This window comes from Siphateles boraxobius, unplaced genomic scaffold (assembly GCF_051911475.1).
Source record: "Siphateles boraxobius isolate OS27281-9 unplaced genomic scaffold, OSU_SipBor_1 1, whole genome shotgun sequence".
NCBI classification, from domain to species: Eukaryota; Metazoa; Chordata; class Actinopteri; order Cypriniformes; family Leuciscidae; genus Siphateles; species Siphateles boraxobius.
In genome coordinates, this window is record NW_027508699.1 from 8,292,410 (window position 1) to 8,580,767 (window position 288,358).

Genomic DNA, 288,358 nt, shown 5'->3' on the forward strand with positions numbered 1-288,358 from the left:
GAAAGCCTTGTGCTCCTTCTCCTCTATGCACTGGTCTCGCCCTTGTGCTCTTCTTTCGAGGAGTAGATCACCGAGGATCTGAGAGAAGTAACTGAGGGAAGAAATTTAGTGATTTAGTGGATAAGATTGAATTGCTGAGGCGAAATAATATCTTTCCTCCTTTCCTCTCTGTGTAGCAGACGTGATTGAGTTGAGGATGTTCAGCAGGGGTGCATCTCTCCTTGTTCTGTCTCTAACTGTAGCCTATGCTAATTGTCTTAATACAGGCTATAGCACGCCCTAAATGAGTAATGTGAGGGTTGAAGAAGCCAACCCCAGAACTTGAGATCCCTCAGGGCTCCCTTTAAGAAGATAGCAGTATCATTAGGTTGCAGCTAGCGCTTAGCACCTCCCTTTGGTATGTTCTTTAGGGTTGAGCATAGAGCAGAACACTCACCCATTTCTGAGGGTCTTAAAGTAGGGTCATCCACTCCCAGTGAGAGCCTTGACCAATCTCTGAGAACCCGACGAGTAGTAGTAGTTGTAGAGTAGTAGTAGAGTGCTACTATGACTGGTAGTATTTTTGCCTTTAAGTATCCCTTCTCGTTGTTAGGTGCCTTTGGGAGTGCTGGAGTCTTGAGATCTGGGGTGAATCCAGGCAGGGCATGAGTGCTTTCCCTATTTGAATTGGGGTCACCCAGTCACCATCTTTGTTTTCATTTGAAAAACTTTGATAACATCTGTGAAAATAAAAGATGTTACAAAAGTGCTTAAAATAAGAATGCATTTCTGCAGGTAGCTAATATTGTAATTGCCATCAAAGCATGCAAATTATTCATCATTTTGCAACACAATTTGGCAAAACCACATGCCACGGCAACTTCAATTGCTTGACTTGAATGAAGGGCTTTTTTGACCTCTGAATGTTGGATAAAGCGCGGGTGTTAGCATGGACATGACACAGAGTGACTGATTGTCATGGAAACGTCAGACTTGTCCCTTAAATTTGATTTATATATAAACATTACCCCAAGAAAATCTCTATGTGAGCGCACTTGCATAATAATAAAAAAAAAACAAATTGGGGTGCAAATTACGTTTTATTAAAAGTGTTTCTACAAAAAAGAAGCCCTCAAAAAGCACAGACATCATCAAACATTACATTAAACACTCAACATTCAACACAGAAGCACTTACATAATTAGGAAATGACTGGATCAGTATACATGGAACTATAAAACAAAACTCAGTTTCCCCTAAAATTGCAATAAAACAATTCTGTTCTCCACCTCATACAGGATATCCAGTTGGCACAGGTGTTGGCCTCCATGCTCAGAAGCGGGCAGCTCGTGTCCTTCTATGTAAAGACCTGCTCCAGGGCTCTTTTTCTCTCGTCCCATCAAAGGGCTTAATGAACTCCAGACCCCTCTGTAAAAAGAACCAGGGACTCTCTTGTGTACAGTTGGTGATGGCGTTAACACAAACCTCCTGTTCGAACCAAATAAAAAGGGGCCCTCTCAGGGTGACTTTATGGAGAGTGCAGTCGCCCAGATTTCAGAACTGTTTTTATTTTTTATATTTATGGAGAGCACAGGGAATGGTTTTCCTCATCCTCTTTCCTTTCATTTCTACCTCTTTCAGACCTGTAACTGAGCAGTTTCGTCCGACTTAATCCCCCCGGTCTTAAAATATCCATGTACAAGACTAAACAATATAAATGCTAAACACAAATTTATTGTCATTTAGGACTGGAACTCATCTGCGCTACTCACAGTTAACATTTATTTGGTGGGACAGGGTCTATTTTTAATAGCCTACTTTATCCAAAGTGATTATACTGTAAATAGCTAACAGGAATAATTAAAGAGGGCGGGTATGATTGTTTTGTAGAAGATCAAGGTCTTTGCTTAAACCGACTAATAGTTTAAACTTTAGAGCACTAAAGCCAGATCAACTCCAGTTCTGCTCTGGAGTCCAGACAAACCACAAACAGATGTCAATTTACTGATGTGCCCATTTGTTTTCACATCCTGAGCCCTTTAGGGAATTATTTCAGAAGGAAGGTAATATTCATTTGTGGGGTAACCGCAAGTGTTTCCCGATGCCACTTCCACGTTTGATGAGGTTATTAATACAAACAGACTACTGGCAGAAATCACTTTTTTGGGGACTGGCCAGAGGTGTCTCTACCATTCTTTCCACAAACAGTATTTCCTTTGTGGTGCAGGATACATCAACACACATTTGGTCATTTTAGTGCATGTGGTACCCATACAATATTTAGGAAGTTTACATGAAATGATAATGAAATTTTTTATTAAACTAATTTAAAAAAAACGTATTCCTCTGTAGCTAATCATCGAGAACTATACTTGTCTGTGATTTAGAGACTAATTGGAAAATACATACTTTTTTTATTTGATATTTTTATGAAATGGTAACACTTGGGTGCACTAATATGCATTAATTCATGGTTAATGTATGACTAATGAAGAAGCCATTCATTAATGATTGCAGTATCAGCATCAGTATCAGAACTGGCTGTTAGACGTGATATCCACATGTACCAAATGTGGTCCGGATCTGGGCCGACACAATGTGGCTGTCTGGGTTGTTAATTAGTTCAGTTCTCCTCTGTGTCCTGCCTGTTTGTCTCCATGTGTACTGATTGATTTAGCTATGTTCAGGTGTCTAGATAATTAGCCCCCTTTTGTTTGCTGTGTATTAAAGCCCTGTGTTTAGTCAAGTCTAGTCAAGTCACCTTTATTTATATAGCGATTTTAACAATATAGATTGTTTCAAAGCAGCTTTACAGTGATAATAGGAAATTACAGTAACAGAGATTGTTTTGGCTTTACAGCAGCTCTAGAATAATGTTATTGTCCAGCTAAAGTTAGTTTTGATTTATTCACTTCCGTTGTAAAGATCATTAGTTATTAACTCAGGGGCCGCTAACACGACACCGTTCTAACTGAAAACACTCAACACGCTCCGGCCCGCTCATTCGCACAACCACAGTGCCTGGCGGCTCGAGAACGCAAACCCTAAAATAGATTCCAAGGTGCAAGGTTAGTCAATAAGTATGCGCGTTTGAATACGTAAAGTCTAAATGAATGTTAATTACCACAAGGGTCAAAGTCATGTATTTCAAATTCTATCTGCCTGTTTGTTTTAATGAATCATTGTTGTTTTGTTCAGTAGTCTAATACAGTCTTAGTGAATCAAACTAGAATGTAGATGTGACATGTGTCTGCTGCCTCACAGGTCTTGCCTTTCTTTGGGCCGTGGATGTAGAGTTTACAGTAATTTTTCACATACAAATAGTTAAATGTTAAACAATGAGAATAAGATTTCCCTTTCGAGGGAACTCGCGATGCGTCGATGACGCTTTGGGAACGCTTCCAGCGTGAATACGTCAGAAGCATCTATGTCAACTAGTCCAATGGAAGGAAGGAACGTCACGGGCGGGTGACATCATGACCAGGAAGAGATAAAAGCGCATCCGGTACAACCGGCATTGGCTTCTGTTGCCTCAGCAAGCGATCTGTGTCGAAACTGTCTGTTATATTTACTGTTGTTTGTCTGATGTATATCTAAACACTTTGGCGAAACAATTGCACAAACTCTGTGTTTCTCCCTGCCCGCGTTATTCAACGAGTGGGGACACACACAAGCTTTGTGTGATGTGTTTGGGAGTGGAGCATGCGGTATCAGCCTTCAAGGGGGCTGATTGCCGACATTGTGAGAAGCTTTCGCTTCGCATGCTCCGCACCCGCCTGTCACTTTTTGAGGAAAGTGGCCAGGCTCGCGGTTCTCAGGGAACAGGACCCGCGTCTGCTGAGGCAGCACGGAGAATGCATTCCTGGGGATTGCAAATGGATCTCTTTACGGGGTTGGAGACGGGTTCGAGGGTCTTATCTCCTCCCTTTCCCGAGGGATCCATTGCTCTCCCTGGTATCGGAAGCCTGTGCCGCTTTACCCCAGGGGAGAGAGACCAATGCTTCAGTGCTCTATCTCCGTGGAGGTAGATGTGTTGAGCATTGAAAGTGACACAATCATGGGGGAAGAGGATTCGCCATCTCTTTCCCCAGCGTATGAGGAGCTGGTGGAGGTGATTACTAAGGCTGTAGATAAATTAAATATTGAATGGCCAGCAGAGAATTTTTTTTTGCCCTAAAATTAAATAAATTATACGAGCACTTCCTTCCCTATATTGTTTCACCTCCATCATGGGGCCTTCCATTTTTTCCCGATCTGCACAGCGAGCTGTGGAAAAAGGCTTACTTGTCTCGTCTTTTCAGCCCCCAAGTTCATGTATATTCAGATATTAGGGGGTTGAGAGAGTATGGCTATGGAGCGATGCCCCGGGCAGAACAGACGTTTGCAAGCTATCTGTCTCCCGGTTCAGCATAGGTCCCTGATTGCGTCAGTTCCTGAAGGCGTCAGCCGGAACCTGCTTGCACACTTTGGCAGTGCTGCTAGCATATCAGGCTGACCTGCTAGGGGATTTGGACAGAAGTGAGGGAGTTGGGGCCGATGGGGTTCGAGAACTTCGTCTGGATACAGATTTATCTCTCAGGGCTACTAAGGAGCAATTGGGTGGTCTATGACAGCCCTTGTGGCCACTGAGAGAAAACTCTGGCTCAATTTGGCGGAGATCAAGGAGAAAGATACAGCTTTCCTTCTTGATGCTCCTATTGATCCTTCTGGTATCTTTGGCGACGCGATTGATTCGGTCGTCGAGAGTTTCCAGGAGGCCAAATTACTGTCAGAGACGGTTAAAAAATCTCTCCCTCGCTATGTCCAAACCCCTGGGGCTGCTGGGCGTGAGCAGCTCCAGCCGTTTAGGTTCTCATTCGCAGCACAGTGAAAAGAGAGTGTTGCACCTTGTGCCCCTCCACAATATTTCTGGGAACAGACCCAACACTCTCAGCCAAAGCCTTCGAAGCAGAAGCCAGACCTGAGGACCGTTCTTCACGCTGAGAAGGCTTCGGCTCAAAAGAAAAGGTCTTGGCGCCACCTGCATCAGACCGGTGAGGGCAGCCCCAACCGGGGTGGAGCGGTGTATGCCTCATTATACAGTGCCCGTTCCATCTCGGTGCCCTCAGGAGACCGCTCTGCCAACCCTTCCACCCTTGGTGCTTCGGGGTGCAGCGGTCTCCAGCGAGCTTCTGGCGCAGCGTCAACTCGACATTGCGTCAGACTCGCGCCCTCTGAGGGGGGTTCGAAAACAGTCTGTTCGGGGTGGTTCCTGCCAGTATTTGTCAGGTCCCCGAACTGGCTGCCTCAATTACACCAGAGGCCAGCCTCAAGGGGCTGGTTCTCTTGGTAGATTTTCTGGCAGCACGGAAGCTACTGCAAAATATATCTCTATTGGTCCTGCAGATAGTAGAAAGAGGCAGATTTCAGTTTGGTTCTCGTCCCTCCAGGCTACAACGGGGTGTTGCTCACGTTAGTGCATCCCGAGCAGGCTCTGGTAATGGAGCAAGAGGTAAAGGCCCGTTAGCAAAGAAAGCTATAGAGCAGGTGTACTCACCCGGCATTGCGTCGGGTCTTTACAGCCATTATCTCATTGTTACAAAAAAGGATGGAAAACTGCGTCATATACTAGATCTTTGTCTGTTGGAGTGTTCGGTGCTGGAACTCAAGTCCAAGATGCTGACACTCAAACCGATTGTGAGTCAAATCAGATCCGAGGACTGGTTTGTCACGATAGATCTGAAAGATGCATACTTCCATATCTCCATCCTCCCTCAGCACAAGAGGTTCCTGAGGTTTTATTTCGGGGACAAAGAACACCACTATCAGGCACTTCCTTTAGGTCTAGCTCTATCACCCCGCACATTCACAAAGTGCGTAGATGCAGCTCTGGCCCCGCTCAGGCTGCAGTACATACGCATTCTGAATTGCATAGACGACTGGCTGATTCTAGCGGGAACAGAACTGTTAGCGGTTCAGCATCGAGATGTCATCCTCGCTTATATGCGAAGGTTGGGGTTGAAGCTCAATGCCAAGAAGAGTGTGCTTTCTCCAGTAAAGAGGACCACTTTTTTTGGAGTGGTCTGGGATTCAGTCACGATGCGAGTGGTTCTGTCGCCCGCTCGTGTAGCTGCTATCCTTACGGCCAGAAAAGAGCTAAAGCTTGGCCAGTCACGCATTGTGAAACAGTTCAAAGATACTGTTAGGCCTCAGGGCAGCAGCATCCAATGTGATACCCTTTGGCCAGCTATACGTGAGACCTTTGCAGTGGTGGCAGAAGGTTCTCCGCGAGGGGAAACCCGCTCTGTATGATCAAGATCACGCTGCAGTATCCCCACGCCTTGGTTATATGGAGGAAACACTGGTTCTTGTCCCAGGTTCCGGTGTTGGGAGCTCTTTGCCATCGAGTTGCTATCTCGACAGATGCTTCCCTCACCGGCTGGGGAGTGGTATTGGAAGGCCGCTCAGCTCAGGGTTTGTGGAGGAGTCATCATCTCTCTTGGCACATGAATTGCCTAGAGATGATGGCCGTCTTCAATGCGTTGAGACATCTCCTCCCAGACCTGAGGGGCCATCATGTGTTGCTCTGGACAGACACCACGTTGGTGGCCTCTTATTTTTGGTCCCTCAGGAAAATACACTCTCTGAGGGCAATGTATATTCCAGGGGGGCAGAATTTTGGAGCAGACACCCTTTCCCAGGAGTTCTGGAGAGAATCCGCCAGGATGGAATAAGCCACTGCTAGTAGCAACACGCTGGCCGAGTCGAATTTGGTTTGCAGACCTAATTCTTCTCCTCGACGGCCCTCCCTTGGAGATCCCGATCAGGAAAGACCTTCCGTCTCGGGCAGGCGGTGCAATATTGCACCCCCGGCAGGGGATTTGGAAACTGAGGGTTTGGCCTCTGAGGGGACCCAACTCATAGAGAGTGCATGGTCTCTCAACCGAGGTTGTTGAGACCATTCTAAGCTCCAGAGCTCCCGCTACGAGGAAACTATATTCACTGAAATGGAGAGTTTTCACTTCTTGGTGTCACCAGCATCAGTGGGATCCGATTAACTGTTCGGTTAACACAGTACTTGAGTTTCTGCAAGAGTGCTTTGCATCAGGTTTATGTCCTTCCACGCCTAAGGTCTATGTGGCGGCCATTGCGGCTTTCCACGCCCTGGTGGGTGATACATCTTTGGGTCGAGACACCCTGATCACTCGTTTTCTTCGTGGCACCTTGAGGCTGAGGCCTGCAACTCGCACTAGGGTTCCGGCTTGGGACCTGGCAATAGTACTAGAAGGCCTATCTGGGGCTCCCTTTGAGCCCTTAGATTCGGTCTCAGAGAAGTTTCTTACTTTTAAGACTGTTTTTCTGCTAGCTATAGACTAGCTGCTAGCTATTTTCTGCTGCTAGACCTTCAGGCCCTTTCGGTTTCTCCCACCTGCCTTGAGTTTGCACCGGGGATGGTCAAGGCATTATTATACCCTAAACATGGATACGTTCCTAAGGTGCCTAGCATTATTCCGAGGCCTATTGTGCTGCAGGCTTTCCAGTGCGAGCACTGGACACTTATGTTAATCGGACTTCTTTGTGGAGAAAATCCGACCAATTATTGGTCTGCTTTGGATCACCCAAAAAAGGTCTTCCTGCCTCTAAGCAGACAGTGAGCAAGTGGATAGTCGAGGCTATTTCTCTTGCTTATAAATCCTCTGACCAGCCATGCCCTTTGGTGGTCAGGGCTCATTCCACTAGGAGTATGGCGGCTTCTAACGCTTTATTATCTGGAGTTTCTCTCCAAGATGTTTTGTGATGCGGCGGGCTGGTCCTCACCAATCACGTTCGTCAGGTTTTATAGCCTGGACCTGGACACTGCCCCAGGGTCTCAGGTGCTTAGTGCTTAATGTATTGATGACAACAGGCTGACACTCAGGCATTTGAAAGTTTGGCGATTTGGGTATTTTCGTTCCCAAAGCGTCATCGACGCATCGCGAGTTCCCTCGAAAAGGAACGTCTCAGGTTACGACTGTAACCATAGTTCCCTGAGATAGACATTTTTCTACCACCACAACCACACACAGAGAGGAGAGGTGCTGTATATATTGTACAATGGCTTTTATTTATTTTTTTAACTAAGTGAAAGAGTAAGCATTATTCTACAATATGCTGCCCCATTAAAATGCTACTCTAAAACTTGAATATCAGAAAAATCGATGACTGTTTTAAAAAAAAAATCTATGTTATTATTGTACTAAACGCAATAAATTATTTAAATATAGGCTGTAAAATGTAATTATTAATAAATAAAAAAATTATAAAAAATTCACATTCAGTTTGATTGTGCTGTTCACAGTAAATATTGGTAAAATTTAAAATCTGAAAATTTATACACTTTTTTTTTTTTCCTCTGAAATTTTCCAGCGGACTCCCTAGCACTACTATTCTCTGCCACAAGGAAAAGTGCTTACGTCTGCTTAGACCCTGACCGTTAAGCACTGTTTTTATAAATAACGTACGGTAGCGTGGATTTTAGCATACACTCTAAGATCAAATCATTTTATAAATGAGGCCCCTGATTTCTGTCACTTTTTAAAAAAAATGTTGCGTCAAGCTTTAATTAGAAAATTAAAAGTGTTTTTTTTTATTATTATTTCTAATTCAGTCTGTAGTTACTTCTGGTTCATCCATCACACTGAAAATAAAAGGGCAAGTCAAGAATTTTGCATTGTGGGATACAATATTCCACACAGTGTGTTCTATTGTTTACAGCACCTTCTGGCAAATAGTTGGGTTATATTATGTGCATTATGTTGTGTACAGTATACTGCATAAATAGTAAGATAAGTATATTAATATGCTCTTGCACACATGTAGGGGTTGGTGTAAATGATAAAAGCCTGTGGGATGTTATTTAAAGAAGAGCCACAAAAGCAGAAACAGATCCTGCACGTCTGGCCAGAGATAGCAGCTGTCCTGAACTGATGTCGTGTTTGGTGTTGTGGTGACGTACACTCTTAAACTATATGTCTGTTTATATTTGATGACAAAAACCTCAGATTTAGCATTCAATTATCTTACAAATGAAGGTTTCATATGTGCAAGCTGCTCTGCATTAGCAGCATTCAGGTATTCTTTCAGGTTCATTCAATTTCAAAACAGCCGCCTCGTCATAAAATATTACAAATGAAACACCCAGATTATGTAGAACAAAAAGGTAGTGTGGAGCCAGCCATGGCTGTCTGTCAGACTATTAAATAACAAGGATGGGGCTTTGAGAGCGGTTCTCCCTTCTCTCAGCCCAGGCCCGAGGCTCTCTCTCTCTCTCTCTCTCTCTCTCTCTCTCTCTCTCTCTCTCTCTCTCTCTCTCTCTCTCTCTCTCTCTCTCTCTCTCTCCTCTCTCTCTCTCTCTCTCTCCCTCTCTCTCTCTCTCTCTCTCTCTCTCTCTCTCTCAGCCTGTTTTTCACCAGACAGCCTGGCACACACATAATTACAGAGCAGAGTACGTTTAAACGCAGTGACGAGCTCAGCAATCATAGGGCAGGACCCAGCAAGACGCCCTTCTACACACACAGCTCAAAGAAACCACCTACACAAGATACAAGCTGAAAGAAAACAAGTTATTAAGCTTATATGTATTTTAAACAGAAGGGGAGACTAGGGTAAGATGTGGCAGGGCGTACTATGTAAACTATTTTAAAAACTGTACCCATATATTTAGGGTACGTTTACATTACGACATTACGAAGTTTTTGTACCTTTATATTTTTCACATACAGCCAATTATGTTGTCAAAATGATCCCCGTACACAATGATGAGCGAAAGTGACTAAAAATGCTGTATTATCCATGTCAGTCCAGTAGTTTTACACCTAGTATTTAGATGGGTTTTGGTAGATCGGATCAAAAATAGACGAGGGACACATTTCCATTTATTACATATTACATAAAGCATAAAGTGAAACATATAATTTGATAGTGAAACATAAAGGGTTGCACATTTAGTGCAAAGTATGTGTATGAGAATGTGTATTTTGTACAACATTTGCAACTGCTTTTTATCACTTAATTAGAAGCACCACAATTACTAAATTGTGCCGTCTATTACATACAGTATATGGCCACTGAACATACATTTAGAAGTTTATTTTAAAATGTACTGACAATCAAAATAAAGTGAACAAATGCATTTTTACAACATTATAAGTGTGTCCCATCAGGTAATCAAAAATTCTACACCCACTTGATCACTGGGGCCAAACACAGGAAATACGTCATGTAAGTACATTGACCAGCATGTACAATCAAGTGCAAAGACCGTAAGTGTGGGTGTTTGGACAGGCCCAAAAGAAAAAAATATTTTAAAGTATTTTTTAAATTATTATGTTTTAATAATTATTTGTCATGCTTTATAAACTTATTTTGATGTGTTTACTAACAATTAAAGTAAATTTAAAGTACTTGATTATAATTTTAACTGTAGGGTGTAATTTGAAATTACACTTTTAAAGTAAATATAAATGCACAAAATTACAACTTACATCGCATCTTTACAGATGTTTAATTGAATACGGTTTGTTAATGTACAGTATTTTGTCTTGGTGGACTATGCTATGCTACTGCTATAGCAAGTATGGACTTCCTACTGCTAATAGATACACAAACGTGCTGCTATGAGCATGTAAGATCTGCTGCTGCTGCTGCATAAATAGATACTTAAATCCAGTAGCATATCTAGGCAGGGGGAGCTGGGGAGGTGGAGGAATTCAAAGGAAATTCTGTTAGTGCACTGCAGGACTAGCTGCATCGGTCTTGTATATCTCAAGAAGGATCTTCGGAAGGATAAAAGGAGGAACGACAACAGTGAAAGATGAGACCGATGCAGAGCATCATCATCAATTACGCCTTCGGCCTCACGCCGTTCTCTCATGGCTCTCAGTGACTCCACTCCTCTCTGTGTTTCAGAAACACTCACTCAAATTTTGTAAGAGTGAAGACATTTTAATGACTGTTATTTGTAAGAGTTGCTGGGGAAATGAGAAACCAGGAACTTACATTTCTGTTAAGTGTCACTGAAGATCTTATCGTAGCTTCTAATTTGAGAGACAATTATACAGAGCTGAATTTAAAGTAAGGTATCGTGCTTTGTTTGTCATTCACCCATTCTCAAAGATCCATCAATCACTTCAAAAATTTACTTTGGTATTCATTTGCCTTTTCTTGTACATGGGTTTTAGAGATGCTTTTACAATGTTGCGAAACAAGAAAGAATCCAAGGGTTTATTGGTAGCTGTCACTCTGTTATGCTGAAAATGTGTGTATGGCTCCATCGAAACAGCTTCTGACAACAGACTGTCAGACTCTGCTAGAAGAATGGAGCCACAAAGCATCCAAACACGCATTTTCAGAAACATTGTAATTAACTGTCAGTTTCACCGAAACCAAAATCCACATTTACACTGGCCAAGCAACCTGCTTCATTTGGGTTCTACTTCATATTTTACACTGAAAATTCCCTCAATTTATATATATATATATATATATATTTTTTTTTTTTTTTTACAGTGTGAGGTCTTATTTCATTGTTTTTTATATTAAAAGACTTTCCCCCATCAAAGCATAATATGCAGAGACAACAGTAACTTAGTAAGCTATTCATAGGCTGATTTCTCTAAAAGGTGTTATAATGTGCTCTAAAAAAACAATAGAAAAAAAAATTCAAATTTCAATATTTGCTGTCTGGGTAGCAACCATCCAGAACTCCCTAGCAACCATCCAGGGGTGCTTTTCTCATACAACAATGTAACTCACTGCTTAACTACTGTTAGTACAATGAATTATTGGAGAAATTAACTAGCTAGTTCCTGAAAGTAACTTTGTTAAATATCTGATGTTTGAACCACATTGGTTAATGTAGTCACACAGTTGGTAGAGTTGGTGGCTATGTATAAACAGAATGAGGGTACTTTCACACGACAACGATATTCTTAAAACTGAGTTTTTCCTTTGAGTTTTCCGCATTCAGACGACACCATTGTTAAAACAATTCCCATTACACGGATCCATGAAAACAACTTAAAACACTGTATTCTGCTGCCAGGCCAGTAGATGGCGATGAAACACTATTGACTGAACACGTAATACGCATGTGCATGACGTCATCGTTTCAGAGATTCGCGTTTTTATTGTTTACATGGAGACCAGCTTCAAAAACGTGCACGTTGAAACCTGTTTTCTAAAGTTTGCGTTTTCAGGCACCCAAAACGCCGTTGTCGTTGAATGGCCAAAACACATAAAAAGTTTGTAATTTAGCACATGAGTAAAAAATATGAACATACCTAGAAACCATGACAACTAATGAACAAAGGAAACAAGAACTATCACAAGTAAAAAAGAAACCTCATGTTACAATGCTACCTTGCTTATTTAGCTCAAGAGAAACATCTGTTTAGATCCATATTACACTATAACAACAAATTATGTTTCTACCCATCTATCCAAAAAATGTTCTAAACATGTTTTGCCAACATTCCTATACGTTATGGAAACATTATTCCTGAATGTTCAATGCTTTTTTTTTTTTTTTGCCATTTTATCCTTTTGCAAACATGAGAACGTTACTGTGGCAAGCAGGGCGGGGCAGAGAGCCGTGGGAATGGAGGATGAATGGTGGAACGAATGTTAATAAGCAACACCTGAACAAAACCGGTCTCGAGTCCCACAGAGGAGGATAAAAGGAGGAGTGACGACACTGGAAGACGAGCGAGGACCAGGGGCCTGTACCATGATGGTAGTTGAACAAACTCATGGTTACAGGATTAGTGTCGAGTTGACAAAACCAGACCAATCCAACCAGGTTTTTTTGGTGCCATACTGCTGATCATCAACTTTCTTTGTCAACTCAGGCTTTGATCCTGAGTTTAGGTGTGACATCAGTAGCGAACAACCAATCACATGCTGAGAAAGAGTGAAACTGCGAGCGCGATTCACTTCTCTCTTCTGCAGAATATTACGAGATTGAAAAATATTAAGAATTTAAACAAACTTACTCAGCATGAAGAAAATATTGTGTTCTATGAAACACAACAACTAAAATAAAAAGTCTTGCTATATCAGTGCAAGTAAAATTTGTGAAGTTAGTTTATACAGTTGATAAAGGTATAGAGAGAATTGAACATTTAATCTCACGTGTAGTCATCATATAGCTGTATCTATTGATTCTAAAGTGTATTTATATTATATATATATATATAAATTGTATATATTTATTCCTTTAAACTGTGCGTAATAATAATTTATAAACTAAAATTTTCCATGTGTGATTGATTAATAATTAAATAATATCTAAATCATACAAAATTATTATTCTAAATAAGCATTACTAAAAGCCAGACGATTTTGTCTTTAAAAATCATTTGTATGTAGTGTAGTGACCTTAATTTGGAGTAGAAACGGGTGGAGTGGCTTTATCGCATCAGACATACAGTGGGTACCGCAAGTATTTAGACCCCCTTAAATTTTTCACTCTTTGTTATATTGCAGCCATTTGCTTAAATCATTTAAATTCATTTTTTTCTCATTATTGTACACACAGCACCCCATATTGACAGAAAAACACAGAATTGTTGACATTTTTGCACATGTATTAAAAAAGAAAAACTGAAATATCACATGGTCCTAAGTATTCAGACCCTTTGCTCAGTATTTATTAGAAGCACCCTTTTGATCTAATACAGCCATGAGTCTTTTTGGGAAAGATGCAACAAGTTTTTCACATCTGGATTTGAGTATCCTCTGCCATTCCTCCTTGCAGATCCTCTCCAGTTCTGTCAGGTTGGATGGTAAACGTTGGTGGACAGCCATTTTCAGATCTCTCCAGAGATGCTCAATTGGGTTTAAGTCGGGCTCTGGCTGGGCCATTCAGGAACAGCCATGGAGTTGTGAAGCCACTCCTTTGTTATTTTAGCGGTGTGCTTAGGGTCATTGTCTTGTTGGAAGGTGAACCTTCGGCCCAGTCTGAGGTCCAGAGCACTCTGGAGAAGTTTTTCGTCCAGGATATCCCTGTACTTGGCCGCATTCATCTTTCCCTCGATTGCAACCAGTCGTCCAGTCCCTGCAGCTGAAAAACACCCCCACAGCATGATGCTGCCACCACCATGCTTCACTGCTGAGACTGTATTGGACAGGTGATGAGCAGTGCCTGGTTTTCTCCACACATACCGCTTAGAAATAAGGCCAAAAAGTTCTATCTTGGTCTCATCAGACCAGAGAATCTCATTTATCACCATCTTGGAGTCCTTCAGGTGTTTTTTTTTAGCAAACTCCATGCGGGCTTTCATGTGTCTTGCACTGAGGAAAGGCTTCCGTTGGGCCACTCTGCCATAAAACCCCGACTGGTGGATGGCTGCAGTGATGGTTGACTTACTACAACTTTCTCCCATCTCCTGACTGCATCTCAGGAGCTCAGCCACAGTGATCTTTGGGTTCTTCTTTACCTCTCTCACCAAGGCTCTTCTCCCCTGATAGCTCAGTTTGGCCGGACGGCCAGCTCTAGGAAGGGTTCTGGTCGTCCCAAACGTCTTCCATTTAAGGATTATGGAGGCCACTGTGCTCTTAGGAACCTTAAGTGCAGCAGAATTTTTTTTGTAAGGTTGGCCAGATCTGTGCCTTGCCACAATTCTGTCTCTGAGCTCTTCAGGCAGTTCCTTTGACCTCATGATTCTCATTTGCTCTGACATGCACTGTGAGCTGTACGGTCTTATATAGACAGGTGTGTGGCTTTCCTAATCAAGTCCAATCAGTATAATCAAACACAGCTGGACTCAAATGAAGGTGTAGAACCATCTCAAGGATGATCAGAAGAAATGGTCAGCACCTGAGTTAAATATATGAGTGTCACAGCAAAGGGTCTGAATAAGATGTGCAAAAATGTCAATAATTCCGTGTTTTTCTGTCAATATGGGGTGCTGTGTGTACAATAATGAGAAAAAAATGAATTTAAATGATTTAAGCAAATGGCTGCAATATAACAAAGAGTGAAAAATGTAAGGAGGTCTGAATACTTTCCGTACCCACTGTATGTCACTTTGCTCGCAGCTGATTGGTTCAAGTTGGTTTGCGACCTCTTACCTGGAAGATAACCTGCCTCAGACAAGGTTAGCCGTGGAGCGTTAGTTACTATGGCGATGAACACTGCTAAAAGCCAAACCACTTTCATGGTGCCTAAAACCCAGCATTGGCGCAAACTAAACTGAAACATACCTGGCTATCCACCTAAACCGGCTTCATCGTATAGGCCCCAGGCCTGGGACTCATGTTGTTGTTTTGTATTATTTTTAGCTAACGCTTTACTTTCGTTTTGTTGTTCATGTTTATTTTATTAAAGTTACGTTCATAATTTGCAGGTTCTCGCCTCCTCCTTCCCTTGAACCTTGAATGTTCTGCATTATGAAACAAGCAATAACATTGAAAAAACGTTGGATGAACATCCAACTAAAACGTTTTTAAAAAATTCCATGAATGATATATAAAAAAAAATTTTGTGCTAACATTTTGAGAACATTATAAGGCCAGATAACTTTGAACGGAAGTTCTAATAACGTTACTGGAGGAACATTTGTTAACTTTGAAAGAACCTTGCTGAGTTCTGAGTATGTTCCCTTGTAACTTTGCAATGCTGTTGTATGTTAAAATTATAGTTTTGTGGAAACACCAAATCATTGAGCTATACGGCTAACAATGAAACTTGTGACCATAGGACGACAAGGACATTTTCCTCAGAAATGTAAAGATCTTGTTATTTTTGAAATTCTACTGACACTTTTTTTGTCACAAAATTTCACCTTAAATCTTCATCCAAAAAGCCTGCCAAATGGAAAGCCAATTATTTTATTGTTTATTGTTAGGCTATTGAATTGTTTATTCCTGTTAATACATAATTCTGTTGAATTTAATCATCTGTAATGTAACTCTTACAACACCCACCTTCAAAAAAACAAAAAATTGCGGCATGACAATCTTGCATTTGGAGCACATCTAAATACAGCACTCAGCAGAGAGTTTGTTTCCCCATGTTCTTTCTCCACCACAAGCGCAGATGCAGCACTGTAATCTTGGCTGGCCTGTGGAGATGACTTCAAACCCTACAATCTTCCGGCCCCATAATTAGAAGCACCGGGTGCTGGCTTGACTTAGTTTGACTAGAGAGGGAGTGCGAGAGAAAGATGGTGGGAGAGAGAGAGAGAGAGAATGCTCAGCACATTGTGGTGGCTTCAAAGCTACTGTAATGCAATGCAGCACTGGGTAAGGACTAGTCAGGATGTAGTTCAAAACCAAAATTACATTTTATTTCTCCGTTTTTCCTGCGTCATCCCATTATCCTTCAACACTGCATTGGCTCACTATTAAATATCGTATAAATTTTAAAATATTGCTGATTACTTACAAAGCACTAAATGGTTTAGCTCTCCATTACTTGAGCGAGCTCTTAATGCATTACAGTCCTTCACGTCTATTGCGATCTCAAAATTCTGTCCAGTTGATAATACCTAGAATATCAAAATCGACTGCTGGCCAGTAGATCCTTTTCCTATTTAGCACCTAAACTTTGGAACAATCATCCTAACATTGTCCGGGAAGCAGACACACTCTGTCACTTTAAATCTAGACTAAAAACACATCTCTTTGGCTTAGCATACACATAACACATTATAGACTTCTATAATTCAATGTTAGGCTGCATAGTTTAGATCAGCCGGGACCGGGAACACTTCCCATAAATCCTGATGTACTTGGTACATTATAAGAAGGATGGCGTCTACGCTAATATTAGTCTCTCTGTTTATCCCGAGGTTTGCCGCAGTCCACCGGATCCAGGCCATATCCAGATCTGATGAAGGACCATCGCATGGACACGAGGACAACGCATGGACACCTCAACAAACTTATCTCCAAACCGGCGTGATGACTCCGACCCCTAACCAGATGAACTGGATAAATATTGTGAAAGTTCTGATCTAATCTGACTTCTGGCCTGTAATGCTGCCTAAATCATAATCATACACTGTTCGTTCATTGGCCAGAGGAGAACTGGGCCCCGACTGAGCCTGGTTTCTCCCAAGGTTTTTTTCTCCATTCTGTCACTGATGGAGTTTTGGTTCCTTGACACTGTCGCCATTTTGGCCTTTCTTCACCTTTGTCGCCATTGGCTTTTGGCTTGCTTAGTTGGGGACATTTAATTTTATATTCAACAATATTATTACAACAATATTTTCCAGTTATCTCTGTAAAGCTGCTTTGAAACAATCTGTATTGTAAAAAGTGCTATATAAATAAAGGTGATTTGATTTGATTTGTCCAAGTCCTTTTGATTTATACTCACTTATTTGTCTTTTGAGTCCACTTGAGGCACACTTGGTCTCATAAATCTAGGACAAAAACTGCCTTGAAACATTGAAAAAAGTCCTTTAATCTCATCAGCAGCCTGATTCCATTCCTGTCATGCAATCCAGCTCAACTGAGCTAGTCTCCATACCAAATATGTCCTATCAATAGTGTGCTTATTCACTGTGCTTCAATGTTACTGTCCATTTCTTCAACTGAAGACTGAAAAATCTCTTCTGATTAAATGACACACAAAACAAATAGAGTAACAAGAAATAAAAAACACCTCAAGTCTGCTTAGATCTCATGGATGTTTGAATTAACAAACCAAATGGAGGGGAATGAATGAGAATAGATCACTTATGTAATCTAAACCCATCCATTGTGTAAAGGAAGTTCACACATACTTTAAAAAAAAGAAATCTTATTACAGAAATAATACATTTTAGAAGAATATACTTCAGTGTGAACTGAATATAATGCTTTTGGACATGCATGTTATTTGTGATTAAATGAAAATATATTATAGTTTAAATGTATATTAAATACAATTAGTTCCCTTTCGTTGTCACTCCGAGTTACGTCGGATGACGACGAATGGGGTTTCGCCTAGAAAGCCTATCAACTTCGAGTATTACAAAACGAGCCAATGGCAAAGAAATGCCATGGGTCTGCGGAATTTGCATGGCGTAACTCCGCCCCACCTCGTGGGTATAAAAGGAGGAAGCCGGCAGCAAGCAGATATGTTTTCGCTTCGGAGCCAAGTGTATTCTTCTCTCCACAAGCCATCTCTGAATTGTCAGCTTTACAAACGAGTACCTCGAGTGTTGGTGTGACGGCGATCTACGGCGAGAGCGTGCTTCCTGCTGATCTGTTGCAGTGGTCTGCCAGTCGGTGCGTTTCTCCCCGGGTGCTTCAACACTTGAGTTTTCTCTCACTAAAAGAGCTTACACGTGGCACGTCTTTTTTAAGACGGCTCGCCCGTGCATTTCTGGTTGCAGCGGACTGGTATCGGACTCTGATGGGCACGAGCGCTGTCTAGTGTGTTTGGGCTTTGATCATGCTTGAACAGCGCTCGTGGGTGACTCATGTTCTCGCTGGGAACGTGATCATCGCGTCATATATAGGTCGAGACTCGGTGAACTCGCAAGAGTGAGAGTCCCCTCATCCACCCCCCGATCTTCGGCTGGTGGCCAGGGTGACCTGAGGGTTACGGTCTGGATCTAGGCGCCGACTATGTGTCCGTGTCCCCAGCCCCCCTCTTCAATGACGGTGCCCGCTAGTGAACTGCTGATTCCCGCGAGTCTACCCTCTGGTGGCCCGCGTGTTTCAGTTGAAGCTACAGAGGAAGATGCCATGTCTGTTGCAGCATCACTAGGTGGGTTTGAGTCTTCTGGAAGTGAGGGCTCGTCACAGCTGCCACCTTCCGGTGTGCATACGGCTGTGCCTGAGTCTGATCCGGAGATGACGACCATGCTTTCCTGGGACGATGGGTTTTGGGTAAGGCCGCCGACCCTCGTCCACGGCAAACCCCAATACCTCTCTTCCCGGACGTGCATGATGAGATCTCGAAGTCCAAGAAGACCCCCTTGTCTTCTCGGGACCGCTCGCTGATCTCATCCGCCTTTCCTCCCCTCGATGGGGCCGCTGCCCATGGGTACACTGGGGTTCCCCCGGCTGAACGCTCTGTTGCGATGCTATGTGTCCTCAGAGTGCTTCTTCTCGGCGCAATCCTAAGCACCCGCCCGTGGCCTGTAGTTTTTCGTCTACGCTTGTGGCGAGATCCTATAGCACCACGGGACTGGCAGCCGCCTCACTGCATGCCATGGTCATTCTGCTGGTCCACCTGACCCAGATGCTCATGGACCTGCACGAGGGCGGGACTGACCCAGGGCTCTTCACTGAGCTGCGCGCCGCCACTGACCTTGCTCTCTGAGCGACGAAAGTGGCCGTACGCTCCCTGGGTCAGGTGATGCTCACCAGTCTGTGGCTGAACCTGTCTGATGTGCTGGATGTCGCGCGGACCCGTCTGTCCGACATTCCCATATCCCAGGTCGGCCTCTTCGGCGGTGCGGTTGAGGGCTTGCCCAACAGCTCTCAGCCGCCCATGAGCAGAGTGAGGTTGATTCTGTCCTGACGGCCCCGCCGTCCGCTCAGATCCCTCGTCTGCCCACCGCCGAAGGCGCCCTCCCGCGGCTCCCACCCCGCCTGTTCACGGGCCGGCTCTGGGGGCCGCGGGCGGACGCCACAGCCCTCTCCAGCCCCGCCCCCGCTACACGCCGGGTTAAGCGGCGCTCGTGAGACGGGCACCTCGGCGATGGAGCAGACTGAGGTTGATTCTGTCCCGACGGCCCCACCGTCCGCTCAGATCCCTCCGTCTGCCCACTGCCGAGGGCGCCCCCCCGCGGCTCCCACCCCGCCCTTTCACCCGGGTCGGCTCTGGAGGCCGCGGTCGGACGCCACAGTCCTCTCCAGCCCCGCACCCCGCTACACGCCGGGTTAAGCGGCGCTCTTGAGTTGGGCTCCTCAGAGACCGGACTCAGTTCTTTCCAGGAGTTGGTAGCAGGACCGCTCCTTTCCCCGGGGAGGGCCGGGGAAGAATCCTTATTCTCCAAAGAGCTGATTCTCCCGTCTCTGAGCACAGAGTTCTCGGACGTCACAGAGCGCCGCCCACAAGCCGTGCTCTCCTCGTCCCCCTCTGTCCCAGAGGTGGTTGACATGGCGTGCCGTCCACGGACCGCTTCGCCGCTGTCCCCCTCTGTCGCCAGACCCCTGGCAGAGCAGGCCCCCGCGGGACGACCAGCCTGGTCCTCCCCTGGCCCCCTCTGCCAGGGCGCGGTTGCTAACTGTGCCCCCTCTCCGGGCCGCTATGCCGTCCACATCTGGGCCAGTTACTCCGCTTCGCTGCCCCTCCGGGGGGACGCCTGTGGCTCGCATGATCCCGTTGGTTCAGTTCCTGGGAGCCTGGCTAGAGCTTCCCCGTCTGTCCCACTGGATCGTGCGTACCGTCAGGCTCGGCTATGCGATTCAGTTCGCACGGTCTCCTCCCCGCTTCAGGGGAGTCCGCTCCACTTTGGTTGGTGGCAATGCCCCTATCATGAGAGCAGAGATTGCCACCCTGCTGGCGAAGGGTGCAATCGAGACTGTCCCTCCAGCCGAGATGAGGTCCGGCTTCTACAGCCCCTACTTCATTGTCCCCAAGAAGACCGGTGGGTTACGGCCAATCCTGGACTTGCGCGTGCTGTACCGCTCCCTTCATCGGATGCCGTTCAAGATGCTCACCGCCAAACGCGTTTTCGAATGCATACGGCCCCAGGATTGGTTTGCAGCGATCGACCTGAAGGACGCCTACTTTCATGTCTCCATTCTTCCTCGACACAGACCGTTCCTCCGGTTTGCTTTCGAGGGGCAGGCATACCAGTACGCGGTTCTCCCTTTCGGGCTAGCCCTGTCTCCTCGCATCTTCATGAAGGTCGAGAACAAGGGGTTCGCATCCTGAGTTATATCGACGACTGGCTGATCCTAGCTCACTCTCGAGATCAGGTTTGCGAACACAGGGACCTAGTGCTTCGGCACCTAGCCCGTCTGGGCCTTCGGGTCAACTGGGAGAAGAGCAAACTTTGCCCCGTGCAGAGGATCTCTTTTCTCGGTATGGACATCGACTCGGTCGCCATGTCCGCGCAGCTTACGAGCGAGCGCGCGCAGTCACTGCTGACTTGCCTAAGACAATTCGAGGGCAAGAGTGCGGTTCCACTGAAACTTTTTCAGAGGCTCCTGGGGCATATGGCATCTGCAGCCGCGGTCACGCCGCTCGGATTGCTTCATATGAGACCGCTTCAGCTTTGGCTTCGCGACCGAGTCCCGAGGTGGGCATGGCAACACGGCACGTTCCGAGTACCAGTTACTCCGACCTGCCGTCAGTTCTTCACCCCGTGGGCGAACCTCGGTTTTCTCAGGGCCGGTGTCCCCCTGGCACGAGCTTCCCGGCATGTTGTTGTCTCAACAGATGCCTCCACCACGGGCTGGGGCGCCATGTGCAATGGACATGCTGCTGCGGGCTCCTGGACAGGACCCCAGCGGCTGTGGCATGTCAATTGCCTCGAGTTGTTGGCAGTACGCCTTGCCTTGCACCGCTTCCGGGCGTTGCTCAGGGGTCAACACGTACTAGTCCGCTCAGACAATACCGCCACTGTAGCGTACATCAACCATCAAGGTGGTCTACGCTCCCGCCGTATGTCACAACTCGCTCGCCACCTCCTCCTATGGAGTCAGAAGCATCTGAGGTCGCTTCGAGCCATCTTCATTCCCGGAGCGCTGAACTGTGCAGCCGACGAGCTCTCACGGCTTCAGCCCCTCCCTGGAGAATGGCGACTCCATCCCCAGTCGGTTCAGCTGATTTGGGACCAGTTCGGGGACGCGCAGATAGATCTGTTTGCCTCTCACGACTCGACCCATTGCGCCCAGTTCTATTCCCTGACCGAGGGCACGCTCGGCACGGATGCTCTGGCGCACAGCTGGCCGCAGGGCCGCAAGTATGCGTTTCCCCCAGTGAGCCTTCTTGCGCACACTTTGCGCAAGGTCAGGGAGGACGAGGAGCAGGTCATTCTGGTTGCCCCTTACTGGCCCAACCGGACCTGGTTCCCCGAACTAGTACTCCTCGCGACAGCAACTCCCTGGCCGATCCCTCTGAGGAAGAACCTTCTTTCTCAGGGACGGGGCACCCTATGGCACCCTCGTCCCGATCTTTGGAACCTCCACGTGTGGCTCCTGGATGGGACGAGGCAGGTTTGAGTACCCTACCACCAGCGGTGGTGGCTACCATCACTTCCGCTAGAGCGTCGTCCACGAGACACGTCTATGCGTTGAAGTGGAACCTCTTCGTCAACTGGTGCTCTTCTCTCCGAGAAGATCCCCGGAGATGCTCGATCAGTGTTTTGCTTTCCTTCCTTCAACAGGGGCTGGAGCGAAGGCTGTCTCCCTCCACCCTGAAGGTCTATGTTGCCGCCATTGCCGCACATCATGACCTCATCGAAGGTAAGTCGGTGGGGAAGCACGACCTGATCATCAGGTTCCTGAGAGGAGCGAGGAGACTGAATCCTCCTCGTCCTCCTCTCGTTCCCTCTTGGGACCTCTCAGTGGTTCTAACTGCCCTGAAGAGTGCTCCCTTTGAGCCCCTGCAATCAGTTGAGCTTAAGTTCCTGTCGATGAAGACAGCGCTCCTGGTTGCACTGGCCTCCATCAAGAGGGTTGGGGACCTGCACGCATTCTCCGTTGACGAAGCGTGCCTGGAATTTGGGCCGGCTTACTCTCACGTGATCCTGAGACCCCGGCCTGGATATGTGCCCAAGGTTCCTACCACTCCCTTCCGGGACCAGGTGGTGAACCTGCAAGCGCTGCCCTCGGAGGAGGCAGACCCAGCCTTGGCACTGCTCTGTCCAGTACGCGCTCTCCGCGCCTATGTAGACAGAACGCAGTGTTTCAGGACCTCAGACCAGCTCTTTGTCTGTTATGGTGGGAAGCTGAAGGGAAAGGCTCTCTCCAAGCAAAGGTTGTCTCACTGGATAGTGGACACCATTGCCTTGGCTTACCAGCAGCAAGGTCGACCGTGCCCCCTTGGTGTGACTGCCCACTCCACCCGGAGTGTGGCGTCCTCTTGGGCTCTAGCGCATGGCGCCTCGCTAACAGACATCTGCAGAGCTGCAGGCTGGGCGACACCTAACACATTCGCCAGATTCTATAATCTCCGAGTGGAGCCTGTGTCCTCTCGTGTACTCGCTTCAACCAGCTAGTACCGGACCCGCTCAGGTGTCTTCGCTTGCTCGCCATTCCACTCCACGGACTGGATACGTGCGATATTTTTCTCAGGTGAGCTTCTCCGAAAGCCCTGAGCTCCTCCAGCACTCCTGACGTCGGCGCCAGTGTCTATTGCCTGTGCGTCGGCTAGGTGCCTCCCGTGTGCATGGTCCCTCCTCTGAGCGACCCCCACATGTGTATTTCCACTGTAAGCCTCTCTGGGCGCGTGTCTTTCCCTTGGCAAGCCACCTTGCCACCCCTGGGGTTGAAATATTCCACCTGCGGCTGGACACCCCAGTGTTTCCCATATGCTTCCTTCGGGTCATATGTGTATTCTCTAAGTCCCCCCCCTCCGGGCTGGCATTAATTGCATACTTCCCCTAGCTTGGGATATGCTTCCCAGTGTACCTTGGTATTCCTGTGTTATATGGAGTCCTTTGTCCAGGCTGACAGGGATCTCGATTTACGCAGGGCACTGGAAGACAGCTGAGAAGGTGGCGTGATTAGACTGGTAACCCCATTCGTCGTCATCCGACGTAACTCGGAGTGACAACGAAAGGGAACGTCTACGGTTACGTATGTAACCCTCGTTCCCTGAGTAGGGAACGGAGACGTTACGTCTGCCTGCCACTTTCCGCTGTACCGCGGGGATCGCCTGAGCTCAGTCTTGGCTCCTCAGCGAAGAAACATATCTGCTTGCTGCCGGCTTCCTCCTTTTATACCCACGAGGTGGGGCGGAGTTACGCCATGCAAATTCCGCAGACCCATGGCATTTCTTTGCCATTGGCTCGTTTTGTAATACTCGAAGTTGATAGGCTTTCTAGGCGAAACCCCATTCGTCGTCATCCGACGTAACGTCTCCGTTCCCTACTCAGGGAACGAGGGTTACATACGTAACCGTAGACGTTTCACTTCTTTGAATCAAGTAGGATGTAAGTACATTTTTTAATGTAATTTCAGATGTACTTTTTTTTGGAAATATGGTAAAAGTGTACTGCTAAATGTACTGACAAGCACTTATGGTAAATTAAAATATACTTTAATGTGATTTCTATTGTACATTTAAAATATAATATCAAATAACACTACAGAATGTACTTTAAGTACATAAAGCGGAAAACGTTTCAGTTGAAATTACTACAAAGTGCACTTTTAAAAGAGTGTCTGTAAGTGACTATATGTAATAACAGTCATTAAAGTGTCATCTCTTTAAGCACACTTTTATTCAATTCATATTTTATTAGTTTTAAATGTTTTATAAGCTGTAAAGTAAACTACAATTAACCACACTTCTTTTTTGCAAGGGATATTATCCTTTTTTATGTGGAGCCCAAAACGAGAAATTTAGCAGAATGTTCATGCTGTTCTATTCCCTAAAATTAAAGTAAGCAATGGCTGTTGCTGGTTTTATGTGAACTATCCCTATGTGTCATATGAATACATAGCGCATATTTGTTGTCTGTGATATCATGGTGTGCATTCAGGACCAGATGATGTATAGTGGTTTAGGATACATCTGTTTGGTGTTGGTCATTGGTAGTCTTTTGCCATAAAGCAAAGTGACATCCTACGTTCAGCAACAAACATCCTGACCTGTTATTAAGTCCTCAGCCACTGGAATACCTTCCATCTCATGTGACTAGCAAATAAAGTTTAACGTCAAAGATATGTTGAAGTGTATGTTTATCTTCTCAGCTTCGAGAGAGAGACATGATAGCGTGGAGTTTAAGGGCTTGGTTCAGAAGAAGACAGCTTTGTGTAATTACGAGCATGACAGGACATGATAGGAGAAGATCTGGTGTCGGCTTCAGTAAGCCTCAATGGAGCTGTGTGTTCCTTTGATCACTTACTATCACCCTATACTACACCTCCCAGAAGTCAACATAACAGCTATTGACAGAAAGTCACCCAGAATATAGTACAATGGAGAGAAAAAAAAGAAAAAAATAAAGCCTGACTTCTAGAGCAAGTGACAGTACATCCTGTCAGGTTTTGTTTTTCGGTATATCAAAAGATGATTTTTAAAATCCTCATGTGTAACAACAAACATTCCACCTAAAAGTAACTACTAAAAGTAGGATGTGCCTTTTTGAAGAGGGGGAGAGGAAGGGGGGGCGGATAGTAATATCTCTTCTGTTCTGTTTGTTTTTTGCCTCCGTTGTACTTTGAGTTAGTTTTGCACCGTTCTCAATTAAGTTTCCTGTTTTCTTTGTTCAAGCCCATACTTTGCATTGGTTTTTGAATTGCCCTCATGTGTCTCACCTGTGTCTTGTTAATTACCTAGTCCTCGGCTGAATCTGAAATCGCCCCCTAAACCCTCATTCACTATTCTCTACATTAGTCCACTAATACAGTTCACTTGAAGGAGTGAATGAAAACGAGTGAGCGAATTCGGACAGCCGTTGAGCATACATCGACTGTACTGGTTATTGCGGTGCATTGTGGGATTGAATGAGTGCACTCGATAATGTCCACTATGGTTTATATTTATTACAAATGGCTGTTCCCTGAAATGAATTCCCTATTTGAGGGTATAGGGGGCTATTTCAGATACAGATACAGTGTTTCCCTGTGTATTTAATGCCCTCAGTTTGTCCGTTATTGTTTATATTAGTGGTTGTTCTGTCCATGATTTGAGAAAGTTCTGAGTAATTGGAGTTTTTGTTTTTATTTTGTTATTAAAACAACTGCTGTGCATAGATCCTGCTCTTTTTATTTTTCATCTCTGTCACTATTACACAATAAATGCTCTTTCCTCAGCTCAAAACCTTGTACCAAATAGCTGTATTTAACAAGGCCACAAAGAAAATGGAAGCCAGGAAGAGAAGTGCTGTGGGGGGAAAGGCGGTCCTGTTTTACAGACAATTTTGCTCAAATAAGAGGCTTCTCTGAGAAAGCCATCAGTTAATTTCTGTCTTCCCTCATCTGTTGGTTCAAAACCACCTTTATGAATATTGTTTTTCAGCAGTTAGCATAAGGCTTTGATAAACAAGAACATAGTAGTTTCTTTGGTGCTGCGTGTCGCGGCTTTGTGAGATCTTTCATTTTCAAACTTGCACTCAAAACTTTAATCATCGTTCTGAAAATTACTGTTGTGAAAATCACCCACTCACTTAGAGAGGGGGCAGAAAATAACAAGTCTGAATACAATTTGGGTTCTTAGTGTGGCTCCAATGTCTAGGTAAACACAATAAAAAGCTGAAAGTTTAAATCATATAAGATATGACCGCAGTTACACAGTTACAGATCACTAGTTCTGACTAACACAAAATCTTGTATGGTTGTATCCGGCTATATTTGTGGTTGTATCCATCAGTGTTATAGGAATGCTATATTTTTATTTCACTGCCAATATTCAGGAAATTATCCAAATATTTGCTATAATACAACAGATTATAGCTCCAGAGTTTCATGATGATCTTACAACATATTTTTTTTGAGAATGGAGAGTGAACTAAAAGTTATATATGATTCCCATATCTCTCTGTTGTCATTACTTTTCATTACTTGGCTACTTCAGAAACTATAAAGCTGCCCCCCCACCCACCACCACCATACAAAAGGAATGATCAAATCCAAAGTCCACAAACGCTGGTTGGGCATCGCCCCCAAACTTTCGTTTGGAATCATAATTTATGTGCAGGTTCTATTGTTCTACTCATACAGTCTCTGCTTTGCCAGATTTCTTATATTTCTATTGTTACATTGTCTTCTATCTTATCTTTCTTAGAATATTATTTCTTCATGGAATACAGAACCTCCAACCAATAGTTTGACTGCACCCACCTACAAAACAATAAAAAAGTAACAAATATGCTTCAGGTTGACTCATAAATGTAATAACAGTTGCTTGCTTTTTCTGTCAAATATCTTTTATATTTGAACCACCAAAATAAAATAATAAAACAGTCAGGCAGTTAAAGTTGAAAAATTACAGTAGCTACAAACTTGAAATGAGTTTCCCCTCTGCTCAGTCATGTAATATTTGCTGAATGTCCTTTGATTTGAGGATCAAGAGATGAAATGAAAACAACATTTTTACTTTTGCTTTCTTGACTACTACAGTCAAAAATCAAAAGATGAACATCAAAAAGTTACAAGTGTGAGACCCCTTGGGTGTAGAGAGTCTGCCATTTCTGAAGTAAACATCAAGTGACTAAGTACTTCCTGTCTGTTGGCAGAACTGGCATGAGTGAAGGTTGGAGAAAAAAGGTCACGAAACATACGGCAGGTTTAGAAGCTGGTCCAGCTCTCTCTGAAACACCTGGCAAAGGTTTTGCGAAGAAAAATCTTTCAAAAACACATTCGTACAGCTCCAAAGTTTGAGAGGATAGTGTACTACAGAAATAAATTTGGGGCTTTTTTTTCAGTTTTTTGAAAAACTGACCTGTTATGCAATCTGTCACTTGGTAATCAGAACTTGATCTCTCCTTAAACTGAGCTGTCTATGGTCTACAATGTCATCTAGCTTTCAGGGAAGCATCCAAACTGAAAGGGAACCTCATAAGTGACTGATTTGAAATATTTTAGCTCCTTTAATGATCATTCATGCTCCTCACGAGAACCACGCACGCTGACTCCAACAATCATAGTTGATTCTAGTATAGTTTGCCATTAAACACAAAATAATACATAGCACACTCAAATTTTGGGTGAAGTCATCCATTTAGGATTATAGATTTTTTTTTTTACTTCTAAATGAACTATATGTAGATTTATAGTTTACATTTACCAGTTTTCAAATTATATTTAATTCAATTATTTATTTGTATAATTTATAATTATTATTAACAATATTTTTTTTAAACATTCTGGGTTTTCACAACCTAACCTTTCTCACTTACATAATATACAAGGAAAAGCTAAATGACATTTACTTTTGGCCGTCCAGTAGAAGTTTTTATCCGAATAATTAAATTCAGATTTTTTAAAGAGATCAATAATTAAAACTTAGGCTAGTTATTGTGTTAATGTGTCTTGATTTTTTATTTCTTTCGTTTTATTTGTCTGCAGGGACACATGGGCTTCCTCCAGCCTCGCTTAAAACACTTTGATATTATCTGACATGTTTAAGCAGGCACACTTTAACAGCACTTCATAGCATGAGAATGAACTGTAAGTATGACATGTTGTTGGCTTTTGTCAACAGGTCATAAATATTTGCAGTACTAATGAAGATGTGACATCTGAAAAAAAGTCTCCACTGACAAGTTTGTTAGATGTAAAAAAAAAAAAAAACATTCATGTAACAAGCAAAAAGTGTGTAAACAGACATCTTATTATAAAAGGGATCTGGTAAACACATACACATCACAGCACTGCACATGTGCTCAAGGTATTTTTTAATCTTATTGAGAAAATACTCATATTTAAGCATTTTTATCCTTTTTTTTTTTCGGTCGATGATATTATTTCACGTCTACACCAGCCCTTTTGAATCCAACCGAAATTGAATTCGGATCGAGCTCAATTGGATCGACTGGGGTGTTTACATGAAGGCTTTTCAATCCGATTATTATTATTATTATTATCCTGATTACTATTTTAGATTATTTGGGTGCATGTAAACGTACAATAGCTACTGTGCAATAATACAATTGGTTTATTCTGTTCTGATGTTAACCTCTGCAAAAATTCACATCAACGAATATTTTGAGTTTATGTTTTAAAATATGTGTGGGCAAGAAGTTCCCTGTTATTACTGTCAGACGACCATGCCTTTTATCCTATTTACTGCAATAACGCTTGCATTCTTCTCCAGGGCCAACAATAACTGTTAACTTCTTGTGTATTGAGCCAGAAGCCGAGTGAGCAGTGCCTCAATGACTTGGAAAGTGAATGGGGACAGATGTTTGGGGAAGCGTATGAAAGAGACTTAAGAACTCGGGATCTCGGGAGTGGACTAAAGTGTAAAATGACAGTATAAGTGGAATTACTGCAAAATAAAACAAACAAAAAAAATGGGTAAAGAGACATGGAGTGTTGCACAAGGGATTATTTGTAAAATGATTGTAGGATTGTAGGAGCCACTGCACTACCTGTTTGAAATACAAACGGAAGAAGCGAAGAGACTAGCATGAAATCAAATTTGCACTGGAAACCAGTGTCAAACGCACCTTCAGTCCAGTGGAATCAACAATAAGTAGTGTGAGACGGAATGTTCACACAGAGGATCGGAATTCTTTCCAAAGAAGCCGAGCGGTAACTGTGAAAGAGTTTGATGCTGAGTGATTGTGGCCTGGGGACTGAGTCAGTCAGTGTAGCGCTACTGTAAAACAAGACATGATTGTAATAGCTACCACACTACACTGCCATGCCCTTATGCTGCTGCTAATGTTTCCAATGCCTCAGCCGAGCGCTTGCAACTGTGCATGTGTTGACAAACTGAAGCATTAGCCAAGACTTTTCCCTCCGGGTGTAATGAGCTTGTCAATATCGTACACAACAATGAGTACTTTCAGTGCTGTTCAGCTTCACGGTTCCACCCAATGTAATATCATTGAACAAGAGACAGTAAAGATGAAAAATGCCACAATGATTACTTGTTGAACATGTAGTATTTACAGTAACACATATTTACAGTGAACAAAATCGACATGCAGGTAAGAGGTGACTAGTGAATGTTAAAGGGTTAGTTCACCCAAAAGTAATCATGCCGATCCACACTTATATGATTTTCTTTCCTCTGTGGAACATAAAAGATTTTGGAAGAATGTTTCAGCTCTAATACCTAGTCAATAATGTCCAAACCTTTCAATCTCCTTAACATCATGACCAAAGGACCAATAAGGTTTGATGGTACTAATGTGTCAGCATATTTGATTAACTTGACAGTTTATCAATGATTTGATCGGAACTGTGAATAATTACCATTTAGATTTTGCTTGTTCATCCTATAAAGTGGTCATATTGCTTGAGAAGACTTGAATGAAACTACTAGAGTTGTATGGATTATTTTTATGCTTCCTTTATGTCCTTTTTGGACCCCATTCACTTCCACTGTACAGACTGAAACAGCTGAAGTAGTAAAAGGTTGAATTTGGAACGCCACAGACGTGAGTAAATTATAACAGAATTTTCATTTTTGGGTGAACTATAACTTAAAACAGTGTGAAAAGTCACACATTCACGCACCAGCAGACATTCTTCGCTGTTCAAAAAAAAAAAAATTCAAAAATGTACATTTTAGGGGTACAACAACTTATCACTGGGGAAATACGCTTAAAGGGACAATTTTGTACCTTATCTACCCTGAAAACTGCATATTAGTACCTTAAGACTATATACCCTTAACTACTATTGTGAACATTTTAGGGGTACCAAGATCTTTTACAAGCTGTTGTACCCCTTCAATTTTGGCAAATTTGTGTTTATTCTGAGAATGTTGACACGCTGGTCTTACACCACTACTAAAGCAAATCAACCGTAGTTTCTTTATACAAAAAGTGCAAACGTTAAAACCAAAATATATTTCTTGGAATCCTTCGGTTATAAAGAATACCAGCACGAAGCCACTCCTCGTCGCAGCCTATAATACAAGCAGTCTTCTCCTCAAGTCTCTAATTCAAGTAAAGTGCTTCTAGAGCGACAACCATGTGGTTAGCGCTTTCAAGTGTTCTCTTCTGAGTTCTTGTTTGCAGGTCCTCTGTTAGAAGGGTTGAAATAAAACATGTTTTAGTCAAACAAGTCCCAGGAAAGAAGCTAAATTCTAAAGTCATCACACAAACTCCAGTTTGCCTCGGCCGCTGTATTTTCCCCAGTTGACCAATGATAGAAGTCGCTGGCTGCTACGATCGGACTGTCGAATCTTGTCGCAGGTCAAGCAGCAGTTCTCATTGCCTCCTACTGGAACCATACACTCTAAGTCCAGTTTGGCCACATGACCCTTGGTGAGGTGTTGGCCGTGAAAGCTGTAATGAAGGCGAGAGAGCATTTCTCGCCGCTGCTGTCGCAGTCTGCGGTTTTCGCTGCGAAGCATCCGCAGGGCCAGCATGATGAGGAGGACCAAGATGAGGCCACCGGCGATGGGTACGGTGATGACTGCAGCTCGAAACCAAACCTCCTTGGAGGAAGTAATTTCCTGCAGACGTGCGATCACCTGACGGCTGCCTTCAGTTTGATGTCGGTGTTTGTCTGAAAAAAAAAAAAACGAGAATGTTTAAGGCGGTAAAAAAAACTTGGTAACACTTAACAATAAGGTTCATCATTGAACATTAGTTAATGTATTAACTAACATGAACTAACAATGAGCAATACATTTGTTATAGTATTTACTCATCTTTTTTAAAAATACAGCTGTTCATTGTTTGTTTATGTTAGTTCCACCCCTACTCACGGCAATTTGTACGAATTTTACGAGGTGGCTAATTCGTACGAATTCATACGACCTCCCTCGTACGAATTAGTACGATTTTTGCTAAATCTTACATATTTTACGAGTTGCCCAATTCGTATGAATTTGTACGAATGACCTACCCCTGACCCCGCCCCTAAACCTACCCATCACGTGGGTTTAGACAAATCTTACAAATTCGTACGAGTGAGGTCGTGAGATAGCGTTGGTTAGTTCACAGTGCATTAACTAATGTTAATAAATACAACCTTTGATTTTAATAAACTATAAGTAAATTTCGAATTGAACTAACTAAGATTCATACATGCTGAAGAAGTATTGTTCATTCTTAGTTCATGTTAACTAAGGTAGTTAACTAATGTTAACTAATGAACCTTATTGTAAAGTTTAAAAAAAAAATAAGTTTTTGGTAACACTTTACAATAAGGTGCATTAGTTAGCTACATTAGTTAGCATGAACTAATAATGAAATGAGCTTATACAGCATTTATTAATCTTTGTTAATGTTAATTTCAACATTTATTAAAATCTTGTTAACATTAGTTAATGCACAGATACCTAACATGAATAAGCAAAGAACAGCTGTATTTTTATTAACTTTAACAAAGATTAACAAATACAGTAACACATGTATTGCTCATGGTTAGTTCATGTTAGTTAATACATGAACTAATGTTAACTAATGAACCTTATTGTAAAGTGTTACCATAATAATAATAATAATAGTAATAAATTATATTTTCCACAAACATTTTTATTATTATTATTATTATTATTAAGGAAACGTTGCACATACATCTCAAAATTCCCTGCGATATCTAAAAACAAAAACTGTGCATTATCCATTGACATGGTCATTTGGAGATAATTCACAGATGTAGCTAAATTGGCAGATAAATGCAATAGACACTTCTATTAATTGGCCAAGTAGGCACAGTTAATGACTGAAGTAAAAAAAAAAATGGCTGATAAAAATTGGCTGATTTATCTGGCAATAACTAAAGAAGCCATGTACCATGAATTTCACTTCCTCTGTATGTGAGATCTTGCAGGCCTCTGTAGTTGCACATATCCTCATGGCAACACTGAAGACTGGCAGATCCATGAACGGTATCATGTGTCGACTCTGGATGGCATGTTTTCCCAGAGTTCAGCAGAGGGTCGTAACACCCATGAGATAAAAGAGACTTGGTGCTCTGAGGGTCTAAGGTGCGGGTGAAGCAGGCATTCAGCTCCGATTTGCACATGTAACCGGTGGCCACACAGTGGGGAGCATCACAGTAACACCGTATTTCTCCTGTACAACAAATGAGAAATTAAACCATAGTATTGATACTCCAACTGAAAACACTTTATATGAAGCTGTCTGAGTGCTGAGTAATTTTAAGTAACTGCAGTACATATACTTACTATAGGGTTAGGGTAGAATTATGATTTGGGTTACACTTTATTTTAAGGTGTCATTGTTACAGTGTAATTATATATTTAAGTACTGAGTAATATTAAGCAACTACATGTATTTACTATAGGGTTAGGATAGGATTAGGATTTGGTTGAGGGTTAATTGCATGTATTTATGCATAGTTTACTGTTATTACTATGGTAAGTACATGTAACATATGTAACAAGGACACTGTAAAATAAAGTGTTACCCTAATTTTCACAACTGTTCAAAGATAGTTCCCACATTGATATACAAGTTCATGTTTGGTATTTGGCTTTCAGACTTTTGGGTCTTGTAAAGATATTGCTCTGGATAATTGCTCTGACAGAACAATAACATATTTTGCATTAATATTGACAAATATGTGCTCATCTATGTTGCAAAGTAATGAAAAACAAAGTGCAGTGGAAAATCGAATTAAAAACAATAACAAAAATTAGGTGTTCAGAAAACTTTTGGCCATACTTCACAGTAACATTTTATTTTTTACAGTCCTTGTTTACATATGTTACATGTATAATAATGTTACATAGCAATAACAGTAAATTATGCATAATTACATCCAACTAACCCTAAACCAAATCCTAATCCTACCCTAACCCTATAGTAAGTATAGTAGCATAACCCTAACCCTCTACTCAGTACTTAAATATATAATTACACTTTAACAATGAGACCTTAAAATAAATTTAACCCACTTTACATTAGCGCTCAAGTAACAATGTAATAACTATATCTAATAACATATAGGCTACGTATTGTAGCTTTGAATCACTTTTAGCTTTGTTAGATTAATTATTAATGCAATTCGTTATATTTAAAAAGGAATTGTGAATATATCAATTTGTAGACTATTCTGACTAAGCTATTTGATCACTCACCTTTAGTGAGGAGAACAGCCATCGCGAACAGCTCGAGCTGAAGCCAAATGGAAACGAGGCTGCTGTTCCGCTGCATTGGATAAAAACACTTTGCCTTTCAGATTCGCATAGATACGGACCTAATAGTCAAATAAATACTGTATTGGTGTCCAAAATGTGTTCCAACTCGCTTCGTTCATAGCATTTCGTAACATTTTTAAATAGAAACGATCACATCGTGCTTCTGTCCTCGATGCTCTCTTCAGGACTCCCAGATAAAATCATTTGTGCGCAGAAAAGCCGACGCGCAGTTGTTTGATTTTTAAAAATAAAAACCCATATTATCCATTTGTGTTTCGATTCAGGTGCGAAATTGTCAGACTTAACAAATATTCGCACGGATAATCTCTTGTGTTTATACTCCGCTTGAGTGCCCTTAAATGTTGAAGACTTGGGAATGAGAGAGCAGCTCCTCCTATACGAGAGTCATCGAGCCGCTGGGCAGTTTCATTCACACGCGTGAGTTTGGGACTGTTGCCTCCCCGTGTGCCCATGCAAGGATAATACAGCTTAACCCTCATCTTCTGCAGGGAAAGCATGACTTGACTTATGTGTGTTTACCCTGTGTGTAAAAATACCAATAGCCAATAGTTAAACATTTTCTCCTTATTCTTTTTTTTTTTTTTTCTTAAATTGACTTCTGCGCACGAGTTTAAAATCAGGAAGTATGCATAGGCTATCCATATCCCCTGAAGACAAAACAAGTAGGTCTACAACTTACTAGTAAGAAAAAACATAGTAGGCTAATAAACAATACTATTTTGTAGGCTATATCTACTATGAATCACTCAAGCCAAGTTATTTAGCCTTTACAATATACAGAGTTTCAATAGCCTACAATACAATTTTACAGAGATAAACAGGAAAATAATGATTCAATGATGCATTTCTGCTGTAATAAAGCAGCTCTGGACAAAACAGTGATGTCATCGTCCAGCTAAGTTTCAGTTCTCATAAAATTTTCAGTATAGTCAAATCAACAGTATTGGGTAACGCTTTCGATTACAGCCTGGAAAGTACTGCGTAATTAAGACAAATTTACAGTGTATAGGCTAACTTTCGGTAATTATAGTGTACCTACTTTAGTAGGTCTACTTGCATGTAAGTATAAGGGAACACTATGTAAAGTTTGTGGGTAACAACCAGGAGAATTGAAAAAAATATTTAGGCTGTACTGCAAGTAAACTAAGGGGTAGCCTACTTATTCTACTATTGTGATATAACAATCTTTGGGTGCAATTTAGCGAGAACATACGTATGTTTTTGTAATAATTGTGTACCAATACATACTGTATAGGCTTTTTAAAAATTACAGATTACATATCTATGCATTTATACATATATATATATATATAGCAAACGTGCAGATGTTTAAGTTTAAGTCACTGACTCGGAAACCTTGATTTGAAAAACAACTTATTACAGTTGGTCTGAAGCAATAGTCTACAGTTTAAAATAGCCTATTATAGTTTTTCTTGTGCTACTTTCTGTCAAGACTTTTTGAAAATGAATTGTTGATTTGAAAACCAGATTTAAATGAAAAAGAAGTGTTGTAATTCTGTTTTGAATTAAGTTGTTTTTCAAATAAAGGTTTCCAAGTCAGTGATATAAGATTGTGTATGTATTTTTATTGTACTTACCCTGTAACTACATGGAACAAGAGGGTAACAAGCACCACTACATGAAACAAGAGTATCTTTCCTCAATATTTAAGCAAAAGTTGCAATTGTTTTAGTTTTCAGTGCACTTTTGTTAAAAAGATTACTGTATAAATGCATAGATGTGTACCCTGTAATTTTTAAAAAAGCCTATACAGTGTGTATTGGTACACATTCATTACAAAAAAAGGTATGCAGTGTGTTCTTGCTAAATTACCCCAAATGTTAGTTTTTGTTTTTATCATAATGGTAGAATAAGTACCCATTAGTTCTATAAAACTTACAGTGTATATATATATATATATATATATATATATATATATATATATATATATATATATATATATATATATATATATATTTATTCTCCTGTTTTTTTTATTCTACATATTGTTCCCTTATACCTAGCCTACATGTAAGTACTTTATAGGTACACTGTAATTACAAAGCCTGAATTTATTATGCATCATAAGGGTATTCTTAGTGTATTAGGTAACACTTTAGAATACGGTTCTTTCGTTAATGAATAACTACACAAGAACCAATGAGTAACACAATATTAACAATCTAGTAACTATTATTAACTAACAAGAAACTCTGATTAACGAACTAGTAAGTAATAGCGCACAGATGAAAGTGGTAGTTCACTATTAACTAGTCAATAACTACTATTTTTTTATGCTTCCCAGAGAACTACTGAAAAAGTTTATTAACAATCTAGTAACTACTATTAACTAAAAAGAAACTCTGATTAACGAATTAGGACGTAATAGTGCACAGATGAAAGTGGTACTTCAATAACTACTATATTCTTTTATGCTTCCCAGAGAACTACTGAAAATGTTCATAATTCATACAAAACTAATCAATAACCAATGCAGGATAAATGACTAGCACTACATTAACATTTGAACTGCTACCGTAAACGAATACACAAGGTTGTTTAAATTATCAATATGTAAGCTGTTAATAATTGGCCTATGCTGTCTATTTATCAACTGAATCATTTTAAAGAAATGAATTTTTAAATGCAGTTGTCGGGACTCGGGACCTTACTTGTCCTGTGGCCAATTTTCCGGCATTCCTCTGGACTGACATTGAATCACTAGAGTCACGGTGACGACTGGAACATATTGAGTCATCAGCCATCCAAATACCATATAGAATGAATTTATTATTTAACTTACCTCACAAAAAAATTGTTTTTATGTATGTCTCCTAGCATATATATTTGTATATATATATATATGTATGTGTGTGTGTGTGTGTATGTTTGTGTGTGTGTGTGTGTGTGTGTGTGTGTGTGTGTGTGTGTGTGTGTGTGTGTGTGTGTGTGTGTGTGTGTGTGTGTCTTGTGAGTGAGAAGATTCTACACTTTATTGGCTTTTCATTAGTAACTACTGTAAGAATCATGGGCACAAACTAGTAATGACTCAAGTGTTACTACATAGTTCTATGGGAATTACTAATTATTTGGATCCGTATTCTAAAGTGAAGATCATGGTAACTAACTAGTAATGACTCAAGAGTTACTATACTTCTAAAGAAATTTTCTGAAAGTATACTAAAGTTCACCAAAAATCTCAAACGCTTGAAATTAATTTTGTGTTTGGTTGCACAAATCATGACTAGATCATGTAGTAACACTTGAGGCATTACTAGTTAGTTCCCATGATCTTCACTTTAGAATACGGATCCAAATAATTAGTAATTCCCATAAAAGTATGAAGTTTGACTTTCATCTGTGCACTATTACATCCTAATTTGTTTATCAGAGTTTCTTTTAAGTTAATAGTAGTTACTAGACTGTTAATAAACTTTTTCAATAGTTCTCTGGGAAGCATTAAAAAAATAGTAGCTATTGATTAGTTAATAGTGAACTACCACTTTCATCTGTGCGCTATTACTTACTAGTTCGTTAATCAGAGTTTCTTGTCAGACTTTCCTTAAGGTCAAATTCAGTTACTTGGAAAAATACAAAAGAACAATACATTCACAATGCAAATCATGTTTGTTTTTTGTTTTTTTCACAAAAACTGTACAATTACAAGGCTTTACCAAATCTAAGTGGGTAACAGGTTACAGTTGTTACGATTTTTCATGGGATGACACGACATAAGGTTGTTTATTAGGCATTAAGCATGCAATTGTAATGCATTAATACCCTTATGATGCACTATAAATGCAGCTTCATCCAGTGTTAAAATGCATTATATTCTTAAAAGTTATAACCACAAAAAGGTATTATAATGTATTGCAACTATTGTTTTTATAAAGTTGTTTATAAGGCATTATGCATGTTTTATAATGCAATAGGAATACCAATATATTGTACTGTAAATACAGGCTTCGTAGGAAGTGTTAATCTACTGTCTACTACCAATTAGTTTTATTTTTTTCAGTTTTCTTCACAAATGTAATTGAAATTAAGCAATTGCAAGTGAAACTCTGCTCCACAGGAGGGCGAACATGAACAAAACCTCCAGCATAAGTTTTAAGTCCTTGAAAGGTACTTTTGAGGGGTTTTTTTTTTTTAGCTCTTCCTGGGCTAGGGCATGATTGCATCTAAATTATTAAACGCAGCCAATTCACAAAAGCAAACATGTACCAAAACACAATGTAGTAATTGTTTATTTCCCATAGCTTTTAGAAACCATATACAAAGCAACATACCCATCATCTCTATTCTGTAAGTCCATTTACAGCCTATTGCATTAATATTGGTCTAAGTTCAAGCCCTGCATTAGAGGGCAATAAAGACAGAAAGAACAATGAAGCAAAAACTATGAATGACATTGCAAACATCAAAGAGGAATCACCAGTTTTGCCATATTTTCACATCCTTGTCAAATACAAATCGACAAGTTGACTAAATGCTTACGGATTAATTTTTTAAAGACTGGTTGATATTTTTACGTGAAAGATGAGAAAAATGCAATCATGTCCTGTACTTCGCCATACTCTTCTCCCGCTGGTCGGCTCGAGACAGTCCCATTGGTCCTCTTTCGTCCTTAAAAGATGCATTTTTCGAAGTGCAACCATAGCTCATGTATAAAATACGGAGTCCTTTCATTGCATCCCCCAAAACCGGGCAATATGGGAATGACTAAACTCATTTATATGAGTAAAAAAAACAAAAAAAAACTGAGCAAATACAAACAAATCAAAACAACATTAATACAAAAAGAGTCAAGCAGTGCTGGGGTGCAGCAATGAATAGAAATCTCAGTTAGATGTGTTACAGCACTGCAAAGAACAAGAAACATCGAAGGCAGATAGTGACAAAAAAACCCTTCATCAGGGTCAGGAACTCAGAAAATGTGCGTCTACCGCTTCGGCAAAAGCTTTTAAGTGCCACATCACCAGTTGAGAAATCTTTAGCACCCATTCGCTGTTCTGCTGTGAATTAAGGAAGATCATTCATGTCTTATTTAATCTTCTGAGGGGCAGAGAATCAGCCAGTCACTCCTAACTTTTGAGAATGGGCACTCAGAATGATATTGGGTTTATTTGAATTGGTCACTTTGATAAATGCCAGCACAGCTGGAAGCGTCCTTGTGCACAGATAGCCCTTCTAACATCTTTCATGATCACTGTCAGTCACTGGAGGACGGGGGGATTTTAAGTCTCCGGTGTGACAGTGAAATTTAGGATCCATTAACACAGGCATAACCTTGAAAAACCAGCACATGAATCACCAGATCCACTGCATGATTCCTCACAGGTCAGTCTGGGTTGGAGAGCGTGTTCTCTGAACACTTCTTGAATTGCCCGTGGATCTGAGAATAGAGAAGCCGTGTATGTAAAAGGACAGTGAAATTAATCTATGATCTCAGGGCTTGGTGTTGCCTAGGTATTTTTGTAAGCTTCCCATCCCTCGGTCCCGTTTCAGGCATTGCAGCCTGTAGTTCGACTGTGGATCTGAGAGTGGGGGTCCAAACAGCCGGGGTGGGGGGTGGGTGGGGGGCTTGTTCGGAGAGAGACCGCCATGAGCTCCATAGCCACCCTCTCAAACCATGAAGGAATTCTGGTTCTTCAGTTTGTCAAGTTCTTTGATCTGCTGTCTCAGAAACAGAATCCTGTACACAAGCAAATAAAAAGTAATTCACTGAATGCCACCGTGTTGATAATTTGATCTAAATCAAATTAGAGTTACAGACCTCTGCTCTCTCAATGTGGCCTGGATTTCACATACTCGCACTAAAGAGCGAAGGTTCTTCAGCTCGGTGCAGATCTCTGACATGTAGAGGGTTCCCATGTTGTGTATATCCTCACGCATCCGTGACGCCTGGGTGAGAGAGAGAGAGGAAGGAAACCTCGTCAGTTAGAGAAGTGATGTTTGATCTGTAGAAGATTGATAAACACTTCATGTTCACACCTGCTTCTCCACATGTTCTGCAGGCCAGCCTTGAACATGCTTGATGAGACTTTCATCAAAGTGCAATGCTAGAGAGGGAGTGAAAGTGCTTTGGGTTCGAGAGGTGCTGCCTAAAGCGGGAACGCTGATGCCCGCGCTGCCATTAGAGCTCGACAAGCCCTCTTGGCTGCTATGAAACAAAAGAAACATTCATTCAAATAAAATAAAGAATATAGAACTAGAATTTTAGAAGTATAATAATTACAGCAAAAAAGTATTATTATGAAAGTATTTTATGCATTTAAGTCATATCACCACTAAAATTACAAAGAAATGGCATATATGTGACTATGCGTTTAATTGTGTATCAGTGGCGTAGGATATATGGTGACCCTCTCGGTAGAAATGTCCTTTCATGATCCTGGCGAGAAGGCGCGGCGTTATCTCGTGGAATACCCGATTCTGATTGGTCAATAGCGCCATCCAGTGGTATGTTATTGCCAGATAACAACCTCTCAAAGCAGATAACACCGGCTCATCCGGGTTACTGAAGTCAGCAGTGCTATACGCCTGCTAGGAACGGTTTTTCTTCGTGGAAGTTTTGCGTTTGGTGAGTTAATTAATATTTTGTGTACAGCTATTTAATAAAGCCATCCATTATCGTGGACTCGCTCTCTCTCATTTCATACAAACGCAGCTGTTGCCATTTTGTGACTTGTTTTGTACACTGTTGGTTTATGAGACACACAGGTATGATTTTAATCTGAAATCAATATATCTTATCCCCATAATTATTTATGTGGCACAATGCTGTGTAATAATGAGTATGATTGTATAACGTATCACTTAAAAGTTAAGCTATGTAATAAACGGGATAATGTACAGCTGGTTGTTTTCTCAAAACAACCCCCGAGAGGGGGGTGAGGACCGCGACGCGAAGCGGAGGATGTACAACCGGCGCGGTGAACATTATCCATTACTTGTATTTAGAATCAGAATCATTCTCGTGTTTCAATGCCTTCCTAGTAATTTTCTGTCACTGAGGTTTTAATCAGGCTACTTGTATTCTGGTCTCGAAACCACATCGAGTTCTTTTTTTCACAACTTACTGCGCATAAATTGATACACGCTTTTTGATGATCCTCATTAATTGTAAACACGCGCTTCTTTGACATCGTCACGTCTGAATTGCTCTCCTCTGCGCTCTAATATCCCGCCTTCACTAACTGCAAGTTAATTGATTACCAATTGTGTTTGGATGTTACTTTTGCTCTCCAAAATACACTATGATTAGATTGGCTACCTTTGATTATTAGGCTATTCTCATGTGACAGAAGACTAATACCTGCTTTTATGATCACCTAGCAAAGACATTTAGGAAAGAAGAAAACGTGACTTTTTCGTTAGTCAGGACACTAAAACTAGAGCGACAATACGGGACTGTCCCGTGGAAAATAGGATGTCTGGTCACCTTATATATTTATATAATATACAAGCAAGTGTATAGATGGCTTTTATATAAAACCCATTAAAAAAATCAAATAAATAAAATCCATTTCTTTGTAATTGTAACAAACATACATACATTCATTTGGTTGCACTTCCACACTGTACTGGTAGATGGTGCTGTAAGAAAACATCTGATAGGCTGCTTCTACATTGCAAACAAACAAAAGAAAAGTTCCCACTGAGAGATCCGTACATTTGCCTGTGAAGACGGGGATCACTGAATTCCAGAGGTTTGTCAGAGCTGACGGACTGCTGGGACGTTGATCCTTGTCTCTGAATTGATGAACTTACCTGAATTTGAAGAACAACAAAGAGGCAAATATATATATATATAGTGTAAACCTTTCAAACCAATGTGGCATTTATTTAAAAGAATAGCAAAAGTTAACAAAACATAAAATATGAGTGTTTTGGGCCCTTTTATTTCCCAGGGGATATTTATATTGAAAATAACCTATTTCTTTTCCTTTTTTACATTTTTTTTTTTTTTATTAAATGAAGATCACATTAAAGGAGTAAAAAAAAGCCTTTTCTATAGAAATTTTATTTTACCCTTGTCCAAGACCCAGATATTCAACCTTTAACTACACAAATCCACCATAAAAATGCAGGAATTATAACATTTAAAACCAAATCAGAACATCTAAACCAAGATCAAAATAATCAAACCATATTTATTGTTGAAATGACTAGTCAATTTTTTAAAAGTAACTGCCCCACATCTGTGGTATTTCACCACACTAAAAAAATTGCCTCTTATAAAGTTTTGAAAATATTAAATAGTTTGTCTTTAGCAGACGCTAATTGTAAAGTCGTCCTCCGCAAGACGTCAATTTATTCCAAAAATGTTCAAATGTAATTTTGACGATCACCATCACAGAATGCTAATCTGGTAGAAATCACACTGTGGTGGGAATTTTTGACTTTGAGAGAAAAAAAACAAAAAAAACAAATTCTGGTATTGGTACTAATCTGTATTTAGTGGAATGATCAATAATATTTCTTGTCATTGCGCACCTTTTTCAACCTAATGAAATACAGAAAACACAACCCCTCATTGGTGTATCATTTCCTGGCTATCAAGCATCACAGCTGTAGACTAGTCTATGAAGCTACCCGAAGCAAGGCAAAAGGCCCATAGAAGAATGGCTAACGTTATGGATTAGACAGGGATTTAGTGATGTCGACATTACTGAGAACAGAGATATTCCTGATCGCTCATGGACATTTATGAGGAAGATGTTCGAAATGATGGGCGTAAAAAAGATTTAGTCCGGTTTAGTCAGATAGTTTACATATGCTGTAGAACTGGTATTCCAGGTGAAGTGTAAATTATGCGTGCACTTAGTTGTTTTTTAGAGTTGTTTCCAAGGGCAAGAGGTGGAATCACCCTACAATCTAGAATGTGGCCTAGGTGATGGCAAATAGACACTAAAACAGGTAGTAATGGCTACTTTATACCAAGTACATGTCAGAGCCCATACTTCTTTACTTTAGTACTTCAGCTTTTACCAGTCTTTTTAAACAGATTGTGTGTACATTTGCCATCCCTGGTGAATGATGACCAAAATGGATGATTTTTTTTTAGCAGATGCCAGATAGTTTTATATTTTGTTATCTCACTTTTGCACACTCAGTCAAATGACATTCTTAAAGGGTCCTATTGTGCCCTTTTACGAAGTCTTGATTTTGTTTTTGGGGTGAACTAGAATGTCTTCAAGCTTAATCGTTTAAAAAACGCATTATTTTTCACATATTTTACATTATTACAGCACCTCCCTCCCCACCCTGTCTCAAACATGCCGAATTCGATGAAGCCCCTTAGCGCGTGTTCGGGAAATGTCCCACCCCTCCATAACTGCGAGTTCTTCGCTAGTGTAAATATTACGGATGACGTCAATTTCAAACCAATCGAGCCCGATTCAGACCCTGACAATGTTAACGAACAAGAGGATTGTGCAGAATGGATTTCATGCACAGACTTTGCAAGCTTGGATTTCACAGGACGTTTCAAAGTGGTATGGTTTTTGGAATTTCCTTAAAACATTATAGTTACGATGTTATCCACCATTTAATTGTGATATTTGTCAGAAAACTATGGTAATTCAAACGGTAATCAATCACAAAACTATATTTAATTTTCCAAAGGAGCGGTGAACAGTCTTACAAAAGAGAGAGCTTACAAAAGCAACAGAAAAAGAGCTGTTCTCCGATACATGTTTTGGTTAAAATGTTCAGGAACAGTGTTTAAAATCAAAAATAATTAAAAAACAGTGTATCTTTGACATTGCGACAGCACTGTATTCTCTAATGCAACCAGGCCCGTCCCCTTTTTGCGTATTCAACCTTAAACTGACTTAAGTTGAAAAAGTGGAAAAGCATAATAGGACCTCTTTAAATTAAGGGGGGCTTACGTGTCCAAACACTTTCTGATGTCACTATAACAAAAGTTCATAAAATGACTAACTGCTACTGACCTTTGGTTGTGAAGAGAGAGATGCGCAGCTGAGCAGGGGTTTAGAGACAGCGTTGATCTGAGGCGTGCTGACTCTAGGAGACACGTATGACCTCGGAGAAGAGGCATCTGATGCTAATGACATAGGTGACTGACCAGACTGTTGAGCTGTTCATTAGAAACAAAGTTATAGACATGGAACGCAGTATATAATCTTATACAACTATACTGTACATACAAATAGAAACATGATAGCTGGTGTGAGAACAAAAGGACTTTTTAAAATGTGTCCATCTGCCAATTTTGGATTACTATAACATAAATATACTGAATCCTACTTAACTAAATAAACATTATTTAAAAAAATAATAATTTTCATTATACACCAAAGTTTTCCCATGTAAAAAAGTGGCTTAAAAGGGTTAGATCACCCAAAAAAGGAAAATCTGTCATTAACTACATGTCGTTCCAAACCTGTAAGACTTTCGTTCATCTTCAGAATACAAATTATGATATTTTTGATGAAATCTGAGACCATTCCATCCCTCCATTGACAATCTACGCAATTGCCACTTTCAAGACTCAGAAATAGTGCTGGGCGATATGACGATATTATCGCATATCAACGATGTCTCACAAGTATGGTGGTGTCGATTATAACAGTTATTATCAGTGCATTGACACACTATACTCGATGCCACCATTAATATTGATCAAAGAACAAAAGAAAAATAAAAAAACACTGAACTTTTGTAACTTTAATTAGTATTATTAAAAGTAATAAAGGCATCATAAAAAAGTAGAAGTAAAAAAAGTAGTAAAGGCAACATAAAAATATTCAATGTGACCATTTACCACTTCATTTACAAAATATTAATTTAAAAGCGCGTTGTCGTGTAAACACACTGGAGATGTTATGTTTTTTGCACAAAGCACTCGCTTCACTTAATAAAATTGAGGTTAAAACACTGGAGACACATGGATTACTTTAATTATGTCTTTACTATCTTTCTGGGGCTTGAAAATCGTAGTTGCATAGACTGTCAATGAAAGGACAGAAAGCTCTCAGATTTCATCAAAAAAAGATCTTCATTTGTGTTCCGCTGAACAGATGAACAAATCTCTTAGAGGTTTGCAACGACATGAGGATGAGTAATGACAGAATTTTTATTGTTGGGTGAACTAACCCTTTAAAGAATTGTTCAGCATGTTCTGGTCCATAGTCTTGGGTGAGTATGAACGATGAACACAGCTTAACCACTGGTTTAACAGTATTGTAAAATATGTTCTCAGTTCATTACAAAAAAAAAATGGATTAGTTGCACTGCAGCACAACATCAGTTAGGGGAGGTGTGAAGGGTGACTGGGACTTCAGCCGTACCTTGTGTGGAAAGCTGAGCAGCTTGGGAAAGCAGAGTAGTGACGTTGAAAGCGGACGGTCCGGCAGTGAGAAGCTTATGAAGCATAGACTGTAAGGAAGCTTGTGTGACAGCGGCTGTGAGGACTTGGAGGAAGACAAAGACAGAAAAAGACACACGTACAGTCAAAGCAGTCCTACACACTGAAAGCAATCTGAAAAAGGCTCTAGCCTTTCGGCTTATGGTATTTTCATTATGTGGAGAGAAGATGCCGTATATTGTGCAAAAAGCAGTTGTCAAGGTGTCAAAATGGTTAAAGCACAACTTTTCTAGCAGTTTGGATGAAGGCCAATAAGTATTAATAGCTACAGGAAAGTGCATTTGTATAGATCCTTCTTATTTGCTTTCAGAGAATACAAAACTCATGTCACAGGTTTTAGGATTTCACTTATGAATGTATTAGCAAAATATGAACGGCACAACAACATCCTACTGGTTCAGATGGGTTTGAAATCAGAGACAACTCAAGAGAATGCACCAAACGGATCATTAAAGAATACATCAAGGAAACAGCCCTGCAAAGTTAAGCTTTAAACCCTTAATCCAGCAAATCATTTTTGAAAACTACAGGTGTGTGTGGGAACAGGGTTGAGACTAAACTCTGCAGGACTGTGGTCCTCCGGGAACTGAGTTTGACACCCCTGGCCTAGAGAGCATCTCTTCCTGATCAAGGGCAGATCATACTCTTCCTCCCTAGAGCAACAGATGTCCAGTTGTCTAGTCGATAGGGTAAGGTAAAAATATAGATTTTTTCAAATAAATGCAGACTTTTAATTGAACAATACCTATATCGATTCTTAAAATTCCAAGCTTGAATGTTTACTGTACCGTACATAACTATACCCAAACGAGTAAGATCAAACTAAATCAAAATAGGAATCGAATGGAATCAGGAGCTTGTGAATCAGAACTGAATTTGGAAATCTGTGCCCAGCCCTGCCTCTGAATAATAACGCTCGGATCACATTTGATCAATAGGAAATTTAGACTAGATTAGAGAGAAGAATGACAGTGTAAGCAGCATGAAAAGTAACAGGACCAGAAAAAAAAAAGTCAAGATCTGATATTTTGACTTTAAAAGAGATTTATGCATAAAGAGGAGTTTCTTTTAATAGGCACAAGATGACAAGAATGATTGGGGTGATTTTGTCGGAGTGTATCTCATAGAAAATCATAATCATCTTAAAATTACTTTTTTACTCTGAAGACTTTAAGTGCAAACCATTCTTTTAGTGCCAAACTAATTTGGGAAAACCTGAAAATTGTGAAAAACAGTAGACAATGCAATGACATAGTAATTTAAGGTTCATATATTTTAAAGCACTGATTCGCTTTCAGATCGTGATTAATTCAATTCTAAGCATTTTAAATCGATTATTGACCGAAATCAACGATTCAAAAATACAAGTTTCAAAATGGATGCATATGCATCGTCAAGATTTGTAATCGATGCATTGAGAAAACGTGTGAATCGTTACACCCCTATAGAATATCTATTTCATTTCCAAGCGTATACTCTCAATAAAAACAAAAACAAGTTAACATAGCACTTAGCGATTAATACCTTCATTAATTTTGCCCATGTCCACATTGCTGTGGTTCATCTGCAGGGTGGCCTGCAGCGCAGGCAGAAGCTGTCGGAGGAGTGCTGGATCCTGAAGCAGAGTGGAGGCTGAAGCCTGCAGGGCAGGAGACACAGGCACTGTGGAGGACGAGGACGAGCTGGACGTGCTAGAGGGGTTAATGGACAAAGGCTGAGAATGACCAGAGTTTGACGATGGCTTCTCCGCTAAAGTAGATTCTGGGGACAGAAAGGGAGAACCATCGGTGTTCAGAACCATTGAAACCATCAGCAAACCTTCTATCAACATAATACAACTTTATGGAACCAAATGCGTTTCTGTTACTTACTTGTACTACTGAGGGCACTTGTGGCACTGGCCTGCATCGCCTCTTGTCTGTAGTCTCTGTCTTTGGGAAAGCTGTTAACTGTATTCTTGGCACCTTCTCTCTGCCTCTGTTCTCTGTTCACACAGGAAGTCTGGCGTCAGTTGATGGTTGAAGAGGAGTAGAGGCAGTTACACAGAATCTAAAGCAACTCACCTTTCCAGCCAATCTTTAGGCTTCTCCCACTGAGAGACTTCTGTCCTGCAGTTATAGTAGTACTTCTTCCCAGATGAACTGATATGCTCTGACCAGTCATCTGCTGGCTCACGGGGCTGAAAGAGACAGGAAATATGTTGATATATCAAGAAGGACAGAGCAGGGAAATCTGTCATTTGAGAGCGCATTGGGAATAGAGATGAGATTCACTATGATTTATTAGTGAGGTCAGCTCCTTCGTCTTTTTTTCCCTTCTTTTTGTGGCATCCCCATGTTTAACAATGACCGATAACATTTTGTTTGTAAAATGTTTGAATTAGAATAACATTTATAATGTTATAACTCTGCTGTGAATGAGTACATTTAGTTATACATTGGCATATAAACAGAACTGATTTAAGTGTCCCACACACTAAAGTATACATCACAGAAGTCTCGCGTAAACCAGGCTTTCAGACTGACGGCAGAAAGTCTGGACTACATCACAGATTTAATTGGAAAAAGGTCCGCCAAAAATCTGACCGATATGTAAAGCAACCAATCACAGTTCGTTTTGTTCCACGTCATGTTTGGGGTGTGAAAACAAAGTCGATGTCCCTGCGATAACAGACCGGCGTGCATCTAATAAATTATTAATTCACGAACATTTTGCAAGTTTACTGCAACAATGGTGCCCTGAACTTCACATACTTTTGGAAATCCAGCGTTTAGTTGATCCTGATAAGCGCTCATTGTCTCAGTTGTAAATATGACGGCTTTCTTCTTCCATGGGGGGTTTGGTGTCACGACAGCTTTGTTTCCAGGCGGACCGATAAAGAAAGCGACACGCGCGTCTCCTGGAAATCCTGTAGAATTCAACCAATCAGAAGACGACTTGAAACTTCCGAAGTTTTTTCCCATTTTGTGTGCATTATGTATAAGCCAGCGATCCATGGGCCACGTCTGAGGCCGAGACTAATATCACAGTAACAATTCTTGGTTTTTTTGGGATCAGACATAAGAGAAAAAATTCAGTTAGGGAGTTAGTTATAAACTTAGTAATAGCTCTAAACAATTCACAAGTGAGTTTGAGACTTTTTGTCTCAAAAAGAAACAAGTCATTTGTTCACGAATTGGACATCACGCCTCATTAAGTTAATTGTTGGTTATTAAGTTTTAATAAGATGGTATCAGACAAAACATCACAGGGATGTACAGTTTTTCCCAACATTTTTGGTGCCAATGGCAACTGGATTTTTTGAGGGGACTGTGACAGTGTTGTTGTCTAAGGGCTGCAACAACTAATTGATAATAATCTATAATAAAAATGAACAACAAATGTGATTATTGATTGACACCTGCACGAATCTACCTGTCATGTCACTAGTGAATAAAGCATTTCTAAGGATAAAACGAATATAGTGAAGGAGAAAGAGCTGCTGCAGGAAAAGTGCAAGACCCAAGGTATCCTAAACATGAGAATACTTTATATTAAGCACATAGCCTATGGTTTAACGGGGCGCATCCTGCCAGATGCTTTGATAGATGCGGGTACCGTTTAATGCATTTAATACATCTTTTGCGCAGCGCATACCTTAAATTTATGTTATTTCCTTATCTGTAAATGTTCAAAAGTCATGCGAGTATTTCCATTTTCCACAAAGGCTTGTCCTGACAGAAAGCACAACTCCATTAAACGTCACTTTCAGACTTAACGAACAACGGTGCACAAATGCATGTCAAACTGATGGAGCACAATAAAATATGAGTGCAATAATACTGACTAAAATGTACATTTCCCTATGTTATATATGGATTTTGTTGGACATTTTAATATTACATGGAACAAGTAGTAAACATTAAAATGAAAAGGAACTATAGCAATTAGGTATAACTTAATATATCCAGTAATAAGTGAAATATGTGAGTTGTTAATGTGTTCTTTTTTGCACATAATGTACAGCATAGCCTACAAAGATGCATTCTTTGGTTTGCAAACTCTTTGTTGAAAAACATTGGGCAAGAGGTGATTTTAATCATTTAAAAAAAAAAAAATTCAGCTTCTTAAATCAAATTATTAACGTTTTTAAAGACCTAGTTAACTGATTAATCAATTATCAAAATAAAAGTACCCTAAATAAAAGGTTACATAGTTTTTATTTGATATCTGTTCGCTCTATTGCAGGGCTGTGCTTATACCGCTAACAGTGTTTGGTTGACATGACCCTAAACTAGGACTCCCTTAACACTGGCGACAATCCACTGGCTAAACAACTTACCATCTCTGAAGTTCTGTTTGGATGAGGGTGAGAACTGGATGCATGATGAGAGTTTTCTTGAGGAGAAGAACTGACACCTGAAACATAATTGAGAGGATCAGAAACAAACTACCATGTAAAAGTCTTTGCAAAATATAATTCACTGAAACAAAACGGTTCTCTGGATATCCATTTAACACATTGGACTGTTAGTACAGGCTTGAGTTGACAGTTCTGTGGCTGAGCCACGTCCTAATTTTAATGTCTTAATCATTTTCAGACCTTGTGTTTTTTACAATTTTGTCCAATTGATGCAAAAATAAGTTCATTTACTTTTATGCCAGTTGAAAGTTGAAAAGTGTGGTATAAACATCTGCAACAGCCAACATCTGTAACTTCCTATTAGAGAAAATACCCATATCATAACGCCAAGAGGCCTCTGACGAGTCGAGATCATACGATAAACAGTACTGTGTATCTGCTGCAGACTCATGATTGTGGCAACAACAGGAAGTAAAACGGTGTAAAGGCAGCATTCCTGTGGTGCTTGATTTACAAAAATCTGCCAAGCAAATCCATTCCATGACTATGTAAAGCCTATTATCATTATCAATTTTCTCAAATAACTTTATGCCTAAAATGTATTTTAACTTTGTTTCACATGTAACATGTCCATTTTCAAGAGTAATTACAGTAATTATGCAGAATTCTGAAATGCAAGACTGCAAATTAGGGATTCACAATCTAATGTATTATAGGCGTTATTTATACAATATTGTGTTACTTCTTAAAAAAGTAACTTGCATTAGTTGCTTTTTTGCAAAGTAATGCATTACATTAATATTGCATTCTCATCTGGGCTGCAAAAAGTTAATTTTTTGGCAAATGTTCAGGCACTTTCACACCAAACATTAAAATGAGTAAGCCTCAGCGTGAAGGAAATGCAATAAGCAATAATAACAATCAATCCACCACAAATGTGAATTTTTGAAAAAAGGGAAAAAAGATTTTTGTATATTATGATTGAAATTGATCATCAAAGGCATTGGTTTATAAAGCGAGATTAAATACATAAAGTATATTTGTGTTATTTTACATTTAATTATTGCAGCTTTGCATAATATTCTGAGTTTTCATTTCACAGATTTTTATTCATTTTGAGAAATACTGAATTTGTGCAAGTGAGATGAGTACATGCATGCTCACATTTAGTTGAACTAAAATACCCATCATGTTTACCAACTCAAACAACGCCTCTGCAATTACTCACGATTTCTCTCAACATGGGGACATGATATGTGTCAATCAATAAATGGGAAAGCAAATCTGATATTTCATAGTAAATTAAAAAAATTCTTACAAAAATTGTCAACATGTCCATCTTAATGAGTATCCCAGCAGACACAGTCTGTTATGCCTGAAGTGCATTATATGGCCAAGAAAGACCATGCATGTGTACAGTATCGGTGTACTGAATCTGTGCATTATGTCTTAGTGACAGCAGCCTAATAGTCCTGCTGTCTGTGGTTTTAATGCTAATCAAACAACAAAAGACAAGGAAATCACTCACCTCTCTGGATTGATTAGCTTTTGAAACTTTAATAAAGGATTCATCTTTAATTTATAGTCAAATTTGCACTGTTATTTTACATTTGATTACTTCATTCAATTTCTGTACCTGAAAACTAATGTTAGACCTACCTGAAAAACCTAAAAAGTACTGTTTCTTTTATTGGCATCTTTGCTCTATTTATTCGTGCTGTTGCTTGACGTATTTACCCTTACTTTCTTTATTTTTATTTGAAAGAACACATACCAAACCGTACTGAAACCATGAACCTAAAACCATGATACAAACCGAACCGGGATTAATTTGAACTTATTTATTCTTCTATTTATTTTATACTATTGTACTATTGAGACAATAACAAGTGTTACAGTAATGAAAACACTGAGTTGAGAAATACACATGTCAGCATTATCACTAATCTATGTCGGCATTTTCCTTGAGAACTAAGCAAGTTGACTCATGAAACCATTTGTTTATTGTATCGCAATAGCATTATTGATCTAAATAATCGCAATATGACATTTTCCCCAAATAGTTTAGGCCTAATATATGTGTGTATATATATATATATATATATATATATATATATATATATATATACACACACACACACACATACATATATACATACACACAATGCATCAACACAAACAGTTCTGTTCTACTAAATGGCGAGTAAGAAAAAAGCATCTCCTGGACATGAACCACACTATTTCAGGCCTCAGTTAAACCCACAGTGTTTGAAGACAGGTCAAATGGCGCTTTTCCACTGCATGGTACGGTACGGTTCGGTACGGCACGCTTTGGCGCTTTTCCACTGCATGGTACGGTACGGTACGGTTCGCTTCGGCTCGCTTTAAATGGTACCACCTCTGTTGAGGTTCAAAGCGTACCGTACCGATACTAAAATGTGACGTGGAAGCACTGTAGATCACTGATTGGTCAGACAGAATCGTCACTACCAGCGTCATTGTATTTGCGAGACATCAAACCCGCTAGATTTAAATAGCCAGTAACAGCCATCGCTGTAGCACCGGTTTTAAAACTACTTGCTTGACTTGCTTGAAGAAAAAAAACTTCCAAAAAAGAAATGGCTGAATCGTGGTCAGTGGACGATAAGTGCAGACGTTCCTCTTGTTGGTTGCCGAGGAGCGGATAAACTATAACGATCAGTCATAATCCCACCCACTTTGAAGCGGTACTAACTGCAGTGGAAAGGCAACCGAGCCGCGCCGAGTCGTACCACGCAGTGGAAAAGCGAAGCGAGCCGACCCGTGCCGCGCAGAGCCGAACCGTACTGAGCCGTACCATGCAGTGGAAAGGCGCCATAAGTAGACAATGAAGACCATAAGCTGGCATTATGCAAATCTGTGACAAACCTACGTAGGTTTGCACAGGAAGTAAGGCTGGAATAACTGACTACTTGTTTCAAGAAGTTCAGAATTGGTTCTGTCTTTTGGGAGACAATGCCTCCATTTATTGTGCACTTTGAGGCTTTGCAGACCTTTTACATTCACAAACATCTATATAACACACTGAATGAAAGTTAATATCCGAAAAAGTATAATAGGCACTTTAAGCGTATAATAGGCACTTTAAGCTTATAATAAGCACTAACTGATAACTGCAAATTATGTTTCCCCATATAACCCACTAATAAATAGGATTTTAAGGCTCTGGGGAATTAGGAACAACATGTAAATGACATTAACCATTTGCATGTTGAACCTCTCCTCGCTCATGTTCTTACCGCTGTCCCTCTCACGGGGCCGGTGCACGTGAAGTGCTTTCGTTTGACTGTGCCCTGTCCCGTCACTGTGCTTGTTGTCGGGACTGTCTGATCGCCGCAGCATTTTAGTCGGTGGTGTGGAGTCTGACGAGTCTCGCATCTTGTCATGGCGATGGTCATTTGCCGAGTGACTCTTTGACTGATATTTGACAGGCTGTAAAACACAATGCATAAAGAGAAGGACTACAAACAACCTTTTCACAAAGACACCTGAACTTTTACTCATGAGGGTAAAAGCAGGTGTACATGATTTAAATCTAATTAAATATCTAAATGAACTTTTGGAAATTATTTGACTACAAATGCAGTGAAAAAAAAAAAGTGCTTTTGAACAATTTTCATTAACCAATACTAGACAGGAAACCAGATGATCTGCACTCTTGTTTTTAGGCCAAGTCAATTCACAATAAAAATGTAATACTATATCTGATAAGACCTAAGAGTACATAAGAATTATGAGCTATTATCTAGTGGTTGTGAAACCAGTAATTAGATTAGCTGACTGCAAAACAAGCTAATAGACGTAAGCTCTCTAACCAGAGAATTTATAAGCTATAATAGTCGAGTTAATATATAGATTAATTTTCCAAATACAGATAATTCAACGCGATAGCACATGAAGTATGACGTGCAACGTTAATGTATATCATAGTTTTAGTTAGCAAGCAGGAACTAGGCCTGCGAGCATTCGTGTTATGCTAAAGCCGGCTAATCCAATTTTGACAATATTTCGGCTTCTCTGCCAAATATACAACTACTTTCATGGACAAAATACTTCTATGTGTACCTGGTAGGCTTGAGGATCTCTTCGATCATTACACCTGTGAAAGACAAAAAAAGTTAATGTAACGTTAGTCAGAAACGCGCTCTGCTAGCCAGCTAAAATGCTAACGTAGAGAAATAAAAACAACTTGCTATCAGAAGTATATATAAAAAACGACTTTGAATACATTTCTTCAAACGTGATATGCAGTTATTTCAGACTTTTAAAAATTAGCTGAAGGATTTAAACTGGAGGTAAATGTTTGTTTACCCATCATTGAGTCTGGATGGATTCGTTGCATGCATTACCATTAATGCTGCAATGATGTGGAAGTGAAGTGTTACTACTGAACCAGTTCTGTTGAACTACAGCTCTCTTTACTGTTGCTGTCTGCAAACACACACTGTTATGAAGGTAAAGTAGCTCTGCTGCAGTGCTGCTTCGCTATTCGGGAAAGAGCTGACGGTCCATCTCTTCGTTTTGCTCGTGACTGCGCCCTGCAAGTGCACGAGCAGATCAGCACGCGACGTGCACGAGCAGATTACTGCAAAAACTGTGCTCGCGGACCGACAAACGGAAAATATTTGCTTATCTATTTAAATAAAACTTAAAGAAATTAAAACTGTTTACGCAAGTAAAAATTTAATTAAATTAAGCAACGTTCGGCAGGTTTATGTATTTGAATTTCTCCATAAATAGCCTAGACTCCAAGATTCAATAGTTAGAGGATACAATGTATCTATACAGAGTTTGACGCCATTCCAGTAGTATATGACTTCCTGATACAAGCAAACTTAGTACGCTTTACTAACGAGGAGGATACAGTGCATTTGATTCAGTTTTCCTCTTAACCTCTAGATGGCGCAAAAACTCAACGCAGCACTTTTCTGAACATCCGCGTTTGGCAATGTCGCATGTCGATTGAGCTGATCTAATATTTTTTTTTTTTTAATATATAAAATTACAGATTTTGTTGCAAATGATAATCCTTGAAATTATCGAATAAATTGTAAAACAAAGTCCTTGTTAATGATTTTCAGGTTATACTTAAAACGTGTATATACTTTTTTCCAATAAATTAAGAAAATGTTTTATATTTGGGGTAAAAACAAAAAGTGCCCCTACTGTCAGGGTATGGCATTGCTGAATTTTCTAGTTATTGACATGAGACTCAGAAGATTAGTATTATTTATCAAGTTGAGTATCACCTTAGAGATAATCGCAATATTTATAGACTAATGAAATAATCATATTTAAAAAATACCACATTAATAAAATGTCTATTTCTTAAATAGGCTAAATATCAAATTTATTGTTATTAACATAAAGCCATATTAAATTATCTCATTCGATGTAAGAAGTTTATATATTTGTCTAAAAATCAGCATTTTCAAAATGAGCATTTTAATGAAGTGCATTGTATGAACTTTAGCTATAGTATTTGTACCGGGGAGCCTTTTACCACCTCATACATTTATTTGATTTTTAAACTAAACAAACTACTTATGTTATTTCTATTCTCACAAAATGTGTAGCTCCATCAATGTTCTTTTTTTTCTGCAGTTATACAAGTCTATGGGAGTATTCAAAAGCTAGTTTTCCTTAAAGTGCCTTTATCCAGTGGCAGGCTTTCACTCCTTTCACTTGAATGAGTCACACAGTGCACATACCAGGGTTGAAAATTAGCGCGGGCTTGGGGCAAATATGACCCCATATTTAAAGAAATGGGGCAAAAAAAAAGTTCCCTGTATGAGTTCTTGTTTTTAATATTTTTAACAGGATATATTTAAAGGGTAACTAAACCCCTGGTCAGAGCCTGACTCCACCCACTAGCAATATTTGAAAAATGCTGGAAAAATGGGCAGAGCCCAGCGGAGGGGGGCGTGCACCTGAGACGCATATCTTTGTATGTAACCTGCCTATGTCACCAACCACCCCTTACGTCACGAACCACCCAAACATCCAATAGGAAAATTAAATTGCAGTAGCCACCATTCAACCTGAAGAGGGCAGCACTCAGACGTTTTTACACCATGTATTGTAGAATTAAAACACTTTATACACCTGTACTAATAAAGCCCCATTCTTACAGATCATTAACTAAAAGTTGGTTTAGGGTTTAGTTACCCTTTAAGTCAAGTCAAGCCTTAATTATTTGCTTATTACAATACAGATTGATTCAAAGCAGCTTTACAGTGATATTAGGACAATAATGCAACAAACTTTGTTTCGGCTGTACAGCGGATCTAGAAGAAACTAGTATGGCAACTCTTTATTTCGATAGTCCACTTTAGAAATTCTACTAACTATAAGTAACTTTGGAGCTATGTCAACTAACTATCATTAGAGTATTAGTAGACTGTCTGCTTAATATCTACTATCTCTTTATTGTGTTGTTTCCCCAACAGATATTCTACAGACTATAAGAAACTTGGCAACTACAAGTCAACTTATTCTCCTAACCCGAACCTTAACACCTAACCATAACCTAACAGTCTACTGACAGTCTACTACAGTCTACTAATACTCTAATTACAGTTAGTTGACATGTAGTTGAAAAGTTACTTATAGTTAGTAGAATGTCTAAAGTGGACTATCGAAATAAAGTGTAACCAATAGGATCATAGTCTAAGTTCAGTGATGGTTAATTTTTGTTGTAAAAAAGTTATTAATTTAGTTCATTTATTTTTATAGTGTAGTATAGAAAACAGTGATGTCATCGTCCAGCTCAGTTCATTACATTACATTTAATCATTTAGCAGACGCTTTTATCTAAAGCGACTTACAAATGAGGAGAACAATAGAAGCAGTTAAACTAACAATAGGACAAACATTTGTAAGTGCTATAACTCCATTTAAAAAAAATAGATAATAGAAGAGAAGAGAAGATGTTAGTATTAATGGATCGAGTGTTGCCGAAAAAGATGCCTCTTCAGCCGTTTCTTGAAAATGGCCACGGCACGGACTCAGCAGCTCGAGTTGAGTTAGGCAGATTATTAACAGACCAGGTAAAGGTCCGAGAAAGAGATTTTTTGTGCATCTTTGAGATGACACCACGAGACGACGTTCACTTGCAGAGCGCAAGTTTCTGGATGGCACGTAAGTCTGAAGCAATGAGTTTAGGTAAGTTCTGGAAGAGTTCTAGGAAGAGTTCTGGTAGGCGAACGTCAGTGACTTGAATTTGATGCGAGCAGCAAATGGAAACCAGTGCAATTTTTTGAGGAGAGGAGTGACGTGTGCTCTCTTTGGCTCATTAAAGACCACTCTAGCTGCAGCATTCTTGATCAGTTGCAGAGGTTTGATAGTGCAAGCTGGAAGACCTGCCAGGAGAGCATTACAATAGTCCAGTCTGGATAGAACAAGTGCTTGGACAAGGAGTTGTGTAGTGTGCTCTGATAGGACAGGCTTGATCCTCCTAATGTTGTATAAGGCAAATCTGCAGGACCGGGAAGTTCTAGCAATGTGGTCTGTAAAGTTCAATTGATCAACGACCACAACTCCAAGGTTCCTGGCTGACCTTGATGGAGTTATGGTTGACGAACCCAGCTGAATGAAGAAGTTGTGATGAAGTGTTGGGTTGGCCGGGACCACAAGCAGTTCTGTCTTCACAAGGTTTAGTTGAAGGTGGTGGTCCTTCATCCAGCCAGAAATGTCTGTCAGACAGGCCGAGATGAGAGCAGCAAACGTCTAATCATCAGACTGGAATGAGAGGTACAGTTGATATCATCAGCATAGCAATGATAGGAAAAGCCATGTTTCTTAATGTAAGATCCTAGTGATGTCATGTTGAAGATGGAGAAGAGAAGTGGTCCAAGCACTGAGCCCTGAGGCACCCCAGTAGCCTAACAGTTAAACTAACAATAGGACAACAATATGCAAGTGCTATGACCCTTCCCAGTTTAATCTAACACAGTATGTATACTTTTTTGTTTGTTTTTTGCAACGTAGACACCTCACCTCTTCACGACACCCTAAAGCAGTGGTTCTCAAACCTGTCCTGGAGCTGATTCAACTCATCAGCTCATTATCACATGGGTTAATGAGCTGATGAGTTGAATCAGGTGTGTTTGATTGGGGAGACGAAGAAAACGTGCAGTGTTGGGGGTCCTCCAGGACAGGATTGATAACCACTGACCTAAAGGACCTACCTGAGAGGTATGACTTGAACCAGTTAAGTTCTCATTTAATGGTGTCAATGCAGGCAGATCAATAATATTGTTAAATATTAAGTGTCCCCCACTAAGCAAGCCAAAAGCCAAAGGCGACAGTAGCAAGGAACCAAAACTCGATCAGGTGACAGAATGGAGAAAAAAACCTTGGGAGAAACCAGGCTCAGTCAGGGGGCCACTTCTCCTCTGGCCAACGAACGAACAGTGTATGATTATGATTCAGGCAGCATTACAGGTCAGAGGTCAGATTGATTTGGAACGATGAGAATATTATCCAGTTCATCTGGTTGAAGATCGGAGTCATCACGCGGGTATGGAGAGGAGTTTGTTGAGGATCAGTGCCGATGGCTGTCGTGTCGATGAGGCCTTCACAGGGGTGAGTCTAGTTGACACAAGCTTTGCTGACACTTCAGGGATGCGTTGTGGTCGTGACTAGGCGCAGGTCCACCATCTGATCTGGATACGGCTCGGATCCAGCTGACCACGGTAAACCTTGGAATAAACAGAAAGACTAACATTAGCGTAGATGCCATTCTTCTTATGATGTAACAAGTACATCAGGTGTTATACGAAGTATACTTGGTTCTGGCTGACCTATATGCAACCTAATAATTATTTAAATTTTAATAATAGAAATGTATAATGTTCTATGTGAATGCCAGGTTAAAGAGATGTGTTTTTAGCCTAGATTTAAACTTAAACCGTGTGTGTCTGCTTCCCAAACAATGCTGCTAAGACCAAAGTTTAGGTGCTAAATAGGAAAAGGATTTCCTGCCAGCAGTTGATTTGTATAATCTAGGTATTATCAACTGGCCAGAATTTTGAGATCGCAATAGACGTCAAGGACTATAAGGCTCACTCAAGTACTGGGGATCTAAAGCATTTAGTGCTTTGTAAGCAATCAGCAATATTTAAAAATTGATACGATGTTTAATAGGGAGCCAATGCAGTGTTGACAGAACCGGGCTAATATCATCATGCTTCCTTGATCTAGTAAGAACTCTAGTTTCTGCAACTGAACCAGCTGGAGTTTGTTTATTAAGCATGCAGTGGAACCACCCAGTGGAGTTTTACAATAATCTAGCCTTGAGGTCATGAACGCATGAACTATTCCACATTTTTCATTGAAAGCATACGTCGTAATTTAGATGTATTTTTAAGATGGAAGAATGCAATAGCATACAAGCAAGATTGCTGTTTTACCGAATATCAGCATGTTTTCAAATGTGATAAAGACTTTATAGCGTTTCTGCTGAAATTCACGATTCAAAGAAGTTCATTGCTCAAATCTGGTGACAGTCAGTCATAGATGGACATCGCATGGAATGTGTAACTTCATTACATTACGTTATCAAGCTCGGAGAAATGCAAAAGCAAAGTGTGGTTTGCGTGGAAAATCGACTGCGGGTGGAAGATCCTTTTCCTGTTTAGAGCCCGAACTCTGAACAGTCTTATTTCCTAGCCTTGTTCAGGAGGCAGACACACACTGCCTATTTAAATCTAGATTAAAGACCATTCGTTGTAAAACTGTGGACCTATTTTTCCAAACGCCTCACAACCGGACATTCTTCCGTTGAGATCTTGAATAATAGACACTCCAGCCCAGTTGCTGGCAATAATGCACCTTCGCCAATGTTTGGATAGCGTAGCCTACGATACCGCGACTGGAAGACTACAAAAAGAATACAAACAACCCCATTTCTGTTTCCGTCGGCGGAATAATAACATACCTCACAGAACATCCAATACAAGTCAATGGAGTTGGACAAAAACTACGATAAAACCTGTTGAAAAGCATCTTTTGCAGCGATTTTTGTGTGAGCATATCAGTGAACACCCCAGACCACTCGGTGAGTTTTACGTCTTTGTAAACTAAAGTTTAATGTGTTTTATGAATGATTGTTCCAGTGCCCATATGAAACCATTGTGGAGGTGGGGGGGGGGGGGGGGGGGGGTGCTAACACAGACACCTAAAATTCTCTGGACAGCAACATTTGTCCAAATTTCAATCTTAACCATTCTATTTCATCAGAAACAATCTTAAAACAGGGCTTTAAGTGTAAAATACCAAACTTGTCCTTTAACTCAGCATAACACACTGTCACATTCCTAAAATCCATTAAAGGCCTATTAGGCTGCATTAATTATACCTGAATGTCAGCTGAGACCATGACAACTAGTTGAGCCCTAGAGACAGATTCCTTATGTAGACCTTGTCGACACAACGACAGCCATCAGCACAGATCCTCAGAAAAAAACACAAGAACCAGACAAGTCCTCTGCACAGACTATGGCCAGCTCCGACTCCTCCCCACCATGCCGGCAAGATCAGGGGCGGTGTTTATGCATGGCAGAGTATGGCAGTTCAGACAAAACAGGGAAAATAAACAGCTCATGATGCTGCTAGTTAGTTATGTTGCTTGAGTTGGCCTTTGGAACAAATTGCAGCTTTGAAAAGCAGATTTAAACACCCTAACACTGTGTCCTAACCAGACGCGTTGTGATAAGATTTCCAGCGTAAAACTATTTTTCTATCCAAACCAGACAAAAAAAAAAAGTATTTTCATAAGAATAAAGTAGATTTATAATGCAATCAACACCTTTATAACAGTAGCCTAGCCTACATAACAATATAAAATAATATTTCTGCCTCATTTTGCGATAAGAAGTCACATCGGACCACAGAAGGTTATTAACACTCGACTGACGTTATAAAGTGAGTTTAGAGCAAATGGTTTAAATAAAAGTTTGTATGGTGTGCTAAGCTAACATGCTAGCTAGCACTTAGACAGCTTAACCATAACCAAGTGGTTATGTTTTATGACTAATTTTGAAAAGCAAAGATTATTCAAATGATTCTTTTTTCAAATACATTCGGTTAAACCAACTAAATTAAACTAGGGGTTAGATAAAGTAGAAATATAATTTTAAGGTAACACTTGCAGCTTAAATGTATGGTAGTTTAGCGTATTTTTTACTGGTTGAATCTGTCCTACCTGCCTGTAAACGTATAGATTTGTATACTAGTTATGGGAAGTTCGGATCATTTTACTGACTCGGATCTTTGAGTTTCGTTCAGCAAAATGAACAAATCTTTTTTCTATTAATTTCTTCAGAATATACTAATTGAAATGTTATGTTACTTGCCAAATTCTCCATTTAAAATAAGAGAGAGAAAAAAACGAATGCAGCCAATGAGAAACAGAAAGTATTAATAAATTGAGTAGCTAGGTCTTCCCGAACCGAGTCGTTCTTTCTTGTGTCACGTCACATTCCCATAGGCTGCATGCAGTCTGTACCGGTGTTGTGCCGAATTTCGACTCCCTGCCAAATTATTACCCCCCTCGTTGAAATCAGTATCTGATTACCTAATCCTAACTCCTCCCCCACAACTAATCCTTAACCTACCATACTAGGGGGGTAATAGTTTGGCGGGGGTCAGAATTCGTCACCACACCTGAAACATAAATTATTTCACCTCGAAGTCGATGGCGGCATAATTGGTAAACATTGGTTTACATAAATAAATATGTAAATACATTAATGATAATATTATTTAGTTTTCATTAGGCTATATAGTAAACTAGTCCAGCACAAGAGAGACATGAGGGGATGGAGTTTCTGCAGTTCTTTTCTAACTGTCCTGGAAGGTGCTACAAGTCCATGTGATCAGATATTTACGTGAAATAGGTTAGTAAATAAATGTTGTTGGTTTTTAATGTGCAGGGTTTTGTTGGTTTTTGTTGCAGAAGGTTTATTTGTGCCACAGTAGCCTATGTGTGGGAACTAAACAGGTCAAATGTTGCTCTGTAGGCTATTATTGAGTGTTTCTGCTTGTCTGCTCCATTCAGGACATTATTGATGATTACCAATCTGCCTGATAGATGTGAATGAGCCATTGTCACTCTTTTTTCCTTCATGCTGAGTTCAGAAGTGAACTACCAGACAAGACCTTTATTGGTAGGCTACCTTATTCTGCAGGCCAGGTAAGCTATTGAATATTGCAATGTTTGATTTCTGATACAAATAAGAGTTTTGTAACAGTCATATTCAATCCTGTCTATAGGGTCTAGTCGTGAGAGATGTGTGAGTAGATTAATATGGTAGGATAATTATCGTAGCATAAATGCAGTCCATACTGTGTTGTTTTATATGTTGGGTCACACTGCCATTTTTAATCCAGTACCAAGTGAACCAAGCATTGATACAACTGTGTAGGAATCCTACAAAATTAATTGTGTGCTACTGCAGTTTTCCAATATTGACATTAACTGATGTTCTATTCTTTTACTCATAAGAATATAGACTAGAATGATCTCACAAAAGAAGCTGTTTATATTAGTAAAAGTAAATAATAACATGGCATTGTAATGGAATAAAACAGTTGGTTATTTATAATAAGAAAAACAGAATGAATTTAAATGGAGCTGAAAGCACAAAAATGCTCGGAAAAGCAAAAAAACAAGGAAAGGCAGCGTCTAAAGATAAAAGATATTTGTAAAAAATATTTACAATCAACAAAGGAGCAATATGTATTGTTCCAATTACAATATTGTGAAATTCTTACTATACAAAAGATTTTAAGCTTTTTTTCCAATAAAAATAGCCTCTTATGCTCACCAAGGCTGCATTTATTTGATCGAAAATACAGCAAAAACTGTTGTACAGTTGTGAATTATTATTACCATTTAAAAATAACTGTTTTCTAATTGAATATATTGTAAAATATAATTTATTCCTGTTATGCAAAGCTGAATTTCAGGCATCATCACTCCAGTCTTCAGTGTCACATGATCCATCAGAAATTCTAATACGCTGATTTGCTGCTCGAGAAACTTTTATTATCTATGTTGAAAGCAGTTGTGTTGCTTAGTATGTTTGTGGAAATACATTTTCTTTCTGGATTCTTGAATGTAAAGTAATTTTATTTGATATGTTAATCTTTTGTAACATTATATATGTCTCTAATGTCACTTTTAGTGCATTTAATCATTGCTGAATGATTAAATGCATTAAATAAATGAATGTAATATATATATATATATATATATATATATATATATATATATATATATATATATATATATATATATATATATATATATATATATATTCATTATTTTCATATTCCACTTAAAAGCAAGAGGAGAAATATTTACCACTAGGTGGAAGTATTATCATATGTGAAACCACTTGAAATTACACAATTATAATATTTAGGTTTGGTTTATTTTGAGATATTATCATGAACTTCATATATGTCTAATAATATGTCAATCTATTGCTTTAAATGTTAATTATTTATTTTTCTCTTTGTAAGCAGGGGCTTCATTTTCTGTCTAATAACATCATCACCAAACCACAGAGTAATGATAAACCAATCTTCTGGATCAGGAGGTGAGAAGAATGTTTAAGGGTCATGAATGCAGTTTGGTGCCTGTGAATACTTTGGCTGCAGATTTCAGACTGCAGAGTATGTGGGATGTGGTTTATATCAGAGGCGTTATAGAAGGTACTGTAGATGGAAGTAGTTAGTCAATTCAGCTGAATTGGTGCACCTCTCCTAAATTTAAGTTTAGTAATAAAATATGTAAAAATGCCAAAGAAGCCATATACTATTTCTGAGTTTGACCATCATGTTTTAGTTTCAGTACAGTGGGTGAGAGTTGCAATTTTTTGCTTAATACCAGTAGAAGGTGACATTTGAATGAGTCATAAACATCCTTTATTTACATGTCTGTTTGCTCACTTAAAGAGATAGGTTTTTTTTTTTTGAGTAATTTTTGTCATCATTTACTCACCGACACCCCGTGAGTTTTTTTCTTCTGTTGAGAACAAAAGAAGATATTTTGAAGAATGTCAGTAACCAGACAGTTGACGTAACCATTGACTTCCATAGTAGGAACTACTGGCTACGGTCAACTGTCATTCTTCAAAATATCTTCTTTTGTGTTCAACAGAAACAGAAACTCATAGGCTACAGGTTTTGAACAACTTGAGAGTGAGTAAATGATGACATAATTTTCATTTTTGGATGAAAAAGGAAAGAAAATGCATAATGTTAAAGATTAATTTCAGAGACTAATAGATTGTTTATCATATTCCTCTCCTTATCTTCAGGCGTGTGTAGGTTGCTGGCCTCTTTGCTTTATGGGCTGGAGTTTCACAGAGACACCTCAGAGGACAGCACTTTTCTACATGACATGCTCATGGGCAATACTCTGCATCTGCTTATTAAGGTCAGACTTTATTTTAGCAGCCACCCAGCCCACTTTAGCGACTGCAGTTTGCCAGTGCTACGACTCGAATTGGGTGAAATTATTTAGATCAAGTTGTTCCATTTGCTTGACCATAAGAAGATACACCTGCACCTACTCATTGTCTCAGTTTGCTTACTCGCTTACTTTACTTTGTTTATTTTTACTGGGACAATGCACAATTAAGGGTAATTATACCAGAGTTAGCTAACAGCTAGCAGTGGTGAACGGACTTTTGACTTCAGCTCGGCGTCTTCTAAGGCCACAGCGGGGCCGGCGGAGCTGGAGACCATGGTGGGGCCACCGCAACAGAGAGAGAGAGAGAGAGAGAGAGAGAGAGAGAGAGAGAGAGAGAGAGAGAGAGAGAGAGAGAGAGAGAGAGAGAGAGAGAGAGAGAGAGAGAGAGAGAGAGAGAGAGAGAGAGAGAGAGAGAGAGAGAGAGAGAGAGAGAGAGAGAGAGAGAGAGAGAGAGAGAGAGAGAGAGAGAGAGAGAGAGAGAGAGAGAGAGAGAGAGAGAGACAGACAGACAGACAGACAGACAGACAGACAGACAGACAGACAGACAGACAGACAGACAGACAGACAGACAGACAGACAGACAGACAGACAGACAGACAGACAGACAGACAGACAGACAGACAGACAGACAGACAGACAGACAGACAGACAGACAGACAGACAGACAGACAGACAGACAGACAGACAGACAGACAGACAGAGTCAGCTTTAGTTGCCGTGACAGGGCAGACAGAGGTTTCAGAGACGGCCTCCTTGGCCGTGACGGGGCAAGGCAGGCAAAACAGAACTGAACACAACACATTCGTAAACATACATAAAGGAGAACACCAAACAAGGGAAGCACAGGTGTATATATACAGAGGGCTAACATGAAAACAAGTGATACTATAGGAAAAACGATGGCCAGATTAACGGAAAAAATTTTTAGACTAAGAGTTAAAACTTAGACTTTCTCTAGTTGTAGAAAGTCAGAGACAGTCTGCAGATTTAATGGAAAATAATAGTGTATGATGCGTAGTGTATGATCTTCAGACTATGATTCCATTCAGTTGGAGAACATGTTTGATTATTTGAGCTGATTTTAGAGCTGTCAGGGGTTGTCTAATTTTTGCTCTGTTTGTGTTTGCTTGAGTTGGACTTTAGTTTCCTTTGTCTGAGTTAATTGGTTTCCATGGTATTTATTTGATTGATTGAGTTGGATCACCTGTGTCTCATTTCTTTGGTTTAGTTTGCTTGTGTTTAAACCCTGTTTTTGTCCTGTTCATTGCCTGATCTTGTCTGTGTGTACCGGTTGTTCTGTTCATGTTTTTAAGTCTTAGTATATAATTTGTATAAAGAAACTGCTGCGTTTAGATCCTACTGAGGTGCATGTTTGTATTCAGAATTACCAGGAAGTCTGATAGTTTGTGACCCTCAGTCGTTTAATGCAGCTTTTCCTCTTTAACCATTTTCAATGTCAGCAAGTTTATGATGTTTTGTGTTTTAAAATCTATGTGATTTTAAGTAATGTAGTGTAGCCTCTACTCACACATTTATTCATATTTCACTCATTAGCTCACTCATTCACTTATTTCACCTTGTTCAGTATTATATAACCCTTTTTTTTTTTAAATGCGTTCCTGTTCATCCATTCATTCAGTGAGTGAGTCTTTCACTAATACACTACTTTTATCATTTATTCACTCACTCACTCACTTACTCACTTTGTTTAGTTATGGGCACTGGGCTCACTGGCATTTCTTCAGGATGAAATCTTTTGCAAGCTGAGTTCTCCAAACACTGCAGTCAGTGCACACCCAGCATCATATTTTGCTGGCAGACGAGTCTAATGAATCCAGCACATGCTGTCTGCGACACTGAGAGAGGGGGAGGTGAGGAGAGGTCGAAGGGGAAGGGGAGACTGTGATAAAAGCCCAAAACAGCTCAGCTGGACTGCTGGTGCTCTGTTCCATGAGTCACGTGGACCTGTTAAGTGTTCAGTGCTCTTGCTCCGTGTTGCTCTTTTAATGCTAAGAAAGGATCAGATTTTCCAATCAATCTGACCTTTTACTTTCCTTAGAGAAACTACAGAACTACTCAAGAAAATAGTTTGAAAGCTGTTTCTGTCATACAGAAAATACTTGCACAAATGCATGCCACAATGCCACAATGATCATTTTAATGCGCTACATTAAATACGAGTAGCATTTATGAATACTGCTTCATGCTATATCATAAAACATGCTCATACAAACATGTGCAGAGGATATAAAACACATTTATGATGTTTTATTCTTATTCAAGATTTTTGGTATGCATAAACGAGTAAATTAATGAATGAAGGTAATGCACTAATATTTTATTAAGCAAGGATGTGATCAGTGACAGTAAAGACTTTTACATTGCAAAAAAAACTTTCAAATTAATGCTACTATATATATTTAAAAAAAATATAATAATATTTTACAATATACATTTTTATTCTATTTTTTTTTTTAAATAAATGCAGCCTTGGTGAACATAAGAAGTCATAATATTTTTGTTTCTAAATCAATATTTTAACAACCTCAAACTTTTGATAGTAGTGGATGTATGTAGCCAAAGTGTATGTATGTTCTGTAATTTTATAATCTTTTTTCCTTCATTACAGTTCAAATAATGAAAAATGAAAGTGATTTTAAAAGAACAAATATTCCATATAGTTTTAAATTAAAATGAGATCATAGAAACCTTCAACTATAATAATTATAAAATAATTTTCACTGCTAAAAACAATTCTTGAAACTTAACCCACACATGTTGATGGGCAATTAAAAAGAAAAGTGTTTGTTACATTGGTATCCCCCAATAAGCAGACTATTAATTTATTTTGTACAAAACATTTCTGCACGAGTCTGAAATATCTCAGACCAGTTCTCACCACACAACAAGTTCCAACTAATGTCAGAGTCCATCTCAGCAGCAGCGAACACAAACATACAACTAAAGGATTATACTAAGTATGCGCAAAGAGAATGTTTCTGCTTTTTCCAAGGCTCTGCCATTTGACTGTTGCCTATAGGAAATCAGAGCTCTTTTTCTGTTGGAAAATAAGCAATTATACTGCCATTACAAACAAGAAGAAGCTTTACAAGAAATGTACCATAAAAATCTGAAATAAATGTAGCATGTGGTCTGAGTCAGAATACATCTTCCTAAACTGTAGTTTTTGCATATCACTGGGTTGACATGATGGCAGTTCTCTTATTGTGGAAATAAATATTCAATATTTATAATTTTTTGGCCTTTCTCTATGTTAGTTGTGATTCTTTTGCACATGGATTTGCATTAAAAAAACAACAAGAGACATTAAGTGGCAGCAAGTCTGTAAAAATACTTTGTGAATTTTTGTGTAGAAAGCGGCCCCAAACCACAGGCCAAAATGTGTCTGGTTTTAGTGTGTGATATCATCTTTTAAAAAATGTAAAATTGTGTACCTAATACATCTGTTTTGAAACATGTTCCTCTTTATGAGTACTGTTAGCTGTGTGAGGGCCGTAAATATGATTACATCTTTCTTGGCTGATATTCTAATAGCTTTCCCATTGCTTATGCCGCACATAAAGTGCAGCCAAATGGATGGGCAGACAGATAAACACTCAAAACTCTTTAGCTTTTAATGTTAGTTTGTATCTGACTGATATATTACCTTTTGGTTACTTTTACTCGTCACACTGTGTGATATATTGCTCACAAAATACAGAGAGACATTTTGCTACTAGGTGAATTTCAAGGGTGAGGTTCAAAGGGGTGAGCACTAACCCTCTGGGCATTGGACAACAGCCTAACGCCACTTCTCCTCTTCTCACAGGTCTTTGACAGGCTGCAGAAGTACAGGGCCCAGCGGCCTGCTCCGCTGCTGGATAGCACACAGGGCCTGGCTCAGGACGTAAGTTCTCCTCTGGGGCATCTAGTGGTTTTTGTCTCAAGACCAGAGTGATCAGACAATCCAGCAGAGCTGGGACGAGATTCAGTTGCAGGACCTTTAGTCTGTTTAGTGTTGTCGGTTTGAAGTGTACTGGAAGGGATTACTTTAGTTAACACTCCAGAGTCACATAAATATATGTGCTGCACATGCAGCCTCACAGACAATCACTATTTATTGTTACTTTTTTTAATGAACTAATTTGGCAACTCCTAAGGCCAAAACTGCATTTTTGTGTATAAATGCCCAAAATGACCTGGTTTTCCCTTAACTCTATAAAACCGCAGTGTATAACCACGAACATGATGAAAGGGAAATAAAAAAGAAAGTTTCAAAGAAGTTTCCCCAACACCCCTTTTATCTGCCCCTGGTAGGACAAATAAATAGACCCACCCTAAACTTGCACCATTGGTTGAGCCAATAATGCTACGTACCGATCAGAGGGCCTGTCTCAGGAAGTTGGGAAAGATGTGGAAAAAAAACTCTGATTATTTATTATCTAAAATGTATATTATGACATGCTATATATGTGTGTGTACCATTGTGAATGTGTAAAAAAACAACCTTTTTTTGAAGCTTATGAAGATCGTCCCTGTTCCCTGAAGGAGGGAACGATGACATTACGTCAGAACGACTGATGAACTGTGATCTCGCCTGAGAGCCCAATCACCTTTGAGTGGTAACAGAACAAGCCAATGCACATTGGCAAGTGAGATTTGCAGCCGCTCCCCCGCTTCCGGCTATACAGGTCCTTCTCAAAAAATTAGCATATTGTGATAAAGTTCATTATTTTCCATAATGTAATGATAAAAATTAAAATTTCATATATTTTAGATTCATTGCACACCAACTGAAATATTTCAGGTCTTTTATTGTTTTAATACTGATGATTTTGGCATACAGCTCATGAAAAGCCAAAATTCCTATCTCAAAAATTTAGCATATTTCATCCGACCAATAAAAGAAGTGTTTTTAATACAAAAAAAGTCAACCTTCAAATGATTATGTTCAGTTATGCACTCAATACTTGGTCGGGAATCCTTTTGCAGAAATGACTGCTTCAATGCGGCGTGGCATGGAGGCAATCAGCCTGTGGCACTGCTGAGGTGTTATGGAGGCCCAGGATGCTTCGATAGCGGCCTTAAGCTCATCCAGAGTGTTGGGTCTTGCGTCTCTCAACTTTCTCTTCACAATATCCCACAGATTCTCTATGGGGTTCAGGTCAGGAGAGTTGGCAGGCCAATTGAGCACAGTAATACCATGGTCAGTAAACCATTTACCAGTGGTTTTGGCACTGTGAGCAGGTGCCAGGTTGTGCTGATAAATGAAATCTTCCACTCCATAAAGCTTTTCAGCAGATGGAAGCATGAAGTGCTCCAAAATCTCCTGATAGCTAGCTGCATTGCTGCCCTTGACAAAACACAGTGGACCAACACCAGCAGCTGACATGGCACATCAGACCATCTCCAGGTCCCCACGCACCTGTTGTGACAGAAGAAGGGACAGGGCTGTGCACGGAGAATGTCAATCTCTGATGTTTCAAATGATTCTAACTTCCTGTGGGGAGCCCAGGGACGAGCAGGCGGGGCGGGAGGGCAGCCTCAGACAGACAGGGCAGGATGTGTTTGATCGCCTCCGTCTGCTTCTGTACTGCTGAGAATTGCTGGGCAAAGTTCTCGACAGGGACGCCGAAGAGGCCGGCTTGGGAGATGGGGGAGTCGAGAAAGTGAACTTTGTCGACCTCCTTCATCTCGGCCAGGTTCAGCCAGAGATACTGTTCCTGGACCACTAGGGTGGACATCGTCTGCTCTAGGGACCGTGCAGTAACTTTCGTCGCCCAGAGGCCGAGGTCCGTCGTTGTACTTAGCTCCTGCATCAACCCGGGTTCAGAACTACAGCTCTTTTGGTTCCTCTGCTTGGTATACTTGATGGCAGGGCGGTCAGAATGTATGTGGAGATCCCACAGGTGGTGTATACAGCTGCGGTGCAATTGTGTCTGCAAAATGCTGCCATTTGGCGGGGCATACTATGGTGTACTAGGCCATAGCATGCAGGGCGGAGGCAGCCTGTCCAGCGGCACTGTAAGCCTTGGATATGAGTGCAGACGAAAACGTACAGGCCTTGTATGGGAGATGTGGACGACCCCGCCAGTTGGCAGCATTTTGCTGACACAAATGCACCGCAAATCCACACTCCACCTGTGGGATCTCCACGTACATTTTGAGCGCCCTGCCCTCAAGAGTAGTGAGAGCGGATGCAGCTGAGCGGTTTCTGGCAGAAAAAGATTCCATCCATGACTTTGTGACCTCCTTGTGCACTTCCGGGAAGAGGAGAAGGTTCAGGACACAGTGGAGGGTTGGAAAGCATTGCAGTTAGCTCCAGGTTGGACTCAAACAACCTTACTCTCCCCGAAGAGGGCAGCGCAGCCAAATCTTCATCCCCAGAAGACTCTAGCCCACCCTTCGATGCAGAGATCGACGTCCGGTCTTCCGCAGAAACCCTGAATGAGATATTGGGGCCTTCATGAGAAGGCCCAGCAACCACAGCCGGAAGCTCCACAACCCGGTGGAAGAGCTCCCACTGTAATCATCAGAAAACCCTGCATACCTTTACTAATCATTTAGTAACTTTATGGGCAGCCATTTTAATGGCAAAAGTGTCCCAAATTACCTGAATTCACTTTTTACAGATCTTTACAAATTATTTATTAATTATTTGTTAATTTTTTTTGCAGAACCCAATCTAAAGTTGAAACTGTTCATTATTTGTTAATGTTTATAAATGTTTACTAATCATATACCTTTATGTGCATTGGACTTTTAGCTGTAACATGGTTTGTGTAATAAAGGTTTGTGCTAAAGACAACAACGACACGTGGTGTAATTTAAGTGCAAAACATCTTTTTATTGCCTCAACACTTAGTATACTATATCTTTAAACAGATGATATTCCTTGAATCATACATCAACAGGATAATTGTTTTTTGTTTTTCAAGAAAATACATATATCGAAACAATGTAACAGTGCCACTGTGCACTGTTGACCCCTTAACCAACCCTTAAACCTACCCATACACCAGACCTGAGTGTTTTGGAATAGTACATGAACACAATAAGTTAATTGTATCTAATTATTATTATTATAATTTTGTCATGAGTACATACATAAGTACATATTAAAGACACCTAATATAAAGTAAGACCAGTCATTCTTATTTTGTAAAATTTTCTGTTGAATCCAGATCAATCATAGCTACCTTTTTGGATTTGTACATTTGTAAATATAAACAAATAAGTCCATAAGGTACTACATGAAGTTTAATGACATTTCTATATTTTCAAGAACTGCATCATCATGTATGAATTGAAAGTTTAACAACATTTGTAAGCATTTTAATTTACATTAAAATGTACATTCATCAGATGAGAATTTAATCACACCGACTTATTTCTGTTTTACATGATGTTTTACATGATTCTGTTTCGTAAATGTCATACTTCATGTGAAACACTCATTATGGTTAATCATAGTTAACTGATCTGATAAATCAGGATCAAATCATTAGTCAATTGTGAGTTTCCTCAACCTGCTTTGTGAGACTCACCTTGGGAGACTAAACCAGTGTTTTGGAGTAATTCAACATTAATAATGGGTTACTGTTGACTCTGCTTATGAATCTGAAAAAAAGAGAAAGCTGCACTCATCAATAAGAAGACATCTCAAGTATTCTGTGTCATCTGAAGACTTAGATCCAGTTGTCATTGGATGCTCCCATAAGTTCATGTTTCCATTTGATAGTCTTGGAAGCATCATGCGAATCAGTAATTTTTGCACCATCATTTTATTTCAAAAAGGCTGAATTTTCAGCATCATTACTTCAGTCTTCAGTGTCACATGATCGTTCAGAAATCATTCTAATATGCTGATTTGGTTTTTACTGTAAGTTTGATCAAGTAAAAGCAGCCAAAATACAGTTTTGAAATTTTCAAAAACATTCAAAATCTTTATGATTTCAAACCAACACAGTATTCCGACACAAAAATAAAAAAAACTACTAGCTCAACAAGGCTCACAGAAAAAAAGAATTAAAAAACGTGAATTTTTCTGCCCTGTAAAGTAAAAATAGCAAAATCATTAACGTTACCATTTACCAAGTTATCAGTTGGATTACACTTTAACCTCTTTCTTTCTTCATTACAATTATCTCCCTTTAACAGTGTTCAAATTTCTATTAGCCTATGAAACAATTTTTTTCCTCTTCCTTGCACATCTTGCAAAAACAATCAGCCCTGTCTTTATCAACTCAATTCTGCAGAGACTCTTAAAACAAAGATTATCTCCAGCTTTGACTGCACGCTGCATTTCATTAAGGCAAGAGTGGTTTTGAAGTGATATCGATTTCCATCTTCTCTCAGACTGAAAACGAGGAGGACATTTTGGAGCATTAAGCCGTTAAAAGCATTTTCCTTACGTTGCAGCTCAGTGTAAAATTTCAGTTTTGGAGATTTAATGTATGTTTAACGTCAGGTCCGGTGTTACTCACAACCACATTCAGTCTCGTTGTTTTTTGCTTGGCTGAACCACAACAGAAACAGTTATTTCTCCAGGGCTCATGGTTCTGTGGCTTTTTGACCTGCTATGTAAACACTTGCATAGGATTGTCAAGTGGGTTGGGATAGATTGAACCAGACCACCAAGCATTGCCAAAGCAAACTCTTACCAGATCGGTTCATGATACTTGAGCATAAACAATAAGCCAAAAGGGATGGTCAGAGACTTTTGCCTGTTATAACATATAGGCATTATTAAATTTTGTTGTTTTTCATGTTTCGTTCCAGTTGGCGGAAGAGTTGCGTGGCGTTGTCACCAGCCCAGAGACAACAGAGTTGTTACACTGGCTCTCTAAACCTCATGTACAGGTGAGAAGAGAAAGTACATGTGGGTCAAGATTTGGTCAAGATCACAACAAAGGTGTATTGACATATCTGACTGACTAAAAACAGAAGCAGATAAAAGTAGTCCTAGCTTTTATGGTGGGCTGGTGTCATTAGATAAAGTACATTAATAGTATTTGGTGTAAAATCAATCCAAGTTATGAGTATTTTTTTCTTTTCACGAGTTGTCTATTGTAGGCTTGCATATTTTTCTTTTGGAGCAGATGATTATATACAACTGATGAAATATCGAATATGTACATTACTCTCTGACATCAAGCATGAACTGGACATAAAAAGAAAGAAAATTCACCTTTAGAGCTGTTACAAATCAGACCCACACATTAAGTTTATGGAGTTCAGGAGTTTTACCTGACAGCTTTATTTGTGATTGGTCTAATGATATGTTGCTTCTTGGATCGTTTGTTTGGCTCTCACATTTTATAAGGCAAAACTGGGTTGCCTCAGTGAGGTGATATTCAGCGTGGAAAGATATTTTATCAGGCCAAGTGAGAAGACCAATCAACAGTGTTGATTGTTGACTTTCTTGATTTGCTGAGAATATTTTTTACCCTGGATGTATTCAAAGGTTTGAGGTCTGTGAGATTGTTTTAAATGTTTTTGAAAGAAGTATCTTATGCTCAAATGCTATTAATTTCGTAAAAAAAAAAAAAAAAAAAAAAAAAATACTGACCACTATCTTTTAAACGCTATTGTAAAGGATAACTTAATCTTTCTTCAATTCTTGCTATCTGCTATACTTGATTCTGATTGGTCAGTCATGTCATTATGCTTTTTTTTTTTGTAATTACAACTAAATAGGTATTTTCAAACTCCATAAATTATGTATTTTGACCCCCAAAATATGCATTTATTTCATGGGTGCCTTTCTTAAAATATGAAGGCACATATATTTTTATATATAAAGACCATTTCGTAACATAAATCTATGAATAATTTAAAAATATAAAGACAGTATTGTAAAAAACAAAGTTTTTTTATATTGTCTTTGTATTAAAGCAAATTATATAAACTGTTATCGGCAAAATATTGGACCCACTATTATAGTAATGTTAGATAAAATTATAAAATTGTAAAAATAAATACATTTCCCCCAACATTATCCAATATAAATACTGCTAACCGAATTCCCAACCAGACAATTTCATACATGTGCTCTCATTCTCCTCTTCAGGCTTTTCTCTCAGTGCATGACATGGTGGCCCAGAAAGAGTTTGACCCTCGGTTGCCGCCTCTGCCTGATAACGATGAGAAAGAGGAAGATTCGATCAAGATTGTATGCCTGATGAAAAACCAGGAGCCACTGGTAGGTCCCTCTGGATAACATGGGTAAAACATAAGAATATACCTGTAGTCCATTTATATCATGCTGGTTTAAAAAAGGTTACATTAGCAGAAGCTCAGCAGTTAATTCAATCTGAGATCTGCTTCAGCTTGAAATATAAAGTACATTGGACTCCCTTCAACCCTGTCAACTATCAGATACCTTTAAAAACTCATTTTTGAAGATTATTGTTTTAAAATCATCCGTAGGTTAACTTTCCATTCCTCACGTTTGGTCATGGCTCTGAAATTGATCAGGAATCAATTGAAATCAACTGAAATTGATTACTTCGCTGAATTGTTTTTATTGTAATCAGCAGAACACTAATACGGCCAGCATTTAGAGGGAAGATTTGGATTATCCTATAATGCTAGAGTATCAAATTGCAACCTGGATCAGTTTTGCCCTCAACTCTACCTCCAGAATCATATTTTCCATCACTGAACAAAACCATCTGGACTTACAATTGTGTTAGTTAAATGGGATGCTTTGAATACAAATAGGAAACACTGTACAGCACTCTGCATGTAAAACGCATGACTTCAGATTGAACCCTCTCAAACAAGTTTTATCTTTTTATTGTGGGTTATCCTTCTACTTCTGACGCACAATGTGGCTATATTCCCATTCACAATGCATAGCTTGTAAAATGGCGATTTTCTCCATTACTACTCCTTTTGTCTATAACATCTGGCGAATAATGCTGAAGGAGGCAGCCATGTGAATGAGGCTTTATGAATTGCAGAGAATGAACGCAAAGAGCATCATCAGTTTTTGGTACGACCGTGACGAAGAGTCCCTCCTTGCCATCCGCTCACTAGACTCAATGTTTTTTTTTTCATCTGTTGTCTACCATGATTGTGATTAGAATGGAATAGTCTATGATGAATTAATCAGGCAACAGTCAAATACACAAATATTCTAGAAGTCTGAAGTGAACAAATAGATGCAGTTCCATCAAATAAAAATCTGTCTGTATATATCTGCCTTACCTAATTATATACACTATATACCATTCAAAAGAATTTTTAAAATAAATGAATACTTTTATTCAGCAATAAAATCGATCATAAGTGAGAGTAAAGACTTTTACGCTTCAAAAAACAAAATTCAAATAAATGCTGTTCTTTTGAACTTTCTATTCATATTTGAATCCTGAACAAAAGTGCATCATAGTTTCCACAAAAATATTAAGCTCCACAACTATTTTCAACATCGATAATTATAAGTGTAAATAATAAATGTTTCTTGATCACTAGATCAGCATTTCAGAATGAAGGATCATGAGACACTGAGTAATGATACTGAAAAATAAGCTTTGCCATCACAGGAATAAATTACATTTTACAATATTTTAAAATAAATAAATACACAATTTTATTTTTAAAAAACTATATATATATATATATATATATATATATATATATATATATATATATATAATTTTTAAACATTACAGTTTTCACTGTATTTTTGATTGAGTAACATGAGAAAATAATAATAATAATCTACTGACCCCAAACTTTTGAATGGTATCTATCTACACTTTCTTTTTTTGTATTATTTCAGTGGTTTGTTTCTCAATTTCTTTGCGAATAGTGATCTAATCAGTGTTGCCAAGTCTGTGGTTTTCAGACCATGCAGATGGGGTTAGCGATCAGTGATTAAACCATTAACCTTAAATATGATCGTTTTGTCTTGGAGTAGACCAATATTAAAGAGGCACAGTCCTGGACCCATCTGTTTCCTCTGCACCATGGGTAGTGAGCTATAAACACTGGGTCCTGGCTTTTCCATGTTCTATTTAAAAAGGATGTGAAGGAACTAGAAAGTTCTCCACAATCCTGAGATCTTTTTGTGCTTCTAATAGGGGACCTGAGCCCTGTGATTAAGGATTACAGGCCATTTTGGCTTCTGTGGTTAAGGAACTATGCAGGGCCTCCTAACTCCTGTATCAGTGTCCCATGTGGCTTGATTGCCATCATTGCCTGCTTCTAAACAGGCTTGTTAAAGCTTGGTCTCCTGAAACGGGTCATGTCAGAGGCCCTTTGAGGACTAAAATGTTCTTTTAACCATAGTTTGGACTAGTTTATTTCAGGACCTCTGCAAGTTGTTGATATGTTTTGGAGAGTTCAACCTATACAGTATTAGTGCAGCTGCATGTGGTGTGGTGGCAATGGTTGGTGTATTGATTGTCCTGGGAGATGAGGCATGTGACAATAGAAATGATTTTTCTCTCTAAGCAATGTGAGATGGTGCTAATGAAAATGGACTTGAAGCAAAACTATAATTTATAAAGGTGAAATCTGATGTGTGTTTAGATCTAATGAACCTGAAAGATTAATTTCACTGGCTGCTGATTTTTTCCCCATTCAGACAAATGAAGGAAAGACATATCTGATATCTGAGACATATCTGATGTTTGACATATGTCAGCAAGCTGTGTGATTTAAACAAAAGCTTTTTTTGTCTTAATTTGAGCTTTCGCGAATAGAGTTTTCCTCATTAAGTTTGACTTGTTCGTCATGGTTTCATGGAACATTTAACACTCAGCTCCCACTGCATAACATGTTTAAGATTCCTATTGTGATATTCACACCTGTATTGCCCTGTATAAAGACATTTCTGTCCAGATTTCTACTTGGACTTATCCTGACAGTCACATATTGATATTTACAAGGCAAACTGGGATTGTTTGCTAAAAATTGGTCCCTCTAGATATATGAACTTGTGCTTTACAGTCATTTTGCTTTGAATGAATTTTAAAACCTTAGACTTGTATTTCTGAATGTCAGCCTACGGACCGTCGACAAACATTTCTATGTTCCAGGGAGCCACCATAAAGAGAGAGGAGTCCACTGGTGCCATAGTTGTAGCTCGGGTCCTGAGAGGAGGAGCTGCTGATCGGAGTGGTGAGATCCACTTTAAATGTATTAATATTATAACCTCTTTCACCATTGTGTTCTTGATCAACACTCTTATAATTACAAACTAAATTTGTGTATAGATTAATGGCATAAAATAACCCTTTATGTCGACCTGAAATGGACATTTGCCATCTTATTGTAAACAATTTTGTAATATTTAATCAAAATGTCATAACTCAAACTTCCACTGAAATGACAGACTTTTTTCTAGTGATGCATGCTGGACTTTCCAATCATTTAGTCAGCTTAAATCCCGCCCCTTTCTTTCAAAATCTGCCTCCATTCTGTTTCTCTTGGATTCTACTTTAATCACATTGCAACTTTAAATCCTCTACTGCAAGGTTATTATCATAAACCAAAACTAAGACAAAAAGCGAGTAAAACATGTAACTTAAATTTAAATACATTTATAATATACAGTACGTCATGTAAATAAAAAAAAAAAAACCCTGAAACTTAACTAAATACAGGCTAAAAAGACACTCAAAAGTCTTGCTTATTTAAGGGAATTTTGAATGCTAAAGAAATTATGCACATAAGACAACAGTGTAATACACGCCCCAAACATGTTTTAGTTATAGTTATGCTTATAGTTCCTGAAGCTGGATTGTGAGTGGTTAGTGAATAAGACACACAAGGCTTTGTACTGAAATAACTGAATTCACCTCACAATATCCAACGTAATTCATTCGGCTGATTCTTTCTTCTCATTGCTTCATTGGTGGATGCTACAGGTCTAATTCATGAAGGTGACAAACTCAAGGAAGTCAATGGAGTTCCAGTGGAGGACAAGAACCCAGAGGAGATCATTCCCATACTAGTACGCATTGCTTGTCAGTCGCCAGCGTGTTCGGATGCTGGTCCTCCGCATGGGATGCTAGTGTGCTGGAGTCCCCTTTAGGCTTCTTAATTAGCTTAACCAGCAAACCTCTCTTGGTCAACACGGCTAAACTGGCTAGACCAGCAATATCCAGAATAGAAACTAATGTTAGTCTAAGTTGCATGCTTGAATGTGTTTGGGCATTTGGTGTGTCTGTGCTTTAATTTGATGTGGTGTGCATTTGTGTTTGAGGGTTTTCTGGAGCCTAACAATTAAATTTGTATTCTATCTTTGTTTATACACTACTAGTCAAAAGTTTGCAATAATTATAATTTTTTCAGAAATCATATATGCCAATCATTAATGTTTTGTTTGAATGTTTTGATGCTTAATATTTTTGTGGAAACTGTTATACCCCACACTTTTGATTGGTAGGTAAAAAAAGAATATTAATAATAATATTTTTAATCAAAAGGGACAGTCATCTCACAAGTCATTCATAATGTTTCAAAAGATTTCTATTTCAAATATTTTTATTTATTCAACTCTCGTCAAAGAATACTGAAAAAAGGTATCACGCCTTCCACAAAAATATTAAGCAACAGAAAATGTATAACAATAATAACCATTTTATAACCATATTAATAATTAAGCACCAATAATAATTGGTAATAAATAATTGCCATATGAGCATATAAGAGTGATTCCTGAAGGATCATGTGACACTAAAGGCTATGTAATGATGCTGAAAATTCAGCTTTGCCATCACAGGAATAAATTACATTTTAAAATATATTGTTATTTAAAATTGTATCAATATTATTTACAATTTTTACATTTTATATACACAATATTCATATTTTTACTGTGTTTTTAAATAAAGACAGTCTTGATAAGCATAAGAGGAATATTTTCCTGTTATCTCTGTAAAGCTGCTTTGCAACAATTTGTACTGTACAAAGCGCTATATAAATAAAGGTGACTTTACTTGACTTCTTTCAAAAACATTAAAAGAATCTTAATTATTCCAAACTTTTGACCAGTAGAAGTAAGTGTTATTCAATCTAAACCTTGTAAGCTTTTCTTGAGCCTGTATGTCCTTATCAAATCCTCCAGGCCCATTCAGAAGGAGCAGTGACCTTCAAAGTCATCCCAGGCACCAAAGAAGAGCCGGAGACCATAGAAACCAAGGTCCCTTGATGAAAATCAAAGCTTACAGAGACATTTTCTGCATTGCATTTTACACTCCAGATAATTTATGCCAAAATTGGTGACATCAACATGTGTTTGTGGATTGTTGCAGATCTTTGTGAGGGCACTTTTTGACTATGATCCCCAAGCAGATCCCGCTATTCCATGCAAAGACGCCGGGTTGGAATTCTGGAGAGGAGATGTGTTGCAGATTGTAAGCCAAGAAGATGACACCTGGTGGCAGGCCAGACGGCACGGTGACGCCAACCTCAGGGCTGGATTGATTCCCTCAAGACAGCTTCAGGAAAGGTAAGAAAACTTTCATAATCAGACTGTTGCAAAGTTTCACTCCAAGTCTAGACTGAAGAAACTAAATCCTTTTGTTGTCAGAGTCATACACAGATGTTGTCAGTCAGACTCAGATCCTGTCATCATGTTCCCAATGTTGAATTAGACACAGTCAATGGCAACTCAGTCTGACACTCCCTTAGTCAAACTTTAAATCTTGTAAGAAAAACAATCAATCTCATCAACATTTTTGTCTGGACACTTCGGTGCCTGGAAAGACAATGGGAATCTATCAGCCAGCTGAGATTTTATTATTTGTGTGTCTTTCAACTGATGACATGACAGTGACATCATTGAAAGGTTTACTATAGGCAATAACTTGATCTAGTCTCAGCCTTAGATGACACGTTTACCACAGTCCGTTCACTGACCGTCTAATACGGCCCAAAATCATATTTAAAAGCTAGTTGATTTATGTGCATTTGAATAGTTTGCCAGATTAGTGAAATTGAATCTTTCTGTTTGAGAAACTTAGTTACAAATAAACTTGATATCAATGAGCAGAACTGTAAAAGAGAGTTTGTCTGTGAAATAGTCTGTATTTATTACTTTTAGACGTGCAGATCACGAATTCTATATCCATAACTTGTATTTTTTTTGTTTGTTTTTTGTGAAACTATGTTTTGACTATGCGAGATTGAACTGCATCTGACTTTAAATAGACAGCTTTACAATATTTATGAGAAATTAACTGGGGCTAACTGTGTTTTTAGCATAGTTTTAATGTTTTTCCTACAGGAGAGTTACTTTACAGAGGCCTGAAGTTCTGTTTCACCCACCCAGAGTGTCGAAGGCATTCGGCGGTAAGCTCAGAAATCACTGACATTTACTTGACAGAGCTGTATTAAAACAACATGCAGATAAAACATTATTTGAAAAATTTAAATGCTAAAAATATCCACTCTCTCTAGCCCTGTCCAAAATGGTGCATTTGATGTGCACTAGCAGACTTTAGCCCGGCAAGGCAGTAGGGTGTACCTTTAATTTGTACCCTCATTATGCAGTTTTTCTGAGCCTTCATTGAGAAATCATGTCAGATGTCTCATTAAGAGGAAAACTGCTAGAGCTTAGTGCATTGGGAAGTCCAATACATTTTTTATTCGCTTGACATGTGTTTCTAATAGGCTGAATATTAATTTGCGAGTGATATTTTTGCTGAGATCGCCACTGGCGACAATATAAATTTACATGTTGTGATTTTGCAGTAAAAAAAACCTCACTGAGTTACTCACTGAGAAAGAAAACGACGGAGTTGTGTCAATGAATGAACATCCAAAAGTCCAGAAAGGCAGTGTCTATTTCGTACACAGAAAGTAGCTAAACTCCAACAGCCATTCATAATCGCAGTAAGATTTGTACTTAAATGACACCTTTAATATGTCACTTTTGATGTGTTTTAACACTTTTGATTTTAGTAAACAATAAACACACTTTCAGCTTTCAAATTCTGTGTAAATTTTATCACAAAATACATGCAATAAATGTCGTTTTGGTGCTGTTTAATATGGCCTGAAAGATTGCTCAATCAGCAATTTGACCTTCGAAGGAGCTTGTATGAAACTGCTTAAGAACAATTATGTCACGTAATGTCAAATGTACCTCAGAAAGCCATTCAATACTTATAAACTCGTTAGTCAGCTAGACAAATAAATATAGAAAGGTGCATTTTGGTAAATATATCCCAGGGTTCCCACTCGTCATGGAAAACCTGGAAAATCGCTGATAAACTTCACAGTCATGGAAAACACATGGAAAATTAGAGAAAATGAAAACATTTCCTGGAAATTGTTGGTGTTCCTTGTTGTTGTCCTGGAAAATAATTTTTTTGAAAGTCCTTCAGTTTTTCTTTAGCAGAGAACAAAGAGATTATAACTGCCCAAAAACAATTAGTATATTGCTCAAACCTCACATACAATATAGCATACTAGCCGAGACACCTTCTTTAGATGTGACGTAATGACGCAGAGACATGCTCGAATTTCCTGTGGAAATCCACCAGTACCACTGGAATTAAAAACATTATTACAGTTTTGAATTGAGCTACTGCGAGCAGATAGTTTTGAACACTGGCTGGTTATCTACTTGCTCAAAAATGTATTTTGTATAATTTTTAACCCAAAAAAGTTACGGACTAAATAAAACATTCAAATCGTTCCAATATTTTTTGCTATATTGACACTGGTAACAAGAACAATTTGTCATAATGTATGATTAAGAGCTCATTTTAAAAAATGATTTTATAGTTAAGTCATGGCAATAAACTATAGACTTGTGTTTGCCACTGAATAAAAAATGAAAACAGTAATTGCAACTTTTTATCTCACAGTTTTTTATTATTATTTAAAGGGCTTAAACACAAAAGGCAGCAGCACAGAAGACATTTTTAAATATTAAAAATAAAAGGATTCCTCTCTGGAGAAGTGTTCAGTTTTTTTGCTTGCAAATTAGGTAATGTAAATAGCGAATCCGCCATGGCGCGAGCGCAACTGGCTTTTAAAGGGAATGGGAGATGAGACTCTGATTGGTTTATTGCACGTTATGCCTAAAACACACCCATTACTCATTAAGAGAATAGGTACAACCCTTGCGCCGAGAGCGCCGACCATTTTACCTGATGTTAAACTAGCAAAAGTGGATTCAGAAGTGAACCTGCGCTTTAGACCATGCTCTTAGATCGTTAAAATAGGGCCTCATATCTTGCAATTCTGACTTTATATCTTGCAGTTGCGAGTTTATATCACAATTATGTAAACTCGCAATTGCAAGAAAAAAAGTCAGAATTGCTAAATAAAAAGTCACAATTACCTTTTTTTTAATTCTGTGGCGATAACAAGCTTTCATAGTCATAATCTATGATTAAGAGCTCATATTAAAAACTGATTTTAAGTCATGATAATAAACTGTACGCCTTTTAAAGACTTAGGCTGAATTCGAAATCACCCCCTCAACCCTCATTCACTATTCCCTATATTTGTCCACTAATACTGTTCACTTGAAGGAGTGAATGAAAACGAGTGAGTGAATTTGGACGGCTGTTGAGCGTATATCGGTTGTACACTCGTTATTGCAGTGCAATGTGGGATTGAATGAGTGCACTCAGTAACGTCCACTATGGTTTCAGACAGCACTACAAAATGGCTGTCCCCTCAAATAGCGCCCTATCTGAGGGTATATGGGGTGATTTCGGATTCAGGATTAGAGAGCAATATATCACTTTAGCACGTGATCCTTGTCTTTGATTCCCGCCATAGTAAAATTGAAAATGTCCTGGGAAAGTCCTGGAAAATGATCGCTGAAGAAGACTGGGAACCCTGTATCCACTAAATCACATAATCCTGATATTTTTATTTAACCTGTTGTCTACATGAGAAAGAATGGAAGGAGCTATCGCCCATATAATTGCATTTGAAGAGCTGCCTTTCACCAAATTTACCTCTCAGATACTAATGAAGAAAAATAGACTGGGTGTGTGCAAGACATACAACAACTCTTGTATTTTATTCTACCATTCTCTATCTCTGCTTAACTCTGCAGTCGACTGACATGATGTGGACTTACCATCCTTTCTCATGTGTCACCATTTTCTGGATTGTCTGGATTGTTTTATCGTCATTGTTCCACTCAACGACTTCGCTGTTTGTGTATTCATCGACCGAACTTCACCGGCTGCGGTGCTACTCTGCCGAGCCTCTCCCTTCTACCCCTATCAGGATATTGTTCATCGCCCCCGTCCGAAATACATCCATCGCGGGTCTTGTCGGGGTTTTAGGTACGATGGCTTGAAGGGCCCTATTTTAACGATCTGAAACACAAGTGTCAAACGCAAAACGCAAGTAACTTTGACGGCGGATCTCGGGCACTGTTGCTATTATACCGGCGTGATAAATTACTCTTGCTCCCAATGCAAATCTAAAATGGGTTGGTATGAAGTAGATAAATTACTCATAAGTGTGGTTTGGGCGTAACGGGAAATAAGCCAATCAGAGCGTCATCTCACATTCCCTTTAAAAGCAGGCGCATTTGTTCCTTGGCGGTAGAGACCTGCGCGGGACGGATTTTTCCCGCCCGCTCCCGCAAGATTTTGTCCTGCTCCCGCAAAAATATGTTATTTTCTCCCGCTCCCGCCCACAAAATCCCGCGGGTAAACGTATAAGTAGTTTTTTTTAAAAATACATTGCATATTCTGTTTGCTACTCTGTTATTTTTTCTTTCTTGCTCCCTTGTTGAATATAAATTTTAAAAAAAGAAACGGAAAATAAACAAATGTTTCGTTTTATTTTTGTTTAATTCAATGGATGAACATGAAGTTAGAACATAGAAATACAGTAAAAAAAAAAGTAAGAAATGTAAATAAATAAAAATATACCATAATAATGATAGTATAGCCTAATAAATTATATAATAATAATAAACCTGGATTTCTTGACACTTTCGACTGACTTGCCGTAAACGTCAGGGAAGTTTGGCCTTTCAAAACGGTGCACACATGACGCTTCAGACCTGAAGTTCCAGACTTGTGCCCGCTGTATGTGAGTATTTTGCAGCATTTGTCACAGCTCGCAAAAGGAAGGTGCTTTCCATCGCTGTCGCATACTACTGAAAAACATTTCCAAATCTCAGATTATCCTTTGTTTGGTTTTGTAGTTTTGCATGTTCCTTTCTTTAATAACGAACTAATATCTGTAGCACTGAACGATCCACCTGAGTCATGCGGTGCAGACATTTTGCCTCTGTGTGGTAGGCTTGGCTGTTCTGCGCCTAAGAACCACGCGAGAGTTAGCTTCCGACCTTGTGCCTGTAAATCGTTTTTATTTTAGTTATACTTGTTTCTTATGCATTAGATAAATAACGGTTTATTTGTTTCTAGTTATTTTATTTTGTTCTATATTTCCCGCAAATAATTTTATTTTCCCGCAACCCGCACACAATAATATCTTGCCGCCCGCACCCGCATTCACCCATCAAATATTGTCCCGCGCCGCACTCGGTTGCGCTGGGTCCCGCGGGTCCCGTGGTAATCCCGTGGGAGTGCAGGTCTCTACTTGGCGGATTGCTATTATGATGGCGGATTTGCCAGGCGCACGCCAGGAGCGGTTCACAGCAGAGGAGACTGACGTTCTCGTCAGGGCCGTAAAAGACAGAGAAGTGACATTGTATGGGGATGGGAGAAACCCACCCAAATTTGCTTCGGTTAAACAGGCGTGTAATAATTTGGGTAAATGTTTAAGCTAGATTTATGCCTATTTTTTCACATCTTCATGGACACCACAATGATTTTCCTCGTTTGGTAATATTTTTCCTTGTAATTATGTATGGTTTGCAAAAATGGGAACCGCTGCGTCTGTGTAAATGAGAGAAACAAAGTGTATGCACACGCTACATTATGGCCAAGCAAGCGCCCTTAAAATAGCATCTGAATAACGCGCCACTGACTTTAGACTAGGTTTTTCATGGTCTGTGGCGGAATTGTTTTCTTAAACTGCAAAATAGCACCAGGGAACGTTTGCGCTGGAACACGCCTCTTCTTTTTCGCTGAACCGCCCCCGGGACCGCAAGTTCTTTCCCTAATTTACCGATGCGTGTCTGTGGAAGTCTGCTGTGCGTCGGGTGCAAAATAGGAATGATACATGCATCGGTGTACAAAGTCAATTGCGCTGGGTGCAAGATAGGGCCCGAAGGCTATAAGATCATTCTGGACCTCGGCTCCCCGAGCAGCAAGGAAAACACGACGGACTGTTGACCAGAGCGTGCTAACTAACGTATCCAGATCGACCAGCTCTTCGCTCGGTGGAAATGAGCTCAAAGTTGGACTTCTCAACATCCATTCACTTTCCAACAAGGGTCTCCTCATCAGCGACATTATCGACAATCATAAGTTGAGACCTGGCAGCAAGAAAATGACTTCCTAGAGTTGAATAACGGATGTCCTCCTGGGTTTGCTTACATTTCACAATCTGTATCGACATGGGGGAGGTCTCGTGATACTTCACAACACAATCTATAAAGCATTTCTGCTGTCTGTACAAATGTATGCTTCCTTTGAATCTGCTGCTTTACTTATCAGCAGTCCAACACCTACAGTATTAGCTGTTATTTATCGGGCACCGAAATACTGTAATACATTCATAAATTAATTTTGTGCATTTTTAACCTATCTGTGTACCTTATCACCCAATCTTATTATTCTGGGTGATTTTAACATTCATGTGGATACTGCCAATAACCCACTCACAAGGGATTTCAATTCTTGCTTAGACAGTTTTGGTCTTCAGCAATATATGGACTTTCCAACTCACTCTAAAGGCCACACTCTGGACCTTGTCTGCTGTTCAGGTGCTACACCTCTGGACTGTACTGCAGATGTAATACCCATATCTGATCATACATTGCTTTCTTTTAGTGCTAATGTTACACTCTCTAAATCCAAACAAAATCGCATAATGACATTTCAGAATATAAAAAAGATTGACCCCTCAGTTTTGACTGCTGCGATTACTGATCTTCCACTCAGTGACCATCTCACTTCTCGTGACATTTTGGTTTCCTTTTAAAACTTTGAACTACAGCAGCTCCTTGACACTCTTGCACCTCTTAAAACTCGGACTGTATCATTCACTCACTCTGTGCCGTGGTTTACTCCTGAACTTCGACAGCTCAAAATCAGAGGCCGGCGATTGGAACGCCTTTATAAACGAACTGGACTTATGATACATAGAGAGCTGTATAGTGAACATGTTTGTCTTTATAAAGATGCTCTTTATGCTGCCAAATTTTTTTTTTATTCACATTTAATTGAGTCTTGAGATGGTAATACTAAAGCACTGTTCTCAACTGTAAACCGTATTCTGAAACCTTCTGACACACGGGGAGCACACCTGTACTGCACTGCTCATAAATGTATGTCTTTCTTCAATGACAAAATAACTACCATCACCAACAATTGGCCTCTTTGGCTGCCCCTTACTGTAGTCCGCCACACAGTGTCTCAATTAATTTTCCCCTCTCCTTCCTCTCTTCTTTCCACTTTGCCTTCCGAAGAAGACATTTCTCAGATAATTTACAAATCTAATTCTTCCACGTGTTTACTTGATCCTACACCAACTCATTTAGTAAAGGCCAATTTTCCTTCTCTTTCTTTTCTTATAACTCATGTTATTCATATAAGTGTCTCTTACCTCCGGCATTGTTCCATCATCTTTGAAAATGCTGCCATAACTCCAGTTCTTAAGAAACTTGGTGCAGACCCTAACAATCTAGATAATTTCCGTCCCATCTCAAATCTTCCATTTATTAAAAAAAATCTTGAAAAAGCAGTGGCAGCTCAGGTCCATGCTCACCTTAGTAATAATAACTTGTATGAGTGTTTTCAGTCAGGATTTCGTACTAAGCATAGCACAGAAACTGCCCTAGTGAGAGTAACGTCTCACTTACGTATGAAACCCTCGTTCCCTGAGTAGGGAACGGAGACGTTCCGTCGTGACGATGAATGGGGTTTTGCTTAGAAAGCCCATCGACTTCGAGTATTACAAAACGAGCCAATGGAAAAGAAATGCCATGGGTCTGCGGAATTTGCATGGCGCAACTCTGCCCCACCTCGTGGGTTTAAAAGGAGGCAACATGCAGATATGTTTCTTCGCTGAGGAGCCAAGACTGAACTCAGTGGAAGTGGCAAGAAGACGGAACGTCTCCATTCCCTTCTCAGTGAACGAGGGTTACATACGTAACCGAGACGTTCCCTTTCGTTGTCACTACGAGTTCCGTTGTGACGACAAATGGGGGTTCCAGTCTAATCAAGCCACCTTCACAGCTGTCTTCCAGTGTCCTGCGTAAGTAAGAGCTCCCTGTCGTGAGACTGGCAGGACGAAGGACTCCTACTTAACACAGGAATACCAAGGTACACTGGGAGCATAACTCATATCTCAGAGGAAATAAGCAAATAATGCCAACCTAAGGGGGGTGGGGGGCTTAGAGAATACACATATGACCCGGAGGGGGATGCATATGGAGAACACTGGGGTGTCCAGTCCGCAGGGTGGAATAGTGAAAACTAATGCCATGCTTCCTAATAATATCTCCTAAGGGTAGCATGTACAGAGTGAACAGCAACGGTTCTAGGACTGAACCGTGTGGTACGCCAAACTGAACTTTTGATCGATAAGACATCTCTTCATTTACTGCTACAAACTGATAACGGTCAGATAAGTATGATTTAAACAATGGTAATGCAATTCCACTAATGCCAACATAATTTTCCAGTCTTGAAAACAACACAACGTAAAAAAGTCCAGGCCTGGTCCTCTCTGGTCCTTCACTGTCGTCGTTCCTCCTTTTATGCTCCCTGAGCTCCTCCTTGAGAGACTCGCTCCGTTCTCACAGCTCTCGGCCCCAGTCATGCCGGCCGCAGCATCTGGTGGTAAGGACAGACGAGGCGAGAGAAAAGCAGAAGGAAGCATGAGGAGGCGGGAACCGGTGAACGTTCAAAACTTTAGTATCAAATTAACACAAAACGAAAGTAGAATTGGCAGCTCCTCGCGTACAATTGCCGCACACACATAAACTAAACATAATGTAAAGTCCAGGCCTGGTCCTCTCTCGTCCTTCACTGTCATTGCTTTTCCTCTTATACTTCAGTAGCTCCTCTGTGAGATACGAGGCCGTTGCAGCACGCAGGTGACGCTCATTATCAATCAACACCGCGCCATTCTTTTGCGGCTCTCGACCTTGCTCTGCTTGCCACAGTTAACTTTCTACTAACCCGAACCCTAACAGTTAGTTGACATGTATTTCCAAATTTATTAGAGTTAGTTGATGTGTAGTTGCAAAGTTACGTATAGTAGAATGTCTAAAGTGACCTATCGAAATAAAGGGGAAACTAAATTAAATAAGTCATCAAACACAATAAATAGCCTATAAGCCTAGCATGTGTTGTTTATTTTTGAGCTCTTGCTGGATGAAATATATAAACAAAGAACAGACTCAACATCCTTTACATTGTGTTAGACTAGAGAGTGATGTAGAAATGATTGTGGAAATGGAGTGATGTCACACTTAAGATCACTAGAAAGACTGGTGGTGTTAGTCAGAGATGAGAGCGTGTCTAAGGGTGCCAGGCATCTTCCTGGAGCTGCTCCCTGGAGACGTGAGCTGAATAAATGACCTGATAAAATCTGAGAAACTGCTGTTCCTCAGATTCACAGTGGTTCTGCCGGACATATTAAAAAATGTTTTACTATGTGTGAACACATTCATACAGAGCTACGGAAAGATTGCAGACACCCCGTTCAGAACAATCTTAGTCCATCTTGTATTGCTTAAGACATCAGGATGGACTAAGTAAAGATGATGATGAGTTGGAAGACATGAAAGTCAGGAAACATGACACTTCTCCAGATTTGGAATAAAAACCATAGTAAAAAACTATTGTCTACTAACTACACACAGAATCTCAAAGCTGTTCTTTCAGTTTTATTGTTATATTATTGAATATTATTTTACAGTAAGGCAATAAATATAATTTGACAAAAATATTAATAAATACATTATATTTATGTAGTAATATAATAATATTTTTCGAATTATCTTTTGATGTGTATTTTGTCGATATTTAATTAGTATACATTGGTTAAATGTATTACTATAAATTAGTCTAAACATAGAAAGGGGTCACTGGTGACCTCCTGCATGTGTTAACAGGATGTTTTATTAAAGGGATAGTTCACCCAAAAATGAAATGAAATGATCTCATAATTTACTCACCCTCACGCCCAAGGTGTGTTTTTCTTTCAGCAAAAATCAATCGGAGTTATATAAACAAAAAATCTCCTGGCTCTTCCAACCTTTATAATGGGAGTGAGTAGAGCCTGAGATTTTAAAGCCCAAAAAAGCTCATCCATCCATCAAAAGTAATCCATACAGCTCCAGGTAATAAGGGCCTTCTGAAGCGAAGCAATGCAGTTTTGTAAAAAAAATAATAATATTTTTGATGCAAATATTTTATTTTTGATGCAAATTTTGCATTTTTGATGAGTCTAGTTCCGTCGGAAGAGTGAACTATGAATATGCATGATGTATTGACAAACGCGGAAGCACAGAGGATAGAGCAAAACAAAACAAAACAAAACACCGGTCACGAATTAGAAGTCTAAAAATTAGGATTTCGATATAAGAGAAGAGAAGCTTGAGTTTGTTGCCCAGCTATATACTTTCACCTAAGCTTATGTTAATTTTACATCCTACGTCATACGTCAGGTCAGAAATCACTCGTCCGCCTGAACTAGACTCGCGCACGGCTGTTATATATATAAAACCCATGAATATTAATATTTCCATTAATGTTATTCAAATGAAATTCAGTTGCATCTAAAAATCTTTCCTTAAAATTTGCACAGGCAAACTCCCGGTAGCTATTGAACTATTTTATAAAATGCTGCATTTGTTATTACAGCTTGGCTCTATAAACAAGTATGACATCAAGGAATGAGTAATGCAGGTAATGAGTAATACCTGAACATTATATCGGAGCTAGATCAAAACTCAATATGCGGACACTCTCCTCAGTTCAGTGAGAGTCACAGTGATGCTGTCCACCCAAAAAATGCAGTTGTCATTGTGCAAAGTCTTCATTTAGCTGCTGTAAAAATAGTTGAGGGAATTAAAAGCGGGGTGGAAAAGGGAGAAGCCAATAGTTGGATCTGGAACAGTTTGATTTCATCTTGAAAAGCCATTGTAGGTCTGTTCAAAGCAACAGCCGTCCCAATAAAAGTTCCATCTGTGGTTTAGATGCGAGGAGAGTGACAGCTGCTCAGCGACTCCGAGTCCTCACATGGCGATGATCGACGAGGTCACTTTACGGCCTCCCCTATAACACACTCAAACACCGAGCTTGGGTCGGAGCAGAAGGTTACCAAAATGCCACATGTTAAACTCAAGACAGAACCAGCATTTTTACTGGCTCTGTAAAAGCATGAAACACATCATTCCCCAATGAACCGCAGGTGAGGACATGGTTTGGACATGTTGAGCTTGGTCACAAAAAATGGCATTTACTATTCCGAAAATCCACTCTGGCCACAGCATGATGGACATTTGAACTGAAGGTCCATGTCTTGACCCTTGGTTCCCATAGCATTGTGGCTTCTAAAGACGATGACACACACAGACTGTGAGCTTTGGATTGATGGTACTCACCTTGTCTCTTTTGAGAAGTAAAAGCATGTAGGTTCTCTTCCAAAATAATTTCATTTTCCTTTCTTTTTTCAATTTATTGTACATCCATCAAAAAACCCTTGTCATCTCGTTGTTTACATCCGAAAGCCACCAAATGAAAGAGTAGAGATGAGGAGAGCTGTTTAGAGTTTTTAAAGGAATGCCCTCTGTGATGTTCCTATAATCTCATGTAGTATGAACTTTGATTAACCCTAAAAGCTGCAATGTGAAACAAAGCAATAGGTAAATTATTATTATATTATATTACATTATATTTTATTTTTAGGGGCAGATTTATCTGAAATATATTATAATATAATGTAATATAAAACTAACTAACTAAATATTTTTTTAAAACCTGCTTAAGCTTATTGGACCCCATTTGCTCTTTCTCCTGGAAGTTGTATCTAGTCAGCCAGTCGATTAGAGCTGACCAGTGACCTAACTGTGAGGGTGCCGTATAACTCTACGACCATGATGGTACAAATTGATACAGTAAGATTGATTAATGAAGTGCTAAGCCTTTTGATATATTTAAGTGGAACTTCTTTCTTTGACAAACAGCTATGTCGGTGTAATCTCAGAATGAAAATGTATTTCCTCAACATCAGAAACTCCTACAGATTGTCAAAATCTATTTTTTTCTAAAAACTATTTCTTAGTTGTGAGTGCAACTTCTGATCAACTCTCTCTCCCTTTCTCCCTCTTGCCCTCTCACTCACACTGAACAGACAACATGGAAGGTAATTTTTCATCCTTTTCAGCACATAATCACATAACCGTAACCCAACTCTAATTTGCTGGTATTTTTGTCTTTGTTTACATCATGTGTAAAAAACAGTAACATTGCAAATTACCCCTTTCTTTCACCACTTCTTGATTAAGGGTTGCCCTGACTTCATTTCACATTTATCATTATTTGATTAGAGTGCACTTTTGTCCTTTTTCTCTACACCCTGCTTTCACTCTATGACCAGAGGATGTGGATTATGGGGCGTTAAGTGGCATACATATAGGTGAGTATTTATTTTTCTGAATGGTAACTGTAGCTCCATACACTGTTTAGAACATCAATGCTCAGAAATGTTGACGCAGTATGACACGTCAAGTCACCTTTAGTTTATTTATATAGTGCTTTATACAATATAGATGGTTTCAAAGCAGCTTTACAGGGATCATCAGGAAAATAATCATTCAATGATGCAAGCAGACTTCAATTCTGCTGTACAGCAGCTCTAAAAAGACAACAGTGAACAATCATTATTCAGTTGTCATTAAGTCTTTTCAGTGTTTATTCAGTTCGGTTCAATAAATAGAGCTTGAGTGATCGAATGGAATTCAAGCGTAGTTCAGGCAGACCACTGATCGCTTAACAATATCAGCTGACGCTCAGCTGATTTGTTACTCCACCTACTCTAATCAACTATAGTATTTAAGCTCATTCAACGAATGCTCCGCAGTCTGTCGCACAGACATTTACACCCACCTCCATCCCTTCACCTCCTAGCATCTTCATAATAGAGCAGTGGATTCTATATAGAAACTCTATGTACGTAATCATTGCATCTCCTTCTGTAAACATATGCTAAGAAACATTTGTTTATTAAAAGGCTTGGGGGATTTGTGTCTCAAGGATGTATCTCAAGCTGTCTATTATGGCAGCTCGAGCACCTTAGAGCCAAAGCCTCTCGCCAAATTTAAAGATTGTCGATAAATTTCATTATCAAAGTGGTCCTGACTGAACTATGTAAAGTTCATCAATATGATAAGCTACTTGCTTATTAGCATCGATATTACTAGGATATTGGCCGTTTATTAGTACTTATAAAGCACATATTAATGCCTTATTCTTATTCTGCATGAACAGATTCTACATCCCTTAATGTTTAATGTTTGTTGTATAAAACCTGAAGTTTTATTACTTAGTAGCTTACACAAAGCTATAATTAGACAGTTCATTTTATAATTTCCAACCAGTCTCTAGAAAGAAGAATAAAAAATCATACAGTATCAGATTTAGTGTTTTAAAAATCATTGCATTAAACATATTGATTCATTTAAAAATGTAAAACTTTTTTTTTTCTCTCAATTTCAAATATTTTCTCCCTCACATTTGAAAACTGCCATACGGGTTTAGTTCCAAAGAAACAAACTTGTTTTGGATTTAAAAAAAAAAAAAATCTGTTTAAAGATAATACCAAATAATACCAAATAATGGTATTGTTAACTCAACTGCAGTCACAGTCACACTTTTTTTATTTTATTTTTATTTTTTTACGCACACTCTGTTAGCCAGAGTGCTAGTGAACAAGACAGTTGTAGAGATATCCATCTCATTTTCTTTTCATTCGTACTTTTGCATTATGTTCCCACACCATTATGAGGATGATGTTTATTCAAGGTGAGGGTCATTCGTTTTAGATTTGGCCTGATCTGGTTTGAGCATTCATGCTAATAGAGAGGATCTGATGGCTTCAGACTGGGTGATTCGTGCTGGTCCATTAGTGATAAAGGCCATCGGAGAGCGGAACGTGCACTGTGCTCATTTAGCGGCTAGGCTACCGGATGAGTCTAGCAGAGATGAGCCTCATTTTCAGCTCTTTGGCAACCTTGACTCCACTTCAAAAGCCAACATGTCCACAGCTAATCTCCATGACACACAATGGCCAAACTAGCGTCAGGGCTGCTGCAGTCCCTCTAGAAAACATGCTTAAGACATTACAATGGGACCAAGCCATACTGGGCTTATTTTGCCAGCTCCAGAATTTCAGATTTATTACAGCAGCAGTGCAAGCAAGTATGTGATGGAAATTTGGATGCCTTTGCCACAGATGGAGAGCTCTGGTAGCACTGGATGCTTTTTGAGCAATTGTCAACATTCTTCTATAAATCTATTCAGCAAAGCCTAAAATTTAGAGGTGCTCTTCAGAGTAACCATGCCGAGATACAAGGCCCATGATATTGTGGGATATGAAAAGGGTCATGAGGGAGAGGTGTGGTGGGATATTAAACTGGGGAAACCTGGAAAAGTTATCAGCAAATCCCAATAAGATCCAGACGTGGAAAAACAGGGACGCATTAAAAACAGGCTCTATTTACAAACCAGATTATTTAATCAGTATGCAGTCCCACATGCAACAAAGAGCCAATACGTTAACGCATGTTTGAAACTCCAGAAAGCTTGCTTACTTATCCAGATCTTTTGGATGTTTTCGGTGTCAGGTAGCCACAGCGCATGTGCATAAGTAGACTTCTGTAATATGGCAATCAAAATTCTCCATCGAACAGATAATGGTTTTAGCATGCAGTCTGGTGCAACTAACCGCATATAATATGTCATACATTTTATGTACCGTTTGTGGCAGATAATGTGGACTGAGTGCTTGATGAGGTTAAGTGCAGCGTATGGTTTCTGAAGAGGCATAACAAAGCGCTTCCCGTCATATTAGCGGATTGTCTGTCCAGATTCCACAGCATGGGATAGTGCCTGTGTCTGTGTTGGATCACTGCTCGCATGCTCGTTATCGATGATTTAATGGCTCATCAGGGTGGCTCCGTGCCTCGCTCTAGGAACGTGAGGGCAGCAGTCTGGACATGTAAAGGGTATCCAGTGTGTTTTGGGGTACCTCTCACTCTTTCTTAAAGGGATAGTCCACCCCAAAATAAAAATTCTAACATAATTTATTTGTGGCGAAGGACGGCTGAGGGACTTGAGAGAACGGCGCGTGGCCGGTGGTGCGATTGCTATTGAGCAACACCTGGGTAGCACACCGGTCTCGCATCTCTCACGGAGAAGCGGAAGCATAAAGGAGGAGCGACGACGTTGATGATCGAGAGAGGAACAGGCCTGTGTTTTACATTGTGTTTTGGTTTTTGTATTTTGTATTTTGTATTTTGTATCTGCTGGCGGTATTTTGGTTTGTTTGTTTTATTTTAAATAAAGTATGTTAAATGTTCGCCGGTTCCCGCCTCCTTCTTCCCTGAACATTGCTACATTATTCATTTATCCTTCCTCTGCAGAACACAAAAGAAGAAATTTTAAGCACATTTGGAACAAAGTAACATTGGAGCTTACTGACTTCCGTTGTATATATAAAAAAAAACACTGAGACAGAATCTGTCATTTTACCAAAAATCTAGTTATTACATTTTAATTAAACATTACAAGCTCAAACAAATAAAATATAATAATATATATCAGGGTTCAACTGCTTTAAAGGGATAGTTCACCCAAAATGAAAATTATGTCAGTATTTACTCACCCTCATGTTGTTCCAACCCCGTAAGACCTTCGTTCATCTTCAGAACACGAATTAAGATATTTTTGATGAAATCTGAGAACTGGATCACTCCTCCATACTAGTCCATAGGCTTCTTCAGGGATTGAAACTTGCCAGCCCCGAAAAGTTATTAAAGACATCGATAAAATAGTCCAAGTGACTACAGTGGCTCAATCTTAAGTTTATCAAGCGACGAGAATACTGTTTTGTGCGCAGAAACAAACAAAAACAACGACTTTATTTCAACTATTCATTTCCTTCTCTAAGGGCCTCTAGTCAGTTAACTTAGTGTGATTCCGTAGAGCTACGTCACACGTAGGCTCACTATTGGCCGACGCTGGTCAAGTGGGTGATGCCTGTGATGTACAACAACAGAAGCTTACGCTATTATACTAGTGAACTGACTTGAGGCCCACAGAGAAGGAAATGAATGGTTGAAATAAAGTCATTATTTTTGTTTGTTTTTTGTTTTTCCCTCTTCAGCTTTTCCTTCCCCTCCACCTGTCCCGGGGATAAATTTTAGCTTGAGGATGCCTCCGCTAACAGCCGCAGCCCTGGCCCCCCTCCTTCCTTATAACCCGCTCCATGCTCGATCTTCCTTCTCTCTCTTTTCGGCAACACCACTACCAGCTCCACCAAATGTCTTCACCTCAGAACCTCCTCAAGTGGCGAATAATATCAGGGCACAAATACTTGCAGGTGCGGATGTAGTGAGACCCCATTTGTCAATCTTTTACATAATGTCTCCATCCCTCCATTATGGAACGAGGGTTACATCAGTAACCAAGATGTTATGTATCCTGGGGTTTTTTGTTGTTGTTGTTGTTTTTTTCCTCTCTGTTAAGCAGTCTGCATGAAATGGCATTGAGATCCATTGCTCCCTGTCTGCAGTGATATTCCATGTTACAGACTCTGGAAAACAACATGACCGCCAGGATTACCATGATCCCTACAAAACGGCTTCCAAAAACTCAAACATCTCTAACTTATAATAAGACAGAGGCTGTTCTACCCACGGAGTGTAATTTCACAGATGTCAAAGCAAGGAGATGCCCATTTCATTTCAGTAAGACAGGGCCTCGCCTTGCCCACAACATGGCTTCCGTGAGACCGCATGCATGTGGTGAAAGCCCTGCTTATGTGTAGCCTATGAATTAAGGAACATTAACCTTCTGGAGTGGTGACTGAATGGTGTTATTTTCTGAAACTGGTCATGTAGCCAATTTTTCCGACACCAAAAATGCTGCTGGTTCCAGATTTCTAATCTCTTGATAAAGTCAGCCTCTGTCAGCACCACCATCATGTTAGGATCACCAGTCATCGGTTGCATTAAGGATCAGGCCTGTTCCAAGTTGTTGACTGCCAGCCACTCATCTTTTTTTGAACAGGATGGAAACAAGCAGTAATGTTCATTAGTTGTAACCAAGGTCATCTGTGAACAGTGATTAACATAAAGGCTGATGGAATTATAGTGTCATGGACTAGGAAATTGTCTTTGGTATATCTTTAGCACCATTGTTGTGCTCATTAAAACATGTTTTCCTATAACCTCATAATAGCTTATGTATCATGAATTGTTCATTTTTTATTGTCTGCTAGATATTAGAATCGTATGAATATGAAGATGTTTTTTCCTTTATTGTATCTTTCAAAGACAGAAAACTAAGGAAAAATGCTTTCACCTTAAAATTTAAGGTTAATTTAATCATCCAGTTATTACAGTTTTTTTATTGCTTACTAAAAGTGGTACTTGAGTATCTCAGTGAAACCATTCACTCATGTACCAATCTTGAGTCCAAGTGTGCAAAACGTCTCAGGTTACATATGTAACCCTGGTTCCCTGAAGAGGGAATAAGACGCTGCGTTGAGACTCTGTGGGAACGCCTCTGCGTGATTGCGTCATGAAGCACGTGTATAATCAGTCCAATGGAAGACAAGACGTCATAGGCGGGTGACGTCATCGACCAGTAAACTATAAAGCACACCTGAAAACAGACTGCGGTAGCTTCTGAAAAGCCGAAGCAAGTCGATCACATGCATGCAGGGAGTATGGCAGGGCGACGCAGCCCTCTTCAGGGAACCAGGGATACATACGTAACCTGAGATGTTCCCTTTCAAGGGAACTCAAGCTGCGTCGAGATGCTGTGGGAACACTATACCCACGATGCTATAATAACAAATGTCTGTTCTCTGTGAAGTCATTGCGCACACTAAGAAGCAAGCACCCTAGACCCCGGAGTGGAGCCTAGATCCAAGTCATAAAATCTAACAAATGTATGCGGTGAGGACCAGCCTGCCGCATCACAGATGTCATGGAGGGAAACCCCCGATAATAAAGCCTTTTAGGCCGCCATATTCCTGGTAGAATGAACCCGAACGGCCAAAGGTGAAGGCTGAACAACCGCTTCATAAGCAAGTGAGATAGCCTCGACTTCCCACTTGATCATCCTCTGCTTGGATGCAGGGTTACCTTTTCTAGGTGACAAACAAATACAGACAAAAACAGACAAATAGTTGATCCGATGTACACCACAGGGCAGCTCTGTGTACGTAAGCATCCAAAGCCCGAACAGGGCACAGCAGATTAAGTTTTTCCTGATCTGGTGTATTAAAAGGTGGAGGACAACATTAGTAGGGACCTTAGGAATATAACCCAGCCTAGGGTGAAGAAAGGCTTTAACCATACCAGGTGCAAATTCTAGGCACGAAGGAGCAACCGACAAGGCTTGCAAATCTCCAATTCTCTTGATAGAAGAAATAGCAATGAGAAATAAATTTTCTATTGAAAGGAACTTTTCTGAAACTTCTTCAATGGACTTGAAGGGAGCAAGGCCTTCCAATACAACGGCCAAATCCCACGCCGGTGCTCTAGTGCACAGTGCAGGCCTCAGCCTCAGGGTGCCACGAAGAAAACGAGTAATGAGAGGATCTCTCCCGAATGATGCACCATCCAGAGGAGTGTGGTAAGCAGATATAGCCGCCACAGACACCTTCAAGGTGGAAGGAGATAACCCCGCAGAGAAACGCTCTTGCAGATAATCAAGTACTGTACCAACAGGGCAGTAAACAGGATTCAGTTGGCGTTCTCCGCACCAAGCAGAGAACAATTTCCATCGTCTTCTCCTTGAGGGAGCTCTAGACTGCAGTATGGTCTCAACAACCTTGGAAACCACAGTTTCCACAACTCCGGGCGAGGGTGATAGATCGTGCCCCCTGCTTGGGACAGTAGGTCCCTCCTGATCGGAATCTCCATCAGACAGCCGTCTAGAAGGGACACCAGGTCCGAGAACCAAACTCGAGCCGGCTAGTACGGGGGCCACTAATAAGAGATGGGCCCCTTCCTGGCGAATCCTCTCCAGAACTCCCAGAAGCATAGATATCGGAGGAAAAGCATTAAAGTGTAGCCTCGGCCACACCTGAACCATCGCATCCAGATCGAGAGGAGCTGGGTGCGTGAGAGAGAATCACATGGGACAATGCGTTGTATCTGACGATGCGAAAAGGTCGACTTGAGCTCGACCGGAATCCTCCCAAAGGAGCTTCACCACCTCGGGGTGAAGTCTCCATTCCCCAGGCCTCAGCCCCTGCCTTGACAGGATATCCGCTCCCTGATTTAGATGCCCTGGAATATACACTGTCCTGAGAGACAGTAATTTCCGCAGGGCCCACGTGACCTCAGACCCCCCTGATGGTTGATATAAGAGACCACGGATGTGTTTTCCGTCTGTTGCAAATTGACAATGCAAAATTGAAAGATAAATTCAACATGCAGATGCCGTGGAGTCTCAGGGGAGCCAGAGCTGTATCCACAAATTTCGTAAAGTGCGGGGTGATAAAACTAGGCCGTACGGAAGAACCCAATATTTGTATGCTTCGCCCCCGAAAGCGAATCTCAGGAACTTCCTGTGATGAGGATGGATGGATATATGGAAATATGGGTCCTTCAAGTCTATTGTGACAAACCAGTCCTCGGACTGAATCTGTGACACGATCTGTTTGAGTGTAAGCATCTTGAACTTGAATTTCTGAACACTGCGGTTTAGTTGGCGCAGATCTAGAATAGAACACAAAGAGGAAGAGGAACCCTTTCTATAGACCCCTTTCGTATAAGAGTCTGTACTTCCTGCTCCATAACCAGAGCCTGCTTGGGGTCCACCCCCGTGGGTAGGACCCCTAGAAAACTGGGCGGACGAGAACCGAATTGAATTCTGTAACTCTTGTCTATTGTATGCAGGACCCAATGAGATATATTTGGCAGTAGTTTCCACACTGCCAGAAATTCTTCAAAGGAAACCAGTCTCTCGGGACTGGACTCTGGATTTGGTTGAACAGTCACTTCGGTGTCCTTGGAGGATCGTGAGATGTGCAAGCACTTCGGCGCCCTGAAGCGTGAACCGGTTTGGAGGAGCCTGAGTGGTGACGCTTTGTTTCTGCTGCACTCTGTGCTCCAAGGAGCTTGTAGATGGCCGAGAATTCTCCTGCCCAGCAGTCTCAGAGACATTAGATCAGTGAGGAAGAAACTTCTGATCGCTTCTTCGCCTCCTGAAATCTATCGACGACAGTGTTTACAGCGTCGCCTAATAGACTCGAAGGTGAAAGTGGCACGTCCATAGAGCAGATCTGTCTCTATCCTTCATGTAAGATTTTTTCACCCTTGCATTAAAGTTTATTTTCTGTATATATACTGAATATCCATACAAGTCAAGTACCTCTATTTCTCTAGCGCTTAATACAATACAGATTGTTTCAAAACGGCTTCACAATAGTTACAAATTCAAATTCTCATGAAAAGCAGTTCTAACAAGCAAATAATCTAATTATTCAGCTCAAGTCAGTAAAGTGTTTATTCAGTTCAGTTTAATAACTGCAAAATTCATCAATTGATAAATCTTCTGAAGAAGTTTGCAAAACCAAGAAACCAAGCAAGTTATTTGATAGTGGTAGGCAATGGCTGTTCAGTGAATGCTTTGACTGTGGATAGGTCGATCTCCTCACCTTTATGACTGATGATAAATCCTACAAATGTGGTACTGGTGATGTAGAATTGGTTCTGTTGGGGTCGGGTTAGGACTGTCTTGACATGTTGGATGTTTTCTTCTTTTGTTTGGGAATAGATTGGTATATCAATGAATGCAATGACACAATGGTTCAGGAGGTCTCTGAAGATTTTATTGATGAAAGACTGGAAGACAGAAGGCGCCTTGAAGAGACCATATGGCATGACCTGGTATTTAGAGTGCCCCCTAGTGGTGAGGAAGGCAGGCTTCGATTCATCTCCTTCTCTGATCCAAATGATGAAGGGATGAGAGGAAGAAGCTACCTGTTATTTATTGTGATTGTATTGAGACCTCTATAATCAGTGCAGGGTCTTAGTCTGCCATCTTTTTTCTCCACAAAGAAAAACCCTGCCACTGCTGGGGATGTAAAGTGACGGGTAAAGCCTTATGCTATGCTTCTTCAATATAGTTTTCCATAGCCTGAGTCTCTAGATGTGACAGGGGAGGTGCCCTCTAGATGTGGCTTTGGGAGGTGCAGTATTTGAGAGAAGTTTAATGGCCAATGGAGAGGTAAACCAATAGTTGGTTTGCCTTTGCCTTACTGAAGACCTCTGATAATTCAGAGTTTTCAACTGGAATCACTTTAGTTTTGTGAGTATCTCGTCTTTCCACACTCATGGTAAAACATGGTAATGTGATCTTTGAGTTAAAACAGTGTTCTTGGCAGTAAGGAGGCCATTTAATGGCCTCAGGCTTGATGTTGGGTTTGAATCCATTTGCAGAAGTTTACTGAAACAATAAATCCAAATCAACAGCCAAAGGGATGGTCAAAATAGACTGTCCAAAGAGGGAACCAAGGCAAAAACAGATACAACGTTAATAAATGTCGTATACAATAAACAGGCAAAAAGCCTAACCCTAACCCTCCCTGGCTTCTGCTTCTGTCTAATACTCCCTGGATTCTCCCACTGTTTGCTCCACCTTGGTTCGTGTGGTCTTCCCTCATGCCTGCCCTAACCCTCCATCTAAGCCCCATCCTGCCCTACTCTGGTGGACTTTGTTTATTTTGTTTGTTGTAAATAAGGCATGAGGGGGGAGATGTTACGGATGATCATTGCGCTTTGTACGTTTTTCATCTTCAAACCAAATGGGGGTTTACATATGAAAGCAATCCGGTCAAATGCGTTTTCGACTACCTCTGGAAGTGTTTGAAAGTGGACAAGCTCAAAACAATTTAAACCCAGTATTTAGCGTCTTCCAATTTTTATCTAATCAACCTTTTCACTGACCAACATAATTGTATTTTGTAAATATGAACAAATTTTGATTTTGATGGCTGCAACACACCCCAAAAAAGTTGGGACAGAGACATGTTTACCACTGTGTCACATCACCTTTCCTTTTAATTACACTTTTTAATCATATGGGAGTTGAGGATACTAATTGTTGGAGTTTTGCTAGTGGAATATTTGCCCAATCTTGTCTGATACAAGACAGCCGCTCAACAGTCTGTGGTCATCGTTGCCTGATTCTCCTTTTCATGATTGTTCATACATTTTCCATAAGAGACATATACTGCAGTAAACAGGCAGGCACATCCCTTCTATGGTGCAGAGTGTATAGAAACCACTCAGTTTTAGCATGTGCAGAATGAGGCGTAGCATTGTCCTGCTTCCCAGGAAAGATGTCATCTTGATGGGAGTTTATGTCTCTGCACAATCCAAATATATGCCTCCATGTCAATGGTACCTTCACAATAATGCAAGTAACCCATACCGTTTGCAATGATGCACCTCAATACCAGGACAGATGTTTGCTTTTGCACCTGTCGCTGGTGAAAATCTGGTTGGTGCCTTTCGTCTTTGGGACTGAGAACTCGATGTCCATTTTCTCCCAAAAACAAGCTGAAACATGGACTCATCTGACCACAGCACACATTCCCACTGTCTTCTAGACCATCTGAGATGAGCTCAGGCCCAGAGAACTCACTGGCATCTCCACATAGAACTGATGTGAATGGCTTTTAGATTGTCTGGATTTATTTACAACACAACATAATCCAAAGATACACAACAAAGGACAAAAAGCACATTAGTAAACACACTGATCTAAAGACAAACACTTAAACAGTCACACACCTTTGTGCCATTCCTGAAACATAGTAGCCTACATACCTGTCATGTCCAAGGTGTTGACTTTTCATTTTACCATGTTCATGTACAGAGACTCATGTGAATGTTGAAGTCAGCAGGACTCATCCAGTGGCATCTGGTCCCTTTCTAAAAACTAAATAAATAAACACCTGTAAACATGTTGATATCAAGACAAACTATAGGGCTGCACGATTCTGGGAACACATTTTAGATTTTTCACTCACACACACATATACACACACTATATATATTGTGTGTACACACACACACTGCCGTTCAAAAGTTTGGGGTCGGTATGATTTTTAATATTTTAAAATAAGTCACTTATGCTCACAAAGGCTGCATTTATTTGATTAAAAATACAAAACAAACCCAGTAATATTGTGAAATAATATTTCAATGTAAATCAGCTGTTTTCTATGTAAATATATAGTAAAGTGTTATTCCCGTGATCAAAGCTGAATTTTCAGCATCATTACTCCAGTCTTCAGTGTCACATAATCCTTCAGAAATCAGTATAATATAATGATTTGATGCTCCAGAAACATTTTTCATTATCATCAATGTTGAAAACCGTTATTTACATTTTTATTTCAGGATTCTTTGATGAATAGAAAGTTCAAAAGAACAGCATTTATCTGAAAAATAATCTTTTGTAACATTAAACACTACCGTTCAAAACTTTGGGGTCAGTAAGAATTTTTATTTTATTTTTTGGGGGAAATAAATAAAATGGATCAATACTTTTATTCATCAAGGAGGAATTAAATTGATAAAAAGTGAGAGTAAAGACATTTATAATGTTACAAAAGATTCTGTTTCAAATAAATGCTGTTGTTTTTAACTTTGTTCATCAAAGAATTCTAAAAAAAAAAGGTACACAACTGTTTTCAACATTCATAATAATCATAAATGTTTCTTGAGCATCACATAATCATATTATACTGAATTCAGCTTTGATCACAGGAATAAATTACGCTTTTTACTATATATTCACATAGAAAACAGCTGTTTTAAATTGAAATAATATTTCACAATATTACTGGGTTTGTTTTGTATTTTTAATCAAATAAATACAGCCTTTGTGAGCATAAGTGACTTCTTTTAAAAACATTAAAAATCTTACCGAACCCAAACTTTTGAACGGCAGTGTATATATGTATATGTATTTTGTAAATATATATATATATACGAACACCTAGTTTGTTGTGCCTTGTATATAGGCATGTGTAGGGCTGCATAAAATAATAACAATAGCCTAGATAGCAGGCAGCCTATAAATCTTTAAAAATGATCAGTTCAGTAACACTACACTAGACAAACATATATTGTTTATCATAGGTTACTTCAAATATTTCTATTCGTTATGAAATGAGATGAGTTTGGCGTGAAGCCTAATGTGTGGCGTGTTTTGGTTTTCAAACTCACAGCGTGACTCAGACCCAAACTCAGCGAGTGCAGCGATTGAGCCGCTCCCAACTATGAAACATTATTGTTACATTATACATCTACGTTTGAGCGGATATCCACAAACACAGTATTTAACAGTAAACACAGGTCTAAACATTAAAATATTCACCATATTAGAATAAACACTCATACAAGCATACTTGTATCTCATTTCATAACATTTTAGGCTGGCACCAGTTTAGTAGCTACAATGTAAAGTTTATGCAACAATAAAACACTTACTATTATGTCTCTTACCTTAAATATTGTTCTCATAATCAAAACGTCTTCTTCTGAGGTAAATCCAAGGTAAATCCACAGCACAAACAGTCTTCCAAACTGATGAAAAGTAGAGAAATACTGGAGTCGCTGATTCTTTGTTTCGAGCTGATGAGGGTGTTAACAGCTCTGCGTTCCTTCACGTGGATCATTTGAATGAGAACAGCTCGCGCCCGTGGGGGTGTGGTCAAATTAAAGTTAATGAGCTCGGGCTGGAGAAACTGTACATGTCGTTGGTTTCATACGGATTTCTTAAACCGAGAATATTTGTTTTTGATATGATTTACTTCAAGCTTTGTAAAGACATTACTTTCATGTGTGGGTGCAAGTATTAGCTGAGTTACAGATCATCTTCTGTCGCGTTTTAGAATGAACTTCACATTGAGAGAGAAGACAGAACGTGCATCATGTTTTTTTTCTTTATTTTACGAAAAACACAACTTTTTGTTTTTATTATTAGTGTACACAAACAAAGAAGACATTTAACAGTTTTTAATGATGTATAACACTTGCCTGTATGACAAAAATCGACGGAGTTATTTGAGTTTCTTTTGCACTGATAAGAAAAAAAGCGAGACTATCGCGCCGGCGCGATAGCCGACCCCAGGGGGTTAAATTGTTGCACCTGTTCTTCATTTCGTTGATTGTTTTGTTGTGTATTTAAAGGGGTGGTAAAGTATGATTTCACTTTTCTAACTTTAGCTAGTGTGAAGTGTTGTTGTTTGAGCATAAACAACATCTGCAAAGTTGCAACGCTCAAAGTGTTATGTGGATGAACCCAATCCCAGACAGCAAATAGTACAAACAGGGGTTTATTAATGACAAAAACAGAAAACAAAACCCACCATGGGGCAAAACAAGACAGGATAGACTAGACTAGACTAGACTAAGGCTCAGACAATAATCTAACAACTAAGACAGGAACAAACACTTCTCTTTGACAAGACTTCCAACAAGTAAATCATGGCTTGATTCACACAAAGCATGTCACAACATCAAACGATGAACCGGCACAAGACAGCAACACAAGGGGATTAAATAGGGAACACTAATGACGAGGACAGGTGAAATTGACTAGACAATAATGACAAGACGAGGGTAACAAGGGGGCGGAGTTACATAACGAGACAACACAAGCACCTGGCCCAAACAAAAGGCCATGTGCTTGTACACAAAACATTGGTCTGTCATGATCCAGCCTCAAGAAGGGCGGATCATGACACAAAGTTCAAACCAAAGGGAGATATTTGCTTTTTAAAGAAGAGGACTACAACAACCGGCTGGTAGGGACTACACTACATTCCTCCTGGGTTAGTGACATCAGCAACCCTAAAATGTACATAAACCCCGCCCCCGGGTCCATGTTGAGAAGAGGAAAAGTTGTATAAGAGTGTATTTGTGAGTCAGCTCAAACTTTAGCATCCTTCTTTTCACATGCAATAGAAAGTCACTCTGTGTGCATCTCACAACAGTTCCTATATGACAGAATATCCTAATTGAAGATAGTTAACTCCACATCAGCAACATAAATTCATCAATTAACCATTCAGAGACATCATGTTGCATTCTACATGTTGGACTTCTTCTTGAGTCTCTTCATCTTTGTCTGACTCCGTTTTAACATTAAAGGCAGAACAGTTTCTGTCATTTTAGTGTGTCTGTGTGAGGTAATCGCTCTGCTAACACACAAGAGCTCTTGAAACCCCGCCCTCTGCAGCAGCTCATTTGCATTTAAAGGGCCAGGCACAAAACGGTGCCTGCTAAAACTTCACACACACACTCTGGGGACATCAGAGATTTATTTTACATCTTGTGAAAATGGCATTTTACCACCCCTTTAAGCTATGTGTTTCTATCAGTTCATTGTCTGTTCTCATAACATTATACTGGATGTTTTGTTCGTGTTTTTAGTGTTAGTTTTCTGACTATTTTTTTTAGAGTTTGTATTTAATAAATATAAAAAAAAGCTCTTTATTTTGTTTTATTTGCTACCAAACGTGAAAAAAAATAAAAATGTTTTGTTTTATTTGCAACCACGTGTGAAAACTAACTATAAGTAACTTTGCAAGTATGTCAACTTATTCTACTAACCCTAACACATAATCATAAAGTAACAGCTACGAACAGTCTCCTAATACTCCAATGAGAGTTAGGTGAAATGTAGTTAGAGTTACTTATAGTTAGTTAGGTCTAAATTGGACCAACAAAATAAAGTATAACAACACTTTATTTTACTGTGTCCTAGTACACATTTCACATACTTACTATAGTAATAACAGTACATTTTATGCATACATACACCAAACCCTTGTAGTAACGTGTCTGGGTCAGACAGGTCAATTTAGCTCAAAAGGAATTATTAATTAATTTATAGGGAATCTTAAAAGAATCACTTAAACGGCCGAGCAAATGACTCGTCCAGCGTTCATTTGAACGGGCCGTAACTATCAGCTCTAAAACGTACATAAATATCCAAACTATTGTGAAACACTATATATAAGCAAGGTAACTTAGATCAGCAGTTTAAGACATTAAATTCACAAGCACATAACACAAGAACAATTATCTTTAACATACAAAGAAGACTTTATTGATTTTTCTAACACATAAAAATAATATCTAACACAGTCAGGTGCACACACACATTCATACGAGTTGCAGAAAGAAAGAGAGAGAGGAAAGAATGAGTTTTAAGAGTGAGATGATGAAATCTCAAGTTTCTATATGCATTTATAAGACATGACCTGAACGAACCATCAATCATTAATTTAACCCTTCTATCGTTTCTTAGGCGGGGTTATTAAATGTTATATCAAAGCGCCAGTTCAGTTAAGAGTCTGGAGGCTACTTGCTTGTCTTTGCGTTCCTTTGGGAATTCTTTTTGTCGGCGTAAAAGCGTGTTTCCCGGGTTCCTTGACTGGCTGGCGGTCTCCTCGTGCCTGGATAGCTGTCTTGGGCGGCCAATCACATGGTGTTTTGGAGATGGATGAAAGTCTTTGAAGTTGGAAAGCTGGCTTTGCAGTCGAATCGTTTAAACGAAACTTTGCAGCAAAACTTAACTTAGAACCAAGACTATCAACGTAAAATAAAATAAAGCTAAGAAACAGAAAGAAGTGAGACGATAGTTGTTAGATGGCTTGAATGAAGCTGTTTAACCCATGTTCTTCTGATCTTGATTTTGGGTTCTTTTGTCTGCTGGTCTACATAGTTACTCGTCTGTCCGGTTACTAGTCATGGTTTCTCCATGACTTCTGTAAATCTGTCCTAGCGAACAAATTCACAATCTAAACCTCAACCCAACTAAAAACAAAAACCCACTGCTTTGTTCGGGTGCTAAGATTTTAAACTCAGCTCTTTGTCCCGCCTCTTGGATGAGTTCTGACCAATTAGGCACTGTCTTTATTTTAGAGTTGGCATTCTCTTCACCTCTCATCGTAAATCATGCGTTATCTGTGATCTCTTTACTCTCCGGCTTTAGCAGAGTACAAAAGTATACAGTTTAGACATGATTCCTATTATAAGAACACAACACATTTTACACAGATTTCAATCAAGACATCTTCTGAATTAAGAACATATGATCGTATTGATAGGAATAAAGACACACTTTCATTCAAACATCTAATAGTTATAACAGTTACATGACTTGTATGTGATCTAAGTATAATAGACGCATACAGAGGTGGTAAATACAATATAGGATTATGTAGTTGAACAATGTTTGATTAGAAGTCCGTCAATAATTGTTTTGGGATGATTTATGTATTTTTATATGTGAAGTCTCAGTCTCTGTGGTTTTAAGAGATTTCAACCATGGGGTCATTCAGAGGAGGATGTCTGTTTTCAATCTTCTGTCTTGGGATCGAACAACCTCTGCCGTTATCTTGGTGGGTTCTGAGCCGTGCCATCTCTGAACCAATCAGTCTTTTCCAAACTATCAAACGTTGATGACTTTCTCCTTTAGTTGGACACATCTCTTTGAAGCTTTAGAACTGGCTGGATCCAGTCCATTTATGGCCCGAGATTAGACTGGTGTTTTGGTGGTCTGGAATGTTGAGTTTTGTGTGAAATTATGTTTGAACGAATCACCTGGAAGATTCATTTGTGTTTGGTTCACGCTCAATTCCTACACCCTAAACCAAACCTTCATCTTTACCCTAACCCTATAGTAAGTACATGTTGTTAATTAATATTACAGAATTTATAGTTGCAAATCTTAAAATAATGTGTAACCATATGTAACAAGGTTAAATGTTATGGGAAGAAGGAGGCGGGAACCGGCGAACATTCAACACTTCCTGTCCACAGGCCTGTTCCTCTCTCGATCTTCACAGTTGTCGCTCCTCCTTTTATGCTTCCGATCATCCGTGAGAGATACGACACCGGTGCGTCTCACAGGTGCCGTTCAACATTAATCACACCACCGGCCTCGCCCCGCTCTCTCACGTCCCTCAACCTCGTCCTGCTCGCCATATAAAAAATCTTGTTCCATTTCCCACAACACACTGCCATCTGGTCCTCCACCAGCTTCTCCGCGGTGCCTGGCGGTGGCGCTGGATAGCCCTTGGTGGACGGCTCGACACTCCTCCGCCGCCTGGTGGACGGTGACTGCTCCTCCGTGTTCAGGCAGTTGGCAGGAGTCCTCCCTGCTGCTCCCCGTCATGGCAGATGGCAGCAGGCTCCGGCCCACAGCGAACGGCGGCGACTCCCTCACGGACGGCAGCTGCCCCTCCAGCACCCAGGTGTCCGGCAGCGAGCTCGACCATCCCCTCGGCAACTCACTTCAGCGCACCGCCTCGAGCGTCCATGGTGGACTCTGTCCACCATGCTCGATGGTACCGCGGATTCCCCACAGCGGCAAGGACTCTTTGATAGCGCATTCCTCCTTCTTCCCGGGTTTCGGCACCAGTGTAATGAGGTAAAATGTTATGGGAAGAAGGAGGCGGGAACCGGCGAACATTCAACACCTTTAATAAAAAAATAAAAAAAGTATAAGCCAGCAGCCCCTCACGGATGACTGCTGGCCACACAAAACAGAAAAAAAACACAAGTTCAGGCCTGTTCCTCTCTCGATCTTCACAGTATTCGCTCCTCCTTTTATGCTTCCGCTCCTCCGTGAGAGATACGAGGCCGGTGCGTCTCACAGGTGTTGTTCATCATTAATCATGCCAACCAAGCCCAGATTACCCAATGGGCATTATGGGCACGTTCCCAGGGGCCCATGCACACTTGGGGCCCGAGTGAGGGGAAGATCATTTTTTATTTTTTTCCGATAGTGCGTATATTTGCACTAAGTGCCTGTCTATTTAGCAAAAAGACGCCCCCCACTTAAATACCTACAGTGGCATAGGTCGTAGGGCGTGAGGTGCTTGAAAGTAGCTTTTGACGCTTTCGACCTGAGTTCGAATCCGCCTTTTACCAAACTCTCTCTTTTCCCTTTTCCCAACACATATGAGATGTAAAGTGTATAGCCTAACATAAAGGTCTCTAGCGTTATATTTTGCCAACAAACTAAAATTGAAATCGTGATATGGCTTTGTGCCTTTATAAAACTTTACTGCTACAAGATATTGTGCCCAGGGGCCTCTGAATTCTTAATCCGGCCCTGTCGCCACCGGATTAAGAATTCAGAGGCCCCTGGGCACAATATCTTGTAGCAGTAAAGTTTTATAAAGGCACAAAGCCATATCACGATTTCAATTTTAGTTTGTTGCGCTGTTCTCTCACGTCCCTCGACCTCGTCCTGCTTGCCACACCATAATTTTTGTATCGTATATTTAGTGTCCTTTTTTTCTTAAGTCTACTTAGTTATGCTGAGTTGTATCCATTAATAAGAAAGAATAAATAAAAAATTTAAAGAACCTAAGAATGAAAAACTACTGTCTAAAGATTCTTATCTAGTGGAAGTCCAGTGGCCCAGTCAGATAAAAATTAATCTTCAGGTCTTGGTTTGATTATCTCTGTCAAAACTTTCTAGATTCTTTTTGATTTATTTATCCAGAAGCAGCTTTGCCTTCAGGCTGGATTTTGCTCTCTATGTGGGACACTAAACATCTGGAAGTATTTAAGGGATTCAGCAAGATTAATATTGGTGGGACCAATCAATCAAGCATTTGTACAAGGGATACTGCAGCACACAATGTGAGATATGCTTTACATCTGTTCATCAAGACAGTTATTTTCCTATGTTCAGGCCCTCTTCTACATAATTCCCAGAGGTGTAGATGAACATCAACAGCTATTCAGTGCCCCTCTAATGTATTTATGAGACTTATAAAGATAGCTACTGTCACGGTTGTGGTGCGGGTTGAAGAAGAGACTTGAGTCAAAAAGGCTCCAATACAAACATTTCCTAATAAATTCTTCCAAACAGGTACAAACAGGCAGACGGGGTTGACGGGCAGAAGTTTAAAACGCACATAAATCAAAGTAACATAAACAAGAACCTACAAGGACTGACCGAACTGAAGCAAACTAAATCCAAGCACAAATCAAACATAACAAGGTGATCACAGGTGACACGGATGATGAAGACGAGGAACAGATGAGTAATTGAGGGAATGGGTTCAGGTGTGGAGACAAAGAGGGAAGTGTAGTGTAGACGAAGACAGACTGGTGCAGACGATGACTGTGAAATAACTCCCCCCTCCCGGTAGGTGTGACCTCACGCCGTGAGACATCGACAGGGGTGGGGGGTGGGCGCCCCGAAGGCTGATTAGGGTATGGCAGGAAGCCTCCAGGGTGGAGCAGGCGGCCAGGGCGGAGAAGGATGAGCAGGCTGCCAGGGTGGAGCAGGATGAGCAGGTGGCTAGGGCGAAGACGACCCTTCGGGCGGCCATGGCGGAGAGGACCTTTCAGGTGGCCGTGACGGTGAGGACCCTTCGGGTGGCCATGGTGGTGAGGACCCTTCGGGTGGCCATTGCGGAGACGACGGAGGGAGGAGCTATGGAGGAGGCTGACAGGCAGAGGCGGAAGATCTGAGAAGTGGCAGTGGTCTCTAACTGGGCTGACGTGACGAGAACAGTCTCTGGCTGGGCAGGCGAGACGTGAACAGTCTCTGGCTGGGCAGACGAGATGAGAACAGTCTCTGGCTGGGCATAAGAGACATGAACAGTCTGCGGTGAAGGCTCTGGGCTGGACGGGACCAGCGGTTAGGGCTCTGGCCTGGACGGGACCAGCGGTGAGGGCTCTGGGCTGGACGGGACCAGCGGTGAGGGCTCTGGGCTGGACGGGACCAGCGGTGAGGGCTCTGGGCTGGATGGGACCAGCGGTGAGGGCTCTGGGCTGGATGGGACCAGCGGTGAGGGCTCTGGGCTGGATGGGACCAGCGGTGAGGGCTCTGGGCTGGACGGTCTCGGCGGGACGAAACTCTGGCTGGATGGCTGTGACGCGAGGAACCCCTGGGGCTGGCTGTGTCCCGGATCGAGGCTCGATACTCTCCAGACACCGGATGACGGTCGCCCTCCAGTCTAGTCCGGTGGTGTCTGGGAGGTCTATTGCTTGGTTGAACGTAGCCCCGATCCAGAACAATGTGCACAGGACCTTGTCGTTTAGGTCGCTGGTTCAGACCGCCCAGGGCGAAAGACAATAGGCTTTGGCTCTACTGAGCCAGGACGATTATCTTGAACCCATCGTCCATCTTGGGCGGTCGGTTCTTCTGTCACGGTTGTGGTGCGGGTTGAAGAAGAGACTTGAGTAAAAAAGGCTCCAATACAAACATTTCCTAATAAATTCATTCCTATTAAAAATAAAACCGTAACATAAACAAGAACCGACAAGGACTGACCAACTGAAGCAAACTAAATATAAGCACAAATCAAACATAACAAGGTGATCACAGGTGACACGGATGATGAAGACGAGGAACAGGTGGGTAATTGAGGGAGTGAGTTCAGGTGTGGAGACAAGGAAGATTCTGGGAAGTGCAGTGCAGACGAAGACAGACTGGTGCAGACGATGACTGTAACAGCTACCACATTAATTGGACAATTGTTGAATGGCTTCCAGATTAAATTTCTTGGCATGGTAGAAAATGTTTTTGACAGTGATTACCCAACATTTTTACAAATCTGTTTATAAATTATGTTAGTTTGTTGAATGTTACTTAAAAATTGAATTTGATATATGTATCTTTTCCACAAAAATCCTACAAACTCTTCTGTTTGTTTATTGCATAAAACTTTGTTTGATTTATGTTGAATTAAAGCTTGTGATAACTTTATGTTTAGTTTGTGCTGATGAATTTGATAGTTTATGAGATATGAGCTTTTGGGATTCCATATGCTGTATGCCTGCCAAAAGTGTTGATAAAGAGGTGGTTGGGTTCCTTATCATGCGGTTGTATTTATAGAATAGAAACCCTTTTCCCTAGTTATGAACATTAAAATTGAAGATTAGATCTCATCACTTTACTATTGCAGAATAAGCACAAAAGCCCTGGTTTCATTGTCACCAGCATACGGTTTTGCATGCTGGGACCAGCATGGGACACTGGTTTGCTAGATCCTAGCATGGGATGCTGGTTTGCTGGTCTCCAGCATGCTGGTTGCTGGTTTTCTGATCCCAAGCGTGGGAAGCAGGTGTCTTTTGAGTGCTGGTATCATCCCAGCAAGACCACAACAACAACAAAACAAACATATGTATTACATATTACATTTCTTAATTTTGCTCATAGTTAAATAAAGACTAAAACAATTTTCCAATTAATTCAAATATAAATTATTTATCAAAGAAAAACACCTTTTGCAGGTTACATGTTTACTTGTACATCACAGCAAAATCCTCAGTGTTAAAGAAACACTGCTCAGTTTTCATATTGTCCTGATCTATAGAGCGTAAAAGTAACACTGAAGCAGTCTTGCAATTAGTGAGAAAAAGTAGATTCACTCTACCAAAAACGATTGAGCATTAGTGATGACACCAGCAAGTTAACAAGCAGAATCTCTTAAGATAAGAGGAACAACATGAACAAAAAAAGAGATGAGATGAGCAGACACACAACTACAACCGACTTACAGCCACACAGCCTTAGATATCTCCAAAAAATCCAAAAACAGCATTACCATGTTCACTTATTACAAACCAGTTTGGCTTTATTTATTTCATATGGTACAAAATGTACACCATTCTGGTGATGAATGTTCTCTTTAGTTGGGCACTTGGTCCTTGACATTGGTTAAATTAAATATTTCAGCTATTGTTGAAAGTGCATCCTATCACTATTGTCTACAATATTTCATGCTTCTTTTTGGAATCAATGACTGACAGCTTGATTTTGACACAACGGGAGTTCCTAAATAAGCATGAAAGTCTTTAAAAACAACTTTCAACAACAATTCTTCAAGTTATCAACTTATCAAGTTGTTATTAAGTGTACCATTTAAAGTGCATTTCTCATTACCTCAGTTATTGAACAAACTGCTTATGATTAAGGTTTTATTTGGCATTCTTTTTTGTTTGCATATTTTTTTGGTTTGTTTTGCAATGGACACAAGCTCTTTTTAACTGATTTGTGTACTGATTCTTTGAAGCAGGAGACAAATCTTTTGATCCTTTCAAACGTTTTACCAGTTTGATTTTAGAACTAAACTAGCCCATATTAAACATACCTGAACCAGGTTAATGCATGCTAATTGACTTGGTCGGTCTCCCAGTCTTTCAGGTTACTACAGTCTTCCAGACTCTCATCAGTTATATGCTTTGGGACATGCTAAACAGAATACCTTGACAACATGTTTATTACTAAGTACCTTGTCCACAAAACTATTATAGAAAGGGAACTTTGACCAAGTTCGGAACAATGTGCTTTACATTTCCACAATGCGTTGAGAATTTTTATGTCTTGATTGCATGGAAATAGATCCGAGCAAGACTTAAATTGTAAAGGACTGGCCCTAACCCATTTCGGTAAAGGGGATTCAGCTCTTCCAAAAGTTTTCTAACTTTTTAATGTGATATTCTTAAGGGACTTCAATACTCCAATCACTGAGTTGGCCATGATAACTCATCTGCAGTTCACAAAGCATCAGCATGACAAAGCATTTAGAATGTGGACTACTTCATCATACTGCTATAGTGAAGCCTGTGTTCTTGTAAGTTAGCCTCTCCAAGTAAGGTTTGTACAAGTCATTGTGTCCATCCTGTTCTGCACTTAATCATGGTCTACAATAATCAGTTCTGCTTGATATCCTAGAGCAATGTTTCCAAACTTGACATGTTTTGGATATCTCCCTAATCAAACACACCTGATTGAACTCATCTCATTTGTAGAGACTCCAAGACTTGACATGGGTGTGTCAGATAAGACAGACATCCAAAATGTGTACAGCTAGGAGGCTTCCAGGAACAGGGTTGGGAAACACTGTCCTTTAAATTTGCAACTTAATCTTCCATCACACGGATAGGCTTTGAGAAATCTCCTGCACCCTGGTGAATACTCCTGTTGGACAGGTTCTTTAAGGGGTTTCTTCATAGTTAATGTTTTCCTCTGACTACCACGTTGTTGATTTTCTTTGGTCACTGAATGCTTGCATTTCTCAGAAGTTTACCAAACAGCTGGTCTTGCCTGGACTATTGTTTTGACTACCTCTTTAGTTTAAGTTTTCTAATTTCTCAGTTTTGTTGACCCTATTTTGGTCCTCATGTCTGATTTCAGGTTCCAAGAACCAATTTCAAAGCAAAGCTAGACATTGACAGCTATCTAAAACATATAATAATGATCCAGACAAACACACTTGTCTAATAAGAAACAGATGCAAGTACCACAGTCCAAATATTTTTGGCAACTTTACTTGGTAGGAACTCTGAGGAAATTATGCAGTTTTTTCTAAATACATTACTAAATATAAGATAAAAAATAATAAAATCAAGCCTGACATATTATGTCATACCTATGAAAATTCAAATCAATAAAAAATTTTTTAAAAGAGTTCAAGTATTGATTTTAAGTTATTTGATTTAGTTTTCTCCCTTCCCACAGCTGGTTTAAGGAGAAGTTTCCGGCTGAGCCGGAAGGACAACAATAGTCAACAGATGAGGCAGAAGATGGGTAAAGGACATGCCATTATCCATTTACCAATATATCAGGAGGTTCTGCCTCACCAGAGAAACCTTGAAGAGCCGTACCGCCTTGTGATTATAACTGGTAAGAAATATTCTTGCTTAAAGAAATAGTTAATCAAAAAACTTAATGTTTTTAGACTTCAAAAAGGTACCATTGTGAAAAGTAGCATAATATTTTGATGAAAACCTGTCCAAAAGACTCAGCAAAAAAATTGGCATCTTTCATCATTGGTTGTCTTCCCCACCAGTGAGCTGTGAACCAGAACATTCTGATTTGTGAGGAAATCGTTCTTACCATATTTGTGAAATCGATCAATCAGATAATTAAAAAATAAGATCAGATTTGGTGAATCATTTACAAATCGGACGTTGCTACATCTCTCATGAACGCTAATGAAGGAGAGCTGGGGAGTATGTAAAGATTTTAACTTAAATTTCACACAAAGCTATATTTGAGAAGGCTTGAAATAGAGCGTAAAAGTCAAATGGGACACTTTTACGATACTTTTTTGATTCTTTTGTGTCTTTTTGAAGCTTGACAGCTTCAGTTGCTGTTCGTTGTAATGGCATGCAATTTTCATGCATATAATATTCTAGTATGTTATTCTTTTGTGCTCTTCAGAAGAACAAAATGCGCACAAGTTTGGAACAATGAGGGTGATTTCATATATATATATATATATATATATATATAGACCTTATGCACCAGAGAAACGAGGGCGCCGCCATCTTTAGAATATTGTCTTTGAACTACTGTTTTTGCATTCGCTCTGTATATTTCTATGGCATCGCTGTCCAGGAGTAATTAGCTGGCGAAGTTGATTTACTTATTGTAGAGTTAACAAAAGTTATCATGAGCATTGTAATGTTTATCATAAGTATTGTAAAGCATATGTCTTAACAAATGGACCTTGGAAATTTTTTAAACGAGACGTTCATTCATAACTACGCAAGATCGCTGTGAAAATACAGAACCGGAAGTTAAAAGACAACGAGCTCAGCGCTGAAAAGGGGCGTGGCTACATAAGGTCTATATCAGGGATGGGCAACTCCGGTCCTCGAGGGCCGCTGTCCTGCAGAGTTTAGCTCCAACCCTAATTAAACACACCTGAACAAGCTAATCAATGTTTTCAGGATTACTAAAAAATAATTTTTGTCAGGGTTGGAGCTAAACTCTGCAGGACAGTGGCCCTCGAGGACCGGAGTTGCCCATCCCTGGTCTATATGTTCTTATTCTTATTTTGGGGTGAACTATTGCTTTAATAACACTCTTTCCTGTTGTATTGGTGAAATATACTTCAATCCTGAAGTATTGTGAAAGATACTGTAGAGAAAGAGCAAGTCTGGAAGGTTAAATTAACATATGGATGTATCTGTTTTCATTGTACTGCCTGGACATAGACCTGGGTCTGCAAAATGTTCACCTCAAAGTCATTTTCCAAAGGCAGACTCCAAATTAACCAACAGAATATGTGCTTATTATCTAAACATGAAAGCCCTTCATACAGCTGGAGCCACACACTATTTTTGTATGTCATTTGAGTTCCCTGTTGCCACAGTCCATCAGTTAGATGAGTTAAGAGTTTAGAAAATGGCCATAATCAAAAGTTGACATTACATTAAGCATGAAATCCAGAGCTATCTGGAGTTTAATAAAATGGGAGTTCAGCTTCTCTGTTGCTGAGGATCTATAAATATTCTGAATTGAATGGCGTCTTGGCAGGTAGAATTTCTATTGTCATAAAAGTAGTAACTGTATGCCTAAAACGTCATCATTTCTCTGGTGTTTGCATAATTACCAATGCATGATATTCTACTTAGAAATTCGATGAGGCGTGTGAGATCATTCAGACTTTTTCACTTTTTTATCCACTGCTGAATAAAAAATGTGTCCCTGTTGTAAATTTAGAGCATTAATTATTCAATATATCAGGGGTGAGAACAGCTGTTGGCAAGGTGTTGGTGAATGCAGACTTCTTTCCTAAACAAACAACAGAAAACGTACAGGAGCACTGTGAACTCTCTCCCAGTATTGAAGGACTTCAAGTGAGCCGTGACAAGTCTGGCCAAAGAGCCAATGTGTTCAAGGACTGCGTTGATTTATTTCAAAGACGTTAAATCATCTCAGCAAAGTCAGAACTTGGGTTCCCTTTCAGTCGCTCATGTTCGACATAGTCGACGTGTCGACTGATTGGGATCACGCTTAGGGAGCCTGTCATCTTCGAGTATTGTAAAAATGAGCCAATGCACATTGGCGTGCGAGAATTGTATCACGCGCTCAGCCCTGCAGCGCAGGTACACGGAAGTGGATGCACGCACCAGTTGTCTTTCGCTTCGGAGCCGATCGGTGTCGATGTCTCTCAAGAGCGTTTTACTATACAACAAGTGAGTGTGTCGGTGTTCTTCTGGAAGACCTCTTTCAGTGCTGGTGTTTCTACAGTGTGAGTGCAGCGGTTATCGCAAGCTTCTGAGCTCTCAACTGCTGTTTTAACAGCATAAAATTTCTGTGTTAGTGTTTGTTGTCGGTGGTTAGAGGGTGAAGAAGTGAGTGCTTCACTGTTTCAGTTCACTGTTACTGTGTTGCCACGGTCATTCCCCTGTGTGCTCCGGCACTGTTGACGGGTCCCAATTCCTGAAAGAGCAAAACGGGTACGTTTGCGTCTTTCTCAAGATGCCATTCTATCCATGCTTTCCTGGGTGCGGTAGGGCTCTGTCCCCCTCTGACGGTCACAATGGCTGCTTCACGTGTTTGGGCTTACAGCACACTGAAGCAGTTCTTGTGGATGACTCATGTTCTCACTGCGGGAGTATTACCATCTCAGTGTTGAGATCGAGACTCGCCTTCGTTCGTGAAGGTGGAGTCCCCACTCCCATGCCCCGCTCTAGTGTTTCTTCTGTGCCAACTTCCCAGAAGAAGGCTAAAGTGGGATGGGTGATCTGAGGATCACAGTGAGGGGTAATCCGCTCAGCAAAGCCCCATGGATCCCTCACTCCTCTTTCGCACCGCAGCCAGTGGAGCTCCCCGATGAGCATGCTGGTCCCTCTTTAGAGGACCGACCAGCCGTTTCGTTTGGGGCCGGGACAGGATGTCCATTGCAGCATCGGAGGGTGAGCTGGGCTCTGGAGATGATGACTCGGCTGCGCTACCTTCTCTTGGAAAGTTCGAGTTGGGCTTGAGTGGAACCCTCCACCGTGTCCCGAACCGTCTTGGTTGGATGATTGGTTTCTCGGGGCGGGGCGGGCCAGGCTGGTTCTCATACCATTCTTCCCTGAAGTGCATAAGGAGCTGACGAGGGCATGGACTGCACTTTTCTCTGCCAGAAACCGCCTAAGTAGCTCCTCCCCCTCACTACCCTTGATGGGGGAGCAGCGAAGGGTTATGAGGCTATCCCTGCAGTGGAGTGGTCTGTCGCGATGCAACTGTTTCCGGCGACCGCTACCTTGTGAAAGGGGGATCTGGCAGGCATGAGGGATGCGGACAAGGTTCGGTTCCTGGACTCCCCCATTTCACAGGATGGGTTGTTTCGGCGACGCGGTAGAGAGCTTCGCCCAACAGTTCTCTGCCGCCCAGAAGCAGATGGAGGCCATCCGGCACATCCTGCCCCGGCGGCCCGCTGCTGCCTCCACCCGTCCGCCAGGTGCAGATCCTCCACCTGCTCATCGCAGAGGACGTCCGTCTGTCGCCGCCTCCGCTCCTGCTGGACCGCCACAGCAGCATTTACTAGGCCTCAGTGTGAAGCCAGCCACAGGCAGCCCACCCAGCCTGCTCCAGGCGCTGCCAAGCCAGGTGGCAAGCTTCAGCGTAAGAGCTCCTGAGCGGGCCATTCAGGGATGGAGGGAAAAGCTCTTGGAGTTGGTCACCAATCCACTCCCTCCCCCCGGAGGAGGGCTGGGTGGAGTTCTTTGTTTTTGGTGTGTCTGTTTGGACGCTGGCTACCAAAAAAGCGGTGCAAGCAGCACCCACATTTTCAAAGAAAGAGACATTTTCTGGTGTGTGACCCTGTAAAGCCTTGCACCCATCAGCCCCCTCTTGTATCGCCAGCCAGCAGTTGGATGCGTTCGAGGACCCTGTCACGATTCAACCTGTGTTAGGCTGGGTCCATATGTTGTGATTCCTATGGTGATCCTATATGTGTATTCTTCCACGGTACAGCTCCCTGCGGCGAGCCCGTGTCTTCCCTTGGCAGAGCCCGCTCTGCCGTCACTGACTGGTTTATCCCCCCTATTATAGGCTGGAGCCACCCCAGTGACATTACATATGTTGTACTTCCCAGTAATCCGCCCAGTCCATATGTATATCCTCCACATGTTACCTCCCTACGAGCAGGAAGTGGCTTCCGCAGCGTATTCCTTTCCAACAAAAGAGTGGTGGAACAGCAGTGACTTCCCTGGCCTAAGCCCTGTCCCATCTCCACCTCAAATAATGCGGGGGGATCAGAAGGCTTTTGTCTAGGCACTAGAAGGTGGCAGCACTGGTGGTGTTTTAATTGGGACCCCAATCAGTCAACTGAGCGACTGAAAGGGAACGTCTCGGTTACGTATGTAACCCTCGTTCCTTGAAGGAGGGAACGGAGACGTAGTCCCGTCTCCACTATTGCTGGACCACCACTGACTACGGGCTACGCTTGGCTCCTCAGCGAAAACTAACTGGTGCATGCATCCACTTCCTTGTTTATACTTGCGCTGCGGGGCGGAGCGTGTGATGCAATTCTCGCACGCCAATGTGCATTGGCTCGTTTTTACAATACTCGAAGATGACAGGCTCCCTCAGCGTGATCCCAATCAGTCGACTACATCTCCGTTCCCTCCTTCAGGGAACGTGGGTTAGATACGTAACCGAGACGTTGTCTACCATTGAGTTATGTTGGATTCAGGCAATGAGAATTTGGGCCAGTGACATGACATGTATTATTTATATAAATTTTATGTAGTTCATACATTATTTATTTTATTTATGTTAATATTTTGTTCTATATATTAATTTATTGAAAATACATTCAAATGTAATTGATACATACATAATAATAAATTTGTAATTTATAAGGACATACAATTTTACATATCTCTTTTATAATATTTTTAATTACTTTTTAGTATGCATTTTGATATAGTTTTTGGGGAATAAAATGTCAGGGTCATGTGACTATCCTGGAATCATAATGAAGAAAAGATATATTTTATAATAAATAAATTAAAATAAAATTTTATTTTTATTTATTATTCTATATTTTATATATTTTAATTTAATTTATTTTATTTTATTTTAAAAACTTTTGTCTAACAGACGCAGACCCTTGACATCAAGGTCATAAAGTATCTTAAAATATTAGATAATTTGATTTTGTGACAAAGCATGGTTAGTTCAGGTTGTAAAATAACATGTGATTCCCCCCAACAAACTTTGATATTTATAAATGAATAATTCATGATATTTGTTTAAAAAAAATCCTGTGCATGTGTACAAACTCTTTTTTTTTTCTAAACTAGATTCTTTATCATGAACTTTCTAATATGTAATTTTTTTTTATTTTGCATATGAGACAAACAAGACAATAGTTTGAGCCCACCAAAGCAGTTTGCTCAACTCTAATGAGCAGGTTGTTGCAAAAATGACTAGTTTCACGTGTAATGTATGTAATTCTCATGAGTTTATATTGGCCATGGATACAGAACGTTAACGTCTAATTTGACTAACTCAGTGATCGCTGCTTGCCTAGTAATGCCATATAGAACTATAACTTAAAAGACATCCTGTAATGAAAATATACTGTATCTTCCTTAATGTGTTTGTTCAACTGACCACAGACATAGCTTGCAAATATTTCGAAGACCATCAACCCACAGGTTTGTTTGCAAGATGAGCACTGGTGGATGATGACTACGAGGGCAGGCAGAAAGCTCACTTGAGGTCAAACAAGATGGTTTAATATTTTCATATTCAACTTCAATGCGATTCTGTTCTCTCCTCTTACTCTGTGAAAATCGTTTGCTGTGAAGTACAATACTGTGCCAAACGTGAAGGGAATTGGCATTTCATGCATTATCAGAATTGCAGGAATTTCACTCCTGAATCACATCGAGAAGGCCAATTGCAGCCAGTGTAGCGATTGCATACATACTTTGATTTCTTGAGACCAAAAGACCATCCTGTCTGTTTGCGGTTGGCAGACATTGGCTTTTAGTCTCTCTTGAGTGGGCACCAGACAGATTCTTCATTTTCACTACAGTAATATGGTTTTACCTTCTGGGGATGCTCAGGCCAGAGCAGAGACTGGATCTGTGTTTTGGAATGGGTGCGAGTAGCGGGAGCCACAGGTTGAAATCAATACAGCATTACCCCATCATCCTCATATGCGTCCCAGTGATGGAAAAAGCAGATGCCTGTCGGAATAATGGGCCACTTCATGGCCCAGACAGTCCATTTAAATACAGTACATGTCCGCCTACAAACAAGGACTTCACTGAAGTTGTTCATGTACCACTCAACCAGCCAAGTCTGCAGTCTTTTATATTGGGCTCAAGATAAAAGAGAAATATTTGAACAGGGATCATAAGTGCTGAAGTGTGATGAAAATGTATACTGGTGATTTAGATAAGCTTGTGTTCATATTGAATGAATTATTCAGTGAATGCTGACTGCTGCATTATTGCTTTCTCATTGTTGATTAATTGGTTAGTGATAAACTGCTGGTGTGTGTATGTGTGTTGAACAGGGCCTGTTGGGGTTGGTGTGAACGAGTTAAAGAGAAGACTTCTACTCTCTGACCCAGAACACTTCAGTGTACCTGTGCCATGTGAGTTCATATAACATTTGTGCAATAAATCAACCTGATAGGATTTATCTCTTTCAAACAATCAATAAGACCTGTGTGTGTAAACCTCTTTAGAGCTGCTTTAAGTATAGTTCAGTTTAAGGGAAACTGTTACAAGCCAAACTATAAGCTACTCATAATTTAAAGTACTTAAATAACAGCAGATACATTATCGAGAGAATGAGATGAGACCACTCATTGAAAAATGTATGGGAATAATATAGAGGGAATAAAAACAGGGCTAAATAAAATCGCCTTTTTTAAAAGATGCACAGCCTGCTTGTTTACTCTTAACATGCTTGTGCATTAGCTGGACCAGCCTGAAAATCGTAGCTTATAACTTAATTTGTGCTGAAGAAGCACATTTATGACGTCATTGTTGTTAGATTTTAATGCTTATAGGAAACACATTAGTTTTCGTAAGCTCAGTTTCATCAAGTAGCAGCTGTTAACCCCTGGAGAAAGACTGCACAATAGTTACTGGCTCCGTCCCAATTGGAACCCTGAACACCTGCATTATTCCTACGAGTCCGCACTTCTGTGACGTAACACCGCTTTGACTAGTGCATTGAGGGCGCATATCGACCGCAAAGGGGGCACTCGTGAGCATCCTTCTGAAACCTAAAATGACAATTGGCACAAAAGACTACAAGACTATGGGCCCTATCATATACCCGATGCAATGCAGCGGCAGGCGCGAATCAAGTGTCTTCTGCTAGATTCAGCCCGATGCAGTTATCATTTTACATCCTGCACCACGTTGTTTAAATAGCAACTGAATTGTTTGAGGCAACTGAAATAGACTGCTACTTTTTTAAGTGGAAAAACTGACCGCTTCTCCAGAGAGGAAACGGATCTGCTCGTGTGCGAGGTTAAAGCGCGCAAGCAGATCCGTTTCCTCTCTGGAGAAGCATTCAGTTATTCCGCTTGTAAATTCCGCCATGTAAATAGTGAATCCGCCATTGCGCCAGCACAACTGGCTTTTAAAGGGAATGGGAAATTACACTTTGATTGTTTTTTTGTATATAACGCCCAAAACACACCCATTACTCATTAAGAGAATAGGGGCAACACTTTTAGACCATGTGCTGTGCACTCCGACCAATTTTTCTTGTCGTTAAACTAGCAAAAGTGAATTCAGAGATGCGCTAAGTGCACTTGCGCCGTGCGCTTTAGACCATGCGCTTAGATCAGTAAAATAGGGCCCTATAAGTGCACATGAAATGTCTCATTTTGAACAGGGCCACTGTTGCTCCCCTTAGTTTTGTAGTTTGGAGTAAAATGTTGGTTTTGTTTACAAAGCACCAACACAGAACAGCATTGGCGTCCATTTGCCCCAGGTGTACTGCAAAGTTTCGAAAGAACATGGGAGACAGTTTCTGCAGGAGGTGAGCAGACATGAGATACGCAATTATCTCTCTGCCTTCAGTGCGTCAGTCTCACTTGTCATGAAAGTAAGTGAGCACAAACTCAACTTGACAAAATCGTACTTCATCTAAGGTTTACGTTCACATAAATCGCACCTCAGACTACCTTTTTAGGAGGCTTTCACACCGTCAGTTTAGTTTGAAATAGAGCATGGAATCATGGAAAAATTTGCAATGTGAAAGCTGTCCCAAGAACGCTCATGTTGTGCAGTCAGAGCAGCAAACGAATAGCTTACAATCAGCGGTCTCCTTAAAAGATATTACCATTTATTCTGCTGCCAAACAGTACTAGTGTGCAAGAACCCTCGTTTGTTTACATACCTGTTTCCCCCCAAGTGAATTGACTTGGCTTTAGGGAGTTTTCACACTGGGCACGTTTGCTGTGGTTTGATTCTGAGTGTGATTGTACCAGGACTTTCTGCTACTTGCAAGCTCTTTTGAGGAGACAGCTGATTGTGAGACATTCAGTTGCTGTTCTGATTGCACTAACTATGCAAGATTACACTGCTATGCTCATTCTTGCTTATATCCAAGGTAAGGTGCATGTGCATGTTACTATACTTCCTGAACAATTGCGGACCCAAGTTCACATTCATGTAAATTGCACCAGTTCCTTTGCCACCGAAATCAGACCACCAGCTAGTCTCGGGTGCAGGTACTTAAATGAATTCATCAAATGTTTATTTAGTAGGTAAATCGTTCATTTACAAGTAAATTGATAAAGGTACACTGAATGGCACATATAATGCTGCCTCCAAGCAAGCAAACAGACAAAGAACAATCAAGAACAGCCCTGTTTCTTAAAAGCAAAACTATTGCCTTGATTCCACACTCTTGTAAATGTTCATGAATAATCTGTAGGCAGACCTTCAAAATGTTCCACACTGAGGCCTAAAGCTGTGTTAGACTGCCAGAGTGGAGATGAGAACAGAACCAGATTTTCACTGCCACTCTGGGTGTCCAACAGCGATGTGGACAGGGGGCAATAGAGCGATGAAAGAACAGGATAATCACAGCCACTAACCGCTAGACTGTCTATGCAGTAATCGAGGGAACGGTGTGACTTTTTCTCCTTATTCTGGAAAAAGGCCATCTTTCTGCCTTAGGTTGGCGCTTGTCATGCCTGTTTCTCCCCGCTGGAAGCTCAAACTAGCAGCTTTCCACATTTCTGACTGTGCTCCAAGCTTCCGAACTGTAGCAAAACAGGGTTAGGGTCTAACTTTGTCTGACACGTACATTTATTTGATTTATGACACTTGAGTAGTGAGTGCCAAAATCGATCGTCAAGATGGTGGCAGTGACTTAGGATCAATATGACCGTCACAGCTAATGACAACCACAACAGCTGTGATCAATAGTTCAGAGGAATAAAAGGTTTTAACAGACTCCTGCTGGCCCCTAAATGTGCAAATGACGAGTGTACTTCGAAGCTGACTCACTGAGTGAGTCAGTGAGTCAGTGAGTCCCCCCCCCCCCATCAGTGGCAGCTAAAGTTTATTGTTTATTTTGGAATATGCACAGAACGCGTGGACAATTAGAGTTAGGGTGTGTGATGAGCTCCTCAGGCCTTGTTAAACTCACCTCTGAGCATATTTTCTGTGTGACTCAGTCTACTTTAATAAGGGTCTTACTACATAACCCCTGCTCAGTTTTGGACACATGCTACCAGAGACAGTTCTGCCTCCCTTGTGAAAAAGAAGTGCACTTAATTGTACTATATGTGCACTTGCTGTGTACTTCAAAACTTAAAAGTATAAATGTTTTGTCTAAAATCTATACTTGCCGATAATATAATATTATAACTTAAAGAGAGTACACGTTCATCACTATTTCTTAACAAACTTAAAAACAACTGAAAAGTACACTTTGAAATAATGTAAAATAAAAGTCTATACTTTAAAATAAATTGTAAAATCGTTGTTTTAATAATCTTTTAATTATTTTCTGTGTTGACTAACATACTAAAACACATGTAAAGTACTTGATTATAATTTCAAACCGTAAGTGTGTTATTAACATTTAATTACTTTTAATTTTAAATGCTCTTAATTGCAACTGCATCTTTACAATTGTGGAATTACAAATAAATGTTTTTCACTATACAAGTTTAAATAGACTCGACATTAATGTATAATTTAGTATACCATTAAAACAGTCAATTTGTCAGTACATTTTACAGTACACTTTAACCATATTTTAAAGACAATAGAACTAATTATAAAATTACATATAAAGTTGTCCTTAAGTCCTACTGAAGTGGGTTAAACAAATTGCATTTAGTATAAATTGAACATTATAAAACATTCTCATTTAATTATAAATAATGTGCAATTAAGTGTCAAAAACTTTCCATGCAGTTCACACTTTAGTATATTATTTTATATTATTTCCACAACAAGTACTTTTTAAACATATGATAAAGTGGACTTCTTTTTCACAAAGGTCTCCACCATGATTTCTTTGTAATGTCAATGATCTCTCTAAAAATATACGTAAAAATGTGCAAGTGTGATCAGTTCTACTAGACCTGCTCCTAGAGGGTTTTGAACCGGGGTCTCCGGTGTGGGAGGTGGGCAATTGCGCTTGAGACCACAGCCTCTAGTGTCAGTCGCTACCGTGCCTCTTGTTGGAAGGGGAGTGAGGTTTACACGCACATCTCTTACTGGCCTACGTCCATTACACAAGTGTACATGTAAACTGTTTTTAACACTCATTTTCTATTTGGGGTCTCAGAGACCCCAAAGCAATTTTAAGAGCTCAACAATTAAATTGACTTTGAAGTATCAGCATGATGATGTCTTTTCCTTATTTCATGAGATTCACTTGATAAGATACTTTAATCGTCCATTATATTATATTATTTATGTTTGGGGTCTCAGGCACACCATATATAAAATATGAACAAATGCAATGAACTACACATGCTATGATACTGTGTATTTTATTGCATGTTCCACTTCTTTTTTGGGATCAAATGGACTTTAAATAATGTTACTAGAATGGATACCAGTCACATTTGTTTTACTTTGCGGTAAACCAGATGGATAAACCAATAAAGATATCTGACGAGTGGTTTTGAGGCCAGAGAAAGCTATTACAAAAAATATTTTAAGGAAAAATCAAATGTTAGTTTCAACATTACTTTTATTTTTACATGCATATCAGGGTTTCTGGGATCTGCAAACGAGTCTGAAGTTCCTGTTTATCAGCTGGTTTGGGTTAATTTGATTTGGATTGCATTAAGACACTTGATTATTTCCAGACTTTTTAAATTTCAACAGATACCACTCGGGAGCAGAAAAAGCAAGAGAGAGAAGGAGTGGAGTACCATTTTGTCTCCAAACACACTTTTGAAAAAGATATCCTCAACGACAAGTAAGCTAAACAATCATGAATGGTACCCAGCCCGTGTTGTAGTTTATTCTAGAAGCTAGTTTTGGGTTGTGTTGTTTTGTCTAGTGGGCAATTGTGGAAGATTATAGTCTGAAATAAAAGATTTTAAAATCAAATAACACTTCTAGTAATCTACCACTGTACCTGGTTGTTTTTATCTAAAAAATGATTTGAAAATGACTTTAAATAGTGGATTTATATGAAGCCAACTGCATTATTGCTGTCTTTAAAGATGCTCCTGGAATTTAAATCACACATTTAATCCTTGTTAATGCTTAAAACGCAGATCACAACCATTGACAGGAAATACTCTCTTTCTCCAATTTTCACTCAAAAACGAGAGGAAATCTCAAAAGCATGTGTCCGTGAACAGTGTCACATTATATTAAAGTAGGGGGATATTTTAAGAGCCTTCTGTGGTTTGAAATGACTTTTTGTCTTGTTAGTTGGACATAGGGAAAGAAGCAAGTGAGACAGGAATGACAGAGAGTAGACAGCCCAACTTTCCAGAGAGGCGCACTAGAGAGAGGAAAAGCGGACTGCTTTTTTCATCACTCCTCTGAATTACCATCATCTTTGATTATCATACAAATGCCTTGAGGCCAAAGGCTAAAGCCCAAAGTTAGCCTCTACTTCAGTAGAAACCATCTAATAGGCAAATGAGTAACAATTTAGAATACTGGAGAAATGTGGTGAAGATTCCCGGGGCCCCTGGCTTTCGGAGGGACCCCCGCGATTACAAACGAGCGGGACCCCACCTTTTCCTAGCTACGGCCATGCTAATCAGACAGTCTTTTTCATACCTCCGAAAAAATGAAGAAACTAAGTACAGTTCTATAATTAATGTGACGCTAATCAATAACTAATGTCGGCAAATTAACATTTTAACTACTACTTTAACATTTCACCACTTTTAACAATGGGTAATAGCAGACAAGCTGGGGAAACTGTTGATAAATAGTACATTTTATCAGTCATCTTACAACTATGGATAATTTCAACTCTTTCCCAGCCATTGACATGCTTTTCCATTATTTACGCTTCCCCGCTATTGACAAGTTCTTGCGACAATTCATGTTTTCACTGTTATTTGTTAGGGGGCGCTATTACGCATCTTCTGAAAGAGTACATAATCTCCTGATCCAAAAACAAGCGAAGAAGGTCTCCATAAACCAGATGGAGCAGATAAGCTAACATGATCATCAAACATTCAACAGCATACAAATCAAAACTGCCTTATAACCTTAGAGAAAAATGTCAAATGCACCTAGATTTATACAACTGTGCAAGCTTTGAGGGTGTTGATGGACTCGATCTACTTGGTATATGTTTTGATCATCTTTTTACTGTTCAAATATTTTACAAACTGCTCAGAAATATACAATAACAATAAGAAAAAATAAAGATAGATTTTTTTAAGGTAAATCTTGAAGGGAAAGAGTTAAATTTTGATTTTTAAATGCAGTTTTCGGGACCTTACTCCTATGGATAATTTTCCATCATCCCTCTGAACATTACGTTAGTTGTATTCTTTTTTTCCCCCACGTTATTATTACTATTTAAACAAAGAGAAGGCAGCTTAAGTCCACAATTCCCATTGAATCACTAGAGAGTCAAGGAGACTACTGGAACATTTTCAGTCATCAGCGATACCTCAAATGCCTTGAAAAATTTTAACTTATACCGTGATTTATTTATTGAACGTACCTTGTGGAAATATATGGTTCTATGTAGTATGTCTAAAGTGAAGTAACCCACAAGTAAGGACTCAATTATGACTCGGAATGACTCTTCACTTCAGAATACTGTTCCAATTTAATTTAAGTAATTCCTTCTGAAGGATTTGATAATACTTGAGTCATTACTAGTATGTTACTATGATCTAAACTTTAGATTTAAATGCATTATGCATTATTGATTGATTTACAAAATTCCTTTAGTGATTCAGGAGTGAAACAACTAGCAGCATGTACAAATAAATGGTGCTATCAGTAGACATAATTTATTCTTAGTGAATTCTCTCCAATTCTAATTAACTTTATAGGATTAGAAACACAGTTGACTTTCGAAAAGAAACATGACAGAGGAGGCACAAAATTATTTACTGTCTTATTTCCTATGCAAATATTACACACTTATTGAAAGCATTGTATTTTAATTTTAGTTCATTCTTTGAAGACCATCCCTCAAAAGTTGGTTGCTTTTATTTACATTTGTGTAACATACATAACACATACTGTGCCAACGAATCTGGAAGGATGATCTGCTGAAATATGTTACAATTTACTCTGAATGAGTGTGATGATGTTTCTGTGACAAGAGACAAAGCATTTTATATAGCATTATTTTCTTTAATACTAAATCACGATATATCAGCAATATGACAGTTTAGGACATGTACCACTAATCCACCTTTTACTACAAACACTAATGGTAGCCAAGTATTTAGCGCTTTCAAACAACACATATACTGTACGTGCAGCAAATTGATGATATTGCACTGTTGGCGAATACTTTTTGAAATGAAGGAAGGAAACATGCCAATAGTGTGTAACAGCAAACTGGAAAACACCTGGAGATTTATGTTTGCATGGTCCAAATTGTCATTTATTTTCTAATGATTTATGGTCATCTTATTATATATCAGATATTTTCATAGCATGTTATTCAAAACAGTCATGTAAAAGAGTTTAAATTATTAGAGCTTATAAAAATGTCTATATTCCCCATATTCCATGCTCTCTAAAATTTTTCACCTAGATTTTTGGAGTATGGTGAACATAAAGGGAACTACTATGGTACGAGTCTGGATTCAGTGCGCAGGGTCATAGCGGAGAGCAAGGTGTGCCTGTTGGATGTGGAACCACACGTGAGTCAAAGATCATTCATGAATGGCAGGGTGTGTGAGTGCCAAGAAGCGCTGGATCAAGGATCTGCGCACGTGGGTCTTCGACAACAGTGGCCCCTTTCAGAACATATTTTTTTAATGAATTTTATTTCATATTATTTAAGAACCACACATGCAGTATATGATACAAATACCACAATTTGTGCCTCTCTCCAGCGAAAGAGGAAAAGAGAGAAACAGGGATAAACAGAGTGAGCGAGAGCCAGGGAGTCCTATATTACATGTCATATTTGTTGACTTTGGAACACGGACTCAAGGGCAGGAATTATGTCATTTTGGACGGGGAGCTTCTGTCAGCTCTACTCCAGTTGGTACATTTCCTGTGGTCTGATTATTTTCATCAGCTTGTAACATTTATAGAAACATTCTCACTGTATTAACAAACCTACTATGTGAGCACATAGAATGCATGGGTGATGCTGTGTCTAGCTTTTCATACCATAGAAAATTGGTTTGAAATGAAAGTTACAATATAACATGGACACATTCATACCAGGCAATGATCTGTATTATTTTGAAGAATAGGTCTCATATGTTGCCATTTAGCTCACTGTCATTTGTTCACTGTTTTTTTCTTCTTCTCCATTCTCTAACAGACCATAGCAGCCTTATATTCCTCTGAGTTTAAACCCTATGTTGTATTTGTGAAGCCTCCACCAATAGAGCGCTTAAGACTGAGCCGAAGAAAAGCAAAGGTTCTGGAAATTCAGAATGAGCAAACAGTCACAAAAATCTTAACGGTAAGAGATATAATGATTGTGGTTTCTTGTCTCTATGTGTTTGTTTATTATGGTTGTTTTACAGAACTTCCAGCCCGATCTCATGCAAGTGCATATCTATACAAAGAATGTTATTTCTCGTGCCATTTATACGGCAAAAATAGTTTCGCGTGCATATGATATGCAGTTTTCGCATGCATATGATACACACTTTATGGCGTGTAATACGCACGCACTCCCACCCCTAATCCAAACCAAGGGGTTTTCAGTGCGTAGCATATGCACGCACAATACATTTTTGCCGTATAAATGACATGAGAAATAACATTCGTGGTATAGATACGCACTTTCATGAGATTGTGTTGGAACTTCTGTGTTGTCTGATTATTTTTATCCTCATTTAAAAAGTTTTGCATCTAAGAAATAAATATACTGTTACTTGAATATACTTTGACAATGGCTTCGCGTTGTGGGCACATTACCATCTCAGGTGTGCATTATTTTTCGAATAATTCAATGGCCCAGCATTATTCCTTACTTATACTACAGGGCGTAGTATCTAAGGTGTGCTATTATTTTCAGGGAAACGCACGGCTAAAGTAGTTCCAGGCAGGTCTTGACCGCATTACATAGTTGACTGTAATAACGGAAAATAGGATACAATTTATAACAAGAAAAAGGATGCAACCCCATGCGCATGATCTGCAATTTCGATGTCTAACTTCTCAATCAACTTCACAAATATATAAATAAATTGATGGTCATGCTGCATGGGTTTTCGTTATTATTGCAGATAATATAAAAAATAAATAATTATTGAAAAGGGCGGTCCCACTTTATATTACATCGAAAAATAAGTACAATGTGCTCATTGTGTTCAGGTTGAATTTGTAAAACACTTTTGCTGCTATTGACGTGTGATACGGGTAAGATTAGGGTCAGGTGTGGTGGTATGGGTAGGTTTAAGGGTGGGTTAAGGAGTAAGGGTAGGGTAAGCTGTGTAATTACAAATGTAATTGCATAAATTAATTACAGCTGTAATTACATGCAGGTATTTTCAAAATATAAGTACAATGTAAAAACATGTATGTACACAATAAGTCCATTGTATCAAATTATTAATTTCAATGTAAGTGCATAGTACTTAAAGCCACTTAATATAAAGTGGGAGCAAAAGGGCTTTGTGTTTCATTCATTAAGCTAGTCTACTGTCAATAATTGAAAAAAATAATGAACGAATTAATTAAAATGAATTGAATAAATAAATAAATAATAATATTGACGCACATGCTTTCTCATCTCATTATTGCAACATATCTCTCTCTCTTTCTCTCTCTCTCTCTCTCTCTCTCTCTCTCTCTCTTATAACTGCATTAATAACTGCATAAAGCCGGGGACACACTAACTCTAAGGCCGGTTATGAACAGTCGGTCAGCGCGTTCAGTCTGTGTTCACAGTCGGTGTTTAAGACCTGCTAGAGTCGATAGAAACAGTCAGTCTTAGAATGTTTCAGCAAGTCTTAAGTGTATGTCCAGCATTAGTCTGCTATCAGTGGCTCAAACCTCCATTACTAACTCTAAAATTACGTTTTGGAATTGGCAACGGAGGCATGGGATTAGATCCTACATACAAGAGCGTTTTAATGTCAAAAACTTGACAAACGTCTTGAAATACATCATCTGAACAATGTTTCAAGGTGTGGTAACTGTAGTATAAGCGGAATAATTGCCCCGGGCCGTTGAATTAATAGAAAAATAATGCACACCCGAGGTGTAACGCCCACTCCACTTCGCGTCGTGACCGCATTACCACCTCGGGTGTGCATTATTTTTTTAATAATTCAACTGCCTGTCGTCAATTATTCCTTACTTAATATAATGTGGAATCAATGTGGGATCAAAAATGGAATGGGTGAATTCTCAATGCATGACCTTCCTACAGCAGTTCAGTACACAGCTGAGATGAACAAGGTCTGACCTGACCCATCATCTCAACCGTACATCAGCTTCTCTGGCATTTAATACACCTCTCTCTTTTAAAAAACTCTCCAGGGTGGGCTGCAGGTGTGGTCAATGAGCTCACACAGGTTTGTCTTTTTACGCTCCCAGCGGTCTGAGGGTCTTTCAGGCTTGGGGCGGAAGGTTTGCTGGTAACCCCACTGAGACCCATCTGTGTCATGCTGTGAGCGTGAGCACCTAAGTCTACCCCAGGGTCTTATAAAAGACTTGGGTCATCTCTCTCACACCTGGATGTTGTTTTACAAACTACCAAGCTCCTGGGTGCAAATGTATTGCTCATCTTTCCATATTAACCAAGGACACACGTGTCTTGCATGACTGCACTGAGCACTGACCTTAACAAGACACATTTGGACATCACTTGATTTTATGATTTAGTGGAATAATTCGTCGTTACTGTCTTCTTTACTTTTCTTACTCCAATCCAAGCCAGTTCAGTCTGACGCATAATGTCATATCATTTTTATAATTCATAAACCACAAAGTGAAATACCTTTTGAGGTACGGAAAGACATTTATAGACAAGAAGTGTTCTTTTGGACCATCTGGAGCTTTGGGTTATGTGTAAAAATGTCTTTTCACTGTTAAAAATAGTGGACAATGTCATAGCTGAGGAAGAACATTTCTCATACTGACCATTGACCTGAATGAATTTAACAGGAACACTTAAATACACTGAACTGTATGAGTAACTTCACTGTCATGGCTATTTTTCTAAATGCTTCAAGATGACTATATACGTAAGAGAACATAAATTAAAGCTTAAACTTAAAGAATTCCTTTCACTAGGCTGACCGAAACAAGGAAAACATTCAAAAGCATGGCATCTCACGTAAATGTACCATCTGTAGCCCGTTGAATCTAACCCTTCTGGCATACATTCTGCAAAGGTCACTCATGTTGGTGATATAAAAACCATTAGCATTATATTTTTATTATTCTGCCTTGTTGATTCCTATGTTGATCAGATGATGTCCTTTCTACTGATTCGGTTAAGGGCGTATTGAATATTGGGTTGTACACTGGGTAATCGTTTTTTTTTTTAAATCTGTGAAATTTACAGTAAAATAAAGTCATGGTTGCCAGATCTTTACCATAAAAACTATGATAGCAGCATTTTAAGTTTTACAACTGACCTTAAACTTACATTAAAATTTAATTGACAATATAACATATGATATGAATTAAAATAATGTAACAAACGTTAAATTAACAACATAAGCTGTACCGTAAATAACTGAAAAGAAAAAACTTAGATTTAATAGTTTTAAAATTAGTTAAAAATGTATTTCAATGAAAACCATAAAAACGTAAAGTCACACCTCATGATCCATTTCGGTGAATTTCAATTTACGTTTTTTAACTGTAAATAATAAAATGATTTGTTGTTGTTCACGCCCAAAAACAAACAGAATTTTACTGTGAAATTACATGAAATGCCGTGTTCAGACTACATGATATTAGGCCAATTTTGGCACAATCCATTTTACATAGGGTGTCTTAGTGATTCGTAAAATGACAACGGCCGTCGGGACACAAGAATCGAACGTTTTATCTCATATAATGTGTCATAGTGGACGACAACCAATGCCAAATCTGTGACGCTTTACGACGTCCTGGCAGAAAGACTAGCATGTTTCTTCTTCTTTTTTCGGTCCTCTATGATGGGTTCCATCACATCTGTGACATTAACCAATAGGAGCACAGAAGCTTTCAAACATGGACAAAAGAGAGACGATGGTATTGGTGCTGCTACTAGGAAGAATTATTTCTTTTTGGGGGGTTTTTCTGAGAACAAGACAGCCAGTACAAAACACACTGCTTTGGTAGCCATTGTTTGTTAATGCTCTTGTTTCCGAAAGTCAGTCGTTCCGCCTGCTCAATGACATCACGCATGTCATTAAAGACGGCAAGCGATGATTGGTCTGGAAGTAACGCATAGCCTGACGTGTTTCTCATCCACAACATAATTTAGGAGTCAAAATCGCATAATCTGACACACTGACTATCGTAACAGACAAAAATGCTGTTTAGTCTGAACCTGGCATTAGAACTATCGTTTTTCAACAAATAGGGTAAGGAACTACCGTTAGCCGAATAAAAGGTTCTTATCATAGCATTTTTTTAGTATTTTCCCATTAAAATGTATCATTCTTAAAATCCCATTCATCCCATCCATTTATGTTGAGTGATACAAAAAAGTTTGTGATACTAATAGTGCGTTCAAGACATTTTGGAATTACCATAATTATGAAATTCCGAGCGCTGGTTTGTCATCTCATAATTACGATAATTACGACATGAATGCACCACATAAATATCAGGCCTTTTAGAGTGTAGCTCAATCAAATTTGAGGAATGGAACTAACTGTTATATTGAAAAATACAGTAATATTATACTCATGCATTTCCATTTTATTAACTATTTACAGGAGGAGGACTTTCAAGACATGATTTCCAGTGCCCAAGCCATGGAGAATAAATACGTCCACTTGTTTGAGAAAGTGATCATCAACGACGATCTGGCCATGGCATTCACCGAGCTGAGAGACGAACTCACAAAGATAGAAACAGAGACTCGCTGGATCCCAAATGCATGGGCTCATGTCTGAGAAACCAATTCATGTTCACTGAACCACTTACACTCATAATAACTTTTGACTATGTTTTGGAGATTTTCTGCATATAAGAAAGGCACACCATATTACTGTAATTATACGCTTATAAGCAGTGTGTGCTGGCCTGTCATGAATCAACTCCATTCATAACCGCCAAACTCATGACAATGCACTGAAGTTGAGACAGTTTTGTTTATGTTGAGAAAACAAGTAATTGTAAAGAATGTTTGTCTCTCCCTAATTCCTACATAATGATATACATTATGCTATATTACTGAATGATTTCTATGCACAAATTGCTTTGTGCACTGTTGTGGCTCATGTTCTGACATTAATAACTTACATACGTGGATTTTCCATTAAAAAGATGTGTTCTTAATTTGGTTTAAGTGAGGTGGAATAGGACTACAGTTTCTTTTCTATTCGTAGCTTGTGACTACAAGATTGAACTCTGGATTAGACCTCTGAAACACATCCAGGTAGCTCTTGTAACAAACAGTTCCAATCCACATTTAGATTTGTTCCTGACATTAAACTCAGGGGTTTTCAGTGATTTAAATATCTTGGCGTTGTTGAAAAACATTAACGTTTACAGGTATACAAGGTGATCTATGAGTTAACCTCTCAAAAGAACCAATTCAAAGCACCACAACTGCTTTTTTAAGGTTAAAAATTAGCAATCCTTCTCAAACAATGCATTTGGAAAGGTGACTTTTGCTCATGGTGACCTTAGTTGTTCCAGTGGAAGCCAGAAGAGGAAGAGGATGTTGATTTTTTTAGCAGCATTAAAGACGGGAGAGTTCCTGGGGTTCTCTTTCGTAGTCACTCCGAGTTACGTCGGATGACGACGAATGGGGGTTTCGCTTAGAACACCTATCGACTTCGAGTATTACAAAACGAGCCAATGGCGATGAAATGCCATGGGTCTGCGGAATTTGCATAGCGTATCTCCGCCCCACCGCGTGGGTATAAAAGGAGGACGCCGGCAACATGCAGATAAGTTTTCACTTCGGAGCAAAGAGTATTTCTACACTCCACAATCATCTCTGACTTCGCTCTACGAGACAAGCTTCTGTCTCCGGTGTTGGTGTGACGGCGATTTGCAGCGAGCTCACAGTGCCTGCTGATCTGTGCGGTGATCTGCCAGTGTGTGTGTGTCTCCCTGTGGGCTTCAACATCGCAGAGTTTTTTTCTCCTCTCATAAAAGAGCTCGCACGCGACACGTCTTTTTAAAGACGGCTCGCCCGTGCATTTCTGGTTGCAGCGGACTGGTATCGGACTCTGATGGGCACGAGCGCTGTCTAGTGTGTTTGGGCTTTGATCATGCTTGAACAGCGCTCGTGGATGACTCATGTTCTCTCTGGGAACGTGATCATCGCGTCATATATAGGTCGAGACTCAGTGAACTCGCAAGAGTGTGAGTCCCCTCATCCACCACCCAATCTTCGGCTGGTGGCCAGGGTGACCTGAGGGTGTTGGTCTGGAACAAGGCACAGACTCTGTGTCCACGCCCCAGCCCCCCCTCTTTAATGACGGTGCCCGCTAGCGAACTGATGATTCCACGAGTCTACCCTCGGGTGGCCCGTGTGTTTTCATTTGAAGCTACAGAGGATGATGCTGTGTCTGTTGCAGTATCACTAGGTGGGCTTGATTCTTCTGGAAATGACGACTGGTCACAGCTGCCAACCTCTAGTGTGCATACGGCTGTGCCTGAGTCTGATCCGGAGATGACGGCCATGCTTTCCCGGGACGATTGGTTTTGGATAAGGCCGCCGACGCGTCCACGGCAAACCCCAATATCTTTCCTCCCGGACGTGCATGATGAGATCACGGGTCCTCTCGTTGGTCTCATCCGCCTTTCATCCCCTCTGGGGCCGCTGCCCATGGGTACACTGGGGTTCCCCCGGTTGAACGCTCTGTTGCCATGCTACTATGTCCTCAGAGTGCTTCCCGGCGCAATCCTAGGCACCCGTCCAAAGCCTGTAGTTCTTTTCGTCTACACTAATCTGTGGCGAAATCCTATAGTGCCACAGGACAGGCAGCTGCCTCACTGCATCCCATGATTGTTCTGCTAGTCTACCTGACCGAGATGCTCATGGACATGCAGGAGGGCAGGACTGACCCGAGGCTCTTCAGTGAGCTGCGCGCCGCCACTGACCTTGCTCTTCGAAGTGACGAAAGTGGCCGTACGCTCTCGGAGTCAGGTGATGTTCACCAGTCTGGGGCTGACCGGTCTGATGTGCACGATGTCGGGCGGACCCGTCTGCTCGACACCCCCATCTCCCAGGTCGGCCTCTTCGGCGGTGCGGTTGAGTGCTTCTCCCCAACAGTTCTCAACCGCCCGTGAGCAGATTGAGGTTATTCTGCCCGACGGCCCCGCCGTCCGCTCAGATCCCTCAGTCTGCCCACCGCCGAAGCTCCCTCCCACGGTTTCAACCCCGTCCGTTCACCCGGGCCTGGCTCTGAAAGACCGTAGGGGAGATGCCACAGCCCTCTCCAGCCCCGCCCCTGTTGAAGATTTTATTATTTAGAAAACAAGTAATTTTGCTATATATTTGGACACAATTATTTCTTCTCTCTGTGACTTTGGATTTCCTCTGTGTATGTGAAAGACCTTGAATGGAATGTTGTTTGCTGCAGAAAATTCTATTCTGAGAAGTCACATGGTAAAAGACCTTTACCCAAAACTATCTATAGGGTGTGTTACCTTCTTTGGAAGAAGATGTATGTATATAACTCTGAACCAAAATATACTCGGGAGCGCACTGGAAGGCCAGAGGGCCAGAGAGCGTTAGAGCGCCGTTCTATGGAACGGGACGGCGTTCGAAAATAAAGTCTAATTATTTCTGGCATCAAAGATCTCTGCGAAGTTATTTTTCAGAAAGATTGAAAACCACAACATTTGGCGACTCCGGCAGGACTTGGGTTGAAGCGGAAGGAACCACGAAAGGCAACACTGGTGACCGACACAGACAACAGTGGCCACTGTAATTTGAGGTGAGCAAATTTTTGCTTTTGAAAAAGTATGTGTTGTCACCAGTGAGCCAGAGTGGTAAGACCCTTTAAAATGCTTCTCCAAGTTTAAAGAACTAAAAAATTGAAAAGAGGATCTTTGATTCTAGAAATAAGTGTCTATTGTTTGTTGATGATGTCAAGTACTGTGTTATAGCGCGGCGGAGCTCCCGTTAGTGTTTGCCAGTGTTTATATAATCTGATGCAGATTGTATGAATATTGGTACTGCTGATGTGCCGCTAAAGGTTTTGTCATACGTATGTAAGGATTTGAGATGTTTGCTTGTTAAGTTTAACAAGTGTACTGGTTAAGGTTAATCAGTTGTTTTTTTATATTTACTGTTAAGGATAATGGTAAATGTTAATGATTAAGGTTAATCATTTTCTGCTCATTAAGGATAATGAGTATACTGATACGGTTATCAGTTTTATCTGTGTTTCTTATTAAGGTTAATAAGATAGCATGCGCACAGATAAGTTTAGCTACTGGTTACCGCATTGTTATAGGTATAACGATGGCCTGCTCAGGGAAGCTAAAGTGAATCGCAGAGGACTGTGATAATTTTCTGCTCGTTAAGGCATAACGATACTCATAAGGTTATGAGGTATTTTATCTGTGTTTCTTATTAAGGATAATAGGATAGCATGCGCACAGATAAGTTTAGCTTATGGTTACCGCATTGTTATAGGAATGACAATGGACTGCTCGGGTAAGCTAAATTGAATCGCAGAGGTCTGTGATAGTTTAAAGTTATTCAGTGAAGTATTGTTTGTAAAAACAGTGAGAAACACTGTGAGTAGAATATAGCTCTGTGTGTGTATGTAGGATCCTGTCCTGTGTGTCTGCTTGACTGTGCCTGTGGTTAAAAATAGGTGACAAGGAATGTGTGAATGTGCTTGAGAGACAAGTAATGTATAAATGAGTATTAAAAGTAAAGGAAATAGTAAAAGAAAACAATTGTTTCAAGATATTAGTCTTGCAGATTATTGTAGCATGAAATAAGTTAAAGTATAAAATATATATTAATAAATGGACTGATATATATTAATGGATAAATAAATAAGAATGCACGTGCTTAATATATCTTATATCTGAAGACGTCTAAAATTTGTATCTCATTATCCCTGAAGACAAAGTGAGAGAAAAATGATTCCATTGTAGATAATTAAGTTTGTGCTAAGGAAAAAATAACTTGTGCAGTGTGCTAAAAGTGAACAAGATTGAGTGACAAAGTTTCAACAGTCATAAATAATTTACAGCAATCTTAGAATTGTAGTAAATGGGAATTGTGTGGAATGGGTGAGGAAAAGTTTATTCACCATGTTAGATTATTTTGAGCACAGCATGCAAATATAGGAGAAAGATTGAAGGCTGATTTTATCATAGGGAAAATTATTTAATTGTATTATACTCAGAAAATCAAAGTTAGATTATTGCTGATATTGCAATGAAGAAATAGCTTGCTTTTTCCTGCAACGAAAAACTTGCTTTACTAAAAACAGAATGGGAGAACTGCTGTTGTCAACCAGTGATTATTATATAGTATAAAAGAACTAGGAAAAAGATGGTTAAAAGTGGAATTTAGATAAAAAGCTAATAGCTCAGGAACAAATATTTATAAAGACTAATTTGATCTATGCAGCTCTCTGAGTGTTCAAGTTTCAGATGGCTTCAGTGTCGAATGGAAGAGGTAAAAGGTCAAAGACGACTGCAGAGAGAAGAAGAAGAGAGGGTGAGGGGCGTTCAGCTCCCCTTCTGAAGATGACCACTCTCTGGAAAACTCAGCATGGAGAAAGACTGTTTAATGCTGGAAAAGGTGAAACGTTCACTATTTCACTGGAGACTTTTTCCTGAGGACAAGAGGAAAATCCTGAGATGCAAAGCTGTGGCAAAATCTATCAAAGCCCAAACTGAGAAGGGGCAGAGAAACAACAGAGCCTATATTCCAGTTTACACCAAGCCTTGAGTGACAGCTAGGCTGACGACACATGCAGAGCGACAGCATGAAGCTTTAACAGACTGATAATCTAAAAACAGAAGAACTGACCGAAACCCTTCACTTACGGGCAACACAGGTGTGGCAACTCCGATGATCCCTCTAGAGACTGCTTCAAATTTAGTAATTATATTAACTTTATTCATTCTGATTATTCACTGGTCTCATAAGCAATTCTTTATATTCTCTGCTAAACTAACCCTCTTTGCTTTTCCAGTAGGTTCAAGTCCAGCCATATAAAAAAGAAAGAGAATACACTGAAAGAGAGAAGTGAGTGCTCAACTCACCAAATCGTTCAAACTGAGGCTGGATTTGTTATAGTGAGGGCTATTACATTAAACAACTATAGGGCTAAAAGCATGAGAAAAATTAATCTGTAGAAAAGTAAAAGATAGACACAAAATGTCAAAGAATAATAATTATTGTTTGCAAAACAATGATACTGGTCACTCCATTTTGTTTTGCTAAGTTTTTAGAGATATAGATTGGAGAAAAAATTACTCCAAAAGTCCAAAATTATGAAATCGCAAAAAATGCTGTCAAAACTGGGATAATGAGATGGAAATGTTGTTGGCCATGGATCCAAGATTATGCAGAGATCTCCAATTTCTTAAAGCAGCTCATGAGCAAAAACAAAAAAGAATAGGAAAAATCAGAAAAACAAATGACAAAATGTATTTGAAAAATTACAATGGCAGGCTTATTATTCTAAAATACTTAGTCTATTAGAATTTGTAAAAAGAAAGAAAAAAAGGATTATAACAACAGTGTTAAACTAAACCTTATGATCATTGACACTTCTCAGTAGTGTTTGACATAGTTGTGTTGACCTGATCAACCCTTGGCTAAAATTATAGGATGCCACATTTAGAGCACAACCTGTAAGAGTGTATGCTGGCCAGTGTGTGTGAGAGAGACACTGAGTGTGAATGAGTGAGAGATGGTGTCTGAAGAGACACTAAGGCAAATCAATTATTTTGCCAATACAGCTGTATTTAAAATTTGTGGGCCCACAGGGCAAATTCTGCCCAGTAAAATAATGACCATGGATGCATTTGGTTAAATTTCCTGGTCAGGAACTGAAGTAACAATATGAAAAAACAAAGAATGAAAAGAGAAAAATAAAAAATATAAAAACAGTGCCACATTTGCGCAGCGCATAACATATCTGACTTTCTTTTCAGCATAACACGTCTGCCTTTCTTTTCAGCATATCATGATGGAGCTGATCTATGTCAAAAGTATGAAATATTGTCTTGTAACTTTTGTCAAAGTGGGTTGAGTATTGTCCAAGATGCCTAATAAATAATGTGCCGATAGTGGAACTCAAGACAAAGAGATAACTGAGTTGAATTGACTAATTTTAAGAGTACTTTGGAAATTTATTATGAGAAAAATGCAAAGAGATTGCAATTATGATGATAAAAAAGCCAAACTGTATGAAAAACAATGGGGAAAATATGATTTAAAGTCCAGCTGTTAATGAAGGCAGAAATGACACCACTCAGCCCACATGACCTTTCTACAGGTAACATCGAGAAGGACAATGGGACAGATGAGCAGATGATTGAAATCACATGATGTTTTCACTAACAAAAATAATTAAGCTTTAATTTACAGATAGCAGCAGCTCGATTCCAGGAAGGATTCTGGGACAAGTCTAACAAAAAGAACCAGTAACTATGCTTTGTAATTTCAGAAGAAGTGATCAACAGTGTGACATTGAGTCCATGCCTCTCAACTTAAAATAAACCAACTAACTTCAGCAACCCCCCCACAACTGAAGTGAGGGATCAAGGACATGCTGACAATGAGAGAAAGAGTCCATTGCAACGAACGACTCACTGGAGACACCCTGGTGAAAGATGTAATGATTGATGACAAGGTTAACAGAATGATCAAATCATGAATGGAAGAAAAGACAAACTTGACCAGAAACACAGTAATGAGAGGAACTGTGCAAAGAAAAGAGAATCAACAGAGATGAGTACAAGCTCAAACAATAGTCAACATCAACCAACTTTCCTATGATTGGATGTTCAGCCCTTGAATAGATTCAGTAGCAACTTAATAATAACCCCACCATAACAAAAATGATTGAAGAGAAAAATATATTACGCAACATAGAAAACAATGATAATGACTAATTAAGAAAAGAAACTAAAATAATGTTAACAATTAACTTAAGAAATTGATATAGCATAATGGGAATTAAGACAATTCATGAAGGAAAATTTTAGAACTAAAAATAACTTTAAAATAAATTTTAAGGGGTACTCAGATGTAACTTGTCAATACAAGGGTATACTTAATTTAAGGCTACAGTTGAAATTAAAGCAAGTATTAACACTGGGTATTAACAAATATTCAATGTCAAAATTGAATTTATAAGATTTGATTCAATATGCAATTGACTAATATTAAGTAGTACTTATAGAAAGTTTATAGACTTACAAGAAGTTATTGAAATTCAGTAACAAACAAGCCCTTATGAACAATCTAAATGGCACCAGAGGGGGGTCAAAAATAGATATTTGGCATTCACATGAAGGACAGATTGTTGAACCAATGAATACTTTTGAATATTCTCAGTCCAGATGCGCAATGGTTTTAAACCAGTGCGCAAAGGGGGGAGTAAGATAAGGAAATTAAAAATTAAAATGAATATAAAATTATAGGCATTTTAAATTAAAAAGCATTTTTGCAAAGTTTTGTGAAATTTGTGCAAAAACAAAGTTAAGAAAAGAACAGCGACAAAAATAGGCCATATATCAGTATACCTGAAGAACTATTAAATCACTTGGTAATGGATTATGTGGACATGATATAGATGGGTAAAAGCAATGAAATCAACAGAGGAGGCCAGGAACAGAAATTAAATCTCTGACAGAGAAGTAATCCTTAGATTGGAAGTCTAAGCAAAAATAACGTCAGATAATGGGTCAACTAAACAGAAGTATTGAAGATTGAAAATAAATTGCATACGAATACAAGGAAGTTTTAATAATAATTAAGTTATAATGCTAATGGTTTAAATGGTTGATAGACAAACTTTTAGATTGTTAGATATAAAGAAAAAGAAATGTACATATAAGGAATATGTAAGAGTGCAAAAAGTTGTTCTCTAGAGTTATTTTTCTAATTGTCTAATGAGTTTATTGAATGACTTTTATGAGATAAATGTAACATTGCTCTGAAGCTTTCTTAGTTAGAGTGATCACATGAGACATAATTAGTTTATTCATGATAGCTTATTTAGAAATTAGTAGAAATGAAAAAAAAATGTATTCAGTTTAGTCTTAAACTGAGGAGCTACAATGAGAATAGGAAGCAATACGCGAGATTAAAAAGGTCAAAATGGAATTTATTGTTTAAATTTGGTAATAAAATAGACAGTAAGTGAAATGTATTGCAATTTATTAGATAGGTGTAAAGTGTTCTGTTCACTAAAATTGACTGACTAAAAGATGGATTATTTGAATTTAAGAAAATGATATTCTCTCATAAGAAGTGATAAAAATGATAGTTATGTTTACCCAGCAATATTTTGAATTAATAGCCATATGGATCAAGTAGAAAAAAAATGCATAATAAATTAATTAAACTACTATAATAAGCAGAAGATTTATTATAATGCTTTGTCTGCATTAGGGGAAAAACAATTATGTGAAAAAAGTAGAATGACTTATGTTTGGTGATCAGTGTTGCACTTTTACTAAATAATATTGCGCAGGGAGGAAAATTTAGCTATTATGATCATGTTAAAAAACCTTAAGAGCAAAAGTTAAGGAAAACTTAATGTAAAGTCTGGAAAATTATGATTTGCTCAATTAGGGATATTGAAAGTGGGTTATTATTCTGTTGTATACTTTGTATATTAAGATCATTAGTTGGAAAACCACGGTTAAACGAATGAAAATGCGGAAAAAAGATAATGAAAACTAATTTGAGAGGGCAACCAAATTGATATTTACAAACCCTGGATGTTGATCCCATTAAATGAGGAATTGAGGATGAAGAAGATGATTGATGAGCCAGACCCTAGAGGATATCTACACCGCAAGAAAACTTTCAATAGTATAAGAGACTTTTTATGTTTGACATACTCTACATAACTGTGACAATAACATGCAATGCAAGAACAAAGGTATACACACACTTATAACAATGTTTCAGTTTGTCTGACTAGGAGACCTCGATTCTTTTACTTTTTCCATTAAACAAAAAAGAAAGAACAACTAAAAGAAATAAAATGTATGGAAGAAGATGTTTGGCTCGAGTGCTCCTCCGGAGTGTGGTGGCTTAATCCAGTAATTGAAAAGGAGAATGGGTGACTCAGTTGAGTCACTAGGTAGCATAACTGAGGGAGCTGGATTTTGAAACTACACTCTGGAAAAAAAACTAGTGAAAGTGAGGCTTAGATAAGCCTCAGAGGAGGGAATGTAGAAGATTTTATTATTTAGAAAACAAGTAATTTTGCTATATATTTGGACACAATTATTTCTTCTCTCTGTGACTTTGGATTTCCTCTGTGTATGTGAAAGACCTTGAATGGAATGTTGTTTGCTGCCGAAAATTCTATTCTGAGAAGTCACATGGTAAAAGACCTTTACCCAAAACTATCTATAGGGTGTGTTACCTTCTTTGGAAGAAGATGTATGTATATAACTCTGAACCAAAATATACTCGGGAGCGCACTGGAAGGCCAGAGGGCCAGAGAGCGTTAGAGCGCCGTTCTATGGAACGGGACGGCGTTCGAAAATAAAGTCTAATTATTTCTGGCATCAAAGATCTCTGCGAAGTTATTTTTCAGAAAGATTGAAAACCACAACACCCCCCGCTAAACGCCGGTTAAGCGGCACTTTTGAGATGGGCTGCTCAGAGATTAGACTCAGTTCTTTCCAGGAGTTGATAGCAGGGCCACTCCTTTCCCCGGTGGAGGGCTGGGGAAGAATCCTTATTCAGAAAGAACTGACTCTCTCGTCTCTGAGCATACAGAGTTCTCGGACGACACAGAGCGCCTCCCACAAGCCGTGCTCTCCTCGTCCCCCTCTGTCCCAGAGGCAGTTGACACGGCGTGCCGTCCACGGACCGCTTCGCCCCTGTCCCCCCTCTGTCACCAGACCCCTGACAGAGCAGGCCCCCGTGGAACGCTGGTCCTTCCCTGGCCTCCTCTGTCAGGGTGCGGTTATGACCTTGCCCCCACAGCGGGCCGTTATGCCGTCCACGTCTGAGCCGGTCATTCCGCTTCGCTGCACCACAGGGGGGGACGTCTGTGGTTCTTGACGCCGCTGGCACAGTTGGGAGCCTGCCTAGAGCTTCCCTATCTGTTCCGCCGGGTCGCGCGAACCATCGGCGAAGGGTGCGATTGAGACTGTCCCTCCAGCCGAAATGAGGTCCGTGTTTACAGCCCCTACCTCATTGTCCCGGAGAAGTCTGGTGGGTTACGGCCAATCCTGGACCTACGCATCTGAACCGCTCCCTTCACAGGCTGCCGTTCAAGATGCTCCTGGCCAAACGTATTTCTGGATGTGTGCGGCCACAGGATTGGTTTGCAGCGATCGACCTGAAGGACGCCTACTTTTATGTCTCTGTTCTCCTTCGACTCAGACCATATCTACGGTTTGCTGTCAGGGCGCGCGCATATCAGTACGCAGTTCTCCCATTCGGGCTAGCCCTGTCTCCTCGCGCCTTCACAAAGGTTGTTGAGGCAGCCCTTGTTCCTCCATGGGAACACGGGGTTCGCATCCTGAACTATCTCGGTGACTGGCTGTCTCAAGCTCACTCCTGAGACCAGGTTTGCGAATACAGGGACCCAGTGCTCCGCCACCTAGCTCGTCTGGGCCTTCGGGTCAACTGGGAAAGGAGTAAACTTTGCCCCATGCAGAGGAGCTCTTTTCTCGGTATGGACTTGGTCGCCTTCTCTACTCAGCCATTGCTGACTTGCCTGAGACTATCAAGAGCGCAAGAGTGCGGTTCCACTGAAGTTTTTTTCAGAGGCTCCTGGAGCATATGTCATCTGCAGCCACGGTACGCCGCTCAGTTTGCTTCATATGAGACCGCTTCAGCTTCCCGGCATGCTGTTGTCTCAACAGATGCCTCCACGGGCTGGGGCGCCATGCGCAATGGACATGCTGTCACACTCTCATGTTGAGCAGAAATGCTCCTGAAAAATTCAGTGAGATTTATCACACCCAGGTGTTGAGCAGAAATGCTCCTGAGGTTCAGTGAATTTCTTCACACTTAGGTGTTGAGCAAGGTTGCTCCTGAAGCTCAGTGATTCTCGCATGTAGTGTTGAGCAGTGTGGCATGTCTATTGCCTCGAGTTGCTGGCAGTACGCCTTGCCCTGCACCGCTTCCGGGCGTTGCTCTGGGGTCAACACGTACTAGTCCAATCAGACAATACCGCCACAGAGCGTACATCAACCGTCAAGGTGGTCTACACTCGCGCCGTATGTCGCAACTCGCCCGCCACCTCCTCTTATGGAGTCAGAAGCATCTGAGGTCGCTTCAAGCCATTTGCATTCCCGGAGTCCTGAACTGTGCAGCCGACGAGCTCTCACGGCTTCAGCCCCTCCCTGGAGAATGGCGACTCAATCCCCAGTCGGTTCAGCTGATTGGGTCCAGTTCGGGGACGCACAGATAGATCTGTTTGCCTCTCACGACTCGACCCGTTGCGAACTGTATTATTCCCTGACCGAGGTCACGCTCGGCACGGACGCACTGGCGCACAGCTGGCCGGGGGGGCGCAAATATGCGTTACCCCAGTGAGCCTTCTTGCGCAGGTTTTGCGCAAAGTCAAGGAGGTCGAGGAGCAGGTCCTTCTGGTTGCGCCCTACTGGCCCACCCGGACCTGGTTCTCCAAACTCATACTCCTCGCGACAGCACCTCCTTGTCCCATTCCTCTGAGGAAGGACCTTCTTTCTCAGGGACGGGGCACCCTGTGGCACCCTCGTCCCGATCTTTGGAGCCTCCACGTGTGGCTCCTGGGCGGGACCAGGCAGGTTTGAGTACCCTACCGCCTGCGGTGGTGGCTACCTTCACTACCGCTAGCATCGTCCACGAGACACGTCTACGCGTTGAAGTGGAACCTCTACATCAGCTGGTGCTCTTCTCGCCCGAGAAGACCCCCGGAGATGCTCGGTCGGTGTCGTGCTTTCCTTCCTTCAAGAAGGGTTGGAGCGAAGGCTGTCTCCCTCCTCCCTCAAAGCCTATGTTGCCGCTATTGTCGCACTCCATGATTTGGTAGAAGGTAAGTCCGTGTGGGAAGCACGACCTGATCATCAGGTTCCTGAGAGGAGCGAGGAGACTGAATCCTCCTCGCCGCCTCTCGTTCCCCCTTTGAGCCTTTGCAATCAGTGGAGCTTAAGCAGCGCTCCTGGTTGCAGTGGCCTCTATCAAGAGGGTAGGGGACCTGTACGCATTCTCCGTTGACGAAGCGTGACTGGAGTTCGGGCCGGCTTACTCTCACGTGATCCTGAGACCCTGGCCTGAATATGTGCCCAAGGTTCCTACTATTCCCTTTCGGGACCAGGTGGTGAACCTGCAAGCGCTGCCCTCGGAGGAGGCAGACCCAGCTTTGGCACTGCTCTGTCCAGTATGTGCTCTCCGCACCTATGTAGACAGAACGCAGTGTTTCAGGACCTCAGTCCAGCTCTTTGTCTGTTATTGTGGGAAGCTGAAGGGAAAGGCTCTCTCCAAGCAGAGGTTGTCTCACTGGATAGTGGACTCCATTGCTTTGGCATACCAGCAGCAAGGTCGACCGTACCCCCTTGGTGTGACCGCCCACTCCACCCGGAGTGTGGCGTCCTCTTGGGCTCTAGCGCATGGCACCTCGCTAACAGACATCTGCAGAGCTGCAGGCTGGGCGACACCTAACTCATTCACCAGATTCTACAATCTCTGAGTGGAGCCAGTGTCCTCTCATGTACTCGCTTCTACCAGCTAGTATTGGACCCGCTCAGGTGTCTCGCTTGCTCGCCATTCCACTCTACGGACTGGATACGTGCGATATATTCCTCGGGTGAGCCTCCTCTCTGAGGCCCTGAGTTCCTCCAGCACTGTTGACGCTGGCGCCAGTGTCTATTGCCTGTGCGTCGGCTAGGTGCCTCCGTGTCCATGGTTCCTCCCCTGAGTAACCTCCACATGTGTATTTCCACTGTAAGCCTCCTTGAGCATGTGTCTTTCCCTTGGCAAGCCACCTTGCCACGCCACCTTGCCACCCCTGGGGTTGAAATATTCCACCTGGGGCTGGACACCCCAGTGTTCTCCATATGCATCCTTCGGGTCATATGTGTATTCTCTAAACCCCCCCCCCCCCCCCAACCCCCCCACCCCCCGTTTGGGCTGGCAATGTTTTGCATATTTCCTCTAAACTATGGGATATGCTCCACAGTGTACCTTGGTATTCCTGTGTTAAATAGGAGTCCTTGCAAGTCTTACGACAGGGATCTCAGTTTTACGCAGGGCACTGGAAGACAGCTGTGAAGTGGCGTGATTACACGGGGACCCCCATTCGTCGTCATCCGACGTAACTCGGAGTGACTACGAAAGGGGAAAGTCTCGGTTACGTATGTAACCCTCGTTCCCTGAGTAGGGAACGGAGAGGTGTTCTAAGCGAAACCCCCATTCGTCGTCATCCGACGTAACGTCTCCGTTCACTACTCAGGGAACGAGGGTTACATACGTACCGAGTCGTTTCTTTGGATGGCTGCCCGGTCAGCATGAGGGACAGAACTCCACACATACATGCCTTTATCTTCCAGTGAATGAATGAATGAATGTGTTCTGTCCTCACTAGACGTGTCACTTCTCTATCCAGCTAGACAGACAGTGAACAGGCGAGATGTTGATTCATGGCTTTTAATCTTCCATTAGCTTTCATGAATCTTTTCTCATTAAACTTTAACATTGTAAAACTGTAAACAAACATAGAAAATACAGCAATTAGAATTGTACATATTCAAAGTGCATAGCTGACTGAACAGTATTTACTGCATATAATAAGCACTTATTTGAAACATTAAATCAACATATTAAGCATTAAACATTACATTGTCATGTGCATTTGATAATTATATTCCTAGTTTTAGGTAATAGCTTGTAATCACGGAAACCAAATTAGCCTAATTATCATAACAAAAGATCGCTAGCATACGGCGCTAACTAATGCTCACGTATTGCACAATCACTTTACGTCATGGTTATAGCACATTTGCTTCTCTGAATTTACTGACAAACATGTTAAGCTTACTAAACATCAAATTTATATGACAAATAATAGTAACTTACAGCCTTATGCGAGCCAAAACTTCACCGTACGAGCAGCACTTCAGCCATGACAATTTACAATGAACTCAACTCGACGCAAGTCATACGGAAGTTACCATACACAATCTTGCCACAAGAGGGCGCTTAAAGGTTGACATATAACCAAATCAATCAACCTGTCTTTTACAATTAAACTGAACCATTACACTCCCCGTCTGGTATAAATGCTTTATACCACTATTTAATACTAATCAGTCTTTGTATCACTACTTTGGGGAAGCAGGAGAACAAGTTGAGTCACTGGGCGCAAGTAGACACGAGAAATCCCTTGCTTCACAACTTTGACTTCCACTTTTCTGATCCTCTTGTCTTCGCTTGGGATACTTTTAGTTATGAGTCCTATGGGCCATTCATTACGTTTAACTTGGTCATCTTTCAACAAGACTACGTCCCCCACTTGAATGTTTTCTTTGTCATGAGCCCATTTCCTCCTTGGCTGAAGCACTGACAGTCTCTTGTCTCCAGCGCTTCCAAAAGGTGTTTGCAAGACCTTGAACGTGTTGCCATTGCTTTTTATACATGTCTTTTATGTCAAATGTCCCTTCAGGAGCGGGAGCAGCTCCTGCCTTTGGAGTTAGAAGCATAGACGGTGTCAGAATAGTTGGTGAATCTGCATCAGTACTTATGGGAACCAATGGACGAGCATTCATGATTGCCATGACTTCCGCCATTAGTGTAGTGAGGACCTCATGGGTAAGGCGAGTTGGACTTGACTGCAGTAACATGGCATCTAGAATGCGGCGAGCGATGCCAATCATTCTTTCCCATGAGCCACCCATATGTGATGAGTGAGGTGTGTTGAACGTCCATGTGCAGCCTTCGTTGCTGAGGTAGTCTTGGATCTCAGGCTGATCGGTACTGATTTTTAGCTCCTTACAGGCTCCTATAAAGTTGGTGCCGCGGTCTGATCTGAAAACTTTGGAAGGTCCTCTGACTGCGAAAAACCTTCTCAGTGCATTAATAAAGCATGAGGTGGACATTCAATTACTTCTATGTAAACTGCACGAGTCCCTAAGCAACTAAATAAAACTGCCCAGCGTTTGATTTCTGCGGCCCCACCCCTAGTCTTGCGAGTGACTACACTCCAGGGCCCAAAAACATCTAACCCGACCCTAGTGAACGGGGGCTCCATGGCGAGTCGATCTTCTGGGAGGTTGGCCATTTTTTGTTCAACAGGTTTTCCTCTAAGCCTACGACAAGTGACACACTGGTAGATTACAGTTGAGACTAGTTTCCTGCCTCCAATTATCCAAACACCAGCGGATCGTAGAGCTCCCTCAGTGAGGTGACGACCTTGGTGAGGTACGCCTTGGTGATAATGTCTCACAAGCAGAGTTGACACATGATGTTTTTTAGGGAGTATCAGAGGGTGCTTTTCGTCATATGGAAGGTTGGCTAGAGATGTCCGACCCCCCACCCTTAACAGCCCATCTGAGTCTATGAAGGGGTCTAGAGCCCACAAGGGGCTTGTTTTGGGAATTCGTTCCCCTTTATGCAGCTTCTTAATGTCCTCTTTGAAAGCATATTGTTGGACGCATGAGATGACTGTAAGCTTAGCTTGAGTTTGAGGATTTGCTGTGTTTTGATCTGAAGCTTTGGACTTGTTTCTAGCTAGAGTAATGAGTTTTGCCATACCTCGTATGAGATGTTTCCACGTTGAGAACCGTTCGAACCGGTGTGGACTAAGGGGTTCGATGCTGGCTTTAGTTGCATAGACATTCACTTCTGGTCGAATCTCTGAATCATGCTCTGGTTCTATTAGCTCAAACTCGTTGGTATCTGCTGTAGATGAACACTGGGGCAGTTCCTTTGACAAGAATGGGGGTCCGGTGAACCAGTATGTTTGTGGCAGTAAAAATGTTACTATTGGGCGAGTAGCAATGTCTGCCGAGTTGTTTTCTGATGAGACATGATGCCACTGTGTTGGTACTGAAGATTTTCTGATTCTAGAAACTCTGTTCGATACATAGACATAAAATCTTCTTGATGTGTTGTAGATGTAACCTAGTACAATCTTACTATCCGTGTAGTACTTTACAGCATGAATTTTCAGGTCGATTTCTTGGCATGTAAGCTCTGCAATTTCTGTAGCAAGGACAGCAGCGCATAGTTCCAGCCGTGGAATTGTGTGAGTTGGTTTTGGTGCTATTTTAGCCTTGCCCATGACAAATCCGGTGAGGTGCTGTCCCTGCTCATTGACAACTCGCAAGTAGGCGACAGCTGCTATCGCTGTGGATGAGGCGTCACAGAAAACACAAAGCTCTCTGTGTTGTGTTGAGGAAAGAGAAAATGGTACGTACGGTCTGGGAATGTGTAGGTGCTCTAACTCGAGAAGAGAGTCTCTCCATACAGACCATAGTCTTTCTTTGGCTGGCGATAGGGGGTCGTCCCAGTCGCATGGTTCGGAGGTTAGTTCTCTTATGAGTGCTTTTCCCTGTATAGTTATAGGCGCAACAAAACCTAAGGGGTCGTACAAACTATTAACAGTGGATAGCACGCCTCTTTTGGTGAATGGTTTTTGTTCTTTAGAGACTTGAAACGTGAAAGAATCCGATTCGAGACTCCAGCTGATGCCTAAACTTCTTTGCACAGGTAATGGGTCAGTGTCTAACTCATGGCTTTTGATGTCTTTTGCTAAGTCATTGGCTGGGAACGCCTCCATGACCTTGCTGCTGTTCGAGGCAATTTTGTGTAAACACAGATTCGACTCCGCTAACATTTTCTGTGTTTTTTGCAGGAGAGCGATTGCTTCCAATTCAGTAGGGAGTGAGGTTAGACCGTCGTCTACGTAAAAGTTCCTGGTGACAAAATGCTCTGCGTCCTTGCCATATTCCTTCAAACCGGCTTCAGCTGCCTTCCGGAGCCCATAGATTGCAACAGAGGGAGACGGACGGTTTCCAAAAACATGAACTTTCATGCGATACTCGATAATCTCTTTGGTGACGTCGTTGTCTTTAAACCAGAGAAATCGTATGAAATTGCGATCGTCTTCTCTTACAGTGAAACAGTAGAACATTTGTTCCACATGTGCTGTTATTGCGATGGGCTCTCTGCGGAATCTGATTAGAACCCCAAGCAAAGCGTTGTTGAGATCTGGGCCGCTTAAAAGGACATCGTTGAGCGCTACGCCCTCATGTTTGGCGCTCGAGTCAAAAACTACACGGATTTGCTTGGGTTTCTGCAGGTGGTACACCCCAAACATGGGGAGATACCAACACTCCTCATTCAGCTGTAAAGGGGGGGCGACTTCTGCCTGCTTGTTGTCAATGACTTTTTGCATGAACTGTACAAAGTGCTCTCTCATCTCAGGTTTTCTGTCGAGGCTTTGTTTTAGTGTGTTGAGTCTTTTTAAAGCCTTGTGTCGGTTATTTGGTAGACGTTGTCTGGGTGTAACAAAGGGTAGGGGTGCAACCCAGCTGTTTGTCTCATCCTGATACATTTCGTTCTGCATTATTGTGAGAAATTGTGCATCCTCTTGTGAAGGTGCTAACCTTTCATCATCCTCCTTCCTGATAAAGACAGTGTCCCCGAGACTGTCAGTTTGTCTTGCCTGGTAAGTATCTGTACAGCTCTGAATGTCTTTTGATTGACTTACAGATTTATCTTTAATTTGCAGGACATTGGTACATGGTCTGAGGTATGATGGACGGCCGTTGAGCAACGTGTTAGTTTTGTACGTTGCGACAGACTTTGGTTTGTGTGCGCCATTCAGACAGACGTCTCCCACAATAACCCAACCAAGGTCAAGGCGCTGGGCGAATGGTGCATCATAGGGACCATTGCACTGCTGTCTCACTTTGTGCAAATTCAGGATGTCTCTACCCAAGAGCAACAGGATTCGTGCATTCGAGTCTATGGGATGTATCTTGTGTGCGATTGCCTTTAAGTGTGAGTGATATCGGGCGACTTCAGGCGAGGGGATCTCTGAGCGATCCTCTGGGATCATGTCACATTCTAACATCGCAGGCAGTGGCACCTTTATGTGACCATCCATAGGCTCGACAACAAAGTCTTTAGCCTTTCTCCCTCTCACTTCCATGATACCTGAACATGTCTTCAAAGTATACACCTCTGTGCCTCCTTTAACACCAAAGAGGTCGAAAAAGTCAGAGCGTGCAAGAGACTGATTACTTTGTTCATCCATAACAGCATACAGGTTTATTGCATTGTTCCTCTGACCTACTGGATACACTTTGGCAAGGCATATTTTAGCACAAGACCTTGAGCCGCGCTGTTCGCCACATACCTCTGTGCAAAAAATTGCTGTTGCTGCGACTGATGGTGTGCTGAGCTCAGGCTCCCCGCCATGCTGTTTCACCTCTGTCGGCGGTGTGATGCTGTTAGGAGGAGGTGGGCCTGGATGTAGCACTGTATTGTGTCTTTCACTCCCACATTCCTTGCAGGTGGCTTTGATCTGACAGCTTCTGGCTTGGTGTTTGGTTGATGCACAACACTTGAAGCAGATGTTGTTGTCCTTCAGATATGTTTTTCTCTCTTCTAGGGACTTACTACGGAAACTACGACATTTTCTGAGGGGATGCGGCTTTTTATGCAAAGGACATTGTTTATCAGGATCCTCACTAACATCTGTTGTTTCATTACTCTGTGCTATTTCTGTCTTTTTCACTGAAATCATAGGGCGAGTACTGTTTTTAACAGGTCTGTCAAACTTGGACTGAACTGCTGACAGAAATGAAAAGCTAGGATCATTTCTTATGCGTGCTTGCTCCCGTACAAAGTTAGAAAAAGTAGAAAATGGTGGAAATGTGGCATTGTAATCTACCTTGTATTTGGATGCATGTGAGATCCATCTTTCTTGTAGGGAGTAAGGGATTTTTTCCACTATGGGATTAACACCACGAGCTGTATCCAGAAAGGCTAACCCAGGTGAATAACCCTCTGCTTTAGCTAATTGCAGTTCAAGTAAGAGGTCTCCTAGCTCTCTTAGTCTACTTGAGTCTCTAGGTGTAATCTTAGGGAAGTTTTCAACCTTTTGAAAGAGTGCATGTTCAATTACCTCAGGTGCTCCATAGGTTTCTTCCAAGCGCTGCCAGATCATTTTTAGGGCTGCAGAGGCATCATTGATTTGAGCCGCACTGATTCTTTTAGCTTGTTGGTTTGACTTTGGTCCAAGCCATTTTACAAGTAGATCTAATTCTTCTTTAGGAGACAGGGACAAGTCTTTAGTGACATTCAGAAATGAGGATTTCCAGCTTCGATAATTCTGTGGATCATCATCAAAGGTTTGCAAAGTGGCTGACACCAGTTCACGTCTCATCAGATATTTAGCCATATCATTTACCGTAGATGTCTGCTGAGGATTTGTGGGCGATGAGCTGAATGACTGGTATTGGTGTTTGAGAACTGGAGGTGATATGTTAGGATGTGGTGTTGATGAGTATATGGATGGCCGTTGTTGTCTGTGCTCTGGGAATTTTTGCTTGGTTACAGGAGTATTGTATGGGGCTGGTGATGGTTCTGCGCCTGCATTATCATGTTGGTAGAAGGGGTTCATGATTGAGATTTGAGGCTGTGACGGCACTTGGCTGTTTTGCAAGAATACTTGACTGTCAATGAAATTTTGAACCTTTTCCTTGGAATCCACAGGGTTGTCGCACAGATGTTTTTGGCTGTAAGGCTGTTGTTCTTCAAACTGTGCGGCTGCTTCTAGTATCTCTGCTTCTGCAGCTGCAGCTGCCGCTTCTTTCTTTATCTTTAAAATATGTAGCTGAGCCTGCATTTCAGCTTGTTGTTTCATTACTTCAGCTTCCTCCTCTGCATAGACCACCTGCGCTTGAACAGCCTCAGCTTTGGCTCGTGCTTTGAGAGCTGCTACGCTTGCAGATGACCTGGTAGATCGTGATGAAGAAGCTGAGCAACGGGATCTCGTTTCCAGTACCTCCTCTTGTACTTTCAGCATGAGACTCCCTGGCTGTCGTTGGGATTGCGGATCCAATGGCTGCCACATGATGACTGAAGTTAACAGCGTCCTAAAGGCGATGTCTGCTAATAATAAGGCTTTTTACTGTTCTGTCCTCACTAGACACTTCTGTCTACACTTCTGCCCTCTGTCACTTCTCTATCCAGCTAGACAGACAGTGAACAGGCGAGATGTTGATTCATGGCTTTTAATCTTCCATTAGCTTTCATGAATCTTTTCTCATTAAACTTTAACATTGTAAAACTGTAAACAAACATAGAAAATACAGCAATTAGAATTGTACATATTCAAAGTGCATAGCTGACTGAACAGTATTTACTGCCTATAATAAGCACTTATTTGAAACATTAAATCAACATATTAAGCATTAAACATTACATTGTCATGTGCATTTGATAATTATATTCCTAGTTTTAGGTAATAGCTTGTAATCACGGAAACCAAATTAGCCTAATTATCATAACAAAAGATCGCTAGCATACGGCGCTAACTAATGCTCACGTATTGCACAATCACTTTACGTCATGGTTATAGCACATTTGCTTCTCTGAATTTACTGACAAACATGTTAAGCTTACTAAACATCAAATTTATATGACAAATAATAGTAACTTACAGCCTTATGCGAGCCAAAACTTCACCGTACGAGCAGCACTTCAGCCATGACACTTTACAATGAACTCGACGCAAGTCATACGGAAGTTACCATACACAATCTCGCCACAAGAGGGCGCTTAAACGTTGACATATAACCAAATCTCACTGTCTTTTACAATTAAACTGAACCATTACAGAATGAATGAATGAAAGGAAGAGCAGACTAAAGATGCAGTGTGGCATGTCAGAATCTTTTTAAAGAAGTGACTGATTATGATAGTAAATATCAGGACTTAGTTTTGTGTCTTTATTCTAAACTATTCAGCATTTGAGGCATTCGGTATTTCAAGCCTTACACTCCTACTTTCATATGTGAAACCGATTGTGGTTCAGTTCATATGGTACATATTAACCACACATTAACCAAACTCGCTCATATAATTTACTACTGTAAATATCAGGCAGTCACTTTGGCTGTAGAATGCAGTTGTTACTCTGCATGAATGTAATTTAGTGCTCCAAACAGGACTCGTCAAAAAAGGTCATAATAATGTGGACTAGACTTTTTTTTTTTTTACAAGACTTTAAAAAAAGATGACGGTTACATTTTGATATAATGATTTGTGAAGCCTGTGATAAATGATGATGTTGACATGACATCTGATCTGAACACTGACATCTAAACACACACATGCATGTATGAATATTATCATATCAGGCAAAGTTAAATGGTGTGGTTTAAAATATTCAGCAACTCTTTGTTGCAATATACCTCTTTCAATTGGTTGGCACAAGTGTACAATTTCTTTAGACAGTTATGTGACACAATTAAGCCGATTTGGATCATTTGATTGACACTGCAAGGCCATATTTCTGCATTAACACCAGAGGCAGGGTTCATTTACACGACAACGATATGCTTAAAACTGAGAAGTTTTTCCTTTGAGTTTTCTGCGTAAAAAGACATCATTGTCAAAACGATCCCCATTCACACGAACCTGCGAAAACGACTAAAAACGCTGTATTCTGCTGCCAGGCCATTAGATGGGGATGAAACACTATAGACTGAACGCGAAATACTCATGTGCATGATGTCATCGTCTTCTGAGATTTGTGATTATTTTGTTAAACGGAGACCGTTTTCAAAAACATTTGCACTTTGAAAACGGTTTTCAAAAGTTTGCGTTTTCAGGCACCCAAAACGCAGTTTTCGTGTAAATAAATGGCCATAATGCATAAAAAGTTTTACGTTTTTTTTTATATGAAAACGGTGTCATGTAAACTTATTCATAGAGTTTAAGGGGCTGTTTACACGACACCGTTTTCAACTAAAAATGTAGAACATTTTATGCGTTTTGAACAACGGTGTTTTCAAAATGCCTGACAACACAAACTTTTGAAAACAGGTTTCAAAGTGCATGTTTTTAAAAATGGTCTCCCTGTAAATAACAAATTGGCAAAAAAGCAATCCACCTGTGACATGTAGGCCTCTGCTCTGTTTCTGTTTAGTTTCTGTGTTCCCGTTTTCCTTAGTTCATAGATAATCCCTGTTTGTTAATTAGTTTCCATAATCCCTGATTCAACGCACCTGTTCTGTTTCTCTTGTGATTACGTTCTCGGAGTATATAAGCCCTGACTTTCCGCAGTTCATTTATCCAGTATTGTCCAGTTTGTGAATCTTCAATACAGTTGTTTTCCTCTCACAGTTTCCATGTATCTGCGGTGGATGAGAAATTAGTTTATTAGTCAGTCATGGCTCATGTAAATGTAAATCATTTTTTTTTTCTCTAACTGATGTATAATGACATGAAAGAGGCAGTATAGAAACAGGATGTTGAAAAGCTGGATGTTGCGATGAATACTGTATTTGTCTGGTTTTGAGTGAAGGAGTCGGCTGAGTTGACAGCCCAGGCTTTGTGGCTTTATGAGAGGTCAGGTACCTTCACGGGCTCACGTCATTGCCATTAAAAGGCTATCTGAACAGCGAGGCCTGAGTGTGTTAAAAAGACCAGGATACTTCATGCGTGCACATGCACACAAAGACAATGCCAACAAAAACATGGCAAGTCCAATAGAGCTGTGGACAAGGGTTTAAAATAACTGATTGAGTTAAATATGCTACCATAATTCACGCTGAACAAGAGATTTGTGCTTTCCTGATTATCTCAAAATACAGCAGCAGAAGCGATGTAAGAACAATGTTAATGTAACTTCATAAAACAAAGCATACTTTTTTCCCCAATGTCAAAACACTTCCCAAATTATAGCCAGGCTTTGGCCATCATTACATTCAGGTCTTCCTCTCTGCAAAAAAACGACCATTTGTGGTCAGCAGTAAAATCAAGTTAACTATTCCATGTTTACAAAATCTAATCACGCAGGGATGAAGTTTTTTGATAGGGGGATGTTTTTTTATACACACTTTAACCCTTTAACTGTCCCGTCTAGTGTCCTTTGCTGCTCTTGCTCATGACACGGCATTCTAAAAACACAGCGCCCAAGTTGAAAGAGGTTTAACTTTGAAAAAAAAGCATCTCCAGGCCTTGAAGGGACAATGAATGAGTTATACTTGGCTTTTTATCTAAAAGAGGAACAGAAGACGGTGCTCGAATTGTTCCTTTGCAAGAAGAATCGTTCCTTTGCTGTTTTGCCAACGTCCTCCAATGAAAAAGTAAGCTATTCAATAGTAATACAGTAGCCTAATTTGAACAGGTTGCTAACTGCATCCTGTTATGCCGTAAAGGCTAGGTACTACACACTTTACTCTGGCTAGTTCCCAAAGTGAAATCACAGTATGCTGAAATTCAGATTGCTCTTTAATGAACTACATTCTGTTATCAGTGTTACCCCACTGATTATTTAAGCAATATAGGCTAGTGCCTATAAGCGTGGGGTTGGTTACTCCGATGTTGTTGTTTGTATAGTTTTCACACCTTCTTGCTATAGGAGAGGAATACTTTTCTAAACTCGTTAAATCATCTAAATCGACAACATGTATGTTAGACCCTATACCGACTAAGCTATTGAAAGAGATGCTTCCAGAGGTCATAGATTCTCCTCTTAAAATCATTAATTAATCTTTGTCATTTATTTATTTGAAAAAGTGGCTACACTAACGAAAAAGAAAGCTTCAAGCCCAGAAGTTTCCAAGAAACACAGCAGTAATGACTTTATGAACTTCTTCACTTATAAGATTGATAATATTAGGGACAAAATTATAACTATGCAACCGTCTACTACAGCATCGCATCAGGGAGTGCATTATAGTCTCCCCGAGGTAAAATTTGATTCATTTGTTGCCATAGGAGAGGAAGAATTTTGCAAACTCGTTAATTCATCTAAATCGACAACATGTATGTTAGACCCTATACCGACTAAACTACTGAAAGAGATGCTTCCAGAAGTCATAGATCCTCTTCTTAACATCATTAATTCATCTTTGTCTCTAGGATACGTACCAAAAACCTTTAAGCTGGCTATGATTAAACCGCTTGTTAAAAAAACCCAACTTGATCCTACAGAATTTCACAATTACAGGCCGATCTCGAATCTACCTTTTCTGTCAAAGATACTAGAAAAGGCAGTATCCTCACAACTGTGTTCCTTTCTTAAAAGAAATGGTATCTGCGAGGATTTCCAGTCAGGATTTAGACCGCACCATAGCACTGAGACAGCTCTCATTAGAGTCACAAATGATTTGCTCTTATCATCCGATCGTGGTTGGATCTCTCTATTAGTGTTACTTGATCTTAGTGCTGCATTTGACACCATTTACCACAACATTCTCTTAAATAGACTAGAAAACTATGTTGACATTAGTGGAATTGCATTAGCATGGTTTAAATCATATTTGTCTGACCGCTATCAGTTTGTAGCAGTAAATGAAGAGATGTCTTATCGATCACAAGTTCAGTATGGCGTACCACAAGGCTCAGTACTAGGACCGCTGCTGTTCACTCTGTACATGCTACCTTTAGGAGATATCATTAGGAAACATGGAATTAGCTTTCACTGTTATGCTGATGATACTCAGCTCTATATTTCTTCCAAACCTAACGAAACTCACCAATTCACAAAATTATCGGAATGCATAGTTGATATCAAAAATTGGATGACTAGTAATTTCCTACTACTAAATTCTGAAAAAACAGAGATTCTAATTATTGGACAAAAAACTTCCACACGTAATAACCTAGAATACCGTCTAACACTTGATGGCTGCTCTGTTAAGTCTTCGTCGTCAGTTAGGAACCTGGCTGTGCTCTTTGATACCAATCTTTCATTTGAAAGTCACGTGTCTAGTGTCTGTAAAACCCCATTTTTCCATTTTAAAAATATATCTAAATTACGTCATATGCTCTCATTGACAAATGCGGAACATCTAGTTCATGCGTTCATGACATCAAGGCTAGATTATTGTAATGCTCTACTGGGTGGTTGCCCTGCACGCTTAATAAACAAACTACAGCTAGTTCAAAACGCAGCCGCTAGAGTTCTTATCAGAACCAGGAAGTACGACCATATTAGCCCGGTTCTGTCAACACTGCATTGGCTCCCTATTAAACATCGTATACATTTTAAAATATTGCTGATTACTTACAAAGCACTAAATGGTTTAGCTCCCCAGTACTTGAGCGAGCTCTTAACGCATTATAGTCCTTCACGTCTATTGCGATCTCAAAACTCCGGCCAGTTGATAATACCTAGAATATATAAATCGACTGCTGGCGGTAGATCCTTTTCCTATTTATCACCAAAACTTTGGAACAATCTTCCTAACATTGTCCGGGAAGCAGACACAGTCTGTCAGTTCAAAGCTAGACTAAAAACACATCTCTTTGACCTAGCATTCACATAACACTCTATAGACTTCTATAATTCAATATTAGGCTGCTTAGATTAGGTCAGCCGGAACTGGGAACACTTCCCTTAAATCCTGATGTACTCGTTACATCATAAGAAGAATGGCATCTACGCTAATTTTAGTGTCTTTGTTTATCCCGAGGTTTTCCCGCAGCCTGCTGGATCCAGGCCGTTTCCAGATCTGACGAAGGACTTTCGCCTGGACCTGATGACAATGCAGTGCTGAAGTGCCAACTAGCCTCTCCCTATGGAGGATCCCTATACCACTCTACAGATAAAGCGTTGTGGAATTTTTCGGTTCGCGTACCTACCCAAAGTGATAAGATAAAATAAAAATTCTGCATCAAAATTTATAGACAAGTAGTTTGTTTAGGCATGGTTTGTAAGGATTTACAAACCTGCGCACATATATTCAAACGCACATAACTATAGAATCAATTCTTAATGCGCATGTGAACGCCATCAGCGTCTATCACAGGTTCACGTTTAAAGTCTGTTTAGAAAGAACGGTGTCGTCTTAGCGGCCCCTAATTTAATAACAAATGATCATTTAGACGGAAGTGAATCAATCAAAACTAACTTTAGCTGGAAAAAACATTTTTCAAGAGCCACTATAAAACCAAACCAATCTCTGTTACCTTAAATTATATGTTTATCTCTGTAAAGCTGCTTTGAAACAATCTACATTGTTAAAAGCGCTATATAAATGAGGATGACTTGACTTGACTCATTAGGATACGTACCAAAAACTTTTAAGCTGGCTATGATTAAACCGCTTGTTAAAAAAAGGCAACTTGATCCTACAGAATTAGTCAATTACAGGCCGATCTCGAATCTACCTTTTCTGTCAAAGATACTAGAAAAGGCAGTATCTTCACAACTATGTTCCTTTTTAGAAAGAAATGGTATCTGCGAGGATTTCCAGTCAGGATTTAGACCGTATCATAGTACTGAGACAGCTCTCATTAGAGTCACACATGATTTGCTCTTTTCATCCTATCGTGGTTGTATCTCTCTATTAGTGTTACTCGATCTTAGTGCTGCATTTGATACCATTGACAACAACATTCTTTTAAAAAGACTTGAAAAATATTTTGGCATTATTGGAATTGCATTAGCATGGTTTAAATCATACTTATCTGACCGTTATCAGTTTGTAGCAGTAAATGAAGAGATGTCTTATAGATCAAAAGTTCAGTATGGCGTACCACAAGGTTCAGTACTAGGACTGTTGCTGTTCACTCTGTACATGTTACCCTTAAGAGATATCATTGGGAAGCATGGCATTAGTTTTTACTGTTATGCTGATGATACTCAGCTCTATATTTCTTCAAGCCCTGACGAAACTTACCAATTCACAAAATTAATGGAATGCATAGCTGATATAAAAAACAGAGATTCTAATTATTGGACAAAAAGCTTCCTCACGTAAAAACCTAGAATACTGTCTAACACTTGATGGGTGCTCTGTCAAGTCCTCGTCGTCGTTTAGGAACCTGGATGTGCTCTTTAACACCAATCTTTCATTTAAAAGTAAAGTGTCTAGTATCTGTAAAACCGCATTTTTCCATCTTAAAAATATATCTAAATTACGTCATATGCTCTGAATGACAAATGCAGAACAATTAGTTAATGCGTTCATGACATCAAGGCTAGATTAGTGTAATGCTATTATGGGTGGTTGCCCTGCACGCTTAATAAGCAATCTACAGCTGGTCCCAAACGCAGCAGCTAGTTCTTACCAGAACCAGGAAGTATGACCATATTAGCCCGGTTCTGTCAGCTCTACATTAGCTCCCTAATAAACATCATATACATTTTTAAATATTACTTACAAAGCACTAAATGGTTTAGCTCCGCAGTACTTGAGCGAGCTCTTAATGCATTATAGTCCTTCACGTCTATTGCGATCTCAAAATTCCGGCCAGTTGATAATACCTAGAATATCAAAATCGACTGCTGGCCAGTAGATCCTTTTCCTATTTAGCACCAACACTCTGGAACAATCTTCCTAACATTGTCCAGGAAGCAGACACACTCTGTCAGTTTAAATCTAGATTAAAAACACATCTCTTCAACCTGGCATACGCATAGAACATTTTGGTTCCTTGCCACTATCGCCTTTTTCGCCTTTCTTAGCCTTTGTCGCCATTGGCTTTTGGCTTGCTTAGTTGGGGACATTTAATTTTATATTTAACAATATTATTACAATATTATTTTCCTGTTATCTCTGTAAAGCTGCTTTGAAACAATCTGCATTGTAAAAAGCGCTATATAAATAAAGGGGGACTAGTGTTGACTTGAATTGTCCCTGCAACAGTTTACATGGCTTTATTTTTACATTGATTCATCTAAATGTAAAATATCCATAACAATACACTCCACAAATATCAACTCTTACATGAAACACAACAAGGAAAACAATGAACACTGCAAAATCACAGTTGTTTGGTAAATCTGTGACTATTTTTTTTCTTTTTCAAGTTAGCTCTAAGAATATATATATATATATATATGTATACTCTTAGAGCTAGCTTGAAAAATAAAAAAGTGTGTATAGATATATATGCATTCACTGAAATTTAAACTGCTTTTGGGATTAAAAAGAAAATACATTTAAACTAAACATTTTCAGTTCAGCAAGTTTTCTTGTTCTGTGACAAAATGCACACAATGTGAATGTTTTCATAGTAGCAATAAATCAATAAACGAATACCATAGAAAGCGGAATTGTTTGGTTCAACAGTCCACAGATCAAAAAAAAAAAAAAACAGGAACAGGATGCTTTTGTACCAGCAAAATATTTGATTTAGTCTTCAATAAAGTTGTCCCACTGTACCGCAACTGTGTTGGCTCAATGCAAAAATGGCTTTGCGTTTTTGCATGTTAGAGCTAGCAGTCCTTTAGCTGGCCGTTCTTTCTTTCCAAGTATGGATTAGTCAAAAACCACCACTCCTCCCCAACCTTAGAAATGTTTCAGTATTTGTTTATCGCAGGTGATAAGAGCATCTGCACACATCGCTCTAGTGCACTATACACAGGTGTACGTCTAGGTTTTAAGTAAGTTGCTTGCCCTTTCTTCCAGTGGCATGATTATGTTGGCTTAGAAAGTGAAGAATTCCCCACAAACTTGTACTGTATAACCAAGCACGCATAGACTTCTTTCTCTTGCCGCCAAATGGCAAACTAAAGCGTGTAATCATTCTGACAGCTGGACAGTTTCAATTAAGCGTTATTTATTGAGACTTGAGGAATACAAGACACACACTGGAGAAGTAGAGGGATTCTAAACATATCGAGAGCCAATCACAACAGATTCAAGCCGAACGCACCATTCTTACAGCTGACTGGAGCACATGAGATTGATTAGTTAATGAACCACTATACACTGGGTGAATCTGACCTCACCATCAGATGGTAAGCAATTCTGTGATCAATATGGATCAAGATGGATAAAACAGACCACCTCTTAGAACGAAATATGCTTGGGATGGAAATATGCCATCAATGCTTAAATTTTTACGAGAACTTCACTTAAACTTAAATCACCAAACAGTGCTTGGGTCAAGATCATAACCGTCAAACCACCATCCTGTGTGATTCATTGTGTCCATTCATTTAAAAACACAAACGCTCCTTTTGGTATTTTGCCCCCTGCTAGTAAATGAAAGAGCATGCGGTTGTATTGTTGGGCTCCACCTTCGCAAGCACACGACCCTGAAACCAGCAAGTTCCCGCTGGGAAGGTTGTCTGTCTAACTGACAGTTCTCATACATTAAATGCAAAATCTTCGAGAGACAAACGTGCAACTGCCAGTAACATCTACTTTTACCTTCAACAGAACTCGAGACTGATTAAAAACATTGAAATGCTACTTGGATCTTCACTTTATGTAATTACTCGCCTTTCCAGACCGTTGAGAAGACAGTTGAGGCTGGATCTGCTTCAAATACTGAAGTTGTTTTGAAATCTTGTCTATGATCATAGTTGTCAATCATAGTTGTCTATGATTTGGGTATAGCACTTGCACTGTCACAAAGGTCAGAAAGGATGATATGTAGGTATAATCACAATGAGCAACTTGATGTCAGGATTGGCTGAAAGGATCAGGCGAGGACTCAAAGATGCAGAGAAAATGGTCTTTGTTTGACAGAAAAAAAACAGAAAAAAAAACTACCACGTAAGGGAAAACAAGACTGGCATCTGGACAAGTCAGGACTGGACACTCTAACAGAATGAGGCAGGTTAAGACACAAACAGTACATTAGATGAAAAAATGGCACAGGACTGAACACACAAAAAGGGCAGCAAATAAGGCAACTGAGCCAATAAATCAGATTACAAGATGGGCAGGGTTAAGAAAATAGACAGGAGAGCACATGGCACATAGAAACAAACATGACAAGCCATGTACTCACACCAAACATGACACGAACACACAGCCAATGAGAGCTCTCACCGACTGCATGTCCATACAAAACATGATAACAGGAAAGCATAGAGCCCCAAAACAACACAACAAAACTAGAACGCACGCGGCTGATGAAAACACAAACCACGTGCTACACAGAACACAAACAACACACGCGGACAGAAGATCGATGATTGATGTCTTTTCGGCTCCTGTGACTGCATAGAATAGCAAAGTGTGGGTATACACTTTTACATCAGATACAGTCAACTGCATCTCTTACTGTATCATAAATACTTAGTATTTACTTAGACTTTGTACGCATTGGACATAATGTTTATACTGTGCAGCTGGGAAGAGCATATATTCGGACAGAGAGCTAAACTCACCTTTTGACCCTCCTTATATTTCATGATAGAATACTGGAACTCCTTTTACTCCAGTATAAGAAAAGCGGAGCTCATTTTTTTCATAAGATGTGATTTACAGCGATGCCTGATCACTTCTTGTTAGTTTAAAACCTTTGGGTAGCATGTGATCAGAGCCGAGGGCCTGTGGGTTTAATGGACTATGAACAGTAAGCACATGAAGAGCCAAAGAAAACCCCTGTTTATCTCTAACCAAATCGTTCACTTGGCCATTCAAGTTGGATCTGGGATTACAAAAATGCAATTTCCTTACATATTTCTCCTGTGTTGTGTACTGAAAGCATGTATAATGAATGACCATTGAAATGCTGAATAATGGCAGTTGGACATATGTCAGATTTATGTTGAGAATATATTTTTATGCTTGTGACATCGTGCTCTCTTTTTAGCAAGATTCGATTGATCAGAAAACATGCAACATCTAATGTGAGTGTGAGTGTGAGTGTGTGTGTGTGTGTGTGTGTGTGTGTGTGTGTGTGTGTGTGTGTGTGTGTGTGTGTGTGTGTGTGTGTGTGTGTGTGTGTGTGTGTGTGTGTGTGTGTGTGTGTGTGTGTGTGTGTGTTAAAAGAATGAATCGATATAGATTGGCTTAATATTTATAAAAAAAATGCTTCAGTGATAATAAATATATTTGAAAAACAGTAGTCCGCTCAGGGTAACCAAGGTTACGGGGGTTCTGTGTGCGCATGCGTTGTTAGAGTGAGTGACACAAAAAGTAAAGAGGTTATCTTTTCAAGATCTAGTGTGAAATTGAACAATAGTATCGGCCCAGATCCGGCCCACATCTGGTACGTGTGGAATCCACATGTACCAGATGTGGCCCGGATCTGGGCCAACACTATGTTGCTGTATGGGTCACCTAAACTGATATAGGTATTTGTAAATATTAAGGTAAAATTATAGTATGTTATTACTTTTTCCTTGATGCTTACTCTGCAGTAAATTTCAATATTTAAATTTTAACTCTTTTTTTTTATCCAAGTTCTTCAAAAAGATATGAAACCAATATGACTTGCCACATGTTTTGTAAACTACATTTTTCAAAGAGTTTTACTCTTTTATTGAGAACAAAAAAAGCATAAATACCAAACAAACCAGAACTGGAAAAAGCTCATGTGCTTTCAATTTTGGAGGTTTCATTGTCCACTGGATGTATTCTTCATTAATTTCCATACATGAATTGCTGTAGCAAACGTATCCATTAACAATGATGAGTCACTTCTCCATATTTGACATGGCAGAAACATGAATGTAATAAATGTTTTTGTAAAATATCCACAAAGAGCTCTATTTACTGCAATCGTAACCAGCCTCTACTTAAGACCATATTCATTTGGATTTAGTTTGGCATAAAGAAGCATCGGGCAGCACCTATTTTCCAATAAAAACACCTCTTTATGTGGCTGTTGCAATACAGCGGCCAAGCGAGACAAGACTCCAAAAAGCAGGACGCTTCCTCTCTGGAGTGTTGCGAACATGCCTGTAATAGTTCCCTGAGATACAAATAGACATTGTAAGCAGGTATACGAGTAGAGGTGTTGCTACTTTGTGGCCTTGGCAGAATCTAACATTTTTAGCCAAAAACATCAGTTGAGAAAAGAACATGAGACCACATCCGTCTCAAACAGCTACGTTATGTTGTGTCAGGTGATTATTTTTTACAGCACACAGTATTCCACACAAAATCAGCAGGTCCTCTGAGGAGGCGTGATTCGGACCATGACTTCAGCGCCGTTGATTGTAGGAACTCCCATCATGGTGATTTACGGATGTTTATTTTCCTACAAAATGAGAGGCTGTGAGAGAGGCAGCAGCCATCTGGAGTGGTCCTCGGATGGGTATTAATTCAATCTGCCCTGTTAACAAAACGTATGGCTTTAACTCATGCATCAGAAGCCAGAGAAGAGGCTCAGCCATGCATGTTCCAGTGTTCTGGCTGAGAGGCAAAGTCATCTGTCCAATGAAGACTTACGTGGAGGCGAATGTAAATGCATCTCTCTTTTTTACGCCTTGTACGAATCTTTACGAATGCTTTCAGAAATTCACTGTGTCTCAAAGGCACAGAATAAAGAAGATTTCACACTATCAATCTCAAACTATGTACAGGCACAGAATGAACAGCTCTGGTTAAGAATTGGTTATATCAGGGAGTATCAGCCTGAGCAAAAAGTCAACACGTTTATAGAGTCAGAATTAAGAATATCTTATATAATTGGACAGTTGATCAAACTTGATCATTATATAGCTAAAGCCGTTAGAGTGGCATTTTGGAAGAATATCTTGGATTGCTAGTCCTTTCAACTAGAAAAATAACTTACAAAATTCCTACGCATGCAGCCAAATTTTATGTTATTCCACAGTGATGGGAGATTCGTTTTCCATTGCAAAATGTCCTAATTTGTGTGTCTGGTCTTTCTTTTTGGATGGCCTTTTTGGAGGATTATGCCTTGGGTTGTTTGTCTTGGTTCGTTTTAGAATATCGGGAGTGTTTTTAAGTCTTTCTAAACCTGAAAAATGAAGATGATATTTAACCCATTTAAACCCATGGACCATTAATGTGGCTGAAGACTCTACCAGACTTTTAACAGTTTGTATAGTTTTTTTGCATAGCTATAGATATTTTAAAGACACGTGGCATACAAATAGACCAACTTCAGGAAGAGCTTTCCATTGGAGTTGTTTGAAAAATACACAGTTTGCTAAAAGATTGGTTTTGGGGAAATTCTGGGAATTAAAGGGTTAATTATTTTATAGCTCTCTTTACTACTTAAAAGCCAGCGTTTTTGATCAATTTCACAAAATGTTCATGACCCCCAGAATATTTTGTTGCTGGAATATCTGAACATGCAATAAACCAAAAGAAAAGAGTCTCTGCTTTTAAACAAAAAAAAAACGCTGTTTTATTCTAGATTCATCCATTCTTTTTTTATCAACACTTGAATGTGGGTAAGTTTCATTTAAAAAAAGCAACATTTTCAACAAAAAGCTGAGAAAATCACATTTTTGTCAAAGACTACATCCAGATCGGATTCAGAATGATGATCAAGACATAGATGGGGTAGATCGCATCCATCAACACCCACAAAGCTTCACAAGCCTCGTTCCAATTACAGATTTGCGCAAAACTTTTGCTATATTTTCTAAATGTCGATAAAAAATGATTGCAAAATGATAGTGTTTCCATTAACCGATGTTATGTGACTAAAATGTCATTTTTTTCCTCTCGCGATAAGTCATTCCAAAAATCAGAACAACGGATGTTGTCAGGTTTACATATATCCCATTAGACATTATTTTTAATCAAAGGAGAGGTAGGCATATTATCCAGGAATAAATCGCAAGGAAAGCCCCTTATACTTAAGAGTGCCACGTATGAGATGTTTCTGGGTGTTTTTGATAAATTGTGGCATTTTAGTTGTTTAGAATCCAGTTCCTGTAATTCTTTTGTCTTTTATGATTTTAATAAAGAACTATGTCTCGTTTTCAGTCCAAACATGCCACGTCATCTTTAAAGAATGATCTACTCTGACTTACGTCAGATGACCTGTAAATGCGAAAAACTGTTTCTATTGCAGCTTTGCGAAATATTCCTTTTTCGGATTGCCTGAAAAACCACTTCATGCGAGCGTAAAAACTTTTTTGCGATGTATGGGAGTTTTTGCGAAATTGAAAGTTTCCATTTGGGCGTATTTTTAATGCGCAATTTCAATTTGCGCAAATTGAAGGGTAATGGAAACGCGGCTACTGTCCTATAGCTCGTCCTGGGTCGACATTTCATTCAATAACATTTTGATTTATATGCTGAAAACACAGAAAGCTGGAAATTTCTGTCAATGGCCGGGAAAGAGTTAAAGGGATAGTTCACCCAAAAATGAAAATTTGCCCATGATTTACTCACCCTCAAGTCATCCTAGGTATATGACATTCTTCTTTCAGACGAATACAATCGAAGTTATATTAAAAAATAAGCTTCCAATTTTATAATGGCAGTGAATTGCTGTTAATGTTAAGTCCATAAAAGTGCATCCATCCATCATAAAAGTGCTCCACACGGCTCCCGGGGGTTAATAAAGGCCTTCTGAAGCGAAAAATGTGGAAAAATATTAATATTTAACACGTTACAAACGTTCTAGCTTCCGGGCAAACGAACATACGTAGTCTACTTACAGCTAAAGCGCAACTCACACAACTTGTAACGTCAGAAGTAGCGTAGCGTGTCATGGCGTAGCGTAAATATCAGCAGTACTGTGTATTACTCGCATAAGTTGCGCTTAGACTTAAGTGGAATGCATATGTTCATTTGGCTGGAAGCCAGTTATTTCACTTTATAAAGTTTTAAATATGGATATTTTTCTTACACAAACGCATCGCTTCGCTTCAGAAGGCCTTTATTAACCCCCTGGAGCCGAAGGGAGCACTTTTATGATTGATAGATGCACTTTTATGATTGATAGATGCACTTTTATGATGGATAAATGCACTTTTATGGACTTTTCACTGCCAATATAAAGCTTGGAAGAGCCAGGACATGTTTTAATATAACTCCGATTGTATTCATCGGAAAGAAGAATGTCATATACACCTGGATGACTTGAGGGTGAGTAAATCATGGGCTAATTTTCATTTTTTGTGTGAACCAACCCTTTAATATAACTGAACAAGCTCTAATATCTCACAAATGTCAATAATTTAACCCCCAAAAAAAGAATGTTCATTCACTCTTCGGTTACCGTCTGTAGGATGATGTTTACCACATGGCTCTCTACCATGCTATAAGGTGCCAGCTGCCTCACACATGGGCCAAAAGCATTTCGCCACCATAAGTCACTATAGCTCTGGAGAATTATGCCGTCACCATCTTCATCATCTTCACTGCAAACTCATTATCATCCCAACACCTCATTATGCTCCATTTGGGCTCAACCATATACTCTAAACAGGGAGTCATAAATAACGATAATTACAATAATGAGAGCAGTAATTTCAGGTGCAGTTTCCTCCATGCCATTAGCAAAAGCTCCATGTTCAACACTGACCCATGATGAGTCTAATGAGAAACGTGAAATAACAAAAGATTTCGGAGGCTCACCTCCCCCCGGATCATATAGTCAATTGGCTGTGAAAGGCATAAAATTGCCCGTTGCTTGTCGACGGAAACCAGCATGATGCTAATATAGAAGAGGTTAATGTGCTACAGGGGGATTTCGTCTTGAAGCTGAGTCCTGGAGTTACGAGCGAGCTGAAAAAAAAAAAGTAAAATTGTCAGCGTCCAAGAAAACACTGGAAACACGACTGGAAAGGGGTTAGCGAGTCGGCGGCTGTCAGAGTAGATTGCAGACCCCGGTAACAGAGACGTATGAAGCTTTGTTTGAAATAGCAATGCGGTAAGTTTTAAAAGCCCAGGAACAGAGGGAAGTCTTGACACATCCTCGTGGCTCTCGAAAAGAACACATTCGTACTGAATTATCAATGACTGCTTAACTAGCACTCATGACCCGACTCATTAGGGATGTGAAACAAGATGTAGCCCATGAGGTGAAGGAACCGTGTGGCCCATGGTACTGTATACACACACATCTGTGTGGAAAATCATGTGGCAGGCACACAGGGTTTGGACCAGAGGACTGGGTTCGGATGAACATATGGGAGCTATTTGTTGGGTTAATGATGCATTAGTATGAAAATGTGATTGATGGCAAAGTCATAATTATATGATATAGTAACTACAGTGCTCAAACACCAAGGGACTTCTGGGAGTGTACGTGGCACAGGCCGACACATTCACAAAGCAATTCATCAAGGGAAAGGCACGCTGGGCATTGCCTCTTCAGCCAGGCTTATTTTTAATAAAGCAAGCTTAAGAACTGGATGTGTGACCAAAATCACAACTGGATGTGATCTTATTTACTGGATGTAAAATAAAATAAACTGCTGTAAGACTGAAAATACAGAGGATACTGGGTAAATGACAAACAGGTGCTCAACATAAAAATCTGGGTAACAATTTATTTTACAGTGTCCTTTTTACATGTTACATGTAGTTCCTATATGCATAATTACATGCACCTAACCATATAGGTAGTTAATTAATATTACTAAGTACTCAAATGTATAATTACACTGTAAGAACACCTTACTAAATACACCTTTCTGCAAATACAAAAACATTTAAATAAACTTTTACATTTCATAACTGTATAAATGTCATGTGGAGTATTCATCAATTGCATGACGTACCCTATAACATTATCATTGATGCTAAACAGCATTTTAAATATATTCATAAATATCGTTACATTGTTTGAGGAGTTGCACTAAATGAAATATAGTTACTTTATTTGCTAACACTTTATTTTACAGTGTCCTTGTTACATATATTACATGTACTTACCATAGTAATAACAGTAAATAATTCAGAATTACATAACCCTCAACCAAACCCTAATCCTTGGGTTTGGATTAGGGTTTAGTTACATGTAATTATGCATAATTTGCTGTTATTATACAGCAAGTGCATGCAACATGTATCAAGGACACTGTAAAATAAAGTGTTACTAAATTTTCAACTAAACTTCCCCTTTCATTAAAAGCTCAACGTATCTGATATCTTACGGGACTTACTTGATCAATGTTTTTTTTTTTTCCTTGCCTGTTTCAGCATGTTCAAAACTACTTTGATTTGGAAAGCAAACGTTTTTGACATATTTTTCTTTATTTTTTTTATATATATTTTTTTTTACTATTACAGCCAAATATCAAAATGAGTTTAAATTTAGATTAGGGCTGGGGAAAGATTAATCGTGATTAATCGCATCCAAAATAAAAGTTTGTGTTCACATAATATATGTGTGTGCACTGTGTATTATCATTTTGTATATATAAATACACACAATTGCATGTATACATATAAGAATTTTTTTTTATTTATATATAAAATATTTTTATTTTATATAATATAAATTATAAATAAATATACAGTATATACATGAAAATATTTCTTAAATATATACATGCATGTGTGTGTATTTATATATATACAAAATAAGTATAAACAGTGCACTCACATATATTATGTAAACACAAACTTTTATTTTGGATGCGATTAATCGCGATTAATCTTTTCCCAGCCCTAATTTAAAAATTAAAATTACAAACAACGTAGAACAATTTGAGTCAAGTTATTGTATCCATTAATTTAATTTCTTATGAATTTTTGAATAAATTAATAGATTTGGACAACAAAAAGGAGCGTCACATTATTGACCTCTACAATTTAAATTACATCTATGGCTGTTTTTGTAATATTACATCATTTTTTCAGTCTTGTGACAAAACTGTTCTTAAATTTAACAATTGCACACACTGTAGTATGTTTTAAAATAAAGAGAAGAAGGCTTGTTTTGTAGCTCTTGTGTGTCGTCATTTGGTTGTAAATTAAACTCTTATTTTTTCTAAGCACAGTGTCCAAACCCCTAGTGGTCATGTAAGGTGCTAAAATAGGGTGAGCCCTTAAAGAGAGCCACCTGCAGAGAAACAGACAGAATTATATCTGTCCCAGTTATTGTCCTTGCCCTCAATACATTTAGGTGCTCTCAAATGGGTTAAAAGAACAATTTTCGACATAACTTCAGTGCTAGAGGATGCACCCCGTGGACCTTCGGATACAAATGATGGAAAGGCACTATGTGAGTTCCCTAAATTCATCACCTCAAAGCCTTCTGAATCTTGAGGATCCACAGTTATACATTGTTTAGCATCAATATGATGCATGAAATGAAGACCGTTGGCTATAAAAATCACCAATAGATTTCAATAATTTAAAAACTCCTCTTACATGTAAAGAAATTTGATTCTGAAGTTTTCATTGACTTTTAGAATATATTAAACTACCTGGTACATCTCATTATTGGACCAATCCCCAGATAGCTAATGTGCGGAACAGCAAGTACATATGAGAAGACGCTAATATTGGTATGTCATCATACTCAATTTACTGTACTCTGTGGATATAATTTAACCTTGGTAGATTTATTAGCAAATAAAAACATGACGCAGATAGCCTCTACTGGGATTTAACATTTTGTTAGACACGGAGATATGTTGATTAGAGAATGTTTAAGGAATTATGAGCAGACAATGTTAAGGTGGCTGGACGCATATGGAAATGAAATTACAGCAGGCAGTCTGCGAAAAAGCAATGCATTTTTTTTACAGTCTGGAATATATATTTTACAGTCTGTATTACATATTTTATTGCAGCAGACTATTAAAGGGATAGTTTACCCAAAAATGAAAAATCTGTAATTTACCTCCCCTCAAACCAAGCAGTTGCTGGTCACCATTGACTTCCATAGCATGACAAAAAAATACTATAGAAGTCAGTGGGGAGCAGAAACTGTTTGATTACCTTTATTCTTTAAAATATCTTATTTTGTGTTCAACTGAACAAAGAAACTCATACAGGTTTAGAACAAATTGTTGAGGGTGAGAAGCCTAATGAAGACATCATTTTTGTTTGTGGGCGAACTATCCATTTAATACGTATTTTACACAACTTGCCAACAAAATGTTTACCTCAATGGATTAATCTGACTTAGTAATGTTTCTCATTGTCTTCAAGTCAAAATGAAATGGCAAATTCAACCCATTTTACTTCCGAAAGGGTAATTATTTGAATCTTAAAAGTGAGCATTTCAAACCAGAATGAAGCCAGACCTAATTTGAGTATCTCAAATCGTTGTATTCTATTATTGCTATAACCTTTATTAAATTACTTTTAAGGAATGTAATAGGTTACATTTTTAAAGCTGCAGTCCGTATCTTTTTGGTGTTCAAACTGTTCAAAATGGATATAACAAGCGAGAACATCATGAATACATTTTCCAAACCGTGCTTTTGTCTTATCCTGAATCACCACAGTACACCTGTATTAAGTGTATATTGGGACTATTTTCGAGTGGTTCAGGTCGTACCGCTACCCAGTACCTGTGACTCGTCATAGACATAAACACAGAGAAGTAGATCCGGCTACAATGTTCTTCCGCAAGACGCATGCAGTGTTTATTCTATACTAGAGCGCCAAAAGTAGCGTACTGCAGCTTTAACTATTAGCCCAGATTTATTACCTTAGTACAGGATTTTTTTTGTCAGTCACACTGGAACCTAATCAAATTAATAATAATAATAATAATAATAATAACAATAATGACTCTGAAACGCTGAAAACCCCGGATCACAGGCTGCTCGTGTGTGTGCACTGAACATAGTGCAATGCTTCACTGAAACATGCAGCGCCTCAAAATATAAAGCTATTTAACTGAATTGCAGCCTTTTATTTGATAATCACCCTCAGCTATATCACGATTTTCACAAAGTTCCATTTATTTCTTTTAGTTTTTTACATTCAATATAAATGTTTATCGGCTTTTCATCAACTCAAAAACCCCTGTTTGGGAAACTGTGCCTCAGCAGGAATACATAGCATTAAAATCACAAATTACATCTGTAAAACATAAACTTAGCTGATCCTCTATTGACAAACTATTTCTTTCTGAATAGGCTTTAATTCAGGGGTTATTACATTTTGTTGAAAGATTACTGCAGCAAAGTTAGTTACTGTGGGAAGAAGGAGGCGGGAACGGGCGAACATTCAAAGACTTTAATAAACGTAAAATAAACAAATACAAAATGAAAATAAAGACAGCAGCCCCTCTCGGACGATTTACGAAATATAACAACATAAATCCAGGCCTGTCCTCTCTCGATCTCCTCTGTCGTCGCTCCTCCTTTATGCTTGCGCTCCTCCGTGAGAGATACGAGACCGGTGCGTTGCGCAGGAGTCGCTCATCAGTAATCACGGCACCGGCCTCGCGCCGCTCTCTCGCGGCCCTCGACCTCGTCCTACTCGCCACAATTACAATAAAGGTTTTCCTTTGAAATAACATGCACAATTAAGACTAAGAATAGTGTCCGTTATGATTCCATCTTGACTGTAAAACAGAGCTTCATTCATCATAGAGACCAACAACTACAATCTCTTTACCCACCAAAAATAATCCTGTTACTAATATGATTTTACAGTACGTTCCACATTTTGCCTTCTGTTCAATTTTTCCAGACTGCACCTTGGCATTCGTGCTGCTTTTTGTCTGACTAACTGTACTCGCTATGTGATTATGGTATGAATTAACATTTCATTTGGCTCAAATCGTGGGGGCAATTCTTCAAAGGATTTATATTAGTGTAATGGCAAAGGTTTAATATTGTAGGGCTATGAATTACTTACTGAACTACACAATTTTGTGTGCGGTAAATGTACCCATGATGAGACTTCCTGTATGGCAAAAAGTACTATAACTATATGGGTAAAAAGGGGTGAAGAATCACTTAATATGTCAAAGTACAGTATTTCTTTAACATGACTGGTACCACAACTTCATGTGCCAGTATCAATTTAATTCTGATTTTTATGTCGAAGCCAGTGACAAGGTAATCCGTACGTCTGGCTAGCACCAGAAGGAAATGCGATCTGTCTTGGCCTAGTGCTTATTTAGATAAGACATGTGGAGTTGGTTATAGAGTCTGAGACGGCAGTAATGCTCTTCTCTGCAGACCGTCAGTGATAGCACGTGGATACCGTGACCTTTCAGATCCACGGGTCTCGCTTTAGAACAACAGCTGCCCAATCAAAGAAATAGATGTGATTGCTAAAGCTGCGTCTAGCCAATTAAATCTAGAGCTATAAAAGAGGCAAACACCAATCACACGGGAACAGAATGTCCTATCAGCCAATTGCTTCAGTTATACCAATGAGGAAAAACGAGTGCATTATAGTAGTGAGCTCATCAAAACTAGCCTCAAATAATAAAAGAATGGTAACACTTTAGAATACCGTTCCTTCATTAATGAATAACTACACATGAACAAATGAGTAATGTACTATTAACATTATAGTAACTGCTATTAACTACAAGAAACTCTGATTAACAAATTAGTAAGTTATAGCGCTGTTGAATGTGGTAGTTCACTATTAGCTATCAGTATTTTTTTCATACCTCCCAGAGAACTACTACAGGTTCATAATTAACATGAAAAATGCATAATTTATATTAAAAGGTAACGGTAACCCACTAGTAATGACTCAAGTGTTACTACATCCTTCTAAAGGAACAATTAATTATTTGGATCAATATTCTAAAGTGAAAAACATGATAACTACCTAATATTGACTAAAGCCATTGTAAGCTTTTGAGATTTTTGTAAGATTTTGAATAGTAATTCCTACCGATAGATTTGGTAACGCTTTAGTCATTACTAGTGTCTTCCCATGATCTCCACTTTAGAATACTGATCCAAATAGTTAGCAGTTCCTTTAGAAAGGTGTAGTAACACTTGATTCATTACTAACGGGTTACCATTACCTTATATTATACAATATGAATTATTAATATTAATTATGAACCTGTATATAGTAGCTCTTAGTAGTCTTCAGTAAGGAATGAAAAATAGTAGATACTGATTAGCTAATATTGAACTACCACATTCGACTGAGCGCTATTACTTACTAATTCATTAATCTGAGTTTCTTGTTAGTTAATAGTAGTTGCTATTGTTGATATTCTGTTACTCATTTGTTCCTGTGAAGTTATTAATTAATGAAGGAACAGTATTATGTTACCAAAGAACTGCTAGATATAGATTAAACCAGAAACATAATTGCTGTTTTTTTCTTGTCACTTTCAGAGATTTTTTCCTTCTAGGATTATAAACTCGGGCCTGTAACGGTAACTACAATACACATTTCATGGGATAGTGCCATATACCACAGTCATATTTTTTTCCAGTACATGCAATGCTGTATCTGTGACCAAAATCCAGGAATCAAAACAACAGATCAAGAGGGCGCTGAGACCATTAACCGAAGGGATACATTCACTGACACTGTTTCTATTCAGATCATTCCATGAGAATATAAAAGCGATTTTGTCATTTACAGACATACTGTACGTCTCTCTGGGCTGCGCTCATTTTATTGTGTGTTGCAGAGCATTTGTGGCTGTGGTGTTTGTGGTTTCAGATTTGCTCTAATTGGTACTATATTTCAGTAATCTCAAGTTGCCCAATGCTTTTTCATTGGGGCCTGTGAAGAAACTGCAGCTGTTTTTGCAATGAATTTTACTGCTTCATAACCATATATTCTCCATGAAAGGCTACATTACCCTCTGGTGCTTGACCGAAACATTTTACGTTTTTTTAATTTATTTTTTTAGAATTTTTTACTTGTTTGGAATGGTACACAACTTGCTAACGGTTTTTGGCATTTGCGATGTGAACAAAAAAAAATCATGGACATGATTCGAGAAAGGTTAAATGGTACTGAAAAAAATAGTCACACTTGTGCTCCTCACAGTCAAAAACAACCGCATTGGAAATGAATGGGAGACTAATTTTATCTAGTGAAAACTTTTGGCTCTGCAGCCAGAAACTCTTTCTGAAAAGATCATTTTTTGAGATATCAAGCTCAAATTTGGAACACAAATTGTTTATTAGTTATATGGCTTTGATTTTCTTACAGTTTTAGAGTAAAACGTGATTTTGAAATTATTTTATATAAAAATTGAAAAATAGCATTTTCGTGCATTTTTCATAACAATACATGTAAAATTCTGTTACTTTTTGTAAGTTCACTTTTTTAGACTTTTTTCCACTTCAGCAATAATCTGCCAAGTGTCGTCTTTGAAAAGAGATCAAACTTAAGTCTGTGCTTTAAAGCATTCATGATGTACGTCAGTTTAAGGAAATTTAATTGTCAGGTCTATGCTCAAAAAGGGAATAAATGTATTATAAATAGAGTGTAAATGTAATTTTGTATTAAAAATTCCCTAAAAATACAAAATATTAAATAAAAAACATCAAACTAAAATATAGTACATTTCTTTAACCCCTTAACTGTCACCATCCCGCTAGAGGGATATCTAACTTTACTTCGCTATATTACTATTAAATCCTAATCTAATTATGACAAACTATATATCGTTGGAAAGGTCTAAGACTCATAAATAGATATTTTAGCGCTGTTTTTTTCTTACAAATTATGTATGAAGAGTAATATATGAATTTATGACAAGAGTGCGCCTCAAAAAATCGTCGTCATTACAGGAGTTTCTGACCTTTGTCACAAAAAGTCGACGCACACACTTTTAATAATTGAAACTTTGGTTTTTAATGCTAAAAGTTTATAATAAAACATAATATATTATTTGTCAATAAAAAAAGATAAAATTTTATTATAAAAAGTAAAATAAGACGTCCTCTAAAAAGTATAATGTATATTATATATATATATATATTTTTTTATTATTATTATTATTATTATTATATCACATATTTTAGTAGTTATCATAAATTAGGTATCATTTGAAAGCTTACGAACTCAGAATTCATCCTGTGCAAACCATTTTGAAATTGGACCTTGTGTTACCATAGAAACTGTATTTTTGTATTAGGCCCCTCCCCTTTTGGGCATCATCTTTCATAATTTATTATCAAGCCCTTTTCTAATCTTGACAAAACACATATTGTCAGAAAGGTCTGAGTCTCAAGGTTCCATATTTAGTGACAGAAGTGATATTTGGATAGAAATGTTTTTTTTTTTTTTATGGTAGAATCCATACAATTAAATTCAATGGAATTAAATGGCACCCGGTGGCTATTTTTGGTATAACGCCTAAACAAAATCTCATGGGAACTTCAATTTTTGTGACATCACCTTTAAATTTGGAACACAACTTGGTTAGATATATAGCTTTCATTTTATAGTAATTACAAGTTTTATAGTAATTTACTGTAAATTATAACTTCCATAACTTTTTCATACTTAAATTTTTGAAGTGCTTTCACTTCAGTAATAATCTACTGATTGTTTTCTTTAAAACAAGACCAAACTTAGGTCTATATTCCAAAGCATTCTTGAATTACAAGCATTTAAGTTTGTATAATGCATTTTGATGTCAATTATCAAAAGGGGGGTGACAGTTGACAAAAAAAAAAAAAAAACAATTATTCAATCTTTTTTGACCGACACGCAAAACTAGAATTACTCAATAGTTTGTCAACAAATACACTTATTAGAGCAAAGGAATCAGAAAGTGCACATATAAAAGTACATCCTATAGTACTATGTTTTAACTATTTTTGTGCAATTCCATTAAAAAAAACGTCTTTAAAAACAAGCTCTGCGCAAAAGCATACTTCCTTCATGCGAAAAAGAGCAGATAAACATGTGGGAATATAACCTGTGCCTTTCATGTGGGAAGTTTTTAACATTTGCAGTGTTGTGAAACTTAAGTGAACAACTCGACCTTAACGTGTCCCTTCTTTTTTTGTGTTTTCCTCGGTGAAAAAGGGGCTGCGTGTAGCTAGTATCAACAAATGTGGTAGTGAGGCTATCTCTGAGGGAAAGGAATTTATGGTGTGTGTTGCAGTGTTATGTGCCTGGGCTACTGGAGAGGAATTTGCTCTCTGCTTTAAGGTGTCATGTGGGGATGCTCTTTGTGATTACAAAAGCTCGAACTAAAACACCCCTATGTGAGAACATCTGTGCTCAGATTTGAGTGGGAGCGAAAAAATCTCCATGACCATAATTATATGCACTTTAAAAATGTATATGTTGTCATAAAAATATTTTTATTCGGAGTTCATTTTGAGGTGGCAATAAAGGCTAATGTGTTAAATGTATCAAATCTAGCTGCAAATCATCATAATAGAAATTTGATCAATGGAGTCCAGAGTAAAATCTGGGCCTGCTTGAGCAGAGCGTTTCAGGGCCTAAAATGAACACTCGCAAAGCACCAAATGCAAGAAAAATCAGCATTGGCGAGTATATGAAACGGTTGACGGGCCAGTGCCGCATCATCATGAAGGTTTGAGCCTCGACAATTTAAATATTCAACCTCAAGAATATGCAAAAGGCAGCTCGTTTCATTACTCGCGCGCTGTGTGGGAAGTTTTGCGTGTAAAGCCAGGAAGCTCAAAAACACATTAATTTTAACACGTAAACTATGCGTCAACAAAGTGTAAACAACACGCAAACAACATGTGGTTTACGCGTAGTTTACGTTTTAAATTGGCTTGTTTTTAAGCTTCCTAGCGTTGATAGGAATATGTGTGCTCACACATCCAAAATATTATTGTGGCGAGGGGGGCGAGGTTTAGCGGAGTCTGTAGCGGAGAGCGAGGGCGGATCCGAGCGGTGAGTAAGTGGGTCAAGTGCAAAATGACGAACACCTGTTTCTGATTGCAGTGATTGGCGTGGGGAGACCGAATAAAAGCCGGATGTCAGAGAGAGAGAGAGAGAGACTGGGATCTCGTGCACACATGGACTGAGTTTGGATGCTGTATTATTTTCTTTGTGGAACGTGCTATAGTTTATCTATGGTGAAGGCGCTCATGCGCAACTGTGATTCCTGTTCTGAGTTTAATAAAAGTGTATGAGACCCAGTCACACCGACCCTTGTCTTCTTCCATCCTCAACATATTGAACTTTGAACACTGTTACACTGGTGCCGAAACCCGGATGGAAGAAGGAGCCGCCGCCAGACCAACTCCGTCGCCACTTGAGGATATCATCCACGCGCTCGCGGGACTCCACCAAGAGCAACATCGGGCCCTGATGGATGTAAAGGAGGAGCAGGAGCGTCGCTTCGAGATGCTCCTCAGGGCCCAACAAGAGGACCGCGAGCTGTTCCGGAGCTGGATAGACCGGGAGGGGGCCAGCTCCTCAATACCAGCATCCGCCTCGGCCGCATCCATTCCCCTTCAGAAAATGGATCCGAATGACGATCCGGAGGCATTCCTCGACTTGTTCGAGAAGGCGGCCGAGGCTGGGGGCTGGCCCATCTCGGACTGGCCAATGCGGCTGATCCCCTTGCTGTCCGGAGAAGCACATATCGCCGCACAACAACTGCCAGTCCAGAACCTCCTGGTCTATCGGGACCTGAGGCGCGCTATTCTCCAGCGGGTCGGCCGGACCCCTGAGGAGAGTAGACAACGGTTCCGGTCTCTGGAACTCGGGGAGTCTGGCCGACCCTTCGTGTTTGCGCAACAGCTCCGGGACGCGTGCCGCAAGTGGCTGATGGCCGAGGATCGCGACGTCGAGGGAATAGTCGATCAGGTGGTGCTAGAGCAGTTCGTGGCGAGGCTGCCAAAGAGGACTGCGCAGTGGGTCCAGTGCCACCGCCCGACTTCGCTGAACCAGGCCATCCAATTGGCGGAGGACCAGCTGGTGGCGTGCCCAGGGGTCGGTGAAAGCCTGCCATCATCCTCTCTCTCTTCTTCTTTTTCTTCTACTTTTTCTTCTCCCACTGTCCCTGCTCCCAGGTTCAGAGGGTCGGCTCCACCTAGACCAGCACCACGATGGAGGCCTGGGGTCGCAATGGAGCCAGGTTCGGGTCCGAGGCCAGCACCTCGGAGGTTCAACGCCGCGGCCGGCGGCGTTTCGGCTCCGACACACACGCTCTCCCCACGCCAACCCCTTGACCCACTTCCCGCCATTGGAGCGGCGGGAAGGTCTGGACCGGCCTGTTGGCGTGGCGGGGACCCTGGGCATTTTGTCGATCAGTGTCCAGTGATGGAGGTAGGGACACTGGTCAGGGTTCCCGACACGCCGCAGGCTGCTCCCGGTCAGGGCGGATTATACCAAATACCTGTGAGTATAAAGGGGGGTACGTATCAGGCTTTGGTGGATTCAGGCTGTAACCAAACCTCGATTCATCAAAGCCTGATGCAATCCGAGGCATTGGATAAGAGCCGCGCTTGATGAGCTTCTTGATCGGCTGGGTACTGCTCGTTTTTATTCGACGCTGGATTTAACGAAAGGATATTGGCAGATCCCCTTAACTCCAATATCTAAAGAAAAAAACAGCTTTCACAACGCCGTTTGGTTTACACCAATTTGTCACACTTCCTTTCGGTTTGTTCGGGGCTCCGGCCACCTTTCAGCGTTTGATGGACAGGATTCTCCGGCCGCATGCTGCATATGCCGCTGCCTACTTGGATGACATCATCATCTATAGTAACGACTGGCAGCGCCATATGCAGCATTTGCGGGCCGTCCTCGGAGCGCTGCGAGGGGCCGGACTCACGGCCAACCCAAAGAAGTGTGCGATTGGGCGAGTGGAAGTTAGGTATTTGGGTTTCCACTTGGGTCATGGGCAGGTGCGTCCCCAAATTGATAAGACGGCAGCAGTTGCGACCTGTCCAAGACCTAAAACCAAAAAGGAGGTTAGACAGTTCCTGGGGCTGGCGGGATATTATAGAAGGTTTGTACCTAATTATTCGGACCTCGCTAGCCCGCTGACTGATCGAACTAAAAAGGAGGCACCAGATACCGTCCAGTGGACGGAGCAGTGTCAGCAGGCCTTTACCCAGATAAAGGCTGCTCTATGTGCCGGACCGCTCTTACAGGCTCCTAACTTCTCTCTCCCTTTTATTCTACAGACAGACGCGTCGGACAGGGGGCTGGGCGCAGTCCTGTCCCAGGAGATGGAGGGTGAGGAGCGGCCGGTGCTGTACATTAGTCGGAAGCTCTCCAAGAGAGAGACTAAGTACAGCACCATTGAGAAGGAGTGTCTTGCCATCAGATGGGCCGTTCTCACCCTCCGCTATTATCTCTTGGGACGGGAGTTCACCCTCTGTTCGGACCATGCTCCCCTGCAGTGGCTCCACCGCATGAAAGATACCAACGCGCGGATCACCCGGTGGTATCTAGCCTTACAACCTTTTAAGTTTCAGGTGATCCACAGGCCGGGTGCACAGATGGCTGTGGCTGACTTCCTCTCAAGGAGGAGGGGGGGGGGGGGGAGGCTGCAGACCGGATGGCTCCCCGGCCTGAGTCGGGCGGTGGGGGTATGTGGCGAGGGGGGCGTGGTTTAGCGGAGTCTGTAGCGGAGAGCGAGGGCGGAGCCGAGCGGTGAGTAAGTGGGTCAAGTGCAAAATGACGAACACCTGTTTCTGATTGCAGTGATTGGCGTGGGGAGACCGAATAAAAGCCGGATGTCAGAGAGAGAGAGAGAGAGAGAGAGAGAGAGAGAGAGACTGGGATCTCGTGCACACATGGACTGAGTTTGGATGCTGTATTATTTTCTTTGTGGAACGTACTATAGTTTATCTATGGTGAAGGCGCTCATGCGCAACTGTGATTCCTGTTCTGAGTTTAATAAAAGTGTACGAGACCCAGTCACACCGACCCTTGTCTTCTTCCATCCTCAACATATTGAACTTTGAACACTGTTACAATTATATAAAAGCGCGTGCTCAGAAATCCGCTTTTCAGACAGCGTGCGAATACTTAACTGAGATCTTTCACGTCTTCTTGCACTTGAACGGACAAATTGACACAAAATTATACCAAAAATAGTGAGTATCTTAGTAAACATAGTCGGTTATGTCTTAAGTGAACATAAATAGTTGAGAAAGTTAATGCATGTGCACAATATCAGTATATTAGATTCATGCATTCGCTCTTAAAGTGACAGCAGCCTAAAATGTATGCTGCTGTTTGTTTTTAATGTTAATCAAACTAAGGACAAATAAAAAAACTCTCACTGCTCTTGACAGAATAACATTTGTAACTTTAATAAGGATTAATTAATAAGGATGTTTAATTTATACAGTGAAGTCTATATGCAGTTATTTTACATTTGCTTACTTTATTAATTCTCTTTACCTGAGAACTACTGTCAGACCTACCTGAAAAAATCTGAAAAGCACTGCTTATTTCATTGTACTTGTTTGCGCTTTTGCTTGTAATTTGATTATTTGTTCTTATTTTATTACTGACTGTTTACTAGTCAGTAATAACTATATTGACTGACTATATTAGTTAGGCCAGTACTTTTAGCTGTGGTATCGAAATTGGAATAGATAATTGTGAATTTTCACTGGTATCTAAAATGCTGGTGTCATTACTGCCTGTTCTTCCAAAAACAGTTTCATGGCCGGTAAAATATATTTATTTTCTTACGTCACCAGCCATTGGCTGTTGTGGCAAAAAGGTAATTTTAGGTCTGAAAAAGTGTGATGAGATTGGCGCAAGCCTTTCCAATCGCTAAGCTAATGATAAAATGTGTGACCTATTTGAATTCTATTGTGAATTTACTGCTTTAAAATGCTATGGAGAAAGTCAAACATGATCTAAAACAGCAACATAAACTAAAAAGACTGAGGAAAAGAGGAGAAAATATCTTGTACCAACATACATTAGAAATATTTTTAAACTATACTCACTTGTAGGCCTATTTATCGTGGTAAATTTCGACTAACTTGTTGTAGAATTTATAATAGATTATCTTTTAATGGAATAGATTTTTCACAACTGTGGCATGTTGTAGCTATAGTTTCTAGATGTGTAAGCAGCTATTTTTCATAAATGCTATGAATTAATAAAAATACAAATTAAAAAAAGTCAACATTGGCCAATAAGCATGGTAATGAGGAGCCATCAATGGTCTTACCTGTAATTACAGTATTATTGTAACAAATGCTATAGTTATGCTAAACAATTACAAGAACTATGTTACATTTTCATAAGGGCAAGTACAAGTTAGAATTGAGAGCTTTAAAGTCTGGACCCTTTAGAATTATTGGCCAAACAATCAGTTTTCCCCCCAAATGTGTTCTAATGATGACTGATAAAAAAACTAAAAAAACTGGCCCTCAGTTATTTCTAGAGATGACGTAACCGTTAAGGAGTAGGAAATAAAAGAACAATTTAAATCAAGTTAGTTTGAATTCCCATGCTCTACTAAATATTTTTCCATTGCACCATTAAACCTAGTTGAAGCGTAACTATAGGCCTAAAACTAAATATTTAAGGAAGCCTCTGTTCAGGAGTAATGGTTGGAATAAAATAGCAGACAGCTACTGCATTAATAAGCTCTTGTTTTAAGACTTCTTTAGACATATATGATAATGCTGACATTTACTCACATACATTTTAAGAGAAAGAACATTATGTGAATAGATTATTTTGTTATCTCCTCATCAACACAACCCCGTCCTACAGATTGCCGCTGTGTGTATCTGTCCCATCGGTCTGTGTTGTGCATGTCAGATAAAATCAGTCATAATCAATAAATGTCATTTCTTATGTTTTTATGAGTATTTATCTATTCAACCTTATTCATTTTGTTACAAATACAATTTCTGAATGTTATTTATGCTACATATAAAAACACTTACATGTAAATCATGATTAAGTATATTATTTAGTGGAAACATATTTTTACCGTTAGTTACGTGAGGCAAAAGAAGTTAGAATGAAGGATAAACTGAAATTTACAGCATTTCAACACAACTTCTGCTCACGTATTTGAACGCTGCTATTGGATCATTGTGTAACGGTCACCAGCTGGAGTGCCCTTGAGAGCCACCAGAGGGCACTCCACAACAGACTATTGTCATTCGCTCACAAACTAAATCTCCTACAATTCTCAGCCTGGACTCATCATCACTCATTGTTTTCACCTGTGTCTCATCTTCTTTGCTAACCATATACAGGTCTTTATCAAAAAATTTGCATATTGTGATGAAGTTAATTATTTTCCATAATGTAATGATATTAAATAAATTAAACTTTCATATATTTTAGATTCATTGCACACCAACTGAAATATTTCAGGTCTTTTATTGTTTTAATACTGATGATTTTGGCATACAGCTCATGAAAACCCCAAATTCCTATCTCAAAAAATTAGCATATCATGAAAAGGGTCTCCAAACGAGCTATTAACCTAGTCATCTGAATCAACTAATTAACTCTAAACACCTGCAAAAGATTCCTGAGGCTTTTCAAAACTCTCAGCCTGTTTCATTACTCTAAACCGCAATCATGGGTAAGACTGCCGACCTGACTCCTGTCCAGAAGGCCATCATTGACACCCTCAAGAAAGAGGGTAAGACACAGAAAGAAATTTCTGAACAAATAGGCTGTTCCCAGAGTGCTGTATCAAGGCACCTCAGTGGGAAGTCTGTGGGAAGGAAAAAGTGTGGCAAAAAACGCTGCAGAACGAGAGGAGGTGACCGGACCCTGAGGAAGATTGTGGAGAAGGACAGATTCCCGACCTTGGGGGACCTGCGGAAGCAGTGGACTGAGTCTGGAGTAGAAACATCCAGAGCCACCGTGCACAGGCTTGTGCAGGAAATGGGCTACAGGTGCCGCATTCCCCAGGTCAAGCCACTTTTGAACCAGAAACAGCGGCAGAAGCGCCTGACCTGGGCTACAGAGAAACAGCACTGGACTGTTGCTCAGTGGTCCAAAGTACTTTTTTCGGATGAAAGCAAATTTTGCATGTCATTCGGAAATCAAGGTGCCAGAGTCTGGAGAAAGACTTGGGAGAAGGAAATGCCAAAATGCCTGAAGTCCAGTGTCAAGTACCCACAGTCAGTGATGGTCTGGGGTGCCTTGTCAGCTCCTGGTGTTGGTCCACTGTGTTTTATCAAGGGTAGGGTCAATGCAGCTAGCTATCAGGAGATTTTGGAGCACTTCATGCTTCCATCTGCTGAAAAGCTTTATGGAGATGAAGATTTCATTTTTCAGCACGACCTGGCACCTGCTCACAGTGCCAAAACCACTGGTAAATGGTTTTCTGACCATGGTATTACTGTGCTCAATTGGCCTGCCAACTCTCCTGACCTGAACCCCATAGTGAATCTGTGGGATATTGTGAAGAGAAAGTTGAAAGACGCAAGACCCAACACTCTGGATGAGCTTAAGGCCGCTATCGAAGCATCCTGGGCATCCATAACACCCCAGCAGTGCCACAGGCTGATTGCCTCCATTCCACACCGCATTGAAGCAGTCTGTTGAGACTCAGGAGGCGGAGACAGATCCATGTGCAACAATTTATTAATAATGAGAAAGTAGAGATAAAGGAACTCAAAACAGCAGTAAAGGCAGCAGACTGAATCGACGTAAACCAGGCGTGAGTTCGGGACTGGCAGTAAGCATGCAGGTCAGAGACAGGCAGAAGATCAGGGCTGGCGGCGAGTATCAGAGTCTGGTCACAGGCAGAATTCAGGGCTGGCGGCGAGTATCAGTGTCAGGTCACAGGCAGAGTTCACAAGGCAGGCTGCACACAATCAGAGAGTAAGGTTAAGCAAAGGTTCAATATAACAGAGTAACAGGGTCTTTTCCAGAAGACTCTCACACAAGTGACACGGGAGTGAGACAATAATTCGCAACGGACGCCGAGATAACAAGCTAGATATATGCTTGAACTCAGAGTAAATTGCTGACAGGTGGAAGGTGATCAGAGCGCCAAGGATGCATAATTAGCATTCAGGGGAAGGCGCTCGCGACTGAGTACTGGGGACAGCGCCGCCGCTCCCACCACGCGCATCACGCGCTGTGCGTAGGGCACCAAGTGCTGAGGGGGGCACCAAAAATAGCCTAATGAAAAATCAATCATCATATCATAGTCATAATAATTATAGTGCCGATATAATTTCATTATAGAAATATTATTAGGCACTTTTTAGGGATGTATATAACAAGACAGGCGGAACAAGAGTATTTAATTGCTCTAGAAAGTAACGATGGTGCCGCCGCCGCCTCAGTGTTCCGTTGGATTGCGCGTTAAAAAGTTAAAGTTAAACCGGCAAAAATAAACGTTTTTTTTTTTTCCCGGGGGCGGGGGGCACCATAAAGGAATTATGCTTAGAGCACCAAAATGTCTAGCAGCGGTACTGACTGGGGATCTCACTAGACGCCGTAACACAGTAATTTCTGCAAAAGGATTCTCAACCAAGTATTGAGTGCATAACTGAACATAATTATTTGAAGGTTGACTTTTTTGTATTCAAAAAACACTTATTTTATTGGTCGGATGAAATATGCAAATTTTTTGAGGTAGGAATTTTGGGTTTTCATGAGCTGTATGCCAAAATCATCAGTATTAAAACAGTAAAAGATCTGAAATATTTCAGTTGGTGTGCAATGAATCTAAAATATATGAAAGTTTAATTTTTATCATTACATTTTGGAAAATAATGAACTTTATCACAATATGCTAATTTTTTGAGAAGGACCTGTATAAGCCTGGTTCTTTCTGCCATTCCCTGCGAAGTCTTTTTAGTTGTTTACACTGCATTTCTGAGCGTTTCCACTGTTTTCCATGTTCCTGGTTTTTGATATCCTGGTTTTCCCGTTCCTGTCACACCCTCTGGATTTGTTTGTTTGACTGGACTGATTTACTGTGCTCTGACATTTTGCCTGTCTTTTACTACGATTGTGGATTACCCTTTCATTAAAACACTACATTTGGATCATCAACCTTCATGTCTCGGAGCAGTTTGTTAGAGTAAACGTCATATTATGCAATTACGCATTACTTTACGGAGAGCTAAATACGACAGAATATACGACAATCTATACGACAGAATAGCTACATTCTGCCTTACAAACAAATGGTGCAACTGAATAAAGTACAGAGTTAGTTACTAAGCCTCTAGTGAGGACTTTACATTCCAATTTAAGAAAGAACTTATGATGGCTGGTGCAACCCCTATACAGGTGCTTAATACATCATAGGCCTATCCTATCCCAGACAGCAACATAGTGTCGGCCCAGATCCGGGCAACATCTGGCACATGTGGATTCCACGCGTACAACTATGTTGCTGTCTTGGAAGTAAACAAGTAATTGTTAACTAGCTAACTATCAACCAACTTTGCATATGACACCACAAAAGACTAATTTGCAAAAAATAAATAAATAAACCTTATGAGGGCGCATACCCCGGGACCTCGCTAAAACATAGATAGTCAGTTCATGGTTGACAAGCGATTGCGATGAAAGCTGCTTTCCTGTTTGTTCATGTGATTTTCAGGATAAAACCCATACTATGGCAAGCCATTTTGACTTTTATTAATTCCCAGAATATTGATACAATTTATATCAACTATTTAGTTTTCACTAGTTAAAATACTTATTCTTGAAATCAGGAATTAGATTTCTACTAGTAACAATGGCAATTTTTTTAATATCGGTAATTACATTTCCACTATAATTTTTTTAAATTTTTTATATCAACAATTACGTCATCTCACAGAAATACAAATTCATTATAACAAAAATTACATTTCAACTATAAAAACTATAAATCTTGACATCTTTAATTGTATTGCCATTCAAATTCAATTGTTGATATCAAGAATTGTTTTCTTTTTAAGCTTTTACGATTTTTTGTTGAAATTCGAATTTCACATTTCAGAAATACAATTCTTACTAAAAAAACATTTTTTTATATAATTAACTATGTGGTTACTAGTAAAAATGTAAATATTCACATAGTGAAAATACAATTACATATCAAGAATTATAGTTTTTACCAGTTCATATTTCTGCGAGTGATGACGTCATATTTTTGATAGAATAAACATTTTTACTAGTGCAAATTAAATTCCTGATATCAAGAATTCATATACTGGGAATGAATAAAAGTCAAAATGGCTTGCCATTCAGCTAAAAGATATCAGCCATAATCAGTCAGTCATAACAGCTAAACAAACCCACAATAAACGTAAAGTCTCCCTGTGGTGAAAATTAAGCTTTTAATGTTGTTTATGGGGTGCTTTTAATATGCTTATAATTGCTTTAAAAGTATTTTCTTTTTTAAACTGCAGTGAACCAAAGAGTCAAAGAGTTTGAAATCGTTGGTGTTTCTGATGTCACAAACTTCCTTGTAACCAATCACTCAAGGTGTGATCATCAACAGTGGGTCTCTGATTTGGCGTGAGTGAGTGGAGGCGGGGCTAATTAGCATATTCATAGAACTGCAATAAAACTAAATGAGGCAAATGTGTAAAAGTTACATTCAAGTTATTTTAAGGCATGAAGACATTTTTTTTTTCAAGGAAAAAACGTTTAAATATGTAATTTTGGTGATCAAAGATGAGTTTTAAGGGATACAATTATTGACTAAAGGGGGACTTTAAGATTATGATAACTCTAAATGATATGTGCAACCTAGTCATTATCACAAACAAAATCAGTTTAGGCTACAATGTAATTTTTCTTATACTTTTTTTACACTACTATTTTTTTGTAAGCTGGGTTGTTGTACTAAATTGTTGTTTTTAGTAGCCTGTTCAGTAAAGGACACTACATGGTCTAGCTGCTTTTCACCACATGAGCTTGAAACATTCAGATAAAAAGCGCACATTTGCCTTTTTGCTTCAAACCAAAAGGTCCCAAGGGTGCTGAGCTAAGCCTCGCCAACGTACCTATAAAGGGTTATCCGTAATGTTAGGAGGCTACATATGAGAACTCAACTGGACATGATCCAGTCCCGCTTCCAGCCAGACACACAGTAGCTGCTCGGACTCGATCGAGCCCCTGGACTATTTGGGAAAGACGAGATTCGAGCTGTATTCACGTTCCGGGGTGTGAATGAAACCCTCTAGTGTTGGGCTGATATAGTGGAGAGCCGCAGTCGCTGAGCGCAGTGCTGTTGAATATCAGCCGATGGGATGGAGGACACTCAAATTATAGTGTTGCTCTAGTTTAGCGACTAACAAGAGAACTTTGTAAGTGCTTTTTTATATTGTTTTATATATATTTTATATATATTTTTTATATTTTTAAGTAATTACAGTTGCTATTGTGTTCGTTTAATATAACTGAGCGTTTAATATAATTATTTAATTATAAGCTATAATTAAATAATATAGCCTAATTAATATAAAAAGTTATTTTTTTACACTTTAAATAATTTGCTTATAGGTAATTGATTTATGTAAGCTACTAAATAACCTATATTATTCAAAGCATTATTGATTAAGGAAATATATCTTGAATATGCACAATTGATTAGCCTACAGCCTAAATATAGCCTATTATTTTATTTTTTAAAATAATAAAAGCCTATTATCAGGAGTAACATTTCAAATAACAGCCCGTTCGTTCACAGGGGCATTATAACAGTAGGCTATAAGGACATTTTCCTGGACAGACTTTTGGAGAGCTACATTCTCATGGCACTTCATGGCGAGCGGCGATGAACACGACAGTCTTCAGTAAGTTTGATCGGTTGCGTTTTGAGGAGACCGAGCAGAATGTGGAGAGAACCAGTAGGAGCTATTTAGAGGTGATTGATGGACAAGATTCAGATTTACTGACAAGCCACAAAGTGATGGATGGCACCGAAGCTCTCAAACACAGACGAAATGGGTATGTATGTGCTCCTTTACACAAAATGATGCATGAAACAGTCTAAAATGAATGTGCTTCACTATTAATTAATGTAGCATTACCGAAGCTACTTTAAACGGACACTTATTATTCATTTTCCCCACAATAAATATTCGTAAACAATTAATGTTAATTTATACGTTTTCATATTTAAAAAGACGTTGCGGAAAAACGTCAGTGACATCTCTGTTGTAAGTTAACAAACCAGTTTTGTTCAACTGGCTGATAATTAGAACGAGTAAAAATGATGACGATTATTGAATATTTGCACGAGGTGGTAGTTTGTTTGTACATGGTTGTTTATTCAATACACCGTAAAAAAATGCTGCCTTAAATTTTTAAGTACAATTAACTTGGATGTTTTGGTAATTTCAATTTAAACTACATTAAACTGACTTAAAAATGAGCTGAATCTTGTATATCTTAAAAAAAAAGTTCAAAATTGCTTAACTTGTTTTGATGAGTTAAAGCAAAGTAAAACATATGCTGTCATAACTTATTGATCATATTTTTTTACAGTGTAGGAAACCAGTATAGCCTACATCCGCACTGGAAGTGATATATTTCTTATCTTTGTACGTCCTACAAGGATACTATCATGGAAAAATAACAGAGATGTGCTCCTCAAACTCATACATTTTCTTTCTGTTATATAGCTATTATGACCAGTCAGGCATCACTATATGTAAGGTAAAAATAGGAATGTTACACATACTTGGTCCACAGTGACATCTGCTGATTGTCTCGGTTCTGGATATCTACAGCATCTAATTGCACATCAACTATTTTCTTTCAAATGGTTCATTACTTTGAGCAGCAATGCTCTGCACTTTGTTTACAATATCATCTCTTGCCAGTCATGGAAAATGTTTGGATTATGCACTGACAGCACAATAATTTGTGTTAAGTGTGGTGAGTGGTATGGATGCTTTCTTGACGGTTTGTCAAAACTAAAGGCTCAAAAAGCAACTGTATCTCCCATTAAAAGTAATTTTGTTAGCTAGTTTTGCATGAAAAGATTTCCAAAGAATAATTATAAATAAGCAAAGTAATTGAGGGGGAAAATGATTTGTTAAGCGATAAATTATTTGTTGAGTTTAAAAATCAGCTTGCATCATTTTAAGAGACTTGCGGTAAAGGATTACTAATGATGTATATCCCCTGAATTTCCTGTGAAATTGCATAACAGATGGTTACAGATAACTATGTTGGCTTTTAATAGAAATTAGCAATATGTATAATGTATAATTAATTGTTTCCTCCGTTGACATCACGGTAAACTTTTACATTTGACCTCAGCCAATCTGGAATATAAAATGTCATCTTTGCCTCTCCGTGTCGTTTTTCCTGAGCAGCGGAGGGAAGGTTCGACACAAACGTCAGGCCCTGCAGGATATGGCTCGACCGCTGAAGCAGTGGCTCTATAAGCACAGGGACAACCCTTACCCCACCAAAACTGAGAAGATACTGCTGGCTCTGGGCTCCCACATGACCCTGGTCCAGGTGAGGGTCAAAACAAACACACAGATCCTATCAGATCAGGAGGATTGCTATATGCTAGGACAAAAACAGGGATTTACAGAATTTAGAAGTTTCTGATGTGAAAAATTATCTGATCTTATTAGTCCTATTAATATATTTTTTACAAACAACATACACAACAATGTACAGTGCCGTTGATTTGAAGCCACTGGTGGATTACAGCCCAAAAATGGGTAGCAGATCTGTTCTGAATTAAAACAATGCCAATGCAAAAAAATAACTCGCAACTGCCTGTATAATATAAGCATAAAATGCATAGTTAGAATTGAAAAATACAATGGGATGAGGGATGAGGAAACACTTCCAATATCTTTTGTATTTGACATTAAAGTCAACATGAAGCAGGAGTTCCATTTTGTGAAGTATATCCCAGAGAAACGGCTTCTCGAACTAGGAAAAAATGTAGGGCGGGACTTGATTTTGTCCATGGGGAATCGATTGGGTCATTGGATGGTCGTGGTTTGCTATTGGTCAATCTCATGTGATTGACAGGTTGGCCCACCCTGACGCCAGTAAACACGTCATCAGAAAAGAGAAGACATGAGCTGCAAGAGGAAGGGGAAGTTATTTTGATTCAAATTTATGAGGACATATGAATTAAATAAAAAAAAGTTATGACGTGCACTGATAAATAATTTATAATAAATACAGCAATATTAAAAACAAAAAAAGAACTGTTTATTTTGATTTCATGGCTGTGTTTAAAGGCCACACAGCCAATCAAACTCTTCTGTGAAAATTCATCTGTCACTTTTTAATACTAATACAAGTATTAACTTATAAGACTACTAATAAAATACTACTAATATAAGTATTATTGTTCTTCTCCTTTTATTTATAAAAAAAATAACTGTAATTTATAATTACTAATTTATTAAACAGAGATCATTTCATTCTAACAATTATGCAGATTGTTGGGCCTGTGCAGTTCTTGGTCATTTTGAAAAATAAACTATGCATTTATTTTATATGAAAAAATGTTGGTACTACGTTGAGTCATCACTCAATGTATAATGTCAAATCTGGGCAAAAAGAGCTGGTCTTAAACAGTGGCATGAATGGAAAAATTACATAAACCCTATATTAAATATCTTGCAGGCATGGCCATATCAACGTTATATAACCAAATTCTTTATCTGCACCTACCCAAGTGTATTAAACATTTTCAGACCATTTGTATTTTAAAAGTTATATCGCAGTTTATATCGCTCCTGAATTCCAACTGAATTTCAATGACTCTGACTTGGATAGATCTTTCTCTATTGTTGTTCGCTTCTGTGTTTTGGGTCAGTGTTGTGTTGCATGAACCATCCTCTTTCAAGGTTTAGATAACAGACAGATGTGCTGATGTTCTGCTGTAGAATTTCTTGGTACAACTTGGAATTCGTTAGTCCTTCTGATAGTAAACTGTCCAAGCCCAGAGGCATCAAAACAGGCCCCCACAACATTATATTCCCACCATTATTTTTCACAACTGGGATGAAGTTCTGATGCTGGCATGCTCAAACGTATGGCAATTTTTAAATCTTTACTGTTCATGAACCAGTGTTCCAGTAGTGCTGTGGAATAATCTTGAACAGTTGTGAGACAGGCACATTAGTGGTTTCCCCTCGTCTTTAGTGTTTCGCTGATGGTAAATTCACAAACATTATCAAGTGCACTGTTAGTCTTCTGAAGTACCACTCATAGGAGTAACAATCATACTGATTTTACATTTGTAAACCATCATCTGATTAGGTATTGATGGAGGGCCAAGTCTGGAAATTCTTATGTAACCCTTCCAGTCTTGTGAACTTCAACATGTCTCTTTCTGAGGTCTACTGAAATCTCTTTTGATTGAGTTATATTACACATAAACAGAATCCTCTCGTATAGAGCAGTGTTTTTTGATACTGCAGAGCAGGTCGGTCTAAACACATTGAAATACCTCCCTCTATAACTCTTCGGGGTCACATACGTTTTTCATTGATGATCTGAGATGTTTAAACTATTGGTCCAATATATTTATGGCACAGTAAAGCAGCTCAGGGAGGGCAGGTTTGTGTGTCAATACAGAACAATGATTAATTTATAGTCCAAGATATTTGCAATTGCAGTTTTTAAGAAAAGAAAAAAAAAAGAGAAATTAATTAATATATCCTGACAAAGCCATTTCTATGCACATTGTATTTACAGAGTAACTAGATGCTGAACTGAAGCATGGGTTGCTTGAATAATGCATATAATACCTTGCTGCGTTCTACTTACTGCCCGCAGCCTTATTTCTGCTGCTGACACTATTTTAACTGTACATTTTAGGGATGCGCGATATATCGGCCACCATATCGGTATCGGACGATATATTTTCAGTTTTAATGTTATCGTTATTGGCCAAATAAAAATGTGGAAAATTTGGCCAAAATATTAAAGCTGATAAATAATGGATTATTTCCTTCAGCTGAGATACTTCTCTGTTCGCCGTGATGGTTTTAAATAGCTTGAAATAGGATTGGAATCACTTCAAAAAGAAAAATACGGTTAGGTGCAACTCTGTCACATAGGCTACATAAAATTATAATGAGAACATCATTATAATTCTGTGCTTGGGATATGCCTTTTAATGGTGAGACTTTTGTTTATGTAATCAGGCTCTCAAAAATTCTATAAAAATGTAGATTTATTTTTTTCGGCAACATATCATTTATCGGCTTTCAAATATAAAGAGTTATCGTATCAGCCAATATTGTCATATCAGTGCATCCCTAGTAAAATCGGAAGGATATAAATATTCCATTGTAAAAGCAGTAATAATTTATTTAATTGTATGCAATGGTATGTGAATATTATATAAATCAGAAAACTGCGAACAAACAACAAACTCTGAAGAGTAAATGAATAACAGTGTAATGAATGGCTAGAGGCAAGCTGGTTGAGAACCCAAATGCAACTTTAACTTACAAACGTAACCAAACATAAAACAAAGGCATGGAACAAGTACCTGGATAAACATTCAATATTAGACCAAGACACTGGGCAAACATGAGAGCTTAAATACACAAGACTAACGACTAGACAAGGGACAGCTGTGAACAATTAAACAATGAACCAATGACAACACAGAGAAGGGAACACATGGCAGGATCACATGACTAGAACAGGGGATCACATGACATACATGAAACAGGAACAAGGAACAAGACCTTGACAAACAGCTAGATTGGCTGAAAACAAAATGACCGTGTATTACATAATTTTTTAACTATTCATTGAAACATTACACGTGACAATGCAAGCAAGATAAACCAAAAGTTGTTCCTGATTTAACAATTACGCATTCGTGTTTTTCAGGTCTCGAATTGGTTTGCGAATGCGAGGCGTAGGCTCAAGAACACAGTTCGACAGCCTGACTTGAGCTGGGCTTTACGTATCAAACTGTACAACAAATATGTACAAGGCAACGCTGAGAGACTCAGCATTAGCAGTGATGACGCAACATCAGACGGTACGGGCGGATGTGTGAGATTTACCTATTCTACAGACATATTTTGATGTATTCTGACAAAATGCGGTAACTGTGATAACGTAAACACTGTAAACACGATTTTTTTATATCCATTGAAGCATAGTCAAACTCAGTTTTGACAAAAGGTAGTTAATGCATTTTGTCTTCACCCCAGAAATATACTAATTTAACCTTGTTGTTATGCCAAGCTTTAGTTTAAAGTGTTATTGTTCCACAGATGGGGAGAATCCTTTACAGATGCAGGCTAGTGAATCAGACTATAACAGACCCACGCACAAGAGCGTTATTCAGGACAACAGAGGCAAAGTGGTGGGGCGAAGTACAGACCCCTCGGTTTGTGATGATTACGTGTCTCCACCAAAATACAAGAACAGCTTGCTAAACCGCTATCTAAATGATTCCCTTCGGCACGTAATGGCCTCCGAAAAAGTTCTGGACTCTCGGAAGAGGAACCATTCTGGATCGTTTAGCTCCAACGAGTATGAGGACGATTTGCTCTCACCCTCATCAGAAGCTGAGGCAAACTTCACCTACCGCACAGGTAAGAGCTGTCACAGACTTTCAAGCTTCGAAATTGTAAGAATGGAAAGAGATATAGGTTATCACAAAAAAAAGTTATACATTTTGTATTTGTATTTGTGTTCCTATAAGCTACGACAGAACAGAGTCCAGGAACGTTCCACTCAACAATCAAACCATACCAAACCGCAGCTTTACAATCAATTTTATTATTATTTCTAATGGGATTTACAAAATCTTTCAATGCAATTGTCTCCATTTCATTTTTTGGTTCCACTTTATTTCGATAGTCCACTTTAGACATTCTACTAACTATAAGTAACTTTTCAACTACATGTCAACTAACTCACATTAGAGTATTGGTAGACTATAATAGACTGTCAGTAGACTGTTAGGGTATGATTAGGTGTTGCGGTTCGGGTTAGAAAAATAAGTTGACTTGTAGTTGCCAAGGACAGGTTTGAAAATCACGGTGCTAATAGAAACACAGACACGCTTCTGTGAGTATGTAAGATATGCTGCTGCTGCTGCATTAATAGACCTACATAAATCCTGATCAGATCTAAGCAGGTGGAGCTGGGGAGGTGGAGGGTTTTAGAGGAACTGTGATAGCAGCTGCACGGCCATCTAACAGCGAGCACTGAACCAGACTATTTAAATGTTGGGCAAGCAATCTCATTGGCTGCAGGATCAGCAGAAGCCAATCAGCTTGTGTCATGCGATGATTGCAGATTGTATGTAAAGGACCCATCAGCCTGTGTTTTATGACTGAACTAGAAATGTGTAGGGCTGTTTCATTTAAAAATCTATTTTAGGACTTCAGGCGATAAATTACAGTCATTTAGACAACTTTTACAGTACTTCTATATAGTGTTTTTTTGGATGTTGACAAGCCCTGGTCATCATTCAATTCCATTGTATGGAAAATTGCAGCATCAACACTATGCTAAACTTCTCGTTTTTTGTTCCATGAAAACGAGAAATTCACAAAGGTTTTGAATAACATGGTTTGCTTTAACTTGCTGAAATATCAAGTTACTGTTCTTGATGTGTTAACTTAAGATGGACAAAATTTGAGTAAATTAAAAAAATGGTTAACACTTTGTTTCGATGGTCCACTTTAGTCATTCTACTAACTATAAGCAAACTTTGTAACTACATGTCAACAAAATCACATTAGAGTATTAGTAGACTGTATGCTTAATATCTGCTACTTTATTTTGATGCTTCCCCCAACAGAATATAAGTAACTTGGCAACTACAAGTCAACTTATTCTTCTAACCCGAACCTTAACACCTAACCATAACCTAACAGTCTATTATAGTCTACTAATACTCTAATGTGAGTTAGTTGACATGTAGTTGCAAAGTTACTTATAGTTAGAAGAATGTCTAAAGTGGACTATCGAAATAAAGTGGAACCAAAAAATGAAATGGAGACAAATGCATTGAAAGATTTTGTGAATCCCATTAGAAATGATAATAAAATTGAATGTAAAGCTGTGGCTTGGTATGGTTTGATTGTTGAGTGGAACGTTCCTGGACTCTGTTCTGTCATAGCTTAGGAACACCTGCTGATGCCTCTTGAAAGCAAATGCTTTAGTGTTGCCAAAGGAGTTGAGTCAAATTCATCATTAACATAATTCCACCGCAACATTTCAAAATGTTCTACCGCTCTGTTTGTTTTGCCTCTGTGCCCTTTTGGAATGGTCCCGCTTTGGGAAAATTTAGGAATGCTCTACTTTTTTTTCGTTTATGATGTAATATTGCATGAGTACATAACAACATGCAGGTGTTTGTTATGTACACTAGCGTTCTAACAACTGCATAACAACATAAGTTTATTTATAACATTATGGACTACTACAGAGCATAGCATGCGTTATGACGATTAATATGCTTTTCATATGGAAATTAAGTTTTTTAATTATTCTTTTAGATCAAATAGGTGTGTGTTCAGGAAATTAGGCTCAGTACAATGTTGGAAGTGTCAAAAAATGTTAAGCTGTTGACAAAAGCTGCCAACAATATTGAGATATGGGTTAATTTACTTTTGATTACACTGTGTCCTGTTCAGAACACAAACAGAAAAGCTTTTCTGTAATGGCTCTTTGGACTTTTGCCAAACATGATAACGACATTATTTAAAATCGACAGTGAAATACAGTACAAAGAGCAACATCTCATTTAAGGACTGGAATTGCAAATTTGCTCCTTGAATAAACCACAAAATCCCAGGTTAAAGAAGTAGTTCATTGCAAAATTAATATTCAATAACCGATATTTTTTCAATATTCGATTTCTTTCTTCCAGGGAACATAAAAAACAGATATTCTGGAGAATGTTCAAGCTGCGCTTTTCCATACAATTAAATTAATGGTAAATAAAAATAAGAATCATCATAGTATCCATACGACCGGTCTCCTTTCATGATAGCTTTGTGTGAGGAAAGCTATCATGCCTTCTTACAGCCCCTGGTCACTAACTTTAATTTGTGTATATTATTTCACATCCAGTCTGACAATCCTGCCTGACATTTCCTTATATGTCCTAAATGAACAAAAAAGTCAATTTTAGTTTTTAAAAATTAGTTGAGTCATTTCTTGGCAGTTATTTTGGTATTTCATCTCGCTCCTACCTGCCATAATAAATGTATAAAGTAACAAAAAAAGCTGCTCCCTCAAAGCCTCTGTAAAACCAGAGGCTGTCAGGAATGTGTCCTACATTCCAGCGGTTCAGTTTCTGTAGTTTGTAGATTCGTACCAATGTGATGCCATCATTGACATTAAAACTTTTGCTTGATTAGCTGTAATTATTTTACTTACTTCATTGATCAGTCAGTGCTGAAATGTTATTGTATCAGTGAAGCGTGCCTGTGACCTCGAGACAGTTCCCAGATGAAAAACAAATGGGTTTCCACATAAATATCATAAAGCAAAAAGGTCAATATTTTCACATCATAACTCTGTAGTCCGGAACGGATATGCTCAGCTACTGATAGCTGTGAAAATGGTGCTCAAAAGCTTGTGATCAAATTTTAAAGGAGACAAGGGAACATTTACAAGTATTTTGGCCATTATAAGTCACACAGAGCCATCGGCGCGAGGCAATAAGTTCTGCGATGACAAAAAAACAGGGTTAAAATAAGCAAATTTGGGCATGTTTTTGTCTTAGACTAAAATTAGTTGGAGATGCAGTCCCACACAGCAACATAGTTTCGGCCCGTATCCGGCCCACATCTGGTACACGTGGAATCCACACGTTGTGGACAAGATGTGGGCCGGATCTGGGCCGACACTGTTGCTGTCTGGGATTAAAGTTCAAATTGAAATGAAAACTGCTGGGTTGTTTCAACCCAACTTTGGGTAAAATATGGACAAACCCAGCCGTTGGGTTACATTTTTTAATTACATTTTCAACCCAACGTTGGGTTTGTCCATATTTGACCAAAAGTTGGGTAAAACAACCCAGCATTTTTTAAAGAGTACTTTTATGCATGTTGTCCGTCTTATTATGGATGTATTTGTCTTTGTAATATTTAATAATAAGCCCAGTTGCACAGACAAGGCTTAGAGTAAACCAGGATTAGGCCTTAGTTCAATTAGGACATTTAAGTAGCTTTTATGAATGGGCATTATAAAGAAAAAAACATTACTGATGTGCATCTTGAGACAAAACAATGACAGTGAACTATTTTAAGATATGTCAGTGCAAGTTCCTTTCAGTTAAAACAGCTCAATAATGCATTTTAGTCTGAGACTAGGCTTAATCCTTGTCTGTGAAACCGGCCAAAAGGTAATATGATATTTTTCTTCTGAAACGATAGCAGATGCCTGATTAGTTCAGGCTTTTGCATACAATCAAATCGATTCCTGATTGATCAAATCTTTTTTCCTCATCAAATATCCTGTTTTTCTTGAAAACATTACAGAAGTGAAATGGGTTGCGAACAGCTATTCATGTTATTCATGCTATTCACGACTTTAAATGTGAGTTTGTTGAATTTTCCAGAGTAAAACCACCATGTGGCACATGCTAGCTGGAAAGATTACCCTGACACATATCTGAAATATTTTGGACTTTCAGGAGATTGATTTTTTCCAGTTAAAATTCAATTAAGACACAGATTTGTTAAGAAAACACAGCACAGTTTTATCAACCTTTTTCTATATTTGTTTTATATTTTGATCTCAGTTTATAGCTAATTTGATTTTGGTTAATAAGAGCCCTTCCTCTCTTTAGCCAGAGGAACTGGTGTTTTTCCTTCGGTTAAGTCAATCCGAAGCATCTGTGGACAATAGAAGTGAAGTTAAAAGATGACAGACATTCAGTAGCATACAGGAACCAGAGCCAAATGATTTATTAATGGTTTATAGTAGTTCTTGGCATCAATGCTGTTTGAGAAATCCGAGTTGGAGATGTTTTAGGCAAAGAAAATTAAAAATAGCGTTTTGTGTGCTCATGCCTGTCGTCCAATTTTCCCTCTCATAGCTCCCATAAGAAAGATTTTTCTTTACTAACCTCGATGCTTTCAGCAGAAAAGAGAGACAGCTTCACTATTACGACCCGATTTATGTAGAACAAAAGAAGGATATTAATTTAAACTGATTCCAAAGGATGACTGTGAAAATAAGTATATGATGTCCATGAATGTTTAATGGATGGATCTTAATTTGTTTGTGTCCTCCCTCATCTAACCAAATATGATCTTTCCTGTCATTCATTTTGCATTGACAGCAACATTAAATAGCTCGTGAATGTCGATGTAGTTTACCTGCAAAGAAAATCCGACAAAAGTTGAAATCTAGTTTGTTGCTTAGTCAATATTTTTCAGTCTTTCATTTCTTCCAGTTAGTTACTAAAACTGAACTCAAAGATGAAAATTCTGTCATCATTTAATCACCCTCATGTTGTTCCAAACCCCCATTTCTTTCCTCCATATTTCACACAAGGAGAATGTTTTAGAGAATGTGCCGGTCGTTCTGTTTCATGCAATTGCGAAGAAGTTTTCAAGCTTCATAAAGAACCATTAAAGTGTGATAAAGGTAGTCTATATCACTCATGCCCTATATTCCAAGCCTTTTGAAGCTTTATCTGAAGAACATAAAAAAATTACTTCACCACCCTTGCCTTTCTGAGAGTCCATGAGCGAAGAAGCGCTTTCTGTATGATGGTCATAAATAAGTCGGACATAATGTGCCTTCAGAAGATATAGAATATAGAGCACAGGTTTCATGAACTTCTTTTATAGTGCTTTTGCATTCTTTTTGAAGCTTTAAGTCTCCAATCCAATGCAATTGCATAGAAAATAATTCTCCTTTTGTGTTCCACAGAAGAAATAATGTCACACGAGTATAGCGAAAAGAAAGCAAAACTTGCAAATACCATTTTATGTAAGTTTTCTTACACTAAATACTAGTTTTCTTTCCAACATATTTTTCCAAAATGCCACTCTTCAGGTATATCACGGTCAAGTTTGATCATCTTTCCAAGTATATAAGGCTCTTAGTCTTTAAACGTTTGATAAAAATAACAAGATTAAATGGAGATGTTATGTTTGACTTTTTGCTCAGGCTGACACTTCCTGATATAACCAATTCTTAACCATAGCTGTTCGTTCTACGCCTAATAATAGTTTGAGACAGGTAGTAGCTATGTTTTCATCCACCTATTTTAATGCACATTTTGGGATATCGCATAAAGAATTGCTGGATGGAAACAGCAAGATCCACATAAATTCTAAAAATGCGCATAAAAAAAATAGGAGAGCAATAGGAGAAGCCACTTTATGTAATAATTTTCGTATAGCCTATAACAAATTAATTGTGCTTGTGTTTCTCAGTGATACAGTATTTTGAGGGAGTTTTATCAGGAAGTGACGGTTTTGTTCTCTTCACCTCGCTGGATGGAAATGCTGCTTTATTCACATGCAAAATGCATATTTGATGTATTATTAATTTAATATGTTTTATGCAAAATGGACATTTTGCGCAAAAGTTAAATTCGCAACTTTAGATGGAAACATACCCAGACTGACATCTTTGTTTTCATGTTGGGTGTACTGTCCCTTTAAAGTGCCCCTATCGTACTATTTTTTTTTTTTTAGGCTACTAATTTTGTTTTGGAGGTCTCCTACAATAGGTTTACATGCATCCAAGGTCAAAAAACACAATTTTTCTCATAGTATACATTGCATATCACCTCCTTTCTCAAAAAGTCTGAAAGGTTGGGGTCTGAGATGGCTCAGTCTGTTGTGATTGGTCTACTCTGCTCTGTTTGGTCAGATGGCTCAGTCTGTTGTGATTGGTCTACTCTGCTCTGATTGGTCAGATGGCTCAGTCTGTTGTGATTGGTCTACTCTGCTCTGATTGGTCAGATGGCTCAGTCTGTTGTGATTGGTCTACTCTGCTCTGATTGGTCAGATGGCTCAGTCTGTTGTGATTGGTCTACTCTGCTCTGATTGGTCAGATGGCTCAGTCTGTTGTGATTGGTCTACTCTGCTCTGATTGGTCAGATGGCTCAGTCTGTTGTGATTGGTCTACTCTGCTCTGATTGGTCAGATGGCTCAGTCTGCTGTGATTGGTCTGATTGGTCAGATGGCTCAGTCTGTTGTGATTGGTCTACTCTGCTCTGATTGGTCAGATGGCTCAGTCTGTTGTGATTGGTCTACTCTGCTCTGATTGGTCAGATGGCCCAGTCTGTTGTGATTGGTCTACTCTGCTCTGATTGGTCAGATGGCCCAGTCTGTTGTGATTGGTCTACAGTATGCGTTGGAAAACGTAATGCCTATTACCATATCTGAATTTTAAGCTCTTCCTCAGCACTTCATACACAAACAGCAACAATGGCGTCGATTTTAACTTTTCAAAAGGATGAGCGCAAAGTGGATTCGCAGTGCTGAAAACAGCGTCTTCTCAACATATCGAAATCACAAACCAAAATCTTCCAGTCTCAGCTACAAGTACCGGGCGGGTCAAAGTAGACATTGTTTATAGGCAGCCAATGAAGAACATAGGCTGGCATTATGCAAATGTGTTACATTGTTGCGCAGGTATGTAAGTAAAGACATAGTAAGAATAGAATTACTAATGACTCATTTTCAGTTCAGAATCGATTCTTTCTTTTAGGAGACAATACCTTTATTTGTCGTGCACTGTGCTCTTTAAAACTTTGCAGACTTTTTACATTCACAAACAGCTATCTTACACACTGCATGAAAGGTAATATTCAAATAAAACATAATAGGGGCACTTTATCGCAACTTCAGAATCATTTAAATAGTCATTAGCTAAAGGAAAGGGTGTAATATGTGTATGATATTAATATGTGCAATAGGTGTATAAGGGTTGAAAATGCAAATCAGTTGCAGAGTGGTGGAACAACGTGTCTGTTTCTGACACAGAGCAGATATCCTTTTTCCATCTCGAGAGCGCAGGGGAAGCATAATTGCATTTGTGTTGGCCTGAGCGCATGAATGTGGCTGTAGGCACAGACTGCGGAGCTCCACTTAAATCTCCCCGAGCTCGGCAAACACCCTCTTATTCACCCATGTACAAGCACACGTGAAAACACGTTTACACATCCACTCCGTCGATATGGGGAGAGAGGAGCTCAGGGACGTTTCTTTAGCTGCAGAAATGATGTGCCAACTTTTAGCAAGTCCAGTTCATAACTCATTTCACCTAACTGTATTTTCAGTGACGTTGGACTGTGGCAAGCGCCAGAGCGATAGGTAAGAATGCTGTTGACTAATGAGTCTTAAGGTTTTTAGGTACTGCTAAAACTCCTCATTAACCATTTCCTCTCTATTTGGCAACAGCGGCGCTCGTAAAGGTGGCGGAGGAGGAAATAATGAGACTTACTGGAAAGAGCTCCACGCCGCCATGGCCCTGACCAACCTGGCCCAAGGGAAGGAGAGCGCAGCGCCGGGCACCACCAGCTGTATCATCCAGAAGTCTTCCCATATAGCAGAGATTAAGACTGTCAAAGTGCCCGTACAACCCCAACATTAGTGGCTAACAGACTGGACAGCGGTCTCTACTTGGTCAAAATTGCTAAAAGACTACCTGAACACTTGACTATGTACTACATGCAATGATTTAGTTGAAAATGATCCACAGCAGCCTTTTCTGAGAGGAAAAATACATGTTGACCAGTGTGCCTATTTTTTTGTTTTTACCACTGTCTGTTGAAAAACGACGCAGAAAAGAGAGTTTGATGTGTGGATGGTCACTACCACTAAACACAGAAGCACAAAAATCTCTGACTCTTTCTGATTTATACTGTCATCATTTCTGAAATGCAGTGGCTAAAATGTAATATATTCATCATATATGTATTCATTTTCCTAAGTTATGTTCATTTTAATTCTAATTGACACAGGATTATTGTCATCCTATGGCAATGGCATATAAATGTGGATTCTTGTGTTTTGTTTTGGCAGGTATGACATATAAAGTTTATTTCCTTTTTTTTTTATGGATGGCTTTTAAATTCATGTGTCATTGCCTGTGAAGTTTATCATGCAAAACAGAGTCAGTTGAGAGCAAATAAAAGTTTCTCAATAAAATACAGTTGCGCTTTGATAAAATTTGCTCCTCTCATGTCTGTTTGTTTTCTATGGAAGCTCATTTCCTTGGAGAATAAAAATAGAAAAGGTAATATTGAGAAAAAATTGTAAATAAGAAATTAAGTCACGTTGTGGGATAAATTATAATACCGTGTTATATAAAGTTACATTATGAGAAATGAACATGCAACTGCAAGATATAAAGTCGCAATTACAAGAAATTGCAAGAAATACTGTATCAATATGCCAGGTGATGGCGACCGACAAGAAGTTTTTATGAATAAGTCATTGAATCATACACTCGACTGATTTGTTCAAAAATGTTGTGAACATGACTACCATAATTAGGGGATCAAAATTACACTAGGAAACTTCTGTTGTAAAATATTAATGAAAATAATATCACACTCACATTCAAGATGAAGCAATGTTATTTTAGTGTTTAAATACTAGTATCGTATTTATTAATATTTCGAATTAGCTTTGGGGTTTTTTTTTACTTTTAATTTTACTTTAATTTCAGATTTAATGGTAGTAAATTTTGTACTTTAAAATAAACTTAAAAAGCTTAAGCAATAATTAGAATTACAACTAACAAAAATAAGCTTTTTATCTAACGCTTATATTTTATTTTATTTCAGCTTTATTTCAAATAACAATATATATATATATATATATATATATATATATATATATATATATATATATATATATAGTTAACAATACAACACTAAGATGAAGTTGTCATTAATTAATAAAAAGCAATAACCTTTTTTTTTTTCTTTTTTTTTACTGTGCATGTGGCAGAAATGGACTGCCATAATTGTCACCTAATTCCGTGTGGAATATACAGAGCCAGAGCCACATTTTCAATAAAGCAACTAACACTCCAATCTGATAAAGAAATAACACCTCCCATGCCTAAACAGTTACCATTAACATCTGCAAAGAGCTCTGCTGACGTAGACCATGTTGGATAAGCATTTGCATTTCAGTTATGCACCTGATAGCTCTTCTAGGCTGTTTGAACAGTCCGTTATGTTTGAGTCTTGCTGTGTGCATTAAAACGGCTCAGCCACGAGTGAGAATGTGGAGTTGATACAGTCTGCCCTGTTATATCTCCTTACAGACCTGACCACATGCTCTGTGTTTTGCTCTCCAGTCTTATTTCTCCCCACCCATGCTTAAAGGAAGACTAAAACATAATAGTCACCATTCTTCTGGCTTACCCTCATCTAAAATTATTCAGTGGTCAAATGCACTTGCTGAATCAACACGAAGAGCCCAATAAAAATAGTAAAACACTTCTAACTGAAATGGAGAGGTAGCAGGAGACAGTGTACCATCGGTGGAAATCTGTTGAAGAGCTGATGTAGTTTCAGTTCCAGGCATCATGATGGCCATAGAGATGTTATACAAAAGTTGAATTGAGTGCCTATGGAATGGAATCTGACTGTTTCTTTACCAGTGCATTGAGTGAGCTTTGGACAGATCCTACCACACACATGCCAACAAAATCACAATTAGAATATCTACAAAATCATTTAAGACTAATTCTTTGTAAAATGGAGATTTGTTAATATTTGAAAAGCTTACAGATTATGGCGTGGTGTTGAAGTAGCATTGAAGGCATTTTCTGAAATGTGATTTAGTTTTTTTTTTAAAGTCCCCCTGTAGTCAATAATTGTATCCCTTAAAACTCATCTTTCATCACCAAAATTACATTTTTAAAGTTTTTTTTTTCCTGTGGGGAAAATATCCATGCCTTAAAATATCTTGAATGTAACTACACCAATTGCTTCATTTAATATACGCGGATCATGAATATGCTAATTAGCCCCGCCTCCACTCGCTGGATCGACTCGGCTAACTTTACTGTAGTAAACGCTGCACAATGGTATCGCTCTGTACAACGTCGGACACACAACGGTAATTCATATGATTAGCCTTTCGCTTGACTAAGTTATCAAACAGCTAATAATGTGTTGCTAATGTTAGGACAATCTAACGACAAGTACCCTTTTACAAACAAAAATCCATAAATTTGGAACTGCATAAATACATTTCTTGCGACCCCAGGCCTCGAGCAGAGGTGCATAAAGACAGATCATTTTAGTTTTTTCTTTCTTTCTGACAATCAGTCTTATGTAAACAGTTGGATGAAAGGAAAGATGGCCATTATACTGATGAGTGACCTGAACTGCCACACATCAGTGTGAAAACTTCTGACATTTGTTGTGATTAGCATGTTCACTGTATATTTCAGAGTTTGTGTATGTAGCGCACAGTATAGAAACATTTCATATATGGCCTGTTAAACTAATATGGAGCTGTAGGTATCAATTTCCTATGTGAGTGCCACAGACATGTATGCTCATCTGGAGTTCATTTTCTAGAAACTTCATAATAATAATTTTGAACAGACATTCATACAGACTTCAAAAGACACTATGCTGTGGCAAAACATGGTAGTCTATAAACACGTACAAGTTGGATATTTTGATGCAACAATAGCAAAACATAATTTCTCCTAATTTCCACTACATAACGTGAAGTGATATACAGACTAGGAAAAAAAAGTATAAATAATTTATGTACACAGAACTGCTGTATGTGAATTTAATATGAATTATAGGAGATCCTAATTAGGGTGCTGGTTACTGTTTGGTTTTGTGGCTACAAGAAGTCATAAGCAATTCTTACCATGAATGAATAAATCTCTCTCCAGCAGAACAAACACCTCTATTAGGGTGAAATGAAACTCAAGCCGTTTGACCAAGGTACGTTTATAATTAAATTAAATGACCAATTTGACCATTTGCCTGGCTACAATAACACTCTCTCTACAGAATCATAGTGAAAGCCAGTAGTCTAGTTCATGTTAAACATGCAGATCGAATAAATATTAAGGCATAAGCAATTCTTCCCCGTGTCGAGTCTATATGTGAATCAAATCCAAGAACAAGTCCCAGGAAGGATCTGTGATTAAAAAAACAAACATGAACAGTGTTCTTTTTTGGTATCAATTCACATTCAACTAGAAAAGAAAGAAATGAGTCAGAGTAAAACAGTGAAGTAAAATGGATCATCCCATGTGTGTTATTCAGACAAAAGTCATCATGTATTACATTATTTCAACATGCTTAATGTATCTCAACTCATGAGACCTGCAGCTAAACAGCATTTCATTGACAATCGTGTGAATTACGCTTCAGAACAGCTACTAAACCGGATTATTTACAAAAGAATATTTCAAACTCTTCAAAAATGTAGAAGCACGTTGAACAATATTACTAAGGCCGAATATTAATTTAAAAAAAAGAATATGGGATAAAGAATATGAATTTAAATAAAAAGCAAGGGATTAAAATGAGAGCAGCAGAGAATATGTTAAGCAATAAGCAGATGAAATGTAGTACAGGTACAAAGGACATTTCATGACTATCATGTTGAATCAGATCCTGCCGCTTCTCAGCCCCGCCCCTCCTGTAATCCCATTGGCCAACACACATCAGGTCAAAGGTGGTGCTCCCATTGAGGGGGAAGCATGTCAGCTCTGTCCTCCAAATCTGGCCTATTTCAACATGCTCAGGTTGTGACCTTCAACAGGACTACTTTGACATAAACGGTTTACGTAGGCTACATGTAATGTCGCTCTGTGATGCAATAATTGAAAAATAACATGAAGGAATACTGGGACTCAACGGCAACTGTGTGACAGAGAGTGTGCAAACTGCAAAGGTCCCTTTGACCAGCCCTAAGGGAGCAGACCGTTCCCCCTCAGAGGAAGCTCTCCTTCAGAAGAATCTCAGTTTGTGGTTGTGTGTGTTAAACCAGAGAGCAGTATCCCCCGCAGGCACCCTGACGCTGCTGTTCGTGATCGGACAGCACGACCCCGTGGTTCTGCAGGCTGCTCTCCCAGAGTCCCGGCGTCTGCAGGATCTTCTCCACCAGCTCTTCAAAGGCACACTGGACTCCGTCCCGCGTCTTTGCGCTCGCCTCTGATGACGGCAACGCGCGTGTTGCGATGGACGGGAGAGATTGAGAGAAGTGGTGAGGTGAATTATGTGATGCAGTCACAGTTTAAGAGTGTAAAAAGATTGTAAAAGATAAAAAATAAAAAAACTTTTGTGAAATAGTATTGTAGTCCTTTGCAACCTCAGCAAGTCCTGCAAGTGACATCCATTTATCTCAGAAAAGAAAATTTGCAATACGTTTCGGTGAAGAATGTGTGAGCTTTTGGCATTCAAAATCAAAAACTGTCTGCGTCCGAAATCGCATACTCTTGAGTAGGTGCTTAATTTGAATAATAATTACTTCACGTTCGCTTAAGTATGTCATATATAGTGTAAAATGTATGGATGCTTGTTTCGGCCACTGGATAAAACATAAAAAAGGTAATTGCAACTTTAACTGATTTCTTTTCCTCACACTTGCGACTTTTCATCACAATTGTGTGATATAGTCACAATTCCAAGTTATAAAGTCAGAATTGAGAGATATACACTTACACTTGGACTTCAACACGCAATTATGAGTTTATATCTCAATTCTAAGAAAAGAAGTCAGACTTGAGAGATATAAACTCGTAATTGCGAGTTATAAAGTTCTGAGGAAAAAGACTGACTATTTCTCGCAGTTGTGAGAAAAAAGTCAGAATTGTGAGATAAAAAGTCACAATTATCTTTTACACTTCTTTATTTTTGTGGCGTAAACGAGCTTCCATAGAAATGTGAATGTGTGAGGTATGAATATAATCTAGACGTACTACATTCGCCATGTTGTCATTATCACACGACATACCATCTTCAGTTGTGTCGCGTTACAGCCATTCACAAATCCTCTCCCGTGGCCTCATGGGATAGTAAAGTGTCCATCATATGCACACTTCAGAATCTCAACAGAAGTAGTACGTCATCGGGGGACTTTTAGTCTTACTGTGAATTCAGACATACTTCTTTTGTCAGATACTTTTTCACCTACTATATAGTAGGGAAGTATGCGATTTCGGATGCAGCCAATGAATCTATATAAACTATATGCATATAAACAGCTGATGTGACTTCCGGTTAATTCACATTGAGGGAAATAGAAGGACAAGTCAAGCACATTGCTCAAGTACATACTTCTTATGTTCCATGATCTCTCCAGGAACAAAGAGACAATGGCTATTTCAAAGCACCTGTTCAGCACAAAATCACTTTTCATAACGGACAGCCATTTTGATGTCTGTAACTTTATTTTAAAGGGCCAGGAAAATATAAATCAGCTCCTGGCAAGACAGTATTGGTTGGACAAAGACAGAGCATCATGCTCATCCACATCCTCTGACGGCTAACAAGGGGACTGTGGTGCCAAACAAGCAAATTAGACTCCAAAGAGACTCGTCCAAAACGTTCAATCCAACTGCAAACAAAATGAAAGATAATAAAGAGGAAACATACCGATAAAGAGCATTGAGTGTTTCCGTGCAAACTTCAAGCCTTCGTTCCGGTCTACTTCACGGTTGTCCTGAAACAGAGAGGGCTTTCTAAATTAGAATCAGAATCCACCCCAAGATAAAGCAAATGAAGAAAGAAAACTCACAATGTCAGCACACATAACTTGAACACTTTCTTTAGGTTCACATTCCATGACTTTTTAGGGTCACTTTCCATGACTTTTACTTTCTTTAACAAAAATACGGAGTTCACATTTCTACTTTACTTGTTGGGAGATATTGTTTCAATCTTTTTCAAAAACCCAGAGAAATTGTTTAAATACTTAATGCATTTTATTTTCTTCTGTGTATTCTCAATATTTAATTTTATTTTTTTGTAAATTGAGGGTTTAATTGCTTTTATTTAAGCCAGCTCTTCGCCAGAATATAGGCCCAGGCGTACAATATTACATATTTTAAATCGCAGTTGGAATCGCTGACAAATTAGTATCAAGGGCTGTAAGTTTACATACTATAATTATTAATAATATGTTAGTCAGACTTCAAAGCCACTTGACTTGATTTTGAACAATTAACTCTTAACGGAAACCCTTCCATCATTACCTCAAGATTCCAGTTGACTGAACGTCAGCCCTTTTTGCTAAAAATTCAACAAATCCACCCTTCTTTTACTGCAAATGTGATAACACCTCACTTTACATCTTGTCCTAACTTTACAACATGTGAAGTTTTGAATGTAATATCAATTTCCTCTCCATTCATTTATTTACTTATTTATTATTACTCTATATTATACCGGCAGCCTAATCGTCATGAATGCACTCCGCTATCTTTTAAGACATCTCCGGCGAACGGCTTCTTCGCGCAAAAGAAAATCTCCTAATGAAGCGCCCGGCGTTTCCTGATGGATCGAGGTTGTTCCAGAACTTCCTTTTCTACGTGCAGCTACCACAATCTCTAAGCGCGTGCGAGTATACGATTAACTATTAATGTCGCCGTCTTCACGAAGTGCTGAAATGTCAGTCCCTATATAAGTATCATCATGACATGGCCTAGTCAGGAGAACAAGACCCAAAAGCGGGAATATGTAGCAAATCAAACTTTATTAACCAAACAGAAGATCTCAGGGAATCATTTCTTTCATTTATTATCTTATTTTTCATTTTTTATCACCGGTTGGCCATAGTTTTCAGTTACATGACTGGTGCGGAGACCTGCAGTGTTATTTTAATTTTTAATTTAGTTTTATTAATATTAAGATTTTGAAATAGTTTTATTTTTAGTTTCCATGGTAATTTTAGTTTAATCAATTTCGTTATGTGCTTTTTTCATTAAAATAAATAAATAAAAATAATTTTATATATATATATATATATATATATATATGAAATAATGCTATTTAGTTTTAATTTAGGCTATTCATATATAATTTAGCTATATTTCAGTTATTAATGTTAACTGATTAAGTTATGTTTAGTTTAAGTTTTTATTTATTTCCAGTTAATAATTTTAGAGCTTCAACTTTATTGCAAGGCAACATTTCTACTAATATTAATATTATAGGCCCATTTTATTTAGCCTAATTTCAGCTTTATTTCAGTTAACTTAAATGCTTTTAATAGTTTTAGTTACGAATTATTTAGGCTGATGTCGGTCCTGGACACCATTAGGCGTACTGTGCGTTTACACCGGGGGTCAGACCATCCCATAAAAATAAAAAGTTTGACTTGGTACATATTCCCGCTTTTGGGTCTTCTTTTCCTGACTATGGGCCATGTCATGATGATATAGTAATTTACATTTCAGCACTTTGTGAAGACTTGGTATGTAAGACATGTATTGCATGGGATCATTCTGTGATACTTTTGCATCTTTTTTAAAAACTTGACGCTGGTCGCTGTTCACTGTGGACAAAAATTCTGTCATCAAGACTATTTGAAATGTTTGTGTATACAGTGAAAGTCAATAAGACAATTTTCTAAATGTCTTTGTCTGTCTTTCCACAAAAGAAAGTCATTCACGAGGGTAAGTGTTTTTTCTCCCTTCAAGACACTGTTAACAAGCTTTACAGCTGTACATCAAAACAGTGTATCAGACAGGTTAACATTCAGAATATTAAATAAACAAACCTTGTCAATTTTGTTCCCCACTAGCATTTTGACCAGGTCGTTGCGTGTACAATATGTCTCCAGCTCGTTGAGCCAGTTCTCAAGCTTTGTGAACGTGTCCCGCCTAGTAACATCATACACTAAAAGAAGAGAAAACCATAACAGTGTAAATGTCACATTCAGCAACTAGTGTGGTTTTGAGAGTTAATATCTAATGGATAACAAGGTTTTGCGATAATAACCACCTAACTGTACATTATTCTACTTATTGCAAGGCTATTTACCAAATAAACAGACAAGATTGCCTGCAGAACTCTTGACTGACCAATGAAACTCATATAATAAATAATAATATCAATTATGCAAAAACACTAACCCAAAATGACACCCTGGGCTCCTCTGTAGTAGCTTGGCGTTAGAGTTCTGAACCTCTCCTGACCCGCAGTGTCCTAAAACCAAAGTTCATGAGGATTTCTGAACAGATCTACAACCCTTAATTCTACAAAGTGTGACAGTGGCATCTAGTGGAAAAAGACAGCATTGTAAAATTGTAACAGCAGTGGACATGACAAACAGTAATATAATATTACACACATTTGAGCCACTACATCCCTTGATTGAGTGTTGACCAGATGTAAAGCATTTCGAAAATTCCTCTAAGACGGTCACCCAGCACTTACCCATATGGCCAGCTTTGCTCTGTTGCCATCTATTGCAATAGTTTTCACTTTAAAGTCCACACCTAAATCAATCAATGAAAAAATGACTTTAAATAGTGGTTCTACAGATCACAAAACTCACAGCTCAGATCATATTACGGATTTTGTGTCACGGATCGGATCAGCAACATAAGACAATAATTGGGGGGTTGGGGGGGGGGGGGGGGGGGGGTATAACTTTGCTTTAATTTATTACTTAAAGCACACTTTAAGTACTTCGATACCACAGCAAAAACTACAAGCCTAACTAATACATTTCAAACATTGAAGGCAAGTGAACAGTCGGTAATAAAAATGAGAACAAATACACTAATAATTACAAACATAGATAAATACAACACAACAAAGGTACACATAAAAGTAAGCTCGAACTGTAATATTCAGATACAGAAATGTAATAATTAGACCTAATTGTAAAATAACACTATAGTTTTCACAGTATAAATTAAATATTAACAAAGATTCATTGCTTTGTTGTTTGCTTAACATTAATGAGTCTGCAGCAGGGGTTAATAGGCTGCTGTCACTTTAAGAGTGAATGCATGGATCCAATAATGATGCATGATATAACTGTTTTTACGTTCACTTAAAACGTAAACCACTTTGTTCATGAGAATACTTGACGAGACGGGAATTCTGACATTATTTTGCGCGAATGTGTGTAAATTGGCAAGACAAAACACAAATAATAAACTTTTGCTATGATGGTTAAAGTCCCCCATTAAATCAAAATCGACCTTTTTTGGCTTTTAATATGAAAATGTCAGCCTTACTGTTATCTATAAGCTAGTGTGCTCCAAAACAATGATAAAATTCGTATTTAGGAGATAAAAGCGTTCAAAACTTAGTCTCTCACTTCCGCCAATATGGATCAACAATTTTGATGACATAACTCTGCACCTCAGCTTTTTATCAGATTTTCTGTCCAATCAAATGCTCTCTAGAATCTGAAGCTCCGCCCCTTATATTATAAATACGCTGAAGCTGCGGCTGAAATCGGTCACTTGTTCACACATTTACTATTTTCTACATGGCGAACGGCACATAGTGCACTATATTGGGCATATGAAAAGATTCAGACTGTGTAAATATGCTTTCCATTGGGTCAAATGAAGTCTGCTCCGGTCCAGACACACGATAGCACAGAGCGGATCAAATGAGCGAGTCAGCGCAGACCACTTAAACATGTCAGACTCATTTGAATTCTGCACAGGATGCTATATTTTAAAACGATATGGAGGAGAAACGGTTAAAGATTAGAAGGGAAATGAGGCTTTACCGAGCTCAACTGCTCTGGCCAAACTGTGATATTATAAACTAAACTCTATTGGCTTTATTTTAAAAAGGGGGAGGAGCTGTTCCATATGTCCCACCCTATCTTCCTGTTTCAGTGAAAACTACATCAACATTGAATAATGTTGCGAGTTTCAAGGCACTTCAGTGGGCCTTTAATCTTTACTTTAAGTAATCCGGGAATCACATGCGTGCCGAACCGTACGGATCAACCACGATCCGTTTAACTTTAAAGTACGCTCCATTTTCACAAGGATTAAATTATGGAGGTAAAACTAAATATTCTAACAAAACTTAGTAAGGTTTCGTTTTTAAGCTCATTAGTTGAGCATTAACTGATTACAGGCATGTTAACAATGTGTGGTTATTATCTGTAATATTCACAAGCACTCATGTGTGACTCACCAATGGTTGCAGCTAATTCTGGGTCGAAGGTGTCATCTGTGAAGCGCAGGAGCAAACTGTGGACAGAACGGATACATAGAAGCAAATTAGCATTAAGATGACAAATAATTCTTGTAAATAAGTATTACATGTGCGTCTCATATTATTGTTTTTTTATAAAACTTAATTTTCTTTTCTTGAAAACATGACAATAATGAAGAGGACATTTACTCTCCCTTTGGACGTTTACTTTGGTCACCAAATTAGCCAAGCCACTTTGTCACCATAGGCATGTTTAAAGTGCCATCTGTTCACACAGCAAGTTTTTGACCCCTCTATTTAAACTCAGTCTAAGGCCTTTTATGTATTTCTAATGGTAACTGCCACAAAACGAGCATATAGCATGACTGCTACAGGAACAGCTGCCAGCTAACACTGCTGCTCTGCTTTTATTAAATATTTAAAGGGATGCGACAACAACAGTAATCGTATACGGAGTATTCATTACCAGCGTGTTTCAAAACGTCAAAAAATAATTTAATACATGTTCTTTACTGTTGTAATGCTAGCAATTTAGCCTTGAAAGAAATCAACATCACATATCAAAATACCACGAGGGGGACACGGTGCCACTTTTACTTCTGTTCTTGAGTCAAAAACAAGATTTACAGATAAAGTTTAACGGCTGAATTGAGATGGCAGAGTCTGGGCACAGTTAGACGGACAGTCAGCATTAGTTTAGCGAAGCTTGTTGCTCGTTCCGACGAGGCTAACGCTATTTAACAACTCATCCTACTGGACGGACTAAACAAAAAAACAGCACATTCAGACCTCACCTTGATTTACCGACACCACTCTCTCCGATTATTAAAATCTTTAGAGTCGTTAACACGTCGTCTTCCATGTTATGGCTGTTTACACTAAACCTGGTTTAACTCGCGACGCGTTCACTGATGCGCTGGAACTTCCGACTGGGGCGTGACGTCACGGGGATCGAGTTAGAGCTTGCGTAAGTCCAAGCAAAACTGTTGAAATAACATTTTACTGAGGACTCTGACTAGGGCTGGGCTACTTTTTGTACTTTTTGTACCGATGTCATTAATTGGTGTTCATATAAGCGATGTGAAATGGAATAACTATTCATGAGGAGTTTACTGTCAAAATAAATCCCAAATCGTCTATAAAGCATATTGGCAGTCTGACTGATATGCATGCCTATTGCCTACCAAAAAAGTATTGCATAACATACATAGTCTTTAAAATATTGGGTGCACCCTGTTATAAAGTTGTAGTTATATAAATACTTTAGTCCAGATGTGACAAATAGCCTTTGTGTCTTGGAATAACTAGCCTAATGTACAGACAAAATAAATCCTAAATTCTCAACAACACTGGCAGTCAACATTTGATCGTTGACTGATATATGCATGCTTGTTACCAATAAAGCACTGCATAAGCCACAAGGTTAGATAAATTGATGATTTCTACATGTTTTATGATTTTTTTATTTAACTTATTGCATTTTTGTAAACCCCATTCATACATTGTATGGATAACTAACCTATATGTTAGGAGCTACTTCTTCAAATCTCTAAAAATGTAAAAGGATTTTTTATTTTTTTTGTTTATCTAAACTAAAATAGGCTAATTGGTTGAGTAGATTTTTAGTAAGATATTAATTATAATATATATTGTACACTTTCATGACTGTCTAAACACATACACTTTGCAAAAAGTGCACTTTGTAATAATGTCAAATTACTTTAAAGTACATTTTAAATCATTATGTTTTAATAATATTTTTCATGCTTTATAGAAATAGAGTAAAGTTACTAGCAAAGTACTTGATTAAAATTTGAACTAGTGTTATTCAATAATATATTAAAAGCAATATTGTAAATGTATATAAATTGAAACTTCATCATTACAATTTTTTTCAATAAAAATTACATTACAATTTTAGTTTACCATAAATGTTTTGCGCACCTTCAAAGAATGTACATATAAAGATTAAATAAAGATAGTACTTTAATCCTAAGTAGGCTATGTCAAAAAGCACTCATGTATAAATGTATCAGCGTTTGTTTCTGCTCTGATACTCAAGACCACGCCGAACGCTGTGAGTAATCAGGAATGGTGAGAGAACATTGTGCTTGGTATATTTTTCGTCTTCAAACCAAACTTGGGTCTCCAGCCGACAAAGTTTATATCCGATCGACCAAAACGCATCTTAATACCATGCAGATGTAAACAGGGCCTAAGAAAGCAAATCGGTCGAATGTGTTTTCGACTACCTCTGGAGGTGGTCGAAAGTGGACAAATTCCAAAAGTTTTAGACCATGTTATTAGTGTTGTCCACTTGTGATCCATTTTACCAGGTGTAAACAGGGCCTTTATTTTTAAGAACGTATAGGTCCTAAGATGCCCATAGGCCTACTTTGAGGTTTGTCGAAAAACCAACACAAAGGAAATGTATTTTTAAGAATAGCCTAAAATTTCTCAGTCTCAAGATGCAATTTCTTTTAGAAGATATTTCCCATTTTCAGCTATTGTCGGCTACTTCAGAGGTCCATTGTTTCACTGGGATAAAATTGCTCCACGTTTACAGGAGGTACCTGGTTCACTGATTTAGAAAATTGTTCCCTTTCAGAAGAAGCTCAGCCTATTGATTATAGGTTTGACAGGTAATTCTAGTGGAAATAATTATCAAGATAACAAAAGACAAAGCCTGATGAGAACACTGTGTTCTTACATGTAGCCTACTGTTCCCTGGAGAAATACGACCTGCTCTTTTGATGTTAAGCTTATATGTGTTCCAGCGCACATCTCCTCAACACCAGATGTGCAGATGAGTGCACAGATCTTCAGTAGGCTAAGTCATGGTGTCCTACATCACAGACTGCATTGAAAAGCCCATCCGTGTGTGTTTTGAAAGTCTCGGTAAGTTTGTAGGGCTTCACCCGTGGTGGTTTGTCACTTTACCCCTGGCGTTGTCCGCAGGTCTCGGAGGAGGATTTTACTTTCTGAACGACCTGAAATCCAACGACATAGTGGAGCAGTTTACCCCGAAAAACGGCCGCGCTAAAGCGGAGAGGCGTTTCTTTCAAGAAACTTTTCCACAAATTGACTCGCAGTTTTCAATTATACGATTAAACACTGACGGGGTTTTTGCATCTTTGATATTCACCTGTCAGACAAACATACTCAGTGTTGCCGCACTAGAGGAGGTCATTCGCATCGATGGACAAGTTAGAGGAATCACCGCAACGCACGTCGCACATAAGTTTGTGTTCTCGGATATTTGCGCAACTGTGAATGGAACATGCAACTCTAATGTAATACTTGATGTTCTACACTATAATGCCAGCAACATTCATTTTGTCAACATTACGTTTCCTGCGTACTGCCCGTCAGAATTCAAATGTCTCCACATGGGAAATGTCATCAGTAAGGTGGAGGTAGACCGCAATGGAGTTGTTCGAAGTGCCAAAGCAATGAGACTTTTCTATTACCTGAAAGAGAGCAATAATACATTGGGAGATGCCTGGCTTCAAGAGTTGATAGACTTGCTCTCGAATGTAACGACCTCTGTAACAGAAGTAAGTACTGTGTTAAATGTTTTTGTGGTCCATATTTGTTTGAGTCTGTGTGACCAATGTGTTAAGATACATTTTTTGCCAGTTTTGAATTTTCCAATAAATTAAATTCATACTTTTCCCATTAAATAAACAAACAGGCTTTATGAAAGATTAATGGGTAAAATCTAAAATTACAGTCATGAACTTAATTTAAATAAAAATTGTACCTACTGAACAATTATGGAACATTAAATGTTTTGCATAATCAAACATGAAAGTGCTTAATAGTGGAACCAAAAAGAAGACACTTCAAACTTATGGATTGCGTTGCATCATATCAAATCAAATGTCATCTGTAAAGTTATTGTGAAACATTTTTTTTGGTTTGCTATCTTTAATATAAGCCTAATAGCCTAATGAATGCCAATTGGTTTGGGCATTCACGCATTAATTTTGTATTTTGGGGGGTTCGCATACAGTGATTCTTAGTGTAATCAGGGACTCTTCAGTATATTGAACTTTAATATTCAACAATATTATTTATCTGACTGACACTGTTGTATGAGAACTAAACTGAACAATACTTTTGCAGAGCTGCTTTATAGATTAAATTAACTAATTTAATAATTGACGATCTATACAAAGAAACTAAATCAACACTGAACTGACTTCATTGCATCGTTTTGCTGTTATCACTGTAAAGCTTCTTTGGTACAATCTTTATTGTATAAAGTGCTATATAAATAAGGGTGACTTGACTTAAATGAAAGGTTCTAATGATAATTTTTCTTCTCAGATCTCCTATTTCACCTCCATGTCAAGACAACAGGAATTTGAGAAGAGTACCCTATCTGTCATTGAACTTTTTGCAATTACTTACTTTCTTGCCATCTCATTTTCAATAATATCTTGCCTGAGGTATGTGTAGTACACCGTGTATTTTATTTCATGAACGAAATATATGTCATAGATAAAAATTCGTATATTGATTAAAGTCGTATATTGATTGTCAAAAGCTATACATTGTTTCATTTCACTCAACAGGTTTGACAATGTGAGGAATAAAGCATGGGTGGCTTCTCTTGGAGTTTTTTCCACCGCACAAGCAGTGCTGTCCAGCTTCGGGCTGCTGTTACTCATGAATGTGCCATTTGTTATCACTGTGGCATCTTCTCCATTCCTGATTCTTGGTAAGATAATGTATCCACTCTTAAATGTTTATTATCTTAACCGTTGGCGTTAGCAATGGCAATGTTGCAAGTTTGATTCCCAGGTAATGGATCTACTGATACATAAATAAAAATCAGGGCATAATGGGGTAAGTTGTGCCACTGTGCAAGCATCTAAACCCCAAGGCCATAGAAATATGACTTGCCCATGTTAGATGTGAGCTATGTTGTATCATTGGGTAGGTTAAAAAAGTTGTATCGTTGGGGAATTAATTAAATGAATTACATCTATTAAAAAAAAACGTGAAATAACAATTTAGTAATCCATTTCATATCTTATTTTTGGTGCACATTATTTGCTTTTCTATGTTGTATATTGCACTCAAACAATGGAACAGAATATTTGACTATGAAACAACTTTTGTTAGAATATTTGTAATAGTCCTGCATTTGGAGGCAAAGCTCGCTATCACTATTAGACGACCCACTGGTATAGCTTATACCAAAACACCTGGCACACTTTACCCAAATGCTTCCATTTTGAGATATATATTTTGAGACCTGGATAGATTTGAAAGTTTTTTTTTTTAGCTGCGTCAGTGGAGGGGACAGAAAGTCTTAAATTTAATCAAAAATATCTTTATTTGTGTTCCGAAAATGAACGAAAGTCTTACAGGTTTGGATTGACAAGAGAAAAAAGGTGATGGGTTAAAGGGATAGTTCACCCAAAAATTATCTTAATCTTTTTGATGAAATTTGAGACCTTTCTGTCCCTTCGTTGACAGCTACACAACTTTGACACTTTAAAAAGTTAATAAAGAGATTGTGAAACTACTCCATATGAATTAATTGGTTTAGTCCAAATTTTCTGAAGAGACTTGATCACTTTATATGATGAACAGATTTAATTTTATTCACATATAACCAGTGATGAGCAAACAAAAACATAAGCTCAACAGAACCTGCTTGACACACAAGAACAAACCTCATTGGTTCTTGATGAAGCTCAAACGTGCAGCGTAACACGAGAATGAATCTCATTGGTTCTTGATGAAGCTCAAACGTGCAGCGTACACGAGAATGAATCTCATTGGTTGTCACACGTCAAGCGAACATGCTTGAGCTTCCTTTTACCACAACTGATGTGAGAGTTGATAAATGTTTATATGTAAATAATAGCCTAAATTGAATCTGTTCATCATATTAAGTGATAAAGTCTCCTCAGAAAATTTTGGTGCTAAACCAATTAATTAATATGGATTAGTTTCACAATCTCTTTATGAACTTTTTAAAGCGTCCAAGTTGTAGTTGCATAGGTGTCAATGGAGGGACAGAAAGGTCTCATATTTAATCAAAAAGATCTTCATTTGTGTTCAGAAGATGAAAGAAAGTCTTACAGGTTTGGAACAACTAGAGAGTGAGTAATCTTACCCCACTCACTATAAGTCACATCGGATAAAACGGTTCAAAAATGCATAAATGCGAATGTAGCACCACATTTCATATCCTCCAAAATTGACACACTTTCATTTCAAGATGTGAAACTGTTTTTTAGGAATCGGTATCGATGACATGTTTATCATGATCTCCAGCTGGCAACGAACCAGCATTCAAGACACAGTGCCAGACCGCATGGCCGAAACCTACAGGGAGGCAGCCATTTCCATTACTATCACCACCCTGACTGACGTACTAGCCTTCTACCTCAGCTACGGGAACCCCTTCGGATCCGTTCAGTCTTTCTGTCTGTATGCGGGAACGGCCATCTTGTTCTGCTACTTCTATAACATCACTTTCTTTGGAGCTTGTCTGGCTCTGAATGGCAGAAGGGAGGGGGCGAACAGACACTGGTTGACTTGCATGAAGGTCCCAGAGGAAGTCCCACCAGGACGGTCCAAAGCGTACGCTGTCTGCTGTGTCGGAGGATCTTACAACCATGACACAGGAACCGAGGAAGAGCACCCAATTACATTCTTCTTCAGGAAGTACTATGGACCATTTTTGACAACAATTTGGAGTAAAGCAATTGTAGTTATTTTATACTTAGTATACATTGCTGTTAGTGTATATGGCTGCCTGCAGCTCAAGGAAGGCATTGATCTCAAGAACCTAGCACTTGATAAGTCCTACATCGTCCAATACTATCAGGCTGAGAAGACATACTTTCGTTATAATGGTCCAAATGTAATGTTAGCTGTCAATGGCACATTTCCATATTGGGAGGAGAATGAACGTAATAAACTTGAGTCCTGTATTATGCAATTCCAGGAGCTGGATTCTGTCAAGAACTTGTCGACATCTTGGCTTCATTCCTATGAAAAGTATGCAGAGCAACACGGAAGTAACATCAGCACAGAAGCTACATTTAAAACACTTCTGGATCAGTTTCTGGACCACCATCCAATGCTCAAACTGGATATCAACATAACCAATAACAACATAGCTGCTTCACGTCTGTTTCTTCAGACAATTGTTCAGAACTCCACAGAGAAGAACATGTTGAACTCACTACGGAAGACGGCAGAGAGCTGCCCGTGTCCGTTGTTGGTCTACCATCCAGCCTTCATATACCACGATCAGTATACTGTAATAGGGCTTGTCACTCTTCAGACCATCACAATGGCAACCGCAGTAATGCTGGCTATCTCTCTTGTGTTGATTCCAAATCCTCTTTGCGCCTTGTGGGTGGCCTTTGCCATCGCTTCAGTCATTTTGGGAGTCACTGGCTTCATGGCTCTGTTAAACATTAGCCTTGATTCAATCTCCATGATTAACTTGGTCATTAGCATCGGTTTCTCCGTGGACTTCTCCGCTCATATCTCCTATACGTTTGTGTCCAGTACTAAGGCTGACGTGAACGAGAGAGTTGTAGAGGCACTGACGCACCTGGGGTACCCCATACTTCAAGGGGCTCTTTCTACAATTATGGGTGTGGTGGTACTTTCAGCTTCCAGTAGCTACATATTCAGAACGCTCTTCACCATCGTCATGCTAGTCATTGCTTTCGGGCTGCTTCATGGTATTGCTTTTATTCCAGTTTTTCTAACTTTCTTTGGATTTTGCCAAAAGTTACGGCAGCACTGAATTTAAATATTAAACAAATTTTTCTCCTCTCCTTCTTTCAGTATAATTATAAAATTAACATTTTACTGGATAAAAAAGGGAAAAAATATATTTTTGGAAAATGACTTTTTAGAGACCTTGGAAGCATGTTTAAATTATATGTTTTTGCTGTAAACAAAACAACAATGAACAAAATTCATTTTTCAAATGTTTTCCATGTATATATTACTTTAGAAATATGTGCAGATTGTACAAAATGATTGTAACTGTAATTTGAAGTCAGTTACTGTATGATAACCTGTACTTAGACACATTACATTTATCTTACAGTTATGAATGATCAGGGGGCCTCAGCACTCTTCTAAGCGGGCGCTTGAAATGGTTTCAAATGTAACAAAACAAGCTTTAAAAATAAGCTAAAACGACTAAAATCAAGATGCAAACTGATATCTGTAGAGAAGTTAAAGGATCAGGGAAGGAGGAGGCGGGAACCAGGCGTTGAAATACTTTAATAATCACAAAACAAAAGTAAAAGCGACAGCCCCTCATGGATAAAAACATAACATAACATAACAGTCCAGGCCTGGTCCTCTGTCGTCACTCCTCCTTTTATGCTTCCGAAGCTCCTCCGTGAGATACGAGGCTAGTGAGGCTCACAGGTGACGGTGACGCTCGTTATTAATCACGCCTTTCGGCCTCGTCCTGCTTGCCGCAATATCATACTTCTTATTTTCATTTGTTTCCTGAACATTTTGTATTGAAGAACCAGGTTTCCCAAATTGTTAGAAAAACTGTTAAGAGATGGACTTTTAAAGTGTGACTTGTAGACCTGGAAAAGCTATGCAAATTAGTAAAATCTTAACAAATAAAATCATGGACATTTTTAATTATTAAGATTTTTCTAGTTATTTCAAGCTCTAAAATATTATACCAGGTAGAATCTGCTCATAGAGCTTAATAACTCTACTCACGAATGATTGGAAAAGTCACTGATCACTGAGAGTGTGAACCCTGAAGAACATTCTGTTATTTTAGTATATTTTATTATAATTATTTTAATTCATTGCCTCCTAGTTTATGTTAATAAAACAAAACAAAAGCAGATTAAGATTACAGAGAACGTACCAGAAATCTCTTGGCTGACATAAGGGAACTTAAAATATAGTCTCGGACAATTTAGGGGCCTTGAAGCCAAAAGGTTGAGCAGTACTTCCTTAAATCATGTGCTTTCTAAAAGAGAGGCTCTTTTAATTTGGGCAAGTGGGCGAAGTTAGCAACATACTAAAAAACTACTCGGTTACTCACGTAACCTCAGTTCCCTGAGTTAGGGAACGAGTATTGCGTAGCTATACGCAGTGGGGAAACTCCTTTTCCTCGATTTACTGAAGCCTTTATGTAAAGCGCATTTGCAGCTGCACAACTAGAACATTAGCGTCTGGCTCGCTCATAGGCTGCACTGCGGCACCTGCACATCCAATGGCGAGGGGGCGTGACCTCAGTCTATAATAGTCCCCGAATTTGCCATTATAGCAGGTTTAACGACTGAAGCGACAACTCGCCATGTTACTATAGTGCGGCTGGCTACGCAATACTCGTTCCCTAACTCAGGGAACTGAGGTTACGTGAGTAACTGAGTAGTACCCTTTCGAACGGTCACTTCGTATTGCGTAGCTATACGCAGTGGGGACGCCATGCAAAACGCCACACTGGGTAACTGGCTGCACTGCAACTCAGGACCCCTGAGCCTACAGAACAAGCCATAACCGCATAATTATGTATAAATAGACCAGATATCATCAGGTCTAAAATATTACATGGGTTTATATATGAACTATAACCGGCCAAAGCTGGTCTATATATGTATGGAATATAACCTGCAAAAGCGGGTTTTATATATCTCATGTAACCTGCTAAAAGAGGGTTTTCTATATATGTGAATTTAACCGGCAACAGCGGGTTTATCCATGAATACAACCGGCCAGCAGCGGGTTTTATATATATATGTGAATGTGATTGTGCACACTGCACAGTAATACATGACAAGACCGGCCACCGACGGGTCTTAATCATACCGAAAACACCTTCGCCTGCAGGGAAGGCACTTCCATATTATAGAAATTCATAAATGTGGACGGCGAGGACCAGCCGGCCGCCTCACAAATATAACTAATGTGAATGCCAGATGACCAAGCCCATGACCATGACGAGGCCATACCTCTGGTCGAATGGGCCTTGATGCCGATAGGGCAAACTTGACCCTCTGCGGTATAAGCCATAGAAATAGCATCCACTATCCATCTAGACAGTCTTTGCTTAGTGACTGGATCCCCCTTGGATCTACCACCAAAGCAGACAAAAAGCTGTTCTGATTGTCTAAAAGACACAGAACACTCCAGATAGATTCTCAGTGCTCTGACAGGGCAGAGAAGATTAACCTCTCCATCCTCTGCAGAAGGAGGGAGGGCTGATAACGTCACCACCTGTGCTCTGAACGGTGTTGAGAGCACTTTAGGAACGTAACCATGTCTGGGCTTGAGGATGACTCTGGAGTCATCTGGACCCAACTCCAAACATGCAGGGCTCACAGAGAGCACCTGCAGATCTCCCACTCGCTTGATAGATGCCAACGCCATAAGGAGAGCGGTCTTCAGCGAGAGAGGTTTTAGATCAACCGACACAGAGCGGTTCAAAAGGCGGACCTTTCAGAGCCCTCAGGACCATGGAGAGGTCCCAAGACGCACAGACGGAGGTCTGGAGGGGTTCATTCTCCTTGCACCTTTAAGGAATCTCACGACCAGGTCGTTTCTTCCCAGTGACTGGCCAGCTACCAGAACATGATGTGCTGCTATGGCTGCCAAATACACTTTGAGCGTGGACGGCGAGCGACCCGCATCCAGCGCTTCCTGTAAGAATGAGAGAACCACAGATATCTCACATGACTCCGGGTCAGCCTGATTTTTCGAGCACCAGCTGGAAAAACCCGACCATTTCGAAGCATAAAGGCGCCGAGTCGACGGGGCCCTGGCTTCAGATATGGTGCTTAAGACCTTCTCAGGAAGGTCCTTGGGTACCCGTTGAGGGGCCAAACATGGAGGGCCCATAAATCGGGTCTCGGATGCCACAATGTCCCGTTCGCTTGTGTGAGGAGGTCTTTCCTCAGAGGAACAGGCCATGGGATTGTGTCCGATAACTGAACCAGTTCTGGGAACCACGGTCTGGTTTTCCAGAGAGGGGCCAACAGAAGGACTGGGCACCCGCTCTCTCTGACCCGTTTGATGACTTGTGGAATCATTGAAACGAGGGGAAAGGCATAAAGGGGACGGTTGAGCCAGACATGGGCCAGCGCGTCCCTGTCCTTCGAGGAGAACAGTTTGCAGTGGGTGTTGATTCTCGAGGCGAAAAGGTCTATTTCTGCCATATCAGACTGACCGTCTGTGGGTTCAGGGACCACTCACCGAGGGGAGTGTTGCCCCGTGAGAGCATATCCGCGCCCACATTCTGGACGCCTGGGATATGCGCTGCTCTCAGAGAGCTCAGGTTGGTTTGTGCCCATAATAGTAGGTCTCTCGCCATCGCATACAGGTTTCCTGACCTGATGCCCCCCTGGCGATTTATGTAGGCCACCACTGACATATTGTCTGTGCGGATTAAAACATGATGACCTCTGAGGTTCGACAGAAATGCCTTCAGGGCCAACCCAACTGTTTTAATCTCCAGACAGTTGATATGTAAGCTCTGCTCCGTGCTCGACCAGAGGCCGGATGCAGGCATGCCCTCGTGCAGCGCTCCCCAACCCAGGTTGGACGCATCTGTAAGAACCACTTTCCTCCTGGAAATTGTTCCCATTGTCACCCCCTTGTGGTACCAGTTCTGAGCCCACCAGGGAATCCGGGTTTTTAAACAACCGTGATTCACTATAACGCGCAAGTTGCCTGACTGCCATGCGTGAGTTGGCACATGGCGTTTCACCCAATGCTGCAGCGGTCGCATGCGCAGTAATCCCAAGCGGAGTACTGGCGATGCTGCTGCCATGAGACCAAGCAATTTCTGAAATTTCTTCAGTGGCGCGCGCTCGCATGCTCGCGTGCTCTGAAAATGCCCACAAGCGCTCGCACTGAGAGCTCGCGCTCTGGTTTGAGTCGCGCTGTCATAGCTCTCGAGTCTAAAACTGTGCCCAGAAAGATCACGCTCTGGCTGGGGGTTAGTTTGCTTTTTGAAACATTGATTGTGAAACCCAGGCATTTTAGATGGCCGAGAATCAAATCCCTGTGAGCTAATAGCTCGATTCTCGACTGTGCCAGTACCAGCCAGTCGTCAAGATAATTTAACACGCGCTGATGTCTCAGAGGAGAAAGCACTGCATCCACACACTTCTTGATAGACCGAACGGCAGAACGGTGTATTGATAAGCCTGGCCCTCAAAGGCGAATCTCAAGAATGGCCTGTGACTAGGATTTATTTATGAGACGGCCGCCTCATGAGAGCTTTGTTCAAATGTCTCAGATCTAGTATGGGTCTGAGACCGCCGTCTTTTTTCAGAATCAGAAAATAGCGGCTGTAAAAACCCATATGTTTTAGCTCGGGGGGGACTAACTCTATCGCCCCTTTTCGCTCCTTTCCCCTCTATCGCTGATCTCCCTCGAACAGGACCGGAGATGGAGCTGGAGAGAGTGAGGCACACGGGGACGTGGCCGGCGTGCGTTCACTAACATCCATGCTTTCCGGTAGCCGTTGGCTGTGACGCTTCTTCTTTTTCGGCTGAGGGGGGGCCGGAGAGGGAAGCGTGGATGAGGCGGCGTCGCCAACACGGGAGAGGGCTAGCCGAGTTCGCAGCACGGAGATGGGCATGCTCTCACAGGCCGCACATCCGCCGGCCGACAGTGCATTCTCCGCGTGGTGAAGTCCCAGGCAAGGAATGCAGTCCACGTGTTCGTCCGCCTCGTGCAGCTTGCATCCGCACGTGGCGCAGGAGTTGAAACGAGGCATTTGAAACAACGCTCGTACAGATAAAACACACAGATATGCAAAGGATAATGAAAAGGATATCGCCGGATAGCCACAGGAGAGACGGCGTCAGGAGAAACACGGTTGAATGTGTCGTCTGCTGAACTGTAGCTCGCTCAGGCTGAAGCCTTGTACGCCCGCGCCATTGGATGTGCAGTTGCCGCAGCACAGCCTATGAGCGAGCCAGACGCTCATGTTCTAGCTGTGCAGCTGCAAATGCGCTTTACATAAAGGCTTCAGTAAATCGAGGAAAAGGAGTTTCCCCACTGCGTATAGCTACGCAATACGAAGTGACCGTTCGAAAGGGAACACAACCTAGCAATATACTACTGTATATTGTGGCAGCAACTTATGCATCACTCCCAAGTTCTTCAGAAAATAAAAAAGCCTAGTTTGCATTTGTTTGGTTGTGTAAAATGATAATGTTCTGGCAATGCAGAGATTGTCAAAGTACATGAAAATAACAATTATGCAGAGTTTTATTATGTTTCCTTTATTCAATTTAGCTCCCGTTCATTATTAAACGTGCAATAGTATGAACCGAAAAAATTTTTTTAATGACAAAGCAGGCAAAAAATCAGACTAAAATCAATTTATACACTTATATACAATGATTTCTTTTTCAATTTTATTGATTAGAAATATTTACTGTATGTACACAACTAAAATGAGCTTGGATAAAAGGCAAACATACATGGAGGCAAGGTAAACTCATAGATGAATAAGCTGTACATGAATAAATAATATGTAGAATAAAGCTGAATAAACCCAATGGAACCAATGAAACCCGAGACAAAACATCAAATCTGAATGAATATTTAATTTTGGTCTTCCTTTTGTTTTATGATTGGTGTGTATAATACAATTTATGGAAGACAGGAAGCATTTACACCTATAATATGGATCGTGTGATATTCCAGATTGTATAAAAATAGCCTTGTGTAGTTCACGAAAGTGCAGAAACAGAGCATGAACTACAGGAGTTTATTGATCACCATAAAGTTGATCTTGTCAGAAAGGTTATCAAATAACATACTGGGGTTCTATGTATAAACAAAAGGTGAGTAAAACTGTTCTGAAGCAGCATTGTGCACAAGCAGATATGATCAAATGCATCACATGAACAAACATGTTTCACTACCAAAGGGCTTTGAAACATTCCACAGTCCCTCAGTGTGAAAATACACTGAGGGATTCAAATTCCCTTACATTTCTCAAAGGCCACCATGGAACACATACTTAGTCTGGCTCAGAAAACTGGGTCAAAAATGGTATACAGTGATTGTTCCTGACTTTATAGTAAACTATCACTTACAGCTTAAGGATTTATTCAAATTGAGTTTCTGCTTCACTATAAATAAGGCAGAACCTACAGTCAACGGTACAGAAAATATACTAAATGAGTTGAATTCTCACAAGATCAATTTCTTTGGAAAGAAAAAGTCCATGGAGGTGTTTGTGTTACACCATCCTTATTAGCATGTAATTTCAGAGAGATCTGGCTCAAAAAAACAATACAATTTTAGCAATGGGGAGAGTAGGCCTACCAAGCTCTTGGTTGCATATGTACATTTATGTCTTTTAGGGTTCCATTGTCCGTTTCCCTGCTGCCTGACGGGCCTGTGACCTTCATCTGCCCTGAGGGTCTAATGCCTTTCCCTCCAAGACCAACCGGATCTCTTTGGCATCCAACGTCTCATACCGCAGTAAAGCTTCGGCCAGATTTTTGTGCTCTTTAGCCCGGGACTTTAAAAGCACTTTAGCACGCTCGTACGAATCCTAGAAGCAAACAAATATGAGGGTCAAAATCTCTGCTAGTCAGTGTGAATCAAATGTTTCGTTACTGATTTGTTAGTAGAGAGGACAGAGTTTACCCTCAGAAGTATCCTGACTTCCTGTTCAATGGCTGCCTGCGTTTCTGGGCTCTGCTTGGTGAGGTCAGCGTACGTCATGACACCCAACTATTATACAAGAGAAGATGGAGAGATAGATTGTTTTATTTAATGCCATGTCAGCATCTAAGGCTATTTTCATGGCAAAAAAATTCAATTACAAAAATACAAATATAAATACAATAAAACCAAGCAAACAAACAAGTCATATTGTACAATTTTTCTTTTTAAATTAACATGATAAATCCAATAGCTTTACAGGCATAATCTTACTAAATAAGCCATTAAGTGAAATAACTTCATAAACGAGCACTCCACTTGTATTAAACCCGGGATAGTCCAATAATAAAATAGAGGGGGGAATCTTCCAAACATGCATAAAGTTGAGTCTTCATCTTAAGCAAAAAAGCATGGGTCAAACTTGTATGACCTATACGACATCTGGTGAATACATACAAGAGAAGTCCATCAAGAAGTACGTTAACATGTTTCTAAGATATAATGAAATACTCAAACACAAGTTTTAAGTCTAGGGTTCCACCGGAAAGATCTAGGGGTGGGTTGGTTGGTTGGTTGCTAGGATATCCGCGGAAAAACAAGAATATAAATAATAATATTTAACAATTTTTACTATTTCACTTTGTTTTACTAAGACTGGTGGGAAATCGTGGGATTAATTAAAACTATTTTATTCTATTTTAGGCAATTGCAGATACTATTTTAACTAGTTTTAATACAGTGCTAATAGAAAAGCTAATAGTACAACTTAATTGTATTATATAGAAATACAGTTTACAATATACAATAGAGCTGCACGATTCTGGATAAATTGAGGATTTTTGTGGTTTAAAATAGAGATCACGATTCTGAACGGATAATTAAAAAATATAACGTAATTTACTAGAGGTTCTGACAAAATATGAATTTCTACAGTCGATTTAAAATATTTTTTTTTTTTACTATATTATTATTATATATTAATTTTAATGAATTATTAAAAAATCAGTTTGATCGAACGATTCGCTCATAAATACTTGTTTCATTACTGGATCAGTGTTTTTGAACAAATCTCTTGAATGATTGATTCAATGACAAATACTAACAGTCACTTGTTGCCACCTACTGGTTTTAGGATGCGCTTCCGTAGACATCCATGTTTATATCCGACCTAAAAACATTTATCCCAGTACTTCTGTGATATTACGAATTATTGTAAGACAGAAATTAATGATGTTATTTGTGAAGCCGTTTCATACCTGTACATGACAACTGCTCTCTCTGGGCCGACCCAGATCTGAATGTTCGCTATTATCGTACATGTCAAAGGATTAATAGAGACACTGGCGAATCATTGTCATTGAGGAATAAGATCGCATGGGTGTTTGAATCTAGATCAAAATCTTTTAACCATTAATCATGCAGCTCTAATATACAGTAAACAGTTTTTTTGATTTTCCTTTTGATGGATTCTGGAAATTGAAACTTATCCGTGAAGGCTACATGTGATTCTGCCTTGGAATATATATGTCAAATGGACAAATCTTTGAAGGCAGCATCATTATCACTAACATAAACTACCTAATAGAAGATTTTGAAATGGGTATTAAAAAGAAGAACTCTGGACTGTACGACTAGTTTTACAAAATTTCTGCACCTTTTATCATTTATTACTATACATGCAAAGTCTGGCTTGAGGGCTGAAACCATATTTCAGTACCCAGCGATGATCAGATAAATATGACAAACCTTTTCACTCATTCCAAATCTGGTCACCATCATTTTTGCTATTTTTGTAGCGCTGTCAAAATCACTTGATGCTCCTATATGAAAACAACAAAACATTACACAGATAAAACAAACAGAAATAAGTGACGAGCATAATTTTGGCTTGTTTACTATTCATGCGGTGCCCTCTTACGTATTTGCATGATATGAAGTACAATAACAATTCCATGTACTTACAGCCGGTTCACTCGAATGTAATCAATAAGTGAATTACACCGCAATACTGCAACCTACCAGTAGTGATATTTTCACTGCCGAAAATGAGCTCCTCAGCCACTCGGCCGCCCATGCTGACGTCCATCTGAGCCAGAAGCTGAGCACGAGTTTCACTCCAGCGGTCACTCTCTGGAAGCATCGACACCTACAGAGAAGAGGAAAAACTGGATCTAAATCAAGGAAGACTCGTAACTGAGACGTCCCATTAAATTAAACTCAGAGCTCATATCGCTAAGAAGAACACACAAGACCTATCAAGCTTTAGATTCTGATGACGAATTAAGCATGTACTCACGTGACCCAAAGTGGGGCCTCTGGGCATAATGGTGGCTTTATTTATGGGCATGGCTCCTTTGGTGTAGTATGCAATAATAGCATGGCCTGACTCGTGGTACGCTGTAATTTCTTTATTCCTCTGATCAATCTCTGCACTCTTGCGTTCTGGGCCTGAGGAGGGAGCAAGTGAATGGAAAATTCATTGATCTTGAGCAAAGTTTATCATGCAAAATGAGTTCGAGGCACTTACCCATCAGTATTTTGTCCTTAGCAAACTCCAGCTCCTTCATGGTCACCATGTCTTTACCGTCCACAGCGGCCCGAAGAGCAGCCTGATTTACAAGATTCTCCAACTCGGCACCGGAGAACCCCACCGTTCCTCTAGCAATGACCTCTGCCTCCACAGCTAATGTCCAGAAAAGACAATAATCCTTAAGAACAGCTACTTTACCTGCTCTATTATTATTATTATTATTTTACCTTACAACATTAAGGACATGTGTCCACCACAGCTCAGAAAACGCCTAGCACTGGGCGCTTGAAAGCGTTTTGGCAGGGCCGCGTTTTTTTCAGTTGAGACGCTTCGTTGCTATGATACAGAATATCCGCAGCAAAGTTTACTTGTAACTGATTTGGCAGATAATTTGTTTCATACTAAAAATTCATTTTTCATCCATTTTGTTCGGTTAGCTCTGCTGGTTGATGTTGTTGTACAGAAAGAATGTTGTGACAGTTGGTCAGTGTGGTATTTGTCCCGCCCCTCCTCCACTGCGATTGGACGGCTGGGTAAAAAGTGACAGTGATGAGCGCAGCGTTTTACCCAAAGTTGAACATTTTTCAACTCTCGGCGACCAGTAAAAAACGTCGGGCGCTCAGCGCTTGAGCGTTAAATACATGCTCAGCGCCTCGCTACGCTCATGGCGTTTAAAAAACGCGGCGCTCCCATTGAAAACAATTGGAATTTTACGACAGCTGCGTGAAAAAAACGCTTTGGTGGACACACGGCCTAACAGTTTAGAATCTTGTGTGTAAACTTAAGAAATTAGTATTTAACACGCCACTCACCAGAGTCTACTTTAATTTTTTTAAGGTACCACTTGAGGATTTCAGTGCGGCCCTTCACATCTGGTCTGGGGACGGTGACCTGCATATCAAAACGGCCCGGCCGGATCAGAGCGCTGGGGAACAAGAGAGCATTCAGATTCAATTCACATTCATTTGTATAGCGCTTTTCACAATACATATCGTTTCAAAGCAGCTTTACAGAAAATGCATGTCTACATTACAATTTAGTGTGATCTGTCATCAGAGGTGTCTGTGTCCAAGTTATGCATTTCAGAAATGTGCATATACAAATCACAGTTAGCTGATAATGTATTAATTTCAACAATTTATCAAACAGATCTTCTGACCAATCAGCAACATTATACCCCAACAATATCAGACATATATATATATATCTTATTATGTATCGTAAACCAACCCTTCAGTATTTAGATGTTTGAAAAGAAATCTACGTACGTATCCAAAGCTTCCGGGAAGTTTGTTGCTCCGATTATGATGACTCCTTCGTTTGGCTTAAACCTGCAGATGTTAAACACAAAAGGTCAGTGATCACAAACTTTCCACTGGAACGCAGAGTGCAGCCATTAGTTATTTGGGTTGCATGTCTCACCCATCCATCTCTGCTAGAAGCTGATTGATTGTCTGTCTAGAATAGGGGTGCATGGGAGACTCAATCCTCTTTCCTCCAACACTATCCAGCTCATCAATGAAGATAACACAAGGAGCATTAGCTTTAGCTTCCCCTAGAGGACAAATGCAGGAGAATTTTTTCAACATTTGTAGCAGTCATGCAATCATTCATTTACCAGAATCAGAACTCAGAATCAGTCACATAGTATGGCCTATAATGATATATAAACAATCATGCTGGAATTGTGATTTAGAGGGGCACTATGTGAGCTAGTAGGAACTCACTGAAAAGGTTTCTGATACGACTGGCACCAACACCAACAAACATCTCATCAAACTCGGAGCCAGATGCGTAGTAGAATGGCACATCTGCCTCGCCCGCCACAGCACGGGCCAACAGGGTCTTTCCTGTCCCCGGAGGCCCAACCAACAAGATTCCTGGAAAAAAGTTAATGTTAATGTTAGTTACATGTTAGTTAATGAAGTTAATGTGGTAGGAAATCTAAAGCTGCCAAATAGAATCAGTGCGTTTCAGAAAGAAACATTTGATTTTACTTGTGGAGAAAGGTGTAAATATTTGAAAATAAAGTCATATGGGTTTGGTGAGTAAACAATGGTATAATTTAAATATAGCTATTTAAATGGTTCTGGCTTGGAGCCATCTGTCAAATGCGAGTTCTTGCCTTTAGGCAGCTTTCCTCCCAAAACGGTGAACTTCTGAGGGTTCCGGAGAAACTCCACCACCTCCTGCAGCTCGTTCTTGGCCTCCTCCGCACCCTTCACATGCTCGAAAGTGACGTTCTTCATCTGGACAGGGTCCACAGCTGAGTCCAGGCCTGATGTAGTTCGGAATCGCACTGTCCGGAATGGTTACATTATAGTTCACACTCCAAACACACAAACACCAAGCACTAGTGCCAAGCCAGCTAAGTAAGCATTACTAACGGTTTTCAATCCAAGCCAAAACTTTAAACTAGAGCAGCACGATTCTGGATGAATTGAGAATCACGATTTTCTTGTTTCAAACAGAGATCACGTTTCTGAAGAGACAACTAAACAAAATAACGTTTCGACAAAATGTAATTTACTGCAGTCTTTTTAAAAAATGTAAAAAAAACGGTTTGAATGAATGATTCAATGACTCACTCATAAAGACATAAATTGTTTGATTACTGGATGAATTGTGTTTTTGAACAAATCTCTTAAAATAATGATTCAATGACTCACTTATAAGAGACTTCACTTGTTTCATTACTGGATAAATCAGCATTTTTGAACGAATCTCTTGAATGAATGATTCAAAGACAAAAACATGTTTTAACAGTCACTTGTAACCACCTACTGGTGTAACGATGTAATTGATTCGGTACAGGTTTAATAGACACAGGCGTATAGTTGTTGTTTAGGAATGAGATTGCATGGGTGTTTAGGAATGAGATTGCATGGGTGTTTAGGAATGAGATTGCATGGGTGTTTGAATCGAGATCGCAATCTTTTAGCGACTAATCGTGGGGCTCTACTTGAAACCTCTCAAATGATTTTAGCTCTCAAATCGGATTTTACATTAAACAATTGGCAAACTTGGCACACAGGACATAAACTATCTGCTTGCTAAGTCACAACATATCGAAAGTGTTTTCCGGGTCCAAGCCTCCACTACATTTCAACAGAGTGCACTATTCCAAGAGTCGTTAATGAGAACTATTTATTTATTTAAAGCAACATTTTAGCTAAGCTTGTACTCTACAGTCTCCGGGCTCATGATGTCCGGAGCACCATTATTTTAACGATTCATAAAAGATGAATCACTGTATGGCCATCTGAGATTTTTATATGGAGATAAAGGTTAGGATCATGATTTATTTGGTAGTATTACAGCACAGCACACTTGAGTGTATATTGGCACCATTTGTTGTTTATGTTGTCATCTGAGCATTTGGACCCAGAGTTGATGTAAGACTTAACAAGCAGATACTCAACTTTAGGGCTGGAATACACAACATGACTTAAAATCTGAACACACTTGTCGACTTTCCAAAATGGTTACAGAGAAAAACTGGGCATCATGTACTAAATGACTCAAGGTCAAACAATAGCAGACTTTCAATCCATTTACCTTTTTTTACCAGTTTCAACCTATCATACACTTAGATTTTCTGCGAAATCTGACTGCCCAAAATTGACGTGCAGTACACAAATCTGTTGTGTAGTGTATTTCAGCCTTTAGTTAGAGGCAAATCAGACATGCGGAAGTTTCTTTGGAACATTTACCTGATAAGAAAGGTGTTTTTGAGAGTCCATACAAGCCCAACAGCAAAAGCACCAATAGTATCAGTCGCATCCTCCTTAGTGACTCTATTGAAGATGATGACAAATGTTTTTTATACAATAAATAACAAAAAAGGAAACAACCATATCATGTTGAAAACCTTCTATCATGCATTCACAATTCATCATTTTTTATCGATCTAAGACAACGTGCCTTGTGTTCTCTGTGTTAGGGCCTGAGCTTTAAGGAAGCCCTCAGCAAAACCAGTCTTAAAAGTATCATGTTGCCCATCAGGAATATTTTTGTTTTTAAGGAGCTTGTCCAGAGTTTCAACATCTGGCCCTTTGTCTCGTGTGAGGAAACCCTAATGGACAAAAATACAAATAACATTGTAACACCAATATAAACTTTACCAAATATACATTCACAATGCAGTGAAAACATACTAAAGCATTAGATTTGGTATCAAGCAATAACAACCAAAATTGTCATAATTTACTCGTCCTCATGCCGTTCTAAATCTGTAGCCTTTGTATTAATTTCTTCTGTAGAAAGCAAAAGGAGGTCTTTTAAATATGGCTACATGCAATTAAGAAAATGGCTTATTCCAGGGATTGTGCAAAAAGCACAGTTCTGAAACATCATGTAAATGTGAACGTTGTATTTCTTTACCCTGTTTAAAGTGATAGTTCACCAAAAAATGAAAATTCTGTCATTAATTACTCACCCTCGTGCCGTTCCAAACCCGTAAGACCTTCCTTCATCTTCAGAACACAAATTAAGATATTTTTTATAAAATCTGAGAGGTTCATGACCCCTCCATAGGCAGCAATGTCATCGCAACTTTCAAGGCCCAGAATGTAGTAAAGACATCGTTAAAATAGTCCATGTGTCTCAACCTTAATGTTATGAAGTGACGAGAATACTTTTGTGCGCAAAAATAATAAAGACAATAACACGCGAGGCGGCGTTCTGACGTAGAACCCAGAAACACTGTACTGTGTTTACTACGTCAATAGTGTAGGAGCTCTGATACAGAAGAGAAGAAATTGTTGAATAAAGGTTTTTTTTTGTGGGGGCGGGTTACTCACAAAAAGTTTTCTCGTTGCTTCATAACATTACATTTGAATCACTGTAGTCACATGACTATTTTAGGTAGTCTTTACTACCTTTCTGGGCCTTGAAAGTTGCAGTCTATGGATGGTCATTATTTTTGATTTCATCAAAAATATCTTCGTTTGTGTTTTACTGGTTTGGAACGACAGTAATTAATGACAGAAATTTCATTTTTGGGTGAAATATCCCTTCAAGGGAGTTACGACATCTAGGTTTCTGCCGGAAATGACTCTCATGTTGTCATGTAGTTGAAATATTTCGATCCAAGTCCCACAGAAGTAAAAGTCATACATTTTTGGAAGGATATGAGGGAGAGAACATCATGAAAATGTAATTTTTTGGGTGCATCTCTTCATGGAAATAAACACATTAGGCTGATAATATCATTCAAAAGGAAGCACTGTGTGGGTGACCTTCATAAACGATGGTGTAAATCCCTCAGGCTCCGCTGAACTGTCTAAGCCTCCCTGTAGGCGCCGTGTTTTGGACTTCAGAGTTTTAAAGCCTCGATTTTGGACCAACACTGAAAAACACAATTACAATTCGATGAACATAAGCGGACACCACAGATTATAATTTTAAAATGATGCTGCCTGTTGTGTCGACTGAATAATAAACTGTACACATTACATGGCAAATATTGGAGATCTGTACATAGTGTTTGGAGAGGTGACTTGTTTTGCCTGGAGAAGACAGGAGTAACGCCACCCATTCTGGAAAACCCTAAATAAGAGAGAAGAAATTGATCTGTTAATTCATCAGATGAGTATGGAAGCTTGTTTCCGCCACGGAATAAAACATTAAAAAGGTAATCGAGACTTTTTATCTCACCATTCTGACTTTTTTTAGTCAGAATTGTGTGATATTAAGTCGCAACTGGCGAGTTATAAAGTCAGAAATGCGTGATATTAAGTCACAATCGTATGTTATAAGGTCAAAATTGCATGTTATAACGTTGCAATTGTGTGTTTTAAATATATGTATAATTTTTTATATTAAGAGAAATAAACTCGCAATTTTGACTTTTTTTCTCGGAATTGCATGTTTATATCTCGCAATTCTGACTTTAGAACACTCAATTGGGAGATATAAAGTCAGAATTGCATGATATAAAGTCAAGATTTTGTGTTATAAAGTATTTTTTACTTGTTTTCTCTCAAAATTGCAACGTTATATAACACAATTCTGACTTCATATCTCGCATTTCTAAGAAATAAAATCAGAATTGCGAGATGTAAACTCACAGATAAAAAAGTCGCAATTATCTTTTAAAATGTTTTATTCTGTGACGGAAACAAGCTTCCATAGAGAAGAGATTCATCATGAGAAAGCTGAACAATCAAATATGTATTCAAAGGTTTCAATTACAGCTCCAACAATGAACTATTGTGAATCCTGTTATGTAAATAGGAAACTGGCACGGGAAAATGCTGGATAAGCACTGAAGAAACAAAAACCTTCGCAAGGAACTTCAACGAATTATAATGTGATGGAATCAAAATGCAAAAGAAATTTACAGTAAGTTCTACTATATGAAATTGATGATAAAAAAACAAGATTACAAAATAAAAGAAAATCAACAAAGCTTATGATTTACGTCTTTGGTTCAGGTTTCAAGAAAGTGAAGCGTCTCACCATGTTTGTTGTGAAAGAAAGAATCTGAGGAGAGATGGGAAGTCCTCCAGATGTTTGTGTCGGTCCTCAGTTGTGATGGCGAGTCCTGCTGAGAAACACGTGGCAGGAGCTTCTCCACCAGCTCATCCAGCTGACCGACTCCTAGATCTGTCAGACCTAAATCCCTGAGCGTCAGTGACGGCTTCCCGGCACAACACCACACATGCAGAATTTAAAGAGGAAAAACAGCATACTTGATTTAAAAGCTGACAACATTCGACTGATCCGTTTTATGAGCACGCTTCCATATAAAAAGCTAATGATTGGAAGGAACAGAGGGAAAAAAACACACCAATAACCTACATGTGTACAACATAAATGATGTTAAATGTAATCACCTCTGTGCTGTTCAGCTCTTGTTCTGGGGTGTTCTCTCTGTGTGTGTGCTTGACTGAAGTGTTGCTGCTCACTGAACCCGTCAGAGAGTGCAGAGCGTTGATGAGGTGACTCAGCTGGACTGTTACCTGACAAAAACACACATTTCTTCTTTAATGTCCTGAGAAATAAATCTTTCATTAAAAACATTATTTATACATGTTAAGGGTAACATCAAAACTGTCCTGGACACTTTTAACCAGGCCTTCAACATACGTTGTTTTATATATGCTTTTCAGGTGCCGTTTAAAAGATTTTGATAGATTGATGACCAGGGTAAAGTTTCAATCTCAAAATATGAAATTCTATGATACATATTACACCTATGATGATTTAAACCAGTGTTTTGTTTTTAGCTTCATTTTCATTTTAGTAATATTTTGAATTAGCTTTTAGTTTTACATTTTTAGTTATGCTAATTTTAGTTTAATTTTGTTATGTGCTTTTGTCATTTTATTTAAAGTATTGCTATTTAGGTTTCATTTATTTATATATCAGTTTTAGTTTCATTTTATCTATTTCCAGTTAATAACCTTAGTACTTCAACTTAAATGTATTTCTGAATATTGCACAAGGAGTATTTAAAAAAAAAATTTGTTGAAATTGTTCAACTAACATTTATATTTATAATAACCCTGATTTCACCTACAGTTTTGCCCCTAATTAAAGTTTTATCCATAATTAGTGTACTTGTTTATCAAGGAAACAGCATCAGAAACGTTAGTGGATTAAAAGGTGAAATGTAAAATATAAAACACAATATATAAAAAAAATATATATATAATAATAATAAAATATATAACGTCATAGTATTATGTTTTGCAATATTATTTAACTGTGTGCTTTTAGCTATGAAATTATTCTAAGCAAGATGTTATTTAACGTTACATTTAAGTTGGTTAATTTCCACAACTAAATCTATTAAACATAATCATTAACTATTTAACTCATCTGAGACATTGTGGTGGAATAAATATTCATGACTTTTCATGAAAAAATACTCTTGTGCTGTAACTTAATGTTTTGATTATACAAACAATAATAAACACGAATAAATCAATAACAATGTAAGCAAGTCAGCTACAGCTATAATGACTGAACTAATAATATGAAACATGACGTTGACTTTTCAGCGTGATACTCAAAAGCTATTCTCTCAAATCTTGATATTAAAGACACACTGTTCTGATGTAACGTTAAGTGCTAGCTAACCAGCTAACCTAGCCTGCGTAACGTTACATGGAAAGTTATGAAACGAGCTGTCCTGAACAATTGCAATTTGATACCTGTGGCTGTAGGGAAGTAGAAAGAGAAAACATCTCCGATTAGCTGATGACAAACTCTTTTGGACAACGTGAGTTTATTGATATGGAGTAACGTAATGTCCTCCACCGGTGTCCTCTTCCGTTCAACTAGCCTCGCAGAAACTGCACCAGCATTACGTTAACGTTATACAACATCCGGGATGGAGGATGACAAAATAAAAGTCTTAACTGCTGCGTTGCCCAATGTCTACTATCCTGTTGCCTTGTCATCATAATGCTACTCATCTTCGAATCTCTATCCATTTCTTCTTCTGCAGAATTAACCTTGGGGTTAACTTCAATGTTAATTTATATACGTTTGTTCATTCTTTATTCTTAATGATAATACATGAAATTGATACAATTTATCTTAACAATGTCAATAATTCCATCCCTTAAAACTCATCTTTGATCATGACAAATGCATATAAGGTTATGCCTGATGAAGGTCATGAGACCAAAACGTTGCCAATATATATTTCTTGATACTTTTTGCAAGTATTGATAGTGCAGGTTTTCCAATTGTTTTTTTCTCGCTGATTGCTCCTATGATTACCAGACTATTAAAACTGACTGAATATGACAGCCCCACCTTAGATATTTTTCACCAGCCGCCACTGAAGGTCATTAAAAAAACAAAACAAAAAAACTAAAACAAAGCAAAACCTTTTGCACATTACCTTTGGCCACCACTATAAATGATTAGTGTGGTTCATGCCACAATAGTATTTAAGACCCTGCTTACTGTGCATTGAAGGGTCATCACCGGCACCAGCAATGCTGTATTTTTCCGTCGCCAAAAATGTCATTATTTCTTTCATTACTGCAGTCAGAGCATTGATTTGTAGAGTGGGAGAAGTTGTTTCATTTCTTACAAGGTCAGTTACAAAAACAATATCTTTACGATCAAGCCTATATCGTTTATTTGACTCCCTGTCATCATATCATAATATACATAACATACATAACTCCAAAACATTAGAATACCCCTCCAGCACTCTTAATAAATTTAGGAGCTGAGATTTAACACCTAGGGAACTTAATGAATCACACTTATACTTAAGTTTAAATGAGCCAAATAATGAGAAACAACCAAATCGCTTACCACAGCTATGCAGACGACACACAGCTCTACTTAGCCCTATCGCCTAACGATTACAGCCCCATTAACTCTCTGTTCCAAAGCATTGATGAAATAAACAATTGGATGTGCCAAAACTTTCTTCAGTTAAACAAAGACAAAACTGAAGTCATTGCGTTTGGAAACAAAGATGATGTTCTCAAGGTGAACGCATACCTTCAGTCTAGGGATCAAACAACTAAAAATCAAGTCAGGAATCTTGGTATGTCTCTAGAGACAGACCTTAGTTTCAGTAGTCATGTCAAAGCAATAACTAAATCAGCATACTATCACCTGAAAAATGTTGCAAGAGTTAGATGCTTTGTTTCCAGTCAAGACTTAGAGAAACTTGTGCATGCTTTCATCACCAGCAGGGTGGATTATTGTAATGGACTCCTCACTGGCCTTCCCAAAAAGACCATAAGACAGTTGCAGCTCATACAGAACGCTGCTGCTAGGATTCTGAGCAGAACCAGAAAATATGAACATATCACACCAGTCCTCAGGTCTTTACACTGGCTGCCAGTTACATTTAGGTCTTACATTTAGGTTCCAAGCGGACGTCATCCATTTGCTTGCGATTCTTCATCAGGAACACCATGAAGCGCTGCTGGGCATGAGGGATGACCAGGAGCGACGGTTCCAAGCGCTCGTCCAAGCCCAGCAGGAAAACTGCTGTTCCGGAGCTGGATTGACCGGGAGGTTTGGGCAACACCATCTGCGCCACTACTGCACAGTCACGTGCCTCTGAACAAGATGGGGTCGCAGGATGATCCAGAGGCTTTCCTTGACCTATTTGAGAGGTCCGCAGACGCAGTGGTTGGGCGCACGAGGACTGGTCATTGCGGCTAATTCCCCTGCTCTCCGGAGAGGCGGAGGTGACCGCACAGCAACTACATGTCCAGAACCTTCTGGTCTAAGAAGACCTGAAAGGCGCCATCTGCAGCGGATCGGCCGAAGTCCAAAACAGAATCGGCAGAGGTTCAGATCGCTGTACCTCGGGGAAAGGGGCCGACCCTTTGTGATGGCGCAACAGCTCCCGGACTCCTGCCGCAAATGGCCGATGGCCGGGGGAAGCGACGTCGAGGAGGTCATCGACAAGGTGGTGCTGTAGCAGTTTGTGGCGTGGCTTCCGAAGAAGACCGCGCAGTGGTCCAATGCCGCTGAACCAGGCCATCCAACTGGCGGAGGACCAGATGGTGGCGTGGTCTGGGGTCGGCGAAACCCTACCAGCAGCTTCTCTCTCTCTTTCTCTTCCCGTGTGTTTTCCCCCACTCCTTCCCCTTCTAAACCTGTCCCGCTCCCTAGGTCCCGAGGGGGTTTCAAACCCCACCCGACACCTCGGTGGAGGAGTGGACCAGCGGCGGAACCAACAGCGAGTCTCAGAGCGCCGCCCAGGGGGGCGGGCCTGACAACCTGCACTGCCAGCGGCACTCCTGTGCCTCTGCTCTCTCCACGCCGATTCCTTGACCCGCTTCCTGCCACTAGACGGCGGGGAGGTCTGGGCCGGCCTGTTGGCGTTGCGGGTATCTGGGTAATTTTATCGATCGGTGTCCAGTGATGGAGGTGGCCGCAGGCAGGCCACCCTCGATCAAGCTGGCCTGTATCAGATACCTGTGAGTATGAAGGGGGATACGTATCATGCTTTGGTGGATTCAGGGTATTTGGGACAATCAGCAACACTTAATCGTCTAATAACCCGATTTTTCTGGCCGGGCATTCACGAGAACGTGCAAGGGTGGTGCACGTCTTGTTGGTAAATCCACCGGCCACTCCAAAAGCACCATTGTGCCCACTTTCTCTTATGCAGGTCCCCTTCAAACGAAGTGGCATGGACCTCATCAAGCTATTAGAATGATCTGCACAAGGGCATCGCTTTGCATTATTTCTGGTGGATTATGCAACACGATACCCAGAGGCAGTGCAAAAAACAAAATCAAGACTTTGTAAAAGGGAATAATAGGACCGCTTTAAACCTGTTAAATGAAAATAGAAGTGGGATCACAACATTCACTGGCTCAGAAAACTTGTAATACTCACTGTTCTCTGAACTTCTCTCTTAATGTTTACTTCCTCGTTGTAAAATTAATTCTGCTATAATGGTTTCACTTTTATGTGTCCCCTGACAAGTCAAGGAAGAGTCTAAAAGTTCAAAAAGACCGTAAAGTATTTAGAACAAGGATACTTTTCGTGAATATTGAATCTAATTTTTTAATTTCTATTTTTTCAATTGTTTATTTGAATATATACAGGCAGCTCTCTACAACAAAGTAAACCGCTGTTGTCTGTTAACTTTCTCACAACTTGCTCCCTCTAAAGGCTTCAAGTGCAATATTTTAACAGTGTGCTAGAGTAAGAATGAGCAAATAAAAAATACAAATATTAATATTTAAAAATAATAATAATAATAATAATGTGGGTGTGAGTTCTTTGTGAAACTTACTTTAATAACTAACAGAAATCAAATCTATCAAAAACCAGGATTCTAATGGGTTTAAAGGAAACACTTCTTAAAAGTGGAATGGTTTCTGTAAATCCAGTATTCAAAAAGCTGTTTGGGTCTTAGCTTTCAGTCATAGTCACATGACTAGTGGGTTGTCTGTCTGTGCAATTGCACAAACCCTAACATATACTGTATAAGCAGTAGGCATTTAAAAAAAAAATCAGAATGCTCTGCTTTTATTGTTAATTTTATTTCTTATAAATTATATTTGTACTTCTTATGCATCTGTTGTGATTTTATGAGTATTATATTTCTATGTAAAGCATGTTGCTTGCACTGTGTATGAAATGTGCTTTATAAATAAACTTGCCTTTTCTAAATTATTAATAATTTATTGCCAATGTGTGAATAATATGTAATCATGTAATCAGTCAAAAGAAGTCTGATAGCAAGTATTTTAGAATGTAATGTAATCTATACAAGTGCTAAATTTTTTAAATCTGATCATGCAATCCAGATTACAATAGTTATATATGATTGTTAAATTTGTCTTAATATGAAATATATACACTTAATATGGTCTTAAATGAAGAAATGCATGCCTGATCTACAAGGCAATCAGTGCTGAGAAACTGACTTTGATTTTATATTTGACCCTGAAGTTACATCCAACATCTAGGATTTAGGTTTTAATAATAACAAAAATAATTCCATACAGAACAGTTTAATGTTATATTGTGATGTGACATAAATTGTTTAAATACACTACAATATAATATAAATATATAATAATCATGCTTTGATAATGACAAATATTGAGAGCGTGGGGGTCTGCTCACTTTAAATCCTGACGTGACGTCATTTTACGCCACGGGAACTGCTTGGATCCCAAACAGTCCCACCTCCACGGGCTCGAGCTCTGAATCTGATTGACAATAATGGCGACGCGATCGTCTTGAGTTGCACCTCAGTGAAACATCTCTCAAGAGCGCATTTCACCAATCCTTTGTCATTACCCGGGCTTAAAACCCGCTTTTAAGGATATCTTGCAGAAATGACCTCCGGATCCTTTTCGATCAGGAAATATTAAGTTCTGCTGCTGGTGTTATTTTTGGGAAAGCACTAACGTTAACAAAGGTCTCTTCATCCGTGGCGATGTGGCTGATGTTTACGGACCCGTGCGTGCATTTGTTTCGGGCGTGAAGAAATGCGATTACTTCACCTAGAGCCATTCATTTAGGAATCCTGTTTCCAGTAAAAGCCGGGAAGCTTTGGTGAAAGTGGATTAGCTGCACTGGAAGCTCTTCTACCGTTTGCAGGTTTCCACGGACAGCGGCTCGCGCAGACCTTCGGGATCGCGTCACGCGAAGTTGGACCATCTGTTGAACGTTTGCGAACGCACGGCAAAGTTCGCAAAACAATTTATTACACTACACGACAAAAGAACGATTATTTTTTTCTAAACTGAAAGTTTTTGTTGCGTTTTTGCCTACGTCAAGTAACCGCTCACAACTTTAGGAAGGTTAGCTATAGCTGGTTAGCCCGGACTAGCTAACTGGCCTTTGCTATAAAAAAACGGGCCGTTAGAGACTGAAATTGACCGTTTTGCCAACATTTTCCACTAACGTTACATTGCTATCAGTATAATTGGGAATTACCAAGTAAATTTGCTTACTCTACCACGCCAACAACGTAGAGGATAACGTTATATTTGTATGTCGTCTATGTAATTAATAACATTAGTTCACTGTATAAATGTTTAGTTAGTTCATCAATAGACATTATTTGTTTATGAATTAGGCAAACAAGGACGTCCCTTTTCTTGTCCATACCGCTAAATTGGCAATTGACCCGTATGTAAGACGGGACTAATTAGTTAATTTATAACCTCATATTTTCTGTGCTGGCTTAACGGCTAGTCATATTTAAGTTACATATAATCGCAAGGTCTGCTCGTAAATGACCACCGGTAGGAATAACCGAGTCATGATGGAAGGAGTGGGTGCTCGAGTGATCCGCGGTCCTGACTGGAAGTGGGGTAAACAGGACGGAGGAGACGGGCACGTCGGCACCGTCAGGAGTTTTGAGAGTCCGGAGGAGGTGGTGGTGGTTTGGGACAACGGCACCGCCGCCAATTACCGCTGCTCCGGAGCCTATGATGTGAGGATACTGGACAGTGCGCCCACAGGTGAGTGACGCTTGCTAATCCGGTCAGGTGCGTCTGTCACGTGACATAAACAACAGCACATTGATTTGAACGTTCAACGCAAACGTGCAAAATAGCTTTAATTAACAGTAGCCTATCCAACGTTTGATGTCTTAACAAATCATTCAAGTCATATGACTTTGTTTGTTTTAGGTTACTTTTGACCTGGTTCGTTCACCACTTATATTTGAATAGGATTATTTTGTACCGTATTCAAATATGTAAACAACTAGAAAATATATTCTTTATAAAACAGTTCGCACTTTATTTTAACGTGTCCTTGTTACATGTTACATGTTGGCTACTTGTATTAATAATAACTATACATGAGGCATGATTACCTGCAACTAACCCTAAACCAAAACCTAACCCTATAGTAAGTACATGTATTTAATATTACTCTGTACTTAAATGCATATTTACACTGTAACAGGGACACATTAGGGTGACACTTTATTTTGAGGTGTCATTGTTAGAGTGTAATTATATACTTCCATTCTGTGTTCAACGATATGAATGAAGTGCACGAAAAACTGGGGTTTTGGAGGAACTGCAGGGGATTTGTGATGAAAAGCTAATAATTACTTAAGTTATATTTTATTTGTATACCTGCATGTCAAGTGACCATTAACAACATTGGAGAATCAATAAGTTAGGAATAATTTATTGTCATTGTGTGAATATGTAATCATTGAATTAATTAAGTAATTGTAATCTGATAAGTATTTTAAAATGTTATATAGGCTAATCTGACTACATGTAATTTTTGGAATTGGAGTATGTAATCCAGATTACAAATGCAGGTGGAAGTCAACTAAGATACTCATATTCGTGTCATTGCAATGTAACAGGAATCAAGCACGATGGCACCATGTGTGACACCTGTCGACAGCAGCCCATCATCGGGATCCGGTGGAAATGCGCAGAGTGCACCAACTATGACCTCTGCACCACCTGTTACCATGGCGACAAACACCACCTGCGCCACAGGTTCTACCGCATCACCACCCCGGGTAGTGAGAGGTGAGTGTGGCTTTTCTCCCTGTGGTCTTCATTCCTTGACATTATTCCCTCTGTGGATGAGGGACGTTAAAGCCGGCCCACTGGTCTTGATTTAGTTGGTTTTGACTTAAGGGACATTGTACTGTCATGTCTGCCTGGGCCCAGTTGTGCTAAAGGTCTCTGGAGCAGAATAATCCAGATTTGGTAATCTTTGGATCCTGCCATCCAGGATCAGCTAACGCATCTTGGTTTTGTGCATTTTTATTTAAGCAACATTAGATAGGATAAGATCTAAACCTCTCTACATAACCGGCGGACTCAATGTCTGTAGTTTTTTTTTAACACTTTTCACTCGTGTTTGTAGTTCTAACCGAATCCTCGTCCAACGCGCGATGGGTTGTGGGCAATATTAGCCGTTAGAGTGTGCATCGATCTGCACTTCGGATTCTGACCGGGAATAGTAGACCATCCGGGTGTCTTTGGAACACTAATTTCAACATACTACGATTTGGGAAGTACTAATTCTATTTTCGAATACTATTTAGGACGGATAGTATGCAAATTGGGACTGGGCCTCGGTCTATCTCGCGCACTGTCACTCGCGCACAGACACACTCGCTCTCTCTCGCGCACTGTCTTTTGATTCTTGTGATTGGCTAAAACAAGGTAGATGTCTGATTGGTTGCAGATTATTCACTGTTTAGAAAAAGGCATTTGTGTGTCGAGCCAAGTCAGGGGAGTCTCAAAATTCACACACAAATGCAGTGAAGTTCACAGACCGCAAGCAGTTTGTAAATCAAGATTTATTTGTATGTGCCTCAGAAATACATTTCTGAATCTTGTCCTGTGCATTTCTGAATCTTGTGTGCATTTGTAAATTTTGTTTGCATTTCTGAATTGTGTGTGAATTTCTGAACGTCGTTGGCATTTCTGAATTTTTTATGCATTTGTGAATCTTCTATGTTTTTTAAATTTTGTGTGTGCATTTCTGAATTTTGTGCGCATTTGTGTATCCTGTGTGTGTATTTATGAATCATGTGTGTGCATGTATGAATCCTGTGTGTGCATATGCAAATGTAGTGTGTGCATTTATCTTTATCGAGACTCTTTTAGCTCCGTAATTCACACTCATCCGCGGTTGAGTAGCCTAGCCTAACCTGTGTGGACACGACTGTGCACAAGACGAAGCGAAACGCTGAAAATGAAGTTTACCCGGGCCTTTATTTACAGGCTGCCAGGAATAGCCTAGTTAACTCTTTTTTTGCACATTGAATCTAGAAATTTGAGCTGCTGTTTGAGTTGCCATCTATTCCTTTCGAATGGCTTGAGTAACGTCTCTTTCAGTGTCTCCATATGGTAAGGGTATTAAGAAGTCTAGCAGTTGTTTAGACGTCTCCCGTGTCAGCCGTCCATAACTGCCCTCAACATGAGCTCAAAGACACAATAGGTCAGCTCAACAGCTGTTCTCCTTTCAACTAAGTGTGCCTCTCTTCCCCTCGTGAGAATGGTTAGTGAAGTACAACACACAAAGACAGTAGTGAAGCCAGGCCTTTTTGCAGGGTGTTTCCCTTGGCAGCTGCTGTCTCATGCTGTGGTTTCCAGCTGCTTAAAAGATGCACATGATCTTAAAGGGATAGTTCAGCCCAAAATGAAAATATTGTCATAATTTGCTCGTTGTTCCAAATCTGTTTATTTTCTCAAATAAGTTATTTTCTAATGTTGAACAAACACAAAAGAAGATATTTTGAAGAATGTGGATAATCAAACAGTTTTATGGTAGATTTGACTTCCGTAGTAGGAAAAATAATTACTATGGAAGTGAATTGCTATGGACAACTATCTGGTAACATTCTTCAAAATATATTCTTTTGTGTTCAATAGAAGAAAGAAACTCATACAGGTTTTGAACATCATGAGGGTGAGTAAATGACAACATTTTCATTTTTGGGTGAACTAAGTTACACCTTTAATATTGGTATATATGTATGTTAGGGGTGTTGAAATTATTCGTTTCTACGATGCATCGCGATGCAGCCGAGGACGATTCGGTATCGGTTCAGTAATAGACCATAACTGGTTATACTGACGCTTTTCTGACGCCATTTGTTGCTTGTGTGCTTTGGCGCGGTAGCATACAATGGCAGAGGAGGCGAGACGCGAGTGCGAGTAATAAAAAATGCTCCGAATACTTTAGAAGCCTACATCTATATTGGGCACATCTCAGCTCTAATGAACAACCTGGTAAGCACGACCTGGAGAAGACATGTCACGTACACATAGAGCTGATTTAAGTATCCGAACCCGAGGGTAAAATTACAATTATTCTGTGTTGTTATGCGTGATTATAAATGGATGATCGTTACCTTCAACAGCGGGCTCGGCGACGGTTGATGCGCGCATCTCTATGGTAACATTATACACTGATGAATGAGCGCTGCTTTTAAATGAACATTTCTTTACAACAAAATTTATAGGGCTGCAACTAACGATTATTTTGATAATCGATTAATCGTACGATTATTTTTTCGATTAATCGATTAATCGGATAGAAATTAAATTAGATTTTTTTTATTATAACTAAATAAAACCGTAAATCAGGGTATTTATGTGTAAAAGTGTACTTTAAAAAGTGCAAAAGCCACACATTGAGTTTTACTAATATCAATATTTGCATTGTTTTTAATGATAATTGCTGATGGCAAGTTGACAAACATGATTATTGTTAAAAAAATGATATCCAACATATTATGTTTTAACACAATTTTTGTTAAAACAAATTTACACAGACATGTTGTTCAGATGTGAATATCTGAACTAAAAACAAAATAAAAACATCTAAAATATATAATTCATTTAATTTTTATTTAAAATTAATTATATATAAGGAATATAAGGATAAAGAATATAATATATATTATATATAATATATAAAAGAATAATATAAGGATAAATTGATTAAATAAATATAGAAAGACTGAAAACAATTGTGTGAACGTAGAGCCGCAGTAGATCGCGTTTGAAAAACAATTAAAACTTAGTAGACAAATGCTATAAAAAGAGAACGGAATGGAGGTAACGTTACCCAGCAAGCTAACAGGCTTGAGTAAAGGACAGGAGAAATTATGCATTAGTGCACAAGCATTCGCTGAAAACCACTGAGTACAGTGACTAAAAAACAATATTTTACTGCTGCTGTTATTAACTGCCTTTGTATTTAGTGCTTCGCTTTGTAAAGACCGTTTTAATTTAACCTATTTCTGCGGTAGCGCTATTTTAATCCATCACTTACGTTGCGAGCGAACTGATTGCGCAACCTGATGCTCGAGACAAAATACAGACATCCCAAGATCCCGGAAGTCCCGGGAGTCTCCCGCATATTGATTGCGGCTCCCTGATGCCCGCGAATTAGTTCAAACTCCCGAAATCTAGAGCGCGCAAGCAAGAGCGCGCATGCGAGACAGAGACTAAACCGTGTAGCGCGCGCGCTCGGCAGAGCGCCTGAGGGAGAGAGACCTTGCGTGTGTGTGCGTACCAGTAAACGCTCCCCGTGACGTAAGCAGACCAACTAATCGATAATGACATTCGTTGACAATGATTTTCATAATCGATTATAATCGATTTTATCGATTAGTTGTTGCAGCCCTACAACAACGTTTATTTGACACAATTTCATTTACTGAATGGCATAAACAGGCTTTACTCCCTTGAAACTTAAACTGGAATGTCACTGTTTCTGTCAGTGCGACTTCCCGAACAGGCGAACACGTGCGCGCGCGCACGCTCACATCACTTTTGAAGTAAAAATTTAAATTGCAGATGCAGTGGACCGCAATGCATCGTAGAGCTGCACGATTATGACAAAAATCATAATTGCCGATTATTCCCTTGAAATTGTAATTGCGATTATTAATTACGATTATCGCAATTTACATTGAATATATATAGGCATATTATAATACATGTTTACACAAAAATTGTTAACACACACACAAGTACTGTCCCCCTTTACTTAACATACACATACATTGTATGACTCATAGTAAAGACTAGAAAAACATTAGGACTATGCTAAAGCAATTAAATATAGCAGTCCCAAACTAGTTTTGTTAATACAATGTTGATATGAGCCACCACAGTCATTTAAAAATATAAAAAATAACACAAAGTGAAAATAAAGTGGCATTTTTGGGTTATGGAAACGACACTTACCATGGTGAATACACAATATACTAACAAGAAATGTTAATGAAACAGCTCCTGGTGAATCGAATGAAAATCATACCTGCATGCAAATCCTTCTCAGCTAACACGTGATTTATTGGTATTTTTACTTTTAATTCGTGACAAACTAATTTACATTGTAACGACGTTGCATGCTCGTAGTTTCTTTTGCACTTTAAACAGTGAAGCGGTACACAGCGCGCACTGGCGGATTTGCGCGTGCAATTGAAGAGTGCGCGCTACGAGCACAGTATAACGGGACAGGACAGTAAAGTCCGTTTTTCTGAGGTGGAAGTCTTTTTATTTCAGCGTACACTTACGTCACTGCCTGGTATGACATACTGTGCTGGGTTTTCTGAAGTAGTCGTGATTCTCCTCTCATAACATATTTATGCTCTAAACACACACACGAAGAGTGGATTTTCTTTTGTAATCGTGGCATCCGTAAACGTAATCGCAATTAGAAATTCGATTAATTGTGCAGCCCTAATGCATCGCGTTATCGAATTGAAATGAATCGATGACATGATAATCGTAACCGAACCGTGAGACCAGTGTAGGTTCACACCCCTAATGTATGTATATATATTTATTTATTTATTATTTTTAAGTTATGTTTTTGGCCTTTTTGTACCTTTATTGGATAGGACAGTAGTGATTTTGACAGGAAAGCGTGGGGTAGAGAGAAAGGGGAACAGGATCGGCAAAGGACCTCGAGCTGGGAATGGCACTCGGGTCTCCGGAGAGTTGCGCTATATGTCGGCACGCTAACCACGAGGCTATCGGCGCAGACAATATTGGCATTTTAGAAATGAATATGTCAGCAAAGCTGGAGAATCCGAGACTGTCTGTTCTCTTGTAGAAACAGAAACAATAAGAGATGTTAAACATTATCCAGGACTTTTGATTCTGGGTGCATTGCAGGTTTCAGGAGACATCAGATGTTTAAAGTAAATCGAGTTGAGCAATATAATGACAATCCTACAGTGGAAGGAAGAAGTTACGGTAACACTTTCTGTGAAACCCATGCTTATAATGAATTATAGCTCCATTTATATTACTATTCTATAAATATATTTATAAAGACTTATTAAGACCCGTACTGCATTATAAGAACAGCTATCGTTATATTTATATTATTGTATACTATTTAAGTCATGCATTTGCTTTTTCAATGTGCCAGCTCAAAATCCATTATACACTGATTTATAAGTATTGATTTGTCAGTTGTATGGTTTCATGAATGTATTTATAAAGATGCAACCATCATTGCTTTAATGTTACTATATTATAGTTACAATGACTTTTTAGTAATTCAGATTTATTTCTGTCAAATAAGTGTATACATTGTTATTAATGGCCGTGTTGTGTTTTATATACTTATTGTGAGTGTTACTAACCTCTATAAACGCGTCATTGATGGCTTTAAGTAAAGTGAAAACATAGGATGCAGTTTTCCTAAAGCTAATGTTAAGAAATCTTGAAGATGTGCTCATTATACATTAAGTTGTTTACTTGTTATTGAAAATAATGAACAATGATTCCTGTAATACAATATTGTGAAAAAACACAAAAACCATTAATACAAACAGTTGATTTTTAAAAAAATATATATTTTTTTAATGTTACTTACTAGCAAAACCATGCAAATGGCTGAGGAGATATAGATTTTAACATGCATGACCTCTAATGCAAACATTAGCAATTCAAGACATAATTGATAACTAGTTGGTACAGCAAACAAGTGTCTCTGGAACTGTTTTATATTTGATCATTTATAAATCAGTGTATAAATGGATTATGAGCATACACATTGAAAAAGCAAATGCATGACTTATTATAAAAAATAATATAGTTGTAACTATAACTGTTATTATAATGCAGTATAGGTCTTAATGAGTCTTTATAAATATATGAATAAAATATCAATTATTATAAATGACTATCAATGGGGCTATAATTCATTATAAACATGGGCTTCATAGAAAGTGGTACCGAAGTTCCAAAACGTATGCTTTAATGTTCCAACGCATAACTTCTGTACTCTTGCCATTTGCTTTGTAACATTCTTGTATGTTTTCGCACAGAGTTCTTTTGGAATCTCGTCGCAAGTCAAAGAAGATCACAGCCCGGGGCATCTTTGCAGGAGGACGGGTGGTGCGCGGAGTGGATTGGCAGTGGGAGGATCAGGATGGGGGGAATGGAAGAAGAGGGAAGGTAATGCCCAGACATGTTTGGCTATGCATTGCTCACCCTTCTTTACTCATCATTTATTAGATGAAGAACATTCCCTCTATCAAGTATATACATTGTGTGTTGTGCTCTTGCATGTTCATTGAAGCAAAATGAGATGGTGCCAATACAAGCCTGTTACATTATTAATCTACGTTTATTTAGCAGATGTGATTATCATAAGCAACTTAAACCATACAGCATAAAAGATTCATCATAAATGAGCAGTAGCATGAGAAGTTAAGTTTTTTTTATGTGCAATTTCAGACACTAGTCATTACCTAAACTTATATATATATATATATATATATATAAGACAAATCTGGCCTAATGATTTAAAATATACTACAAGTGCAAATAAAGGGTTTAACTGGAGAGTTGTTGAAATCCCTCTCCATGGTCAACTAAACACTCAGGCCCCGTCCACACTACTGCGTTTTCGTTTAAAAACGGAGAATTAAAACGAAAACGATCTCCGTCCACACCAGCGTTTTAGCTGCGTATTAGAATTGATCTCCGTCCACATTAAAACGACTGAAAACTCGGATCACGTGACCATTCTCCAACACTGTGCATGCGCGTGCCGGTGTAAACAGGAAACGGATGGACTATTCCTCAGATTTGATGAGGAAGCAAGTAACGTTAGCTACCTCTGCAAAGATTAGAAAATGTCGAAGACCAGAGATTTCTTTTCATGGACCGCCGCTGCACACGGGAATTGTCATAGATCGCTCGAATAATAGTTTGCCTCCGGCGCATGTAGGCAGTTATAGCATTGTAAAATGCAGAATTTGCTTGCACAACAGCTGCTAACAAAGACATCAAAGTCAGTAACGCTTGTAATTCGTTATCCATGTTGCACTCACTAACATCAGCTACGTAGTCCAGGATGTTTTTGTTTGTTTTCTTCCGGTGACGGGACATGTGATGGGTGGCTGACGGATCAGGGAAGGATACGTCATGGGTGATGACACCCAATCATAGAGCCGAGCGTGACCTTCTACGTCATCGTTTCTAAACTCCTCCGTTTTGTCCCGTCTACACTAAAACGCCCTCCGGAGATTCAAAACGAAAAACGGAGCTGCAGCGTTTCTAAACTTCTCCGTTTTGGGTCTTCGTTTTTCCCGTTTTAGTGTGGACGGGAGGTGCAAACGTAGCAAAAGGTCTCCGTTTTTAAACGAAAACGCAGTAGTGTGGACGGGGCCTCAGGGTTAGGTGTGTTATTGCCAGTTTTGATGCGAAGCCATTGATGTATGACATGTAAACCAATGGAACGTCTTTTCAACTAGTTCACACACACTTTCTGCAGTTTAAAAATGTGTTTTAAAAGCATTTTAAAAGTGTTTACCCTACCTTTGGTACAAGCTTTTAAAGGGGTCATGAACTGCATTTATTTTTATTTTATAATGTTCTCTGAGGTCCAGTTATGATGTTATCAAGATTTTTATACACAAAAAACATCCTAATTTAGAAGTAATAAGCTATTTTCTATCCTGTTTTTGATCCTTTCTTTCTAACACTCCGTTTTGATGGGCATCACGTTCAAGACTTGGAAGTAAACGCCCACTGCTATAATGGGGTAACAGTTTTGCATATTAAATAATTATCAATGTCCCTGCCATTGCACGCGTGGAATTGTTTTGAAAATGCCCGATATTGAAATGTATCTCGTTACATAATTGAAACATTTACCAACAATATGAAACATTTATGCGTGTTGCATATGCTTTGTTAGTCTTGTTTGTGGCAAATAAAGTTTAAAGATAGGGCAGGCAATTTGTTTTATAAACACTTTTTGTTATAAATTAATTTACACTCTCTTCACATCCTGATAGCAATCAATATGTAAATATAAAAATATGTACATACAGTATATCTTTGATGGAAGTCTCAGGACCAATTTTGTCCAGTCATTGCATTCAGTCCGAATGCAGTTATACGATGTCCTACGTGCCCGTCAACGTGTGTATTTCCAACCTGCCCTTCAACGTGTGTATTTCCATACCTCCGCGCACCTGCTCGCACAGACATCACACGTCATATATGCAGAGTTGTAGACATACAGCCACAGAGCGCCAAAAACAAACATAAGCGGTCTTTTACAGTTACTCATGAACCAAAACATCAATTATGCTGTGTTCACGCCGTCTCATAACCATAATTGGCAACCCGTGACTTTTCTACCCGGAGCTGTTCATGTCCTCAGACTTGGATTTATGCGTTTCATTGTGAACGCCGTAAAATCTGCAGCAGTCAGGTGTGCATGTCAGAGCTCTGTAAGACGCCAGATGATAAAATTAAACGTATTAATGTCTTACTAATGACAAAACAGATGTCGCTCACTGAAGCTTTTATTCAGGATTCAGCGAATGATCAAAACAACAACAAAAGCAGCATTCTGTACATTGCTTTCTACCTTATCCGAAAGTCCAATGCATTAACCCCGTAAATGATGAAGCAAAGGAAGGAACAGCAAATTACTGTGGTGCTACTGTATAAATACTCAGTACATATCAAACAATCTGTATCAGACAAAGCAATAGTGAGACTTGGTAAAAACAATGTTGATCACACTTGTGTGTTGCACCATTACTGTTAAATCCAATGTTGTTGGCACTGCATCATCTTTTCTTTTCAGTCTCTTTTTGAAAAGCCTGCGTCAAACTCTCTTGTTTAACAACGAATCTGCAGTAAAATGAAGTGAACAAACGAACAGTGTTCTGACATAGGCATTGATCTTCTGCTGAGGCCTTCTTTTGTCGCTCTATGACTTAATGTGACAAAACCCAAAATGAATCGTTTTACAAGCTTGGCTTCAATAAAAGCTGTTTTTTGACTAGCGAGCAAGTTTTGAGTTCTGAAACTTGCAGGATATGTTATAGTACATGACCTCTTATATGTCAAAAGATCAAGGGAGATTTGATTTCTCAATTTATGACCCCTTTAAGTCTTTTCAGTAACCTCTTTCCTTGTTGTATTCTAGTGTTAGGCGCGTTTAGAGTTTTCATTGTAATTATTTAGTGCTCTTTTTAACTGCTTCTCTTTGCTTATTGACGAACTTGCAAAGCCCAATTAGAGAACAGCAATTTTTAAAATGTATTTGTACTAGGGCTGCCTCCGACTGAAGATATTTCATGTATATCGCCTAATAATAACGCCTTTTTATCTAGGCTAACATTAATGTTAGAGCAAGCAGCCATTTTAAAATGGCTAACGTTAGGCTAACAACATTTTTCAAATGATAAGCCATGTTTGATGTCGATGAATGAAAGGCGAATGTTTGGATTTCCTGCCCAACATAACTACCACATGGACCAGCTGTTAATGTTTTTTTCTGTCAGACTGGATGACTTCGCCAATGCCTGTAGAGGTTTTTTTTTTTTTTTCGCGACTAACCGACATTAAAATTTGGTCGACTAAGCCTCTTCTTGACTAACGTTTAGTTGACTATTGGGGGGCAGCCTTAAGGCAGGAACACACCAAGCCGACGCCGACGAACTAGCGCTGATGAAAGCCGACGGTGTTGTCGCCTCGCGTCGGGGTAAAAAGCTGTACTTGAACACACCGAGAGAACTACTGCCGACTGTTAGCTAGCATGGGCGTTCTGCGCCTGCGTGTGAATGAGACAACTGTCTATTTCTGCAGATATATTCATCTATATTCGACATTCAAAAAGAGAAACCGACGCTGCAGTCTGCAGATAACGTTACACAAACCATAAACTAAGCAGTGCGTGCTTACCGCTTTGAATATCAATCCTGTTAAACACTTTCTTTATTCCACTCCACTCATGTTAATATTTAAATATTTGCCAAGGAACACTCATGTAAGATGACGTAACATAACAGCAGCCTTCTATCTGTACCGTTTTGACTTCTTTGCTCTCTGTTTTGCTACTATTCTCGTGCACTGACTCGCTCACTAAGCTGAACAGCCAATCAGAGTTCTCTCTCTCACCGACGGCCCGACGACGATTCAACATGTCGAATTGGCTGTTACAAAGCCGACGAGGACCAATTTCAGCCGACGGTACGGAACACACTGAGAAAACTTAGTCGGCTTGGTGTGTTCCTGCCTTTAATTTGTACACATTGTCCCAGTAGGAAACCATTTTTGTGTAATTTAGTGTACTTAACTTTTTTAGGCAGTTTGCTGCTCTGTAATATTTCCCTTAAGTTCAACATTGATATTTTTAATGGCATATTTTCCACCAAGTGTAATGACACTCTCAAAAAAAGAACTGTGCAAGTCAAATATTTATTTGGTCTTTGAATTATCAGATATTTCAGGCCACTCCAGTTCAATGAGCAAGTTGAAGCCTACTTCACCATTTGTAATTAGAGCAGCATTTCTGTCACTTCGATTGGCACGTTGAATGGCATGTCTGGTGGTGGAAACATTTACTGTTGGTGAAACTCGCCTTGTTTAGTGTTTTTGTTATTTTTAGCTGTTTTACCATTACATAATATTTCAAACTCATAGCTGTTGTAATGTTTTGTAAGATTAAGAAGAGCTTGCAAATTGCATAAGACAAATTGCTAATCAGACTATTCTAATGTTTTCTGTATTTATTTGTTGGATTCTGTGACTGAACTTTTATATGGTACACTGTTGTGGAGAAAATCTTAGCATGTTTGACACTGGATCATTGTGGTGTGTTCCAATACAATGACAAAATTTGCATTTAGGAGGTATAAGCATTCAAAACTTACTCTTAGTTCCACTAAAATGGATCACGGATTTTTATGACATCACTTCAGCTTCTCGTCATATCTTCTGTCCAATCAAATGCTCTCTAGAATCTAAAACTCCGCCCCCTATGCTATAAATACCACCTGGCCAAAGCGACCGTTGACACGTCACAGAGCAATATGGGTTGGAGACGTGAGTTCAGTTGCTCAAACGCTCAAGTTTTATGCCGTTTTCCAACTACGTTGGTTAATTTATTCACACCTCTACTATTCAATCCGATATTTCATCAGCTCTCGGATTCGCTTCCATGATGCTGTCAAGTACGACTTGCAGTCTGTGAGGTAAACTAAACGTTATTGGCTATTTGAAAAGGGGAGGAGCCATTCAACATGTCCTGCCTTAGCTTCCTGTTTCAGTGGAAATTACATCAACGCATCATTCAAAGCTGCGCGTTCCAAGGCACTTCAGTGGGCTCTTAAGAAGCTCTTTCTTCAATCCGGTCACAAGTGGATGATGCTAAATACAGGTGTAAACGGGGTCTAAAACATTTTAAGTTTGTCCACTTTTGAGCACTTCCAGAGGTAGTCGAAACCGCATTTGACCGGATTGCTTTCGCAGTGTAAACGCTCATGTGGTCGAATGTGTTCGAACATCCACAAAAGACCATCTACTCTCCGCCTATTGACCTAATGAGTAAACATAATGGGAAGCGCACTAGCCAGACGGGACTTATACTTTTTTGGCTGAAGACCTAAGTATGGTTTAAAGACGAAAAACGTACCAAGCACAAATGTTCTCTCACTATTCCTGCAGGACTTCTCCACTCATTTAGTCTGCTTAAATTGCCGCTCAAGCTCACGTTCATCCGCCTCCACTTTTGCATGTGGCAGCCACATCTCAAAATCCAATCAACAAACCAAGTCCTCACCCTATACTATTCCCGTCACGATACGGAAGAAAAAATCTGTTGCTACTTCCATTTCATTGTGACTTTAAAGTTAAGTCAAAGACAAGCTGCTTAAGATAAGCATATAATTACCATTCAGTGGCATTTTTTTGGGGTTATTTTATAGTTTCACACAATGTCTATATTGGGATGTCCATGATACTTCAACCTTTTTTCCCTTGAATAATGTGTTTGTTAATTGCATTAATCAGACTTTAGACTGCTTTAGTCATGTGACTGAAGTGAGGGATATTTAGTAACTCTTTGAATTTCTTGTCATCTGTATGACTTCCTATTCTCTTTGCTCTTTTTTTTTTACCATCCTCCTCTGTTTCAGGTGACAGAGATCCAGGACTGGAGTGCTGCCAGCCCCCACAGCGCTGCCTACGTCCTCTGGGACAACGGGGCCAAAAACCTCTACCGAGTGGGATTCGAGGGCATGGTGAGCCACCCCCATCACTATACACATACACAAAAGACTGCAGTTAGCTGACCTTTGTGTTGCTACACCCCCCAATGTGCGCACAATGCACCACACACAGACCAGCATCCCATAAGCTGGGCTTCTTTATAAGAGCCATGTGCAGGGCAGGCATTGTGAGGGGCAGCTGGATGAGCTATCTGCATGATAAAAGAAATCTGTCCCCTTTCTGTCTCTTCACAAGAGAGCGAGAATCAACATGAAGACCAAAGGCAAAGAGAGCAATGGGAGTGGCCTGCGTAAAGCGTGCCTCAGTTATTGAAGTGAGAGGCTACCCATTCATTGGCTGTTCGACTTTCTGCGACGTCTGAATTTCAGCCAATCTGTTTGCAGTTGGGCTACGCCTTTTGTCCGTTATTGCTTTATATCCGTAGGGTGTGCGCAGCCATCTGCCACTGGAATTATTAATTAGATTTGGATAAAGAGGATGGAGCACAGACTACTGTATCATTGAGACTTTTTAGACTTTAGGAATTTGTTAGGCACACAAAACAGTTTGAACAAATCTCCAATAATTGTCTTGTTCTGTTTTTTTTTAGTCTGATTTGAAATGTGTGCAAGATGCCAAAGGAGGCGCTTTTTACAGAGACCACTGTCCGGTGTTGGGTAAGCTTTAAAATGTCTCATATTATACAATTATATCATATTTATAGGCACATAATATTTCTGATGAATATGTTTGAGTGAAGTGTGGTTGGGTGAAGTCCCCGTTGCATCTTGATTCAATGTATTGTATGAGATGCTTCCACTAGGTGTCAGCACTAGATGCTGTGATCTTCAAACATACATACAGCTACAGTGACACATTCCAGTTTAAAAGCTCTTTTGGCCCCAATCCATAATTGACTCCTTGCTATCCAAGCCAATAACAGAAGGTTCTAGACAAAAGTGGTTGAACTTAAATTAATTCCTCTTGAAACCTTAAAGGGTAAGTTCGGCGTTTTACAAGTAAAGCCCTGTATTAAGATCGTTTCTGATGAAATAGAACGGTTAAGATTCAAATTTGGACACATGCTGCTGTCCCGAGAATTTTAGCTTTTTGTGTTAGCACCCCCCCACCTATACAATGGTTTCATACGGGCACTGGAACAATCATTCATATAAACGCATTAAACTTTAGTTTACAAAGACGTGAAACTCACCGAGTGGTCTGGGGTGTTCACTGATATGCTCACGCAAAAATCGCTTGAGGCGGTCATATGCAAACGACTGGAACGTCACTTCGTACCATGACGTCACTTAATACCATGAATCTACATCGAGCTGTATTTAGAGCTTGATTAAATAAATGGTTTGTTTATTATGGGGAGGACGTCTTAAGCTATGAAACTTGTAGGAAGTTTTAATGGTACAAAGACCTCTTATATACCAAAAGATCAAGGCAAATTTGGTTTCTCATGTCATGACCCCTTTAACTAATGAACCTTATTGTAAAGTGTTAACAACATTGCTGATCTAAAACTTTTGAATGGTAGTGTAGATGTACATAAGCATGTCTAGGCCATTTCAGAATTTTCTTAGTTCATTTAAAAAAAATGGTTGGTCACAATAGAATAATGAATACTGGTTTCAGACGATAATGCCCATGAGAAGTCCCTAGCCGTTCTATTGCTCTCTCGATCACCTCTCTCTCTCCTCTGTGACCTTCTGTAGGTGAACAGAATGGAAACAGGAACCCTGGAGGCCTGCAGATCGGAGACTTGGTCAACATTGATTTGGACCTCGAGATCGTCCAGTCTCTGCAGCACGGTCACGGAGGCTGGACTGATGGCATGTTTGAAACCCTCACCACCACAGGCACTGTGTGCGGCATCGATGAAGACCATGACATAGTTGTTCAATATCCTAGTGGAAACCGGTCAGTCACACAGCACCTTTGAAAAGACTGTTTACATCATCATGGGCCGTATATTACCACAGTTTTGCTTTTGCTTTTGTTTCATCGTGACAAGGCACAAACCTCAAATTTATGACAAATCTTATTAATAGTAATGTTGATTAATAAGAATTTACATTACAATTTTAAATTTGTATATGCACATTCTACACATCCAAGTAAATAATTGGTAATAAATTATTAGTAATAACTAATTTACATAACATTACATAACAAGAAACACTTCACATTAGTCCTCTTAGTAGCATGAAACTGCTTTTTGAACAAAAAATCTCAATATAAGCAGTGTAACAACATTAAAACAATTTTTAGTGCTGGTCAACGATTAATCGCATCCAAAATAAAAGTTTGTGTTTACATATGTGTGTGTACGGTGTATAATTATTTTGTATATATAAATACACACACATGCATGTATACATTTAAGAAAAATGTGTTATTTATATATTAAATATGTATTATTTATATACACTATAAATTATATATAAATATACATGCAGTATAATACATGCAAATATTTCTTCAAATATCTACATGCATGTGTGTGTGTATTTATATATACAGTATAATTATACACAGTACACACACATATATTATGTAAACACAAACTTTTATTTTGGTCGGCACTAAGAAGCGTCTTTTAGCATGTGTGTGTGTTTTTTTTTTAATAATATAGTTTCGAGGAACTTTGTGAAGTTCAGGTAATATAAATCTGTCTGATTCTCTATTGTCATCGCATTGCTCAATGGACTTTTCTATGATTAATTCCCAGCTGCTGCAAAATGCATATAACAATAGTAGATCAATTATGTTTTCCATTTAATTGTTTCCTTGCTTTGTGTAAACTACTGCCGTTGAGGATCCATGAATTTCCCTTTGAGTTGTAATGAACACAGACCGTTGTGTGTGTTCCAGGTGGACGTTTAACCCGGCGGTGCTCACCAAGGCAAACGTTGTACGCAGTGGAGAGGTGGCGGCAGGAGCGGAGGGAGGCAGCTCTCAGTTCCTGGTGGGAGACTTGGTCCAGATCTGCTATGACATTGACCGCATCAAACTACTCCAGAGAGGACATGGAGAGTGGGCTGAAGCTATGCTGCCAGTGAGCGTCACCTAACCACATCCATAAAAAGGGATCATTCAGCAAGAAATTACAATTCTGTTATCATTTACTCACTCTCATTGCAAGCCTGTATGACTTCTGTGGAACGCAAAATCTATGTGATTTATTTTTTGTCCATACAATGGAAGTCGATCATTAGCAACATTTTTCAAAATGTCTTATTTTGTATTCTGCAGAAGAAAGTCATATAGGTTTCGAACAGCACGTGTGTAAATAAATGACTCGATTTTAGTTTTTAGGTGACCTATCCCTTTAAAGATTACTTGACATTGTTTCTGTGAATGTGTAACATTATATTACTCTTTGGCTGAGTTATGAGAACATGGATATATTTTAGCCATATAATGGACAAAAAATGAACAGGATCAGGAAATGTTGCTGGATTTAAACCTGTGTCTCGTGTATTGGCACCATTGCAACACTAAGCAACACTTAAATACTTTTTTTATAGTGTTGAGTAATCAGTTTTTCGAATTAACCCTATTGACCTTTTTTTTCATACTGTGACATCTGACTTGCCCACAAATAAAATGACCCGTAAAGGCAGGCGATGATGACACCTCATTATTGTCATAAAGACCCAGTCTGAGGCTGATGAGCATTAAATTGCAGCCACTACCAATATCACAGTTGTTTTATTTTATCTACAGGCTGTTTCAAGCAGCTCTGCCTCCTGAAGCAGTTGATGAGATGCTGCGAGTGGCTTTGGGCCTGTGTGCTCAGTTTATATTTCTTGGAACACCTCCATTTTGTTGTCCTCAATGGACAAAGCTTAGAATTCCAATAGCTTCAGTTATGAGCCATATAGATGAGGAATGGGTCCTGCAAGCTTAGGAGCCTTTGGGTATTCCCTTTTAAAATGAGCCAATCTCAATTTTAAAAGCCTGACCTTACACTTTATTGATTTTTGTCCTCCGACCACCACATCTCTCGCTCTCCCTCCACAGTACTTAGGATGTTGCTGTCAGAGGGGCGTTTGTGTGCATTACGAACCGTTTGAACATAAAGTTTTCTAGCATTCCAGACATTTCTGAGCTTTGAGGCAAAATAAAGTGTGTTAAAAGCAATACATCTTGTTTAGGACAGTGACACACTCACACCTGTGTTTTCTTCTGAGCAGACTCTTGGAAAAGTGGGCAGAGTGCAGCAGATTTACTCTGACAGTGACCTGAAAGTCGAGGTGTGCGGGACGTCCTGGACGTACAATCCAGCTGCGGTCACTAAAGTGGCTCCTTCTGGATCTGCTGTTACTAATGGTTCTGGAGGTAACACACACGCGCAGACACATTTTTTTTTTTTAAATAAATAAATATACTGGAGAGGATATTAAATAGTATATATTTACAATTTCGGTCACTTATTCCCATGAAAACCATTTGTATTATTTCATATATTTTTAATTTTACTAGTATTATTGATAGAAAAAAAGTGGAAAATTGTAATAATGTAGAATGAGTAGGTGTGTCCAAGCTCAGTGGTAGTTCACATGGGTATTTTACTGGTATCTTTTTGATATCATTACATTTCAATTATGGCTGCACAATAGTGAGAGAAAAAAAGTCACAAAATCATGTAAAAAGTATTATCTTTTATTGGAGAATTAAACATTTGATCAAACTTTGATAATTGATTTATTCTTTTCAACAACTGAGAAGATGGTGATTAAACTACATTTTATAAAGCCACCTGTCAAGCTTCTGAATCGTATATAGAAAATAAAAATAATAAAAACAAAGGTTGATAAATAGTAAGAATTATTCTGAAGACCATGTTTACTAGTCTGCCCCAATTTTGGCAAGTGATGCATTCATGACATACCCAAAATAAAAAGGTTTCTAATCATAAGTCATTCTGTATAGACACATAACACACATGTATTTAGAAAGAGTTATTTATATTGAGATATATAAGCTCAAACATAAAAACAAAAACAACAAATATTAAACTATTATTTTAGGGCAAAACGATTTGAGAGATACTTGATAAATGTGGCTGTTACTGGTAATGGCTTGCTGGAAAGTGTTATACAAATATATTAATAAATAAACAATAGAAATCATAATTATTACTATAAAATAGTCATATTGGGTCAAAAAACTGGCAATGGCTTGCTGGAAAGTGTAGCCATATCACAGTTTTGCTGTATCATGCAGTCCTAATTTCAATATATTGTGACATTAATTGAATTGTCAGAAGATGAAAGCGTTCTATATTACAGTGGCGTTCAGTCAAGCACAAGCAGGCATCAATCCATCAGTCATCATGTACTGTGTATGACACTATAGCAGTGTTGACAGTGAGTCCTTCTTTGCCCTCAGAGCGCCTGTCTCAGCTCCTCAAGAAACTATTTGAGACTCAGGAGTCTGGAGACATTAATGAAGAGCTGGTGAAGGCCGCCGCCAATGGAGACCTGGCCAAAGTAGAGGACATCCTGAAGAGACCCGATGTAGACGTAAGAGTTCTACACACGCACAAACAGTTGTTTTATACAGAGGTGGAAAGTAACGAATTACATTTACTCGCGTTACGTAATTGAGTCGTTTTTTTTGTGTACTTCCACTTTAAGTAGTTTTTAAAATCTGTAATTTTACTTAAGTACGTTTTGTTTGAAGTATTGTACTTCGCTACCTTTGAAATCATATCCGTTACTGAGTAAAACATAATAATACAAGGGAGAAAAAAAAAATCACACTCCGGAAACTACTGCATTGATTGAAGGGCGGGAGAACAAACACGCAAAAAAGGTGACGCAGACCCAGCTGAAGCTGAAGGCGAAGCGCCCTCGAATTTTTATGAAGCGAATTATGGCCAGTATGGAAATACTTTGGATGTAAAAAAGTGTGGTTGTCCTCGAGGATAGGTATCCAATTTGCAAAAAATATGGACACAAAGTGGCTGCAAAAGGAGGATACATAGGACACCATCCCTCCTGCAGATAAAGGTATGTCCCGATTATAACGTAAGGCCGAATGATTTACGTGATGCAGAGGGAATCCCGGAATCCAGTCATGAAAATGGAATTTACATAACGCAGAAGTTGGTACGTTAAACACGCAAAATGATGGTTGGATGAATACATGGAAAGTAGAACTGTGCAATAAATCCAATCGCGACATGGTCTGTGAATATTTAAGCGCAAAAATACAGCTATGTAAATATATAACCTGCGTGTTCTGCGTTTCTGTGAATCGGTGTGAATGAGCAGCTGATCCACTTTGTCTACTACATACTCAAGTACGCGTGGGGTTTTCAGCGTCTCACAAACAATTTGAGTCCATGATGAATACATGAACATTTCCAGAGCTGCTCTGAGAGAACGCCTAATGAGCATTTTCATCATTTTATTTGAGAAAAACCATTGTCAAATAGGCTTACACTTTGAAACAGGTCTTCACTACAACCCGTCAAAATAAAAGTTTGGTTTAACTAGGAGAAATTATGACTATTATAAATTAAATTATATATTACTATTGTAGGTATACAATACAACGTACTTCTCATAATAATAATAATAACAACAACAATGATAATACAATTTATTTAAACATTAATTAAGGCATATTTTTTTGTCCATGGTTTAATTTAGTAAATCTGTTTTTGCAGCTCTTCCCCAAAAAATAAAAGGACACAATTTTATATTTTCATTTGATTGCCACGTTTTTGATAATATATTTGGATTAAATCATAAAAAGAAACATTCATTTTCTGAATAAAATACATTTCATAGGACTATATTATTCTTAAAACATTTAATAAATTATTAATGTTAAAAATGAGTTGTTAATCTAATTCATTATCAATCATTGAATTTAATTGATTAGACATGTTCTATTGAAATTTTAATAAACAAAACAAACAAATGGTTTCAAGTTTGTTTTAATAAAAGCATTCGTTCAACCCCCCCAAAAAAAATGTTTTCTTTCATATAACTGTCATTTTAACTGATGATAATAATAATAACAACCATAATTTAATAATACCGTTTATTTAATAATTGATTAATACTGTAAACCGTGATATTTTCTGAGACGTTATCATACTGTAAAAATCTCATACACCCCATCCCACCCACTGTTCACCCACCCCCCACTGTTAAAAAAGTAACTCAGTAACTTGTACTTGAGTAAATTTTAAATGAGCTACTTTTACTTGAGTAGATTTTTAGATCGGTAATTTTACTTTTACTTAGTTGAATTTTGTTTTTTGTATTTGTTTTATTTTAGCCAGCAGTCGTCCGCGAGGGGCTGCTGGCCGTTAAGTTTATTTTAGGTAAGCCAGCAGTCGTCCGCGAGGGGCTGCTAGCGGTATTTTAGTTTCGTTTGTTTTATTTTAATAAAGTTTATTTGAATGTTCGCCGGTTCCCGCCTCCTTCTTCCCTGAACATTGCTACAGTCAGTTTACTTTATTTTGCTATCCTCACTTACATAAATGAACTATGGTGTCCTGCACCCACTAGTAAAAAAAACCAAATTATAGAATTTACAGGAATAGTTAAAGGGAAAAAAGTCCATATTTAGTGTGATCCTTGTCTTAAGACCCTATTCGACTTGATCAAATGGGTAGCGATTTTCACATTTTAGAATTGCAATCCAGAATTAAGAAACTTATGCAGCACGTAGTTTTAGTTTTGAGTGAGCAGCAGACTTCTCATTTGTAGTGGGACTATTTTCTTTGACCTGCTGCACCTTCAGTTTTTACTGAAATCTCACAGATCAGATCAAGCACACAGTCAAAGAATGACGGCTTTTCTTATATGTATGAGATTTCCTTTGCTCTTTTTGGAACTCCTATGAGCCTGAAACTCAGATTTGAGAAACATCGAGCTCAAACAAACGAGTACCTAGCGTGCTGAAAGTATTCAACAGTAGTTTGTATGAAGACATGGACCACATTAATTGCTTTAAATGAGACTGAACATAACAATAAAGCAAAGTTTCTGAAAGGAAGCGTGTGCTCCTTAAACCACGGTTTCATGGTTTGTGAACAGTTGAAGAGCGTTGCTTGTGTGCATTTCAAAATGAAAATCAATTGACCACTTTCCTGAAATGTCTCAAAGCACTTGGTCTTACCACAATAATAATGGGGAAGTCTAATCACCACAATAATAATGATTGGGCCAAAGATTGCACAGCATGTTGACTACAGGGAAATAAGGGGGATGTTAATTTGAGTTTTGTTTGGTAAAGTGAGACTAGACACTAGAATGCAGTCCACAATGAACATGTGTGAAGGCAATGATCCTTGAAATGTTTTGTGGTTTTAGCAGGATTCCCATAGTCTTTAAAGACTTGAAAGAATTTTAAAATTGTGACTTCCAGGTCTTGGAATTCTGAGGGGCAGAATGTTCCATAACCTCAAAATGGTGGGGAATATATACAGTGGTGTGAATAAGTTAGGCCCCCCATGCTAAAGTTGCCTAAAAAGAGGAATAAAAAATCATCTTTTGGAAATTGATCTTAATGGCTTAATTGGAAAAATGAGGAAAAATCCAACCTTTAAGGACACCAATTTTCTTTGTGTATGAATAATGTATCATAAATAAATAAATGTTCTTCCTTAAAATACAGGGTGCATAAGTCATTGCCCCCCTATGTTAAATTCCCATAGAGGCAGGCAGATTTTTATTTTTAAAGGCCAGTTGTTTCATGGATCCAGGATACTATGCATCCTGATAAAGTTCCCTTGGCCTTTGGAATTAAAATATCCCCACATCATCACATACCCTTCACCATATCTAGAGATTGGCATGGTTTTATTTCAGTTAGCCTAATAGCTTGTATGATTTGCATTGAAAGATGATCTTATGGAAAGTGCCCCATGCCAATCTCTAGATATGGTGAAGGGTATGTGATGATGTGGGGATATTTTATTTACTTTGCTCACCAAGGCTGCATTTATTTGATTAAAAATACAACAACAACTAAAAGACTGTAATATTGTGCAATATTATTACAATTTAAAATATCTGTTTTCTATGTGAATATATAGTAAAGTGTAATTTATTCATGTGATCAAAGCTGAATTTTCAGCATCATTAATCCAGTCTTCAGTGTCACATGATCCTTCAGAAATCATTCTAATGATGATTTGATGCTCAAGAAACATTTCTCATTATCAATGTTGAGTATTCATGCATTATCAACAGTTATTTACATTTTTATTCAAGGATTCTTTGATTAATAGACAGTTCAAACGAACAGCATTTATCTGAAATAGAAAGCTTTTGTAACATTAAACACTACCGTTCAAAAGTTTGGGGTGAGTGAGAATTTTTATTCAAATTTTTGGGGGAAATAAATAAAAGAAATCAATACTTTTATTCATCAAGGATGAATTAAATTGATCTCAAGTTACAGTAAATACATTTATAATGTTACAAAAGGAAAATACATGCTGTTCTTTTGAACTTTCTATTCATCAAAGATTCCTAAAAAAAAGTACACAACTGTTTTCAACATTGATAATAGTAATGAATGTTTTTTTTTGAGTATCAAAGCCACATATTAGAATGATTTCTGAAGGATCATGTGACACTGAAGACTGGAGTTAAGATGCTGAAAATTCAGCTTTGATCACAGGAATAAATTACATTTTAAAATATATTTAAATAGATAACATTTAACATTAAATTGTCATAATATTTAACAATATTACTGTCTTTTTTATCAAATAAACGCAGCCTTGTTGAGCAGAAGAGACTTCTTTTAAAAACATTAAAAATCATACCGGTCAAAAACTTTTGAACGGCAGTGTGTATCAATCTTTCCTCTCACCTTTTCGGTTTATGTTGGTGCCACGGCTGGATCTGTCCTCTACCGCCACCCCCCCCCCCCCCCCCCTCTCTCTCTCTCTCTCTCTCTCTCTCTCTCTCTCTCTCTCTCTCTCTCTCTCTCTCTCTCTCTCTCTCTCTCTCTCTCTCTCTCTCTCGAGTAATTGCTTTGAGCAGAGGGAGGGATGGGTAGGGAACTCGGATTGGCTTGGGTGACTGGCCAAATTAGATGCTCGGCAGGACAAGACATGTCCTGCAAATACACCAGGGCCTCCAGTATTAATATTCATGCCTTTGCACACTTGTTTAGCTTACCGCAATGCAGATCACAATTAGACTCTCATCTAAACACTCATACACATGAGCCCACATACACCTTTTTAAAGAATGACACAAAGATGCATATTGCACAATGTGATCAAATGTGTCTTTTTTTTTGTTCCCAGGTGAACGGGCAGTGCGCAGGACACACCGCCATGCAGGCAGCCAGCCAAAATGGACATGTGGACGTCCTCAAACTGCTGCTGAAACATAATGTAGACCTGGAGGCTGAGGTTTGTATTTTCAGGCCGAATATGCTGTCATGTGACTGCTTACCTTAACCCACTTAGATCTTGCTTTTCATAGTTCAAACACCTTTTGAGCAGAAGTTCTTGTCAAAAGTAAACTTCATGGAGCTAGTTGAAGGTGCAGTAAGAGATTACTGAGAAACACTGTTGGTATTTGAGATCATCCCCAATCAAACACGCCCCCTTCTTCATTGCTCCGCCTCCAAAATGCAGAACTGCTTTATAGATGAATTGAACTAATTTAATAATTGATGATCTTTACAGAGGAACTGAATCAACACTGAACTGTCTTCAGCCGAACAATGACACCATTTTCTTTTTAGAGATGCTTTACCGTCGAATTGAACTGTTTCTGTTGTCACTGTGAAGCTGCTTTGAAACGATCTGTATTGTATAAACGCTATAAAGGTAAAGGTGACTTGACTTGGTCCCCCACAATCCACTTTTACAGCGTTTCTCAGAAATCACTTACTGCACCCTTTAACCAGCATTTAGAAATACCACTTCTTCTGGCAGTGTGACTTGTTGGATAGAGTGAAATGTTTCCTTGTGTGTCTGTTTAATGTGCTAAGATAAATGTTAAATACTGTTTCGGCAGTACAGCCACAAAATAAATGCTAAAATACTGTCCTATTCCAACTTAATATAGAGACGGCTAAAAAATAAGCCATTTGCCGGTTGATTCCCCTGGAAAGTGTAGACACTATGTCTCTATTAAAAGATTACTTGCATGCGATGCTAAAAATAGTATCGCAAACATGGATCATAATAGAAATCAATTCTGCTGTTTAACAGTTTCTCATATATCTTTTTTTTTTAAGGAATATTTCTGTATATAGTTATATAAATATGGAGCTAGAAATGTGTCTTTATTACATGTGAGAAAATAAATGATCTGAGAGAAAAAAAAAAGTTTGAGAGAAAAAGTTATCACACTGATAGCAAAAAAGCATTTCATGAGAGAAAAAAGAATATTTGAGAGAAAAAGTTTTCATACCAATAGCAAAAAATAATATTTGAGACTAAAAAAAGTTTTGAGAGAAAGTATTTTCTCATAGAACATAAAAAAATATAAATTTGAAATTTTTTAAATTATTTCTGAGAAAAAAAATCTCTCTTAAAATACTTGGAAAAAAAATCTCAAATATATATTTTTTGCTATCAGTGTGAAAACATTTTCTCTAAAAATAAAAAGTGTTTCTCTCAAAACGCTTTTCTTTGCTCTCGATGCAATTTTTTGCTCTTGTGTCAGGATTTTGCTTTAGCTGTGAAAATTGTGTCATGGGCGGGGCCACGTTCTTTTTTTCCTATTGGAACGTTCCTATTGGCCAGTCGGGTGAGCATCGTCTTGCCTTAGGAGTCGAACTGAATCATTACACCATTGTTCGCGTTCGGTTCACCTAGATAGATGCAGTCTCTGCCTTAGAGTTTAGATTCTCTGCCCGAGCCCAGGCCCGACCTCGGGCCGATATTTCCCGTCACCATCCTCGGGCCAGGCCGGGCTTTTGATCTAGAGACGTGCACTCCCAACGCAAGAGAGTGTGGCGCGGGACTAGGTTTGATGGCCGAGTGCGAGCGCGGGCGCGGGCTGTAATGCACTCACTCTGTGTGTGTTGGTTCCGGGAGAATAAAACGATTTGTGGGACTCCCGCAAACTAGAAATATCTATGAATAAAACATAAAAACTAATACATTTTTATTCATCTGTTGCAGAAAAACAACAAGAACAACTAAAACAAAATACAAATGATTTACAGGCCAGAGTTTTGTTTTATAACATGTTTGCAGCGTTGAGCGATGTAGCCAATCACAGACATATGTGTTGATTTCTTGAACGCAATGGCCAATCAGAAGCATTTAAGATAGACTCCCCTCACTGCTCAAAACGGACTTTTTGTTCAGAGCTGAATTCTGTATGCTGGCAAATCCTCTAATTATAACAAACAAAGTGTATATATTATGAAAGATTCATTGTGCAGTCAGCGTCATTGATAATAACAGAGATGTGTGAGATCGCGATGAACTGATGTCAGCTTTAGGGATTTTTCAGGGAGCGCACTTTGCGCGCATTCAGTCATGCCAAACCATGCACTCAGTAGCTGCTTGATTTTATGTTATAACAGTGGTTTGTGTGTTAATGCTTTAATAACACATAATTTATCAGGAGCATTTATGCTGATGTGTATGATGGCGACACGTAGGCTAACTTGAAAGTATTTGGAGGTGCAGAACAGAGGAGGAGGAGAAAGTAACATAGAAAGTAGTTGAGAACGTCAGTTATAACGACCCACGTATTAAAATGGTCGGGACTCGGGTTTAAATCGGGCCCGGGCTCATAATTATTGTTAATGCGTCGGGCTGGGCTCGGACACAACGTGCACGGCTCGGGTAGGGTCGGGCTTGATTTTTTGGGCCTGATCTAAGCTCTAAGTCGAGCACGGACACTCCAATGTTTGGGTAAGATGATGACACACACAACTGGATGTTAGCTGGCTGAGCAAGTTCAGCATCACTGAAGATTAAACATTAAAAATAGCACTCATATTCATGAATGAATGTGTATTATATTATTAGCTTGCTAATCGCTAGTAAAGCTAATTATTAATTAGCCATCATGCTAGGTAAACTTGCATGAGTGCTATTGTTTAATGTGTAATCTTCAGTGATGCTGAACTTGCTCAGCCAGCTACCCATCGAGTTGTGTGTGTGTCATCATCTGCAGAGACGGCATCTATCTAGGTGAACCGAACGCGAACAATGGTGTAATGATTCAGTTCGACTCCTAAGACAAGACGATGCTCACCCGACTGGCCAATAGGAACGTTCCAACAGGAAAAAAAAGAACGTGGCCCCGCCCATGACACAATTTTCACAGCTAAAGCAAAATCCTGACACGAGAGCAAAAAATTGCATCGAGAGAAACACTTTTTATTTTTAGAGAAAATGTTTTCACACTGATAGCAAATAATATATATTTGAGATTTTTTTCAAAGTATTTTGAGAGAGATTTTTTTTCTCAGAAATAATTTTAAAAATTTCAAATTTATATTTTTTTATGTTCTATGAGAAAATACTTTCTCTCAAAACTTTTTTAGTCTCAAATATTATTTTTTGCTATTGGTATGAAAACTTTTTTTCTCAAATATTCTTTTTTCTCTCATGAAATGCTTTTTTGCTATCAGTGTGATAACTTTTTCTCTCAAACTTTTTTTTTCTTCTCTCAGATCATTTATTTTCTCGCATGTAATAAAGACACATTTCTAGCTCCATATATAAAGGCAATTATCTTCTACAGATGAACCTTTCTCTGTAGGGGAAAAAAGAACACACACACACACGCAGACACAGGATGATATTCAGAGAGCAGCGTTTTAAAGGGGACATATCATGCTTTACATATAAATCATACATTTGTGGTCTATATAAAGCGGAACTGCAATACTTGGGTCTGAATTCCTCATTATCATAGCTCCACAGGCCCCTTTTCTACCCCTTTTCTGATGTGTAATTCGTTTTGGTGCGGTCTCTTTAAATGCAAATGAGACACTTCATACCCCGCCCCCTCTCCAGGTTGCAGAGGTGACACTCGTTTCAACTCTACCCCGTTCCGCCATTTTTGTAGTTTGATAGCAGAGATACGATTATCTAGCGGTACAGAAACATTTTATTCACATGTTATTAACAAAATGTCAACAACGGAAGACTGTTCCATCAAGCCTTATGTTCGAGCCAGAGCCGGACCCGGAGCGAGATGAAAATGAAGACGACGAACGTGCAGAACAACTCTTCATATGGATGTATCGCAATGGTGTTACTGTATTTACAGTAACTTCTCCATCCATGCCCACTACTACAATACTGCATGTTTTACAAAGACTATTTAACACTCACAAAACAAAATATAAGTTATATTATAAACAATTAAAGAAAAGCGTGTTATTGCACATAAAAACGTTATTTACAGCTTTACGAAGTGCTCTGTTCGTCGTCTCCAAAGATAGAAGGAATTGACCCCTCAATCAGACGAAGTCTATCAGCAAATCCTTCTTTATACTAGCGGAGGTTGCTGAAGTAACGTTAGTTATCCTTGCAGTGATTCGCGCACACAAAAATGACTTTACCCACAGATGTGGGTACATTTCCATGAAAAATAAAACTCAACCAGGCACTTGGAAGAGTTCTGATGCTGGGAGACGGTGTAATGAAGCGTGTGGGTCACTACACTCAACAACCGAACATTTTGACTTACCCTCTCGTAACTTCTGCATCCTTGAGCTTGGACTACAAAATCGCAGCGAGAAATAAAAATGGCGGATTGCACAAAGTTTTGGGCCGGGAGTCGATGTCCTTATTTGGCAGTTCCGCTGCAAATACTGTGACGTAATTGTTAAAAAAAAAAACGTCATAGAGAATAGAAAAATCGGAACAAGTTGCAAAATATGACCAAAACAGAATATAAAGATATCAACGAAGCACCTGAAGAGACTAATTTCAACTTTTCTGTACTTATAAACACTCCAAATATACAACAAAATGCATTTACGGGCTAAAAAAGTGGATTTAGCATGATATCGCCCCTTTAACTGAATGTCTATTCACACTAAGTGTAAATAGCCTGTCTTGTTGGCAAAGGTTATTTACACTAACTCCACCCACCAATGCCTGGTCTGGGGAAAAAAGACACGACCACTCAACGTCTGCTGTGGCGTAGGGAGTATAGCGTGTGGAAGTAGCTTTTGACTCGATCAGCCAAGGTCAAATCCGCCTTTTGCCGAACTCGCTCTTCTTCCATTTCCCATCACATATCACATCAGAAAGGCATTTATTTTCAACAAAAATTAAGAAAATATTTGAAAAGTAGAAATAAAGTGTCTAACAAGTGTTTAATTAGTAGTGTTTATCGGGTAGGGTTAGGTGTTGGACGGCATCCATTTAATAATTTACACTCTGTTATTATTGCATCCTGTTAATGTACAACAATACTGAGGTGCAAATAGTATCTGCCACTATTTAAGTATAAATAGCATCTAACAACTATTTGCACTTACAGCAAAGAACTGCTGCTTTTATATAGTGTAAATAGAATGTATTGCTATTTTCACTTAGTGTAAATAGCATATCGCTAAGAAAATAGTACTTAGTGTAAATAGCATCTATTGCTATTGTCACTTAGCGCAAATAGCCGTTGCACTGATGAAATTAAGTTTTAGGCTAGCATTATTGTAATAAGAATGCTAAGTGAAATAAGTCTGTTTATATTTCAATCGACGAGTACTTGAGAGGCACATTGAGATAAAGTTACAGAACCTCGATTCCCGTATTATGAGGATAAGTTAACGTTAGCATGCAGTCAGCACATCTACTGTTTGATTATGTGCAGGGAGGGAAAAGAACAGGACACTGGGAACACTAACATTGTTATTCAAGCCACGTGAAGGGTTCTCCGCTCACAATCACAATCAAGCCTGAATATTTATTTCCTGGTGATGTTTCAGGGGCAGAAAAGATCACACATGCTGCTGTGAATGCTGTTAACTTTGATACAAACTCCCACAAATCACTTTATCCGCCATTTCACTGGTTTTGTTTGGTTGTCTGTAATGAATTATGAGTGGCAGCAATATATATATATATATTTTTTTTTTTTCTTCTAAATTTCATGGTGTAAATTAATATTATATTTATATTGCCAAATATTACATAAATATACACATTTTCAAGCAAGGCACCCTGTTAAAATTCTGCAAAGTCATCCAATTATGTCACTTGTGTGATTTAAGTATTGGGGGGTTGTGCTCTCATTTTAACCAGTGTTATTTTAGTATTATTTATATACTATTATAGGATTTATTATTTTGTATGAGCTTATATATATCTTTTTAGTAATTTTGTGCTTTTGTCATTTTGAAGTAAAAAAAAAAAAAAAAACATATTTGTAAAATTCATGTTTATTTCAGTTTTAGTTTATAAATTTAAATTAAACTTATTTAACTTGAATTTATTTAAGTCAGTTACCAAGGAAACATTTCTAATATTAGTTAGAATTATTCATATTTTTAGTTATACATTACAATAACAGCACCGATGTTTACTTTTACTGGCTGTATGTTAAGAAATCCTAGTCTTTATAGGATGTTTTATGGTTAAAGGATGTTTGTTTTTCTGTTAGTTTCACATTGGAATTCTTAATGCAATAGTGTGATCCAGTGGAGAAAATAAGTTTTATTAGGTATAAATTATGGCTCCAAATCACTTTTAACGTCAAATTAATTAGCTAGAAGATTTGCATCATTATAAGGCAGTTGCTTCAGTAACGATTGTGTGTCCATTAACATTCCTCGGCTTTTTTTCCTTTTCTAGGCCAGTTTCTAGTTGTAAACGCTTTAGAGTCAGATGCTGGTGTTTAAATGGGGATGCTGACAGTGATTGATGTGTGACTCTTTCAGGATAAGGATGGAGACCGAGCTGTCCATCACGCATCCTTCGGGGACGAGGGTTCTGTCATTGAGGTTCTGCAGCGAGGCGGGGCCGACCTGAACGCCAGGAACAAACGCAGACAGACACCCCTGCACATCGCTGTCAACAAGGGCCACCTGCAGGTGGTGAAGACTTTGCTTGACTTCGGCTGCCACCCCAGTCTGCAGGTGAACTATTTTTAGCCCCTGGCTCAGTACCTCTCAGTTTAGAGAGTGAACTCTCTTCCTTGCGTCGTCTTTCTGTGACGCTTTCAGTCACATCATTTGAGCTGAAGCTGATAGTTTGTACTTTGGACCACTGAGCAACAGTCCAGTGCTGCTTTTTGAGACAGGAATTTTGGGTTTTCATGAGCTGTATGCCAAAATCATCAGTATTAAAACAATAAAAGACCTGAAATATTTCAGTTGGTGTGCAATGGATATAATATATATGAAAGTTGAATTTTTATCATTACATTATGGAAAATAATGAACTTTATCACAATATGCTAATTTTTTGAGAAGGACCTGTATATATATATATCGAGATAGAGAGAGAGATTTGTAGGATAAAAAAAATCTCAAATTTTGTAACATTAAATTAAATTGATCATAAGTGACAGTAAAGACAATAAAAAAAAAATACTTTCTTTTTTTTAATCTTACTTACACCAGGCTTTTAAATGGTGGTATATTATGGTTTACACAAAAAAAAACATAAGATTGTTTCAACATAGATAATACGAATAAATGTTTTGTAAGCACTAAGTACCAAATTCAACAAATTTTGATTTCTGTGTGGATCATGTGACCGTGAAACTGAAGACTGGAGTAATGATGCTGAAAATTCAATTCCATTTTAGGAATAAATTGCATTTTGAAATGCATTGAATGGGAAAACAGTACATTTTAAATTGTCATATTATTCACAAGATGCATTCACTGTATTCACAATACTGTATTTTGATAAGAGACTATTTTTAAAAAGACAAAAATATATAATTTATATTCGAGAAAGGCCATTGGCAGATTTTGGACAATAGTTCAGGAATAGTAGTTGGCCGAGGCTGAAAATCTCAAAATGCCGAAATAGCATCCAATTATAGGCTGATATTTTGCCTATGACATATTGGCTTGATTTATATTGGTTCATATCTTTTATATTTTGTAGAAAGTTCAGTAAATATTGTCGTTTCAAGAATGATTGACGCAGTTCTTTAACACTGCCTTACATTTCAGTTTTAGCTCCCAGTAAAACGTTTTTCTTTTCATAAGCTATTGCCACAATTTTGAAACACAAGTTTTTTGATTAATATGCTGTTTATACTGCAGACTAGACAAATGGTCGATAAAGAGATGGTGCTTCCCTAGGTGATTAACACCGCGGCCATTCAGCAGTGAAACAATATATTGCAGTTTTACCATGATTGGGCGCTGCTTGGTTGCCCGCATTTCAAAAGCTAAGGAAATGCAGTCACACTAAACATTGCAATGGGAAGCCCGCATTTATGATCACTTTAGAATTTCTGTGTTAACAGTACATCACAGCCTCTTTTATTCAGTCTGTCAGTCTGTAAAGAGACTGAAATGAACCTGCTAGGCATTATATTAGCGTGTGTAACTTGAGGCTGCCTCCTACAGGACTCGGAGGGAGACACACCGCTGCATGATGCCATCAGCAAGAAGAGGGATGACATGCTCTCTGTGCTCCTGGAAGCCGGCGCAGACGTCACAATTACCAACAATAACGGCTTCAACGCGCTTCACCACGCAGCTCTGCGAGGGAACCCCAGGTATGACTTCAGATGTGGCATAACTGAAATTGGGCTTCTGGTTGGTGAGAATTATGCAGCTCTGAATTTATTCAATGGTTTCAGCTCATATCTGGGGCCTCTCTGTACAGGTCTAATTTGAGATGTGTGAACACAAGAGAAATCATTTCATCTTTACTGCAGCACATTTACCATTGTAGTTTCACAAGTGGTGATGCCCACTCACACACAAACTACAGTAGGCACTTTGTTTGCTATTTTCCTAGTAGCTGTAGAGGATTCTGTGCTGAATGTGTTGGATTTAAGACACTGCTGTCATCATCATCCTCTTTAACACATTTTCCAAGCAGTCAGAATATGCCTTATGGTTGTTTTAACTCTCTTTTCATGCATGGCGTTTGCTGGATCGATGGCAAACTTTTTCCACTCTTTTTTTCATTTTTTTACATGGAATGGTAGAGTAATTCCTTCTGGGTGGAATTTGAAACTCGCTGCATTTCTTTGAGCTGAAAATTTCGTTTTTTTTAATATAACTACAGATTTGTGAACAAAATGCACGTTAGAGGCTTTACAGAAACATTTATTTTAAGACGGTTATTTATATCTTTTGCTTTAGTGTGCCAAACATTTCGATTTTTAAAAATTCCTTCTGCAAATTTTCTAATTAGGGCTGTCACAATTTCTTGATTTAAAAAAAAAAAATCCTCCATTGCAATTTAACCTTATCAATTAACCGTCAAAATACCGGAAGTAGCACAAATCGTGATGAACAACAGTTCGCATATTTCAAAAAAGTTTAAACCCTCCCTCTGCATTTGCATGTTTTGATGTTCTTGGTTAAGAAATTACAGTGGCTGTAGCATTTCTATCATGAAGAAGTGGCCAAATATTACGGGATGTTTGAATTAAATGTTGTTTGGCCGATATTAAACAAGGATTTGATCATACTGTAAAGTGTAACAGCAACAAACCGTTGGCGCCCTCTGCTAGCATTGGCTATAACATGTAATGTACATCAGTTGATTGTTTATATTATGTATATTACATTTTGTATTTTAACAGTTTTGTTCAATAAAACCATGATTACATGTTTTTGATACTTTATCTGAACCATTTATTATTGCCTCAGGGTTATTATACCTATGCATTTAAGTCATTTTAATGGTTATCGTTCACTTAGGTCTATTTTTTTAATTACCACATAAAAAATGATCCGATTAATCGTCAAAATAATCGACTGATTACTCGATTGCCAAAATAATCATTAGTGACAGCCCTAATTGTAATAATCCAGTGATATTTTTGCATGAACGTCCTACAACATTAGATTATTCTAACGTTTGCAAGCTTCTTGGAGAATTTGTCACAGTTCTTTTATGGATTTTGACAACTCAATTGCTTCTGTCTCTTCATGTAATTCTAGACTGACTCTGTGAGGTCAGATCTCTGTCTGGGCCAAACTTTCTGTTTGTAGGAATCCAAGTGGATATAAAAATCTGGATTATTACAATGTTTGTAAACCTAAAAGTGAGATTTCCTATTGATACACTAAAGACAATTTTATAAATAGCCATTTTAAAATGTATTATTGTGAAGCATCTAATCTAGTAAAAAGACTTTATATAAAAAAGTAGCACAGAAGCTCAGTGTATATAGTATTATAGTAATTAATCAAGGATTGATTTGGTGCACCTTTGTGCAGTACAAAATTGTTGTACAGTTACAAATCCCTCAGTGAAATGATCAATCTTGACTTCAATCTCCCAATGGCAACATGGGGATCCTTTTTTATTGACTGTGAGGATGAAGAACTGCCCCGGGTTAGTATTTATGGCTCGCTTGTACAGTAGAGCCTTGCTTAGGAGCAGAACCTCTCCCGTCACCATCAGAAAGTCCTAGAGATATATAGCTCTCCTCCAGCTCACCATTTACTTGTATTTCTTGCATGAGCTCCCACCGCTGCGGTCTTCTCTGCGCAGCACTCCTTCTTGTGCCAAAGCTACTTTAAGTCCAACCCTGTAGAATAGACCTATGCATTTACTAGGTGTGAAGACTTTTAGTTGCACTCTGCTTTAAAATGTTACATTTTCTTAATTTAATCCACATGCATTTCTCAGGACTTGTCTAATTGGAGACATTTGTACATGTAGTGATGATAATAATAATAATCATCATTTTAATTCATTCGAAGACAATTCTTACATGAGACACCATATTATTTTCTTCTGCAATTCAGTAGTGTCCACTCTTTCATAATATTCCTGTTAATATTTTAAGTAACCCGGTAAATATTTCAAACCAGTAGGTAGCAGCCTGTCCCCTCTTGCACCATTTAAACCAGCCGTTGAATTGAATCACAGAAACCTCTTTTTCATCCCTGCATGTTCTCCTAAAGCTTTTAACATACTGATGTAGATCCATCGCTGCTTTCTCAATTGTTTTAGCCTCGGTGGGCTTTAATGGTGGCTGGGTGAAAAGTAAAGTACAGTCATAACCTTAAAAAAATGAATTTTAAACATCCAGACAAATCACACAAACTTGTTGGACTGTCACACACTGTCTTGGTATATGTGCTCTTGATTCTTTAAATTCGCACTACTTCGACAGTTATCATAACTCTGTGAATCATTAAACCACTGGTTGGTTATGGCTTTTTCTATGTAGCATTTTTTTATTGAAATTCTTATTGCATATTCATTGAATAATCCCCATATCTATACATTGTGAGTTTGCACCATGGGGGTGTCGTAAGTGTTCATCCATTAGTTTGTTTTTCCTCCTCCTCGTGTGTTTATGACAGTCCCAGGCTGAGAGCAGGACTGGTTCCTCTCAGTGGCTCTCTGGAAGGCAGTTGTGCTCCAGCACTGTAAACAGTACAGTTAATAGCCCATGACTCATAACACCGTCCACAAACAGGCCATCCAGAGGCAGCAACTGCATAAGCCCCTATTACTACTACTGTACAAATGGGCCAACCTGGTTGTTCACCGCCACATGGAGTCCCACCTTCAAATGCTGCCTCTATTACAGATAGGGCTGGGTATTCTTAGGAATTTCACAATTCGATTCGATTTTGATTCTTGAGGCTTCGATTCGATTACGATTTGATATTGATTAATTAGCTTCGATATCGATTCAAAATAATTAGTAAATACACAAGTAATTAAGTACCTGAGTATATTTTTAAATAATGTGTTAAACAATGTTCCATTATTGGTATTACCAATGTTTAAGAACAAATTGACCCCAGCATGTTTCCTGTCATGGTTTATTTAGCAGAACAAACTGTACAATATTGTACATGTGTTGAATACAAACCACAACTTTAACAAACAGGTGCTTTATTAACACACCTCTAAAGTGCATGTAACTGTAATAGAAAGTATATTTCTTTCTTCCTATACATTCAAGTTATAAAAGAAATGTAAACAGAAACACAAAATGTGCATATTCATTAAAAAAAAAGCGCTTCGTGAGGCACACGCACTCACATTTGCACACACGCGCAAGGACTCTCGCTCTCTTCCTCTCTGCTGTGCGCCGCTACGCGGTTTGGAGCTCGCGGGCTCTAGATTTCGGGAGATTTGAACTAATTTGCGTACATCAGGGAGTCGCTATCAATATGCGGGAGACTCCCGGAGACTTATTGTTGTTCTTATTATCATTTAGGGGGGCTTAGGAACATTTTGGGGTAGCTTCAGCCCACCTAAAATAGGCCTAACGACGTCCCTGGTTGGTTTGAACGGAGTGCAGCTGCTGTCCGTCATCTTGCTGTTTTGGTAAAGCGCGTCTTGTACAACGCTGAACGCTCTCACTAGAGTGTTGCCCACAGCACAGCTACTTGCCCGTGGGCTGAATCGACTCATAGGGTTTGATGAATTGATATTGAATTGAGAAACAAATAATTGCAATGCATTGATGAATCAATATTTTTACCCAGCCCTAATTACAGCTACTTAGTTCGAACCTTAGCCAATAGTCCCATCTAATGCTGCCAGTGGAACCCGGTGTGATAGGAACAGGATTTGGCACTAATGAAAACGATTGGTCAATAAGGTGTTTTATATGTCTGTATAGAAAATGTAGGATATGAAAGCCAATGTTTAGCATAGATTATTATAGACTGTTTGTGCCACATTGTCAGGTGCATTACCATTTTCTGCTTCATTCTGAGCCAGCCGATGGATTTTTTTTATGGAGACCCGGGGCATAGTTGGTCTTTTTCGTCTTACGGTAACAAGAAATATCTTTGTATTTTTCTGACTTCAATATTGAATTAAAAGTCTCATTTATTTTTCCTAATACTTATTATACATGCAGTTTTTGGGTCAATGACAGGAATTTTTAATTATTCAAAAATACATTAAAAAAACGCCATACGTACATACAGTGACTTGAATTTAATTGTACTGATTACTGACTGATCTTGCTGGTGGAAAAAGTTACTCGCATGATTTTGGTCATATTGCCCACCCCTAATAGTGGTAAATAATAAGGGTGTCACGATTTCGATTTTAAATCGATCGAAATTAATTCACAATCTCAAAAATCTAAATTAAAAATGGAATCGTCATGCTGCCACGCCCCAATGTCGCGCCCATGATGGAAAGTTCGGATCGTTTTACTGACTCTATTGTTCAATCTCGTTCATCAAAATTAACTAATCTTTTTTCTAGTCATTTCAGGGGCTTTAAATGTTATACTTCTAACAGGCAAATTCCCCGAACACATCCACCTACGCAATCTTGATCATATTCTGAATTAAGAAATCATTATAATGCAGTCAAAAATAATTTACAGGGAACATTAATAATTACTTGACCTTCTGAGTCTTTTGTTCATTTGTCGCGTGACAGAGGCAATGAACGATTCGTTCATGAACGACTCATTATGGCGCGGGAAAAAAAAACATGTTGAAAGGCTGTGAGTCCTCTAACTTAGATTCTATGCCAGAGCCCGAACTTGGCCCGACCCGATATTTCCCGTCACTATCCTCGGGCCGGGCTCTTGATCTATAGACGTGCACTCCCAACTAGGGCTGCACAATATATCGAAAAATTATCGTCATCGCGATAATAGTATATGCGATATCCATATCACAGAGAGGTGCGATAAATTACATTTATTTTATGTGCCAAGCATTTGTGTGTTGCACGCATGCATAGGTTCTTTATCCAAATTCGACCAATCAGATGGGGCCTTTCTATCTTTATACCCACCTCCCCAGTAGGTGCTATTATGCTATTGGCTAGATCGGGCCCAAGGGAAACCTAGTGAGACGAGAGTGGAAAAATAAAAACTAATGGCGGGAGTAGAGACAAGCGAGGAAAATGACAACAGCGACGAACCTGTACCTAAAAAGACCTGTTCGTCTGAAATATGGCAATATTTTGGCTTCAATAGAGAAGACGTGTTACAAATGGAGGTACTGTGCAAGGGGCCATTCAAATATCGCGTCTAAAATGCCTGAAAAACACGGCCGCTTCTTTCAACAAGCGATTTGCGTCTGTCGTTGCTATGCAACCATGAACTGCGCTGAGCGCTTTCCATGATGACGAGGAAGTATCAGCAAAAGATTAATTGATTTCTAGCCCTTGGAATAGATTTACTACAAGATATATTTGTGGAGATGAGAAATAAAAACCCGAACCGTGACCTTATGATCGAAAATGTAAGGCATAATCTTTTATTATTATTATTATTATTTTAGGGACAAAACTGCTTTATGCTGGGAACACACCAAAAGATTTTCAAAATGTGATAGACCACAAACATGAGGAGCATAATCCTAGATTTAACAGTTTTGCTCCTATAGTATGTGGTGTGCCATGATGTGACAAAGACAGCACACCACACAAGAACAGATTTTCAACCAGAGTCTCGACTGTGAACACAGGAAATCTCGCAAGACTTCAGAATAAGCATGGCGGACGATATGCAGTGTGATGATAGTGTTTGTAATGATTTTCACAGAAAATTCACAGGGGAAAAAAGAAAAGGGTTTGGGTGAAGTCGTGGAGATGGCGGGAATTTAGTGAATTTCTCAGATAAAGTTTGTGGTAATGCACACAGGCTGGCCCTGTCTCTCTCCCCTTACGAAAATTGACCATGGTTTTACTACAAATAAAAAATAAAACATGGATATTGTAGTATAACCATGATAACCACAAGTTAAACTATAGTATTTATTTGGTTATACAAATGTTCAATACGCCTATAATAAAACCATGGTTAATTTTCCATCTCTCTCTCTTTCTCTCTCACACACACATCATGTGTACTGGTACACCTATCCTTATATGGAATGGTTTTTATACTGAGCTAATTACATTTTCTAGCCCCAAATCAACAAGCTGATCCTCCATCTCTGCTCTCCACATCAATTTCACTTTGTGCTGCGCCATGACTGCGTTTATGTTTCCATCTTCCATCATCTCGCTTTCTGATTGGATATTGTTTTGTTTCACTTGATAATATTTGAATATTTTTGAATATGTTGAATATCCCCGATTCGCGATCGGGTCGGCTCCGACGTTCTTCCGAGCAGGTTCGGACATTCTTAACACACCTCACACCAAGGAAAAATCTGATAAGATAATCTGTAGAACCATCAAGCTAATCGGGACATAGCTAGGATTGTCGGAAGGGGGGAATCGGCTCAAAATCAGCCCTATTATCTTTCAGTGTGTACCCAGCATTACTTGCTTACATTTGAAAAAATGACACCGCAAGGTCACTTATAAAACGTCATGGTGCGACTTAGGGGTGAGCGATAATACCGGTAGACACGATTGACCGTGAAGGAATACAACTTTGTCAGATGTTTAATTTAGTTTCTAATACTATCATATATAAACTGAGAAAGTTCTGTAAATTGAATTTAGCATTCAGCTGTGGAGCACGAAACTCCTGTCTTATTCTGTGTCTCTATATACAGCTGTCAGACGGGTTTAATTGAGTTAAATTGTAAGTTAAATTGAACATGTTAATGAAACTCTTGGAGACTCTTGCGAGCTTTTGTCTTAGCAAGAGAGAGTCCTGTCACTCCTGTTCTGGAGTCTCAGTGTTTGAATAAGTTTTTCCCTCTCTCTTTTAATTAGGGCTGGGCGATATGGACCAAAAGTCATATCCCGCTATATTTTGGCTGAATATCGATATACGATATATATCCCGATATTTTTTTCGCAAAGTGAGAGCAAATGTTCAGTCAAAGTCAAAGCCAAATATAGTCTTCACTGTATAAATTATACATTGATTCGTATTAAAGCTACTATTAAAGTTCTCAGTCAAGAGCAGTGAGTGATTTCCTCTGTGTTTTTGTTGTTTTATTAACATTAAATAGATAGTTCTCCCAAAAATTTTAATTGTCATCATTTACTCTCAAAAAGTTGTTTTGAAGCTGAATAAGTTTCTTTGTTCTATTGAAGTTAATTGGAAGAATGTGGGTAACCAAACAGTTGATGTACCCCAGTGATTTCCATAGTATATTTTCCCTATGGAAGTCAATGGGGACCCACATTCTTCAAAATATCTTATTTTGTGTTCAGCACAAGAAATAAATTAATACAGGTTTGGAACAACATTACAGTGAATAAATAATGACAGAATTTTTATTTTTGGGCGAACTATACCTTTAAGGACAAGCAGCTGCATGTTTACTACTAGGGCTACTGTCTCTTTAAGACCTGTACGCGACGCGTCTATACACGCATTTGGCAAGCAGATTTCTTCTGGTTTTTGCTTTCAGTTTAGACATAACCAACTTTCCTTATGTAAACTTGTGTGTTTTTGAGAGTATTAGCAAAATAAGACTCGAAAGATAACTTAGTCCAGTAACCAGGTGCTGTTTGTTAGACAGGCTTTTAGTGCATGTGCGGGTGCATGTGGGTGTTCGCGCTCAGTAAAGCGCATGTTAGAACAGCGCATCAGCAGTGAATGACATGTTAAACCGGCAAGGCTTTAAAGCAAATGCAAATAATGAACTTTTGTGAACTCACTGAGCTGATGTGTCCCTGTTCCTCTGTGTTAATATTTGATGTGAGTATTTGTCGCGTTTTACACTAATGCTGTTGAGACGGAGGCGCCAGAACTGCTACTGATAGAATGCACAATATACTATATATTTCTACAAAAGCAGTCAGCAGCTTGCTTGGAGCAAGGATCATAGCGCAAATTTGAACTATATCGATATATGCGATATGGTCTAATTCCATATCACATTTAAAAATATATCGATATATATTTTTTTATATCGATATATCGCCCAGCCCTACTTTTAATACAGGTTCCTAAACTTGTATACGAGTTTCCACCATCACAATGTAATCCCTCCCTCTTATAATGTATATATATTACAATGTTTGACTCAAGAAGTCAGACGATGTTGGAATGACTGCAGCAACGACAAGCAATAAAAGAACTTCTGCTTGGAAAACTTCCTCCGTCTCCTGGTCTGAGCTTCTAACTTTTCTACAAAGAAAAAGTTTACAACAACCGCTAGAAATTTTAGACTATCGTCTCTATCGCGTTATGCTCATGTGACTTTACTGTGCTTGCGTGGTCACGGAAGCTTATTGTTTGCATGTGTTTTTAAGCATTGCGGATTAAAAACAGGTGATTTTAAACCGTTGACGCTCGATTAGCTGCGAAAGAGAACTCATTTCAGTATATGCACGCTTTCTGAGAGACTGTTTCTCAGCACTCTCTGAGAGTCGCGCGACATGAAACCACTGCTCATAGAGGACGCGAGAACTGAACAGAGTGATTTTGCCACCTAATTGGGCTTGGATGGTTAAATACACGTACCTATGTTTCATGTATTTGCAAGCAAAAAGAGTAATTTATGTCTTAAGTGAACGTAAATGCATGAGTACTTACTCTGTGCAGTCGGTCTTAAAGTGACAGTATCCAAATTTACCTGCTTTCATTTATCAATGCTAATCAAACAACATAAAAAGAGAGAAAATCTCTCACTGCTCTTGACGGAATCACTTTAATGAGAATACATATATATTTAATTGAAACTGTAAAGTCTTTACATTGTTTTTTATACATATGGGTTATACATTTTATGCAGTATTTCTAGTGCTTGAAGTTTTCAAGTAGGTCAATTTCATTTGTGTCTTTGTTTTATTCACCTTTGTTGCCATTGG

The 288,358-nt window shown here is 39.2% G+C and overlaps 8 protein-coding genes across 21 annotated transcripts in view; 4 read left to right on the forward strand and 4 right to left on the reverse strand.

The window, feature by feature from the left end:
• Positions 1-29,653: 29,653 nt before the first annotated feature.
• bambib (BMP and activin membrane-bound inhibitor homolog (Xenopus laevis) b) lies at positions 29,654-34,278 on the reverse strand. The gene is made up of 3 exons (XM_077194304.1): positions 33,794-34,278; positions 32,484-32,765; positions 29,654-31,248 (listed from the first exon to the last, which is right to left on the reverse strand). The coding sequence occupies exons 1-3, from the start codon at positions 33,867-33,869 to the stop codon at positions 30,833-30,835; spliced, it is 774 nt and encodes a 257-aa protein (XP_077050419.1). The 5' UTR covers positions 33,870-34,278; the 3' UTR covers positions 29,654-30,832.
• A 3,827-nt stretch (positions 34,279-38,105) lies between these two features.
• On the reverse strand, positions 38,106-54,492 carry wacb (WW domain containing adaptor with coiled-coil b). Of its 4 annotated transcripts, none has more exons than XM_077194317.1 (13): positions 53,962-54,492; positions 53,716-53,749; positions 52,890-53,082; positions 49,591-49,667; positions 47,333-47,448; positions 47,141-47,253; positions 46,794-47,030; positions 45,193-45,315; positions 43,834-43,979; positions 41,550-41,647; positions 39,869-40,037; positions 39,651-39,778; positions 38,106-39,569 (listed from the first exon to the last, which is right to left on the reverse strand). In XM_077194317.1, the coding sequence occupies exons 1-13, from the start codon at positions 54,000-54,002 to the stop codon at positions 39,500-39,502; spliced, it is 1,545 nt and encodes a 514-aa protein (XP_077050432.1). In that variant the 5' UTR covers positions 54,003-54,492; the 3' UTR covers positions 38,106-39,499. The 4 variants fall into 4 exon arrangements, with proteins under 4 accessions (XP_077050432.1, XP_077050438.1, XP_077050446.1 ...); XM_077194323.1 differs by having other exon boundaries at positions 54,000-54,190; XM_077194331.1 differs by lacking the exon at positions 45,193-45,315 and having other exon boundaries at positions 53,962-54,460.
• A 7,305-nt stretch (positions 54,493-61,797) lies between these two features.
• Positions 61,798-135,338, forward strand: mpp7b (MAGUK p55 scaffold protein 7b). Of its 5 annotated transcripts, none has more exons than XM_077198129.1 (17): positions 61,798-61,846; positions 63,181-63,257; positions 63,981-64,099; positions 67,965-68,042; positions 72,917-72,997; positions 74,208-74,339; positions 77,188-77,269; positions 78,019-78,104; positions 79,221-79,295; positions 79,408-79,604; positions 80,382-80,446; positions 114,985-115,149; positions 121,781-121,861; positions 126,588-126,681; positions 129,460-129,568; positions 130,204-130,347; positions 134,777-135,338. In XM_077198129.1, the coding sequence occupies exons 2-17, from the start codon at positions 63,230-63,232 to the stop codon at positions 134,954-134,956; spliced, it is 1,716 nt and encodes a 571-aa protein (XP_077054244.1). In that variant the 5' UTR covers positions 61,798-61,846; positions 63,181-63,229; the 3' UTR covers positions 134,957-135,338. The 5 variants fall into 5 exon arrangements, with proteins under 5 accessions (XP_077054244.1, XP_077054152.1, XP_077054414.1 ...); XM_077198037.1 differs by having other exon boundaries at positions 63,184-63,257; XM_077198299.1 differs by lacking the exon at positions 72,917-72,997 and having other exon boundaries at positions 63,184-63,257.
• Positions 135,339-191,000: 55,662 nt separating this feature from the next.
• On the forward strand, positions 191,001-205,942 carry mkxb (mohawk homeobox b). The gene is made up of 7 exons (XM_077198872.1): positions 191,001-191,125; positions 191,509-191,768; positions 193,145-193,292; positions 196,659-196,812; positions 197,051-197,374; positions 205,051-205,084; positions 205,172-205,942. Exons 2-7 carry the CDS (start codon positions 191,596-191,598, stop codon positions 205,362-205,364), a joined length of 1,026 nt encoding a protein of 341 aa, XP_077054987.1. The 5' UTR covers positions 191,001-191,125; positions 191,509-191,595; the 3' UTR covers positions 205,365-205,942.
• A 2,749-nt stretch (positions 205,943-208,691) lies between these two features.
• rab18b (RAB18B, member RAS oncogene family) lies at positions 208,692-217,098 on the reverse strand. The gene is made up of 7 exons (XM_077199335.1): positions 216,702-217,098; positions 215,887-215,942; positions 214,150-214,211; positions 213,846-213,918; positions 213,491-213,609; positions 211,366-211,432; positions 208,692-209,922 (listed from the first exon to the last, which is right to left on the reverse strand). The coding sequence occupies exons 1-7, from the start codon at positions 216,767-216,769 to the stop codon at positions 209,750-209,752; spliced, it is 618 nt and encodes a 205-aa protein (XP_077055450.1). The 5' UTR covers positions 216,770-217,098; the 3' UTR covers positions 208,692-209,749.
• A 1,538-nt stretch (positions 217,099-218,636) lies between these two features.
• On the forward strand, positions 218,637-223,772 carry ptchd3b (patched domain containing 3b). The gene is made up of 4 exons (XM_077197513.1): positions 218,637-219,464; positions 220,240-220,361; positions 220,488-220,633; positions 222,168-223,772. Exons 1-4 carry the CDS (start codon positions 218,745-218,747, stop codon positions 223,694-223,696), a joined length of 2,517 nt encoding a protein of 838 aa, XP_077053628.1. The 5' UTR covers positions 218,637-218,744; the 3' UTR covers positions 223,697-223,772.
• Positions 223,773-229,287: 5,515 nt separating this feature from the next.
• Positions 229,288-241,444, reverse strand: yme1l1b (YME1-like 1b). Of its 2 annotated transcripts, none has more exons than XM_077197616.1 (18): positions 241,264-241,444; positions 239,941-240,066; positions 239,564-239,744; positions 238,559-238,651; positions 238,342-238,451; positions 237,026-237,176; positions 236,815-236,898; positions 235,227-235,400; positions 234,829-234,981; positions 234,524-234,656; positions 234,370-234,432; positions 233,914-234,026; positions 233,099-233,254; positions 232,868-233,019; positions 232,591-232,717; positions 232,318-232,391; positions 230,554-230,640; positions 229,288-230,458 (listed from the first exon to the last, which is right to left on the reverse strand). In XM_077197616.1, the coding sequence occupies exons 1-18, from the start codon at positions 241,294-241,296 to the stop codon at positions 230,309-230,311; spliced, it is 2,160 nt and encodes a 719-aa protein (XP_077053731.1). In that variant the 5' UTR covers positions 241,297-241,444; the 3' UTR covers positions 229,288-230,308. The 2 variants fall into 2 exon arrangements, with proteins under 2 accessions (XP_077053731.1, XP_077053811.1); XM_077197696.1 differs by having other exon boundaries at positions 238,583-238,651; positions 241,264-241,435.
• A 4,267-nt stretch (positions 241,445-245,711) lies between these two features.
• mib1 (MIB E3 ubiquitin protein ligase 1) overlaps positions 245,712-288,358 on the forward strand; it is a 79,108-nt gene continuing 36,461 nt past the window's right edge. For 2 of the 6 annotated variants that reach the window (XM_077194896.1, XM_077195241.1), the window contains exons 1-12: positions 245,751-247,032; positions 247,902-248,073; positions 254,361-254,490; positions 260,481-260,585; positions 261,164-261,230; positions 262,278-262,482; positions 263,437-263,620; positions 264,762-264,906; positions 265,960-266,093; positions 270,857-270,964; positions 277,426-277,623; positions 279,076-279,227. In XM_077194896.1, the coding sequence (XP_077051011.1) occupies positions 246,804-247,032; positions 247,902-248,073; positions 254,361-254,490; positions 260,481-260,585; positions 261,164-261,230; positions 262,278-262,482; positions 263,437-263,620; positions 264,762-264,906; positions 265,960-266,093; positions 270,857-270,964; positions 277,426-277,623; positions 279,076-279,227 (1,829 nt within the window). In that variant the 5' untranslated portion in view covers positions 245,751-246,803. Of the gene's footprint in view, positions 247,033-247,901; positions 248,074-254,360; positions 254,491-260,480; positions 260,586-261,163; positions 261,231-262,277; positions 262,483-263,436; positions 263,621-264,761; positions 264,907-265,959; positions 266,094-270,856; positions 270,965-277,425; positions 277,624-279,075; positions 279,228-288,358 lie in introns of all 6 variants that reach the window. The other 4 variants (XM_077194978.1, XM_077195324.1, XM_077195068.1 and 1 more) reach the window with 4 other exon arrangements.

Bases quoted from the DNA above. Each gene is read 5' to 3' on its own strand.
- yme1l1b (XM_077197616.1), bottom strand. From the start codon at position 241,296: ATGTTTTCTCTTTCTACTTCCCTACAGCCACAG. The intron at 232,718-232,867 runs GTGAGTACATGC...TCTTCTCTGTAG, and splicing joins GAGGCCCCACTTTGGGTCAC to GTGTCGATGCTTCCAGAGAG. The intron at 232,392-232,590 runs GTAGGTTGCAGT...GTTTTCATATAG, and splicing joins CAGTGAAAATATCACTACTG to GAGCATCAAGTGATTTTGAC.
- mkxb (XM_077198872.1), top strand. From the start codon at position 191,596: ATGAACACGACAGTCTTCAGTAAGTTTGATCGGTTGCGTTTTGAGGAG. The intron at 191,769-193,144 runs GTATGTATGTGC...TTTCCTGAGCAG, and splicing joins CTCAAACACAGACGAAATGG to CGGAGGGAAGGTTCGACACA. The intron at 193,293-196,658 runs GTGAGGGTCAAA...CGTGTTTTTCAG, and splicing joins CCCACATGACCCTGGTCCAG to GTCTCGAATTGGTTTGCGAA.
- rab18b (XM_077199335.1), bottom strand. From the start codon at position 216,769: ATGGAAGACGACGTGTTAACGACTCTAAAGATTTTAATAATCGGAGAG. The intron at 213,610-213,845 runs GTTAGTGTTTTT...CTCTTCTTTTAG, and splicing joins AGCCCAGGGTGTCATTTTGG to TGTATGATGTTACTAGGCGG. The intron at 211,433-213,490 runs GTTTGTTTATTT...TCTCTGTTTCAG, and splicing joins TGGGGAACAAAATTGACAAG to GACAACCGTGAAGTAGACCG.
- bambib (XM_077194304.1), bottom strand. From the start codon at position 33,869: ATGCAGCGGAACAGCAGCCTCGTTTCCATTTGGCTTCAGCTCGAGCTG. The intron at 32,766-33,793 runs GTGAGTGATCAA...TTTGTTGTACAG, and splicing joins GGCTGTTCTCCTCACTAAAG to GAGAAATACGGTGTTACTGT. The intron at 31,249-32,483 runs GTACATGGCTTC...TTTTTTTTTCAG, and splicing joins CAGAGGAAGTGAAATTCATG to ACAAACACCGACATCAAACT.
- ptchd3b (XM_077197513.1), top strand. From the start codon at position 218,745: ATGGTGTCCTACATCACAGACTGCATTGAAAAGCCCATCCGTGTGTGT. The intron at 219,465-220,239 runs GTAAGTACTGTG...TTTTCTTCTCAG, and splicing joins TAACGACCTCTGTAACAGAA to ATCTCCTATTTCACCTCCAT. The intron at 220,634-222,167 runs GTAAGATAATGT...ACTGTTTTTTAG, and splicing joins TTCTCCATTCCTGATTCTTG to GAATCGGTATCGATGACATG.
- mpp7b (XM_077198129.1), top strand. From the start codon at position 63,230: ATGATAAACCAATCTTCTGGATCAGGAG. The intron at 78,105-79,220 runs GTACGCATTGCT...CAAATCCTCCAG, and splicing joins AGGAGATCATTCCCATACTA to GCCCATTCAGAAGGAGCAGT. The intron at 126,682-129,459 runs GTAAGCTAAACA...TTTTTCACCTAG, and splicing joins AAAGATATCCTCAACGACAA to ATTTTTGGAGTATGGTGAAC.
- wacb (XM_077194317.1), bottom strand. From the start codon at position 54,002: ATGGTAATGCATGCAACGAATCCATCCAGACTCAATGATGG. The intron at 47,031-47,140 runs GTAAGTAACAGA...TTCTGTCCCCAG, and splicing joins AAGTGCCCTCAGTAGTACAA to AATCTACTTTAGCGGAGAAG. The intron at 43,980-45,192 runs GTACGGCTGAAG...TCTAATGAACAG, and splicing joins TGCTCAGCTTTCCACACAAG to CTCAACAGTCTGGTCAGTCA.